At 41.5% G+C, this 288,358-nt stretch overlaps 8 protein-coding genes and 5 long non-coding RNA genes across 15 annotated transcripts in view; 7 read left to right on the top strand and 6 right to left on the bottom strand.

Annotated features, from left to right (window-relative positions):
• Positions 1-37,441: 37,441 nt before the first annotated feature.
• LOC119655585 (nuclear transcription factor Y subunit alpha) lies at positions 37,442-166,689 on the top strand. Of its 2 annotated transcripts, none has more exons than XM_038061528.1 (8): positions 37,442-38,349; positions 85,926-86,561; positions 106,545-106,625; positions 157,451-158,603; positions 158,663-159,147; positions 165,994-166,164; positions 166,234-166,351; positions 166,413-166,689. In XM_038061528.1, exons 2-8 carry the CDS (start codon positions 85,976-85,978, stop codon positions 166,441-166,443), a joined length of 2,625 nt encoding a protein of 874 aa, XP_037917456.1. In that variant the 5' UTR covers positions 37,442-38,349; positions 85,926-85,975; the 3' UTR covers positions 166,444-166,689. The 2 variants fall into 2 exon arrangements, with proteins under 2 accessions (XP_037917456.1, XP_037917455.1); XM_038061527.1 differs by having other exon boundaries at positions 37,443-38,349; positions 158,663-159,732.
• Positions 166,690-173,712: 7,023 nt separating this feature from the next.
• LOC119655833 (tRNA pseudouridine(38/39) synthase) lies at positions 173,713-176,504 on the bottom strand. Its single transcript, XM_038061941.1, has 9 exons — positions 176,116-176,504; positions 175,231-175,322; positions 174,902-175,175; positions 174,786-174,846; positions 174,550-174,697; positions 174,338-174,485; positions 174,070-174,285; positions 173,867-174,015; positions 173,713-173,806 (listed from the first exon to the last, which is right to left on the bottom strand). The coding sequence occupies exons 1-9, from the start codon at positions 176,325-176,327 to the stop codon at positions 173,718-173,720; spliced, it is 1,389 nt and encodes a 462-aa protein (XP_037917869.1). The 5' UTR covers positions 176,328-176,504; the 3' UTR covers positions 173,713-173,717.
• A 149-nt stretch (positions 176,505-176,653) lies between these two features.
• Positions 176,654-188,623, top strand: LOC119655835. The gene is made up of 4 exons (XM_038061942.1): positions 176,654-176,863; positions 182,768-182,922; positions 187,790-188,315; positions 188,370-188,623. The coding sequence occupies exons 1-4, from the start codon at positions 176,787-176,789 to the stop codon at positions 188,479-188,481; spliced, it is 870 nt and encodes a 289-aa protein (XP_037917870.1). The 5' UTR covers positions 176,654-176,786; the 3' UTR covers positions 188,482-188,623.
• On the bottom strand, positions 182,372-183,571 carry LOC119655836. 2 transcript variants are annotated; one of them, XR_005249959.1, is made up of 3 exons: positions 183,509-183,571; positions 182,717-182,789; positions 182,372-182,662 (listed from the first exon to the last, which is right to left on the bottom strand). It is a non-coding gene; the product is annotated as an uncharacterized LOC119655836 (long non-coding RNA). The 2 variants fall into 2 exon arrangements; XR_005249958.1 differs by having other exon boundaries at positions 182,372-182,651; positions 183,509-183,562.
• Positions 188,624-195,004: 6,381 nt separating the features above from the next.
• LOC119654434 lies at positions 195,005-195,395 on the top strand. Its single transcript, XR_005249820.1, has 2 exons — positions 195,005-195,173; positions 195,226-195,395. It is a non-coding gene; the product is annotated as an uncharacterized LOC119654434 (long non-coding RNA).
• On the bottom strand, positions 195,112-200,850 carry LOC119654433. The gene is made up of 3 exons (XM_038059833.1): positions 200,493-200,850; positions 195,427-196,077; positions 195,112-195,365 (listed from the first exon to the last, which is right to left on the bottom strand). The coding sequence occupies exons 2-3, from the start codon at positions 196,002-196,004 to the stop codon at positions 195,248-195,250; spliced, it is 696 nt and encodes a 231-aa protein (XP_037915761.1). The 5' UTR covers positions 196,005-196,077; positions 200,493-200,850; the 3' UTR covers positions 195,112-195,247.
• Positions 200,851-205,668: 4,818 nt separating this feature from the next.
• LOC119655596 (chromatin-remodeling complex ATPase chain Iswi) lies at positions 205,669-213,936 on the bottom strand. The gene is made up of 7 exons (XM_038061553.1): positions 213,751-213,936; positions 213,382-213,611; positions 213,061-213,315; positions 206,793-208,651; positions 206,482-206,732; positions 206,262-206,422; positions 205,669-206,204 (listed from the first exon to the last, which is right to left on the bottom strand). The coding sequence occupies exons 1-7, from the start codon at positions 213,799-213,801 to the stop codon at positions 205,946-205,948; spliced, it is 3,066 nt and encodes a 1,021-aa protein (XP_037917481.1). The 5' UTR covers positions 213,802-213,936; the 3' UTR covers positions 205,669-205,945.
• Positions 213,937-214,188: 252 nt separating this feature from the next.
• On the top strand, positions 214,189-221,364 carry LOC119655598. The gene is made up of 4 exons (XR_005249926.1): positions 214,189-214,328; positions 214,659-214,784; positions 214,851-214,914; positions 221,180-221,364. It is a non-coding gene; the product is annotated as an uncharacterized LOC119655598 (long non-coding RNA).
• LOC119655597 (pre-mRNA-splicing regulator female-lethal(2)D) lies at positions 220,909-245,651 on the bottom strand. The gene is made up of 5 exons (XM_038061554.1): positions 244,570-245,651; positions 227,974-228,098; positions 227,692-227,916; positions 222,850-222,958; positions 220,909-222,787 (listed from the first exon to the last, which is right to left on the bottom strand). Exons 1-5 carry the CDS (start codon positions 244,820-244,822, stop codon positions 221,958-221,960), a joined length of 1,542 nt encoding a protein of 513 aa, XP_037917482.1. The 5' UTR covers positions 244,823-245,651; the 3' UTR covers positions 220,909-221,957.
• On the top strand, positions 228,956-230,465 carry LOC119655599. Its single transcript, XR_005249927.1, has 3 exons — positions 228,956-229,927; positions 230,068-230,188; positions 230,283-230,465. It is a non-coding gene; the product is annotated as an uncharacterized LOC119655599 (long non-coding RNA).
• A 1,455-nt stretch (positions 245,652-247,106) lies between the features above and the next one.
• LOC119655657 (superoxide dismutase [Mn], mitochondrial) lies at positions 247,107-252,743 on the top strand. Its single transcript, XM_038061641.1, has 4 exons — positions 247,107-247,292; positions 251,811-251,916; positions 251,972-252,347; positions 252,403-252,743. The coding sequence occupies exons 1-4, from the start codon at positions 247,255-247,257 to the stop codon at positions 252,546-252,548; spliced, it is 666 nt and encodes a 221-aa protein (XP_037917569.1). The 5' UTR covers positions 247,107-247,254; the 3' UTR covers positions 252,549-252,743.
• Positions 252,744-255,948: 3,205 nt separating this feature from the next.
• Positions 255,949-256,802, bottom strand: LOC119656304. The gene is made up of 3 exons (XR_005250032.1): positions 256,343-256,802; positions 256,127-256,275; positions 255,949-256,076 (listed from the first exon to the last, which is right to left on the bottom strand). It is a non-coding gene; the product is annotated as an uncharacterized LOC119656304 (long non-coding RNA).
• A 26,068-nt stretch (positions 256,803-282,870) lies between these two features.
• LOC119656303 (kinesin-like protein unc-104) overlaps positions 282,871-288,358 on the top strand; it is a 42,286-nt gene continuing 36,798 nt past the window's right edge. Inside the window, 2 exon segments of the mRNA XM_038062747.1 lie at positions 282,871-283,030; positions 283,490-283,622. The gene's annotated coding sequence lies outside the window, so the exon portion shown is untranslated.

Here is a 288,358-nt window from a genome sequence, read left to right on the forward strand (position 1 = left end):
ACTACCCCCGGTCTCTCCAGTCCCAGCCCCGCGGGACCACCATTAAGGTATTACTTCGCGGGGTAGGTTTGCTCTAAGGCACTTATCCTTCTCCTATTTGCAGCTTTCCTCCTTTTTTGTTCCTTCAGCAACTCCTCCTGCATTTGGATGATTGCGGAACTAACCGCAAGCCACTTCTCCTCGGACTTCAGCATCTCAGTAACCAAGATTTCCGGGGTCCCGCTCCTGCCCAGCACCTGGTTTAAGCTCCTTCTCTCCATCGCAAATCGTGGGCAATGAAACATCACATGCTCTGCATCCTCCGGTATGCCATCGCATCTGGGACAGTTCGGAGAATCATCCAACCCAAAGCGGTGCAGATACTGCCCGTTGCAACCACCGTGTCCCGTGATGAACTGGGTAATGTGGTAGTTGGTCTCCCCATGTTTTCGCTCAAGCCACACCCCAATGTTGGGAATGAGCCTGTGCGTCCATCGACCATTCGTAGGCTCGTCCCATCTGCGTTGCCAGAGATCAAGCGATTCTGACCTTGCTGCATTTCTAAGCTATGCATGCCCCTCCATACGTCTTGCATTGTACAATACACTCATTTCTTTGGTCAGAATGTCAACCGGGATCATGCCTGCCACCACAAATACTGCCTCATCTGATGTGGTTCTAAAAGCACTGCAAACCCTCAAAGCCATCCGCCGGTAAACCGAGTTCACCTGCTTCCGTCTCTAAGAGTTTGCAAACGCCTCTGCCCACACAGACGACGAGTAGAGCAGGATGGAGCGCACCACTCCGGCTAGCACCAACCTCCGGGAATGTTTCGGTCCACCAATATTTGGAAACATTTTTGCAAGTCCCGTGGTGGCACTGGCTGCCTTTTGGCATGCATACTCTATGTGTTCCCTAAAACTCAATTTGGTGTCAATTATTGCCCCCAGGTGTTTAATAGCCGTTTTTGATACGACCGTATGTCCACCGACCTCCACTTTCACAGTGTTATTTTTCTGCTGTTCGTTATTAAGACCGCTTCCGTTTTCGCGTCTGCCAAGGTCAGCCCGACCTTTTCTAGCCAGGACTTTATCGTGCTCACTGTTTCCGTTGCATAAACCTCCACATCTTCTGGGTGTTTTGCTGCAACAACCACAGCTAGGTCATCACCAAAGCCGACAACCGTAGTCCCCTCTGGGACGGGAAGAGCAAGCACCCCATTATACATGATATTCCACAACAGGGGACCAAGTACCGATCCCTGTGGTACCCCGGCCGTGACAATGTACTCTTTGGGGCTCTCATCCGTCCCGTACCAGAGAGTCCTCTCTGAGAGGTAGTTTTCCACCAAATTCGCTAAGTATCCGGGGACACCTATGTCAGTCAACGCCCCTTTAATTCTATTCCAGTTGGCCGAGTTGAATGCGGTTTTGACATCCAACGCCACCACGGAACAGCAGCCGCCAGAAATCAGTGCACCTTTTGCCAGGTTTACCACCATGTTAATTGCGTCCACCGTAGAGTAGGTGCGTCGGAAACCAAACTGGCGTGCTGGCTTCGACGATGGGTAGGAGTCTGTTGTAGATGACTCTCTCCATCATATTCCCCATTGTATCCAACAGGCAGATCGGACGATACGACGCTGGGTTTCCAGGTGGCTTGCCAGGCTTCGGAAGCAACACCAACTTTTGCTTTTTCCACTGGGCAGGGAATATTCCTTCTTTTAGGCACGCCTCGAAGGTGTTGGCGAAAAGGTCGGGCCTAGTCTTCACTGCCAGTTTCAAAGCTCGGTTGGGGATGCCATCCAAATCTGGGGCCTTGTTGTCACCGAACCTTCCACATATTTCCCGCAGCTCCTCCACAGTTACAGGCGGTATTATGCCGTCATTTAGCTGGACAAAAATTTGCCTTCCCCTATTTTCGTGGTGAGGGAACAGAGCGGTAACAATCTGTTTCAGGAGGCGCGGACAGGTCACCTGGGGTGATTTCCGCAGTCTTTTCATCACCACTCTGTAAGCCTCGCCCCAATGGTTTATGTCGGCATGGTCGCACCGCTGTTTGAAGCAGTTCTTTTTGCTCCTCCGAATGGCTTCCTTTTGGCGGCCACGCAATTGCTTGTGTGCCTCCTCTTGACCGTCGCCACCGAGTTTTCCCCTGAGCCTCTGGCAAAGCCTCCTTACCCGAAAACATGCAGCACGCCAGCTTGCGATTTTGTTGTTCCACTAGTAGTTGGGTTCCCTGCTGGGGAGCAATCGCCTTCTGGGCATAGTAGCATCGCATGCTTCCGTCACCCATCGAGTGATCTGGGTGGCTTTCTCTCCAGCCGTACCATTCAGGGATATGTTGGATTTGAGCACCGCGGAAAACGTGTCCCCCTCGAAAGCTTTCACTGTCCAGCCAAACATACCACCCGGCATTTTGCGAAAACTCTTTTTCGAGCTCGATCCGCCCTTGATCTCTATGCAGATTGCCTGGTGGTCGCTGTGAGTACAGTCCTCACTGACATGCCAAACGATTCTACTGGCTAAACTGGCACTCACGTATGTCAGGTCCACTATAGACCACAGGCCCCTTCCCCGGAAAGTGTAGGAAGACCCAACATTCGCCAGTACCACGTCTAGCTCCGTGAATGCTTCGAGGAGAACACGTCCCCTGACATTAATTATCCGGCTGCCCCATTCAAGAGCCCACGCATTGAAATCGCCTCCTATTATGATCGGCCAACGTCCTCTTGCATCCAAAACAAGAGCGGCAAGCATCCGCTCATACTCGACGAGTGTAGCGTTGGGTGGAGCATAGCAGCTGTAGATGTGGATGCCCTTCACCTTCGCTCTGATGGAGCCCTCCTCCGGGTGTTCCATTATTTCCTCGAAGGCTTGTTCTCCACAAGTCCATAGCGCTGCTTGGCCCGTTTCGTCTTTGACCCAAACGCTATCACCGTGGTTTCGGTTTGGTTCACTTAGTATGGCCACACCGATGTTTTTCTCGCGGATGGTTTGCGCGAGTAGATCCTGCGCCGCCTCGCCGTGGTTGAGGTTGATTTGTATCAACCTCATCTGCGATTTGTGCTAAGGGCTCTCCTGTATTCCGGGCACTTGCTGCTGCCTGCAATGTGCCGATGATCCACACCCTCCTTTCCTTTGCACAGTAGACAATTTGGGTCAGCTCCGCAGTCCTTGCTGATATGGCCTTCCGCTACGCATCTCCTGCATTGCTTTGACCTGTCATTTGGACTAGTGGATGCCTTCGCAATGTGACCAAAGCCAAGGCATCCAAAGCACCGTTTCAACGCCACCTGTTCCCTAAGGCGACACATAACCCAGCCTATTCTCACTCTCCCTGCTGCTAACAGTTTGAGTGCGTTCTCCACTGGTAGGCTGATGATGGCGGTTTGTTTTCCCCCATAGACTTTCCTTAGCGCTTTCACCACTGACTCTTGTAGTCCGGCAAGATCGAACTGTTTCTCCAACACTTCGCGAACCTCCTCCTTCGTCGTGATTTCATCTATATCTTTGCAGATTATAGTGATCTCCGGCCTGCTAGCTCTTATGTCGGCTTCCTGCCCTAAAGTCTTCCCGATTTGGCTTAAGAATTTGTCCGCAGTTACATCCTTGGATTTCTTAAGTTCCAACATAAGATCTCCCTTCTGCGACCGTCTAATACGACTGACGTTGTCTCCCAAATTGGTGAGTTCGGGGTCTGCCATCACTTTCCTGAGAATGTCGGCGTATGACCCTTCGCCTCGTTTGGAAATGAAAATCACCTCCGATCTAATCTTCCTCCGATAATTTCTTTTCCGCGGTTCTACCTTCCTCCAAGCTTCCGCATCCGCCTTTGAAGGTTTGATCCCTTTTCTCGAGGTAGCCATTTTCACTGGTAGCTTCAGACGTACTTTTCATGAACTCTGCCTTTTTGGGAGTTGAGTCCTTTTTTCTTTTCGGGGTTTGCTGGCCTGTTGAGTCATTCAGCTTTTCGCGCAGCCTCTTCCCCGGTTTCTCCCCTTTTGTGTTTTGAACCGGCGTTACTTGAGTTGCCTGGTTCACTTCTCCAATCGGCGACTTCCCTACTCGTTCATCCTGGGCCTTGCCGTACGTCAAACGGATGCCTCTTATCATGGCCCTTATATTTTGGTGAATGTTCCTGCGCTCCTTTATAAACTCACACAGCTCCATGATCTTTTTACCGAGGGCAGTAAAGGCAGCTCCAGACTGATCATTGCCCAAAATATCGATTGGGTGAATCGGCGTCAGTGATTCTTCCTCATCGAAGACTCCCGCTATACGCTTCCCACTGGGGGTAGCGATCGTGGGGGCATGTGCCCGTGTGGGAGGGGATCTGCGAAAAATCGACCTCCTTCTGAACAGGTTCGTCACTGGAGCCAGTTCAAGTTCCTCCCGTACGCTTGTAACATTAGATGCCACATCTGTACATATACAGTACGTATATTGAATACCGCTGGTTTAATGTACAAATATATCTATTTGAATTAGATACTACCCGAAAGCCTCATTAGGATACATATACATACATATGCCTGGCTTCCGTAACTGATATTGATATATAAATGATTAAGAAACTAAAACTAAACGTTTCTCTGTTATCCCCCATTCATTAAGGTCACTTTAGTGTGGTATGGACGAATTGATATGTTGTGATAACGTCATATACGTTTTAGAATATTTGAAGTTCACATAAAATACAAAAGTTCTACCTTCTATAACTTTGTTAGAAATGGTTGGAGTTCTTTCAAACTTCCCAAAGCTATGTTTTATGTTATCCTTTATACCGCTGCTGTCTTCTAGTATGAACTTCTAGTATAACTTAAGGGAGTTTTGCGGCTAAATTTTTAAAATGTCTTAATATACTATTATCAACTTTATTTGTGCAGATTTTGGAGCAGGGATGTATTTTGAGGCATAAATTCCGTTTAAGTACACCGTTATAATTTTTTTCAGATTTTTCGGTTAGATGGATCCTGAAAACGAGACCTTTTACACTTTTTGAGGGCCATATTTTGTGAAATGCACCCCCCTTTCGCATTTTTGGGGAGCCTCTCCTTACACTCAACACAAATTTGCGCCACTTCCTATATGTAAAGGAATTCACAGACCACACGTTCCCACTGCCGTGACATGATTAGCCGAATAAATCGGGTGTGACAGACCGACAGACAGTTGTGTATGAAGAGTTGCGTATGAATATGTACGGAGTCGAAGGTTTGTGTGCGTGGGTATGTTTATGCGCAGGTCGGGCAAAACGCCCAACCGTGGATGAAAATGGCGATGGGAAGGTCACCTAGAATAAACAACCAATCTGAACGAAGAGAAGGTGTATAAACTTAGGGTGCAGGGCTTGGAAGTCCAGTACCGGTGCCTTTCGGGGGCGGGCATACAGGCTCCCGGTCATCGATATCCCTCGACTGCAGTGCCTTGGTGGTGGATGTGTGTAAACCAAGCTCATCGCTTCCTAGAACACCCACAGTAAACGCGCAGAAAAATGTGCCCAAGGGAAAACGGTGGTAATTAAAACCGTTTAGGAGAAGCTCAACGATTATGAGATTTCCCAATACTCAAAGCGGAAAAAGACCTGGGCCAAAGGAAATGTGCCGAAAGATGAAGAATGTGCTTTGGAACAGAAGTTCGACCTGGAAGAGTTAGCCTTTATTTTACTTGGGGCAAAAATTGTTGAGTTGTCGGAATTCATACAAGATAAACACAACGTGCTTCAAGCAATCAAGCATATGGTGAGAGTCATCAGAGTTCTACATAACAAATCGCGGGAAAGTGCAAAAGATTCGAAGTTTTGCCCGAAAATTACTCGTCCGACGTTGACGCAGCCAATGCAGGTGACACCCAATTAAATACTCGCGGATGGATAGAGGAAAAAGAGGGTTCGGCAAAAGAAAGAGGAACATCAAGGAAATCAGCAGGTTCCCAAAAAACAGGAAAGCGTATCACTTGCTTTGAAGAAGGAGCCTAAAACCTCGATAGACAGGAAAATAGTGCTTAAAACACCAAGGGAGTCGATGTCTCAAAAGGTACACGACGGTTAGACTCAGGTTGGACGAAAGAAGAAGGGTAGAATGAGGATTCATCCCGAAGCGATCATTATTTCAAGCACGGGTAGTATGTCCTATGCAGACATACTAAGAACGAGGGGGGGATGTAAGCAGGATTCGGAGGTACCAAAAGCGAGATCTCATGCTGGAACTGAAAAGAGTCGAAGAGAGCAAAGCCGAATGCTTCCGTAGCCGAGTCAAAAATTTACTTGGGGAAAGTGCTGCCGTGCGTGCTTAGAAGCATACGCTATACAGTGCAAGGACTTAGATGAGGTCACTTCTAAGGCAGAAATCTGCACTGCCTTAACGGAGCAATTCAAGCGACTTGCAGCAGGCATTCATTGTAAGCCTTAGAAAGGCCCGCAAGTTGTTGGATTTCGGGAAGGTTTGTATTGGATGGGTAGTTTGTTGCCTTAGAAAGCAAATCTTATTGAAAAAATGCTGCAAGTGTACTCCCGTACGGAATCTAGCGAGAGTGTGCACAAGTGAGGTTGATTGGTCTAGCCGATGAACACGTTGTGGTGAAACAGGTCACATTGCTCGGGATTGTAACAAGGATTCCAAATGCATGTTGTGTGATGGAAAGGAGGGCCTGGTCAGCGGGCATATTGCGGGAGCGGCAAGTGTCCCGAGTTCAAAAAGGCGCTAAGTGCAGCGAGAAAATGAGGTTGGTCCAAATCAACCTCAATCACTGCAGGGTCGCGCAAGATATGCTCTCGCAAACCACCCATGAATCAGAGGTGCAAGTGGCTACAATAAATGAACCCTATAGAAACCCTAACAATAATGTATGAGTAGCCAATTCAACAGATGGGGCGGCCTTGTGGGCATGCGAGACGAAGCCATATAGGAATGTATGAGGCAGTCCACAAGTGGGTTCGTATGGGGAAAAATAGACGGTATATACGTCTACAGCTGCTTCGCTCCGCCAAGCCTGACGTTGGCTGAATTCGAGGACATGCTGGACATATTGGTTTTAGATGCAAAAGGACACAAACCGAAAGCCATCGCCGGTGATCTCAATGCATGGGCAACAGAATGGGAACGCTCATTTATGAATGCAAGAGAGCGTTGTTTCTTAGAGGTCTTCGCGCAGTTAGATACTTAATACTTTTCGGAAATGGGGGCCCGGTTCGGTTGTGGACCTGACCTTTGTTTGTCCTGCACTAACTCGCGATATGTTCTGCAATGTCAGTGAACAGTACACCCACAGTGAACACCAGGCAACAGGCTTTGACTAGAAGAGCAAGTAAAGCGTCCAAGAATGAGGAGAACCTCAGGTTGATCTGCGAAAGCAATTGATGAGTAGGTAGGGTAGGAGTGACAAGGATGTGAAGCAGCGAGCTTACATGGAAGTCCGAAGAAACCTGAGGCTGGCTATACAGCGAAGCAATTGGGACTGCTTCAAGCAATTCTGCGCAGAGGCGGGTATAGATCCTAGCGCCTACACGGTTGTGATGGGGAGATTTAGAGGTCGGAGGGCTCACCAAATTATATGTCTCGATCTCGATCTCCTACTGAAAATCGAGCGGAGTCTGTTCTCCCAGGAGAGCACAAGCGGTTACAGTCTACAGACATATTTAGATGAGGCTGTAATACCCCCAGTAACGACGAAAGAAGTACTAGAGATTTGCCGTAGGCGGAAAGATAACAGAGCGCCCAGCGTCGACGGCATAGCAAAAAAGCCCAAAAAACTGGCCATTAAGTCGAGGCCAGACATGTGCGTAGAATTGTTTGAAGCATGCTTGGCAGATGGGATCTTTCCGGAGACATGGAAAAGACAAAGCTTGCTGTTGCCTAAACCCTGTAAGCCACCTAGAGAATCATTGCCATACAGACCTATTTGTCTATTGGAAACTATGGGGAAAATGTTGTAGAGAATAATTTATAATATAAGAGATTGCCCGCCAACCAGTACACCACTTCAAAGCACAAACTATCCTCTATGCAAGTAATAGCGAATTAATTCAATGTTCTTGCTAAAGTTTTCAAAAGATTCCGCCACTTAATACAAAATTTCCAACCGACAACACCCATCCATCTATTTAACAATTCAAAGCTCTAACTGTCCTCTATACAAGTGATCACGAATGAAGCTCATTCTCTCGAAATTTTCAATATTAAGGGAGATAAGAGCATTTAAAGTTTTTCAAAAGATTCTGGAAATTTAGACCCATTTCCCCACCTACTAAATCCCGCAACCTATATACCATGTGAAAGCTCCAAACCTCCCCCATACAAGTGATCATGAATTCAGTTCCTTTTTTCGAAATTCTCAATAATAACGGAGATAAGAGCGCTTAAAGTTTTTGAAAAGATTGCGGCACTTTAGACATATTTGCCCACCTACGAGACGCCCCAACCTATATACCATTGGAAAGCTCCAACTATCCTCGATACAAACGATCAAGAATTAAGCTCCTTTTCTCGAAACTCTCAATATAAACCGAGATAGACGCCTCCACTCTAACGCTATTTGCCCACTTACTGGATCCCCCAGCCTGTATTCCATTTGGAACTTCTAACTCCCCTCTAAGTTTTCACGAATTTAGCTCCTTTTCTCAAAATTATACTTTATAATCAAATCTATAGACCCCCAACTTTTTAACCTAACTATGATCACGAGTTTCCGACCGTGATCCGCCTTTACAAAACAAATAATTTTAAATGTAACTCTACACTTTAATATCTTGAATAAGAATGCGGCCTTTGCTTTTTTAAGGTTTTGTGTAAACATAAAACCTTATTAAAATCGGTTTACTGTCTGTCTGTCTGTCTGTCTTCTTTTTTTTTTTTTGAGGAGGTGGAAATCTTCAAAAGACACTGGCCTGGACACGCCAGCGTGTGAGATTCTTACCCACTAAAACCACCCCGGACTCCCTCCAAGCCCCGTGGAACCACCGTACGGTATTATATCACAGGGCGGAGTCAGCTCATTTTAGCTTCGTCCCCTTTCGTCTCTACGCAGTTTGCTCTGGATAGATACGACCATGGAGTTGATCGCATCCCAGTCTTCCTGACATGCTAGCATTCTTCGCACCAGATTCTCTGGCACAAGCACCTCTCCTAGAGTCTCCTCTAGGCTCTTCCTTTCCTCCACAAACCTTGGACAGTGGAAGAATACATGCTCTGGATCCTCTGGGACTTCATCGCAGTTTGGACAATGGGGTGAGGTATCCAGTTTAAACCTGAACAGGTACGGGCGATATCCTCCATGCCCCGTGAGAAACTGAGTAAGATTATAATTAATCTCACCGTGCCGTCTCTCCAACCACTCCTTGATGGCAGGGATGAGCCTGTGTGTCCACCGACCCTTTCCCGAGCGTTCCTAACGCTCTTGCCATCAATTTAACGATCTCTCCCTTTCGGCGTTCTTCGTCTGCGATAAAGGAGAGATAGACTTCGCATTATGTATATTCGTCATCTCGTCTGCCAAGATGTCAATGGGCATCATTCCAGAAATGACGAATGCTGCATCATCTGAGACAGTCCTGAATGCCGAGCACACTCTTAGGGCTGTTCTTCTGTAGACTGAACTCAGTTTGTTACCGTTAAATGTAACCTGCAATACCTTTCCCCAAACTGGAGCTGCATAGAGCAGGATCGAACTCACTACCCTAGCTATAAGCAACCTGGAAGCATGCCGTGGCCCTCCCACGTTCCGCATCATTCTTGCCAGGGCCACACTCGCAGTGGATGCTTTGTCATAGACATACTGCACATGTGCTTTATAGCTAAGCTTCCCATCTATCATCACTCCCAAGTATTTGATCGCAGGTTTAGAAGTGATGATATGATTCCCAATTTGAATAAGGGCAAAATTTCTTTTACGGCGCTTGGTGATAAGGACCGCTTCCGTTTTTTCCTCCGCAAGTGTCAGACCAGAACTCTCAAGCCAACCCTTAACAGCACTGATCGCTTCGCATGAGTATAACTCAGCATCTTCGAGATGCTTTACGACAACAACCAGCGCTATATCATCGGCGTAGCCCACCACCCACCCACCTCCGGAAGGGGAAGATTAAGAACATCGTTGTACATGATGTTCCACAGCAGTGGGCCCAGTACGGAGCCCTGTGGGATACCCGCGGAGACAACGTACTCTTGGGGTCCGTCATCGGTGTCATACCAAAGCCTCCGTTCTTGTAAATAGCTGTTGATAATAGCTGCAAGATAAGCGGGAACACCAATCTTCGCCAGAGATTCCCGTATTAGGTTCCAATTGGCCGAATTGAATGCATTTCTCACATCCAGGGTCACCACTATGCAGTATTTGCTAGTACTGCCCCTTCCGTGGATTGCATTTTCGGCCAAGCCAGTAACCATTTTGATGGCATCAATGGTTGATCTGGCTTTACGGAACCCATACTGCCGATCTGAGAGACCTCCCTGGCTCTCAACAACCGGGAATAATCTATTATAGATTACTCGCTCTAGCATTTTGCCCACAGTATCCAAAAGACAAATAGGTCTGTAAGAGGTTGGCTCACCTGGTGGTTTGCCAGCCTTAGGCAGTAGCACCAACTTCTGTCGTTTCCATGATGTAGGAAATATCCCCTCGGACATGCACGCTTCGAACAACTCAGCGAACATGTCCGGTCTGGATTTCACGGCAAGCTTAAGGGCCTTATTCGGCACGCCATCCAGACCCGGAGCTTTATTATCTCCTATCCTAGTGCAGATCTCCAGCAGCTCGTCACTGGTGACTGGCGGTATTGCCGTGTCGTTCAGAGGTCGCTGGAAGCTGTCTACGCCCTCCTCTTGCTGAGGGAATAACCCCTGGATGATTTTTAACAAGAGTGTAGGACACGTGATCTGCGGAGATGATGGGCCTCTGAATCGCCCCATCACGATTCTATAGGCGCTCCCCCACGGGTTTACGTCTGCTTCTAAACAGAACTCCTTAAAGCATTCCCTCTTGCTCCGTTGGATGGCGAACTTGAAGGTTTTGCGGGCTTCCTTATAGGCGCGCTCTTTTTGCCCTTGGTCGATTCTGCCTACCGCTCTTTGAGCCGCTCTTCTGGCTCGGTGACAGGCCGATCGAAGGCTGGCCAGTTCAGCATTCCACCAGTAGTTTGGTCTTCTACTGGGGAATGAGCACCTCCTCGGCATGGACGCGTCACACGCTTTGGCGATGCATTCGGCCACATGGACAGCTCGTTTCGTAGAGGCGCCTGCTTTATTAGGTTGGTCTAACCACACCTCCGTGAAGGTCTGTTCATCCAGAGCTTTAGCGGACCAGCCTGACATCTTTCTCGGTTTCGGGCATGATGATCTTATGCCCGGTGACTCCACCCATAGCCCAAAGAAGATTGCCTGGTGATCGCTGTGGGTGTAGTGGTTGCTGACACACCAAGCAATACCACGTGCCAGTGCAGGGCTGACAAAAGTTAGGTCTACGATTGAGGTAGAACCCCCTTTCTGAAAGGTGTTTACACATCCTTCGTTGGCCAGAACGACATCCAACTGTGCGAAAGCGTCTAATAGACTGCGGCCCCTTGCATTTGTCTCTCTGCTACCCCACTCACGGGCCCAAGCATTGAAGTCACCAGCTATGACCCTTGGACTACGACCCCTTGCGTCGAGAACAAGGCTGTCAAGCATTTCCTCGAATTCGGGCAGTGTCAGGCTTGGTGGGGCGTAACAGCTGTACACATATACCCCGTTTATTTTCGCCCACACAAAGCCGCTGTATGTCTGATTCCCAGTACATTGGATGGCTTGTCGACCGCATGCCCATATCGCCGCTCCACCAGACGAATCTATAACCCACACGCCACCGTGACGGTTTTTATAGGGTTCGCTAATGATGGCAATTTGAATAAACCTCATTTTTTCATTGAAGTCAGCGCCTTCCTAAATTCCGGGCATTTAGCACTTCCGGCAATATGCCGGTAATCCCGTCCCTCACTTCCTTCGCATAATAAGCATTTGGGGTTCCTATTGCACGCTTTGGCAATATGGCCTTTCTCCCCACACCTTCTGCATCGATCGGACCGATCAATGCCGTTGGTGCATGCCTTCGCGAAATGACCAAACGCGAGGCACTTGAAGCACCTCTTTAGAGAAATCAACCCATCCGATTCGAACCTTCCCGGCCGCCAATAACTGCTGCGCGGCGTCCACTGGCAATCGCAATGTGGCCGTCTGAGTATTGTCATAGGCTTTCCGCAAACTCACAATGGACTCTTCGGCAAGTTCCTCCAACTTGAACTGTTCCATCAAGGCAGTGCAAATTTCTCCTTTGGATGTCACTTCATCGAGATCCTTGCACTGTATATAGACCTCATGTTGTTGGGTCCGTACTGTGACATTCTCCCCAAGTGAGCTCTTAACCTGAGCTCGAAAGCCATCAGTTTTCCCCAAGCTGGTTTTTTTCAGTTCAAACATGAGGTCACCCTTTTGGGTCCTTCGAATCTTGCTGACATTTCCGCCTAGATCTTTTAGGTCGGGGTTAGCTTTGACCTTTTTCTGTATCTCAGCGTAAGACAAACTTCCATTGCTAGAGATTACAATCGCTTCTGAGCGAATCCGCACTTTTTCCTTTTTCTTCGCCTTTTTCCTAACTACTTTGGTCCAACCACCTTTTTCATTCCCCTTGGATTTCGTCGAGTCGATTGCCAGAGCTTGCACTTGGGGGACCTGCTTTCTCTCTTCGGTGCCTTTATTTCCGTTTTTCGGAACTATTTGCATGGCTTTTTTCCTCTTAGGCGCCTGTTGACTTCCCAGAGGATCCACATCTCCTTCCCGCACTCTCTTGTTTGGTGGCACGCTGATTGCAACACGATTAGGTGTCACTTGGGTCGCTTGTGACACTGTTGGGGCAACAGATTTCGACTTGCCCTTGGAATTTTGTTCCTCCTGCTGCGATTTGTTGTAGAGCACTCTAATTGCTCTCACCATATTTTTTATGGGTTGGTGGACGTTGTGCTTGTCCTTGATGAACTCAGACAGCTCCACTATTTTTACACCAAGTTGTGTGAAGGGTAATTCCTCTGCTTCAGGGCTCTGCTCTCCATGATGATTCCTAACCAGATTACTACTTTTAAATACTCCTTCACATTTGGCATTCATTGACCTTCCCTCCGTTTTATCTTTTTTGATGTTTGGCATTGGCGGAGATCTCAAAGTTGACGAACTTCTTCTGAATGGGTCCTTTTCTTGGTCCTGGAGTACCTCCTATTGCTGCTCCTCTTGAATATGTGCGGTCGATGTTGTTGCTGTTTTTGTTGTCCAACGATCTGCTTTCAATTCACCCTTCTTCGGTTTTGTTACTGGTGTCCTTGGTAGAGTGGTACTTCGCTTGAACACTTGCTTTTCCAAATCTAAAACACTTGTAGCATTAGATGCCACGGTGGCCAAGTTGTCCACCGCCGAGGCACTGCGGTCGAGGGATATCGACGGCCGGGAGCCCGCTTGCTCATTCCTAAAAGCCGCCGGTACTGGGGTTCCGAGCCTTTACTCCTTCTCTCCTTCTCTCCTTGTTGGTTTTATTTTCTGGGTGTCCTTCCCATAGCCATTTTGGTCCGCGCACCAGAGATGAGCAAACACTAGCCCATGCACAGTCAGAAAAGAAAAGTGCATGAGCACATATTTACACATCAATAGGTATGCCCCAATCCGCCAGCTGGGGTCGCGCCTGATGGGAGATCTGGCCACTCCTCACAGGTCTGTCTGTCCGTCACACGCATTTTTCTCGGAGACGGTTATAGCCATTGAGACCAAATTTGGTAAAAAGGTGGGAACTGTGAACGCTCACGCATATAGTGAGTTACATCCCGTTACGACGAATTTAAGGGGGGTCCCCATACATGCAAAAGGGGGGTGTACATTTTTTTTTCATCAAATATAGTCATGCGGGGTATCAAATTAAAGGTCTCGGTTAGTACTTTTCGAAGCCGGTCTTAGTTTTGAATTTCGTTGAAAAGGTGTGGTCATTTTTTTAACGTTTAACATTTCTCAAGAACTGCCAAACCGAAAAATCTGAAAAAAATCAGGGGGCTGCTACTAAATGGTGCCTAGGCTCCGAAATACCCTCCATACCGATACCTGTTCAAATAAAGTTAGTATAGTATATTACTATAAATTTTAGTAATTGACAGGAAAACCCCCCTTAAGTTCACCTCAGAATCACAGCAACGTAGGCTACAGTATAGAGCATGATCTTACCAAATTCGGTGAAAATCGCACTATTACTAACAAAGTTATACTAGGTCAAAGCTGTCGCTCTTCTGCAAATTCTATGCTATTTTCACATAATATATGCCTATTTTACGTGCTACATGCTAATGGGACAAATGCATACTCAAATCTCTTTATAAAAGAAATACACAAAACCTTTCATACCTGAAGCGTCTAGCTTCCGGTGTCCCGACTTGTTTTTATTTATTTCCAATTAGTATCTTACATCTGATACATTTTGCTTAAAAGTAGCTTAGAATTGGCTTAGCTAGCTTGGAATTATTACAATGGGTGGCTATACATTGTTGTGCCTACCCGACCTTCTCTGTAATTAACTTTATTGTGTAAAAACAAACTGTAATTTACAACGTTCCTTGGCTTTATATTTAATTAAAACATTACTTAACCTATTTTCAAAACTGCGTACGCACTAATGATGCGAGAAGGTTTTGTTTTACTTACTTACATCTACCTTATTACTGCTTATATTTACTTACATAAATACTTAATTCTACTATATACAATAGCACCTAATATTCATATAGTGCTTAGCCTCTTTGCACTCCTACCAGGCAAGGTGTGTCAAAGAGGGACAGGATTATTGATTTTAGGTCAGGGTTCAGTATCTGGCACGGCCTAAGGAAAGTCGCTTGTGGGATTGTTTTGCCCTGCTCATGCAGTCTTCTAATTTTTGGGTTTGGATGGTTTTCAAGTTGATTGAAAAACCGCTCCGTAATGTTGAGAATATATTCTCTAATGGGGTCTATATTTGCTCGCCGGTATACTATGGCGTTCCTGCCGCACTTCTTAGTCTTCCAATTGTAAGACAATCCAGTGCAATGTCTTAATACACGGCGTTCGAAAGACATGCATTTATCCATGGCTTTCGAAGAGCAAGTGATCCACGAAGGGGCTCCGTAGCATATGATGGGCCCGATGAGAGTTTTATATAGGATCAGCTTAGTTTTGGTGCTTAGACCCACTTTTTTGCGAAGAAGAAAGTAGATCTTGCGCAATGCACCATTTGCTTTGCCATTGGCGAGTTTAACACGGTCGTTACATTTAAGGAATTCGTTGAAATTGATTCCTAGATATTTGATAGATTTCGACCCTCTTACTATTGTACTCCCGATTTCCAGTTTCAGGCGTTTAGCCTTCCTGTGGATAGATCTAGATCCCAAGTATCTAGATTTCCTCCTGAAGATACAGACTTGTGTCTTGGTTGAGTTAATTTTAATACCCCAGCTCTGGTAGTAGTAGCAGAGGTCAACCAAGTAATCCTCTACATCGCTAACTGCCTTGTGAGTGTGTCGTCGGCATACTGCATAAGTTCTGTACCGACCTTAGGGGAAGCCTTTGCTTGCAATTACATGTCCTTTTAAAGGGTCACAATGCAAGCAATAAAATACGCATCTTTTCCTTATTCATACTTCCTAACAATTATGTATTTACTTAGGTCTAGTGCAATAAAACTAACTTACTTGAGAGCGAGTATTTACTTAGGCATCGTTCTTTGACGATGTCGACATGTGTAGGCGGATAGATGAGGATGACGTAACTACCTACAACACGCGAAAACCTATATACCATTTGAAAGGTCTAACTATCATCGACACAAACGATCAAGAATTAAGCTAATTCTCTTGAAGGTGTCAATCTTAACGGAGATACGGTCGTACAAAGTTTCTCAAAAGATTCCGACACCATGAAGCTATTTTCCCAACTACTGGACCTCCCACCCTATTTACTATTTGAAAGCTCTAACTCTGATTGATCACGAATTTCTCCAAATTCTTCATATTAACGGAGATTCGAGCGCCTAAAATTCTTTAAAAATTTCGCCACTCTAGAGCTATCTTCCCACCTACTACACCCCCGACCTATGTAAAATTTGAAATCTAACTCTCCCTTATACAAGTGATCACGAATTCGGTTCCTTTTCACCAAATTATCAATATTACGGAGATTCAAGCATTTAAAGATTTCCAAAAGATCCCGCCACTTAAGCGCCAATCTCCCACTCACTAGAGCCCTAACTTATACAACATTTGATAGCTTTGACTTTCCGCAACGCAAGTGACCATGAATTTACCTTCTTTTCTCGAAATTCTCAATATTAACGGAGATAGGAGCATTCAAAGTTTTTCAAAAGGTGCCGCCAGTTTAGAGCCAAATTCGAAGCTACTTGACCCCCCCAACAAATACTACATCACGAATTATGCTCCTTTTCTTGAAATTGCCAACATTAACGGAGATATACACGTTTAAAATTTTCCCAAAATTTCTCCAAATTGCAGCAATTTGCCTGGCAGAAAGAACTCATAAAATATCTACCATTTTGAAGCTCAGGCCCTCCCCCGAGAGTAGTGATCACCAATTAAGCTTCTTATTGCAAAATTCTGAATATTAATGAAGATATAAGTGTTCAAAGTTTCTCCGAAGATTCCTCCAAATTTCAGCATTTTTCCTGACACACGGACCTCCAAAACGATATACTATTTTGCAGTTTCGATCCTCTCCTGGGGGCAGTGATCATGAAGCTCCTTTTCTCGAGATTCTCAATATTAACGGAGATATAAGCGTCTAAAGTTTTTCCCAAGATTCCTCCAAATTTCAGCAATTTTTCTGGCACTTAGAATCCCCCACATATATATTGTTTACATGCTCAGACTCATCCCGATAGTGATGATCACGAATTAAACTCCTTTTCTCGAAATTCTCAATATTAACGGAGAAAGCAGCGTTTAAAGCCCTTCCCAAGATTTAACCAAATTTCCTGGCACTCAGACCCCCCAACCTATGTACCATTTCGAAGCTCAGATCCTCCCCCAATAGTAGTGGTCACGAATTCAACTCCTTGTGAAGCTTAGATCCTCTACCAATAGCAGTGATCACGAGTTAAGCTCCTTTTTGCGAAATTCTCAATATTAACGGAGATATAAGCGTTTAAAGTTTTTCCCAAGATTCCTCCAAAAATCACCAATTTTCCTGGCGCTCAGACCCCCCAACCTATATACCATTTTGAAGCCCAGATCTTCCCCCAATGACAGTGATCACGAATTAAGCACCTTTTTGCGAAATTCTCAATATTAACGGAGATATAAACGTTTAAAGTTTTTCCCAAGATTCCTCCAAAAATCACGAATTTTCCTGGCATTCAGACCCCCAACCTATATACCATTTTGAAACTCAGACGCTCCCCCGACAGTAGTGATCACGAATTAATCTCCTCTTTTTAGATTCTCAATATTAACGAAAATATAGGCGTTTAAATTTTTTCGAAGATTTCGCCACTTTAGGCCCATTTTCCCACCTACCAGACCCCCAACCACAATAGCATTATATTGTAAGTATCATGGAGATGCATAGGTTATGAGAACTAAGCCTGTTTCTTTTTTTGGGGCTCGTATTTTCAGCCCTGTTTCAACCAATATCAGAAATAAGATCAGTTTCGAAGAGTACTAATCAAATTGTTTCATTTGATACCCCACATGATCATATTATGTGAAAAAAGTATACACTCCCCTTTCGCATGTATGGGGAGCCCTTCAAACTCAGCACAAAATAGCGGTGCTCGTTACATGTAAGCGGACACACAGATCACATGTTTTCACCGAATTTCGTTACTATCGGTTCAGCCGCTTCCGATCGGCTGTAACGGACAGACAGGCAAAGATTGAATTGATTTGAATAAGGTTTTGTTTCACATAGAAACTTAACAAGTCGGGAAACCGGAAGCTGGACGCTTCAGGTACGAAAGGTTTTGTGTATTTCTTAGTACGTAACACGTAATATATCCATATATTATGTGAGAGTATCCATTTTCGGGTGATATTGACATTCATTCAATTCAATTCAATTTTCAAAGAAGCAACAAATTTGAGGTATTATAACTTTGTTAGTAATAGTGCAATTTCCACCAAACTTTGTAAGATCATGCTCTATATTATAGCCTATATTTCATGGTACTAGGATAAACTTAAGGGGGGTTTCTAACCAATTACAAAAAATTGTAGTAATATACTATTATTAACTTTATTTAAACAGATATCGGCATGGAAGGTATTTCGGAGCCCAGGCACCATATAGTGGCAGCCTCCTGATTTTTTTCAGATTTTTCGGTTTAGTAGTTTCTGAGAATGGCCCCCTTAAAGAAGTGATTACTTTCAACCCCCCGCGCTCCCCACTCTTCCAACGAATGTCAAAACTAAGATCGGCTTTGAAAAGTACTAATCGGGACCTTTAATTTGATACCCCACATGACTATATTTGATGAAAAAAAATTTTACACCCCCCTTTTGCATGTATGGGGACCCCCCCCCCTTAAATTCGACGTAAAAGGATGTAATTCACTGTATGCGTGAGCGTTCACAGTTCCCACCTTTCTACCAAATTTGGTGCCAATCGCTATCACCGTCTACGAGAAAAATGCGTGTGACGGACAGACGGACAGACAGACAGTAAACCGATTTTAATAAGGTTTTGTGTTTACACAAAACCTTAAAAATGAATAAGAAGAATAATTAATTTGTAATTATAATTAATAAAAAGAAAAAATTAACAGTGGAAATGCCACTAAATGCATGCATATGTATTACAGACGTAGATATTATGCTCATCCTAAACAAACAAACATTGTCTATTACCGAATACTGTATGCTATATGCATGTTTGGAGTTTTTCACTTTACTCACGGAATATTCGCCCAGAATTTGTCCTGCTTGCACCAACTAAATCACAAGTTTCGTTTTAAGGTTTTGTTTGCAGAACAAGACCTTATTAAAATCGGTTCAATGTCTGTCACAGGCACTTTTCTCAGAAACGGCTATGCCGATTGACGCGAAATTTGGTTAGAAGGTGGGAACTGTGGGCCCCCAGACATGCAGTGAGTGATAGCCTTCTACGTTGAAATTTAGGAGGGTCCCCATACATGTAAAACGGGGGTGTAAAAATTTTTTTCACCAAATATATTCATGTGGGGTATCGGATGAAAGGTCTCGATCAGTACTTTTCGAAGCCGGTCTTAGTTTTGAAATTTATTAGGGGGAGGGGTGGAAAGTAACAATTTCTTTAACGGACCCGTTCTCAAAAACTACCCACCCGAAAAATCTGAAAAAAATCATGCAGCTGCCTCTATATGGTGCCCAGGCCTCAAAATTCTCTCCAGATCGATATCCATTCAAATTAAGTTACTTTTGGGAAAATTGAGTAAAACCCCCCTTAAGAGTTATAAAAGTTGGTAGTAGTATAAAATATAATATGAAGCATATTATCTCTAAGTTTGATCAAAATCATACTATTAGTGACAAAGTTACAGTAGCTCAAACTGGTCTTTACCGTGTAAATTTACAACCCGAAGTACTAAATCTGACATGTTAAATGCATATCCTTAACCGCTACGTACAAATGGGATAGTTCTACACTCAAATATACTCACACAAGAAGCAAACGAAACCTTCCATACCTTAAACGCCCAGCTTCAGGTTTCCCGACTTGTTTTGTTAAAAAGTGAATCAATTTATTTTTTAACAATTTTTGGTTTTTACTAATTATATGATAAGTTAAGTAGACCGTAGGAGTTGAAAAACTGCGCGCCCGTCAACTCGTTACGTAACAGAATAATAAACGAGTTCTCGCCTTGAGAGTCGAGGCAGAAGAGACCGCTTGATTTTTTTCGAGACCCGTTTGTTACCAACCAACGGAATTTTCACCGTTGGCTTTCTCCTCTCGTGGCGAGTTCGAATAAGCCAGGAAGAGCGCCGGCTTCGTCATCTATCTGCTCGCATTAAATTTCGAATGTTGTTAACTCTGCTGCGCCACATCACTCCGCCTCCACATGAAACCTAGGGGTTTCACATGTATATAAATTGATTGTACACATATTATATATATATATTATCACTTATACCACTGCCTCTGTACTTCTACCATGAACTTAAGGGGGTTCCCAGCAAAATTTCTAAATTATGGGAATATATTATTATTAACTTTATTTGTGCAAATTTCTGAACGGAACGTATTTTGCGGCCTAGATTTCGTTTAGATACACCACTCTGATTTTTTTCGGACTTTTCGGGTGGATAGGTTTTGAGAACGAGGCCTATTACACTTTTTGAGGGTTATATAGTCCTGGAGCTTCGGAAGACGCAGGACGAAGAGACGCTGAACTGCCAGAACTTGGTTGGTAGATCCTTTGGTGGGGAAGTTACGGTAAGGCAGTTAACCCACAAGATAATTATGGAGTGTAGGGACCTTGATGAGATCACGACGAAAGAGGACATGTTGAAGGTACTGGTGCGGCAATTTCAGATTCAAGACGGCAATGTCGACGCAATAAAGAATTTGCGGAAAGCATACGCTGGCATACAAAGGGCAATCATTAGCTTGTCAGCTGCTTGGGCAAACAAGTTGCTGGAAGCTGTTAAAGTGAAGATCGGATGGGTTGTCTGTAGGATTCGGGAGAAAATATCTCCTGCTATGTGCTTTAAATGCCTGGAGTACGGCCACATAGCCAGATCTTGCACAAGCAAGCACGATAAGTCTGACCAGTGCAGGCGGTGTGGCGAAAAAGGACACCGGGCACGAAATTGTGAGAAAAACCCTGAATGCATCTTGTGTAAAGATGCAGGCTTTGGTAAGTTTGAAACAAATCTCAACCATTGTGAGGTCGCACACGATCTTTTGAGCCAGTTTGTCCAAGAGATCGATGTGCGCATGGCGATTATTGGCGAACCATACAGAGGAAATACAAAGTGTATAGTGCGCAATTTGGATGACAGGAAGATACCCGTTTGAAGATCCTTAAACTAGCTGAATGTTCCCTCGTGGATAAAAAGTTCCTCTACGTCACCGACGTAGACCCAGTTGAATATTTGATAACTGGAGAAGTGCCTTAAGAATTAGTGCTGGGTTCGCTACTCTGGATCGTGATCTGCCACCACGTGCTGCACATCAAACTTCCGCGACGAGCTACCCGTATCGGCTACGCAAACGACGTCGTAATTGTTGTAGTGGAAAATCACCTGAAGGATATTATCTGGGCATGTAAGACATAGGTTACGCTGATCAAGGATTGGTTGGTAAACAAAAAGGCACTCTACGGTTTCGTGTGGGGCAGCATGTGATAGAGTCCAAGCCTTTCCTCAAATTCCTCGGCTTTACGCTGGATTATCCATTTACCTTCAAGGAACACTTGAGCTATGTGAGCGAGAAAGCGGGCAGATGGAGTTAGTAGCGGGAAACTGTAAAATATATAGACTGACTTGTGTCGGCTTCAACTAGCAAACGCAGCTCGTCGTTATCAATCGATGGTCCTGGATGTTCATGTGGCTCACTTTGAAGGTTTACGTCGCCGGAATTATTCGTTCGCTTACCGTATCAACTCCAAATGCGCTGCTAATGTTCCTGGGCGCCTCCGCTGCTTTATGACCGAGTTTGAACTCATACAGGAAAAGTATACGTTCTGGCTCTTTTCCATCCTTTTTTCCTTCTTATTCACTGTTATCACAGCGATGGTCAAAATTGGAATGATTGGTTGATTAAATGTAGGAGTATCTATACTTCATTATCCGACACCAACAGCGCCAACTGGTGGTGTATAGCAAAATCGCAACTAACTTCACTTGATTGCCAAGTCGGCCATTTCATCTGCAACAACCTAATATTTCTTTTCGACTTTTGAGATATGGTTGCTACAAAATGCGTCGACAAATAGTGCAAAAACTACTTGGCGTCCACATTTTGTCCAGATGTATAGGCGCAAATCCGAAGTGTTGATTATAGTTTTCCAACACTGATTCATCGTTCATCGGAAAACACTTCCAACCTCTTTTTAAAAACATTTCTTCACAAACAAAGCAAAAGTTGTCGAGTGATACTTTGCCCGTCATATTTTCACTTCCGTGTGCAAATACACAGAAAGTACTTTGGTCCTACTTGCGGTTGCAAATGTTTATAGAAACAGGGCAGGGGAACACGAAATAATGAGTTTCACGATTTCTAGAACGATTTCTGTGACATGAAATAACGATTTTCACTGATTTTTTCAAAATACAGTGTTTGACTTTGACTGACCAATGTCGATATTACATACCGAAATACGTGCTCTTCCAGCCACGCAGTGCCTTCTCTGTTTGTTGCGACTAAAAGAGATAGAAATTTGTGGGCTAGCAACCTGTAAATTTTGAATCTTTATTGCTGCCGAAACGGCAACAAAGACCTTGAAAGGGACTAACCTCACGGCTACGACCTTAGGCTGTCAAAAACAGACAATGATTGGTTTCTGAAATGTGCGCAGGCTCCTCAACAATGGTAGCGAGGGTCCTCATTATACTCACTCTCCAACTCGAGCGGATCATATTTTTTAAGGATCGAGCAGAAATGCCAACGATACAAGCTGAACATTCTGGGCCTAAGCGAAGTAAGACGGTGGGACTCTGGTGGGTACCCCTTCTTTCTCTCTTGCGGCAATGTGCTTTTGTCCTCTGGAAATCCAAGTAGTAGCAGACGCGAATCCGGTCTCAGGTTGCTTCTGAAGCCTACCGCAAAGTGCGCTCCTTTGCTCTAGAGATAGTTTTTGATAGACTTCTAACTTCAGAAAGAATTTCTGCTGGAAATTAAACGCAGTTCACAGGAGGCATCCAAAAGGTGACATTGTGATCGTGATGGGCGATCTGACTGCCAAGGTGGGATCTGAAAGCAGCTTGCTCGGACATATGATGGGAAAACACGGTCTTAGCGGCCGCAATGGTAATGGTGGGAGGTTCGTGGATTTCTGGAACTTCCACCGCCTCGTCATTGTTGCCATATTGTTCGAGCGCTTTCAACTGACCGACACCGTACGAGCAATTGGATCGACCAGTTCCTCCTCTTATGGGTGAAATGGCTAGTCACCATAACATGTGCATAATGACTGTTTCTCCAAACAAAAGAGAAATCATTTCGGCCATCAATACATTCAAACGGAGGGTTATTTATCGTTTCACCTGCACTTACTGTAGATCTGCTGCTTCCACTCGAACGAAAATCTTGGGAACCCGAGACCTTTCCCCGAGAGTGGAAAGAAGGGGAAGCCTTCGTTAGTGCGAAAAGGGAGTGTATATGTACGCAAGAAAGGCGTTCCGGGAAAACTAATAGCTATTACTAGAGCAACATATGTGGGCACAAAATGTCAGGTACTGCACCGAGGTAAAATCCCGGAGCATTTGGAGGTCCGCCAGGGTTGCATCCTGTTACCGAAAATATTTCTTCTTATTATCAGTATCGTTCTACATGCTGCCTTTTCCAGAGGACGTGGAGGAATTCAATGGACGATGACATCTTTTCTCAAACACCTCAACTTCACTGATGACATTTGTTTGCTCTCTCACCGGGTTATGGACCTTGTCCAAATAACTTTAGATTTGGAAAGAGAGGCGAGTAGAGTTTGACTGAAGCTAATCACCAATAAAACCAAGGCACTCATCATTAACGGCGCTAGATCTGCTTTCGCTGCCTTGTTTAAAATGCATTTATCTTAACACGAAGATCAAGTTTAGACTGTTCTGTGCTAGTATTGGCGTAGAAGGTGGAAAGTGAACTCCACTGTTACCCAAAAGCTTCAAGCTTTAGACAATACGGTCTGCATCGTATTGTCGAAGTGCACTGGCCTGACGCTATTTCAAATGAAGAACTTGGTCGGCGAACAGGCTTGGCACTCGTACGCGATGTGATCAGAAGACGGAAGTGGAAGTGGATAGGTCACACATTAAAGAGGAGTGATAATTGTACTGCTGGCTATCCCATGCAGTAAATTCCAATCACCCAAAATGGCCGACGAGTAGTTCGCCCCAACTTCCATTCATCGATCCACTCTTGGTCCGACTTCACCCCACTCAGAGGATTGAAAGATCGATCCTTCAGCCCATAGTCTGCCTTACAGACAGCCGCATGCAAGGGACTCGACTACTCTTTGCTGTAAAAATAAGCGCCCAGCAGGTCGACTTAGCGATGATGTTGTGCCGCCACGTCAACCACGCCCCTACCTCCGATGTCACGAGGCAGGTTCATCGGCTCCACCGCAGAGTTTGGATGATGCATTCGGAATTCGGACATAGTTGGTCGTATCCGCTGCTGGACGTTTCTAAATCAGTCTTCGTCCACGGCAATATTCCGAATGCATAAGCCAGTGAAGGGATAGCGAATACATTCAACGCGCTATTATTTTATTCTTCGCCGAGAGATGCGATTTCAGTACCAGCTTTATACGTCGCAAGAATTCAGAGAGCAGAGGATCCTTCAGATCACTAACTCGAGTATGGGTTCCTTGCAGAATTCCTAGGTACTTGTAGAAGTCTGTCTTGGTCATAGCTTCGATGTGGAGGTCGCTAATGGTATGTCCGGCATGCGGCTCGTGATGACCTTTGCGGATGGCTTGGATTCGGGACTTGTCTAATCCAAACTCTATCCGAATATCACGGCTGACCATGTTTATTATTCGCAAGACACTTCTAAGGTCGTCAGTACCAGCATACAGCTTGATGTCATCTAAGTACATCAAGTATGTCAGTTCGCACTTAGCACGTAGGCCATACTTTATTGCAAAACCATGCCATCTAGCATCATTCAGTAGCCATAAAGGGGGGTTCAGTGCCATACAAAACTAAAGGGGACTCAACGAATCCCCCTGGAAGATGCCCCTCCGTATAGGATGGGCTCTGAGTTATTGGCATCCTCAGATGTACGCACCGATAAGGTGGTATGCCACCCTTCCATGACTGTCGCCAAAAACTTTATTAGTTTCGGATCAATGCGATACAGATGTAGGAAATCGATTAGCCAGGTATGCGGGATGCTATCGAAAGTCTTGGCATAATCGATATAGCAGCTAAATAGGTTCCTTTGGCCTTTCGTTGCTTGTCCTATAACTACCGAGTCGATAATGAGTTGCTCTTTGCAATCCCTTGACATAACTCGGCAGCCCTTCTGCTCCTCAGGCAGAATGTGGTTGGTCTCGAGGTGCGCATTGACCCTTCCACTAATAATGAGAGTTGAGCTGTCCAAGTTTATAGATGATAAGCACAACGTGCACCAATCCGTAAAAAATATAGCGAGAGCTATTAGGGTCCTCTACAGCAAATCGCAGCAGGAAGAACGAAATTCAAAGGGCAAGTTGAAACCTACTGTTCAAACGATGTCACAGGCGAGCCAAGGCACAGCTAATCGTATTGCAATCAACTTGCCACCAAACACGAGAGTGCAGGAAAAAGATGTGGATCCTCCGGTAAATCAGCAAGCGCCTAAGAGGAAAAATATTATACAAATAATTCGGAAAAACGAAGCTAAAAGCACCGAAAGGAGAAATCAGATCCCCGGTCCTTGCCTGCAGAAGTTGTGGGGAGACAGTCCAAAAAGTACAATAAGGACTCTAAGTGCTTATTGTGCGGTGACTTCAATGCTTGGTCCCTTGAGTAGAGTAACAAAAAGACAAATGCAAGGGTGCGCAGTCTTTTAGACGCTTTTGCACAGGTGGATATAATTCTGGCCAACGGAAGTGATGTAAACACCTTTTGGAAAGGGGGCCTGCCTCAATCGTATACGTAACTTTTGTTAGCCCTGCACTGGTGGGTGGGATATCCTGGTGCGTCAGAGAGGACTACACCCACAGTGATCACCAGGCAATCTTCTTTGAGCTATAGTCGGACCCACAGGGCAGAAGACCGAAACCGAGAAAGATGTCAGGCTGATCTGCAAAAGCTTTGAAGTGTGGCTAGAGCAACGTAATAAAGCAGACACCTCTACGAAAAGAGCGGGAGAAAGGAGATAACAAAGCTCCGGGTCTAGATGGTGTACCAAATAGAGCCCTTAAGCTTGCGTGAAATCCAGGGCCGGATATATTCGCTGAGTTGTTCGAAGCGTGCTTGTCCGAGAGGATATTTCCTGCATCATGGAAGCGGCAGAAGTGAGTACTACTCCCAAAGGCTGGTAAACCTCCAGGTGAACCAACCTCCTACAGGCCTATATGTCTTTTGGATGCTGTGGGGAAAATGCTAGAGGGAGTAACCGCAATAAATTACCCCCGGTTGTTGAGAGCCTGGGAGGCTATACTCATGTGAAGCGATCAGTGCTGTTGAGGGTTGGCTGGGGAGTTCTGGTCTGACACTTGCGGAGGAAAAAACGGAAGCGGTCCTCATCTCCAGGCGCTGTATTCAAATTGGGAATCATATCATCACTTCTAAGCCTACCATCAAATACTTGAGAGTGATGATAGACGAGAAGCTCAGTTATAGGCAACACGTGCAGTATGACAAAGCATCCATCGCAAGTGTGCCTAGCAAGAATGCTGCCAAACGTGAGGGGCCACAGTATGCTTCCAGGTTGCTTATAGCTAAGGTGGCGAATTCGATTCTGCTCTATGCGGGTCCAGTACAGGTCACATTTAAGGCTAACAAACTGTGTGCAGTCTACAGAAGAAAAGGCCTGGAGGTGTGCTCTACATTCAGGACTATCTCTCCTTTATTACAGACGAAGAACGCCGAAAGAAAAAATCTCTTAATAGATGACAAAAGCGCTGATAATGCTTGGGAAAGAGTCGACGGATACACATCAATCCATCATGCCATCAAGGATTATCTTACCCAGTTTCGCATGGAGGATATTGCCAGTACCCGTACAGCTTTAAGCTAGATACCTCACCCGATTGTCCAAACTGCAATCGAGCCTCAGAGGACCCAGAGCATGTATTCTTCCACTGTCCAAGATTTGTGGAAGAAAGGAAGAACCTAGAGGAGACTCTAGGAGAGGTGCTGGTACCAGAAAATCTGGTGCGAAGAATGTTAACATATCAGGAAGACTGGAATACGATCAACTTCATGGTCGCATCTATCCAGAGCAAACTGCGAAAGGCAGAGGAGACGAGAAAAGCGCGGTCACGTACGCCGCCTAGAGACAAAAGGCGACCAAGCTAAAATGAGCTGACTCCGCCCCGTGATGTAATACCATATGGTGGTTCCACGGAGCTAGGGGGAGTCGGGGGTGGTTTTAGTGAGTAAGAATCCAACACGCTGGCGTGCCCAGGCCAGTGTCTTTTGAAAATTTCCACCTACTCAAAAAAAAGACAGGCAGATGGACAGACATACATCGAATCGATTGTAATAAGTTTTTCATCATCATCAACGGCGCAACAATCGGTATCCGTTCTAGGCCTGCCTTAATAAGGCACTCCAGACACCCCCGTTATCGCCAAAAAGCATAGAAGCCGCCTGGCGTCCTTACCTACGACATCGCTCCATTTCAGGCAGGGTCTGCCTGGTCTTCTTTTTCTACTATAGATATTGTTGTCGTAGCTGTTATCGGTTGTGATTTTCGACCCTAGATAGGAAAAATTATCAACGGTCTCAAAGTTGTAGCCTCCTATCTTTATTCTTCCCGTTTGACCAGCGCGGTTTGATGTTGTTGGTTGGTTGATTTTTGGTGCTGACGTTGCCACCATATATTTTGCCTTGCCTTCATTGATGTACACCCCAAGATCTCGCGCCGCCTGCTCAATCTAGATGAAGGCAATTTGTACGTCTCGGGCCGTTCTTTCAATGATGTCGACATCGTAAGCATAGGCCAGTAGTTGGGTGGACTTAAAGAGAATCGTACCCTCAACTATTTACCTCAACATCACGGATCACTTTTTCCAGGGCCAGGTTAAACAGGACGCATGATAAGGCATCCCCTTGTCCTAGACCGTTGTTAATGTCGAATGGTTTCAAGAGTGATCCTTCTGCTTTTATCTGGCCTCACACATTAATCATTAATCTCCGAGTCTGCAGTCTCCTCTCTAAGGGCGTGGACCTTTATGAGGCTTATATTTCTAAATTTGCCTCGCAAACGCAGAGTGCATAGCCTTTCGCTTATATTTTCAAAACCGATAACAGCAGGTTTAATTTTTTGGCTGACTAGGAAATCTACTCCGAGCACATGGTTTACTGGATGGCCACTATAATGTATGGTGTAGTGGCTTTTCTCCAGAAACCGCTCCCTGTCCAACGCATCTCCTGTAACGCTGTTACATGAGCACTATATTGGGACAGGGTATCGGCAAGCCGTGTGGAAGCTCCATCTCTGTTCAGGGAGCACACGTTCCATGAGAAAATGCGCAAATCGTTATTTCTTGGTCATTGCCGGGTTCGTCGTTGTATTATCAGTCCAGTCCGAGGCTTTTATTGTGGCTTCGTAACAAGTTGTTTTCCATGTACGGTTGTCAGCCCTACCCAACCCCAAACCTGGAGGACCAGTTGGTGTAATTTGTCCCGTTTTGGGGGCCGGAGACTCGCCTTAATTCTTCTCCGTCTGCGGCTTTTCGTTAAGAAAGAGCTCCCAGCGGTCGCCACATGGAGGTGCAGATAGGTTTTGGTAGTAAAGCTGTTGGTATTGGTTCAGCAGGCGTTTCTCAGGTGCCAATCCACGTTTCGCCCCCCATCCTAGGACCTATACTACCCGTTGACCACCTAAAGTTCTGCTTCACACAAAACCTTAAAATCGAGTTAAATATGCTCAACATTTTGTTAATAATACAGAAGCGCTTTGCAAAACCTTGATTTTTTGCGACGAGTCTAAATTCAACATTTTCGGTTCCGATGGCGTGCAATTAGTGTGGAGAAGGGTGATCGTTGCCTTCGAAAATCGTAATATTGAGCCAACAGGTAAACATGGGGGTGCCAGTATCATGATATGGAGTGCCATGGCGTCCAAATGAGCTAGAGTACTGCATATAATCCAAGAAAACGAGACTGAAATAGGTTAACTTGACATACTATAACAGTACATAACAGCTAAGGTTGCTATGTTGGATTTGCCATGTGATATAATGCTAGATCATTACAACGATCCACAACTAACAGCCAGGATCGGTAAGGAATGGGTCCTACATAATGCCAAAAGCCACCTCAGAACCCGAATTCAAATCTGATAAAACTGTTGTGAACATATGTCGAATAAAAGCTAGGCAAAAGAGAAGTAAAAGAAGAACCACATAAAGGATATCTTTTTTGTAAAACAAAACCTTATTAAAGTCGATTCAATGTCTGTCCGTCACATTCTACCAGACCCTACAGCGAAAGACGGTAACTGCAATCACTTGGACTAAGGTGGACAAGAAGAACAAGTCGGGAAACCGGAAGCTGGACGCTTCAGGTATGAAAGGTTTTGTGTATTTCTTAGTACGTAGCACGTAATATATCCATATATTATGTGAGAGTATCTACTTTCGGGTGATATTGACATTCATAGTGTTCATAGTTTTCAAAGAAACAACAAATTTGAGGTATCATAACTTTGTTAGTAATAGTGCGATTTCCACCAAACTTGGTAAGACCATGCTCTATATTATAGCCTATATCACTGCAAAATTTCATGGTACTAGGATGAACTTAAGGGGGGTTTCTAACCAATTACGCAAAATTGTAGTAATGTACTATTATTAACTTTATCTAAACAGATATCGGCATGGAAGGTATTTCGGAGCCCAGGCACCATATAGTGGCAGCTTCCTGATTTTCTGAGAATGGCCCCCTTAAAGAAGTGATCACTTTCAACCCCCGCGCTCCCCACTCTTCCAACGAATGTCAAAACTAAGGTCAGCTTTGAAAAGTACTAATCGAGACCTTTAATTTGATACCCCACATGACTATATTTGATGGAAAAAAATTTTACACCCGCCTTTTGCATGTATGGGGACCCCCCCTTAAATTCGATGTAAAAACCTCCCACCTTTCTGCCAAATTTGGTGTCAATCGCTATAACCGTCTCCGAGAAAAATGCGTGTGACGGACAGACAGACAGACAGACAGACAGACAGACGGACAGACAGACAGACGGACAGACAGACAGACAGATAATAAGGTTTTGTGTTTACACAAAACCTTAAAAAGTGAACTTACATATGCTGATATTCTGCGCAAAGTCAAAACAGACACCTCGTTAATAGAGCTAGGTTAAAGTGTGAACCGCATAAGGCGAACGCAGAAGGGCGACCTATTGACCAGGTGAAAACAAGTCAGAAGACTTGCAGAAAAAAAGTGACGACTCGACTTCGGATTGGCTGAGTCGTCTGCCGACTACGCCGACTACAAGAGCAGATAACTCTGAAAAGATGCTTCAGGTGTTTAGAATTTGGGCACATGGCGAAAAAATGTACTAGCGTTCACGATAGGTCCGACCTGTGTCGTAAATGCGGGAAAAAAGGCCACATTGCAAAAATCTGCGAAGAAAATCCTAGTTGTCTGTTCTGCAGGCAAATAAGCGATATTGACAGCGCCCATATCACAGGCAGGAGCACATGCCCGGTGTATAGGAAGGAGATCGACACTATGCGCAAATGAGGTTCCTACAGCTAAACCTGAACCATTGCCAAGCGGCTCAAGACCTGCTCTCCCAAAGGATATTTGAAAACAAAATAGATTTTTCTATAATCTGCGAGCAGTACAAAAATGTAGGCAGTGGAGTTTGGGTCGCGTATAAGAGCGGAAAAGCAACGATATGGACATGCGGAAATCGGACCATAGAAGGAACCACGAAGATTCTCGAGAGTGGCTTCACTTGAGCAAAAATAGGCGAAATATCTATTTACAGCTGTTCCATTCTTTGGTGGAGAGGCTAGCAATGGATGCAAACAACCATAGCCTTAAGATAGTGGGTGCCGATTCAACGCATGGGCTGAAGAATGGGGCAGCCGAGAAGCGAACGTAAGAGGACGTATATTAGTCGAAGCTCTTTCTCGTCACGCATTCATGCAAAGGTATGTTGTATCCCAGAAGCGAGTTCCGAACTTTTAGTGAAATCCTGAAATCGGAGAATGCCTGCCTCAAGGCCAGAAGGCGCAGTCAATGAAATAAAAACCGATCTGGATACGAGCAATTACATGAAGAATACAAAAACGCTCGGGAGAAATTACATGTGGCCATAATAAAAAATAAAAGCGAACACTTTAAGCGACTGTGTAATGAAGCTGACACGAACCCCTGGGGTGGCGCCTATAAAACAGTAATATCAAAAGGCAAACGCTCCTCGCCGATTTCTTGTCCTACTCTGCTTTATGAAATAGTAACGGATCTTTTCCTACAGAGTACCGCTATCCTTCCCACTGTCGAGATAGACACTACCGAAGTTCCTATGGTAAGTGAAAAGGAGGTCCTCGAAGCTGTGGATAAAATTGTTGGACATAAAGCACCTGGCTTAATAGCATCCCCAATAAAGCTCTCAAGGCAGCAGTCAAAATAGCTCCAAATATGTTTGCCGAGGCGTTCACCACATGCCTTAAAGAAGGAGTATTTCCTACACAATGGAAGAAGCAGAAATTAATACTAGCCCCCAAACCAAACAAACCTTTGGGTGGAGATTCGTTCTGCAGGCCGATATGCCTTCTAAATAATACTGGCAAACTATTCGAACGAATAATCTATAGCAGATTAATTCGAATTGCCGAAAAGAATGGCGGTCTCTCCGAAAATCAGTTCGGTTTTCGAAAGACGAGGTCTACAACGGATTGTCCTAGTAGCTAACACAGCTAAGACCACACTTGATGAGGGCAAATGTTGTGCAGTGATTACACTTTATGTCAAGATGCTTGAGTACCTAATCAACTTAGGCGTGGCGAAGTACCTGGTGCGTATCGTTGCCGACTTCCTAATCGATAGGATTCTATGCTGCAAATCAAATGAAGAAATAAAATCATACGAAACGGCATGAAGAGTTCCACAAGAGTCTGTCCTAGGGCCACTCTTGTGGATTATTATGTATAACGGAGTACCGACCCGAGGCTTTCCCAATGGTGTGGTCTCCAATGGTTTCGCGCATGATATTGGTGTGACAGTTGTTGCACGTTTTCTCGAAGAAGTCGAGCTTTATGCAAATGAAGAAGTCTATGAGATTAAATCCTGGTTACAGAATGCTGGTCTACAGCTCGCAGAGCTCGCAGAAGGAAGTAGTACCAAGCGGAGAAAGTGCACTTCCATGAAGATCAAATTTGGAACGCAAACAATTCATTCCAAGCCTGCACTTAAGTACTTAAGTGCATTACACAGATTGACCAGAGGCTAAATTTCGGATTGCATGTGCAGAGTGCAGCAACCAAGGCATATAACATCGAAGCGCTGGTTGCGACAATGCTACCAAATATAGGTGGCCCAAGGCCGAGCCGTCGACTCCTTATTCCGAAGGTGGTCAGTTCGATCCTACTGTGTGCAGCCCCAGTATGGGCAGATGCACTGAAAAATATTGCAAATAAAAGAAAGATTGGAGCTGCGTATCGCATGAGTGTACTCCGAACATGTTGCGTTTACAGAGCAATATCCAATGAAGCAGTTTGCGTGATAGCAGGAATGGTCCCGATTGAGATTCTGACGAAAGAAATACAACGACTTTACGATTAAATGTAGAGCTATCCCATTTGTACGTAGCCCGTTATGTATATGCACTTAGAATGTCTGACTAACCACTTAGTGTGATATTGATATTTAGTTGCAGTAAATTTACACGGTAAAGTCAACTTTGAGCCAATGTAACTTTGTTACTAATAGTATGATTTTGATCAAACTTGGAGATGATATGCACCGTATTATACTTTATACTACTAGCAACTTTTATAACTCTGGAATAAACTTAAGGGGGGTTTTACTCAATTTCCCCAAAAATATGGTAATATGCTATTATTAACTTAATTTGAACGGATATCGATATGGAAAGTATTTTGAGGCCTGGGCTACATATAGAGGCAGCTTCATGAATTTTTTGAAATTTTTCGGTTGGGTAGTTTCTGAGAATGGGTCCGTTAAAGAAATCATCACTTCCCACCCCTCCCACTCCCTGCCTTTCTAAAGAATGTCAAAACTAAGACCGGCTCCGAAAAGTACTAGTCGAGACCTTTCATTTGATATATATTCGGTGAAAAACATTTTTACACCCCCTTTTTACATGTATGGGGACCACCCTAAATCAAAACGCACTGCATGTCTGGGCGTTCACAGTTCCCACCTTCTCACCAAATTTCGTGTCAATCGGTATAGCCGTTTCTGAGAAAATTACGTGTACGAGCTATCATTAGTGAACCGTACAGAAATCACTACGGTGGTGTATGGGTCACAGATTCGACTGGTGGAGCGACGATATGGGCTTGTGGTCGACAGGCCATACAATATAGCATGCGTGAGGCGGCTAGTGGCTTTGTGTGGGCAAAAATAAGCGGTATATTCGTATACGGCTGCTACCGAGCCTCACACCTCCTGAGTTCGATGACCTGTTAGACGATCTTGTTCACGACGCAAGGAGACGAGGTCCAAAGGTGACAGCCAATGACTTGAATGCGTGGGCTATCGAGTGGGGCAGCAAAGAGACTAACGCAAGGGGACAATGTTTATTAGGAGCATTTGCCCAGTTAGATGTAGTTCTGGCCAACGAAGGCGATGTAAACACTTATAGGAAAAGGAGAAATGGTTCAATTGTAGATCTAACTTTTGTCAGCCCTGCGCTGCATGTGACATGTCCTAGTAAGTTAGCGAGGACTTCACGTACAGCGGCAATCTCCTTTAAACTAGGGACGGAGTCACAAGGCAGGAGACCCGCGCCCCGGAAGCCGAAATCCAAAAGAACACCAGGATGGTCTACAAAAGCGATGGATGAGCAAACACTCATGGAAGTGTGGCTCGACCTGCTTAGCAGGCACCTCCACTGATAGAGCTCTCCATATTACACAAAGCATCTCTAAGGCGTGTGACGCGCCGATGCCTAGGAGATGCTCATTCCCCACTAGAAGACCCAATTATTGGTGGAATTGTGAACTTGCCAGCCTTCGATCGATTTGCCACAGAGCCAGACGAACGGCTGAGAGGGTAATATATAGGACCGATCAAGGGCAAAAGGAGCATGCCTATAGGGAAGCTCGCAAGAACCTCAAGCTCGCCATCCAGCGGAGTAAGAGGGAATGTTTTAAGGAGCTCTGTTTGGAAGCGGATATAAATCCGTGGCGTAGCGCCAATAAAATCATGACAGGACGATTCAGAGGCTGACCATCTCCGCAGATCACATGCCCTATGCTCTTGTTGAAAATAATCCAAGGGTTATTTTCCCAACAAGAGGAGGATACTGACACTTTCCCGCGTCCCCTAAACGTGACGCCGTTTCCACCAGTCACCAGGAACGAGCTGCTGGAGGTCTGCAGTCGAATAGGCGACAGCGAATCCCCGGGTCTGGACGACATACCGAATAAGGCCTTCAAACTTGCCGTCAAATGAAGACCGGATATGTTCGCGGAGCTGTTCGAAACGTGCATGTCCGAGGGTATCTTTCCTGGACCGTGGAAGCAGCAGAAGGTGGTGCTGATGCCTAAGGCTGGCAAACTGCCAGGACAACCGTCCTCCTATAGACCCACATGTCTTCTAGACACTATGGTGAAAATGTTGGAGCGGGTTATTTATAAAAGACTACTTCCAGTCGTCGACACCCAAGGGGGCCTTTCAGATGGGCAGCATGGGTTCCGTAAAGCCAGATCAACCATTAATGCCATCAAAATGGTTACTGGCTTGGCTGAAAATGCAAATCACGGAAGGGGTTGTATCAGCAAGTATTGTGTGGTGGTGACCCTGGATGTGAGGAATGCATTCAACTCGGCCAATTGGAACCTTATTCGAAAGTCTCTGGCGACGATTGGTGTTCCCACCTACCTCGCCGCTATTATCGATAGCTACTTGCATGAGCGAATACTCTGGTATAATACCGACGATGAACCCAAGGAGTACGTTGTCTCTGCGGGTGTCCCACAGGATTCCGTACTGGGCTCACTACTGTGGAACATTATGTATAATGATGTGCTTAACCTTCCGGTTCCGTAGGAGGCCACGGTGGTAGGTTACGCCGATGATATAGTACTAGTTGTGGTCGCAAAGCATCTCGAGGATGCTAAGTTGTACTCAAGCGAAGCAATCAGGCTTGGTTAGAGAGTGCTGGACTGGCACTCGCCGAGGAAAAGACGGAAGCGGTCCTCATCACTAAGCGCCGCAAAAGAAATTACGCCTGCATTAGAATCGGGAATCGTATCATCACTTCCAAGCCGGCCATCGAATACTTGGGGGTGATGATAGACGAAAAACTCAATTTTAAGCAGCACATAGAGCATACTTGCAAAAAAGCATCCACCACGAGTATGGCTCACGCAAGGATGATGCCCGAACGTACGAAGACCGCGGCATACTTGCAGGCTGCTCATAGCCAGGGTGGTGAGTTCTATCATGTTGTATGCAGTCCCAGTTTGAGGAATGGTGCGGCAAGTTATAGGCAATGCATATAAACTGAGTACGGTTTACAGAAGAAAAGCCTTAAGGGTGTGTTCTGCCTCCTGGACCGTCTCAGACGATGCAGTGTTCGTCATCTCGGGAATGATGCCAATTGACATCCTGGTAACCGAAATGATGAACATTTATAACACCAGATCCATCTCTCCCTTATCGCAGCTAAAAAAGCCGAAAAAAGAGATCCATAAAATGGCAACAGCGATGGGACCAGTCAGAAAAGGATCGTTGGACTTCCAGGTTGATCCCTTCCATCAGGGAGTGGCTGGAGAGAAAGCATGCAGCAGCAGATCAATTATAATCTCACCCAGTTTCTCACCGGCCATGGAGGATACCGTCAGTACCTGTACAGGGTTAAATTGGACACCTCACCTAATTGTTTAAACTGTCCCAGAGGACCCACCGCAGGTATTCTTCCAATGTCCTAGGTTCGTGGAAAAAGGAGGAACCTAGAGGAAACTCTAGGTGAAGTGTTATCACCGAAAAATTTTGTCCGGAAAATGGTAGCTTGCCAGAAAGACTGGGATGTGATCAATTCCATAATCGCAGTAATCCAGGATAAACTACGAAAAGCAGAAGAAGTGAGAAAGGCGCGGTTATGAACCCCACGGGAAGACGGAAGGAGACCTAGCTAAAGTAAGCTAACTCCGCCCCGTGATGTTTTGCAAACAAATACCTTAAAAAAGAGACAGACAGACATTGACCCGATTTTAATAAGGTTTCGTCTACAAAATACCCTCCTCCTGATGAGGGGTGTAAACAAGCGCATGATAGTTTTCACCATTCGGTAAACAATCGCGGTTGCTATTACTATTGTTACTTTCGATGTTGATCCTTGTCCTCAAAACAAAGTCTGCTTTTGTAACAATGTTTTCCAGTAAAGCAAATCTTAAAGTTTCACGAGTTCAAATCAACCTCAAAAGTTTTACTATGTTTATTAATATTGCATCACTAATGAGCAGAAACCAATAAGCGTGGCTGCTGGTGTTCATTTCAAGCTTCCTTATGGCATATTAATCAGTTTTTTGTAGACGTTAAAGTTTATATGAAAATTTCAAAATGTTAAGACAATAACTAACGACGTTCTAACATTTATAATGGCTCAAATTTCACCAAATCACAAATTTTGGCTAAGGCTAATTGGACGGGTTGATAGACTGGTTTCATCGCCATGAACGGCGCCTCCGATGTGAGGTTTATTTCCTACGATCTGCTTCGAATGTCCATAAATTTTAGTTAATACCACTGATTGGACTCAGATATAATTTGGAAAGGATGCCAATCATCAACATTCTTTTAGGTCCAACTAAATATTTCACATTTCTCTTGATTTTGGTGGTAGTAGGATAGTAAGGGATACTCTGTTTTGAATTATCTTAGGGGTGACGCCGAAAGGTAATTCCTTAAGACCCCGGTACTGTCGATGTAGTTTATTAAGGATGTAAATTTAAAGTATGTGTTTAGATTAGATTGTACCCCCAAAGCTATCAGATGCGCACCATCCGCAGAACAAACGTGATATAATGAATACGCACTTGGTTGTCAGAAGTTCCAAAAAATGCGTACTGCGGTCCAAGTTCACCACAAGTCAACTTAACGCTTCTTACGAATTCCAAACCTCCGAGCGTAATGAAGTGTCTCGAATTGAAAATAACACAAGTCCATTGTGATTGAATCGATTTGGCCAGCCATCGACATATCGGAAATTCTGGTTCTGTCCTCATTAAGGTCTCCCACCATGGCCATTGTTAGACTTCAATGGTGCATCTACAACACGATATTGGTTATTATCATCTTCATCGCGGGATAGATTCCAATGTGTTCTCACCTGGATGTTAATTCTCATCTAATCGAACAGGTAAAGATACAATTGAAAGCCAGTCGGCGAGGTGAGGGCTGGGGCTTGCATCTGGCCAGAGAGCTGCTTCGGTCTCGTTGGTAATCTGGTGTTAGACGTCGAGCGTGCTGAACGTGTGTCGAGTCCGGGGCTTCTCTGACCATATAGTCGTGGCGTCGCATTGGAGCGTTGTAATGAGTGGAATGCTTAAGACGGGGACAGTGAGAAGGCTATCTACATCATTTAGGTAGACACTGACCCATCGCACACCTGTATCCACGAGTACGTTCTGGATTCGCGGAAATCGTTGATCCGACTAATTTCAGCAATTGTGTGACTTGCGTGTCCCTTTCTCCTTCACAAACGACACTGCCGTGTCCGAGTGGTCCAGGGAGAGGCTGCTTCTGCCAAGCGGTGTCCCAGCGTTTGTTTACATTAGCAACACTTGCCGTGCACCCTTTTACCTACCGATTAGATAGCATTCTGCGGATTAGCCTTTTCTTCTGATTTCTCTGTGATCCCAGGTAAAGTCCGTTCGCGCTTCTCAGATGATAATTTAATTATTTACCTTCGCGGTCGTGAACTAGTGCACACTTTATTTTGGTGCATGCTCACTGATTGTTTTGGTGCCCACTTGCCCGGATTTCATTCGGATTAGAGTGTCCAGTGGAATGTGAGTGAATATATCTGGCGTCGATTCCAGAACATAACTAGATACCTCGCACCGTCCAAGTTCTTCTACTTTGTTGTTGGTGGCCGATCATATCTTCCTCAACTGTACGTCATGGAATTTAGCTGCCCCTCGCCGCGTGGAGTTTCACTAGAAGCCATGAATGCCCGCTCATAAGTGCTTTCGGAATTTGTTGAAGTGAATTATTGAAATTAAGTGCAATGACAGTGGTGGCCGGGAATTAGAGGTTTCGGAATAAATAGTGCTCAACACATCGGAGGCGCTCTGTCGAGTAATTAGCGTGAAGAAGTTGAACCTGGTGAGTGAACGCAATTGTTGCTTTTCAATGCATAGTTCATTTAACATCAAATGATTATGAGGTGAAGCAAGAATATCATTAACCCTCTTAGTATGTAGGGTTGCTCGGTTGGCTAATGTTGATCAGCAAATCTAAAACGCCAAGTATAGTACGGAAGATATGCTAATTTCTGTAGCTAGTCAAGATACGACTCGATTTTTTCCAGAACTGTTTTCAAAGCTAGATAGTGATAACATATCTTGTTCGGAATATAGTATACTGTAATTTCCCGGCGAATTCCTTCAGTATTTATCGATATTGTACTAGATATTAGTTAGGTGCAGAACAGAAATTGTTTACCCCTCATGTCCGCTGCTTCGCTGATATCAGTGGAACTGAATACATTTATAATGAACAGATTTCGCTTTTTGTAACTATAAGGTGCCATAGAAATGTAGTAAGACCGATCTTTTATTGAAGAAACTTTTCACTTACTTCCAACAACAATATTGTCCCCTTCGAAGTATGTTGTACCCATTTTGGGGTAAACTCTTCGCTTGTGCAAGTATTCAGTTGAAATGTGATACGTGGTGAAATGATTGAATTTCAACTGGTCACCTTTCATAATTATTGTTAAAAGTCGGTCTCATTTCACAAGGATGAAGGCCTCCGTTTCAAGATTTATCTTCCAACAATTTTCGACTATCCAACAATAATTCATACCAGTGGAAAACCTCAGTTCTTCATAAGGGATGCTCTCTATTCTGATACTTCACTCCCCTGGTATTAGTGACAGCTATAAGGACCCCAACTAGCGCTGCCATGCACCGGTTTTGATGCCACAATACTGCTTAGATCGTGATTGCTGTGAGTAGGGAGGAAAACAGAATTTACCCGACTCAGATCTTTAGAGCCAACTTGCAGCTTTTGTAAAGAATAGAAGATTGTCCCGCTCCCGCATCCAAAGACTTCTTTGAGGTCTCCAAAGAATTATTTATCTAGTGTCCGCAGCCCGGCTTCAGCTAGAGCTGAGGAATCGTAAAGGAAATGCCTACGGATTACTCCCTTCCCTTCGGAACTTTGAATTCTAGGGTATGCCGAGTCTAGACGCATGGTCGTCAATAGGCTGGTGTACCGTGCAGGCCGCAGAAATTCTTCACAAATTTGTGCATTTGGCACAAAACTTCTCATGATTTATAGGGGGACCAGATCCTCCTTGACTTGATCCAAGTTAAGTCAGTGGCTGTCAAATATTGCAAGTAAGTTTCACACTTCACAGTCCCAAGCGGATTGCCAACTGTCGAGAAAGGAGCTATACCCAATCAATTCACCGGGCTCATCATTCGTCTCCATGTTCTAATGTCTGCAGATCCGTGTCATGGACATCATCTCGTTCATTTTCTTATGTGACGAACTGACGAGAGATTGAATGTGTTCGATATCCCTTCACTGGCATGCTAGTTGCTGCATTCCAATTATTGCTGTGCAGGAAGACCGAGCTGGAAATACGAATTACTATATCCAAATTTCAAATGTATCACCCAAATTCTACTTGGGAAGTGGATGGACCCACCTCGTGATTTCGAAGGCACAACATGGCCCTCAAGCCAAGTTATTTTTGCAGTCCTTGCGTGAGGTTATTGGTAAGGCAGATTGCGTGCTAACATCACTTAACTTAAAGAATACACCTTTTAATCGTCGAGTAAAGTAACGTCAGTAAACACGTCTCTAACATTCGATCGACCGCTGCTGAAATGGAGATGGAAAGCATCGAAAACCACTGTATAGCTGGTGTAGGTTCAGTCTTGTGTTCTCTCTCTCTAATCCATGGGACACCATCCAGTCCTTGAGCAGCCTAACCGATGTTTGACATGCCCAGACAACATTTAACAGCAATTTCGTATACTTAGCCAATAAAGGTAACTATTCGGGGTCGTTTGATGTGCTGTTCGCGGTCATTCATCATGTTACAGAGCAGATTCAGTATCGATCCTTGAGACCACCCTTTACCAAATGTCCAACTGAGCATGCATCGATGTCATAAAGAAACTTTCTATCCACGAAATAGTCTCTAACGATTAGCTGAAAACATATGAGCACATTGAGCTGGCTTAGGGATCTTATTATATACTGCCACTGCGTTGAGCTGAAAGCATTCCCCACATGGAGGGTGATGACAGCACAGTATTTCTTGGTATCGCCCTGTCACATGATACCTCAATAGGTTTCACGTACTGCTTCGTAAACAAATGAGATGATACGACGATGAATCACCAAGTGGTTTGTATTCAAAATGGCAATGAACCACTCCGGGCTATCGCTTCCCTCAAAACCTCATTCGATATTCCATCCAGTCCGGGAGCTGTTTTAGCCCCTACCTTTTCGCAAGCAATGGTAAGCTCATACCCCCTTTCGTTCTCAATAGTGCATATCCTGTGCTATGGAAACAGTGTGGTCATTGTTCTTCGGAACAAAATTGGGTGCTTGATCTGCGAAGTGCTGCTCCCTGTAAACTCAGCCATTACCACTGTATAGGTTCCTCCCCAGGGGTTAATATCAACCTTTTCGCACAGGAATTCCGTTTATTATCACGGCTCGCCTTCCGCCATTTCGTCATTCCACCACGATTTCGATAATCTGTGGACCTTATTTCTTCGCATTGATGCATCAGAGGCTGCGTACACTTTGTCGACAATTTTCTCAAATTTTTCTCTCTGTGTACCTATTCGTGTGGAACTTTCCTGAATTATCTCAGCGACTTTATGTCTCTCGGATGTCCCATTCTCCTGGTGTCCATTACATTAAACAGTACACGGTCACTGTATAGTATTCACTAAGCCAGCTAATGTCCCTCATTAACGCTTCATTTAGCCTTAGATACTTCCGATATTAGCAAGTATAATATCCAGCGAAGAGGAGCCTTCCAGAAACACCAGCCTCCTGTCGTTAGACTGTGCTTCCTCATTCGGTAGACCATGCGTTGAAGCATGCGTTGTCAATGGGGGATGGTAAACTTGCATTTAACACTTGTTCAAAAATTCGCTCAAGTTCCACGCTTGTTGCGCTTGGCAAATGAACATTGTTAATTTTACGTAATGGTTCGCTAATTCGCTCTTTGCTTTTAGTGCCTTCCTAGGCAGCGAGCATTTTATGTCTTCTACACCGTAGCCCTTATCATCAAAACCTGCATCTTTTCAAAACATTCGTTCTGAATCTTTCTCACAATTCCTTGCCAGGTGGCCATTTTCACCACACCACCTGCATTGGTCGCAGCTATCGTGGTTACTTCTGCAAAATCTGGCTATATAACCGTACTCCAGGCATCTAAAGCTCAAAGCAGGAAATATTTTCACCCGAATCGATCCGGTCTTGACTTTTCTTGGTTCCGGCAACTTGCTTACCCAAACAGCCGGCTAACTGTTGGTTACCGTTTTGCGTGCTGCCGTATGCTTTCGGAAAGTTTCTTATAGTGTCGACATCCTTGTCTCGAATTTGAAATTTCCACATCAATATTCTCCATATGCCCCCCTTCGTCGTAATCTCGTTGAGATCCGTGCACTTCACAGCTATTACCTCACCGTAACCTTCTTATCGGAGGATTTAACAACCAAAATCTAGTAGTTGAGCGTCTTTTCGTTTTGTATCTTCCGGAGCTCCAGGCAAAGTTCTCCCTACTGCGTTCTTCTAATTCTTCTGAGCTCTTTTCCCCGCTTAGCGTCGGATCTCTCTTGACCTTCTGCAGAATTTCTACATAAGAGAGGTGACCTCTGCTCTTGATGACAATCGCATCCGCTTCCATTGTCTTACCCGTTTCTTTAGCTCCACAGTTGTCCAAACATTTGCTCCCATGTTCTGGGACTTCAGTTTGAAATCCAAGCGTTGTACTTCCTCCGTTATTGGCTCTTTGGAGCTTCTTTTTTTTGTTTTGCTCCTTTTTACGCCTTCAACACTTTCCACTTTGGACTTGTTTGAGGGGCTCGTAGCAATAATAGGTACCTGCCGCAATGGGGTCGCCGTACAAGTCTGTAGCAGTTCTATACTCGCCATACATTAAGCGGTCTAACCTAATTGGCCATTTCCTTTTCGCAGGTGTCTTTAAAATTTCAGAAAACCATGGTAATGCTTTTGCCCGACGAATTGAGAGCCATCCTGAGTACTTTTGCTGGCACTGCATCAATTCTCTTCCCGGTGACATGCACATGACTTCCTTGTTGTGCCCGGTACAACCTTTGCCACTCCAATACCTGGTCGTCCATCCGTCTTCACAGACCCTGCTACTTATCACTAGTTGAATTAATCGCTCCGATGGTCCCATAATCAACAAGATTGACGTCAATATCCTCTCGTCGTTCAATGTTAATGATATTTTGTTTCCTTCATCCATATTTTTGTTCGGGTGCCCCCAATTGAGGGACAGGCTCGCGTTCACGGACCACAGCCGTAGGAACCACCAGATTCTCACTTCCCGCTACCCGTGTGCTCCATGAGAAGTCCTATTCCCCCTGCCGACACCTTCCCTCGTTGAACTTCCTACCTACCAAACTTTAGATAGCCACCGAAATTTCCGTAGACTTTGAGTTATAGTTTCCACTTCACATCTTTGGAGTTAGCTGAACTATGTCAAGTTTTTCCCCTAGTTTAGGGCGTCCTGCCTCCACTAAATCGCGATTCGCCCGTCTCGGAACTGCGACAAAGTCACGTATTGGATTCCGAAGTCTGCAGGAAACGTTCACCTCAACCAACCAGTCACAACCCTACCCAGGTCGTTGTGTCGCCCATGCGGGGAGGAACATAGACGTCCCAATGACAAGTCCGCGTGCGAAGTCCGTTCACAAAGCAATACAGATGGTGCCAGCAGTAACTCGGGATACCGCCTACAAAGAATATCAATTTTCCTTCGATTTAGGCAGCTCCCCGCCTCACTCATACTACCGGCCATCCTGAATATTGCCCTCCTTGCCTGCATCTGTATGTGCAGATGGAGAGGGGTTAATCCCAAAAGGGCCTCTAGGAATGCCGTTGGGCATGTCCTCATTGCCCCATTGATACACACGCAAGCCAGCCTTTGGAGCTTATGTAATTCCCTGGCTCGTGTGCGGAGTTCGGTTCTTTCTGCGCAGATTACCGCTCCATAAGTACAGTTATACATAGTTATAGCTGTTACATCAAAATCCCGCGAAGCTTGCCTAGAGGTCCTGGACTCTCGCGTAGTCTACTTCAAACCAATTATAAGTGCACCATTCTGTAGACGTGGGCGATAATGGGGAGAATGTTTGGCGTAACTTCCCTATAACCTACCACCGGCCACCACCACCAAACTACTCTATATCTTTCCAGTGGGGAGGATCGTGGAGTTTCAACGGCCCCATATTGCCGCCTTTAGCTCTATCATGTGTGTTTAGATTATTGATTCCGCGTCATAAAAGCCTGTGCTGGTGTCGTAGCAAGAGGCAATTCCATTCTACGCAGGTTTTTGCTGATATCACCAAAACGCTGAAGTCAAACATGAAACATTCTCCGATAACCAAAGACGGTCAAGTGGTGAAGGCAATATTGTGTTTGCTGTGCTATCAGTCAGTTGTGCCTGCACTTCAATCCAGCGAAGTGGATATCACTCACTCCGTGCTCTTTCACACGAAACCTGTGCATTGCTGGAAAAGTACTATTTAGCGGCCAAATTTATTAGATTATCCATATTTACCTTTCATCGGCGCATCACACATAATCATCGTAGATTACAACTTGTTTGATTTATCATTCATGACTTTACCATTAAACGCCGCTTTCACTTTATGTATCCGAAACTGTTGGTAAACTTTCATAAAACGCGCAACTTTACTTTTTACCGTGCACTTGCATTGATACGTTTTCTACTCATTCTTAGATGTGTCTTGGTCTTCTGTGGTGAGTGTTCACTTTTACCATGCAAAGAAAAACTGGGTTCAATCATACGTACGAGTACGAGCACATACCGCACGTAGTGGCGTACTATCAGTTGCCTGACGGTAATTACATTACTCGCAAGACGTTTTTTTCTCAAAATTGAAAAGGCCCTATCTGATGTGCCGCAGATGAGATGCGCTACAAAAGACGATGCTCCACGCATAAGCGAAGTGCGGCACAACAAAAACATTGCGGCTCCATTAACTCCAACTACAAAAAGTACATATTAAAGTGTTTTCTTCGCTTTTTGAAAATATGATATTATGAATTTTATTGGCCATAAGATTCGCTCCAGAGATGATATCATCTTTCATAACTGAAACCAGTCCGGGGACGGTCCGTTCGCCCGTCTGCCTGTCACAACTGTTTCATCTCCGCGGCGACTGTGCGTCCAGTCATGAAGCTTGGTACCATCAGCGTCCACGCCAGCTAAATTAGCAACGCGGCCTGAGGCGCATAAGTACCACTAAAACAAATTGTGCCGTCAGCGTATGCAACTATGAATGCTCTTTGTGAATTCCCCGGAGTGAATTAACTTATTATCGATCAAAAACAAGGCGAGAAAACACAAGCTACCCTCCAGTCATGAATGGTCTTTATCTGTAATAAAACAGATAAATAAATTTTCTTCAAAATTATGAAAAAAAAATAATGCTTTGTCTGCATATTGACCGATTTTCATGAAATTTTGCAAAAATGTGCAAAATATTATTACACATCCCTGTGATTATTGAGAATCACTGGTTTTTTCTTTTGCTGTGTTTTTCTTGTGTGTGATCGCACATGGAGGTGTAGAAATTTGAAAAAGAACGCCCGAGGTAGAGAGGGCGAAATTCGCACCCATCAAAAACCACCGGGACCAATTTAGATATTACTCGGCGGGGTGGGTTGGTCTTTCCACACTCGTGCTTTTGGGCCTATAAGGTTTTCTCTCTTTTACTCCCTTGAACAGTTCTCCTTCGACCTGGGCATATCCTTCCTAACGCTTGGCACAGAACTTTGGTCAGTAAAACATCACATCCTCTGGATCCCCCGTTACGCCACTGCATTCGGGACAATCCGGCTAGTCATTCAGTCTAATGTGATGCAGATACTAAGAGGAGCTAGGTAAGTGGTAGCCGCTCAAGCCATTCCCTAATAGTGGGAATGAGCCTATGTCTCACTGACCCTTCAAACATACATCCCATCTGCGTTGACAAAGATCAAACGGCTCTGACTTCACACCTCCCCCCAAACAGATGGTGCGTAAAGCTGGGCCAAATAGAACCAACATTCGGCAGCATTTTTGCAAATTCCGCGGTAACGCTAGCTGCCTTTTGACACGCCCACTTTCGTTGCTACCCAAAGGTCAGTTTGGCATTAATAATTACCCCCAAGTATTCGATTCACGACTTAGAGCTGACTGTATATCTACCGACTTCCACTATGGCGGTGCTACGTACTTTCAGACGCTTGCTTGGAATTAGAACTTGTTTAATAACTTTGTTTTCTACCGAAGTGATCTACTCCCTGAAAATTAACTAATTGCTAGACGGTTAAGTAGAACAGTCACTCGGTAGAAGAGGAATATATTCACGGCTATCACAATGTTAACACCAAAATTCGAATAAACATAATATCTTCAGAAAGAAGTTGAAAACAGAAAGCTCGACGCTTCAGGTAAGAAAGGCTTTATGTATTTCTTGTGTAAGTATATTTGAGTGCAGAACTATTCCGTTTGTACTTAACCCGTAATGTAGTGTTCCCACCTTTACACCAAATTCCACTGCAATCAGAGCAGCCATTTTTAATTAAATTGCGTGTGACAGACAGACAGACGCCACTAATGCGAAATCTATGAATAAGACGCCTGAACTTTGTTCTTTAGCCAATTATAGCGGCGATTAATGGCCAGCCATTACAAGCAACTACCACGGACATAGCTAACAAAGTCTACACCACGCTTCAGCAGCAAAAACACGCTTAACGCATCTAGTTCAAAAATTATTAAGCCAACTCGCACAGCTGCGTACGGAGATACGTGCAGCAAAATGAGAATGGACCCGTTTCATCTCCTTCACGACACCGGAGGTCTATATTCTACTGAAATACGAAAATGCAGTTGCCTGTAGACACAGGCGTCCATATAAGCATCTACCCGTGCTCCAAAAACCAAGAATCATATAAAAAGAAACGTTCTAGGCAAACCAACAGCATCAGCAATCGCAAAAGGTATGGCACCAAAATCTGATCAACCGGTTTAACAAAGAACGTCCTAAAATGAATCCACAAACAGTTCTGCTAACTTGAGCTTGCTAGAAAATAATTTCGGCGCGGCGTTACATCAATTCAAACTTCTCGAATGGTTCGCTATTAGGACCACTTCCGTCTTCTCATTCGCCAGGATCAGGCCAGCCCTTTCCAGTAAGGGCTTTACCGATCTTACTGTCTCCGTAGCGTAGAACTGCACATCCTCTATATTCTTTGCTCTAACTAGTACAGCTAGGTCGTCGGCAAAGTCGTTAATCGTAGCCTCTTCTCGGACGGGAAAGTGTATATGTAATATCATCCAAAGCAGTAAAAGTACCAGTTCCGAGTCTTATGATACCTGTCTTGTGATGATTTAGCCTTTAGAAACCGCATCCGTTCCGAATCAGGCATCATTCTATATCATTGTGAATCAAACTCCCCAAATATCCAGGAACACCTACGTTCACCAATGCACCGATTTCAGTTTCCGAAGTTGAATGCGCCATCCAACCTAGTCTAGAATTCAACGCGCCTATTGCCAAATTCACCACAGTGTTTACTACATGCACCCTAGAAGCGTCACGTCGAAACTCATACTGGGACTCGAACTGGCCATTTTTGCTTTCGACGATGGGTAGCATTCCATTTTATATGGTTCTCTCAATCATAGTTCCCAGTGTATCCCGCAGGCAGATGAGACAGTATGATGCTGGCTCTTTAGATGGTTTATTGGATTTGAAAGTAACATCAACTTCTGCTTCAAAGTTTTGTTAGGAATACCATCTTGTTGTCGTCGATCCACATATTTCCAGCAGTTCTTCCATGCACTCGTTAAGCTGGACCACCGTTCACCCCGCTTCCCAGGTAGTAAGGAAATAAATTAACAAAAATTTCTTTTAGACGGCGTGGGTGCCATTCGCACTAATACATGACCTCGGAATGTGGCTGACCCTAATTCATCCAGAGCCCCGCTTCAGTGTGCCTAGTCAGTGATCTAGTCTTTGGCCTTGCAAACGATAATGACCTCCGGTCTGCTTGCCCTTTCCGCTTTGATTCAAGATCAAGATCAAGATCTTGAATTCCGACACAAGCTCTCCTCTTTGAAACCGTCAAATGCGGCTAACGCTATCCCCCAGTTAGTGAGATCTGGGTGTGCTTTCACCTTCCTGAGAATGACAGTATATAATTATGAACGCCATCTGGAGGTGAAGATAACAGCCGTTTGCTGTTTCTACCTCGCTTTTTCCGATCCGCTCCCTTTCTCTGGAATTGCAGCCACATGCGCTTCCCCAATAATGTTAGCTATTCTACTCAAATGCTCCACATTCTTTGAAACTGAATCATGCTATTGAAAGCCTAATTATCACCCCTTCTTCAGGGATCCTTTCAGACAGATGCATGGCCTTTGGTAGTCAGTATCTTGCGCAACTGCGTAAAATCTTCTAAGAAACAGTAACCCTTACGATTGTCTTCCTTTACCTGAAGTCGAGGACCAACAAATTGAAGTCACCTGCAATCATCTTTGGGTTTCATTAATATAGGACTTTGGTAAACCGTTCAGTTTAGTTTGCAGAGTTCATTAATGATGTAGTTTTCATACCGATTTGCGAATCCCATCCTTCATTGATTGAGGGTAATTTGAATTCATTTTCTTGGTGTAATTATCGCCTTTCTTAGTACCAAAGATTTCTCCCTTGTGCTGAAGAAACTCTTACCGAGGTATCTTCGTCGGAGATCTAAAGAAACCGGATAGTTGCACATAAAGTGCAGACCCGTCTCCTTCTCCTCCTATTGGCTGCAGCCGAAATGGTACCGTTAAAACTCCTATAAGGGTTCTCATATTCCACTTCATAAGGGACAACAAAAATGCCGCTCTAGCGATCCCGGGTTCTTTAAGAAATATTTTTTCCATTCGGCTGCGTGAATCCTATGAATTTCCCCTCTCAGAGCGGACTTGACAGCAGACTGCCGGATGTCTAAAGCTAGCTCTGACCCTACCATTGTGGATCCTGACCCGATCCTGATATGCTGTCGGAAAAAATGGAATGATATTATGTCAGCCTGGTATATAGTCGTCATTTTTCAGGGAAGTGGGCCAGTTCCATAATAGAACCTTCCGAAACTTCCATGTTCGACCCGCCGGTGAAGATTATTAAGTCTGTCAGCCCAAAGCCCTCGAGGCCATTTATCGACCATTCTTCTCTTTTTATAATTAGGAGATAATGTGTCTTTTCAGAAACAAATCTGAAAACCAAATGATCGGCAAGCATCAGAGGCACCAGATGTTTGCCAAGAAATTTCCAAATAGACGCAGGACCGTTTCGTTGGTGACCTTTCACGCGCCAACAGTATCATGCCGATTGTTAACTGTTTTTCGCTTTACTTTCAAATGAATGAGCGCTAGATAGATAGGATACCTTCGTGTACCACGCTCGGCATACTTTTCATTGCTCCAGTAATACTTAGGCAACCATACCTTTAAATCTAGGCTAGCAGTTATTAAAGTTCAATCTCGATCATCTGACGATCCAAGCATACATCAAAATAGCCTTTAATATAGATCTGTCCTTCCAATGAGTCTGTTGATATGTGTGCGGTTCAATTGCTCTATCACGATCCGAAAAGTAAAGTTCGAAGTATGGCGGGTGTATCAAAACCGCTTCGTGTCTCTGTTGGTGTTCATCAAGGACCGCCCTCTCACCACTCTTCTTTGTTCTTGCTATGGACACAGTCACACGGGATATCCAACGTCCGGCGCCCTACACTCTGCTTTATGCAGATGATGTTTTCCTAGCATCTGATAGCAAAAATGATCTCGAGCAACTTATCCAAAATTGGAATGATCGCCTCATGCAACACGGTCTCAGAATGAATCTAAACAAAACTGAATTTTTGACGACCGATCCCCATGAAACAGGCACAATCACTGTCAGCGGCAGTGATCTGCCCAGAACTGAGCAATTTAAATACCTCGGATCAACGCTATCAGCGAATGGAGAACTGCGTTATGAAATTGCTTCACGCATTAACGCAAGCTGGATGAAGTGGCGTTCCACAACTGGTGTTCTTTGTAGTCGACATATCAACGAACGTCTTAAATCTTAAATTTACCGCAATGTCGTCCGTCCTGTCGCTCTCTATGGTTCTGAGTGTTAGCCAACTATAAAAGACAATGAACGACGTCCTGCGGTAATGGAGACGAAGATGTTGCGTTGGACTAGTGGCGTCATGCGTTTTGATCACATCCGAAATGAGGATATCCGCGATTGTTATGGGGTTGCACCGATCGTGGAAAAGTTGCGAGAGAGGCGTCTTCGATGGTATGGTCATGTAATTCACGACGAGCCGTTCCCAAATATCTTATCCTTAGTTTACAATGTTCAAATATTGACACCCGCTGATCAGCGTCTTGTGTGGTTGTGGAACAATTGATTTTTACTAATATAGCCTGATTATAATAACTTTTAGTAAAAATGGGCTAATGGAATGACGGCTATCAAAAAAACCTTGGATTTCAAAGAAAAATATGAAAGACATAAAGATTGATCAGTCGCTGGTTGGGGTCGCGAGCAACGAGAGCAAGCTTAATCTGTTTGGTACTGATGGAATGTTCGCCATCCAGGTGGAGCCTGCAAAAAGGTGCATGGAGATGGAAGCGTTATGATCTGGGGCTGATATCACTTTTGTGTGAAATCACATCTTATTACATGCTCATGACAAGATAGGAAAATACTCGATCTTCTCATAGAATAGCATTCCTAAGCACACGTCCAAGTTTGTTCAGAATTAGCCAAATGACAACCAAGTTGCAAGAATAACCTGGCTTTCTCAAAGTCCCGACCGGAATCTTAGTGAGCATCTTTGAGGAGAGCTAGATTGACGTACTTGACAACAAAACCTTTCTAAACCAGATGAACTAATGGCTGCTCAGAAAGGCTAATGCCTATTCAACAAGATGTTATAAAAAATTACTCCTTTTTTCGCAATGTTATTGTTGTAAACTGCTTCTAAGACAAAAGTTTTCAAAGTTCTGACGGGTTCAAAAAATGCCCACTTTAGTTTTTTAACCGAAAGTTTTTTGTTTTTATTTTAAGTTACCAGTCATCATATTTATTTTTAAAAGGATAAAATAAAGCCCCACTATAAACAAAAAAAATGTAAAAACCAAAAAAGTTTTGACCACTACTGTAAGTGTGTGTTAGGCTTAGTATACATTCCATTCCCAGTGTATTTAGGACCTCCATTGCTAGAGCGGGAATGATGCTATCCGGCCCCACAAATTTGTGTCTAGGGAAAGAGTTAAATGCCTGTTTTGCTAGCTCCAGTCATATTATTTTGCATGCCATAACCCAGTCTTTTAGCCAAGGGTTGTATACAACTGTCAGTCATAAGCAGGAGTTTTGTATTCTACCTGGGAAGTGCAATTGAAGCAAATGGTTTGCTGTTTCGTCTTCCGCTTCAACTTTGAGATCGTCTCAAGAGAGTGAGTCTCTTCGCAGAAACGTTCCCATGATGATGGTTTAGCTAACTTTATGCTTTTCTGTGCCGCTTTCTGAGCCCCTATGTACCGATTCCAGCCAATGTCTGAATCAGAATCTAGAGCTCGATCAAGCAGTACCTTTATTGCTCTCCTCTGTTTTGTCAAATCTGAGTTCCACCATGATATTGTACACTTCTTTACCGTATTGAGTGAAAAGCTTCTCTTATGCCAGTTATGATCAGCTGGGTTGCTTTTTAAGGTTTTGTATAAAGCAAAAACCTTATTAAAATCGGTTTAGTGTCTGTCTCTCTGTTTGTCGCATGCATTTTTCCGGAGACTGTTGCAGCAATTGACACTAAATTTGGTCGAGAGGTGGGAACTATGAACACTCATGCATACAGAAAGTTACATCCTGTTAGGGGGAGGTCCCCATACATGCAAAAGGGGGGTATAATTTTTTTTCACCAAAAATAGTCATGTTTGGTATCAAATGAAAGGTTTCGGTTAGAAATTTTCCGAAGCTGGTCTTAGTTTTGACATTTGCTGGAAAGGCGGGGAGGTCGGGAGGTCGAAAGTGATCATTTATTTAACGGGCCATTCTCAGAAACTGTCCAACCGAAAAATCTGAAAAAAAATCAATAGGCTGCCACTATATGATGGTTAGGCTCCGAAATACCCCCATACTGATATCCTTTCAATTAAAGTTAATAATAATATTACTATCATTTTCAGTAATTGGTTGCAGAGCCCCCCTTAAGTTCATTCTAGCCCTACGAAATTTCGCACTATTACTAAAAAAGTTATTATGAGTCAAAGTTTGCACTTCTTTGGAAACTCAAGATTTTGACTGTTAATATTACCCGAAAGTGGGTTGACTCACATAATATACGCGTATATTACGTGTCACGTACTAATGAGACAAATTCACACCCAAATGTCTTTATAAAGGAAATACACAAAACCTTTCATACCTGAAGCGTCCAGTTTCCGACTTGGTAAATTCGAACAATGAATTTGATACGTCTCCCTTGAATTGTTACTCGGGCGTCCGGTTCTATTGTGTACATTGCCCAATCTGTCTTCCGCGGATTCCGGAATAGGGTGGTTGAAGGTGGATCCATATCCACTACGAAATTAATGCGCCTATGATGCAAGAAGCTGATATCGTTTTATTTTCCCCACTCTTCGACAAGAGCCGCTATGTCACAGAATGTCACCATGATGTCTGCTAACTACGATGAAGAACGTTCGAGTTAATATCACATCTTGCTATTACCCCTTTACCTTTATTTTTGCAAATTGGATAGCTTTGATGAATACAGGATGATTATGGGAATTTCGTCCACGTCATAGGAAAAATAAGCAAAGCACCAAAAAATCGCTTTATCTCCCTGTTAACATTTTATGGTTAGTTTAGCTGTTGCGATTTCCCCGTTATAGTCCTCACAGCTGAAAGGAATTTCCCCTACGCTTTTCGCCATGGTCAGTATTGTAATCGGATGGATTGATGTCATCAAACAAGGCTCATCCATCGGCTTCGATAAGCATGGCTATCGTTGCTAGCCGAGCCCTCTTTGTTACCCTTCGGTTTACGCTTATTTACAAATACCCCGAACGCTCCCACCTCCTCAACTTTGGCGTAACCTGGTGGTTGTAGTTTAGTCAAAGGCGATTTGCAAGGAGTCATTGCTTTTCTCGAAGGCGGTTTTGGCTTACTCATGAATAAGATTTAAGCTTCAGAAGGTGGTGGCAAGTGTAGCTCGGGGTCAGGAGTACTGACAGAATAGACCTGCTATGACCATTCAGCACCGCAGTCACACCTTGTCTCTAGTTCCCTAGAGGATCATCCTTACTGAAGTCCTTCACCACGACAAGGTATCACTTGTACCATGAACACCAGTTGGCGCAGCTCTAAATGCTCTTCTCAATTTGCAGCACTTGGATAATCAGCGCAATGCAATACGAGCGACTCATAGACTGATTCGTTTATGTCTGTAAGTAAACAACAATGTGAGAGGTCCAGAGCATTGGGAGAGACGTTGGAGGAACTGAATCAAACTCGTGTAATGCACCCTAATTCTCGGATACCCGTACATCTGTTTGGTAGAAGATATGAAGTTATTCTCAAATGCAGAGAAAACTAGCTCAAATCAGAAAAAAAATCATGGCGGAATATACTGAGGTTTTCTATAAAGAAGGCTCAAAAACAAAACAGAGTTCTGAAGGAGTCTACCTTTCAGGTAATATGGATCAGTCTTTCAGAGTGAGGTGCATGCCATCCTAAAACCAGCAGCATGGGTGATTGACAAATGATTGAAGGACAAGCGCATTGCTCGTTGAATAGCCCTTTAATCAACGCAAAAAATCTTTAAAGAATGTAAAAATCGTCTGAACTCTATACCTAGATTCAGTTCGGTAACCACTGTGGGTGAACGAAATGTAATTTCGGTTGTCTTATCAAAAGAGGATTCATTTCTCCTATATCGAAACCAGAGCCTTCAAATGAAGTGTCAGAGCGTTAGCTTAAGCGTGCCAAACATCAAACGTTTACTTTGAGAACGAAGCATATTGCAAAGTTTGGCATGTCAAAAAGGAGGAGGGCTTCCAGAAGTATTGTTGGCGTTCTGACTGGTCAGAATTCACTAGCTGGGCATATGTTCAGAATAGGAATTCTACAATATGTTACGTGTCCGTCCTGCAATTGGGAAGTAAAATCCAATGAACATTTAGTGTTTGAGTGTCCCTCCTACGAACGCTTCAAACAGCAAATTTTTGGTGCGATACATAAACCAATCTGAGTTGCTCTGTTAGAGGGGGTAATAAAGTACAATGCATTACTAGGGTCTGCATATTTAGAGGCTATGCCTCTCCTCCACCCCATATACCCCACAAAGAACGCTTCCATATCCCAAAAAGGAAGTACCCACCAAAATTCTACTCAAAGCAAAGATGATTGGGGATATTCTAATGGTCACAGTTCATGTTTTCATGAAGTCTTCCATTGTTGAACGTCTTCCATCAGAGGCGTCTCAATTTTCTATTGAACTTTGCAGATATTTTCGTAAATTACGGTGAACAAATCTTTCTTGGGGTTACCAAATGATTTCCTTGGAACATATTGTTTTGCGGGTAGTTGTAAAGATTTAAAATTTTAGGTGCTGACATTCATTTAAGATTTTAAATTTATTATAATTCATAGCAACGTTGCTTAGTGAACCCGTCGAAGGTGACAATCTCGAAAACTATCTAGTCTACTTTGCCACCATACCTGCAAATCTTCAGCCCAGATGAGAGACGAACCCCGCTAAATTAATTTAAATAAATATTCGCGATGACAAATCCAAATACGTAAGCCACTTGGGATTACTGAATATATCTTATTTTATGGACTCTTAGAATAGTTTATTCCCGAACTGATTGTCCACTAAAAGCTTGAATAGAAGATCCTTGGCACTGTGAACGAGACAAATAACCAGAAAAGTTATGTAAATAGATTTTTTCTGGTATCTTTAGGAACATTCCAGCGAAAGACCTCGAGAGAAATGTCAACTAATTCTGGTCAAGAGATCATAAATCTGATTCCGCCGAGGCACTTTTAGACAAGAAAATCACATTGTCTGGAAGACTTGATCGCTGACTCTCGCGATCAGACTCTGACCCTGATTCTGGTCGCGGAATCGATACCGGTTTCGTAAACAACAAACTGAAGGAAAAATGGTAATTATGATACAAAGGCATAGCATGTCACTACAGAAACACTTCATTGATTTTATGTAGATATGCAGACGCCTATGTGTGGACTATCTTTCTCTGCTGCGGTGACCCTCTCGATCAAGATCGTTCAACTGAGAAATTATTAGTTTATAAGAATTGGAAAAGAAATATGAAATGTCCAGAGACAACAAAGAGACCAAAAAGGTAACGTCCAGAGGTGAAAGTCCGCATGGCGATATTTTCATCATGATGATGACATTGCCGTTGATAATAGAATAAATTGCTTGAATTAATCGAGTTCTATTGATACGCCATCAATCAACTTGGGCCACTCTCCTCGTTCTTTGTATGGAACTCAGATGTTTACAGAATGTTATATAATGTTATTCAACGCAAGACAATGGGTAGATAACACTAAATTGGAGGCTTTTTTGGTCCTTATTAATGCGGTCAGTAACAGTTATGTATAAAACCTGATTTCATGGTGACATGCCTGCATATTTCTTAGTTGGGAGCACTTCATTAACGTCCTACATATGCTCACGTTGGGAAGTGCATACATAAGCATAGTATGGCATCTATAATAATTACCAATACTTTGTATAAAGAGTCCCCTAATTATGATAGAATGTTGACTGTCTGATATGGTGCAACTAATTATAGTTGTTTCGTTAGCAATAGGTATTTGTAAATATGCGTTTAAAATCCATAAGGGTAGGTAGGTATAAGTGGCCGATCCGTGGAGCCCCATTTCCGTTGTGGTGAACCGGTTTGATGCTACCGTAATTGCTGTGTGAAGGGCAAAGGGAGCTGAAAATTGACGGCTTAAATCTTCACAACTAGTTTTAACTGCCCCTCCTTATACCCAGGGACCTTTATGAGGTCCTCAATGAATTGTTTATCTAGCGTGCGCAGGCAACCCTTAGCTAGTGGTGGGCAATCGCAACGGAAGTGCCTTAGGATTTTTCCCTCCTCTCGGCAACTTCGACAATTCGAATTGTAGGACTACCCGGCTCTGGCTCAATGGCGAGTCCGTTGACTTGCTCATTTTTCTCTCTCTTTGACTGAGAGGAGGCTGACTTTGAGCACGTTGTCCAGACTGTTTATTATGTCTCTCTACTACTCCACCACCCTTGAGGATATCCTCAGAAATTATCTCTGCAGGCCATTTTTGATCCGGACCCTGATTCGAAGGCCCACCACCGCAAAAATCCACTATAAGCTCAGCTTAAGTGCAGCGTAGTCCGTTGGGAAAGGTCAGAGTTCTCGAGGTACTTCGTTTAAGATTTGATTAGGGTCACAGACTTCGGAAGAAGTGTAAAACTACATTGAGGACATCTGCCGGACAGCACTGCAGAGCCCAAGTGGCACTTGCACACGGGGTTCTCTGAATCATAATAAGCTTGCCTCCTTGGTCCCACTAAGTTTGTATGGTCTACAAAAGTGATTCAAGGATCAAATATTTCGGATATTCGCTGGCTTGTTCACTCACCGCCAACTTCGGCACTTAGTCTTTATTAGGTAGGTTACTTGGGGCATTCAATATGTGTCCGATAAAGACAGACGATCTTGCGTCAATAGTGTCAACTCTTGGGCCAGAGAGTACGTCGCACGCCAGAAGTGCAATGTCGCTAGGCATGTTAAGAAGGAAGTAGGTGTATTTCCGAGGACAAAAAAAACGGTTCAACAATATATACGTCGACATTTTAAGCCCTTTGCGCTCGCATAGCTACACGATCATTCATCGGTTTACCCGGTAATTCGAGGCAATACCTCTGGAGAACATCGCAGTACCGTCTTGTGATGAAACCCTCCGGCAGGAGTATATTCCGATTTGGTATTCCAATCGTAATAATTACAGACCAGGGAAAGCAGTTCAAATCTGCTCCCTTCTCTGTGCTCGAAAAACTCCTCCAATTCAAACGTCATCAGGCAATTACATAACATCCAAAGTGCAATGGGATGCTGGAACGGTGGTATCCGACACTGAAGACCGCTATTATGGCACGCAATAATTCATCTTAGTCGAAGGTCTCCCGCGAAGGGTGGGCGCTACGTCCGCTTTCATGTCCGCCAGCCAACCCCTGAGGAGTAAACACGCTATGAGTTTTCTTGTCAAAACCCCTTCGTTTCAGCTGAGTGCGGAATGCAGTGGCGGAGTGGAAAACGAATCTGATTTATACCGTGAAACGTAGATAAAATTGGGGGAGGAATGCGTGGCGGGATATACGGAAGCCGTTTGCACAGATGCCTTAAAAACAGAATAGGGTTCGGGGGCCAGAGTCTACCTGTCGAGTAAAAACGAGAAATGGGCTTTTTATGCAACGGTTTTTTAGACTGAAGTGAATACAACGTAAAGCGTCAAACTGGGTGATTGTCGGCCGGTCGAAAGGGAGGCGCATTGAAAACTCCAGCGATAGCTAGCCTACTCTGAGGGCGTCAAATAGTCCTTTGACCACCTCGAAAATGAATCAGAAATCTGCAAACCGAGTGACTATATTTCTAGATTCAATACTGTGGAACTATTCTGGGTACCCGATCACTGTGGTAGAAAATAATGAAATCTAACTAACTAACTAAAGAGGAGTCAATTTTCCCACTGCCGGAACTGGAATTAGCAATTGGAATATCAGTAGTATTGGCTCAGACTGTCTGCAAAAAACTAGGAACAAGCTTTTCATAATGACAAGTGGCAGAGCCTAAGCCTGCTAGACACACCAAACTTTTCCTGTCAGAAGCTAACATGTATACCGCAAAGTTTGCAGAGATATTGTGGGTACTCTGACCAATAATAATTCGCTAGATACACATAGAATTGAAATTGTACAAGATGATACGTGTCCTTTGTATACGGGCAAACTAGACATCAGATGTTTGGCGCTGGTGTTCTCCAGTTGCAACAGGTAGCACCACATTCACTATCGGAAATTCTGCGATACATAAACGTATCTGGAAATACTGTTTCAGTGCTCAGAGGCTATACTCCCTCTCAAACAAACATAACACATACATACGACTTTTCAACCAACTCTTCGCTGGCTACAACCATTTATGCCTCTAGCAGATGCCAGATGCCAGATGTAGATAGTACACGTATTCGTTCGGCCACGGTGACTTTTTGCTTTACTTTGTCGGTCGAGTTTAAACTCTTTCCCTGGAGTCCAATGATTATCATTGGGAGTACCAGTGAGCTTGGTTTTGATCACCGTCATCAACGGTGTAACCGGTCTCCGGACTAGGTCTGGTTTAGTGAAGAACTCCAGACATCCCGATTTAACACCGAAGCCCACCATTTCGCTATCCCTAAAGGCTGTTTGGCGTCCGATCGTACTCCATCGCTCAATCTCAGACAGGGTCTGCCACGTCTTCTTCTTCTACCGTAGATATTGCCCATATCGACTTTCCGGACTGGACCATCCTTACCCATAAGGAGGATAAGTGACTACCCACCTCAACCTGTTCAACCCGATTTTATCCACACCCGGACATTCACTCACAAAATTCATCGCTTTATATATATATATATAAATTCTCCTCCAGAGGCCACAATTTTTTGGGGGATTCTTTAGATTCTCGAACATAGCTAAAAGTTCGTAATTTTTCTTGCTTCTTATTATGTCGATATCGTCAGCATAGGTCAGTAGTTGAGTGGACTTGAAGAGGATGATGCCTCTCGCATTGGTATCAGCACTGAGGATCGCTTTTTCCAGGACCAGGTTTAAGAGAATTTATCATATAATGGGACACCCCTTGTCTTAGATCGTTGTTGATGGTGAAAGGTTGCGAGAGTGATCCTACAATGGTCACGATTAGCCTAGCCAATTTTATCAATTTAATCAGTATTCTGAATTCTCTCATACTCACGTTCAGTTTTACTAAATTATGCTACCATAGGCGGTCTTAAAGACAATGATGCAACTGATGGCTATATTTCAACAGTTTTTGAATCGGTTGTTGTACAGAGATCTGATCTGTTGTCAAATATAATTGTAAGTGTACTGATGATAACGTTCTTTTGATGGTTGTGAAGATCATTTGTCGATGCTTCATCTGCAGGACATCTAGTTGCTGCTATTATTGCGGCCTTATATTGGGAAAGGGTATGGGCTAGCTACTAAACAACTTTTATTCTATACAGGGAACGAACGTTTCATGAGAAAATGCACAAATCATTTGTCTGCTTTCGTTGCTGCGTTCGTCATTGCAAAATGAACCCATCCCAATTTTTCGTTAAAAAGGAACTGCCACCAACCACCACGTTTAATTGATGATACGGTTTGGTAGTAGAGCTATCAGCGTTGTATCAGTAGGCCTTTCCCAAGTTTTATGCACCATCGTAGTCATCAATCCACATTTTCGCCCTAGGTTCTATACGATACTTGGTTTTGATAACTGGAGCAACCTTCCTCCAACCGATCCTACTGGAGTTCCGACAACGATAGAAATCTTCTACATCTCTGATCGGACCCCTTCCAGTTCTCTACCCTGAGACCCCTTATGTTAGTTAGTAAGGTGATATCGATAACCTCTCAGCCGTCACGATTCCCTAAGTTGGGGAAGGTTGGGGCACTCTCTTCAAGTCTAAGAAAGAGTCAACTCTTTCGTTACTTTCCAAAATTTCACAAAATATGTGCCTCGCTTTGACATCATAGCCTATCAGTGGGGTGTTATTATTTTGGCGATGCTGATTGGTTGCGAGTCAGATAAACTGCGGAACTTGAACGTTGGGACTCAACGAATCGTACCGAGATAAGAACTCACAATCATGGTAGTGCTGCCGTTTGGGTAAGAGACACGGTCAACTTGCGAGTATGGGGCCATGGCTGAGGCGGGAGATGGTTTCGTTTCGATTACTTAGTAGGAAGTGACTTTTTGTGTCGCCTTGGAGGATGAGATTCGAAAGGCAAAAAAGAGAGTTCTAGTTAGGGAGACTTTAACGCTAAAGACCTCAAATGGAATATGCCTCAATCAGATTGTCAGAGCACACAAAGTTTAGAGATGGTCGCCAAGATAGGACTTGTTATCCTAAATATCGGTAACACGTAGGCCTTTACTACGGAGTCTTTAATGTTAGCGGTGCAACTGGAAGATTTCACGGCCGCTGAACAGAATATTTCCTTCCAATCGACAAACGGCTCCTTCCAATATACTGATATCCGAGAAATTTGCAATGTCGATTTTCCACCCGATAAGGAACTCTCTCAAAAGAGGCAAATTAACCAGACGACTCGGACGCGGACAGAGGAACTGCGACTCAGTCGTTAATGAACTCAAACGCAGCTTGTAATATATTGGCGTCCAGAAGCAGACTCAGTCTCGGGAAGTCACCTATGTGCTGGGGAACCGCTATAATTTCAAATCTACGAAGGATATACCTCAGACTCCGTCAGATTAATAGCCGTGCAAAAAGCAAAAATGAGGTAACCCCTTGATCCGAAGAATGCGAGAGGGTCATGAAATCAACAGACCAAAAACACGCTGCAGGCAGCAGCCAATCTAGGGCCAACTAGCTAGGATAACTAGAAAAAAAACTCGGTGCCATCGACCATTCTGTCCTATAGAAGCAATAAAGATAAAAGAAATCATGCAGACACTTTTCCTGAAATCAGGGATGGTGCGATTGTTGAGGGAGTAGGACATTACCGTCTCAATCTCGCTGTTAAGCAAGGGCGTCTGTATGTTGGACATAGCGAGGAAATTGCTTAAGAAGCTCATCAAACCAGGACTAATTGACGCAATGCGTGCCGCGGGTGACTTCTCATCAAAATAATATGGTTTTAGAGCGGGGCTAAAGCACACAGTCACCACTTAATGACGCTTAATGTAAGAAACATTTTTAATTCTGCGAGGTAGTGCGACATGCTCAAGGCACTGCATTTGTTTCCATGTTCCAGGCTACCTTCTACTGATAGTGAATACTATTAAAAGGACCACGCCATGTTTCACGAGCCCCGCGAAGGGCAGCGTAAAATGAAAGTTACATTAGGCGCGGCTCAGAGGCCCATCCTTAGTCCGGGCGTTTGCAAGCCCCCATAAGATTGGCTTCTACGGCTCGAGATGCCTGATGAATCGCATTTCTTCGAATATGCAAACTATGTTGCGGGACTGGTTGGCTCACGCATAGTCGAAGAAGCTCACCCCACATTGGGAATGCCGATGTGGTGAGCATAGTTTCTCTCTACCTCTGGAGAAAACACAAGCGATCTTCCTGACCAAAGAAAGAGTTCCCACAATAATCCTGATTCAGATTGGTGGAAACATGGTCTTGTGAAATACCTCATGTTATACAGGAAGGTGAACTACTTCGAGGAGACTCACAAAACTGCAGGGGTGCAGCTAGAATGTTTGCGATTGGCCGGCTGATGTCCAAAGTCGGAGTTCCCTTATCCGGATGAATGCACTTCAGTCCGTCCTTCGTTATAATTCCTGTCTACCCAGGTTTTGCCCGGTAAAAGGTTTGTCACCGTAGATCAAAAACTCAAGAGTTTAATCCAATTTCTGGTCCTTATTGAAGATCGCACTATTCTATGCCATATTGATCCTTGCCTCCGATTTTTTCCCTTGGTTACCTATCACCCCTAAAACTTTGTAGTGAAAATTTAAATTTTGATGACTCCTAGCGTTTCTCCCTTCTAAACCGCGTCCCAGAAGAGTTGCATTTTTCCTATTACTTTCACCGGTTTTTAACCAAGATTTAATATCTTGACCAGGCCAAGATTGTGTGTCTGTTTTTTATTAAATTTATATAACTGGAGTCGAACAATTTCCAAAACCACCAAACCGCCGTCTAACATTGTTCAATTTTTCTTAAAGAAAAAAAAATCCATCCGATGTCTGTACTTTTTTGCGGAGACCATGAATGTTGACTAGAAATGGAATGCCGAATTGAACCTACGATTTCATCGTTATTGCAATCTGTTTACCGGAATGATTGGATATGGTTACAACAACTCCACATCCCACATGTTATTAGATTCTTTTTGAAATCGAAAGCCAAATTAACGGGCTAATCGAGAATAATCCATAATCCGAAGCGTCGGGGCAAAGCAATCACGCCTTAAATCTATCTTTTTGTGAATTGAAACTTTCTTCCATTGATCTCAGAGCGCTTGGACACGTACATTCGCTGCAGCACGGACACGATAAGTACGCCAATATGCAAAAATAAAGCAACTCCAGTGGAGTTGCATGAAAACTGATACTCATTATATAAAAGTTGCTATTGGTTTCCCTCGTAATTGGGCTTAGATACACTGGGGGACGCCTGTTTTTGCCTACATTTCTGCAGTGAATCAATAGTGGAAATCCATATTGGGCACGAAAATGTGTTTTGGAAAATTTTTAGTGAGGATGGCCAGATTTGTGGGAGAATCGCGTGGTAAATGTTACAGAAATTAAAAAACTTCTCAGACAGTGAACGAATTCGTCGCTTATGGAGGGCGTGTTAATTCAGAGGGCATTTCAAGTTTTTGAGTAAGTTAGTTGAGTAGTTGATCTAGTTATAACCGGTACAAAGAAAGTAGGCGGAAATTGGAAATTAGATGAACAATGGTCCTGATTAATAAAAATCTCGTCAAACAAATCAAATAAGTGAGACTCTAAACTCGTCGATTGCTCACATTATTGCCATATCAAAAGAACCTAGCAACAAAGTTTTAAAGGTGTACCATTGGGGACGAAAAAGGCACAGCCTCTTCTTTTCATCTAGACTTACATTTTTTTTTTTTGGGTAGGGTAGGTGAATGCATTTACGCACACAGTGTTGGACTCCCGATTCGGCACATCGTCGGACTACCAACTAAACACCTCCCCATCGTCAGAGAGCTAGCCTGGAACCGTTTGTCACATTACTTCGGGCTAGTCCCCGAACTCTCCCGCCTTGCGGAGCCTTCAAATCAAGGAATTCCTTTCACCAACTGGAGGGGAGAGAAGGAAGGGAACTGTCAAGTCAAGGAACCCCCTGCCATCCGGCTCCCCCACCGGTCGAGTTCTATCTTCTTAGCAACGAGAAGGGCCCGAACGTAATGGGCAACATGATTCCATCTGTCAGCAGTCCTCAGCATCTCTTCGACAATGTTGTCTGGAGAGAGATCCCCTGTGTTTAAATAGAGCTGCTGGCGAACCCCATCCCACCTTCCACAAGAAAAAAAAGTGTGGTGGGCGTCGTCCACAATTCCATTGCAAAACACACAATCCGGAGAAGGCGCTTTTCCAATCTTGTGCAGGTAAGACTGAAAACTTCCATGCCCAATTGGGTAAGAAAATAGTCAGTCTCAACATGCTTCCGATTCAGCCACGCACCTAAGTTGCCGATGAGCCGCGCAGTCCATGTGCCTCTAGTTTCATTTTGCCACGAGAGCTGCCACTCGTCTAGAGTGCGTTGCCGTTCTTCGCGAGCAACCACCTCCCTTGGCTCATCTCCCTTGTGCTTGTATATGGCCTGACGCTCCTTAGCAAGAAGGGCAACGGGGATCACTCCCGCGATCAACATCGCGGCCGGTTCAGAGACAGTGCGGTACCCAGACGCCAAACGCAAAGCTCCCCGTCTCTGTACTTGCGCGAGGCGTTTACGATATACCTCCTTGTTAAGAACGCCAGCCTATACCTCTGCGCCGTAGAGCAGGACAGACTGCGTTGAACTCATCAGGAGACGTCGCCTGTTAGACGTAGGACCCCCAATGTTTGATATTAGCCTACTTAACGCCGAGACTCCAGCTACAACCTTGTTCGCTGCCGCTTTGATTTGCTCAGAAAAGCTCATGTGTGAGTCAAGAGTCAACGCGAGGTACTTTGCCGCTGATTTTGACTCGCTTATCGACTCGCCCAACGGTATGGAACGCAGGGTCGGAATTTTCTTTTTAGTCAGGAAGACTTGCATTAGGAGTAATTGCGGGGGACAATCACCTAAAAGATTTAGAGCAGAGTCGGAGGGGAGAACTGTCATATTGAAAACGGGTGGCCTTCTTTAGAATCTTTCGTGAAGTGGTACACTTCAGAAACCATTGCGTTCTGTAGCATCTTCCGCTTCTTTGACCAGCGCAATATTAAATTCTTCCTTGCACGGCGCACCCCACGCTGAACTTCCCAGCATTTCGCTCCGTTTGATAGTTTGAGCGCGACACATCCGCCATCACTCACAGCGATCAATAGAGCCTTCAATCTTTTCCGTTCATCGATTTGCTTCCCTAAATCCGAACTCAGCCAGATCTTATTACGCTCCTTCGGGACGCGCCGGCGAGCTGTGTAGCACACGAGAAAGAGCATTTTTTGCAGCAGTGCAATGCTTATCGATATTTTGAGGCGGGTTCCTCAGTGTATCTGCCGCACGGTCGGCAACATAGCTTTCCCACTGTCAAGCGACAGCTGAATCATACAAGCGGTTAGTGTAGAACTTGGATGGCCGCAGCTTCCCAGCTTTACTAGGAATAACGAATGCAACACACAAGCAAACCATTAGGTGGTGATCCCTTTCGAGGCCGATGCCAGCACCTCTCTTGTTATGCATACTCTGGGGACAACTCATTAATCTAATGCGGGTCCCGAAGTGGTCGGTCAGATTGCCTACATGGTGTCGCTCAGTTGAAACTTAACCGACCTTATAGCAAGCTCCGTGTTCGAACAATGTGCCACCAATAACGGTAAAGCTACAGAAATCCACAAACCTCCCAGAATTATCGTTACGATCCCCAAAACCTTATTTCCCTATCACATGTCCGAGCAAGGTGCATTCACATCACAAACACAATATCACCTTTAGGAACCCTGCCCTGAACTGCGTGTAAGTGCTCGTAGAAAGCATTCTTCTCCAATACATTGGAAATTTCCATTGGAGCAGAGAACTGTACAATTGTGATGTTCGTCATCCTGGGCCGGAATCTTGTAATGAGAAGTGTGCCAAATACCAGGACCGAGATCAAAAGAGTGCACCTTGCGGTAATTGTCAGAAACAACCCAACATCAACAACGAGAGGAGTACTCTCCAGAGTCCCATCATCTTACTTCGTTTAGGCTTAGAATATTCAACATATATCCTTGGAAGTCCCGCTGGAGTTGGAGAAAACGACCATTTTCAGAACCCCTGCTACCGTTATCGAGGAGCGCGCCCACAGTCCAGAAACCAATCATAATCCGTTTTCGATAGTCAAAGGCCTTATGCGTGAGGTCATCCCCTATCCAAGGCATTGTTGACGTTTCGGTAGCAACAACTTGTCACAATTTGCAGCTTGATAGCCCACAAGCTTTCATCCCTTTTAGTCCCCTCCTGCGGCAAGCAGGGAAGACCTTGAGTGTATTCTTGAGTTTTAATTCGGATGGCAGAACTCAGTTTAGGAGCTTTAACTAAAATCTGCATTCTCTTTATCCAAACTGAAACTGCAGAGAGCACGATCGAGACTGGCCAGTTCAGTAATCCACCAGCAGTTGGATTTTTTCATACCTCTAAGGTCTACCTATTGAAAACTTTTGCAGATCAACCTGAAATCTTTCTAGGTTTCAACCATGCTGGTGCTCTGCCTGCGGCTCCCCCATAGTTCAAAGCAGAGTGCCTGGTGGTCGTTGTGTCTGTAGCTCTCTCTCTGATGTACCTGGAGATAAAATTGAGTTTTATAAACCATTCTTATTAGTTCGATCATACACGCATTCCGGGGACTTCCGGCCGAGCATATGCTACGGCCGGCACTGTGCCCTACCTACTCCGCAAGGATAACTAGGGATAATGCCAGCCACTAAATATCATGTCATTCAGACTGCTGCAGTTGAATTGCGCCGTGATGCACAATCTCAGCTAGCACACGCGCGAGCATAGCATTGGAGTGGCGATGTTGCAAAACCCCGGGCAGTCAATGGCTGCATTGATTCAAAAGCCATGGATTCAATTTAATAAAATCGGAGTCATTGGATCAGTTAAGTGGGCTAGGATCATTTACATTGAAAGATCCATAAGAACGAGAGCTTGTGCCCTGATATAATAACAGTTCTGTTCCCAGGACCTAGTTTCCATCATCTTAAAATACCAGATTATTGGCTAGAGGAAAAACATCATAGTTGCGTCCATTTACTTACCCTATGATTCCTTGTGTCCTCCACCGTATGCAGGATTAAATGGCCTCGCCTAATAAACTGCAAATGCAATCCCAGAAGAGAGCACCGACTTGATTTCACAACTTCAATTCGTCTTATGACTATAAACCTTATATACGACATGTGGGCTTTTCCTTTGAGACAATATAAAACGGTTTTCAAGCTGAAGTATATGCGATCCTCAGGGCGGCGGACTAGGTGGTTGATGAGCGGTTGAAAGGCAGGTGCATCGCAATCTACAGCGATAGCCAGACTGAAGGTATTGGTTGTCCTTCAATAAATTCAGAAAATCAGAATGTAGGTTGTGTACGATGAAACTACTCTGGCTGCCGGATCACTGCGGTGTAAAGAGAAATGAAACTTCGGATGCTTTAGGAAAAGAAGATTCAATCTCCCCCAAGTCGAAACCGGAACCAGCAATTGGAGCGTCAGTAGCATTGACTAAGGTTGTTTTCAAAAACTGGAACTAGCTTTCTATAATGACAGGTAACAGATCCTAAATGCTGCAAGATAAACCAAACTTTTCCTGTTAAAACCTAACAAGTATACTACAAAGTTTATCCTGTCGAAAAGCAGTAACACTTGCAATATTGTGGGCATTCTGACTGGCCATAATTCCCTAGCTGAACACATATTTAGAAAAAGAATTGTTTAAGATGATACGTATCTCTTCATTAATGAGGAAGCGGAACCCAGGGAGTATTTTCTTTGAATGCTCCGCCTATCGCATCAGGCAACAGATATTTTATGCTGATACGCTCCAGTTACAAAGGGTAGCATCACACACATTAACGGAAACCCTGCGATACATAAATGAATCCGGGAGAAAGGAGATTCGAGTAGAATAGACCGCGACGGTCTGAGCGCTCAAAGGCAATGCATTTCCCCCTCCTCAAACACACAAACAAACAATGGCTGCATCAGCGGCTTGCTTGCATCTGGAAGGTTTTTGTGTCTCAATCACAGAGACTTTGTGACGGTGGTTTTGCGCACCGCAAAAACCGGCGGCAGACTGTCCGCTTACAGACGAACTGAAGCAGTATATCGCGTTCCTGAGAGGTATTGTCCGAAACGCAGCTGAAGCACAGATTTGCCCTGTTTGAATGACCCGTCAAAAGTTTATACGATTAAGACCTACAGCGACGTCAGTGATATTGACGTTACGCATGTGGATTCTACAAAAAAGGTTTTTGCCCAAGATCTCTGTCCGAAGATTATTGGATGGATGTAATATCAGTGGCCATACTGCAATTGAGTTCGTGCTGATCAATAGGGATATGAATGTGAGTGCTGATCCCCCGTTTAGCGCTAAACCATTAGCAGAGCACCAGCGAACCAGGGTGTCTAGATTTGATTGAAAAGAAACACAATCCATAGACGACAATATAGCGAAAAACAGCTTGAGGTCGTCGGAATAGCGCAAACCGGAGCGAATAAAGGGAAGCGGTTGGTTCGGGGGACAATAGGATTGTTGATAAAAAATATAAATAATAAAGTGCTCAGAATAAGTGACTGTGGGACGCCAAAGATGGGAAGAAGGCACGAGAAGTGCAACCATCAAAAGAGATGTGGTAGGATCGGTTGAAAAGGTAAAAGGCAAGCCATCAAACAAGTAATATACGAACGCTTAGAAAAGAGAGTTTGGAGAGAAGAATCTCGTGATTTACAATGTTACTCGATCGACCAGTTTTAATCAAAAAGAGGTTCCGAAGACCATCGTAACCAGCACCGATATTGGCGTCAAACTTGCCAGTCAGTTACTTCACAAGAAGAGGAGTAAGGAGGAGAGATGCGGGCTGGCTACAACCACTACCGACAGGGAAACGGAAGGAGGAGAGGAATATAAACTGAGGAAAAGTAGCAGCAGAGTAAGATGGTTAAGGGAAGCTAGCGAAGTAGCCAGGAGGGAGGAGATAAATGAGCGGGACTGCGAGAGTTGCTAATGTGAAAGATTTAAAGTTTCCGCCCTCCAGTGAGTTTTTAAACCGGCCAAGACTTAAGTATCAAGGATTTAACCGAGACCAGAAGACAGATGTTTTTAATAAAGTTTTTTGTGAACTTCGGTGGTTAAGTAGGCAAGGTAAACGTGCAGGGATTTTAGAAAGGAGAAGACGTAGCAGGGAAGGATATCTAATAAAATGGCATAAAAGGTGTTGAGTGCTTGCTGACACGTTAATGGAGAAAAGACGGAAGCCTAGTTGATTGTCGCCAGGGCTGAGTTCAGACTTTCGAAGTTTGCCTTACCAAAGTTAAACTTAGCAAACTTGCGCACCACAGCATCAACTTCGAATGTCGAATGGTGGGCGTCAAGAGCAACGTAAGAGATATCATGAGGGGATTGGAAGGACAATGCGCAGAAAGGTGAGAGATCAAGAGTGTGATTTTGGTGATTTCTAGAATGGGCAAATTGGAGGGTGGCACATGTGTAAGAAAGTGGATGAAGGCAGGGAAGGTGGATGGAGTTTATGGGGCGAAAAGGAAGGATGAGAGAGTAAGCCAAAGGAGCATAGGAAGATTAACGTCGCCATAGAGGATGAAAGGAAGTGAGAGGAACAAAACGGTTAGGACTTCTAATAATTTTACGAAGAAATCTTTGTGCAGAGAAGAGGATCTGAGGCATGGAAAATCTACCAAAGATATGATAATGGGGGATACGTTTGGCGCAATGACTCGTACGGTGACAGAACAGAGGGACTTAACAGCTATTAGGATACCTTCGCCGGTCATCTTGCTATGGGCAGCGCAGTCTCTGTCACAATAACAAACAGTGTAACCTTCGAGGAGCTCGGAATTTAGAATCCTGTAATGTAGATGAATGCAGATGACGTGATGCGGAAATGCTAAGGCAGATAACTTGAAACTCGGTAGCTTAGTCCTTAGAGCCTTTACATTTTGGTAAAAAATTCTTCTTCACGATGCTTAGTCATCTAATAAGACTTGATAAAGACCACTTTCGGCCAGGAGGAAAATTGGGCGCTAGTTTCAAAATGATGCGGATATGTTACTTTGAAAGAAGCTATCACTCATCAGGTTCACTCATAAGAGGTGTGAGAGTTGAGTTGCATTGCTTCTGATGTAGGATAGAATATCGTCGAAAGTGGTGGAGTACGCTAGCCTTGACACGAATAGTTATTTCGGTGGCTAGGCAACGCTCAGCAGAGGGTCGCTGGAGGAACATGAGATAGGGACAACGGCAGATGTAGCTTGCGGTTTAGCGATCGTGGGTATCGATAAGGAGGGAGCAAGCAGAAGCGCCAATTCAATGAAAGTAGGACAACCCTTGAACCCTCGGATGGAGGGCGCTTGTTAATTTGGCTTGGGGACACGGTCGGTTGATCGTAGTGCATTTTTTTATGATCGCACAGGCACGTTAGGAATGTTCGGGAAAGATTCAGTAGACACACAGGCTCACTGCCATCACGGAGTGGTTTGACAAACGCACAACGGGATCAATTATAATCGCCGGTACCTGTGTAAATTTAAACTGAACACCTCACACGATGATCCAAACACAAAACCTGTCAAAGGGATTTTTCACGCTGACAAACATATAGGTATTCACTTAGTAACGTCTCAAGAATGTGGCACTCAACCAGCCTCCTCAGAGAATCTTAAGCTAATTTGGTTTGAATAGCCATCAATTCCGTGCTTTTGTATGAAGGCTCCCTATTTTATGGAAAAGTATCCATGTTGCCCAGACAAAAGAGTATTTCCTAGAAGTCGCTCTAGATACTCAATACCTTTAACATCGAGAATTAGAGGCCTTCCATACCGGGTGCTTGGAAATTCTTGAATAGTAGTATAGCAACTCTTTATTTTCCAGTGGTAGTCATCATTCTCCCAATGTTGCAGTTCCAGAAAGGTTTGCAGAAACCGCTTACTCTGGAGAAGAGAATATGCATCGACTCAACGCGGAACTTTATGAAAATACCACCCGATTTTCCAAGCCTAGTTTGACGACTCATCCAGGCAAGGCAACTGAAACACAACTCTTGTTTACGCCTTCTAGAAAACGATATCTGTACATTAGTTCACTAAGTTCCGAACATGTTGATGTGTGCAGGACATGAAACCCCGCCTTACCCCCTGATTACACACAAGCATTCCTCCTGCGTTTCGGAGCTAGTTTAAACACGGTCTCTGCGACATAATGGATCAGCTCCTCTAATTATCATTCCAAAGCCAGATGACCATCTTCCAATTGGTTAGTGTTTTGAAAATGTTGAAATATAGATAGATTGACTGTGTAATCCTGCAACACAAGCGCTAACGTGAAATGGAAAGTTTCGTCCAAGATGAGAGGAATATTGTGTAATAAACTACCATCATTTGAGTAGCTTAGAATCATGGAAATATACATAGATATGTAGGATGTAGTCTTCCAAATTTGAAGAGCATCGTCAATTATGTGGAACTGAATCTATCGCTATATTTGCCTTAGTATTATACTTAGTTTTCGGATGGGAATCGAATCCAAAAGTTCATTCGATCCAAACGCGAAATTAATGTTGATGCAGTGACGTAAGAATGTAGCTAGAACAATGGTAATTCTAATTGTTATCTTTATGCTCCTTCATCATTCTTCTCCCATAATGGTTTCGGGCTTTTTATGGAAGTAGCTAGAGTGAAGTAGCTAAAAACGAATTGAATTTATGATGATAACATTTGAGTGTGGTGTACGCAAGCGTCCGATTTGGTAACTGAAGCTTTACTTCTGCATGACAGTGTGCACGAAGTCAATAGATCATAAGCCTGGGCGGCTGGTCTATGAATCAATACTACTATTAGCATTCGCAAAGTGAAAGTGATAGGTCCCCGCTAAGCTACTTTACTGCTGAGAGTGAATAGGCGAGTTGTTGTTTTGTGGTCCACCTGAGCTGACCTTTCTGGCAGTCAGTGTTCCTCACCAGCAATGACCAGTTAACCACTTGAATTCCGAGGCATCAAGAGCAATCGTAGCCAGACAAAGGCGGCGGGAATCAACAAAAAAAAATCAAGTAATTCAATTAATTCGCAAGAAACGCTTTACGACCTCTCTGGCAGTTGAGCAATGAGCAATATCCAACAAGGAAGACGGCATTAGTCTGAACAATGTGTGTGTAACAAATATGCTTAAAATAAGCAGAAATGGGGGTCATTGCCACAGGAATTTTCAAACAATCTTGATTTGAAATCTTTATTCGGGCGTTCATTGATGAAACTCCGCATAGTAAGTAATTACACATGAAACCCACTGCTTGCTTGGCAAGTAGAACTAAGATGCTTCGGAAGAAGCTCGCCGCTGTCGTAGGTGAGCCTTCCTGCCACTCTCGGCGTTTCGATGGGTTGCAATTACGTGCCTTCAACTTTTTTGGGTTTCATCCATGAACTGAGAAAGCAAAGGTGGATCAATGCTAAGAATGTTAGTCGTCAGTATTTAAGGTCTAGCTACCGCACGATGCCCACATGTGTGCTCTGTTGGTAATCTTTCTCTCACGTTCAACTTTGGTTTGGTGGTTTTCATCAGACATTTCTCATAATTTAGATAATTGCTAAAAGATGTTCTGGCACTTATGAATAATAGATTTCCTACATTTCGCTTTGCCCTGTGCTTGATGGTTTATTCGTTCGATATGAGAAATTTCCTTTGTGGGCTTTCTTCACTTTCTTTATTATATTTAGGTTTTAGAGCAAAAATCTAGATTTCAAATCGGCTTTTACTGAAATTAGAAGCAGTCTGCCGTAATCTTTCCAAAGTTGGAGGAATCACTATTGCAAAGTGCAGAAATTTCAACTGACGGTTTCGTCCAATAACAAAGCAAACACATTATGCAAAAGGTCAAAAACACCACAAGGGAAAGCAGGGAAGCAACGCCCCAGAAACTGAGTAGGTACCCATTTCCGAATTTCCGCGTTACTGCAAATTAATTTTAGACTGCATCAAATCTGTGCCTGTTCAAATTAGCAGATCGAAATTATAGTTCACTATGACCTACAAATCGGACATTCTTGCTTCCAAAGGAACTTAAACCTGTTGCAAACAGAACCAATTTTCCTCTTTTTATTGAGGATGCTGGGAATCCTGAGCCCGCACCAACTTAGTGACGGACCGGACCACTTAGGAAGCAACGTACTCGCTTTTTGTAGTCCACGGACTCCTCTTTTTTGAGTTAAATACAAGTTTTCAAAAAAAGAACGAAAAAACTGACTGACGGTTTCGTCCAGGGCAGAGGCAACGCATCAGACGCTGCCTCACCTCTGCCCTGGGAGTAGCGTGACCGAAAGTAACGACAGATGGAAATCGCTCCTTTCCTCTTCTTTTTCTACACGATGAAGGTTGTCGTAAACCACTATGTAGGGCTTAGTATGTTCATCTTCCTGAAAGTGAGCTTCAGTTTCCCCACGCTGACTTCTCAAAAACCTTACACTCTCTTCTCGCTAAATAATTTTACGGTAATCCTCTGCCGTCCTGAGATAGTAGGCTTCACTGCATGGCAGGGACCGCTATCGAATTGTCGCCCTTTCTCAATGTGTGCCCTATCCACTGCCACTTCCACCTTTTAATCAACATTTCCTCACACATCGGGGAAGTTTTCCAGTTGTTATTGTTTCAGGACAAAATATCTCAGTGACATAACGCAGTTATGGATTAATGAAAGCTTGAAACCTTTATATGACAGTGGTAGTAAATTTCCACTTGCAACTTCCTTCAGGAGCGCAGAAAGAATATTCACACAGAACAATCTCAACCTGATGAAATTCGCGCACGGTTGTTGGCTGCCAACAGAGCCTATTTCAGCTTACAAAAATTGTTTCGCTCGAAACGTCTTACCATAGGGTCAAAGCTCTTACTGTACAAGACTATGATCTTGCCAGTCCTCATGTATTCCTCGGAGACTTGGGTTCTTAGCAAGAAAAATTGCGAACTCTTGGCCGCGTTCGAGAGAAGAATCCTCCGAAGAATTTTTGGCCCCCTACATGAGGATGGACGATTCCGTAGCCTACACAATGACGAAATCTATGAGCGATACCATGACCGTCCGGTTGTGGATAAAATCCGGCTCAATATGTTACAGTGAGCGGGTGACTTAATCCGTACGGATGGGGATGATCCCATCTATGGTAGAAAAAGAAGACGAGGCAGACCCTGCCTAAAATGGAGCGATAGCGTGGGTCAGGACGCCAGACAGCTTTTAGGGATATCGAATTGGTGGACCTTGGCGCAAAACCGGGATATCTGGAGTTCCTTATTAAGGCAGGCCTAGACCGGATACCGGTTGTTCCGCCGTTGATGATGATGATGAATATCTGTCACATGTAAAACTACTCTTAGTGACCTAATTCTCTCAGTATTCTAGTTAATACGAACCATTCGAGCAACATATACAGGAAGCGTTACTATATTTTTTTAATAGAAAGAAAAATTCAACTGAAAGCTATTGTTGATGGTATCAAATTTAGTTTCCATGACTAAACAGTGGTAATTTTGACGCGAAAAGCCAAAAATTTCCAAGATTAAAATTGAAGGCGTTACTTGGGGAAGACTGGAGCCAAATTCAATAACAACTTGCAGTTTCTTTTGGAAGGATGAATACATTGTGATAAGCCGAAATGGAGAAAATCGTAGAGTAAGAAAAGTCATGCATCAGCATCGTTAGCAAAGCGAAATATCCACTCATCCTCTCTAGGACACTCATAATAAAGGCGAAGAAAGGTGTCCTAAAAGGAGGTGACACCAACCATATGCGAGCGTAAGGGGTCGCAGAAGGCTTCTCAGAATCGAAAGCCAGATCCGTTTGGGAGAAGCTCAATGATTATGAGACCTTCTCCGGCGGTCAAAGACCTAGGCCTAAGAAAGGTAAAAGCAGACCCTGACCTGAAAAACTGGGGGGATCACTCGTTTAGTAGTAAATAAATTCTGCTTCCTGGAACATCAATGAACACGACATCCACAATGATCACCAAGCGATCAGTCTATGACCTGAAGCCAAGCTAAATACACGTTCAAGAATGAGGAGAACGTCTGGTTAGTCAGCGAAATCAATTAGTCAGTAAATATTTATGGGCGTGTGGTTGGACACAACTTAGGAATCCGCAGCAAAGTTCATCATGAAGTTCAGCTTACGTGTGGCATAGTCCATGTAGAATGCGCAAAGTTCTCGAGGTAATTGGTTTAGGACGTACTATAACCGTTGAATTGACCTTGTTTGCTGCGATGATAGACGTCGAATGTTGCAGTTCTTCTGGCGGACCTGATCAATTGTAAACCATGTAAGCCAAAGAAATATAAACATTTTCCCTCCCGCCTGCTCTAGCTTGACCACAGTTAGGTGGCTGGAACTCAGCTTCGGACACAGAAAAGCGTGTAAACTCTTCTTGGCGAGGATACGTTCTCTGGCCCTGTTCTGATCAGTGCCTTTAGTTACTGTAAAACAAATTATAATATTTGCTTTGCAGTCCTTTGATAGTTCAGCCTCCTCCGATTCAGGACTCCTCTATTATGCGACGACGATGTCTTCCTTTAGAAACAAAACCAGCAAATTAGCTAAGTGCTGCTGTCATCAGTATCAGCGCTACCCTCAGCATGATCAGATTACATAGAAGTTCGTCAGTCCTCGTCGGACCGTCGATCTCCGTCTCCTTCAAATGGTCGTTGGCGACGCCGACTGAATCCCGATCGTCATCTGGTTGCGCTCACCGGAACATTTTTACCTCTGCGTTCCTAACTCCGAATCGCACTTTATAAATCGCTACTTTAAGTGCCTACTGATATTCTTCATTTATGCGGAGCAGAAAAGCTGTGCATTCACCTAGGGTTCCTCCTCCTTAATAACTACCCAGTCGCCCATGGAAATCCTGGGTTTTGAAAGCTCAAGGAATGGAAGTGTTTGTTCTTATCCATACGGATCTTCAGTAACCATATGCGAGTGATGGTCTCTTGGGAATGTCGTCACATGGGATGACCTTGAACTTTGCGCCCTTCCAACGGTCGCTGATCTTAGCGACGCACGAACCGAGAAAGTTCTTGAAAAATTGCTTCTCCGATGCTATGTCACAGAGCCCACGGATCACCTAAGAAAAATCAAAGGAAGGGATGAATCGCCCTATTTCCCTTTGCAGTCCAAGAGATGCTCGGTAGCCATCTCTGACAGCCTTGCCTCGATATTGGTCCCCAGATTTAGTGCGAATTTGTCGCTGTCGGAATCACCAGCCATCGCACGTATATAACTACTGGCAACGTCACTGAAGGTTTTCGCAGTTTATTCCTCGTTGGCTGGTTTCCTTGCTTGTTTACAGAAGCTACTTGGCGTCCGAGCCCTTGCGCATTCTGCCCCGCTTTCGTTGCTGGTCGACCTGATCTTGACACCGATTGCCATTACACGGACTATTCTTCCCAGTCTTGTTCAGAATGGTCTTATGATACTGATATTTAAGCAAAAGTTCATTCCTTCGCTTCTTTACTTTTTTCCGGCAGCCAACATTACTGTCAGCGCTTGCTTTTGAGGGGACCCTGGACGTCGACGGTTTCGAGTTTGGAGTTCTATCCCTGGCATTCACTACACTTAACTCGACGGGCTCCAAGCTACCACTAGCCCGCCTGTCACCATGCTTTCGGAGATTCTTGGTGTTGATTTCACCGACTGTACTGCCATCAACGGCCACTACCTCCTGAGCTTGTACTTGCTGGCCTGTTGGATTAGGTCTTTGACACCACCAGATTTGTTAAGTGATCTAACGTTCCAGGTTTCAAGAGCGGAGTCATTCATTCATCCACTATTTGTAATATATATTGGTTTGGTTTTTTAGTGGAAGGCGGCTTGTAAACTCATCACTCTGCACCGCTTACCTGGGGGATTAGGTCAATTTCTTTACACCCCTTTGCCGAACGGGTGTTGTTAGGTAGGATATGGTGGAGTTATTCCAACTAGACTGAGTAGTTACCTTTTTTTTTTTCTCACTTTCCCGATGACGGACTCTACCGAGGATGGCACTACGTACGTTGGCTCAACCCCTCATCCTTTATCTGGGCTCGGTACCAGCATGCTAATCCATCTACTATAAAACGGTAATTTTAATTTTAATTTTATTAATCTTTTCAACAAAACAAACATGACGCCATTTCGAGATGCTTCTTTATACATAATATATTCGTATAGGACAGGAAAGTGGATTGACTCCTTTCAAGTAACATCTCCGAACTTTAAAAATAAATCGGGAGCGGAGAAAGTGAAAAAGATTTTCAAACGTTGATAAAAACTATGTTAAGCAATCGCTGCATGGAATGCTTTCTAGTCACTTACAGCCACAGAACTGTGGTGCCTTTAGCCTGGAGTCAGACAAACGTCGAAGTGTGCGCCTATCAAACTAATTTATTATGTTATCGATTTTCTCAATATGCCAATTCAATTCTATCATAGAAATTGAAATGCAATTGCAAACTGCACCAACAGGTTTTCTTCAGTTTTGTTTCCATTTCTTATTAAATATCTTCGCCACTAAGGCGACCATATGCCCGGCGCACCACCAACATATTAAATACCAAACAACCTGCTCAGTAGTATCTATTGCAATTACGGCTAGCACTGGAGTATCTGAGGCTCGATTAGAAGGTACCCGCAAAGCGCAGTGACGAAATCAGCAACGATCGATATGGAAAGAATGCAGTAGCCGATCATATCCCTCGTCAATTTTGTTATCTAACCTGAGACTGGCTTGTGAATAAGCAACGGTTTTTAATGGTGTGGATAACGCCGGTTTAGGACTGTATACGCTGGTTATATTTTGGACCTCCATACTCCACTGCAACCTCCAATCTTGATGATCATCGTTGGGACCTAGTTGCCGAACCAACTTGTCCAAAAATAGACGCACCTGAATGGGGTTAGCGAAACGGATCTTATAGCGTAATGATAGTAAGTTACAGCCAAATACCCGCCCCCAACCCAGCTTCCCACCAAACTGACTATTTGGAGCAACATAACACCAAAAATTTAGTTTTAACTTTGGCTTTAGAGTGTGTGTACGCGGTGCAATGCTAGTGAGTTGCATAAATCAAAACTGAAATCAGGTTGGAGCTATCTGCGCTCAACCAAGATATGGACTTGAATTACAATCACTTAGCGGTGCGGGAATTGGAACAATCGTTCCTTACTTATTCCCTTTTCAGCTCTAGCCAAACCACAATGGTCTAAGATGCGTTAGCGATACTGGAAATTCTGACTGCCAGAAAGGCTGTAACTCTACATAAATTTCTTTGTTTGATCGTACGCTTCGATTAACCTAAATAGAGAAACCAGATTCAAAGTCTTCACTTTGCGTAGCGCTGATGATTTTCGATTTCATTAATTAAGATTAGGAACTAATGGAGTAGTTTTTTCTGAAAACGCTAGCTAACTGTGCTTCCACCGGCTCTAAGTTATAATTTTGAGCTTTTGTCTTTATCTTTACATCAATGAATGAAAGATTTCTTCTGGAATCTGAATTAGCATTTTATGAACATATCCACGAAGGCAGATGTGCTAATGGTTGATTAATATTCTTGGCGTTCCCGATGAAACTGGTGTCTAACTGATAGCGACGAAACCACTTTATATTGCTTCAAGTTTCTCATGAGCCCTAGCAGTCAATTCTGATTAAGACGGAAACCGAAATACATTTTGGTTTTTGTTCAGAGTTAATTGTGTTCTGCGTGTAAATGGATGCTGATTCCTGAGTTACCAAACTAACCCCCTAAGGAGGGGCCTAAAAACATCTTTATCTTGGATGTCTAGCTTAGCAAGGGCTCAAAAACCCAAAACGATTGTTTCTCAGATTGGTTTGTGGAGGATATAGGTTCTAGAATTGTCTGTCTTATGGCCCTACAGTTCAATGTCAGTGTTTGGTCTCTTGAATTCTTTGTCTCCGCTCTTTCTGGTCGAGCTGGAAACCGAATAACATGTAACTTGCGATGTTTACTGAGTTCTCCCAGCAGTTTCGAAACTTTCCAGGTGGTCGATAAATTCCACCTTTGAGTAAACGCCTAGGAATCCTTCTATAGTTCATACACTCTGCATGGCATGTTCTCTGAAGCTTTCAAATCTTAATATGAGCGCAGGATGATTATATATTAGGTACAACTCATTCGCCATTCGGCTTCCACCCTCGTTAGGCTTTAACATTTTCTAAGAACTCGACTTTTTTTTGCTCTCCAGTCTAGTTAATCGTCCACGTCTCGCTGCCGTAACAGAATCGACCTATTTAAGGATTTATATATTGAAAGCTTGGTTTTCCTGTAGAGATTTTTATTTTTTAGATTTGAAAGCACTAGATAAAATGGTTTGCTGGCAAGTACGATGATTCTTTGTGGTAGTTGCACCTGAATACATAAAATTTTTAGGATCGTGTTTTGTTTTATTGGCGTCTTTATTCCAGTTCGCGCAATAATTTTAGTTTTTTATTCATTTACTTTTGGCTCTAAGCTCCACCACCACCACCAAACTGAACGGACTTGTGCAGCAACGTGCCAGTACCAAACGACCAATAATGAAAATGATAGTACCAAGGGATACTGCACTGCGTCTGGGTGATTTCAGTAATTAAAAAGTTCCTATTGAACTACAATACACACATTTATTGTAGCTTCTAAGTTACTTTCCAATTTTCCTTTTATATCCCACGGTTGGCTGCTGAGGTATCAGCCAGAATGTTACTGTTCTCCGCCGTGAGATAAGAACCCAGTAAATCAATTTTGGGAAGCTGATGTTCCCTGCTCATTTCATTTTTTCATTCAAATCTCACATCTTAGTCAGAGATACAGAGCATCTTGCCCTGTCCTTAAACACTTCAGAGGTTGGTTAATCCCCTGATATAATTTCCAGAAACTATTTTAATTTGCTACTGCTTTTATGCCTCGGTCAGTCCAGACCTTTGTTTTCATTCGCAGTAGATTTCATCAGGGCACGTCCTTGATTAAGTGACTATCAAACCGAGCAACTGCAGCAGCTATGCATCAATCACTGTTCTGTTGGGATCTTCCACCACTGTCTCTAGTTCAAGTTCATTCCTGAAATTACTGAGCCATGAGATGGCTCAGATTCCCCATGTCCCAAGGGGCAAAGTGAAATCCCTTCTCTGTTCTTCCTATTTCAGAATTGCCCTTAAGATCGAATTATACTATTTTGCGATCTCACATAGAGGATCTCATTCACAGCCGAAGAAAAGTTGTAGCGCATTGCTCTTACAGTACTTTAACAGTCCAAGAATTTGTTCTGGTGGGACCCGGGTGTCATCTACTGGAAAACCGTCCGATGCCAAGACAATCTCTCAAATTCTCCCTTAACGGCCCATCGACCTTGGACAGCCACGAGATCTCTATTAAAAAAAATCTCAAAGTCTGATATATATGACTGTGAAATGGGGATTAAGAATTCACTCGCAAATCTCTACTTGTCATAAAAGGCGACTAAAAGATATAGAAAATTGTGGACTAGCAACCTGCAAATTCTGAAATTTTACTGCTACCGAAACATCGACAATGTCTCGGATAGGGCATCACGACTCTGGTTATCGAAAATGAACTATGGCTGGTTTGTGGAATGTATGCACGTTTTCCAAAAACGACATCGAGAGTACCCAGAATGCTTGATTTCTAACGATATAAGCTAGACATTTTGGGCCTAAGCGTAGTGAGGTGGCGGAATTCTGAAAAGTACTCCTCTACCTCTTGCCGTCCTGCGCTTTTGCACTCTGGAAAAGCAAGTGGTAGCAGATGCGAATCAGAATCCGATGTCGAATTGTTACTGACGGCTACCGCCAGTTGCGTTCTCTTATCTTGGGATCCGGTTTCTGATAGGGCCTTGACAAGATTCAGCTCCTGGCTAAGGAGCATCACAATTGTACAGTGTTACGCACTCAACGGAGATTTCCTATATTGTAGAGAAAGAGGAGCAGCTACATGCAAAATCGTGAAAGCTAATCGAAGTACGTAAGCGATTGAAATTTCTATTAATCGCCGCAAGCGACATCAATCGTCATGCGCACGAGTTCAAATACCGTATGCTCAGGAAAGCTTCTGCAGATTGCAATGATTATAAACCCATATACCGCATCACGAAAGAACTTGTATGTGGCCCACTCTTCACTCACGATGACGCACAGCTAAAGAGGTGTACAAAGCACTTCACTACGGTTTTTAACTGTATCACATCGAGATGGAGCTCTGCCTCTTTTGGAGGAAATGGCCTGTCTCGGTAACATGCGAATACAGACTGTTCCTCCAACTAGAAAAGAAATCATCTCAGCAATCAATGCGCTAAAAAGGGTGTGAAACCGCTGGGCTTGGTCTCCCCACAGTGCTATTCCTCGTTTCTCCTACAGTTTCAATAGATGTGCTACCTCCATTTATACAGAAACGCTGGTAATACAAGACCTTTCCCAGAGAATGGCACAAAGAGATGATCGTTAAGATTCCGAGGCCTCGCCTTGAGTGCGACAACTGAAGAGGTATATTCGTGCTTCTTGGCCGTCATAAAAATAACAACTCAAATAATCCACTCAAAATAACAAATCAAATAATAACAGGCTGGTTTCGACTCAGGATCCTCCTGCATTGACCACATCAATACTCTAGCGATCATTTTCAAAGATTGGGGGAATATAGATTTCCGTTTTACCTATCGATTCAAGAAGGCATTCACCGAGGTAAAATCTCAGAGCAATTCGGAGTCAAAAGCAGAGCCCGTCAAGGTTGCACCTTGTCACCGACATTATTTCTTCTTATTGTAGGTGATGTTTTTGCTGTCACCATCTTTCATCAAACACCTAGACTTCGTCAGTGGCATCTGTTTGCTTTCTCAACGAGTCATGGACCTTGAGCAACGAAGCAGGTTGTTTCGACACTGTCGCCCGTTTCGACACGAGCACGTTTCGACGCCAGATAATAATTGTTCACTAACATTCTTTTCAAATTGTATCTGTTATGTGCGCTCATACCGTTTTGATAACGCACAGTAGCCATAAATATGTATGTAGCCTTTTATTCATTCTTTTCTTCATTCTTATCATGTTATAATTCAATTGACAATTGATGTCACACAAGCGGGATAATAGCCCTTAAATTTATAGATATTGTTATTATTTTAAGGGAAAGTCGCAACCACGTCCTTGAGAACTATATCGAGCCGAGCGTATTCAGTCTCTCAAGGCAGTTTAGAGTTCACCCGGTTGGACCTAAGTACGTTAATCGCTAGTTCCTTTGGAGATTAAAGGAGGCACATCTGTCTATGGCGTATATTTGCGAATATGGAATATGCTAGTGAGCTTACCCATTGGCTCCAAGTATATTTTCGTTGGACCAACCGCTCCCTCTGCTGTGAGGCATCCGTCATTGAACCAAGTAACCTTGTTTAAGCCGGATGTCACAGCTACACTCTCTCAGTTTGCCTTGTTACTCCAACATGTTTCAAACTTCTTATTAAAGTGAAATCTCGTTTTCATGTTATGCCTTGGTATCAATAATTCGGCATACCGCCTAGAAAGAATATCAATCTTCTTTCGAGTTAGGCAACTCCCCGCCTCACTGATGCTCCCCGGCCATCTTGAATATTGCCCTCATTGCCTACATCTATAAGTACAGATGCAGAGAGGTTAATCCCAGAAGAACCTCCAGGGATGCCGTTGGGCATATCCTTATTGCCCCACTGATACACACGCAAGCCAGTCTTTGGAGTTTGTGTAACATGTAACTCATCAGGAACTCTAAAGGCAATTTTTTTAAATAAAATGGCTTTCGAGAGTTCTTAGGGGACCTTGGTATGCTTTTCACCCGGTGTGTCTTTCCTCAGTTATTCCCTGTGCCCGTGCACAAGTATGTTGCAAAATCGACAGTTGATATGGCAACTCCGACGTTTGACTGCCTCCAGGGATCGGTCATCTACCCCGATCGTGAGGAGTCTACCTTTACCCTCCACCTTACTTCTAAAGGCTCTCCATAATTGCGTATGGAGATCCTCATTCTAAGCGATAAGGAGGTCCGTGAGATCTTCCGTCTCTATTGACGCGGCTTTCGGGAGAAAAACTACCACCATGTGTGCTCCTGGTATATCATCCCCAGCACATGTTCACAGCTCTGCTCCTTCCCAGCCTAGCAATTTAGGATCCCAAGCTACTCTACAATGTCTTCCGTCGCGCGGTCCACCAGTATATAATTTGGTCGAAAGCGTATCCCGGTAAACACAAGTTTCGCAGTCCATCCCTTGCACATCTGCCTGACGGCAGGGTCTTCGATAGTTTCCTGCTCCTTCGGGTGAGTGTTTGCTCGGAAAATATTTTTGCAATATGGCCAGTCGAATGCCTTTGACCACACAAGCATAGCTAATGGCGGCTTCCTGATTCTTGGCTTTACCCCTGACCTGCCCCGGTTTTATCCCGTCTTGGGTTCAGGTTGGATTTACCGGGGAGCATTCCGTTCATGCGGGCTAATCTCACCTGCTCCCCGCTTTCTTTCGCTCCGATAAAGATGGCTTAGGTCTACCCTGAGCCTTTTTAAAGACCTCTTCTGGTTTCAAGCCTTCCTTGCAATAACGCAATACTATTTAGCACCTGCGCTATTGAAACCTGTTTCCTTCTTGCTTTTACTTGTCCGTGCTTTTTGAGCAGTGGTGTTTGTTGGTTGTTGCCCTCGCAGTATACCAATGTTGACCTTGGATCTACTACTTGACGTCCCAACTGCTCCCTACTTGAGCGTAATCACCTGGCTCTCAGTATTTCGGAGATGTGCATCCACCTGGTTAAAGAGTTTATGTGCGGTACGGAGTCCCACTTGTCTGATTGTATTTTTTTTTTATTTCCTTCATTTGATTCACACGAGTATGGGAGTTAGGTGGTTCGTCATGCCATAGCCGCCCGTAGCACGGTAAGGTCAAACTTACTCACTAGGGTGACTCACTAACGGTCTTGGTAGATGAGAGGCTTGGCTCCTGGAAAGCCACACATCACTCTAGAAGAGAGACAGCTCATCCTCAAAGAGAGCTTGGCCCCAAGGAGCTATATTCCGCGTCAGTCTCTCCTGCAGTGCTTGACTCCAAATTTATAGATAACTAGGATTCTTAGCAATATTTTTGAGCATAGATTACTTGTTTTATCGGTCTTTATAAAAGAAATTATTTATATTTTTTATAGTATGTATATGCTTATATATGAAGATTAAAACACACGCCCAACGTTATGCCAGTTAAAAATTGTGCGTCACCAAAACGGTATGAACTAACAGAACAGATATAAATTGAAGAGAATGTTAGTGAAACATTATTATCTGCAGTCAACACGTGGTTGTGCGAAATGGGCGATGACGTCGAAACGTTATGTATCCCTTGGGCAAACGGCTCTGCATTTAGAAAGAGAGAAACCTAAAGTTCTCAGTCTGGCGGGTCAATACACTCTTCCTATCTGTATTAATATTTAGAGCACGGCAGGCATTGACCAAGTTGTATATCTACAGAGCACAGCAGTTTCTGCCAACAATGACACCGAGCTTGATGTCGCTCGAGGGATTAAAAGGACTAAATCCGCCTTTGTTGCTTTGTCTAAAATCTGGAAATGCGGTTATCTCAACACCAAAATTAAGCTGAAACCCAAAAGCTCCAAGCCGTCGTCAACACTTGTCTGCATAATCGTAATCGTGATACGTTGGCCAGATTGAATTTTGGACGAAGAACTTCGTCGGCGAACAGGCCGGAAATGACCGTGGATAGATCAAACATTAAGGTAGGCTGATAACTGCGTATAATGGAATTCAATAACCCAAGGTGGTAGTCTAGGGGCATATAGCGCAAAATAGTGGGGAAGAAAAGCAAACATCTCAGTAAGTAATGGGGGGAGCTAGAGCACATTTCCACGAACCGCTAACGATGGCGTGTAGACGTGGTGGGATAAATGGTAACCATATTGTCTAGAACCTTATATAGCCTGTTTTCGCACCTCGACCAACCTCTTTGTTTCGTGTTGTTGGCAAGTTTTTGGACCACTGTCCTCATTCTGGTTAGGTTTCAATTCCATTAGTGCACGCTCCTTGATGAAGTGACTACCGTAACCAATCGACTGACCTCAGATGCGTCAATTATAATTCTATTGAGGTCTTCCATCGCTGTCCTCATTTCCAGTTTGTTCCTAATATCACCGCCCGATGGAAATGAAAAGTCGATGATTTCCTACCCCTCACGGGTTAATATTTGCTGCGGAAATGACCTAGGTAAGATGGCCAGCTTGATTCCCTACACCGCACACGCAAGCAAGTCTGCGACGATTTCGTATCCGTCATGAATGAGTATTTGTTTGTTGTTGTGGGTAGTTGAATGCCCTTCACCGCATTAGCATAGCTAACTCCTGATCTCCTCGCCCCTACTTTTGCTCCTAACATACCCCCTTCTGTAGGCTAATCACTGCTGCCCCTCTCTACGTCGGTTCTGCCGTTGAGGGCTCAGGCCTACTGTGAGCCTTCTTGACAGGCTCTTCTGGTTCCAGAACTTTTATTTAGCCTCTTTATTTCCTGGCATCTGATATGCCAATCTCGGACGTATTTTTGCTGGTTCCTGCCTTCAGACTTTAGTTGGGACCTTCGCAGCAAACCAATGGTTATCCAAATTGCGGATATGTAGTTCCGCCTGGTGGACTAGTTCGTGTACGGAATGGTTTGGTGGTATTCTTAGCTTATTTCTATATATTTCAATTAACTTCCCTATTAATCTTACGAATTTGAGGGTCGAGGAGCGGCCAGTCCGACTCCGTTGGAATACAATCAGTTACCCCCGACTTCAAACTATCTAATGGGTTTGGCTTACATGAGAATCTGAATTCAGAGAAGTGTTTTTCAACCCTCAATTTAGATCCATAGCGTTTTATTAACAGTAGAGTCATCTCCTACCGGGTGTCGTACTAACCGTCTCAGTAGACATGAGGCTTGGCTTCTGGAAAGCCTCATATCAACCTCCGTAGGGCGATCACCCTATCTTACATTAAGTTTGAGCGGTCGCTACTGTCGCATGCCTGTTTAAATACAATTCCAAAAATATTTTTGGAGAAAGGTTCGAACCTTCTACCATCCGCTGCTTTGCGGTTCTAAGTGTTTTAAGAACATCCTTCACTTCTCCGAGTGCAGTTACAACCTCTACTCTGCTTTTCGAAGTATTTGAACCATCGAGGATATGTTCTTCTATAACTACGACATAGTTGGTACCATTTCTTTTTTCTGGAACTTTTCAATATCGAACCTAATATCTGGGACGGGTACACTACTCTCACTTGCTTGCTCTGCCGAAATAGTGGTCGTTGTTGCAATTTGCCCCGTAATATGAATACACACCACGGATGCTAGATTCAGTTGATTTCTCAAAAAGGTAGTGGTCATTCTGTTTGAACGACGTCCCATTTGGTGAGGCGCAGATTCTCTTGCGTGGTGAGCGAAACAAGTCAATTAGATTGCCATGTTTCTATCGCATCTGAATTCTGTGAATCTTCTTCCTTTCTCGTTAGTTATATCGTTGAGGCTGTGATCCTTAGAAGTTCCGCGATGAAGCAGCTCTTTTCCCATCCATCAATCAAATGCTGACTCAATTCGACTTTAGAAATCATCTTTTACTGTGTTATCTTTACCATTGGTTGCAATAGTTGTTTGGTCTGAAGTTGTAATGTTACGCGCGAAATTCTTATGAATGATGAAAGCTATGCCACATGTTGGCGTTTCTGATTCTTCCGGCTTAAGAAATACCTAATAATTTCACTTTCTGCACGGAAGCGACATTTCCCTTGTACTCTTTGACCTATTCGACGTGTGTTCTGAATAGGGAGCGCACGTTTCAAGTTCCAAGTTTGAAGCCTTCTCCCCATTGTGGTAGTCGTCGTTACATTTCGGATCCAATCCGAAGCTCAGTTTCGGATTCTGCCTGGAGGACGAAATGACATGCCTCTGTCTTACTAACCGGTAACACATACTACCCTTCAACTCCCACGAAGCATATAGACTAATCAAAGAAGCCGATAAACATCTGGGTCATGACCACGGGCCCAAGACATCGACGCTGATATTCGTACTTCAAAAGGTGAAAATTTACGCAGGACGCTTAACATGGCTTTCCACTTAGTTATCTTCATTAATTTGAAAAAGCAAGAATTAACAACTTTCTTTCATTATCTATTTCAGATTTCCAAATTTAATGAAATACAAATGCAGATACAAACTTTCCATCAAAAATGCGTTTATTCAGAACTCGAAAATCTGAAAACGTAGTTAACACATTGCAAGGACCATCGCATGCGAACAACAATAATGATCAATCCATCTCATATATGAATGACAGCGCTGGCGACACAATGCTATCCTTACCATCAATATCATCATCACTGCCGGACCTGCACAATTCGCCAGTAGTGATAATAAGTTGCTCGAATCTCCTAGAAGACCAGTCAAGTCGTCACCAATACCAAAACCAAACACTGCCCCTCCATGCTCACCAGCAGCAACAAGATCACCACCGATTTCCACAAGCGTTCAGTGACCGAATCACGAGTAATACCGGTGTGACGAACAACCATAGTTACAATGGGAGATCATGTGCAGTGAGCAAGGGTTCTTGCAATAAAGTTAGTTCCCCTGGTAATGGTAGGAACGGTGAAAGTGTCAGCGTTGTGAAAATCAGCGGTGCCGCGTCCACGGAGAATATTTTATCAAATTATGAGAAGCCGTCGTCTATAAGGGGACCATCGCCGGTAATGCCAGCAGTATCAGCAACGAAAACCTCAATGATATCTTCCCAAACGCAGCCAAACGGACACAATGGTAAGTTTTAATTTTCATCGGGAAATCTCTTTTTAGAAACTTTCAATTGATTTGGACTGACTTCTAGAAAAAAGGGGAGTCTTAGACATCTTGAAAAGTAGGACAATCCTCCAGTCGTTTCTTCCAGTTCCGTATCAACTGTTCTTCTTTGCATCACTACAACCTGCTTCGAATATTAGTTTGCTTCAACATTTGACTTTAGCTTCCTGCAATTTTATACACTTAATAGTATTTCACCGTGGATACCGACTGCGCCTCCTCATCTTGTCTTCTGACTGGCCCTCTTTAGTGAATTTTTCTCTAGAATATCCTTTTAAATATTCTTGCATGGTCTAGACGCTGCAGATGGCAGCCCAATGGTGTCTTTGTATTTGTATCGTAATCGAGACATCCGTCTCACCATAGATTTGATAAAACTCGGTGTTTTACATGATGCGCCACTCATCTCTCACGAGAACTGCTCTCAATTTTGAATTAAGGTCCAAATTTATTTGGCAGCTTCGTCTATTTTTTCAAGGGTAGTAATATTGTGTCTCAGTAGCGTCCTTTCCTGATTTGCACCGTAACCTTCCTATTATTTTAATTTACCTTAAATCCTCTTCGTTCTAGTATTTTAGATAGAGGTGCAACAGCTTCCCAACTTTGTTCTCAGCTAGGTTCCACCTGCGCTTACCTTCGGTTTATAGACTGTGGATTAAACACCTTTTTCCCTGCAGCATTCCCATCCCACCTTGTAAAATAACGTTTCCTATCTTTTCCTTTTGTACTCCTCAAAAGCTGGTAATTTCTTGTGTTTGTCTTCGGAGTTATCATTTCGTAGATGATTTCCTTCCAGAAGTCTAGAGATTTACGTGCTTTTGGGCTATATGCTAATATCGCTGTCCGAACTTGTAAAGAAAGTCTTTCCCTACTATGAAGTAACAATCTCTTCGTTGTTGAGATGACATAACGCGTGAGATCAAACGCTAGTGGCATGCGAAGTCAATTGCCATAATACCATTGCTTTGTCCTCACTCTGTTCTCTGACTCCAAACAAAGGAGATTGGCTTCTCTTGGTGTTCCCAATTTGGTATTCAGAGTCTAGCGCGATCTCACGCATTAAGGGCATTAAGGACACGCGATGAATTTTTTAGTGACGCGATCCAACTCCAACCGCCCACATTTCCAATTCGGGCTAGCCCAGAAGTGTTGCAAGCGTTTCTTCACAGGACACTTGAGCAGAACTCCCAGGTAACCAATGGATTTATGCGCAGTCCCGCCTTCCTGCATCGGATGCTAGTGATTCGTAGTCCAATTTGAATTCCAATTTGATTGAACCTGTATTCCAATATTTTTTACTCCACATTAACGGTGGTAATGCCCTACCTTGTGAACAACCTTGAGTAGCATTCATGACAATAAAATCGAACCTGTTGTAACTTCTCTTTACCTGAAATAATAAAAAACTTGTTGTTTCTTTTTATTGGTGCAGATATTTATTCTTGCAAATACCGATAAGTACCGACAAGTCTCATTGTGACTTATTAGCACTGATGAAGGGAACAAGTGGTTCCCGAAATGTCGGTATTTGCAAGCATAAATATCTACACCAACGAAAAAGAAACAACAAGTTTTTTATTATTTCAGATAATTAATCGTTGGAAACACCGCATAATTACACTCAGATTCTATTTATCTACTCTCTAACATTCTGCTCATCCGAAAGGCAGGATGTTTCTCACTCTCTTGCTGATTAAGGCATCTCATATCTCCGTACCCGATGTGCCATCGAAGGAAGGAACGCGCATTCTCCTCTTAGGAGCTGACCTCCACTTTCTTGGCTCCGATAAAGATGAGTTAGGTCTATCTTGACTCTTCTTAACGGCCTCTTAAAGTTTCAGGCCTTCCTTCAGATAACGCAGGTAACATTTAGCATCTATGCCACTCATGCCTGTCTCCTTCCTAAAGTCTGATCCGCTGACGTCAAATGCACTTTTGTCGGTTCCTGCTTTTTAAGTAAGGACCTTTACGGTTGTAGTCTTCGCAGTAGACCAATGCTGACCTTGGCTTTACTGCTTGACTTCCAAGCTTCTCACTTTCTGGATGTAGTCCTTTGACTCACAGTGTTGCGGAGATCTGCTTTTACCTGATGTGCTAGTTTGTGCGGTACAGGATCCCACTTATTTGTTGCTTGATTTTTCAATATTATCTTTTTAAGGTTTTGTATGAAAATCGATTCAATGTCTGTCTGTCGGTCATACCCGGAAACGGCTGAACCAATTGTCATGAAATTTGGTGAGAAGATGTGGTCTATGAGTTCCTTTACATGTAGCAACTAGCACCATTTTGTATTGAGTTTGAGGAGGGCTCCCCATACATTTGAAAGGGGGTGTAAATTATTTTTCCATCGAATATAGTCATGTGGGGTATCGACTAAAAGGGCTCAAATAGGACTTTTCGAAACTGGTTATTTCTGATATTGGGTGAAAAATAGGGGAGTGGGGGCCCAAAAAGTGAAGCAGGTCCCGTTCTCAGAACCTATCCAACCGATATCTTTGAAAAAAATCACAATGTGCATCTATACGAAATCAAAGCCTCAAAATACACCTCATTCCGATATCTGCTCAACTAAAGTTGCATATTACTGTATTTTAGAAATTTACCCAAAGAGCCCTTTAAGTTCATCCTACAAATACAAAATTGTGTTGGCTTTGTATAGAGGATAATATAATGCATAGCCTTGCGAATGCGATGTCTGGATGAAATCCAACTTTTTACTCGGAATCACCCAGCTTGTTTATAACTAGTATAAGGATTAGAAAGTCCGCCATGCCATAACTCTGTAAAGCACAGTAAGGTCAAACTAGCTCACTGAAGTAACCTGGTATCAGACGAGCAGTTACTTCCGACTACAAACTACCCAATGAACATGGTTCACATGTCACCTTGTATTGAGGGAGGGGCTTTCGGACGACGTTTTGTTAATAGAAGGCCCCTCGTGCGGACTTAGTAAGCGAGAAGCTTGGCTCTTAGAGAGCCAGATATTAACCCCAGTGTGAGATTAGTTGGCTCCCAAAAGGCTATATTTGCATCAGTCTATCCTGCAGACCACTGTTTGAGGCCAGTCCCACCGTCCTTTCGATTCAGCCAGCCCGTAAGTTTCCAATGAGCCGCACAGTTCAGCTGCCTCTTATCTCGTTTTGCCAAGAGAGTTACTACTCATTTATTGTACGTTACCGTTCTTCGCGAGCAACCACCTCCTTTGAAAAAGCTCTTCTTTGAGTCGAGCGCCAATCCAAAGTGGTTGACCATTGGCATTGATTCGATCATCGACTCGCAATGTTGGCATTCTCTTTTTAATCAGGATAAATACTTGGGTTTTTCCAAAGGCAAGGCTGGAACCATGAGCAATCATCCATTCGCTTACCAGTCGCATCAACACGCCAAATCTTCTTTACGCCTGTTCAACAGTGTATTCGGCAATAAGTGCATCCACATAACCAACCAGGCGCAACTCTTTTGGCATATTGATTCTTAGCAGACTATCGTAAGAAGCGTTCCAGGGGTCCTTACGCTACGCCTGACATGATCTCCACATCCACTGGGACACTTCAACGGCACGTATCCCTTCTAGGATTCTACTCCTGATGAGTTTTTCCTACACTTTTCCAGGCGTGTAGAGCATACAACGTGGTCGGTATGTGAACGCAACTCAGGGTTATTTACTTTCCCGTTGCTGCCTCACCCACCTTAAGTGGGAAGAAAAATACCCTCTTTTAGGCAAGAATTGAATGCTCCGAGTTCTAGGTCTGGCTGCTGGTGGAACACCAGTTTGTATACATCTGCCGGGATACCATCGGGTCCTGGCGTCTTCTTGTTTTCCATATAGAGCACTGTCCCTTACAACTCTTTTCGTAGGAAAGTGGGCAATCCTCCTTCCATTTAACCCATACGGGATGTTTAGGGAATGGTGCCCGTACAATACAGTCCATCCTACTCGGCATTAAGTAAACAGAGTTTCCGCAAAGCAACGATTTTTCTGGTTACTAGCTGTTAATCGAGTCCCCAAGGTCTCCATTCTCCTCGTCGACTAGGTCCTGCAAGCAGCGAGCTTTAGACTGATCTATACTCTATTATTGTGCTACATAGCACCGCCCGATCGTTTAAACGTTCTATCAAGCATTAAACTTTATGACATTCTTTCCGGAGCTCGGAAATTTCCGCCACCAACGCATAGAAGGCTGGCCACGTCTCAGTGCTCTTCTGGGCACAGAAGCTTCGCAGGCAGTCATTATCAGGTTTACAACTTATTATATTTACGATGCGACAAATTTACGACAGTGTCAGCAGTAGCACCAGTACTCCGCAGAGTACCTTCCAACGCGGATCCAACTGTTCCAAGAGCTTCGACGAATCTGCTGATATTCATCTGCGTGACCTCCAGGCACAAGAAGAACATCGGGCTGGCGCTCATCGAAGGGGAGCGTCAACCACTTCGAAAGCGATTTATTGATGGGAGAAGTCTTCCAGAACTTATCACTCGTCCACCAGCAAAACCAGTGATTCCGACGCGAAGGTCACTTCGGAAAATGTTTCGTTCACACTCTGGGCGCCGAAACATTTGGGTGGATCCAGTGTTTGAAACTGCTAGTCCTGTTTTCGACACCATTTCGTGAATGCGCTTTTCCCTGACGAAGGTGGCAACGGTAATCGATAAATCAGAGCACCATGAAGCTCGTTCCTTCTTCATGTACTGTTCATTGATCTAGTGCTCATCGGCTTTTATATCCATAATGAACATACGAGCGATTGCACTGCAGTACGTATTAATTTGTAGGATGCGGATCGTGTTAACCGTGTGATAGCTTTCTCCAATTCTGCTCTGATGACCAGACAGCATCCTAAATCCGAAGTAAGTCCCATGCTCTCATCAAACGCTTCCCAATTCCTGCAGAAAAAAAACTCCCCCTTTGGTTGCAGGTATTCAATAGGAATATACAAATAGGAAACACTTTTGCTCCACTGCCCCTGGAGACTCCTTCAGATGTATCTTCCTCCTTTGGCTTTTTCTCCAGTTGACTCTACAACGGTCTATCTGAGATTCATTTGGCACTTACGATACTCTCAGCGGGGGTGCGGTTGCTTCCGTTTTTCGCGCGACATGTGTTGGTCTCCATAAACGCCTGTAGTAAAAATAGGATCCTGCTCCGTCAGCCGTGTTTCTAGAGGAACGTTGTAAGCCGTATGCGCTTAACAACTGCCGTGTATTCCTTGATAAGCCTATCCCAAAATGCAACCAACTCTTTCTCCATTCTTGCTATCTTCTCCGTTTTGCAATTTTCTCCCCATAGGAGATGTTCTAGCGCATCATGTGCAAGGGAGCGCACCACAATCCTGGAACACGCGCTCGCTCGGAACAACGCGGTCTACTAATACCGGTTTAATGCACACTTCCCACCAGGATCATGAATAAGATGGCTCCTGATACATGCCACAACTACCACCTTGACAGAGCTAGGCACATATCCCTCCATCGACGTTGGCAAAGTTGTGTAGCAGTCATTAGCGGTTTGCTTTTCATCAAAAAACTTCCTGTGGACTCCCAGTTAGGACACAGTCATAATACGAGCTAGGTTCTGTTCATCGTAATCTTCCTATTTGTGATAATCGGCAGAACATTGAAGGCGTAGATCGATTCATATGTGAAGGAAGAGTTGTTCTTCTGGCGGCGGCGGTTATACCATAAGGATCCGACTGACAAGAAACTCATATATGCTGGCAGAATCAACCAGGACAAGCACCAAATTTGAGACTACTATCCAAAAAAGCTGGCCTAAGTCCTGAAACTATAGTTATCCTTTAAAAAAGTCGGGAAACCGAAGCTGAACGCTCTAGGTATGAAAGGTTTTGTGTTTCCTTATTTGAGGAACTTGGAGTGGATGACAGTTCCGCGTGTACATAGTTAAAAATTCAATTGGCCACTATTTGCTGATGAGCTATTTACACAAATAATTTAATCTGGAAAGTACTGTACTGATAACAGTAAACTACAATACACTTCACGCTAGGAATTCGACAATATTGGCACGTTCATCTAAAAGAGATACAAAGAAGTTGAAAACCGGTAGTTTTTTATGCAGAATATTTGGTTACATGATGGTTCCACTTATATGTAGTTCATAATGGATATACGTTGAATCCCGTCCCACTTTAAGTCTGCATATTTTGACCGCTTACTCGCGTACTCTGCAATTTATATCAAAATTAAAATCTGCTTGTGAAAGTATTGATTGAGAGTTTAAGCCACGCGGGAATATCTGTTGAAAAAATATCTACATTCCCATTTTGCATGTATAGGGAGCCCCTCTTTAAATTCTTCCAATACGAAATTTTATTTTAGTTTTGGGGAAAAGTACGCCTGACCAACAGACAAGCAGACATGAATCGATTTTAATAAGGTTTTGTTTTGCTCAAAACCTTGCGGATTACTTCTTCCACAGCCAACCCCTCATCTTAAACCGTTGTTGAGGGTGAATGGTATCTATTTTATCTGGCCTCGCACATTGGTTAGAGTCAACTTATTCAGTCATATCAATTTCGTCAGAATATCTGTACAGTTTTAACCTAGCTAAGCATAAGCAGCTTTAAAGTCGACGAAAAGATGGGTGATGACCATATTCCAACAGTTTTTCCATCACTTGCTGCACAGAGAAAATCTGAGCTGCTGCTCATTTGGCTGCAGTGAAGCCTCTTTGGTATGGACCAATGATGTTCTGGGCATATGAAGCTGTGCGGCCTAGCAAGATAGCGGAGAATATCTTATAGATGGTACTCAGCAACTCCCTTTTTATGTATGGGACAGATAATGCCTCATTTCAATCGTCAAACATTGATTCGTTATCCCACACCTTGAGCTTAAATTGATGAACCATATTTAGCAAGTTCGGCTGTAAGTTCACCAGCTCCTGACGACATGATTTTTAAACCGATAGATTTCACAAGCTATTTGTTCTATGTTTGGTGGTGGTAGCGTTTGCCCGTCGTCTCCAATTGGCGGAACCTCCTACTCGCTGATATTTTGGTTATTGGGCAGTTCATCGGTAGATTTTAGATTTGAAACATTCGTGGATATTTCGATCACAAAGAAATGTTTAAAGCAATTTCATAATTCGGCTCTGCATTGGCTAATAACATCAACCCGAGGTATTTATATCGTTCAGTTCTGGGAAAATCACTGACAGGAATATGGCGGTTATCCTATTTTTGGAGAAGTTTCTCGGGATCAGCTTTGCCATGAAACACCAGGTAAATATCACCTGCATAGAGCAGCTAGTGTGGCGCTGGGCGTTGCATGTTCCTTATCATAGTGTCCGCAAGAAGAACAAAGAGAAATGGTAAAAGGGCGCTTTCTTGACGAACACCAACGGAGACACGAAGCGAATTTGATAGACCCACCACATTTCGAACTTTACATTTCGGACCTTAGTAGAGCAATTTAACCCAACGCGCTGATTCTTGTGGTACTAGATGTCGTAGAGCACACCAGATTAGTTCGTGTGGGATATTGTCAAACACATTCTCCAGATCCTGAAATGCAATGTTAAAAGGGCGATGTTTCTGAATAACCCCGGAACGTGTATTACGTCAGTAGGTCCGTAGTTATTGTCAAGCTTGACAAATCGCGAGACTTTTCTGCTGAGGGTTGGTATTTACTTCAGTTGGACCAACTTTCGAAGCACGGTCAACCAGACAATCTACATCAAACTGCCCCCAGAATGATTACGAAACGTAACCAAAAAGACCCTGATGAGGTTTAAAACATAAAGTAGATAAGATGTTGCGTGGACATAGTCGTCTTTTTAAGGTTTTGTGTGAAGCAAAACCTTATTACAATGGAATCGGCGTCTGTCTGTCTGTCACACTCGATTTATTCGGAAAAGGCTGGACCGATTATCACGAAAATTGGTGAGAAATATTCACGTAGGTGATAATCTTCAAGTTTATGCAATTAATTGGTGCAATTAGTTTGTGCATCTCATCCTGTATTTTATGTTATGAAAATCATACAATTAAATGCCACTAAGCCTGCACACACCTCCGCCTTAAATTCAATTTTTGTGAATGGAAGCGACGGGACTAATACAAGTGGCATTAATAATTAGTACTTGCCACGCAAATAGTGCTTTCCGCACTTCTCAAAACGAGTTCATTCAAATTAATTACATTCAACAATAACTGTCGAAAACGAAAAGCACCGCCATATTGCAAATGACGTGAACTGTCAACAAACTATTATCTGTCACGCACCGCAGAAGTTCACTTTTCCGAACTTAAATCGGAGTGCATCGGACTTGTTGTATATTGCTTCATACAAGTCCCTGTAATGAACTTCATTTGACAGCGGTCTCCCTGCGCTGTTTTGTTTCGACCTTAATGTCGAAATGCGTGAAGATGCGTTAGATCAATTTTGTGCACAATATTCATGTCTTTAATATGCATAGACATATGCATATTTTGTTTGGTAATATATGACGGAATATTTTCCACCCTTGTATGTACATATATACATATGAACGGAAAAACGTTCATAGAGTTGCTCACATAAGATGAACAGAAAACCTTTATACCTGAAGCGCTCAGCTTCCGGTATTCCGCCTTGTTTAATTTTGGCGTTACAGTAACTGCGCAATGTTTGATTATGATTGGGGATGATTTGAACAATAAATCTCGTACATAATGGAAAAGAAAAGGAGTGTGATATAATAAACTAAGCATTCAATTATTTGATGAATCTTCGGATGTATGACAATTTTTTTCATTTAAATCCAATTTCAGATGTAGGTTAACTTTACCACAAGTTACCTCAACGAATGGCCACCTCTTTTGGTTTGTGCAAAACAGACGTTTTAAACTTGAATAGACCAGTTTTTTTCTATAAATACAAGAAGAGTATTCATAAAAGTTAGGAAATTACTTTTTTGCCTTTTTCGGATTTCCAGGAATGACCCCAACTCAATAAAATTCAATTATTGTTAGCACAAACTGATCATTTAAGGTTCAGTGATTAGCATCAACTAAACATAATCCACTTACGTTTAGGCGTAATCCACTTTGGGTGGAAGTGAAAACTCATACAAATTGTCACAACCTGATACCATTTGAGTCAGTGTCGAATTTAGGCATTGAGTTATAGAGTCCGTTGTCGCTAAATGGTGGTCAAGTGCTGACATGAATGAATATTTATAATTTATTCAAAACTAAATTGCGAGGCGTATCTTTTCCTCAAACGGTCACCAAAATTTTTGCATTCAAAAATAATCATCTTCCCAATACAAAATCTTGAACTGATCCAATCAAAACACATTGGAGCCGAAAAAAATGTCACACTTTGGTGAGCCCCGGAGTATCTCATGGCACTAACATTGAATTATAAATGTAAAAGTTATTGGATTTCAAATTAAATGGCGAATATCATTTACAAAAATGTTGGTTATTTCCGATGTGGAAAGCGTTTTTGGAGCAGAAGCCTTTCCAAAAGATCTTGAATTACGTCTGAATAATTAAAATCATCACAACTGAAGATATTTTATGGTCAGACGTGTACACGTTCTCTCCCACTGTTAGGAATAAGTAAGTGGCTAGCATTCCTCGCTAGTGAATCACAAAGGAGAATACAAGCGGCAGAAGATCGTGTACAAGAAGTGGTAAATAATTTATTGACCACGAATTATGCATTTTATTCTAGCCGAAGGACGGACCGTTGAAGAGAATGTATCAGTTGAGTAATCAAAGAAGCAAGAAGTGTCGCGATTCCACAGGCTAAGGGAATTTCACGACTTAATCCACCCAGTATGACAGGGTTCGTTGATAATATTATTTAAAAGGCTATTTAAATCGATTGGCGATTTCTCTGTCGCATTAATATTTGCATCCCTAAATGAGTCAGACTAAGGAACTGGTTAACGAAATTATTTATGTACCTGTGTAAATGAATACCGGGCAAGACAAATATAGGAATCGCATAATATCAGAGGTTCCAAAGCTGGATTGGAGGAAGTAGGCAACAATTAATTTCTTCCCAATAGATTCTTCCTGACTTTGACGAATGTTGCACAATGGTTCTATGACTCCCCAATCCATCCCTAAAATGAAACTGCAGACGGAATAAAAAGGTTTGAACATCAGCCACTTCAGATGTGAGGGAAACTCTGTCGTAAACCATCTCATCTCTTCGCTAGCAACATATAGAGATAAGGTGGCCAGCAAAATTTCGAACGCGAAACGAATTAAATCCAAAGAGAGTCTTCAAATTTAAGAAAAACGCCATTTACACCCAAGCGCCATCGTTGGCAGCTATCTGAAATGTGCAGCTCCTCCCACAAATTCCTGAGACGCCTGTATTCCTTCTCTACTGTTCTGCACCAGGAACCTTTGGTATGACCCACTCGTCGGTCATTTGGAAAGAGTAGATTCTACTGAATGGCGTATCCTATCCACTGCCACTTTCACCTTACGATCAAGTGCATACGAGTGCCAAGCCTGTGCGCCGACTACACTCATCTTTTGTGATAGTATCAAGACAGTACACTGCGATGATACGACGCAAACAGGGGCCCACGAACAGTCTCAACTTGATCTTGGTGTTGAGTTAACCGTATTTCCAGATTTTAGCCAAGACAGCGAAAGCATATCTAGCCCTGTAATCCGTCATGCAGCATTCAGTTCGATTCCACCGCCGACAGAGGTTCGATACCCTGCCCAGCAATGCAGACAGCGAGACTACGATGACCCGGGGCACTGGTTTTGTTGGTGTTAGCCAAGGTCCATGATCCAGTGAGAGAATCAACAGATGTCATCAGAGTAGTTGAGGTTTTTAGTCCATCCAACTTCTCCACATCCTCCAGGCAAAACGCCATGAAGGACATCACTAATAACTAGAAGAAATAATATCGATGACAAAAGGGACTTCTCTTTGGACCTCCAATTTCTCTGAGATTTTACCTCGATGCATTTACATTTAACACCATCATATGTTACATTGATTAAAACTATAAGTTTCTCTAGAACTCCTCTTCTACGTAGGTCTTTAGCGTGGGGTGAGACTCCATCCGAGACGTTGTTGACGTTTCGGTACCAATGTCCTTAGTGGCATCTTGTGATAAGCAGGGAAGACTTTAAGTATATTCTAAAGCCCCAACACACAGGGTATATTCCGCTCATGGAGTATTACAGAAGCACACACTGCCCCTTACTGTTCTGGGCCAAGGCAACCCACTCGCCAGCCACTGCAAAAGACATTTCCAAGGAGAAACCGTCAATTCTAGCAATTTTGTCCACTTGAGTGTATCGATGGCCGAAATAGTTTCATTTTGTTTATTGTTAATTTGAAGACAAGGAAATTGTGATAAACGGTATTAAAGGCTTTGGGGAAATCGATATAAATAGCGTGTACCTCCTGTCGAGGAGGGGAATGGTGTAGCCAGCAGTAGCGGTAGTCCCATGTGCCTATCCAATTATTCGTTTGTATGATAATAGTTTCAGGCCGGCGTATTCCGAGGATACGTGGAAGATAGGTGATTCCGAATGCTTGAAGCTTTTAAGTGGCTATAGGCATCACTTTCCATGTACTACTTCCATATAACAACACACAGAGAACGCTAGCACAGGGTGGTCTCAACTTAATCTCTGTAATGAGATGACTACATTTCCAGATTTTAGGCAATGCAGCGAAAACAGAACTTGCGCTGATAATGCGTTAGGCAACAACCAGTTTGAAGCCAACATCGGCAGAAACCATGCTTCCTAGATATATAAATCGATCAAAGCTTTCGATGCTCTGCCCCTTAATGCAGATGGGGAAAATACGACTACCAAGTACGCTCGCTGTTCACGAACTGTTCCAAAATGATCCGTAGAGTGTTAAGGTGGCCAATACTGGAGAATCCAGAGAAGAAACCAAGCTGTTCTCTGTTGATTAAGTTTTCGAGATGTTCTTTAATGTGTTCAAGGCTTGTTTTAGCCATTATCTTGCGACAGTGGCTCGTCATCGTAGGTGAGAAGATGAAAATTAACGCCCTTCACAGGATCGTCGAAAGATATGCGAGTTCTTTCGTCATGTGGTATGCGCTTCTGAAATAATTATCAAACTCCCTTTTACCAGGGCACGCACTGCGCTGAACTTTCCGCTTTCCCTCGGTATCGTAGTCCGAACGCGTCACTCCCGTCATCACTCGCAGCGTCCAATATAGCCTTCAACCAAATCCGTTCATCGATCCGCTTCCACGATTTCTCAATCAACAAGATCTTATGATGCCCCTTCGAGACGTGGCCAACGACATGCGTAGCACCCAAGAAGATCTTATGACGTGGGCAACGTCCTGCGTAGCACTCAAATAAAGAGCATTTTCGACGACAGGCTAATGCTCGAACAATGTACCATCAATGTGCTCCCGACTTCACATTTCCGAGCAAGGTGTTGTTAGAGCCCACTTTGCTACTCAGATCACCCACCACGATCACAATCTCAAACCTTTGGGAAACCTCTTGAACTGCGTGTATTTGCTAGTAGAAAGCATCCTTCTCCACTATATCAGAAATCTCCGTTGATGCAGAGCCTGTACAATTCTAATGCTCCTTAACCTGGAGCGGAATCTTCCAATCTGAAGTCTGTTAGATACCGGCTTCCGGGCTAAGAGACCGCACCTTGCGATAGCCGTCAGAAACAACCTGACACTGGAGTCGCTTCTGCTGCCAGTCAGCTCAAAGAAAAGTACTCTCCAGAGTGCCACCATCTTACTTCGCTTAGCCCCAGAATGTCCAGCTTTGATCGTTGGAATTCCCCTTCGAGTTGGCAAAAATGAGAGACCCTCGCTATTGTTGTCGAGAAACGTGCGCACATTCCAGAAACCATTCGTATTTCGTTTTCGATAGCCAAAAGTCTTCGGCATGAGGTTAGTCCCTGTCCGAGACGTCGTTGACATTTCGGTAGCAGTAAAGTTTCAAAATTTGCAGGTAGCTAGCCCAGACATTTTTATCCCTTTTAGTCGTCTCTTACGACAAACAGGGAAGAATTTTATTGCATTCCTAAGCCCCAAACGACTGGGCATACACTCCCGCTGCAACCTACTTTTTCCACAGCTCCTCTTCACTGATCTTCCAGGAGCTTCAGTGTGTGATAAAGTTCCGGAGTTTCTCTATTAAAGGCAGCTCTCATTTTGTTTAAAGCCACTCAGTAGTTGTTGTGAATTAGGTAGTTCCTGTCTTTAGTAATCTAGATTTTCTCAGTTTACTATTTTCATTGCAGCGACTTTGAATCCCGCTGGATCATAAATATTTGGGCACGATTTTCTGATTTCCCACCGCTGCGGAGTTTTCATCTGCATAGCATTCAATATGATGATAATGTGATAATGAAAGTGAAACAATCCATAAATGAGTGAAGGTCCCTTTCCAAATATATTTTGCACCAGGACCAGTCGAGGAAAGTAGCAAACACGAATTTGAATAGGTCTTATGTTTCTATCAAATCTGAAAATTTGATCCTTTTAACAAGATAGAATTCACGCCCGTAAAACTACTACATTTACGATTTACAATTACAACAGTTTAGTGAGGCATCTTCTTATTTTTGTTCGCAAAATTGTCTTCTTTTTGGTACTTTTTGGACAGTGAACCTCTTCCCACTTTTTTTTAAAACAAATATTTAACTCAAATTCTGACACTATCTGCACTACACATATTTCGAAGTACTCCAACTACCAAACAAATGTCTACTGATGGATAATGGAGACAGCTCATAGGTGATTATCCGTAACTAGAGCGTTAATAATTTACTTAAGCAGTAAGTGTGAAGTTATTATGCGCTCATTATGAGGAAATATGCACCCACGATTGTGGAACTATTTCTTCTTTATATGACGACGTGGTTGAATTTTCATTGTCAAGATTACAAAAATCATGCTAATAAATTCGTATAACCCAGTTGCATAAAACTAGTAATGCTGGATCGGAATATCATCAAATTGTTTGGATAGTGAAAGGCCGATTTAAATAAAGCATTCATCTAGAATATCTAATTAATCGGTGCCTGATAGCAAAAGTCTCATTAAAGTTCCAAATTGATTATTTTTGGTGGATAGTTAACTACGGGGCCAGGAACCATAGAAGAGTTGGTAGCTGTCGGTCAGTATGCCTAGCCTGGCCCGTTACTAGTGTTACCTCCTAGGGCTTTTCGAGAAGTTAACTTTCTTTCACCGTTGAGATGCTACATTTTAGTTTAAAATATTTCACTCAACGGACATGTATCTGTTTCTCAATAATTCTTCCAGATTTTTCCAGATGAGGATGATTTAACCTCGACTTATCCATCCAATCCTTCTTCTTACAGCTAGTACATAAAATAAGAAACGCTTTGGAAAATATTGATAGGAGCGATTTCTTCTTAAACTGAAAACGGGTCCCTCTCCGACTAAAGCGGCTTCGACACCCAAAAAAGGAGGCGACAAAAGGTACCCCAGTACAAGAAGGTAGTCTCATTCGGGAGAAATTTGACATATATAGCGTCTTGGGACTTCACCCAATTCCAAGCGAGTCAAGAGCTAACTGATCAGACGATTCCTCTCCTCTGCCCTGGGAACCGAAGTAGTCTCAGATGTCGCTCGACCGTCAGTGTCTTTTTTTTAAACTTGAATGCATAGCCCCAGATGTCACGCAAGACAGAGAAAGTTTCTTTGCATTCGTCCTGTCCGTTATTAAGTAGATGTGTACTCAGGACTTCTTTAATCCTTAAACAAAAAATTGGCTTTTCCTAGTTTAGACTTAAACATGTCGATTTTCGTATCGGCTAGTATTCATACTCATATCGTGTTTACGGATCTATATGAATGGGCGCTCAACATCTAAAACCAGCCTCGGAACGCTACTCCCTGAGCAGGATTGCTTGGTTGGTTGCCACTTCCCTGGACAAAACCGTCAGTATCCTTTTTACAAACCTTTCAAGCAGCTTCGGCGTTGGGCTACGCAACATTTTCGTCTCCATTACTGCAAAATGCCGTTCATTGTTTTTTATAGTCGACCAAGACTCAGAACCATCGAGAGCGGCAGGATGGACGACATTGCTATAAATTTTAGATTTGAGACGTTCGTTGGCACGTCGATCACAAAGAAAACTAGTTTTGGAACGCAACTTTATCCAGGTTGCGTTAATGCGTGAAGCAATTTCACAACGCAATTCTCCATTGACTGATAGCATTGATCCGAGATATTTAAATCGCTCAGTTCTGGGCAGGTCACTACCGCTGACAATAATAATTCCGCTTTATTCAGATTCAAACTGAGACGGTGTTGCATGAGGCGATTATTCCATTTCTGGGCAAGTTGCTGGAGACCATTTTTGCTATTAGACGCTAGGAAAACGTCATCTGCATAAAACAGTGTATCGGGCGCTGGACGTTGGATGTCCCCGGTGTCCATAACAAGAACAAAGAGGATTGATGAACACCAACAGAGACACGAAGCGGTTTTAATACACCCGCCACACTTCGAACTTTACTTTTCGGATCGTGCTAGAGCAATTGAACCCAGCGCTCAAGTGTTGTCGTAGAGCATTCCAGATGAGGTCGTGCGGGACACGAGCAAACGCTCCAAAATCCAGAAAAGCAATCTAAAGAGAGCGATGTTTCTCGCGGTGTTTCTGCAACTGTTCCAAACGTCAATGATTGTAGAAGTAGAGGTTGAACAAATTCTTCAGTTGAAATCTGCCGGAAATACTCTCGGCATCTATCCATCACGGCTCGACGGCTGGTAAGCAATGTACCATTCTTGCTATTGACGCAACAGAAGTATTCGATATCCTGTGTGCGTTCGTTTTGGCCTTTCACAAATCGATACAGATCCCTCTCGCCATCCCGAATGTCGAGTTTATCCTAAAGATCTTTGTAATGGGCCACTCAGGTGACACCAATCGCTTTCTTTGCTTCCCGGTTGACATTCTTACAAATTTACCAATTGGTGAGCATTTTATCGTCGAGAAACTTGTGGTAGAGGCGTTTCCTTTCACACCCCCGAGGGTTGCAAAGCCCGCTTTGTGGATCGTGTCTTTTATTTGGTTCTACGATTCTCCCACATTCGTAACGGTTGATAATTGCGTAAGTGAGATTATTTCTTCTTTCTTCTCACGAAATCGCCATCATTTAATACGCAGCGAGCTAGTGCGTTCCTCACGCTGTTCTATCGGTGGCTTAATTCGCAGGACGGTCGATTTGCATTTTACTGTTCTCACTATAAAATGTAGGAAGATGAAACAATCTTTTAATGAACCATGTATTCATAAGTACAAAGTGATGGGTGTCCGCAAAATCGATTATACGCCCGTCACCCTCATTGAGCGCTCTAAAGCCCTTTCCCCCATGGGACCTGTTACCGTCTGCCTTTTCATCCACATGACCATTAAGGTCGCCGGCAATGATGATATAGTCATCAGCAGGCACGTTACAGGTCTTTTCATCGAGAAGTTGCCAGAAGGCATCTTTCTCGGCATCAAGTCGACCTGTCTGTGGTGCGTACGCGGTGGAGCAGTGAATAGTACGATCAGCTGACATAAGGGTGAGCTTCATCAGCCGATCATCAAATTGTTCGACTTCTTTAATGGCATCACGGAAACCCTCTGAGATGGTGATGCACCGTATTAAGTATGTGGGCTACCGAAATAAAGAAGTTTGTAGCCATTGTTACCGCGTTCGCGCCCTATGTCGCAATTTTTAATACCAGACCATCGAGTTTCTTGCAGAGTAGCACCAAAGACCTGCTGTGTGATGAGTCCATAGCTAGGGCATTCGCATAGAGAATGCTCCATGGACTCCGCTTCCTCATGGCGGGAGGAACGTGTATCATCTTCAACAATTTCTGTTTTGAACGTATGTCCAACTAGTGAATTATAGCCTTTAACAATATTTACAATTCTCCTGCAAGTCTTCCTGCTTAGGTTCTGACAGGAAAAGTCTGTTGTATCTAGCAGCATTTAAGCTCTGTCACCTGTCATTTTGGGAAGCTTGTTCCCAGTTTATAAAGGCAGCGTTTCCCAATACTGATGATATTCCAACTGCTGGTTTCGCTCCCGGCATGTGGGAGGTTGAACCCTCTTTTGCTAAGGCATCTGAGATTTCATTTCCCTCTACACCGCAGTGACTAGGTACTCAAGTAAGTTCGGTATAGAAGACTTCCGTATATCTCGCCACGCATTCCTCTGGGACTTCCCAGTTCTCTTTACGTTCCAGAGTAACTTCATATCTTCTACCAGACAAATGTATGAGAACCCGAGAATCAGAAGCTATTGTAAGAACTGGATTTAGTTCCGCCAGTGTCCTGTCCCCACCACATTCGTTGTTCCCCCATATATCTAAGCGATTTAGTCTATGAGGTACTCTCTTTGCATTGCTTTAGATAAATGTATCCAAGGGCTGCGCATTGAGAGCTCGTTTCATCTTTACCTTTACATGTTTGTTCCAAAGGAGCTTTTCATCTAGAGTGGCTCTCAGATATTTCACTCTTCGAAGAATTGAAGGGTGGTGCGCCTCATCTCTGGGAGACAAAGCCCATCCAGTTTTCTCCTTTTTGTAAATAATACCATCGTAATTCCATCTGGATAAACCGAAAGTCCATACCTGCGGCGCCAACTGCCATTAGATACAGCCCCAACAAATATCCTGAGCGGTCGCATCACAACCTATTAAGAGTTCAAAGCCACTTAATTCTACATATACTAACCGATCTCTTAGTTCTTGCGTCAGCGCAGGGCGCAAAGAATCATAGGGAAAGTAAGCACAGGTTAATCTGCTAACTTTTCCTATGATTGATATATGGTAAGTTACAAGTTGACCGCAACAAGATCCTAGAAACATAATTGTCTCAGCATAGTTGCCTCTAATTTTGACATAAGGTGACAATTAGAGGCAACCCTCGACACTCAGCCTGGAGGATCTTTCATCGGAGAAGATCCTGGTCTTCTTTACTGATCCAATATCGAAAATTTTGTTAAAACAAAGCCACGGCTCTTGGGCTAGAAATAAAATAAGGACGGTACTGCAATTTTGGAAGGATAAATAAGAAGACGCTTTGGCATGCCGCAAGTTAATCTGAGTAACCTTTATGCTTATAGCTATAAGTGTAGCCTGAAAAGTTTGCCTTCCGCCGAAAGTTCCGCTTCTTTAGGTCCAATTTCTTTGCATATCGCCACATTTAGTGATGTAGCAATGCGCGGTGGCTACCGTTGTTATCGACTGAGAGCACTCCCAGGCTGACGGTCTCAGGGCTGCATGGATCTGTTTCCAGATACCGGAATTTAACCAGTTATATCCCCATCACCAGCCTTCCTTTCTTCCGCTTTTCCTGGTAGAGGTTGAAGAGAAGGTTCGGTCAAGTAATCCTCCTTTCTCCTTTGTAGCTGAAGTTTCCAGTTTTCCAGTTCTTCCCATTATGGGAGGTATTGTACTATACTTTCCGACTGACCGCGCCGTAAACACCGAGTACAGGTTTTGCATTGAACGGTACTCCCATCTTGGTTTGAGTTTTCATTATCGCTTAGCTCCAGGTTCATCCCTCATCATTATCATCAACAGAACTCCGGACATCCCGGTTTTCCACCGAGGTCCACCAAATTTTGGGCGTAAAGCTGCTTGGCGTCCTGGCTTACGCCATCGTTCCATCTCAGGCAAGGTCTGCCTCGTTTTCTTTTTCTACCATGAGGGCAATATCCTTATAGACTTTTCGGGCTGGATCATCCTCATCCATACGGATTAAGTGATCCGCCCACCGCAACCTATTCAACCGGATTTTATCCACAACCTGACTTATGTAAGTTTCTTCTCTCGAGCGCGGTGGAATCCTCCCATGGCCGCGTACAGTTTTACTCTGACTATGCTGTCAAAGGCGACCTTAATGTCGATGAAAAGATAGTCCAACTAATGTCCATATTCCAACAGTTTTTTCATCGCTTACCGCAGACAGTAAATCTGATCTGTTGCTGATTTGCCTGGAGTGAAGCCTCTTTGGTATGCTCCAATGATGTTTTGGACATATGAGGCTATCCGACCTGGCAAGATAGCGGAGCAGGTCTTATAGATGGTACTCAGCAACGTGATACCTCTATAATTGCTGTACTGCGTGATATCTCCTTTTTTATGTATGAGACAGATAATGCCAATCGCTGTCCCACACCTTGAGCATCAGTTGATGAACCGCTTGTTGTAATTGGTCGCCTCCATGTTTTAACAATTCCGCTGTAATTCCATCGGATCCTGGCGACTTGATTTTAAAGCCGATAAGTTGCACGGACTCTTTCTTCTATTCTTGGTGGTGGCAGTATTTGTCCGTCGTCTTCAGTTGGCCAATATGCCATTTGTTGGAAATCCGATTTCCCTCTTTGTCTCGGCAGGATGAGCGTCGAGGTGTGTAAGGCTTCATCCTTCGCAGTTCACGCACCTGTTGGTTCTGCCAAGCTTCCTTTTTCCGTCTGTGAAGTGACTTCTCCGCTCGCCGGAGTTCGTGACAAGTCTCTACGCGTGCCCACGACCTTTGAGAAAGTAATATCACTCGGTACTTCCATTCCGTTGCTAGCTTACATCCATCGTCTAAGCAGCCATTTTGACTCTTTTTGCGGTTGGAACCAAGTACGTCTGTGGCCGCATTTATGATAACGGGTTCATCCCTACTTTGCCAAAAGTATTCTTTTCCAATAATCGCCGGAAGGAAGACCAAAACTTTGTTACAAAATCCCAACAATCAACGATGTAGTTGCGAGCGTACTGCTACAAATGCCAAAGTTAATTTATGCAACAAAATCGTAAAAACCTTTCAAAGATGCTATCAATACTGCAATCTAGAATTTCCAACTATTTCAAACTGATTTGCATTTATACTATCATCTTGCCTTTCTACCATTAATTTATCTCGATCTCATCTACTTAAGTTTTCTGTAGCACAAGCTAACTCAATCTATTTTAATTGCAGGTCATTTACCAGACTGTAAGATTGTCACAGCTGTGCCAGTGGTCGTGGTAGAAGATCATCCACGCCGCGAGACCACAAACAGTAAGTAACCACGAGAGTTTCTTCCATCATTCTTAGATTAGTTACCATTTGAAGACTAAGTGTGCGCATACACAGAACACGGACAATTCTCACTAATCTCTGTCGATGTTCTGACTTCTAAGCTGCGGAATAGGCAATAGGCTTTGATAAGAGCCTTCCATCCGTCGATCTCCAATGTACATAGGATTGTCTTGCGGCTTCTATGAAGCATTAGATTTATAAGAAAAAGTGATGAGCATAATGGTGTTTTTCGTAATAGGAAGTCATTTAACTTTCCATCTGCTACTTCTTCTTTTACCCAAGGTACATACATAGTAGCTAGAGATCTCTGAGTTGGAGATGTTTTAATACACAACATATAGTACATATTATTCAAATAATGCGAGTCTTATCATAAGGAGTTACTCGGATACTCCTAGAACTAAGCCAACATTCATTTTCGGACGTAATGGGGACGTTCTCATAATTTTCTTGGCCTCCAAACCCAGTACACCGAATATGTTCATAGTTTTCGTTACCCAGATAGCAGATGGCGAGCAAATAGAGCCTATTTTTTCTCGGATAAATTATCAATACGCACCTGTGTCATTACTAACGTAAATTAGAGAAAGGCCACATTACATCTGAAATCATTAATGACTCTGCATCGTCATTAGCCACACTGTAAAGTCAATGCCACTTTAAATTGCGGTTGCAATAGCCTTACAGTCGCAGCGTAGTGAAGAAGATCAAATTTATTGGTACATTAACATCTCGCGCTAGCCGCAATGCAAAATCTTCGTGGTAAGCCATAAAGTGTTTGCATTTTTCTTGTAATGCCATTTCTTCAGGAAACTAAACAGTTAAAAGTCTTTTACAGAAAACACAATGAGTAGACAGAACCTTATTATCGAACCTTTGTGGGAATATTTCCTACTTAGGTGTAAGATAACTTTACGACTACCAAGTGAAACCACTTGCTCCCATACAGCTTCGAAATTGCAGGAAAAAATGGATTCTAGATAATATTGACCCCCTTCGCATGTGCCAACCTGGGTGATGAATCTCTAATTTTGTCTTCTATAACGTTATAAGCCTTCTTGTAGGAATATAGCAAGTCTGTATTCAAGATTAGATTGGAATCTCAAAATATTCTCCAAAGATACATACTCTCATAAGCAATCCTGAAATTCTTGTAACGATCCTAAGTTTGCAATACTATTTATGTATGTGTATGAGGTGGGGGGAGAGGTAAAGCTTCTGAGCACTCAGACCGTAGTGATCCATTGTACTAGACTCCTTGGTCTCACGGAATATCCCGCATTCGTTTATGTATGTATCCGAGAATTTCCACTAGTGAATGTTAGGATACTATTGCAATTGGAGCACATTAGCAGCAAAAATCCAACGCCTGATGCACCCATTGGTGAGGCAATCATATACGGTAGAAAATGTTTTGTCAATTCTGCTTCATTACGGAGTGAACACGTATCATCTTGAAAAATCCCTATTCTAAATATGTATCCAGCTAGTAAATTATGGTCAGTGAGAACACACTTCTATTGCTCCTTCTGGTCCCGGCATGGTGGAAGATAGATAGAAGAAGCTGTCAGAAGTCCTCAAAGAATGGTTTACCTAATCTCCGTAAGTTCGCGATTGCTAAGTAGTATGAGCAAATTCCACCCTCAATAGTAGTCAGCGGAACGCTCGCCCGCTGATTCCCCACTACGTTCCCATAACCGGGAACCCAGAAGAAGGAAACCTTGAGTGTGCTGCCCGAACTATTCAGCGTATTTCTGCCAGGAAGATGCCGCCGGTGAATAACAGGTCTTAATTGCCGCTTGGCTCTTGATTAAAATAGCTATGTTACGCATGTGGCTCAGATCATGCCCCAGCCATCGACAAGCTTCCAGTATCGCCAGTACTTTCGTTGGTAATACACTGGTGAACCCTGAGAGACCATACGACTCGGAGACACTATGTGTATCCAACAAAACTGCCGGACCAACTCCACTGATCCTCTTTGATTATGTCATAATCTTGCAACACGCCACCGGAATTCCACTCCGTCCTGGTTAAAAAGACAAAGTTTCTCGTGAAATTTGGCTTGCATGTGGCGTAGTCCGTGGGGAATGAACAAAGTCCCTGAGATACTCGTCTGATGTGACTATGACCGTAGGGCTTCGCTGTCTAGCATCTGAACTCCCGCAGTCTGACAGCATTGCGCGCTACAGCGTACTTAATGCCTACGCCTTGGCGGGACGTGTAGGAGTACATTGAGAGTGTCTGCCAGGCAGGATTGCAGAACCTCAGTAGCACCGTTCTATTGTACTTCTTGCTCAGCGCCTGCCACCACAAAATAGAACCGTACCTTAGATAGAACGCACTACGGCTGTGAACATCCAGAGAACCATCCTCGGTCGAAAACCCCATTTCCTTGCAAAGGTCTTGTTGCAGGCATAAAAGGCTACACGGCTGCGCATGCCCGTTTTCGGTGTGAGATCCATGTGCACACGTGTCCAAGAGCTATCCAAACGCACGCTTTCCAAAAAGATACAGCTCTGGTAAATCTCAGCTAGCCACGACACAATTCAAGCAGGTATTATGAAATCTGAGCCCGGAAATTTGTAAGAAGAGAAGCTAGTACAAACCCCACTGCCACCAGAGAGATTTGAACCGCGAACTTCCGTACGACAGCCTTGTGCTCTAACCACTCAGCTGTCCGGACAGATTAACCATTGGTACCATTAAATTGGTTACTGGCTTGGCCTAAGACGCAGTTCATAGAATTAGAAAATTTTGCGTGGTGATCACCCTGAACGTGAAAAATGCGTTCAATTTAGTCAATTGGAATCTTCTACGGAAAGGAAGATTGGTATTCCCAACTATCTCACTACTATTGTTGATAGCTATTTACAACGGCGAACGGTGTAATATGGCACCAACGATGTAGGCCAGGAGTACGCTATCGCCGAGGGTTTTGTACAGGACTCCGTACTCCGGACAGTATTCAAGAACATTATGTAGAACTATGTACTTAATCTTCCGATTCCGGAGGAAGCCACGGATATAACACTGACTGTGGTCGCAAAGCATCTAGAATATGCAGAATCATATACATGTGAAACAATCAGTGCTGCAAGGGCTCACTTAGGGAGTTCTGGATTAACACTTACTGGGGAAAAAAGGAGCATTGGAAAAGATGCGGACTCGGCATCAATCCAAACATAACGAAAGTGATGCTATTTACTCGAATTCCACCTCCCGGGACTAACTGAGCAAAAATACCTCCAATGTAAAGCATCTGGATGTGATTCTAGGTCCTCAGTTAAATTGAAGATAAGAAATAGAACTGAATGTTAAAAAGGTCTGTATACGCCTCCAAGTCCTTTGTGACGTAACAGGGTCTCCGATCGAGCATGTAACGTACGGTTCTATTGTGTGGTGGCAAGCGCTGAACAAAAAGTTTAATAGAACGAAGCCTAATAGGAATCAAATAATCGCGTGTACAGGTTTAACCGGAACTCTGCAGTCTGCCCCGACAGATGCTCTCAATGCGCTCATATGCTTCCTCCTCCTGGACCTCCACATTAAATACCTTTAGCGTGCAGTGCTGTCAGACTACATAAGTCCGAATGCTGGACAGCGAACCCTTACTACGATAGTAACATCATTGACGCAGTACCTCAAACTCTAGGCATTCCCTAAGAACTACGCCAAACTTTACGAACAGAGTGGAAGATCGGTTCCAAGGCTGTAATACAATAGTTTTCACCGAGGGATCAAAGATGGTCTGAGAAGTCGGTGCGGAAAGTTTCTGGGAGACAGATAGCATAGGCGACTCGTAAAATCTCTTTGGATTTGTCAGTGTATTCCAAGCGAAAGTACTGGCGATACTAGCAGCCTGTGGATGGCTGAGGCATGATTTGAGCCTCAACAACTAAGGTCTTCAGTGGTGAGATCCGCCAAGCTGGTGAAGCACTGCAGTCTAGTTGGCCCGCTCAAAGTCACTCTCCTCTGTGTTTCCCGTCACAGGAGCGTAGAGGGGAATGAGCAGGCTGGCGGGCTGGCCTAACCGCAAACTACTTTTACTGCTTAGCAACTGCGAACTTCAGATGGCGAAGGCTCACTATTACGCCAAGTCAAGGTGGCTTTGATCCGCCTATAACAAAATCCAATCGCAAGAGCTCTTGTGCCAAACGCAAGATTATGGCGGTCTACATGGGGCACTGTCCTATAGGGAAGCTTACTGCCTGACCTGGTAAACCTTACAACCCGCTCTGTCTCGCAGGACCTCAAGGAGAACTCTAGTTGTAGGGTGGGAGAGCTGCTTTCCTTCGTGAATGCCACAGGCTAGCTCTACTAAAGACCTGAGCCGCTGAACTCTGCCCCCTTACTCTTACCACAGTGGTCATGGGCTTGGGAATTTGTATCATCAAAACTACGCACCACAGCAGGATTGACATGCGATGAACTCTATGATCGAATCAATCAAGAGCAAACTGGGAAAGGCAGAGCAGGCCGGGCATTGGGTTACGAAGAGCGCGGATAAGGGAAACGGGGCCAAGCTAGAGTGCACTAACCCTAATGTAATAACTTATGGTGGCTCCACTTAGCAGAGTGGTTTTAGTGGGTAAAAATCACACACAGCGGTGTGACAAAGGTAACGTCTTCTAAAGATTTCCACTGTCAAAAAAATAGAGGGATTACTGTTTGTCTGTCCGTCTGTCATAAGCATAATACTCCAATCCTGAAAGCAGAGCATACTCTTAAGGTTATTCTCCTGTAAACGGCACTCAGTTTGTAAGTGTTACATATGACCTGCAATGCTTTTTCCCAACGTGGAGCTGTATAGAGCAGGATCGGGCTCACTACCGTAGCTATAAGCAACCTGGAAGCATACCGTGGCCCACCCACGTTCGGCATCATTCTTGTCAGGGCGATACTTTCATACTGCAGGTGTTGCTTATAACTGAGATTCGCGTCTATCATCACTCCCAAGTATTTGATGACCGGCTTGCAAGCATAATTTCTTTTACGGCGCTTTTTCCTCCACAATCGTTAGACCAGACGCCTCTAGCTAACCCTTAACAGCACTGATGAGATGGTTTGTCAGCACAGCCAGTACTATATCGTCGACGTAACCCGCCACCGCGGCCTCCTCCATAACCGGTAGATTTAGAACCCTATGCGATACCCGCGGGGACAAATTGCTCTTTCGGTCCGTCATCAATGTCAAACGAGAACCCCCGTTTTTATAAATTGATGTTGGCAATAGCTGCGAAATAGGCGAGAATACCAATCTTCGTCAAAGATTCCCGTATTAGGTTCCAATTGGTCAAATTAAATGCATTTCTCAGATTCAAGGCTACCACCACGGCCAAGTCAGTAAGCAATTTGATGGCATCAATGGTTTATCTGGCTTTACGGGGCAGACTGCAGATCTCCAGCAACTTATCTCTAGTGATTGGCAGTATTACCGTCACATTGCTACGGGCTGGCTCTGAAGATCCGAGCCGACTGGACTCCCTGCTCCTTATAACAACAGTCACGGCCTTAGGAGTTTGTGGCATCAAAACGGCGCACCAAAGCGCTAATTGGGCTCCTCGGAGCGGCCACTGATACCTACCTACCTACCTACCGTCACATTCAGTAGTCGCCTCCTGCTAGAGGAAGAACCCCTGGATAATTTTTAACAAGAGGGTATGGCTCTTGATCTACGGAAAAAAGCGGCCTCGAAATCGCCCCATCACGATTCTATAGGCGCTCTTTCACAGGTTTACATCTACCAACGAACAGAGCTGTTTAATGCATTCCCTCTTACTCCATTCGATAGTTGAGGGTTTTGCGCGACTTCCTTATAGGTACGCTCTTTTTGCCCCTGATCGATTCTACCTACCGCTCTCTGAGCCGCTCTTCTGGCTCGGTGCCAAGCTGATCAAACGCTGGTCAGTTCACTATTGCACCAGTGGTTCGGTCTTCTACTGGGGAATGAGCACCTCCTAGGCATGGACGCGTTACATGCTTTCGTGAGGCCACATGGACAGCGCTTTCCGTAGAATCGCCTGCTTTATTTGGTTGGTCTAGCCACACTTCTATGAAAGTCTGCTCATCCAAAGCCTTTACAGACCAGCCTGATTTCTTTCTCGGTTTCGGCTTGGTGGTGATTATCTGCCGTATTGGTCCCCCTGTAGATAAAGGATCGCTGTTGGTGTACTCCTCGCTTACGCACCAGGGCATACTACCCGCCAGTGCAGGACTGACAAAGATTTTTACATCCCCTTCGTTGGCCAGAACAATATTCAACTGTGTAAAAGAAGCCAATAGATTGCGGCCCCTTCGTGGTCTGCTCGAGTAAATCCTGAGCAATCATACAATGATTGAGGTTCATTTGAACAAACCTAATTTTCTCAAAGAAACACCGCTCAGATGGGAGGCAACACATCCGACTCTTCCGGCTATCAACAGTTCCTTCGCTGCCTCCACTGGTAGTCGTTTAGACTCAGCCTTTGGTAACTTTCTAACTCTAACTCCAAGGCTGATGGTCTTGTGCGTCAACTCTAAGTAATCAGAACTGCCTTATATAAGTACAAACAGACATCCAGTTTCAAGGGACTAAACTCAGTGAGCTACCAATTTTGTGTTCATAAGCATAATGCACGCCCCCTTTTCCCATTAGTATCGGAAAATAAGTGCAATTACTTTGAAGTATCCACAGCCCGTTTCGTATCTTTGTTTGGCTTCAATGCAGCTACTTTGAATTATTAGATATTTACCTCAAAAACATTTAAACAAATAGTTAAGATCGACTCTCGTTATCAACCACCAACTACGCAAACCTTCGAAGCGAAGATTTATCTACAGGTGCACTCGTTAACAAGTCCTACAGCAAACGAGTAGCAGCAAGTGATCAAGTGATCATGTGAAATAATAATCAATAACGCCATATGGTGTGCTCGAAGGTTAATGGAAATTGTATCTGGGTATTGTGAATTTTCGTTCCTCCGTCTGAATGTATGTAATCGTATGTATGCACACCTGGATGCCGCGTCCACATATCAGGTCGCTGCGTGAAATTGATCGACAGGTCCACCGGAAAGGTAATTATTAAGATGAAACATGATAATTGGCGTCTGGGACGGAATGAGAAAAGTGGTCGCATTCTATGGTAAAGATAGTAATGAGGACTGTACGCTTTCGTGTGATTCTCTATAATTAAGTGCTTTCATTTCGAGTAGAAATTATGCCTCTACTGCATAGATTGATACACGTATCTAAGCTGTACCTGTACGACACTAGTGTACTGACTGCTAGTTCAGTATTTGATCTCCTGGCGCAAAAGATATTTCAATCTTTTGATTATGTTTGCATTCAAATTTCATCCACATTTTCCTTCTTCGATTTAGAATCCTTGAAAAGATTTTGGCACATAGCCCAATTACTCTCTTTTGGGCACAATAATTTTTTTCTGCTATCATTGATGAGCAACTGCAACGTTTCAATTCAGCAATAAATTCAGAAAAATTATTATCATTCTGCAACTTTTGTGATGATTCCAGAATCTGTAATTGGATTCCGAGCTTCTATTCTAACCCCTCGGCAACGAGATAGCCTTTATAGACTAACTTTTATTGTGCATTATCCGGAGTGGTACCAACACCAACCTCAGCAGTAAACCCAAGTCGATCGCTATTCGATACCGTTTTTATTCGCCACCACCAACTAAATCGCCAATCAAGAATGTTGAAACATGACACCTGCGACCGTTATGAAATTACATTCAATCGTTCCTGCTGCTCTGAAATTATCGGGTTTTCTAGCGCATATGGTTGGATGCGGATAGAGTGCAAGCATGCCAAGGGGATAGCTAGGACCTGGCCAATATTGTGGTGCATTATTGAACTAGAGACCGCGACTATGAACGGTATGAGTGCGTATGAATGGCATCACTTGTATCTGATTTCGTATAACCGCGTGTCGGTTAGAAGATAAAATACAACCTGGCTTGGACAGCTGCGGAGCATTATCTGCTTATATTCGGTGTCAAATTCCTCCAGATAGAAATGCATATTCTAGACTAGGTGGTTGTGTTCTTGCAAAATGGAATGATCGTATAACCATATCACGAATAGGCAAAATTTGATATCAAAACTTCAAGTGAAAAACCATAAAAATTAATTTCAGAATGACCAGATACCACCTCTTTGATAAAAAGTATTAAAGTTACAGATGGACAATTCCTATTGACAAAGTAATGAAGATACTTCCCGGTATGTGCAAGGATAACCTAACAATGCGAGTGAAACACACAAGCACAAACTTGATCTCCATCGCACAAGGAGTTTGCGCTGGTGTGTGGAATGTTATACGAGGAATCTAAGCTTCGGAATGGAAATTAAAATTTTCCAGAAAATGGCTCCCAACATGAGATCGTTATACCTGTTATTGGTTGTAATTTTCGACCCTAGATGGGAGAAATAATCAACGATCTCAAAGTTGTAATCTCCTATTTTATTGTTCCCATCTGACCATTGCTATTTGATGCTGCTGGTTCTTTGGTTTTTGGTGCTGACGTTGCCACCATGAACTTCGTCCTGTTTTAATTAATGTGCAGCCCAAGATCTCGTGCTGATTGCCTTCAACTCGATGTGGATGAAGGTAGACTGTACATCCAGGGTCGTTTTTCCCATAATGTCGTAACTAGTTGGACGGATTTGGAGACGAGGCACCTCTTGCATTCACATCACCATCACAGACCATAGTTAAGTAAAGAAGATGCATGATTGAACATCCCCTTCTCTTAGAGCGTTGTTGGTGGTAAATGGTTTCGAATGTGATCGTGCTGGTTTTATCTGCCCTCAACATTGATCAGGGTCAGACTAATCAATTTTACCAATTTGGTTGGGATACCGAATTTTTTCGCTTAGGTGTTCGGTTTTACCCTGGGTATGATATCGTAGGGGGTCTTAAAATCGATGAAAACTAATCGCGTTTTTCATTGTTTGCTGCAGAGAAACAATATGATTTCTTGCTGATTTGTCTAGAGTGCAGCCTCTTTGGTATGGGCCAATGATGTTCTGAGCATATGGGGCTATCCGACCCAGCAAGATAGCGGAGAATATCTTATAGATGGTACTCCGCAATGTGATACCTCTTTAATTGTTGCACTACGCGATATTTCCCATTTTATACATGGGACAGGTAATGCCTCTTTGCCAGTCGTCAGGCATTGATTCGCTGTCCCACACCTTAAGCTTAAGCTGATGAACTGCTTGGTGTGATTGGTCGCTCCATATTTAACCAGTTCTGCTGTAATTCCATCGGCAGGTTGAGCACCGAGGTGGCTTCATCCTGCTGACTTGTTGATAAAACTTCCGCGCCTAGTACGATTGCTCCCTGTACTTTTCGAGTTCACAGATCTGTTGATTCTCCCAAACTTCCTTTTTCGTCTGTGAAGTGGCTTCTCCGCTCTCCGAAGTTCATGGTAGGTATCTGCGTGTGGACCAAGTATGTTTGTGGCCGTATAAATAATAACGTTCTTCAGGTTGTTGTGAAGATAATTTGTCGACGCTTGATTTCAAGGATCTCTATTAAGTGCGATTATTGTGCATTTTCCAGCTTATCGGTGTTACGGATGGTTTTGTTGTGGTTGGTGTCAGTGTCCACTCTCACCTGATTATCAGAGGGGACTCTAAGCCGCGTCGCAATTTGAGTGCAGGGCACTATGCCAACAAAATAGTGATCCGAGTCTATTTTCTCTGTCTGCAGCTTTTTGAAATGGAAAACATGTCCATTCTCTTCGTTTTGTATGTATCCTTTGGCTGAATAACCCTATAAATAAAATGTCATTTGGTTGAAGTCACAAATAATTTAAGAGTGGGAATTATAAAATGAAAAAGCTGGATAAAAAATCCCTGTGAAAACCAACCACTAACAGAATGACTGCAGCAGAAAAAAAATCTACTACTCGGTATTATCAGAGGGATAGACTCCTACTTCAGAACCTTCTTCTGTTCAATATAGAAGGCCTCAGTTTACCCTGCCGTGCATTTTGCTGATTATTTTTCGTAGCACTACAGCCTCCAACTATTTCGGTCCAGTAACTGAATTTTTAAGGTTTTGCATAAATCGGTTTAATGTCGCCCTGTCGGTTTGCTTTTAGTAAACAAAATGCATCCTGGATACGGACCTGTAATCGAAGACGCGGATGCCAGACCCCTACCAGGTAGAACTTCATTACCTCCTCCACACCCTCGCCGCGGGAACACCGCTCTGGTATTGCTTCGCGGGGGGTTTCAGTTATTAACTGAATTAATTGTTACTGCTCTGTGCGGTGTTAATTGAAATTGTCTCCCTTCTCTGATCGAATGTGGAGCAAGTGAAGAAAACCCGTTCTGCATTTGCGGTTGCATCTTCAGGTTCAAAGAACTCCCAGTCATCCGGCACTTCCACCGGCTGAGCTCTATCTTCTTTGCAAAATGTGCAACTCGCCTCCAACTGTCGGCTTTCCTCAGTATCTTTCTGATAATGTTGTCTAACGATTTTGCTCGTTGCCTCAATCCATACCTCTGCGCCGTAGAGCAGATTAGACTGTACTGCACTCATTAGAGTGCAGCCTGCTAGATATAGGACCCCCAATGATTACCATTAACCTACTTTAGCCGAGACTCTAGCTGCAGCCTTGTCCACTGCTGCTTTGATTTGCTCGAGAAAGCTCATCTATGACTGGAGCGTCAAACCCGCTGGTTTTAACTCGATGATCGACCGATATTGGACGCAGGGTCGGGATTCTGCTTATAGTCAGAATGAATGCTTCGGTTTTTCCCAGTGCAAGGGTGAAACCAGTCGCATCAATATGCCAAGTCCGCTTTGCGGCTGTTTAACAATGCGTCCGGTAACAAGTGCCGCAATATCATCTGCATAACCAGACACGGCTCTTCTGTCATGTTAAATCTTAGCAGATTATAGTAGAAAGCGTTTCAAAGGTCCGGCCCTAGTATAGATCCCTGCGCTACCTCCGACGTCATATCGATCCTCCTCTAACACCCTAGCGTCTCACAGAGCAGTGAGCGGTTTGTCAGATAATCCCTCAATATCTGTAAGATATAGCTCAATACGTGGAATAAATTATATAATGTACCTAGAAAGTCTTTCCATCTTACAAAATTAAAAACATTTCCATCATCAACCATTATGAGGAGCACCTCCCATCGAGCTCAGGCCCTGTGAACAACATCAACGACTGTGATGAACAACATCAACGACTTGTATGACAGCATCCAATATCCCTGCTCTGAAACCGACCTGTCTTGGAATAAGTCTCCGCCAACACGTATCGCTTCAGAGAGTCTATTCCTGATTAGCTTTTCGAATACTTTCCAGGCCGTATCAAGTATATAAAATGCCTGGTATGCAAACGCAGCTCATGGTGGTCCTTCCCTTTGCTGATTGACGTAAGCCCCGTCCACTTCCAACAGAAAGGAAAATGACGTCTTTCAGGCGAGCGTTAAATGCATTGAGCAGTAGGTCTGGTCGATGTTGAAATACCAGTTTGCGCACCTTTACCGGAATACAATCGGGTCCTGGCGCCTTCTTGTTTTTCATAGAGGGGACTGCCTCTTCCAACCCTTTTATATGCGATGTGCATGGAATACTGCGCGTACAATACGGTCCATCTGCTCGCCCTTAAGTGAGTCCGCACAGCCCTGATTTTTCGACTTACCAGTTTATGACCCAGTTCCCGCGGGTTCCCATTTACTCCATCGACTAAATCGTGGCAGCAGCGAGTTTTGCTCCTGTTTATCGGGATGCGGAGTCTTCTTTTAAGTGACTTGTACTCTGTCATTGTGCTATATTCCCCCTCCGGGTCGTTTAGGCGTTGTTTCAAGCACCGGAGTTTGTGACACTGCTTCCACTATTCACCATTACACAGAAGGTTGGCCACGCCTCGATGCCCTCCTGAACATGCTAACTTCGCAGGTTGTCGTTAGTAGGTTCATATCTGCGCTACCATCCCCCTGAAGTGCCCGCCAGCGCGGTTACACCCACTCCAAGAGCTTCGACAAATCTCCTAGTATTCACCTTCCCACCCTTCTATACATAGGAAGAGCCTCAGGCTAATGCAAACCAAGAGGTAACGCCAACCACTTCGGACGCGATGTATTATATTAATAGTCGCTTGCCAAGAAACTTTATAGAACTCGCCACCCGTCCACCAGGGACACCAGTGATTCCGATGCAAACAATATGTCGGGATTGCTTCCTTCACAGCCAGAGCATTGATGCTCTGGCTGTGCTGTTCCAGCATCGTCACATTCGCCGTTAGATAACCGCTGAATAAAATTAGATGTAAACACCAAATCCCGACAACGTCGTCTTCTCGGTCTGATGCAAACATCCCAAGATGGATGCCGTCCTGAACGCAGATGGCAGGGGTACCTGATAAGTCAAGGTGACTTGAATCTGCGTCCCTGTTCCGATACTATGATGAGCTAATCTGTTGGATGTCGATCATGTTAAGCACGCGCTAGCTCTTTCCAATTCTATCCTAAAGACTGGACATTGCCCGGAGCCCATAGTATATGAAACGCAATCCCACAATGATTCCTGAATAGGATACAACACTTTCTTTCCATTGCGATTATTCACTTTGTGGCCGGTAGGAGGCGTGTGATGGGGGCTGCCTGAATTCGTATCCTACATTCTACCCAACTAATTAAGATTCTCTCGTTGTTAAGAAGTTTCCTCACGTATCGATTGACACCTTCCACCACAGTCAGTTTTTGGTCTCGAAAGTTCCCAGAAGTGATAATATTCCGGATATTGATTACCTGCGGATAGTCGTGCTTGACAAACTCTTCTACTTCGATTCTTTGGGGCAGTCAGGATCTCCTATTTCCAGAGAGCATGTGAGTTCTAGGGTAGAAACCAGAGTCCTCTCTCCCAATAGCCGCTTGACTGCTTCACAGAACGTACCTTTGTTTGTTGTCTTCGAACCTAATTCAACGAGGACTCCCTTTGTTTTCCGAATGGAATGCACTTCTGGCCCACTGCCTTCGGGCTTGATCTTACAGCCACCATTCCTGTCCACCTTCACTTTAGGCACTCTTCCCTTTCTTATTTTGAGTCCTGGAGACTACCTGGGTAAATTCAATCTGCAACGGGTTAACTACGATGCGTTTGGCGCTTACGGCCTCCTCAGCAGGGAGCACAGTTGTTTCTGCGTTTCGTGCACCTTGTTTTGTTTTCCATATTCCATATTCCTATAGAAGGAAATACGATGCAGGAGTTTCTAAAGCTCTATAAGCTTATAAATTTTCCACGACCCTGCTGACGATTTTCATGCAGATGCAGTTTTCACAATTTCATAACTAAAACGCGATACTGATAAGGCTTTCCTTTTCGGCTTTTTCAAGGACAGTCGACTGCGGTCCCACTCGGCTTTCGCTCGAAGCCATCTGCGCAGTTTCACCGATTTTCTCTGTGCATCTTTCTGAAACAGATGCCGCATCACTTTGCTAGTTTTCTTTTTTTTTTTAGTCGTACGCATGTCAGTGTCTCGTCGGGTATTTGAGCCCTCGCTGCCTTCTTAGCTGTACGTTGCGAAGAGTGATGCATTTTCATGTTGGGCCGAAAAGTATTCAACGTTTTCTCCCACTGTCCCGTATCAGTCATTAGCAGTTCTCTCACCCCGATGGTAGTCGGCCCGTTGAGGATCGCTGACGACCCTCAGTCGCTCGATACATTAACAGCGTTAGATCCGCCTTCGCTTCTTTGTCCGAAATTTGAAAATGTAGTCATCTCAACACCAACGTTAAATTGAGACTGTTGTGTGCCAATGTTTATAATTTGCTTCTATATGGAAGTATTTCCACTGTTGCTCGGAAGCTTCAAGCCTTCGTCAGCACTTGCCTGCGTCTTGTAATCAGCGGCAATTCCAAGCCGGTTGTGCTATTCGTATCACTATCCCAGAAAAACTGACAAGTGGAGAAAGAATGCAAGCTTCTCGAAAAATCGTCAAGTGGATTGAAGCGTACCGCTAAGAACCGACTGCAGTGGCGCATAAGTGCTGGTAATTCGGTATGCCTAACATAGTGGTTCATGGTAACCATCCAGGATGATGATGAAAATATCATTGACATGGTAGCCACTCTCAAGGCGGTTAGATTGAAGAGCAGAATACCCTGGGATATTTGGCAGGATATCAGCACACAGCGGAGCATCTAATTGCTCAACTACTCATATATTGCGTTACGCTACTCGGACAATACTAGAATTGCTGGTATTGCATCGATATAGTTGGTTATGCAAATGTGAAGTATTATAAACTACGGTTAGACTTCGCGAATGGCACACAAATTAGCGAAAAAGCCACCATTTAAGCAGCGATAAAGGTTTTTCTAAATTAGGACCGTATTAAATATGTCGCACAAACCAAAAATACACAATATAAACATTCATCCTAAGGATATGGTAAACTCCTGGAATTTCCATCGGTTCAGAAATATCCTGAACTATACATCCACATTAGAATAAACATCACTATACAGTTATTATTATACATTATGGGGATTTCTGGACAGTCCTGATAAAACTTTCAAAATGGTAGCTGTGTTATTAAGATGCTAATAACATTAACACATTTTCTGAATAATTAAACAAAATTGCGCACATCATCGGAATATCAACCATAAAAACTAAATATTTATATTCCTCCAAATGTAAATACATTAGAAAACAAATTAAGTTGTATCTGACTGAGTGAATTTCATGAATTATGTTCAGATAAGCTTTACCAGTTATACCAGCTCCAGTTTTTTCTGTTCACCCGTTGAAAAAGATGTAGGTGTGCTAATCACACTCCCATTACCGCAAATGTTAGCCTTAATTCCGCAACACCTTGTTCGCAAACACCAATTGCTCCACCACTTTTGATACATTTTGGAATACGCCAATTATTCATACCCTAGAGCGTTACAGACGCTAAATCCAGCCAGTCAGCGCTTAATAGATATTTAAATTAGCGCGATACAGCCTAATTCTGTCAGATTCAATTCACGGAGGATGGACGAAAATTCATTGAACATCACATAAACAAAATTGCCAAACAATGGCAGGAAAACGTGTAATATTTATATAATATTGAATGGTGGCTTATGGCAAAAAACAATATGTTATTAGCACGGTGGATGTATTCAAGTGGCTTGGAAAGTTTTCGGACAATGAGGATAGGAACCCGAACCCGAGCCACTTCACTTTTCAAAACTGTTTACTGGAGTCAATAGAAACTTTTCGCGGTGCTTATGTAAAGATACTCAATTTTTGCACCAAAAACCCCATAATAGATATTCAAATTTAGCTTCAGTTCCAATTTAGATTCCCCAACTGTGGACATAACGCCAATATATGTACAGCTAATTAGAGTAGGTACTCAACCGGCTGTAAGTGTACTGGAGGAGGCTGCAAGTTTCAATAGGAATACTCCCCGTCGTAAAGTTTCAAACCATCAACAACAATCAGTGGAAAAGATAGGATAGATGTTGGGAAGCTTTTTTAATTCTGAGTATCGCCAATGGGAATTTAAAGGTTGGTATTGTTTTTTGCTGACGCTCCTCTATGCTAACGTTAATCTTATCTGAATGAGACCACGCTTAACTGCTCCCCATTCCATATCTTATCTGGAAGGTCCGAGAGAAGTGAACTACTAAAAAGTTAAACTGCCCAAGGTCTGGCTATCTTTCCCAGATGCTATATTATAGAAAACCTGAAGAATAATGTGCACTAATATAATCCACCTCACGCCTACTAATTAGTTCTTCACAATCCATGCCAGTGTAGACAGGGGTCCCAGCGATTTTTCAAGATACCTTTTATGCCAATTATTCAGATACACATATAAAAGCCATGTTAATTAGATAGATTGAGTTTTGTTAGAGAAAAATATGTTTAAAGATTATTAATTGTCCGATGACCTTTTGGATCTGCAGGTTTTCCTATATTGGACGATTTTTATCGATTTCGAACCTTTCTGGTGGATAATTAAGCAGTTGGATTATTAGAAAATGTGTCTTTGAGTGTCTGGTTGGGTTTATGGACAAGCTCATTATCTCCATTTTTAGCTTCTAATAAAAGCCACTTAATTGTTGGAAGCAGGCTAAATCTGTAGATATTGGAACTCAAGAGCGAGTTTATAATGAATTACCCAAGCGCTGCAGGCGTTTTTATTGTAGCAATACACATGTTTATGCCATCCACTTTTACATGGTATGCCATGTATGAAAATACTTTTTAGTGGTAAAGCAGCTGGTCAAATAATGATATAATTGAATCAATCATTTCTAAAATCACTTACCCGAGTTTTTCATTTTGCCCAAAAACGGCAAGGTGGAAAAATATCAAAAATACCTCTTATGATCGAACCGGTCCTCCAGATGCTATGGAATGGATGAAGATAGACCCAACTCAGAAGAGTCACAGTACACATTTTAATGACCATTCTTAGATTCATGGAGAATTCATAATTCTGTAACTATTAAAGGGACCTAGGATAACCTAGGTTCTCCTTGATACTCTATGAAGAATTCCCGCAAGAAGATCATAATTTCAAAAGTCATTTGTAGGGCCTTGCTTTGTAAGTTGCAACTTAAGAATACACTCAAAGTCTTCTCTGCTTGTCATGACAGGCAACTAAAAGAGATAGCAATTTGTGAGCTCGCAACCAGCAAATTTTGAAATTTTACTGCTACCGAAACATCAATAATGCCTAGGCTAGGGACTGACCTCAGGTCAAATACCTTTGGCTATCGAAAACGGACCATCATCGGTTTCTGGAATGCGCGTCCACAACCGTATCGAACGTCCTCAGAATGCTCACTTTCTCCAGCTCCAGCAGGAATTCCAATGATATAAGCTGAATATTTTGGGCCTAATCGAAGTAAGGTGGTGAGGCTCTGGACAGTACTCCTCTCCCTCTTACCGCACTTATTACAATGTCCTTTTGTACTCTGGACAGCCAAGTGGCTGCAGGCGTGAATCCGGTGTCGAGTTGTTTCTGACCGCTACCGAAAGGCTTTTTTGACCTGGGAGTCGGTTTCTGATACACTACTGACTGCAAGCAAGATCCCAAAGCTGGCATTGAGATCGTGATGGGTGATCTGAATGTCAAAGTAACAACACCATGCTCGGACATGTGATGGAGAAGCACGGTCTTGGCGACCGTAACGTAGGCGGTTTTCCCTACTTTGACTAGGGCTATGCCGTGCAGTGTAATCAACTCCCGAAGATGACCAACAGGTGAGTCGCCCCAAGGGCATTGGCACTGAACAGTAGAGAAGGGCACCTCAGCCAGGGGAGGAGGCTGAAGCGCATTTAAGGTAACCGCGTACGGCGGCACATAGGTGTGGTTGAAGCGCCATACCCCACCAAGGTGTAAATGGCAACCTTATATAAAGCTTTATTCATTCATACACACGTCAGACCAAAAATGTATTTCTCCATATGTTAACTTTGTTTGTTGTTGTTACGTATCCAGCAATAGATTTGTGGCGCAGCGGGGTTAACAGCATTGCCACCACCGGTGTTCTCCGTGGCGGAGTAGGCGTTGATTTTCGAAATGAAACAAAATAATAGAAGTTAGGAAATGATTGTTGACGTTTTGTTTTTGAATTAAGAAAAAGATGCCCGTGGAAGGCAGTAAATTAAGAAAATAACATTTATATCAATAAGATTGTTTGAGTTTGATTTCCTATGCACATTTTATTCTGACATTAAGAACGTATAAATTAATAAAAAGTCGTGTACAACTCGAACATTTGAAGTCATTAAAATTACCAATCGGATAGTGAATGCCATCAACAGTACATCCTCTACGAGCTCATTGTTTCAAAAAGAATCAATACGAAAGATTCATTTCTCGACTTGATGTACTTAGATGACATCAAGCTGTATGCTGGGACTGACAACCATATCTTAGATCCTACAGACTTAGAAGTCTGTTGCGAATAATAGACATGTTCAGCAGTGATATTCGGATGGAGTTTGGATTAGACAAGTGTCGAATCCAAACCATCCGCAAAGCTCATCACGAGCCGCATGCCGCACATAGCATTGGTGACCTCCACAAGCTATGAACAAGACAGATTTCTACAAGTACCTAGGAATTCTGCAAGGAACCCATGCTCGAGTTAGAGATCTGAAGGATGCTCTGCTGTCCAAATTCCTGGGACGTGTAAAGCTGGTGCTGAAATCGCATCTCTCGGGGAGGAATAAAATAAGCGCGTTGAATGTATTCGCTATCCCTTCACTGGCTTATGCATTCGGAATATTGCCGTGGACGAAGACCGATCTGGAAAACGTCCAGCAGCGAATACGGACAACTATGTCCAAATGCCGTGGAGCGGATGAACCTGCCTCGTGACATCGGCGGTAGGGACATGGTTGACGTGGCGGCACAACATCATCGCCAAATCGACTCGCTGCGCGCTTATTTTTACAGCAAAGAGCAGGCGAGTCCCTTGCATACGGCTGTCTGTAAGGCAGACCGTGGGCTGACTCCATTTAACTTGAAGAATCGATCTTTCAATCTCCTGAGTGGGGTGAAGTCGGACCAAGAGCGGATCGATGAATGGAAGTCGAAGGCAATGCACGGTAAACACGTGAATTGTCTTTGGCAGCCATTTGTCGGTTTGCATTTGTCGAACAGATGGTTGTGTGCTGGGGAACTCTTTACTGAGAAGGAGGGGTTCATGTGTGCCATTCAGGACGGCGTTGTCGCCTCCCGAGCTTATAAAAAGCTCATCATGAAAGAACGGGTGGAGAACGACCAGTGCAGAATGTGTGGTTCGGCGTTAGAGACGTTGGACCATCTCATTTCTGACTGTACTGTTATGGCACCGGTGCAATACATTACAAGGCATAAAGCTGTATGTAAGGTTATCCATCAAAACCTTGCATACAAGCATGGGCTGATCACGGGGACATGTCCGGTTTACCGATATGAGCCGCAAGCAGTACGTGATAGTTCTGCTTACAGTATGTATTGGGACCGGCAAGTTCTGACTGATCGCCACACTCTACACAACAAGCCTGACGTACTGTTAGTTGACAAGACGGGTCGCTCCGCGTATATTATTGATGTTGCTATCCCCCATAATAGCAACATTGAACGGAAATACGTGGAGAAGAAGGTGAACTATGAGCCATTGGCTCGGAAAATCAAAGAAATTTGGCGTCTCGAGCGGGTGGTTGTAGTTCCCTCACGGCTTCCCTTAATGTCCTGGGACTTTCGCACAGTCTGATTCAAACCATGCAGAAGTACACCATTCTGCATACGTGCTCGATGTTGCGGGGAGTACTCAACGGCTTCTCCCCCTGACCTACCACCGGCCACCACCACCAGCGCCCCTTTAGTTTTTAAGTAGGTAGGTAGGGTCGTCCGAGCCTAAATGCTTGGCACTTAGTGCTTGTATTAGTTAAAATCCGGCATCTGCCGAGATTGTAATAACTCGGAATAATAATCGTTAGTGCAACAATCCATGTTGGATCAGGGCCTTGAAGTGTGTTAGAGCACTTCATTCAAGACCGTAACGGTACACTACAATACACTGTTGGAGGCAATGTGGTCAGCATTGCGCTCGCCCGAGATTATTACCCTGATTTGGCTCAGGTACTCATTCACAACTGAGTCGACTATTATCTGGGGTCAAATCATGATACAAATTCCACTCGGCTCGTGTTGGGATTTACCCTAAGCTTCTCCTCCTCAGCAAACTGAGGATGACCTTCATTAGTTTTTCCACCGCCCTCCAAGTTGTTTCAGAAGTTATTATGTGGTCCATGATATTGTCGGGTGATAACAGCACTCCAGCGTCAATTTCCACCATCGCCCTGTTTTTGACCTCGGGCAATTAAAAACAACATGTCTTGCATTCTCCAAAATCACTTCACATGTCGGGCAAAAGGGGAGTCATTACGACCGAAGGGATAAATGAATTAAATTAGGTCGTAGCTAACTTCACCGTGTCCTTGTTTTTTCCGTTCTGAAACTTCCGGGATTATCCTGTGAGTCCAACATCCTTTAGGTGAATCATCCTATCTTTTTGCCTCTCCAAAATAACTTCACTTCATGCTAATTACCGACGATAAGTACAGGTCTCGTCGATTGCATATGTTAAGTCAAAGACATATCAACTGTCGTTCGCCGAGATATCGATGGGGACAATGCCTGTTATCACACATGCTGCTTCCTCTGATATTGTACGGTAAGTGCACGACGTTTGCAATACACTCAATCGGTATGGGGCTGCGATTTATCTCCTATTTACTTCTAGTTTCACTGCCGATGCCAAGACTGGAGCTGCATAAAGCAAGATGGAGCTGAAAGCTTTGCCCATTCGGTAACATTTTTACCAACAATGTAGCAACTCCGGAAGCCTTTGTTGCTAAACTCTTAAGATTCAGCTTGAATTTCAGTTTTTGGTCAATTATGCTCTTTAGTTGGTCGTGAATCAATGATGTGTTCACCAACCATAATCTTTATTGATGTTTGCTTCCTTCGTTTCTGATTTCATTTCCTCGTTTGTGAGGATTGTGATCTCCTTAATATCTTGTGCCGCGAAAGTCACTCCGACATCATCTGCGAAGCTACCAACCCTATAACTATCACTCCTTTAGGAAGCTGTAACGTCAAAATGCCGTCATACATTATTATCCACAGGAGAAGTCCAAATCATAACCCATTAATACATGCGCAGGGTATCTAACTCCCAAATATTGCTTAAATAAAGTTAATAATAGTATATTATTATATTTTGAGAATTTCACCCTTTCCACCCCCCCCCCCTCCCGCCAATCTCTGAATTCGAACAAATTAACTTTGATTCCAGAATTTACCCCGCCATAAATATCTGAAATTCATGTTTCACATGCGTATAAATACTTGATATTGCTTAACAAAATACCCAAGGAAATTTGAATGAATAATTTTCGTAACCAAATAATAAATTTAATTAATTCAAACCAAATGTTAAACTAAAAAATGTTTAATTTGCACAATATGCGAATAAAATAAATACTACTCAGAAACTTTTTTTGTTTCTGGAGTTTACTTTTATTTTCACATCTACATCTGTTTAAATAGCAGAAAAGATAAAATAACAACAATTACATCTGCTTTCAGTGTTATTAGGCTCCTGCTCCCTTCTAATTGTGCATTCAACTGCTGAGAAGCTAATACTAATATCTATACCAGATTCGACGATGCTTCTGGAAAACTATTGCTAAAATGTCTAAGCAACAGCCCAAATTATGCGTTTCGAAATTTTTAGATAATTTAAGCGGATATATGTGCATCTTTTATCTGTGATACGCAAAAATTTCGATTTATACATAAGCTTCAAGAATTAACAATAAAATTCGACTTTTTCGCCTCATGTTATGATTATGTTAGATGATTTACATATCATTGTATTTATAGCATTTTATGCAACATCTTGAAAGTGATCAAGGTTTCAAGACTTACCTTTCTTAAGGCGATTGCTGCGCTTATTTGTAAATCTAAGCAACATAGACTCGTGCTATCTTCCAAAAAAAAAATACTGGAATTGCGTAATTTTTCTTTGTTACTTTTTCAAATGCAATTAACGGATTATTTTCAAATTTTATAAAGTCTAGGCGGAATTAAAGCTAATGTAATATATATAACGAAATTTCGCTTAAGCAAATATATAGACGAGTAATATTTCCTTGATCCCAAAATTCCCGGGATTTATAATACAAGATTGTAAATCGAAATCCATATTTATCATCAACGGCGCGACAACCGTGATTTTTAAGCCGGTGAATTGCAGGGACTGTTTCTTCTATACTTAGTGGTGACAACATTTGTCCATCGTCTTTAGTTGGCCTAGTTGTTCAACAGTTTATCAAGATACTGAACCTATCGCTCTAATATGCTCATTTCACCATCAAACAAATTTCCCTCTTTGTCTCGGCAGGTTGAGCATCGAGGTGTATAAGGCTTCATCCTGCTGATATCTTGGTAAAACGTCCGTGCCTAAAGCGGCTGCTCCCTGCCCTTTTCGAGTTCACAGCCTTCTTGTTTCTCCCAGGCTTGCTTTTTCCGTCGTGAAGTCGCTTGTCCATTCTGTTGCCAGCTTACTTTCATCGTCGAACCGGCCGTTCTGACTTTTCTTGCGGCAAGGGCCAAGTATGTTTGTGGCCGTATCAATGATAACGTTCTTTAGGGGATTGTGAAGATTATTTGTCGACGCTTTATCTCCAGGACCACTGTTGACTGTGGTTATTGCGGCATCTATTTCCCCCTTATAGGTGTTATGGAGGGTTGTTCTGTGAATGGCTCTCCCGTGATTGTCAGAGGGGATTCTCGGTGGTGTTGTTATTCGAGCCCGGAGCACCATGCCAACGGAGTAGTGATCCGAGTCTATATTGACCCGCTATATGTTTTGACATTCCTCAAGGCTGAAAGGTGAAGAGGCACCTTCGCTTTCCGCGCAAACCAGGTACTTCCAACAACCATTTCGTGCGACACTGGTAATAGAATATTCATTATCATTATGTAAGCTATGGGAGCCGAGGTATTGCCTGAATACCGGTTCCGTGCCTACTTGACATGATTTTGGTATCATACCCAGGACAGGCTTCGAGGGTTCGGCGAATAAAAGTAGGATTCATTTTCTGGCTGATCAACCAACCAACAACAAACCAACTCCGAGCACATGGTTTACTGGATGGCACTATAATATATGGTGTAGTGACTTTTCTACAGGAAACCGGTTCCTGTCCCACGGATCTCCTGCAACGTTTTCGTTGCGGGTTCATCCTTGTAAAATCCATCCTGTCTGAGGCTCCTTCCGTGGCTTCGTAACTTCGGTTTTCCGTGTAGGGTACCCTACCCAACCCCCAACTTGGACGATTAGTTGGTACAATTTGTCTGTTTTTAGGCATGGGAGACTTGCTTTCATCCTTCCCCGTCTGCAGCATTTCTTTAAGAAAGAGTTCCGAGCGACAAGGTTTGGTAGTAGAGCTATTAGTGTTGGTTCAGTAGGCTTCTCCCAGGTTTTGTGCTCCATCGTGGGTACTAATCCACGTTTCGCCCTGGGACCTATACTGCCCTTCGACCACTATATTGCCCCCTTCAAATTAATTCCTATCGACTGCAACACAGTAATGGCACAATGCTTCTTCCAATTCTTTTATACTCAGGGTACCAATCAGAGCCATCTTCGATTTATCCCATTATCTAATTATAATAATAATCTGCTAACACGTTTTACTGTCGCGGGGCAGAGACAGTTACGAACTGCGGTTCGTATTGCTATTTACCATCTTCCTCCGAGACTCCTCCTTCCTCACCAGATGGTGGATCGCTTGCATTAATTTTTCCACCGCTCCCCACATTGTTTCAGATGCTAGTATATGCTCCAAGATATTCTCTGGTGACAACTGCGCCCAGGCGACAATTTCCGCCTCCATCAAGTGTGCGGCGAATTTCGGGGCGTTGAAAACAGCTTGCTCTACATCATCCGGAATCATCTCGTATGTCATACTAGGGAGTCGTCACGCCCAAAGCAATAAAGGTATGAATGATGGCCCTCCATTCATGCTTAGGAATTGGATTAGGTGGTAGCTAACTTCACCGTGCTCTTGTTTAATCCATTTTGAGACATCTTGGATAATTCTCTTTAGGTTAATGGTCCCACCTTTTTTGCTACTGTAGTATTGTTTCAGTTCATGTCAACTGTTGATGATAATTATAGGTTTCGCTGACTGCATATATTGGGCCATAGTGGCTTCGACTCTCGTTCACCAAAATGTCGGCGGCGACAATGGCATTTTTGCCCTGTTTGCCTTATGTTTCAACACTGAGGCCCAGGCAGGAACTATATATAACAAAATCAAACTAACATCTCTCAAAATGAGTAACCAACGGCTTTTCCTTGACCGTCTATATTTGGTAACAATTTGCCAACAATATAGCAACTCCAGATGGCTTTATTACTAAACTTTCAAGATGTGCCCTGAAGTTTAGATTTTTATTAATCATGACTCTAATGTATTTGGACGCTGATTGCAAATTTATGATGTCCCCGACGACTTCTAACCAATGTTCTGACATGGAGCGAATACTTACTAGGTGGAACCTCGGAAAAATCGCCAAAGCTCCCCCGAGAAGGATAAATGAACAACAAACTCGGATAGAAGAACTTCGACTAGATCGCTAGTGACCTGAACAAAGAACCTTATCACGGCATTTTGCGATACATTGGCGGCCAAACAGGAGAATATGCCACGGGAACTTACCTGTGTACTGATGGACAAGTGAAATTGCAAGTTTACGAAGGAACTACTTCAGACTTCGACGGACTGCACAGAGCTGAAAAAGGCAAGATAAGGTAAACCTTAGATGTACGGAATACATCAAGCCAAGATTGACTCAAATAACTCAAGGGTTTATTTTTGGTCCGAACCTTTGCTACGTTTCATACGATAGACAGCTACAACTCGAGATGCTTGATGAATCGCATCTGGTTGGATACATGAGTGGTGTTGCGAACAAACTCAGCATATACTGGGAATGGTTAGGCCGAGAGTCAGCACTGAGCATGATTCTCCCTAGCTCTGGAAAAACCGAAGCGCTTTTTCAAGCAGATTCAAAGCACCGCAAATAAGTGCGGTTCAGTGGGTCCTAACGTATGATTTTGAAAAATGTATCGCAACCGCCTCATGCAAGTACAAAGATGGGGACCTGGACCTGACCTGAGCTAAGGTAATGTGTCAAACAGTTCCGAGTTAGAACCCTAGAAACAATGGGGGGGGGGGGGAGGTAAGGCGGTAGTCTGTTTAGGCACGACTGCAGCACTTTGTGCGTAAATATATTTCACTTCCCTTCCCCCAAAAAAGGCAGTCTGGATAGCGGTTGGTAGTGACTCCTCCTTCGCTGTTGTATTATCAAAAAAACCCATAAATTAACCAACATATCTACGGAAGATACCTAGTGGACAATAAACATTAAAGAAAAGGAGACACAATCTCCACAGCGCATGTATTGAGTTATCGTCAGAATTTCTCCAGTATTAACTTCTCTAGCATCCACAATTAACAGTGTAATGATGAACAAAATTAACCTCGAGATTGGCCGATTAAAACTCGTATCGTATGAATAATCTAGCAGCTAGCGTATCCAGCACGAAGTGTGTCCAGTACATCACAGTCGAAAGTAATCATTCGATGCAACTAGCGTATCCAACAACATTTATATATATAGTTGCCATCTACTCATTGGTAGGATATAGCGCGTCAACCATATGTACGCGCCATTCTTCGGTTGGCTGAAATGCCCTTCGGCACTCCCCACGGCTTCTCGAGACGCTCCCTCTCCTCCTTGACTGTTCTGCGCCAAGTGCCATTGGGCGATCCACTCGTCGGTCATCTTGGGAGAGTGGATTCCACTACATGGCATAGCCCGCAACGCAATTCTCGCCTCTCGTTAATCCACTACCACTTCCTTCTTCCGATCTCAGTGCATACGAGTGCCAACCCTGTGCGCCGACCAAGTTCTTCATTTGTGAAAGTATCAGGCTAGCGTACTCCGATGATACAATGCAGACAGGTGTTCACGAGAGTTTGGACCTCTTGAGTAACAATGGAGTTCACTTTCCATATACTACTCCCATATAACAACACAGAAAGAACACTAGCCCAGAACAGTCTCAACTTGATCTTGGTGTTGAAAAACCCTATAAATTAAAAAAATGAATACCCCGACTCCTAAGCATCTGGTATTCTACACAACATAATATGCTGGGCATTAGCACAAATTCGGTACTTTTCTACCTCACAAAACACTCTGCGTATCATATTCGCACCACCCCAGATGTGAACAGCGGCTGGAGAACTTACCATTAGTTATACCACACCGTTCAATGGTCCTTTGCCACCGTAATGGTGACTCAAGACAGCAGGAAGCATCGAGGTTGACAAAAACAAAAATCTATCTGGATTCGTCTAGTCATATGTCGATCATCGCCACCTACTATGACACTTGGGAAAACCAAGAATGTTTTAGGGGATAGGCCAATGTAAAATTTCAAAAAAGCCCATTTTTTTATCAGCTTCTTTGTTTCTCTCCCTTCAAACGTGACCTCTCCGGCCGCTCAATCCAAAATATTCGATATATTCGATACAGCGTCCATCGCTGACGCCAAGCACCAACAACAATGTTGCTCCCCAAACTGGTGCGTCTACCCAAAGGCACTAGAGACAGGCGAAGTCTACAAGCATCCCAAGCCTTTCCCCAGTTCTTTTCTGATGGCCATTGAGCCCACCTACAGAGGCCTCACTCGAAAGGATCTACTGAAAAGGTTGACCCAAAACACCAATTAGAGTTACAATTCCACTGTATAGAAGATTGCCCCCAAAACCAAGTACTCTGGAGCTGCCATTGTTGAAACTGCCATCTATGTGGCCGCTAACATTTTCAGAGTTCGGAATAACAGTGGGCCCACACTTTCTAGCAGAATACCAGAGGAGGGATAAAGAACGTACCAACTCAGTCACCCGCAAGGCTGCCCTAGCAGCCAAGGAAGTCCGAATCGCCATCAGACAAGCAAGATTGCAAAGAATGTAGCAGAATGCTATTGATGAGGGTAGCCTGTATGCTCCTGGAAAGCCACAATAGTGTAAATCAAAGTTACCTTCATAAAACTTTTATTCTAAACTTCAGTCAACTTTTTCTGAACTTGCGTACACTCTAGCCAAAAAACCATTACAAATAAAATGTGAGGCCACCCGTCAAACTAAAAATGATTGCCCTGAAAATTCAGCTTGTCTGTACAAACAAGCCGTATTTGCAGTTGTTCAGCACATTTACCCCAATTATTTTTTTAAAAAATTATTAAATGTGCTCAAGTATGTTTTACCCCTATAAACTTTAGTTTGGCGGATGACCTGACAGACCTCTGTTTCAAAATCCCGGTGTGCATGTCAGAGCGTACACAAGAGAAGAAAGCAAAATGTTCTACTATTTTTAAGGTTTTGTTTGCAAAACATAACCTTATTAAAATCGGTTCAATGTCTGTCTTTTTTCAGAAGGTGGAAATCTTGAAAGACGCCGGTCTGACACACCAGCGTGTGGGATTTTTACCCACTAAAACCACCCCCGACTCCCTCCCTGCTCCGCGGAACCACCATAAAGTACTACATCACGGGGCGGAGTCAGCTCATTCTAGCTTAGTCACCTTTCTTCTATACGCGGCGCACGTGACCACGCTTTTCTCCTCTCCTCTGCCTTTCGCAGTTTGGTTTGCATAGATGCGATCATGAAGTTGACCGCATCCCAATTTTCTTCATGTGCTACCATTTTCGGCGCCAAATTTTCTGGTACCAGCACCTCTCCTAGAGTGTCCTCTAAATTCCTCCTTTCTTCCACAAATCTCGGACAGTGGAAGAATACATGCTCTGGCTCCTCTGGAACTCCATCGCAATTTGGACAGTAGGGTGAGGTGTCCAATTTAAACCTGTGCAGGTATTGGCGATATCCTCCATGCCCCGTGAGAAACTGCGTGAGATTATAATTAATCTCACCGTGTCATCTCTCCAATCACTCCTTGATGGCAGGTATGAGCCTGTGAGTCCACCGACCCTTTCCCGAGCGTTCCCAACACTCTTGCCATATATTTATGGATATCTCCCTCCCAGCGTTCTTCGTCTGCGATAAGGGAGAGATTGGCTTCGCATTGTATATATTCGCCATCTCATTTGCCAAGATGTTAATCGACATCATTCCAAAGATGACGAATGCTTCCTCAACTGAGAGAGTCCTGAAGGCACAGCATACCCTCAGGGCTGTCCTCCGGTAGACTGCACTCAGTTTGTTAGTGTTAACTGACATCTACAACGCCTCCCTCCAAACTGGGGTCTCATAGAACACGATTGAGGTCAACACCCTGGCTAAAAGCAACCTAGAGGTATGCCGTAGCCCTCCCACGTTCGGCATCATCCTCGCCAGGGCCATACTAGCAGTGGATGATCGCGAACATACTGTATGTGTTACTTATAGCTGAGCTTCCTGTCTATTACCACCCGCAAGTATTTGATGGCCAGCTGGGAAGTTATGATATGATTCCCGATTCTAATACAGACATAATTTCTCTTCCGGCGCTTAGTGATGAGGACCGCTTCTGTTTTTTCCTCCGCAAGTGTCAGACCAGAACTTTCTAGCCAACTTTTAACAGCACTGATTGCCTCGCTTGAGTATAACTCAGCATCTTCGAGATGTTTTGCCACTGTGGCTTCCTTCGGAAGGGGAAGATTGTACAAGATGTTCCACAGTAGTGGGCCCAATACGGAGCCCTGCTGGACACCCGCGGAAATAACGTTCTCCTGGGGTCCGTCATCGGTGTCATACCAGAGCCTCCTGTCAGTTAAATAACTATCGACGATAGCCTCCTTTCAGTTAAATAACTATATCCGATAGGGAATATGTTCGCTAGGGATTCCGTATTAGATTCCAATTGGCCGAATTGAATGCATTTTTCACGTCCAATATTTGTTGGTACCACCCTTTCCGTATATTGAATTTTCGGCCAAGCCAGCAACCAATTTGATGGCATCAATGGTTTATCTAGCTTTACGGAACCCTAACTGCCGATCTGAAAGGCCGCCTTAGCTCTCAACAACCGGGAGTAATCTATTGTAGATTACCCGCTCTAACATTTTCCCCACAGTGTCCAAAAGACATATGGGTTGGTATGAGGATGGTTCACCTGCAGGTTTACCAGGCTTGGGCAGAATTACCAACTTCTGCCGCTTCCATACCACTGGAAATATTCCCTCGGACATGCACGCTTCGAACAACTTTGCGAACATGTCCGGCCTGGATTTCACGGCAAGCTTAAGGGCCTTATTCAGTACTCCGTCCAGGCTCGGCGCTTTATTGTCTCCTATCCTACCGCAGATCCCCAGCAGCTCGTCTCTGGTGACTGGCGGAATTGCCGTCACATTCAGAGCTGGTTGGAATGTGTTGGTGCTCTCCTCTTGCTGGGAGAATAACCCGTGGATGATTTTCAGCAAGAGGGTGGGACACGTGATCTGCGGAGATGAACGGCCTCTGAATCGTCCCATCACGATTCTGTAAACACTCTCCCACGGTTTTACGTCCGCTTCTGAGCAGAGCTCCTTAAAGCATTTCCTCTTGCTTTGCTGGATGGCGAGCTTAAAGATTTTGCGGACTACCTTATAGGCGCATTCTTTCTGCCCCTGATCGACTCTACCTACCGCCCTCTGAGCCGCTCTTCTGGCTCGGTTGCCGGTTAGTTCATCATTCCACCAATAGTTTGGTCTTCTACTGGGGAATGAGCACCTCCTAGGCATGGACGCGTCACATGCTTTGGCGATACATTGAGCCAGATGGACGGCTCTTTCCGTAGAGGCGCCTGCTTTATCAGGTTGATCTAACCACACCTCTACGAAGGTCTGCTCATCCAGAGGTTTTGCAGACCAGCCTGAAATCATTCTCGGTTTCAGGCATGGTAGCTCTTTGCCCTGTGGCTCGACACATGTCCCAAAGAAGATTGCCTGGTGATCGCTGTGGGTGTAGTGTTCGCTTAGCACCAGGACATACCACGCGCCAGCGCAGGGCTGACAAAGGTCAGGTCTACAACCAAGCATCTTCGTTAGCCAAAACTATGTCGATCAGATTATCAAGCATTTGCTCGAATTCAGACAGTGTCAAACTTGGTGAGGCGTAGCAGCTACATATTATACATATACACCACTTATTTTCGCCCACACAAAGCCACTAGCTGGCTGACTTGCAGTATGGCCTGTCGACCACAATCCCATATCGCCGCTCCACCAGTCGAATCTGTGACCCATATGCCACCGTGACGGTGTCTATACGGTTCACTTATGATGGCAGCTTCCATCTCAGATTCTAACGTGGTCTGCTCAAGTAAATCCTGAACGACCCTGCAATGATTCAGGTTTATTTGAATAAACTTCATTTTCCCATTTCAGTGAACACCTTCCTAAATTCTGGACATTTACCACTTCCGGCAATATGCCGGTTATCCTCTTTTACTTCGCACAATAGTCATTTGGGGTTCCTAGTGAACTCTCTGGCAATATGGCCTTTCTCCCCACACCTTCTGCTCAAATTATGTTAATAATAGTATATTACCATATTTTTAGGAAAATTAAGTAAAAACCCCCCTTAAGTTAATCCCAGAGTTATAAAAGTTGGTAGTAGTATAAAATATAATATGAAGCATATTATTCCCAAGTTCGATTAAAATCATACTATTAGTAACAAAGTTATAGTAGCTCAAAGTTGACTTTACCCTGTAAATTTATTGCAACTAAATACCAATATCACACTAAAGTGACTAGTCTGACATGCTAAATGCATATACATAACGGACTACGTACAAATGGCATAGTTCTGCACTCAAATATACTCACAGAAGAAGCAGACAAAACCTTTCATACTGGTTCCGGTTCAGGTTTCCCGAATTGTTAAGTAATGTACATTTGTGTATTTTGGTGCTAGATAATTTTAGTGCAAAATGCAATTGTTGATCAGTAGTTTAAAACTTACTCATCCTTTTAAATACCTCATTTTTAATGCCTGCTACCCTGATCTGCCCACTTAAGTAAAAATATGCTTCACCACCACATATGGCAACAAGCGTTCATCAGCACCTTCCATACCATCATGGGGATACTCTGGCCTGCCACAATCTCAAACAAAAGGTGCAGACTATATTCCCCGCATTGATTAAAAGATTAAACTGACAGTAGTTAGATTATAGATTAAGAAACTGCGACAGTTCCGTTATTCACCTGATTTCACATCCACTACTCCAGGATAGCTGACAGACAAGTCACCTAAAGCACTGGAATTTCATATCGTAGAAAGGCGGCGATAGCGACAGGGCTCGCGCAAAACACTGGAAAGACGCTTCAAGCGCATTGTCAGAAATCAGGAATCAAACACTTAAACGTGCTACAACCTACCTAGGAGTTCAAGGCAACAAAAAATATTTTTAAAGTATTCTCCGCAATTTAGGGAAAATACACAGATTTCTGCTCAACTCAATTCCTCAAGTCTTTTCATTGAATTATTGAGGGATTACGTATGCAAGATATATCTTCATCTTTATTAGATTTCTTCAATCTCACTCATGCGGCGAATCGAATTAATGGCTCATCTGTAACAGCCTTAGAGATAGATACCTTGCTTTATTTCACAAGTGGATTGCCTGAAAACGAAGAATTCAAGTACGAATATTTTCCAATATGCTGACAAATTAACATGAATCAGATAATTGCTTGGTGTTACCCTGGCTACGTGTATCTTAAGATTGTTTCAAAGCCAACTTTCATAAGCATGCTAATATTCAGTGAATATGTATGAGTGTAGACGCAGCCAGTCTGTTAATATGATTATCTAAAGTTTCGCTTCGTTGGGGCCCGCTCAAAATCCATCCAGCGGAAACATTTCTTCACAGACATTTCAATTCTCGCTCTAATTACCGTTCAATCAAATCAAACACTAACTTAATTAACAGGGATTTTCAGTTTTAATTGAATTGAAACAGATTCGATTTTCTTTAGACCTTAATTACCGTCACTAAAACACTTAGGCCGGTGGACAAGCCACAAAACGTGAACTGAAATCACATAGCAAAAGCAGGGTTATCTGGAGGATTTATTCAGGTTTAGACCTACTTATAGCCACTAACATGGAAGAAATAGCAGAAGCTACAGGCCTGAATTAGTTTTAGGACGCATTCAAAATGGTGTTGTTTTTGAGTATCCACATCTGACACTATCCGAGAATCTTCCACTTATTTTTTTGCTTCTTTCCCGATAATTTCATTGATTTAATTCCGTCAAGCCCCTGCGTCATACTAATTGGGCAGTATCCTTAATAAGCTTAAAATGTAACATTTAGCAACGGACACGATGGATTTGACTTCTGAAAGTGTTTATATCCACCTCTATACAGAGTTTTTTCATAGCTTCCCTGCAAAGCCAATTTGAAGTTTCGTTTAGTACGATAACACACAAACCAGAGTCAAATGACTCCCTATTCCACCAGCAGTTCTTCCTCTTCTTTTTCTGTAGCCTTTATCCCAAGCCTTTTTTCACAAGCGGGGTCGGTTCGTCGTGATCGGTTGCACCATTTTGTTTTATCAAAAGCCTGATCTGGATGTAGTCGTGAGGCCTTCAAATCACCATCCAGCGTGTTAAGTCTCCGTTGTTTCGACCGGCCTTCTGGTCCCTTACCATCGACTTCGATGGCAAGTAAATTTTTGTTAGTGCAAATTACATGACCGCACCGTCGTTTATACGTCGATCAGAAAGAACGCCAATTGTGGACCGCCACCTCACCCAGGTTGCGCCAGTGCGTGAAACAATTTTATTACCTAGCTCTCCATTGGCTGATAGCATTGACCCAAGATATTCAAATCGCTCAATTCTGAGGTCACTGGGGTCACTGCCACTGTCAGTGATTGTGCCTGTTTCAGGGGGATCGGTTGTCAAAAATTCTCTTTTGTTGAAATTCAATCTAAGATCGTGTTGCATAAGGTGATCATTCCATTTTTGGACAAGTTGCTGGGGATCATTTTCGCTATCAGACGCTAAGAAAACGTCATCTGCTTAAAGCACTGTATAGGGCGCTGAACGTCAGATATTCCGTGTGGCAATGTCCATAACAAGAACAAAGAGGAGTCAGGAGAGGGCGCTTCCAGGATGGACACCAAGAGAGAAGCGGTTTTAATACACCCAGCGTACTTCGAACTTTATTTTCGGATCGTGGTAGAGCAATTTAAACTAGCGCACAGTTCCTCCGATACTAGGTGTTGTCGTAGAGCATACCAGATTAGTTCATGTGGCATACCGTCAAACGCTTTTTCCAAATCCAGAAATGGAAAGAGGGCCATACTCTCACGGTGTTTCTCCATGAGTAATCGCGCAGCGTGTATTGCGTCAGTACTTCCGCAGTTCTTGACAAACACAGCTTGATTCACGGTTATTTCAACGATTTCGGGAATACGGTTGTCAAGAATGCGTTTAAAAATCTGCATTGAATGAGACAGCGACCGGTAATTTGTTCTTTTTAAGGTTTTGTGTGAAACAAAACCTTATTAGAATCGAGTCGGTGTCTGCCTGTCTGTCACAGCCGATTTATTCGGAAACGGCTGGACCGATTGTCACGAAAATTAGTAAAAGTGTGTGATCTGCTTTTCCCTTCACATGCAGCAAGTGGCGCCATTTTGTGTTTAAGGGGGGGCTCCCCATACATGTAAATGGAGGGTATAAATTTTTTGCAAAAAATGTGGCCATGTGGGGTATCAAATGTCAAAGGTCTCAATCAGTACTTTTCAAAACTGGTTCCATATTTGATATTGGCTGAAACATAGGAGAGTGAGGAATCAAAATATGACCCCCAAAAAGTGTAACAGGTCTCGTTCTCAGAACCTACCCAACGGAAAAATCTGAAAAAAAATCACAGATATGCGAAATCTAGGCCTCAAAATACATCCGGTTGCGATATCTTCACAAATAAAGTTAATAATAGTATATTTCTACATTTTAGAAATTGACCCGGCAATTATGTTCATCACGGAAGTACAAAATTTGGTATGGGTGTAATGCACAATTTGGTCAAGTTGGAAAAAATCCAACTATTATTAACAAAGTTATAGGGGGTGAAACTTTGCCATTTTTTGTGAATTTCGTGCATTCTACAACCTGCATGACGCCATCATCACATATCAATTCATCAATACCATAACGAAATGAGTTCTCATGAATGGGGTCGGAAAGAACTATTTTGTTTTAGTTTTTTAAGGTTTTGTGTTTACACAATGGTAGGTTTTGTGTATTTCTTAGTACGTAGCACGTAATATATCCATATATTATGTGAGAGTATCGACTTTCGGGTGATATTGACATTCATAGTCTTCAATTTTCAAAGAAACATCAAATTTGAGATATTATAACTTTGTTAGTAATAGTGCGATTTCCATCAAACTTGTTAAGATTATGCTCTATATTATAGCCTATATCACTGCAAAATTTCATGGTACTAGGATGAACTCAAGGGGGGTTTCTAACCAATTACGAAAAATTGTAGTAATATACTATTATTAACTTTATTTAAACAGATATCGGCATGCAAGGTATTTCGGAGGCACAGGCACAATATAGTGGCAGCCTCCTGATTTTTTTCAGATTTTTCGGTTTGGTAGTTTCTGAGAATGGCCCCCTTAAAGAAGTGATCACTTCCAACCTCCCGCGCTCCCCACCCTTCCAACGAATGTCAAAATTAAGATCGGCTTTGAAAACTACTAATCGAGACCTTTAATTTGACATCCCACATGACTATATTTGATAAAAAAAAATTTTACACCCCACTTTTGCATGTATGGGGACCCCCCTTAAATTCGACGTAAAAGAATGTAATTCACTGTATGCGTAAGCGTTCCCACCTTTCTACCAAATTTTGTGTCAATCGCTGTAACCGTCTCCGAGAAAAATGCGTGTGACGGACAAAACCTTAAAAAGGGCTAGGGAGAATTAGATTCTTCTTGAATGTAATTTTAATATTTCACTCGAATGTCAATTATTCTCGTTAATTATGACGTCATCATCTTATTTGTATCGCTTAGGATGCTGTTAATTAGCACGAAATTGATAAGTTTGAACTTCTATAACTTTGACACTAATAGTTGGATTTTCATGGAACTGGCGGTGGGCGTGTATACGCACGAGACTGTCCTCTATGCCGGTGCAAAATTTAGTACACCTAGGATGAACTTAAGGGGAGTTTTTTAGTCAATTTCTAAAAGTTGTTAATATACATACAATTAGTAATAGAATGGGACATCTCTCAAACATTAGATTTCACCTAAGTGTTTTACACAAAACCTTAAAAAGGGCTACAGATAAGTAGATTCTTCATAAATGCGACTTTAATATTTCACGCGAATGTCAATTATTCCGGGTAATTATGACCTCAGCATCTGATTTGCATGGCTTTGGAAGCAGTAAATTCGCGCGAGTTTGAACTGCTATAACTTTGGCGTTAATTGCGAGATTTCGACGAAATTTAGCACGTATATACGAAGTATAGTCCTCTCTAATAATAATAATAATCGTTGGCGCAACAATCCATGTTGGATCAGGGCCTTGAAGTGTGTTAGAGCACTTCATTCAAGGCCGTAACGGTACACTAGGAGGCAATGTGGTCAGCATTGCGCTCGACCGAAATTATTACCCTGATTTGACTCAGGTACTCATTCACAGCTGAGTCGACTGGTGTCTGACGTCAAATCACGATACAAATCCCACTGCCACCAGCGAGATTTGAACCGCGACCTTCCGTACGACAGCCTTGCGCTCTAACCACTCACCTATCCGGACAACTTGTCAACAACTTGTCCTCTATGCTGGTACAAAATTCGGAGGTCCTAGAATGAATTTAAGGGGGGTTTTTCAGTAAATTTCTAAAAAGTAGTAATATACTATTAGTAAGTTTATTTGAGCAGATATCGGAATGGGACATATTTTGAGGCCTAGATTTCATCTAGGTGCACCACCCTGATTTTTTTCGGATTTTCAGGTTGGGTAGTTTCCGAAAATGAGTCCTGTCTCACTTCAAGTGCGTACATTTTGACTCCTTACTCACGCGCTTTGCAATTTATGCCAAAACTAATGTCAGTTTCGGAAAGTAGTCGTCGAGACCTTTCATTTAATACCCTACACAACTATATCCGGTGGGAAAAAATTTTGAATCCCCCCTTTGCATGTATGGGGAGCCACTCGCTGTATACGTGGGATTTCATAGCTGCCATCTGTCCACCAAATTTCATTCGGATCGGTTTAGTCGTCGTTGAATCGTTGTTTTACACAAAACCTTAAAAAGGAAAATGTTCGATTTCCCCTTTTCATTTCATTCAACACAAAACGGTGTTACTTGCATACAAATGGCCTCGTTGACTACATATATACTTTCAGCAGATTGACAATAGCTAAACCGATTTTAATAAGGACGTAAGCGAAATTCTTGCAATGCATAATTTAAAGCAATTAACATTTGGAAGTCAAATAATGGCAATACTGCGAATAGCTAGGAGGGAATGTGTTTATGAATGTAACAACATCACAAACTAAAAAGAAAGCCGGATGTATATAGTGTTACTTATCTACTTATTAAACATACATCTGCTGTTGTTTTTAAAGCAATAAAATTTCGAACTATCGAAGAAGCCGAACACAGCTGTATCCCTTTTACATAGTCAACTTTTACGACAAATCGTGAATTAACAACTCACAGAGTTGCTCTCTATCAAGTGAAAAGATAAATCACCGAAAAATAGCTCGAAAGAAAGAAAACGTTAAATTTAAATGCCAAGAAATTGAGTTATCAATCAAGTGAAAATTAACACTCAAGATAACCAAATCGAATTTGCAGAGAATTGAATTGCGATACAAATTCGATTTTTTGGATCTTTCGAATTTTTCAAATACAGAATTAAATTGTTTTTTACACTTAATCTGATTCAAATTTGCCACAATGTTGACCTTCACTATCGAGGAGAAGATAATTTGCCAACTGATGGTGATGAAATACAAGCAAACTTTTCACATGTGTGGTTTATGGATATCTCCACTCTAAAAAAACACATCAATCTAATGGCACGGATGAAATTGTACAAAAAATTAAAATTATCTCATTATTTTCAATATTTCAAAAAAAATCTCCGACTCAGTCACTGAGCTGAGGATAGTTGTTTATAGATCGTTATCTTCTGTGATACTTTGAAAACGTTCTGGTTGAAAGCTTTGATATCCATAGGCAATGATGAATAATTATGAGGAATAAATAGCGAAAACAAGTAATTACGACACGCGAAATATTTGTTGCAATACACATCATTAGATATTTTTTTTATAATACTTTGCGGCCACTGTCGCAATTTACCTCGGGTTATGAGCGCCACTTAATTTTGGGTTCCAGTGAACACTTTTATAAACTAGTTAACCGCGAGTTTGAAAGGCAGGGTCAGAAAGCTGGTCGTTTGTCACCTCTTTGTGCTTTTATATGTACATCAGTTTCATCTCAACCACCTACCACGCATATGCACCAGAAATTCAAACACATCGTGATCCAAAGAAAATGATTAGCTTGACTCAAATTTCATACATGAGGAAGAACTACTTTAGCTTAATTAGTTTTCCTAAAGAGTCAGAGCAAATGATAATTGCTTAGAGAGAACTTTCAACTCCTCACCTTTCTAGGTGGTGGGGGTGCTGAACCGTCTGGGCGGCACGTTAAAGGTCACTCTCCTCTGAGTTCCCGAGCATAGGAACATAGAGGGAATGAGGGGGCTGACGGATTGGCCAGGCAAGGCTCTGCTTTTGGTTGTCTTTCAGCGAATACAGTCGGTGTTCCGCTGGCGGCTTCCGGGGGCCGAATCTACTCGCAACACCTAGCAGCCGAGGGCCTAAGATTGCGAAGGCTTACGAACTGTGCCAAGTAAAGGAGAATTTGGCCCGTTTATAACATAGCCCGATCACGAGAGCTCCTGTGCCAGACGCGTGCAAATGCATTCAAGATTACGGCGGTCTGCACGGGGCACTGGCCCATAGAGGACCATGCCACTAAGCTCGACATGCCCTACAATTCGCATTTCCGAAGCTGCGGAGAAGAAATGGAAACCCTCATGCACTTTCTCTGCGATTGCCCAGCTCTGGCTAGAGTCAGGCTGCGGACACTGCGTAAACCATTCTTTGGGGATCTCAGATAGATTTCCAGCTACAGAGTGGGAGAACTGCTTTCTTTCATGAATGCCACGAGCTGGCTCTGATGATCCAAGCCGGCTGAACTCTGCCTCCCTGCTCCCATAACAACAGTCACGATCTTAGGAGTTTGTGGCATCAAAACGGCGCACCAAAACGTAAATTGGGCTTCTCGGAGCGGCCACTGATACCTACCCTACCTACCCTAATGATATCAAAATGGCTTATGCTAGCACAAAATAGTGCAAACCAAAGGCTACTCTCGAAGATATCTCTCCCATTGCATTATAGTACCGAAGACTAACTATGAAGCATAACCTTCCCCAATGAACGGCAGATAAGCGCAGCAGGATAACTCTCGACATCTCCACTATCCCTAAAACGGTATCCACCGTTTCTAATCCACCCAAATGATGGCCTATGCTGACGATCTCGAAGTTCCTCCTTTTCTAATCCACCCAAATGAATAAAATTAGAAGAATCCAGACACCTATGTTTTTTCTGCCCTCTTCAATAGGATGGACGATTTCGTAGCCTATGTTAACGAAAATCTCTAAACGATATCACGGTCGCTCGGTTGTGAATTAATCCGACTCAATTAGCCCTGGGAGCGGTCATTCAATCAATATGGGAGAAGCTGCTCCAGTCCGGAAGATCTATGGGGTATAGCAGACAAAGAAGACGTGGTACATCGTACGTCAGATAGGTAACATAACCCAAGACGCAAGACAGCTGCTAGAAACCTCGGTGCAAAACCGGGACATTTGAAGTTACTTACTAAAGCTAACGTAATCCAAACAGCGATTTTTATGCCCTCAATATTGACGACGTCGTTGTGGTGCGTCAAGTATGCACACATATATGGTTGCCATTTACTCCATGGTGGGATATAGTGCATCAGCCACACCTATGCGCCATCGTTTGCGATTACCTACAATACACTTCAGCCCCCCCTCCGACTTCCCGAAATCCCTACACTCCTGCTCTCTGTGTTGCGCCAGGTGCCCTTGGGACGACCTGCTCGTGAGCCATTTTTGGAGAGTGGATTCCACTACATGGCGTAGCTCGCAATGCAATTATCGCCCGTCCTTAATGTATGACCCATCCACTGCCATTTCTGCCTTCCGATCACAGTGCGTACGAATGCCACGCCTGTGCGCTGCCCAATTTCTTCTTTTGTGATAATATCAGGCCAGCGTACTCCGACGATACGATGCAGACAAGTGTTTACGAGAGCTTGGAGCTTTTGAGTAACAGTAGGGGTCACTTTCCATATGCTACCCCCATATAGCAACATAAAAAGAACACTGGCACAGAACAATCTCAACTGGATCTTAATTGGGACATAACTGCACTTCCAGATAGACAAGGCAGTGAAAGCGGATCCAGCACTGTTCGACAGAAACCTCACTTCCTCGATATATAAATTGATTAACGCTTTCAATGCTCTGTCAATTAATGCAGATAGGGAAGTGCGATGACCTGTCAGACTTCACTGAATGTGACACGGATAAGAATCAGTTGCTCGCCATCGTGCATGAGAAGTCCTCACATCGAAAGATTTACACATACAGGCTTTTTCGTGATGCGGTATACACTTCCGAAATGACTGCGCTCTGGGTCATTTTCCGCTTCCCTGACCAGCGCAATAACAAACTTCGTTTTGTTACGGTGTAAACTACACTGAACTTCTTGCGATTTTGCTCGGCATCGGAGTTACTCAGTGCATCTACCGTTCGATAAGCACTCCCACTGCCGAGCGACAGCTGTACCATATAAGCAGTCGAAGTTTAACTTGGATAATCGCAGTCCGCCAATTCTGCGAGAAGTGGCAGACGAAACACACAAGCGATCGTAAGCGATGGTGATTCATTTCAACGCCGATGTTAGCACACTGATCGGGAGGAAGTCAATCTGGAATGCTCGTACAGTGTCGATCAGTTGAAACCAAAATGACTTTGTGGCAGGCTCTGTGCTCGAACAATGTGCTATCAATAATGAGGCGGTGGAAATTGTAAAAATCCACAAACCTCCCATTATTATCCTTAAGGCAGTACTTCCCCGTTACATGCCCGAACAAGGTGTTGTCAGAGCCTACCTCGGCATTCAAATCACCCATCACGATCAAAATATCACCTTTAGGAAGCGTCCTCTGAACTACGTGTAATTGCTCGTAAAAACATCTTTCTACACTTTATCGCTTAGCACTGTACGATTGCGATGCTCCATGACCGGAATCTTCTAGTCAAAAGTCTGTCAGAAACCGTAAGTCAAGAGAGCACGCTTTCCGGTAGCCGACAAACCGACACCGGATTAACGTCTGCTACCACTTGGCTTTCCAGAGCACAAGCACATTGGCATAAGTGTAGCAAGAGGAAGAGGAGTACTCTCCAGAGTCCCGCCATCTTATTTCGCTTGGACCCTGAATGCCCACCATTCTGAGGACCTTCGTTACCGTTACTGAGGCACATTCAAGAAACCAATCATAGTTCGTTTTCGATAACCAAAGGTCTTCGGCGTGAGGTCAGTCCCAATCCATGTCATTGTTGACGTTTCGATAGGAATAAAGCTTCAAAATTTGCAGGTTGTTGTTGTTGTTGTTTCTTCTCTCCTTCTTGAGTATATTCTATAGCCCCAACGTCGGTGTCAAGATATCCACGAATTTCTATTATGATGAAAATAAATGCATTGTTAGTCACCCAGTCGACACAAAGTGAATATGAGTGGGTTACAAGATCAAGAAAATTGCCAACACAAACAAGCTTTGACGAGAACGCGATCCTCGGCTGAGCAAGTGCTCTTGAGTAAATAGAATAACAGCCAAAATACTGGAACCTGGCAGGCCTCGTTTTTTCATCAGACTACCAGATAATTGCTATAAGACTCTTCAAAAAAGGTAACAACCCGTGGTGTTGTGTTACCCCTATGTACGTAATAACAAGTTTTCTCTACTATCCGGAAACGTAAACTTTAGCTAAATTATGCCAAGGTTATTGCAGAATATCGAGATCGTTTGAAAAATGTGGTAAAGCGACCTATAGTAGATGAAATCAGGTCAATAAAAAGATACTGGATGAAAGTTGGAAATATCCCGATGGATTCCAAACTTTTATAGATTTGTACCAACCTATTATTAAATAAATAAATAAATACTATGGATATTCCTCAGATAAGAATTGCAAAGTTTTAAAGTACGTAACTTATAAGGCAAGATGACAAAGAAAATATGGAATTGCCTATATATGGCTGTGTGGTTAGCGTTAGGTAAAGTTAGTTTAGATTAAAAAAGGGGTGAGAACCGTAGTTTCAATTATACTAGCGCCATTGCATGATTCCCGGGTTCATCTGTTCTCTGGGGCTGAATTGGATCGGATACACGTAATATTGTATATCTGACTGATCTCGCCTCTTGGAGGTCTCTAGCTAACGCAGTCTGCACCCGATTGGCTGTGGTGAAAAAGAGAATCTATTAATACTACCTGTCAATTGCTGACTCCAAATGGCACGGGCTCAATATCTATGACAAATGATTAACTAACAAAACTCAAACATAGGAGCTTATAATCCAGATGATTGTGGCTATGCGTCAAGATATATATATATTCTGTTACCAATCAAATTGCGTATATCTCCTCTCATCAGCTTTTCAAGAGATTGACTCCGCCGAGTCTGAAGTTTATTATGTCGTCATTACCTAACAATCGTTATGGGGTTGCACCAATTGTAGAAAAATTGCGATAGATGCGTCTTCGATGGTATGGTTACGCAAATCGTGCTAACGAGAATTCACTTGCCAAGATTGGTGTGAACATCGAAATCGATGGTAAACGACCAAAAGGCAGACCGAAACAACGGTGGCTTGATACGCTGGACGGGGTTTTAAACGCTTCGATATTGCATCCAGATCAGGCATTTGATAGAACCAAATGGCGAAACCGATCACGACGACCCGACCCCGCTTGTGAACGGCACAAAGGTTGAAGAAAAAGAAGAAAAAAAAGATTACCTAACGACCTGTGGGTAGACAGGTGCCGCATTTCGTCTAGCAGGGATTGCGACAACGTATGTTGTTTAAAAATTATTCATCTTCATCATCAACGGCACAACATCCGAGTTCCGATCTAGGCCTGTCTTAGTAAAGAACTCAAGACACCCTGATTTTTGGCTTGGATCAACCAATTTGATATCACTTGAAGCTGTCTAGTTTCCTGGCCTACGACATCACTCCATCTCTCTTCTCCCATATCCTTCCCCATACAAATTAAGTGACCCGCCCACCGCTTCTTCTTGCGCTGGATTTTATCCACAACCACACGGTCGTCGTATCGTTTATAAATTCCACCGTTGTAAGACTACGGACAATTATTGATTCCCACTCAATCCACGTGATGCTCGCCTAGAGATTTTCAGATGGTCACATAATCACACGTTTGGTCAATTTTCCAAGAGAAAGGCGTCCAATCTCTCGTACTCGTTTTAGCCGCTTTCCCCTCTCAGCTGGAAGTGATTTAGGATAAAAGAATAGAATCGCAACAACCGGTATCCGGTCTAGGCCTGCCTTAATAAGGAACTCCAGACATCCCGGTTTTGCGCCGAGATCCACCAATTCGATATCCCTAAAAGCTGTCTGGCGTCCTGACCTACGCCATCGCTCCATCTTAGGCAGGGTCTGCCTCGTTTTCTTTTTCTACCATAGATATTGCCCTTATAGACTTTCCGGGCGGGATCATCCTCATCCATACGGATTAAGTGACCCGCCCACCGTAACCTATTGAGCCGGATTTTATCCACAACCGGACGGTCATGGTATTGTTCACAGATTTCGTCATTGTGTAGGTCACGGAATAGTCCATCCTCATGTATGGGGCCAAAAATTCTTCGGAGGATTCTTCTCTCGAACACGGCCTAGAGTTCACAATTTTTCTTGCTAAGAACCCAAGTTTCCGAGGAATACATGAGGACTGGCAAGATCATAGTCTTGTACAGTAAGAGCTTTGACCCTATGGTGAGACGTTTCGAGCGGAACAGTTTTTGTAAGCTGAAAGCTCTGTTGGCTGACAACAACCGTGCGCGGATTTCATCATCGTAGCTGTTATCGGTTGTGATTTTCGGCCCTAGATAGGAGAAATTGTCAACGGTCTCAAAGTTGTATTTTCCTATCTTTATTCTTCCCGTTTGTCCAGTGTGGTTTGATGTTGTTGGTTGGTTGGTTTTCGGTGCTAACGTTACCACCATATATTTTGTCTTGCCTTCATTGATGTGCAGCCCAAGATCTCGCGCTGCCTGCTCGATCTGGATGAAGGCAGTTTGTACGTCTTGAGAGTGGTCCTGCTGCTGAATAGGATAAAAGAATAGTTATCGCTGTTGTAATAAATAGCAAACGAAACTTTTGGATTTGTTCTATTAGTTTCCTGCTACTGCTGACTACCACATTATACATGCAGACATTCTTATTGAGCCCCTCTCTGCCTATCACGATCTTGCAGCACCAAAGAAATCTGCAGGGCTTCTAATATAGTTCCTGAATACGGTACTCCATGTTAATATTAAGTGCAAAGTGCATTCCTAAATATTTGAATCTTTGTGCGGATTGGATTAGGCAAATAACTTTCTTAGTCCACATAGTTGAGGCAGTTTTTCAAGCTCTTACTATGAGCTCATTTTGGAGGTGCTAACTGTGGATGGCTTACGGAATTGCACTCATGTGGTCATATACCATGCCCCTGAACTTGCTCAAAATTTTCACGGCTAGATCACCCACAAATGTTTCCACAGAATCTCTAAAGGTATCCATTGTCTGAGATCATTACAAGGGAGAGAGAACCCATTGCTATTAACACCCCTTAAGGCAGCTTGCCTCAATGATTTCCTCGCGTCCTAAGGCAGGGGTCTTCTTCCACTCCTGCAGGTGAAGAATCTATCCGATCAATGGGGCATCCATTGCATGCTGTCTTTTTGTGAACGAGAAGTAACGAAAGGAAATTCCCTTTTGCCTGATTGGCGCGTTGTATGAAGTACAATGGCCCAAGGCAATTTTCCGATTTAATAATTTTCCCAATGCTTTGCGTCTATCCAATCGAGTCTCCTAAGTTTGGCAATGACTATCACCTTTACGTCACACCATGATAAGAATATAAACGTGCGTTCAACCTGTGCCCCAAGCACGTATACTAAACATAGCAAATATCCTTATATATAGTACATATTTCTAATCTGCAAGGCGTGCGTCTCTTCCCTGATTACTATACCTAAAAGGACTGGGTCAGACATCGGCCCGCAGTTATAGTCTGGATCCTGTCTGGGAAGTTCACATCTAATAGATCATCTGCCATTTACTCATCCCCACTCTCCAAGCATAGATTGCAAGCTGCTTCTTCAAGTAAAATCCGGGCATAGTAGTTCTTTTGGGACGCAGTGCCGTCCCTCGGCAATTGAACAAAATTCGCTTTAATTTCGTTGCTACCCCCAGTCAACTCATCCCCCTCCATGGAAGCGTCTCCAAGATGTTAATTTAACCGATCATACGTTCCTTTTCTGCACTTGCTAAATTTCTTAATAGTGATTTAACCAGTTCTTGACAGCTCAAATTAGAAATGTCCTTACTGGTACTCTACTCCTTTGTGCTGTCAAACCTTTCTTTTCCATACTGAAAGGGCAGCCTTCCCCGAAATTTCTCTCACCTACGCGTTAGAAGTCTTCCCGATCTTGCATTTCGGACTAGAGTAGATGCAGGCGGTTCCATTTACATGAACTTTGAACCGGGGCTATGGTATCCATTGATACCCGTAGCCCGTCGACCCGAGCCGATGTACCAAGACACATTCACGAAAATAGGTTGATTGAGCAAGTTTAAGATCTGCAATTTTGCTCCTACCAGATACTTCAGTTGTTTAGGTCCTCATTTGTGGGTGTTTAAACTTCCCCCACAAATATTGGTTTGGGGAAAAAGAAATGTATTTCTGATCGAAATTTGACGCTTTATCTAACATACTTAGAACTACCCGATTTAAGTGAAATATGTGCCATTTTGTTCGCAAACTTATTGCCATTTAGAAGGCAACTTGGTTATCCCCCCTTATAAAACCCCCCTCCTTATTTGCAAAAAACTCAAACAGCCAGTTTTCACAAGCCTCTTTTGGGGCCAACTTAGTAGCACCAACAGCATTTCGCATGGGCCGGAACAGATGGTAATCACTTGGTGCCAGGTCCGGACTATACGGTGGGTGCGATAAGACATCTCATCCGAGCGAGTCATCAAAGATGTGTGAGGCCGAGGGTTGTCCTGGTGGAACACAACACCATTCCTATCGATCAATTCCGGTCGCTTCTGGTCAATCGCCTGCTTCAAGCGGTCGAGTTTCTCACAGTAGAGGAGGAGGGTCTGGCCATAGTTGAGCAGCTCATAGTGGATGATTCCCTTCCAATTCCACCAAACACACACCAAAACCTTCCTGGCCGTTAATCCGGATTTGGTGATGGTTTGGGACGGCCCGCCGCGCTTCGACTACGAGTTTTTCCACTTGAGGTTATCGTACATGATCCACTTTTCATCACCAGTCACCATCCGCTTCAAAAATGGGTCGAATTCTTTCCGTTTCAGCAATGCATCGCAGGCGTTTCGATCAAAGAGATTTTTTTGCGTCAACTCGTGTGGCACCCAAACACCCAGCTTTTTTTGGAATCCAATCTTCTGCAAATGGTTCCAAACGGTTTTATGGTCTATATCCAGTTCCTGGCCAATCGAGCAAATGCTCACATGCCGGTCTACTTGGATGATTTCGACGATTTTATCAATTTCTACGACGATTGGCCTACCAGCACGAGGTGTATCTTCGACATCCATTACACCAGAACGAAATCGATCGAACCAACGTTGTGTTGTGCGAATCGTTACAGTATCGGACCCATAAACGAGTTTCTTGCTTGGTGGACTCCATCTTTGATGCGATATAACTTGAGACTGAAACGTACGATCACAACACTGACACTTGTAGCACAGATTGTCGTCTTCAAATCGCCGTATAGTATGTCCCAATGCGATAAGTACAACACAAGATATCTTTAAGTGTCGTCATCTCTTGACAAAATACGACATTTCTTTTTCCCCAACCCAATATAATGGGCGTATCGTAAACTGTTATTACTTCCTTGTTTGGACATTGAAGAGGCCTTTAACTGTGCGCCGTTCCAAAAACTTTGTGATGCCGCCAGAAAGGATGATATCGATGAAACTTTAATTAAGTGGATCCAACACAGAGATTGTTGTGTGCTCTATCACCGCTTCTATGGAGTATGTTGATCGATTCGGATGATGTGGCTATACTAGATGTTCATCAGGATCTCCAAACAGTGTGTAGAAGTATACAACGCCCCGTTGATTTGACCCAGGCCCCAGGCAAGGACTTTCAGGAAATCCATTGGATTAGGCTGCCTTCAAAAACTAGGAACAAGCTTCCCATAATGACAGATAGCAAAGCCTAAATGCTGCTAGACATATCAAACTTTTCCTGTCAGAACCTAACAAACATACTGCAAAGTTTATCTGTCAAGAACCAGAACGACTTGCAGAAGTATTGTGGGCATTCTGACTGCCCATAATTTACTAGCTGGGCATATGCTCATAGTAGGAATTGTACAAGATGATACGGGTCCCTCCTAAAATTAGAAAGCGAAATCCATGGAACATTTTCTATGTGAATGGAATGGAAGAGTGCCTAATGAATGCAATTTAAAAACAAATTAACCAAGATTAATTATTTAATTTTACTTTAAAAAAAAGAATCGTATGACAGAAAGTAAACTTAGTATTTACTTATACGGCCTTTATATTTTGCACTTTCTTGATGCTATTCTCTGGTGAAAATTTCGGTTAACTTCTTCTTCTTTAGCCTTTACCCCATTCAGTAACAAAGTCAGGCTGAACTTAAATCAACTGTCCCTTAGTGATAATCACTACCTCGACAATTGCCTGTTTGGGTAGCTCCCAGATGCTCTGTATACGGTTCTCTCCTCGGTGTCGGAAGGCAATCTGAATGATGCTCTCCCCCTGATTGTCGTTGGACGAATGCCATTTTATCGACCGAAGTTTGGAAAATTGCTTCTTCAGAAAAGCACACCTACAAAATATTGCATATTACCGATAATCATCATCTACAATCTACGTCATTTCTAAAAAATGTACCTACCTGTCTCCAATATTGAACACTCATATTACCTGGCCCATTCCAGATGCGTCTTTTTCACTACCGAGTACACTTTCTCCGATTAATCTCCTGCGAGCTAACCTAGTGAGGCGACGAATTCCCTTATCGTTATCGTGTATTGTTGCAAAACTTTAAGACCAAATGATTACCAAGCTGAGAGCCCAGTAACCAGCCATCGTCATCTTCTTCTCTTTCTTTAGCCTTTATCCCGTTCACTTGCGGAGTCGATTTTGATTTTATTTTATCAAAGGTCTGATCTGGATGTTGTCGTGTGGCCTTCAAATCACCATCCAGCATATCAAGCCACCGTTGTTTCGACTGGCCTTTTGGCAATCTTGTCGAGTGAATTCTCTTTAGTGCGAATTACATATAAGGGGCATTCAATGGTTCCAATAGCCTTGACTGCGAAGGAAACGGTAACCGCGGCCGGCTGAGCCTCCTTTGTTACCGTTTGGGTCAATGACGTAAAATCGTTCGTTTGGCTCATCCCCGGGAAGTAAATCTTCCTCGAAGGAGTCCCTTCTACTGAGCGCATAATATCTGAAAAAAGACCATTTTTTACCCAAAATTTGCCAACAACAAATTTATAGAACACATCGTTTATAAGACAGAATAATTCGATGCGCCATTCGTGACAAACAACCCACGTCTCTCTCTCGTCTTAAATAATTTACCTGAGAAAACTATATATTCATGGTTGCAGATGGTGTCTTGAGAGGCAAAACCCAAATAAATCAGTAATTTTTATCTTCTCGTAGCCCTAATTCCGGGAGACCAACGTAAAATATTTCTACATTTGTCTACACCACAGCAGGTAGCTATCTGGCTTCCCGAGTACCCTCTAGTTCTCGAAGCATATTTAACAAATATATCGTTTAATACGGTCCAGTTCTCTTTTGGCTTTAGCGTCTCCTTGATTAAATTTCAGGGTCACAAGTACACGTTTAACCGGCGCCTCTGCCTCATGAACTTCAGAGAATAAAACATTACTTGATCTGGATCAAGACAGCCCGAGAACTCAGGACAGTCCAAGAACTCATCCAGCCCGAAGCATTGGGAATACTCCTATATCCATATCGCTCAGTGCATTCCCTTAAGGCTTTTTTCAATACACAGGATCAGTTTATGGTTTCTACCGACCTTCATGAAAGTTTTTCCATTGTTGCGGGGATCTCTTATGCAATTCATTCTTAGTATCCATTTCGAATGGACTTCTTCCCCTTCTCTCATAAGAATAGCAATAATAACACGAATCAATCGCTAGAAGAGTCGGAGGAGGAGGAATAAACCTCCAAATGGCACATTATTTCATCCGATGTTGTCCAATCATCCAGTCCAATCCACTTTACATTCTCTGTATAACAAACAATGTCCCGAACTGATTCCTTCTGTACTAGGGAAGCCTGGTACAGGTTACTGGCCTGAGTGTCTGTCTAGACCATAACCTTATGCAACTAGATAGACCGCATCACTCCGACTATTAATAACCCATGACTACATTTCAGTCCTCCGATGTTAGCTACCATACTTGCCGAACTTGAACCAGCCCAAAATCTCATACATCATTCTACTTTGACATATCAGCTGCCGAAAGCCTTTGTGGCACGAGTCAGACCCACGATTCCTGCTATCGTATCACCAGTAGAATGGCTCGTCAAAACCCCTATCGATGCTGTGATAAGCTATTTATAGTATTCCGGCTTGTTCCCCCGTTGTTGTTGTACAACTTGCTTAAAACTGCCTCACTGTACGCTTACTCCCCCGATAATCAGGCATTTCTTTTTTGCTTTGCAAATATCCTCACTGGAACCAGGGACAAGCTCTGCTTTTCTTCCTCCTTTACAGTAAATGCCGTTTCTACATCGTAGCATCACACGCCTCGGTTACTCCTTGACAAAACCGTCCCGTCTACCCTACCACCATTCTCTTCGGATCGCCATCTCATAAAGCTAGTAGAATCTACCCTTCTCAGAAGCTAGAGCGAAGCAGCCAAGCACCCATGTGGCCTTTTAAGGGCAGCACTTTCTGTTATCATCGCTTTCATCTCGAGATCGTCTGGTCGGCCTTGTGAATATAGTGTTCACTCACTCAAGGAGGCACTGGCATGCATTAAATCAATAATTAAGCCTAATCATCTTCTTCGGAAAATGACCACATTTTCAATATTGGCCAATACCATTGCTAGCTCCACAAAGACTTTGAATATAATTTACACACTAATGTCCGTCTACAGATTCCCTACTGAACGGGCCGCTCGTTATTTTACGGCTATAATCCCTAACATATAACACCGGACTGTTCATCATCTCCTAGTATTAGGACTATCATAACAGCGTGGACTCCATTGATATATGCCCGTACAAAACTAGCTCACCCTAAATTCCTCAATGTCCCGTTTCCCAAATGACTGTGACGATAGGGGGTGGAAAGGAGAGATTCCCCCGGGCCAAAGTTTTCGAAAGGAATCGCAATAGAAAGTTTAATGAAAAAAAGGATAAAATGGCGACCGCTTAATTTTCATCCCAGGCCCGTATACTTTTCACCCGGCTGGATTTTCTTCCTACGGCCCTGTAAATTACCACAGAGCCGATATAATTCCCAAAATGCCATCAGCCTCGAAATTGATTTATTTAACCGTATTTACCTGTGAAGATCAGCGCTCTCAGATATCTTCTTTTTCTTCAGCCTTTATCCTCATCGTGATCGGTTTCGCTATTTAGTTCGCCATTTAGTATCAAATGCCTGATCTGGATGTAATCGCGAGGCTTTCAAATCCCCAACCAGCGTATCAAGCCACCGTTGTTTCGGCCTGCCTTTTGGTCGCTTAACATCGAATTTGATGTTGAGACCAATCCTAGCAAATGAATTCTCGTTAGCGCGAATTATTATACATAACCATACCATCGAAGACGTCTCTCTCGCAATTTTTCCACGATCGGTGCAACTCCATATCGATCGCAGATATCCTCACTTCGGATGTGATCAAAACGTGCCACGCCATTAGTCCAACGCAACATCTTCGTTTCCATCACTGGAAGACGTCATTCACTGTCTTTTATAGTCGGCCAACACTCAGAATCATAGAGAGCGACAGGACTGAGGACTTTGCGGTAAAGATTTGAGACGTTCGTTGATACGTCGATCACAAAGAAAACCAGTTGTGGAACGCCATTTCACCCAGGTTGCGCTAATTCGTGAAGCAATTTCCTCACGTATTTAGGGCGATCATTCCATTTTTGGACAAGTTGCTTCAGATCATTTTTGCTATTAGACGCTAGGAAGACTTCATCTGCATAAAGCAGCGCTGGATGTCCCGTGTGACAGCATCCATAACAAGAACAAAGTGGGGTGGTGGGAGGGTGCCTCCTTGATGAGCACCAACAGAGACACGAAGCGGTTTTGATACACCCACCACACTTCGAACTTTACTTTCGGGCCGTGGTAGACCAATTGAACCCAGCCCACAAGTTCCCCTGTACTAAGTGTTCCGCCATGAATAACCGCGCAGATTGTATTGCGTCAGTAGTTTGGTACTTCTTGACAAATTCGATTTGATTCACGGTTATTTCGACGATTTCGCCGCTTACTTTGCTTTCCCCGATTTCTTTCGTTTTATTGCTTCCTCGACTTCAGTTGCGTCAACAAGTGAAGTTGCTCCAAATGTGGAAGTTGAGGATGAACAAATTCTTCAGTTGCAATCTGCTCGAAATATTCTCGCCGTTTTATGGCTACTTGAAATAATTGTTCACCTGTCCAATTGAAGGATTTTTTCTCTATTTTATAATTTTGCATTATTTATTTCCTTTATTCTAGTGTTCACATGGGGTCGTCGAATGAGCAAAAAACTCGATATCTTGAAACGTCACGACGCCAACAAGCATCATGAAAATTTCAACCAGTCTTCGATTCGCGCATCACAACGACAATATAGTGATCAACAGAAACAAGTGACGCTGAAAAAGAGCAAGTCTGGACCAATAGATGCCATCACTTTCAATGGTGATCCCGCCGCAAAATCAACAACTATGACAAAGGAACGCCAAAAATCATTCAAATCCTTTTTCCACCGCATCGGCTCAACCGGAATGCTCAATCATAAATCTCATAATTTAATTGAAGTGCCAAATACAAATCAACTGTACAGAAGCAGCTCTACCAGTCAGTTGACCACTTGTTCTTATGTTAAGTGTGACGACCCAACCGACGGAGTTAGCATGGTTAATGGTAAAATCAATAAGAGGGCGACAATCAGTGGTACATCGCTGAAATCCTCTAGCTGCGATGATATTGAGAAAGTTGGAAATGGAAGCACAGGCGATCATCCGAAACGCGGAAACTTCCCATATGCTTTTTTAAGATCCAAATTATCAGTTTTACCTGAGGAGAATGGTGGATCAGTGCTGAATTATAAATCATCCCTCAACAGTTTGCATAATTTGGGGAATCATATTATGATCAGTAAAACAAATTCAAATCCATCGAATGATGATAACCTTTCAACAGGTAGTAGTCCCAGCAAACACAACCGAATTCAGTACAATAGTAATGGGGCCATCAAGCGATATTCCTCCGATGATAGCACGATCAGCAGCTGTTCACCTAAAGTCACTATATCACGTAACAATAGTAATTCGTCTAAGGACTGGGAACCACTCTACCAAAGATTGAGCAGCTGTTTAAGTTCAAACGAATCCGGGTATGACAGCGACAGTAGGAATGGGGATGATCCTCTGAAGAGGTTAAGTAACGGGTTAGCGTCGCTCCGCCCATCTTGCAATGGCAACGGTGATCAGCAATATGAATACGGACCTATTAGAAGACGTTTCCGGCAAATTAGACTGGAGCGTGTCAACCCCGATGATTGCGTTGGAATTACGCTGACCCCGCAAACTGTGCCGGGAAGTCCAGGAGAGCCGCAGCTTAGATATTTAATACTTGATATTGATCCATACGGTTTGGCACACAGGTAAGCGAATTGATTTTTTACTCCTTCTACTGCTTTGAAAACATTTCTCTATTCAACAGAGACGGCCGTTTACGAATCGGTGACGAAATTGTAAACGTAAATAGTCAACACTTGCGTGGTTTGCAGTCCTATAAAACTGCACAACAGCTTCTATCGACATTCATTGATAACTGTATTGACTTGGTTATTGCCCATGATGAGGTGGCTGCAGTTTCAGATTTTTGCACAAAAATCCAAGTCGATAGAAACAGTCTGCAGTCGGAACCACATATGACGGTGGAACCAGCACTCACTCTGAAGAAGAATTATGCATCAGCTTCGACGTCCAACTTAGCATCGTCGTCTAGGAAGAGACTACTGTTTGAAGGAAGAGCCCATAGCACCGACAGCCTCAGCAATGTTGAAATATGTAGCATTCAAACCGACATCACTGACGGCCCCCCACCTAATACCGAAGGCAATAATGCTGTGGTCCAGTCTCGAGAAAAAACTCTCCTGGGAAGACGCTCCTTGAATAGATCTCTGGAAATGACACCTCTCTTCAGTACGTCTGAATATACCCCGGTATACGCCGATCGGGTTACTATATCTAACACAATCAGTGATGACGAGAAGTGGCAATGTCTCAGTCGTAAGCGAGCTGAAGCTCTGACACAAATGGACTATGCACATGTTTTAGGTCTTAAAGCATCAACGTATATAACAGATAATCTAACCAATAACATCAGGGCAAATACGACCACCGCTACTAACCTCCAGTCATTGAAATCCCCCTTAAAACAACGAATATATAACGAAATTGACCTAACGGAAAGACCTAGTACATCACTAATCAACTTAGAATGTGTGCCAAATACTTTTCCTATTGCAAATAGTTCTATGACTGCCACCAATTATAACAAGAATGCATTATTGAACACAAGCTTGACTTCAACATACAGGTCCTTCCGATTCGGTAAACCACGCTACAGTGCACCACTTACTAGTACAACTACATTTAATCCTCATAACGTGATTTCAAATAACAAGAACGGCGAGGGTTGTAAGCAATCCAGCTCAAGTTCAAGTGCAACCAGCGCTACGCATAACGATACTAACGAATTTGATGACGGGGGTACAGCCAATGACGGTAAGTGTGCAAATGAAGTAAATTCCTCTCTTTATTTAATTATATTGAACAGAGCCAAATATTCCAACATTAAATCTAGCAACACTCTTGTTGGCGACCTGTTACCAACTTGCATACAGGAGCTACTATGTTTGGACCTGCGATTGTCTCGAGGATAATTCTCCTGGAGTAGGTCTTTGAAAATAGGAGCTAATACGTTTATGTTGCCAACTTGTATATGGTAGTTGAATTCAGAATCACTTCCTCTACAGTTTCCTCTTATTGAACCATTATTATCTCAGAATTTCTGTTGTCGAAGCTGTTTTTATGCTACCATTGGACTAGATATGAACAATAAAGTGGATGCTCGAGAAACCCAATGCCTGATTCGTGAAGAGCTTCAGAATTCAGACTTTAGAAGCGGGAACGCTGTCATGGTGAAAAACCAGCTGTTGTAGACCCCTTTTCTAATTAGTCAATTATAATCATTCCCCATGCATCTCAGATAATAGATTTCATAAGCTCAAGTTGGTATGATCATTACCCCCAGATATAGAAGTCTCTCCAACTCTCAATTATCCGAGCTAAGCCACCAGGGATACTCAATTCAGCCAAGGGGCCCTTAATCCAACCGCAGTTGGGCGAATTAAAAGCATTTCTGACATTTAGCATCACCCAGCACTTACCAAAGACCAAGGCCTCCCGAGCTAAATCCACGACCGTCATTATTACATCGACGGTAGGACGGGTTAGCCGAAACCCATACTGCCGTCGCGATAGACCCTAGCGAGGGTGCTACAGTAGCGGAACCAACCTCTGCCTCTGTCACTGAGAGGGAAACCCTCCTTCCACCATGTTAGATTCAAATGTGCTTGCGAACCATGTAGGTCTGATTTTAACAGCCTATTTCATGACTTTGTTCGGAAACCCGTCCAATCCCGAAGCCTTATTATCCCCAACGTTTCCACAGATCTCTTATAATTCCTCTTCGGTCACCGCCGGAAATTGAGAAGTCTGAATTCCACTATTTTCGTATTGTGGGAAAAGAATTGCAATTATTTTGAATAAGAATCGCGAGTAAGTCCCTTGAGGTGATTTCTGTTCAGTACATCTTTGTAGGCAGCGCCCCGCCTTTGCCTCAAGATACAGCTGCCTGTACCTAGTATGGCCTTCTTAAGGCTATTTCAATGATCCCGGTATTTTCTCTCTTTTTGCCGATGCTCTGAGTTTTCTCTTATCTTTCGGCAAAGTCGCTCGCAAACATACTGACCTCAACAGCGGGATTTGCTGGTTCCACGCTGACGTACCTTTCCCAGCGCCGTTCCCTTTGGGTCCTAATTTCCATCTGAACCCGCCAGGAGTGTCATCCCCTAGAAAGCTCCAGTGTACTGGCCAGCTATCCGGGTTCTTTCATTTCTGTTGGATATTTGACTGTCCCTTCCCCCGTTTCTAATGTCGAGAAAAATTGTGCGGGGGTCACTGTGAGACACGCCAGCCAGACAATCTCTCTCGCCAATGGGCAACTAAAATAAATTAGATCGAACAGCGGACCCTACTCTCTGCCTCGGAAGGTGGGCACGCATTAAATCTTGGCTAGGACAATGTCCAGCTCGCGAAGGATTCCAATAGGATTTGACTCATGGTGTTCATCACTCGGCTTCCCCAGTATAAGGCCAGCGCGTTGTAATCACCAGTAACAATGTTAGAGCTGAGGTCTCTAGCGTTCAACACCGAGCTATCTAGCATCTATGATATTGCGCTATTGTTACACAGCTAACTGCCTCCCAGCTATCTGCCGTGTTATTATTTAATTTCGAATTGAATAAATATACATACCCTAGCTTTGACAGATATTAACTAGCCTCCTATGCTCCAAGTGCAGCTACTCTTCTGTCCACTAGCCAAGGACAGAAGAGCAGACCTTCAGCTCTCATTAGCTAACTAATTGCTGTCATTACTGGTTCACAATGCTAGAAGTTTACCTGGGCTACCTTCAGCTTTTACTGGCCGCTTGCCCATGTTCCTGAAGATTGGCTACGAAAAAGTCAAAGTAACTTTTTAAGTTCCTTGCTTCAAACGGTGCCTCGGTGCTATTCACCCACCCACACAGGTTACGCTAAGGTGTAGATGGTTTCCTTAGAGAAATTCCCTACTGACCTCCCTCACTATCAGAGCACTTAATTGCCAAGGGGTGATTACACGCTACCCACTTTATCGTCGATACAAGTTTAATTACAAAATCAAATATTTAGGAGTAGATTTCCGATGTCTTTCTTTTGTATAAAGTAGGAATAACCGTGAGATCTTTACCCTTTAAAACCATGCCTGTGCCAATTAATGCTCTTACGCCATGCAGCTTTATCAATGAAAGAAATAGTTTGGTTTCCTCCAAACCGTTTCCTACATCCATAAGATTAGGACAACGTAAAGAAATCTTCCGAATTGTTCATTTTAAACCTGCGAATTTTTTTAAATGTAAAATCTTTCATGCGAGTCTAGTTTCTTTAGATTATTGATCTCCTTGAAAACCTCAGTATTTGCCTACGTGATTTTGAATCATATGATTTGTCACTCTTAATAATAATTCAGCCTTTTTCATCGGCATTTTTTTTCAGTAGAAGAATTCGCAACTATGATGGTTAGCCTAAATTCCTTGCCTTCTTTACAGATATGAGATGGGGCCAAGTCTGAAGTTTTCTCGATTGTCACCTTACACGTCAGGTTCTCAGCCCATATTTCAGCTCCAAATTTTTGTTTGTTCTGATCGTCTCTTATTATTCAATCTACAAGGCTAGAAAAACTCGGAACTTCTGTTATTCATAGGCAAAACTCACTTTCCTCGCAAGGGTTTCTTGTTCGTACATGCTTCAATCCTAGTTTTCTTAGGGTCGATTCAAGTTCGCATTTGCTGCTGGTCTTCTGGTACAAGGATAAGTTATTTATAAAGTTTTTATTACAACCGTTTATTAGATCGCTGTATGTGAATATGTCTGTCGATCAGTCAGCCCTACCCGTTTCTCACAAACACCAATTCCAACTTCAGTCACACTTGTATCGGAGTAATATAATATGATAATATGATCCTTCACACCAATAAAACCCCAAATCTTGTAGGAACTCCTGGAAGCAAACGCCCGTTAGATATTGAAAGATATTTCAAATGTCTCAACTGAAGACTAAAAGGATATGTACCGCTTTGTAGTGTCCCAATGCTGTAGACTTATCACTTTCACAGCATTACGTGTGTTGATAATAAAACTGAACCTCCGTTTCATTGAAAAAAAAAATCCAATCCAAAAAGGAGGTTCGTCGACGCCCTTTACTCCACAAAGGAGTGAATCCTTGTATATTGAATGGCACGGATAAATATCTTGTCTACTTTTCTAAGAAGAGACTGATTCACGACGACAACTAGAAAATAAGCGAAGGTATGTGTGTAGCTAGATGTTATACCTAGTCGGTCCCAATGTTTCGATTTCGATCAATTTTCTCAGCCCAATCAAGTTCACGGTACTTTGTTGCGAAAATAAAAATATCCTCTTTTATGGCAGATCAAAAATGGAGGGAGCAAGAATTAGAAACTTCATTTTCTCAGTTTATTTACTGGATTCCAAGCAAGGAAGAATTTGGTATTTTTTACTTATATGTTACTATTGCCATAAACCCCAATAGCATGTCAACCACACCTGCGCATCATTCCTGTCAACTCCTAGCAACGGAAGAGTCGCATGGCAAGTCAGTGAGAACTATACTCACAGTGACCATCAGGCAATCTGCATGCAAATCAAGGACGAAAAAGAGCTCTCGCAGAATGCCAGGTGCGTTGCCAGGAGGCGGCGAAAGCATTTTCAAACCCGAAGTATCCCTGGATGGTACCGCCATAGAAAAAGTCATGCAGACCAAACAATGGATAACAAAAGCATGCAATGCTACTATTCTCAGAAGGCGACTGGTAAAGCAACGAAATCGCAATTATGTGCTGAATGTTTCCGGGCAATGAAGCTTTACCAGGTTTAGCACAGATAATTGCGGGGCCGTTTAAAAAAGGCATTCGGAAGAACAAAAAGAATTGCAAACAGTTGTGTATATATGCCTATATAAACCTTTGGAGTGGTGCCAACGGGTGGTAATGAAAAGACTGCAAAGATCACCGGCTACCTGTGGCTTCTGAAAAAGGCTGTTGCCACTCTGTTTTCCCACCAACACAACAGCGGAAAGCAAATAGAGGTCCAGCCCAACGAGTGAACCGCCAGTAATCGAGAAAGAATTGCCAAAAAAAAATGTAGTAGTATTGCCGACAACAAGGTCGCAAGTTTGGATATCATCCCTAACAGAGCTTTGAGGTGTGCCTAAAAGAAGGATATTCCCTGTTCATTGGAAAGACGGAAGCTGGTGTTGCTCATCAAACCCATTAGGCCACTTGGAAAGCTAACATCATATTATAGATTATGGATATACAACAAATTGTTATCCATCGTGGAAAGCCTATCTTATCGGAGCGTCAGTATGGGTTTCCGCACGTCCACTCTACTGTTCATAACATAATATAAGCATGGTGGTGCTGTCCCGTGTTGATATTGAGTGTCAAAAATGCATTCAACTCCGCCAAACTAGATCCGAATTAAAAAGACATTGGCTGATATAGATGTTCCTCAATAGTTGATCGAGAATTACCTTTCAGAGAGGACTCTTTACTGCGGGACCGATGAGGGGCCCTCTAGAATGCATTATCACAAAGGAGGTACCCTGCTGTGGAATGTCATGTACAATGAAGAGCCTGAACTTTCCGTCCCGAAGGGGCTACGATTGTCGACTTTGCGAATGACCTGGCTATAGTGGTCGTTGTTAGAGGATGTGGAGGTCCATGCGATGGAGACAGCGAGAACGGTAAAGTCACGGTAGGGCTGATGGAAAAACGGAAGCGATCTTAATACCGAAGCGTAAAAAGAAAACCACTGTGAAAGTGGGAATCGTTAAACACACGATCGTTTCGAATCTATCAAATCTATCAAATACCTGGTGGTAACGATTGATGCTAAACTAAGCTTTTGACGCACTTATAATATGTGTGCCACTGCGACACTTGCAAAATGGTACCAAATGTTGGCGGGGCGACCCACTGTCAAAGATTTTTTCTAGCTGAAGTGGTGCGATCCGTTCTGCCTTACGTGTCACCTTGCAAGCTGTCAGAGACGGAAGCAGATGAAATCGAATCGGTGTACCGGCTGATGGCTCTGACGGTCTGCAGCGCCGCATGATCCCAGTCGACATTTTGACGAAAGAAATTAGTGTGCTGTATCATGCAAGGCGTATGAAGGGGCGCACAGAACGTTGGAATTCGATGGGATGCATCTTCGAAGAATCGGTGGCCACATAGGCTGGCTCTAAACATTAGAAACACGGGAAGACGACTCACCGCATTACCCAATTCCGCTCCGGACACTGCGATTACCACCGGCAGTATCTCGATCGCTTTGGTCTTGATGATTCGCTGAATTGTCCTGAATGCGGTGGTATAGTGGAGAATCCAGCGTATGTGATGTTTCACTGCCCAAGATTCGCGGTGAAGAGAATGAAACTGAACATGCTGCAATATACAGCGATAGCTCGTTAGATATGGTTGAAGTGGTATGGCCCACATCCTTACATATAACCCATTACATGACAGCGTTTTATGCTAACTTCTTAGTACTAACATTTCGTTATTCGTTTACAAACCCACAATGAGGTAGTTTTGAACTAGAAACTGGTATTCTCCTTCGGATAGTCGTTCTTGGAATCATCTAATAAAGAAGGATCTCCTGCTTTTGTCAACTACGGACTTGAATTTAATAATATATTTGATTGTTTTTTATTACAATGAAATCACACTAATAGCAGACTTTTAATAATCCTAATATTTTAAAACTATGCAAGTCTATCATTTTCCGCATCGTGGCACATCGTCTAATGATCGTCAATATCAGCATTTCTGAAGGCACTAAAACTTTCCTAGAACTAACATTCTTATGCAAAGAAAAATCTTCCTCTTCTTGATGCACTGCACAGTCTTCCCTGCCCCGCTACTAAACGCAACCAATAAACATTCGCTGGCACTCTTATCACAATCCGGGTTAGTCTACATCGCTACCTTGAAACCATTCATTACGACAGCGAAGCCCACTCAAAAATGAAGCCCTAAGTGGCGTTCACCATTTAATTTCTGGCTACGTACTAAATTACTCCACACACATATCTATTGCGAATGTTACTAAGACCACATAATTATTTAATTTTTTCTAGGATTAGGACGCTGTATAATTCGTACAGTCGATTTTTTCAAAGGACCTGGAATGAAATCCCTCGGATTCAGCATAGTCGGCGGTAGAGATTCACCCAAGGGAATAATGGGAATCTTTGTAAAAACGGTTTTTCCTTCGGGACAAGCTGCTGATGATGGCACACTCCTAGCAGGTGAAAATGCAATTCTAAATAATAAATGATGCCTTTTAAACGATATTACTAATTCTTCCAATTCCACAGGTGACGAAATAATCGAGATAAACAATTGCTCCGTCGAAGGTAAAAGCCACGCCGAAGCTATCGCTCTGTTCAAGGCAGTCCGTGAAGGATCAATATCCATAAAAATTATTCGGCGAAGGTAATCTCTCAAGTATTCCCAATATATTTTTCCCAATAATTCCTTTGTCTCTCCGATCTAGGTTGCAAAAAGCGAATTCACCGGCTGAATGAGCATTGCGCAGGCAAACAAGCAGATTAAGTGTATACTAATAGCAGTAGGTGTAGAGGGGTATATAACGGACCATGTTGACCTGTGTTTCAAAGTTAGAAGTTTACACGTAATTTCCCAAGTGCAAAATTAGATATTAAATGCATGCGTTTATATATGTATTTCGTAATAATTATTTACAAAATAATTTATTAGAATGTAAAACGAAATTGTATTTCTTTCGCATAAATAAACATGAATCGAAAGCAGCCTTATTCATACATAATTTGGTGCAAGTCCTTTAGTAAAAATACGACTTTCCTATTGCAATAACTTCACATTGTCCTATTGACACGCGATTCAGCAATGTTACAAGTGCTTAAACTATGGGTACATATTTACCGTATTTCAGGGATCATACAGGAGAGCAAAATGTCGCAGATACTCCGCATCCTACACATTAACGTGCACCGGAGTGCAACCGCTCACAAGTTCCTAGCCACGGTTGTTGCGGAGGTAATAGAAGACCTAGTGCGACACATCTTCTAAATTTGGAACGGCTGACGTCCGACCGGCTTTATCCGCTTTCAGCATTTAAGAATAACATTTTTAAACGTCTAACACCGAATGAACCGATGCCAGACTTTCGACGCAAGCTTGATGCTCTGAGGGACACTGTCTTGAGTATGAAGAACCGGATCCTAGGGGTGACTTTAATGCCAGGGCATTTAAAAGTGGCGCGCCTCATCCAAACTCCGGAGCGAAGTGACGGCGAGAACGTAATTAGTGACCAGGTTGCGAAGAAAGCATCCCCGACCTAACAATCGCGTCACAGTCGTGTTTTCAGTGGAGGAGTAGCGTATTCTGGAAGATTCTCAGCAAGGAACGAACAATACGTCACGCGTCACGGCGTTATCTTTCGGTGGCGTTTAAGGGGTAGTATAGGTCCCAGGGCGAAACGTGAATTGGTACCCACGATGGAACATAAAACCTGGGAAACGCCTGCTGAACCAACACCAACAGCTCTACTACCAAGCCCTACTTCCACCTCCACGTCGTGATCGCTGAGAGTTCTTTCTTCATGAAAAACTGCAGACGGAGAAGGATGAAAGCGAGTCTTCCGCGCCTAAAAACGGGACAAAAAGTACCAACTGGTCCTCCAGCTTGAGTAGGGGTAACAACCCTACACGGAAAACCGATGTTACCAAGCCACGGAAGGAGCCTCGGACAGGATGGATTTTACAACGACGAACCCAGCAACGACAACGGATTAACGATTTGCGCATTTTCTCATGCAACGTGCACTGTACAGACCAAATGCTGCTGAGCAACTAGCCAATAACCTGTCCCAATATAAGGCTGATGTAACAGCGTTGCATGAGATGCGATGGCCAGGGACCGGTTTCCTGGAAAAGAGCCGCTACACCATATATTATAGTTGCCATCCAGTAAACCATGTGCTTGGAGTAGGTTTCTTAGCCAGCCAAAAAATGAAACCTGCTGTTATCGGCTTTGAAAACATAAACGAAAGGCTATACACTCTGCGTTTGCGAGGCAAGTTTAGAAATATAAACCTCATGAACATTCACGCCCCTACAGAGGAGACTGCAGAGTCGGAGAAGGATACCTTCTACGAGACAGTTGAGTGGACCCTCGAAGCCTGTCCCAAGTATGATATCAAATCATACTTGGAGAACAGTCAAGTAGGGACCATATTCAAGCGATACGTCGGCTTCCATAGCTTACATAGGGACACAAATGATAACGGACTGCGGATTATTCAGTTAGCAGTATCGCACGAAATGGTTGTTGGAAGTACCTGGTTTGCGCGGAAAGCGGTCCACAAACATACATGGGCCTCTCCAGACGGGACCACTTTCAACCAAACTGACCACGTGCTGATTGAACCCCACCACCTCTCAGCCTTGATGAATGTCAGAACATATATCTCGTTGGCATAGTACTCCGAGCTCGAAATACGACACCACCTACAATCCCCTCTGACAATCAGGTGAGATTGAATACTGAAGCCATTCACAACACAGCCCTCCGCAACACCTATAAGGGCGAAATAGATGCCGCAATAACCGCAGTCAACAAAGATCTTGGAGATGAAGCATCAACAAATGATCTTCACAACCACCTGAAGAACGTTATCATTGATACGGCCACAAAGATGCTTGGCCCCAGCCGCAAGAAAAATCGGAACGCCTGGTTTGACGATGAATGTAAGCCGAGTAATGTTACATTCTCAAAGAATGTGGGCACGCGCAGAGAATTATCACGAACTCCAGACTACCCAGACAGAAAAAGGAAGCCTGAGAGAACCAACAAGTCTGTGAACTAGAAAAGTACAGAGAGCAGCCACACCAGGCGCGAATTTTACCAACAAGTCAGCATGATGAACCCCCATACACCACGATGCTCATCCTGCCGAGAAAAAGATGAAAATCTGATTTCCGACAGAATGGGCATATTGGAGCAATGGGTTGAGTATTTTGAAGAACTGCTCAACAACCAAAATATCGGCGAGTTGGAGGTCCTACCAACTGAAAACGACGGACAAATGTTGCCACCACCAAGCATAGAAGAAACAGTTCGTGCAATTCATTGGCTTAAAATCCATAAATCGCGAAGAGCCTAGAATTACAGCCAAATTAGTTAAATATGGAGGCGACCAATTACACCAAGTGGTTCATTAACTAATGTTCAAAGTATGGGACAGTGAATCAATGCCTGACGACTGGCAACGAGGCATTATCTGTCTCATACATAAAAAAAGGGGATATTACGCAGTGCAGCAATTATAGAGGTATCACGTTGCTCAGTACCATCTATAAAATATTCTCCTCTACTAGCAAGATTGCTAGCCGGATAGCCCCATACGCCCAGAACATCATTGGCCCATAACAAAGAGGCTTCACTCCAGGCAAATCAGCAGCACATCAGATTTTCTCACTGCGGCAAGCGATGAAAAAACTGTTGGATATATATATATATGGACATCAGTTGCACCATCTTTTCATCGACTTTAAAATCGGCTATGGTAGCATAGCCAGGGTAAAACTGTACACAGCCATGAGAGAATTCGGTATTCCGAAGAAATTGATAAGACTGACTATGGTGACCCTGATAAATGTGCGAGGCCAGATAAAAGCAGCAGGATCACTCTCAAGACCATAAAACATCAACAACGGTCTACGACAAAGGGATGTTCTATCATGCGTCCCCTTTAACCTGGCCCTGGAGAAAGTGATTCGCGATGCCAATGTAATTGCGAGAGGCACCATCCTCTCCAAGTCCACCCAACTACTGGCCTACGCTGACAATATCGACATCATGGGAAAAACAACCCGAGATGTACAGTCCACCTTCATCTAGATCGAGCAGGTGGCGCGAGATCTTGGGCTGCACATTAATGAAGGCACGACGAAGTACATGGTGACAATGTCAACGCCAAAACCAAAAGATCGAACAACATCGAATCGCAATGGTCAAACGAAAACAATGAAGATAGGAGACTAAAACTTTGAGACCGTTAATAATTTCTCCTACCTGGGGTCAAAAATCACAACCGATAACAGCTACGACGATGAAATTCGCGCACGGCTGTTGGCTGCCAACAGAGCCTATTTGAGCTTACAAAAACTGTTTCGCTCGAAACGTCTCACCATAGGGTCAAAGCTCTTACTGTACAAGACTATGATCTTGCCAGTCCTCATGTATTCCTCGGAAACTTGGGTTCTTAGCAAGAAAAATTGTGAACTCTAGGCCGCGTTCGAGAGAAGAATCCTCCGAAGAATTTTTGGCCCCCTACATGAGGATGGACGATTCCGTAGCCTACATAACGACGAAATCTATAAGTGATACCATGACCGACAGGTTGTGGATAAAATCCGGCTCAATAGGTTACGGTGGGCGGGTCACTTAATCCGTATGGATGAGGATGATCCAACCCGTCTATAAGTCTATAAGGACAATATCTATGGTAGAAAAAGAAGACGAGGCAGACCCTGCCTAAGATGGAGCGATGGCGTAAGTCAGGACGTCAGACAGTTTTAGGGAGATCGAATTGGTGGACCTCGGCGCCAAACCGGGATGTCTGGAGTTCCTTATTTAGGCAGGCCTAGACCGGCTACCGGTTGTTGCGCCGTTGATGATGATTCAATAATCGAGTCTAAACCAACGGTTTAGTTACCTTGTATTGATGCCCGACTCAAAGATGAGTTTTTCAAGCAAATCAAAGCAGCAACGGACAAGGCTGTAGCAGCAGTCTCGGCCTTAAGTCGGCTAATGACAAACGTTGAGGACCTAACTTGCAAAAGCAAAAGACTACTTACCGCAAGCGCGACGCCGTACGTTTTGCACTTCGGTACAAAGGTGTGGGTTGATGCTTTTGGCAAGGAAATGTATCATAAGCACCTCGCGCAAATGCATTTATTTATTTATGTAATGTACAATACACAGAAAAGTAAATACAGCTCTCTTGGGAAAGCGAGTCAAGAGGCAAATGGACTGCGCGACTCATTAACAGCTTAGATGCGTGACTGAATCGAAAGCATGGTAAAATTGATTATTTTCTTATTATACTTAACTTCTAAACAAGCATGAAGGTTTTCAGTCTTCTGTGCACAAAATTGGGAACGTGACTGCGTGCTTGGCGATGCCAATAATATCTTTCGTTCTTGCAAGAAGTAGAATGGAATTTGTCACTAATTTTGTGCAGGCACAGGGAAGCCAGAGTAACAGAGAGATACTGGGTAACGTTGGCAAATAAAGCATTACGTACAACCGATGAAGGGGCCGGATAACACGAGGTTCCCTTCTCACACGTTGATGAAGGAAATTCCCTAAATTAAAGGCTTCTCAAGAGGGAAGAGCGGGAGGGTTAACACAAAGTAATGTATCGACCAGTACCAAGCTAGTTCTCTGTCAACGGGGAGGTATTTAGTTGGTAGTTGGCACACAATGCACATCCACTCACCCTATCCAAAAAGGACAATCAACTATATTTTATGTTATAAACTTCTGATTCGGAAATAATACAGGAAGCTTCTAAGCGTCTACGTCAAAAAAGTTACCTAAGTGAATGTATCAACAAAAGTAGAGAGATAACAATTATCTTCAATGGCAGTCCCACATATGTATAAGAATCCCTAAGGACAGATTGGAAAACATACCCCATATATATCATTACTTAGGTACTTCTTTATAAATCTCAGGAGCTGTGTCCCAGAAGAAAGACTTGAAACGAACACTTCTTCAATATGATCATCATCAACGGCGCAACCGGTAACCAGTCTGGGCAAAAAAAACAAAATCATAAAAATTAGCTTTCCTCCCTTTATTTGAGTTTATAATAGGAGTGTCGGGTTTGATATTGAAAAGTTGCAGAACGAAGAAATTGTATCGAAATATGTTGAACCGACACCAGAAAGCCGATAGCATTCATATGAAGTGAAATTACCTGAAAGGCGCAAACCATAGGACAAAAATTCTGAAGCAAAAAGAATGAAAGGTTTGACGAAGGGTCGCAGCAGGCTTTCAATAAGCAAAACGCTGCATGCAAACAATATCAGGAACGATTCACAGGAACCAAACGAAATAAGTAAGTAGAATTAAGACGCACTGCTGACACGATCCGCAGAAAACAAAAACACAAGTTAGAAAATTAACGGTAGTTGAAGAAACATAATTTGAGATCCATTTTCAACTTAACGAAAAAAGGACAAGTTTCTAGCCCAGAACCATCATCATCATCAACGGCGCAACAACCGGTATCCGGTCTAGGCCTGCCTTAATAAGGAACTCCAGACATCCCGGTTTTGCGCCGAGGTCCACCAATTCGATATCCCTAAAAGCTGTCTGGCGTCCTGGCCCACACCATCGCTCCATCTTAGGCAGGGTCTGCCTCGTCTTCTTTTTCTACCATAGATATTGCCCTTATAGACTTTCCGGGTGGGATCATCCTCATCCATACGGATTAAGTGACCCGCCCACCGTAACCTATTGAGCCGGATTTTATCCACAACCGGGCGGTCATGGTATCGCTCATAGATTTCCTCATGTAGGGGGCCAAAAATTCTTCGGAGGATTCTTCTCTCGAACGCGGCCAAGAGTTCGCAATTTTTCTTGCTAAGAACCCAAGTTTCCGAGGAATACATGACGACTGGCAAGAGGCAAGAGCTCCCAGCCCAGAACCATATTTTGCAGAAACTCAGCGGGGAATCGATGCGTCCAATATTTCGAGGAACGGAAGCCACCCCCCTACAGTCGAAAAAATCAAGGATGCATTTAAAAGCGTAGAGTTTGCATGAAATAACTACCAAGTAGTGTCCGGATGGTGGCAACCTGACCGCCGGCAGTGTACATTGCTGCATAAGAAAGCCCACATTACAAAGAACGCAAAACGCGTTCTGTGTGCGTCAGCTCTCAGTCTAGCGCTCAAGTAAAGTTACAAAACCCATGAACAAGATACTTCAACACAGACTCGGGATTAAAGCAAGGCAATATACTGGCCTTGAAATTATCCAACATCGCTCTGAAGGGTTTTATCCAATAAATGCTAGTTAATGTAAAAGGCCCGCTACTGAACAAATCATTTCAGGCAGTAGTCTGTCCGGATGATACAAAATAACTCAAAAGAAGCCCTAGTGAAGCTTGACAAAGCGGCAAAAGAAATTTGCTTAAAAATAAACGGAGAGGGGACCAAAATGATGACCCAAACCGGTAATTAACAAAAACGCGGCATTAAGCGGCCAAAACTTCGAAAAAATCGACAGTTTTGTGTCCTTAGGTACAACTCTCACAATATAAATATGCACAATCAACAGCCCACAAAACATCCTAACTTATTGTGGCCGCCATCTATGTTAAAATTTGAAAATTTCAGTTAGAAAGTCATGTATTGACGACGAAGGATCCCCAGGCCCAAGGGCACAGTGGAAGGCAAACGGCCGCCTAGAACACCCCGAAACTAGTTGCAAGTTACACACTGCGATTTCCAAAATTTGAAAACGCGGCCGCTCGACCGAGAATATTAGAGCCGAAAACTGCAGGCCAAGAACCGGCATCGGGCTGTGGCGCCATGAAAGGAAAAGAAAAAAGGAACCCTCTGCTTATTTCATTTTCTTATGCTCAGGTTTTTTTCACCATTTTTATATGATAAGATCCGTAACAAAACTTCTGACTAAATAAAAGTCATCATACTTCGACTTGCCTCCTCTTGTTTACCGTTTGTAAAAAAATGTGGCCAAAAATAACATAAGTAACTCAACTCAATGAAACTACAGTTTTATCAGACAATGGCTTTATTTCCATCCGAGTTATTTGCTTCGAAAATTCTTTGCTTTTTCACATAATGGTCTATCCTTTGCTCCAGACTCTCTGTGGATATCAAAAAAGTTAAAAATTGTCATCTGAAGCACTTGATTAAAAAAAACATACCACAACGTTTTCGTGTTAAAAGCTTCTGATATACTTTCTGCCGTACCCCTTCCTGCAATATATTAGCTTGACACTCTGGCAATTCACGCGAAAATTTTTCACTATAAACGCTTTGTAGATCATTCAGTATCTCACGTACCATTGTCGCCCTTCGGAATAAGGTTTACTAGCATCAAAATAAAACAAAAGTGATTTTAGCATACTTGATACTGTAATGACTCCAGTTTTGTTGAAGATCGTCAACGAGCTTCTTCAAGTTATCCTCGGAAAATTGCCATTCAGTAATATCAACTTCATTTATATGCAATTTTTCTTCTTCACTTTCACTTCCTTCAATTAGTGTTTGACTGCTTTTTTCTTTGAATTCGGATGAATACAAATTGAGTGGAAGAGGACTCGCTAAAGTATATTGTGGCTTACTGCAACAAAATCAAAAGTTGACATACGCTACTATAAAACCTCATTACTAACCAAGAGTTCCGTTCTACATCCAACAATTCTGTTATAATACTAGGATCCTCATTTCCCTGTCCAATCAATACCAACACTGCCATTATGCATCTAATTTGATGCCAGAGAAATGCATGGCCGACTATCTCCAAATAATACATATCATAACCTATGAAAAAATTGGAAAACTGCTCAGTTAAGCAACTTTTAATTGTTATGTAGCAAAATACAACCTTTCTCTGTATTTTCTGTACAACTTTTGTGAATATCTGCGCTTATAACTTTCCTCGTGAAATTCGTGACTCCATTGTTAACGTCCATTTTGCAAAGATTGCGAAAATCATGTGTACCGATCAAGGCTTCGCATGCCTTTTTCATTTTCTGTAAAAAAAGAAGGAAATTTATCTTTTCTGTATATGTGTATCTATTCTCTCCATGTACATATTTTCCAATAAAGTAAAATACTCACTGCAATATCCAAATTCCCTTCCGGAAAAAAATATCGATATGTTCGTTGTGAGCAATCAAATCTAGAAAAGCAAACCATTACAACCGATATCATCAGAACAATAGCAGCCTACAAACCTGGCACTAAACAATTTATTACGAAGTGGCATCCAGGCGATGCACCTAATGTTTTTCGGTAGAACTCTGTTCAAAATGGAGCAGTAATCAATTTCGTTATCAATGTTCGCCGGTACCATTTGTTCTAACTCTGGGAATTTACTTCGTAAATCAATGGAAATCACTTGACCAAAGGCACTTACACCCTTATCGGTTCGACCGCATCTGTTATAATTGGAAGTTTCCCGTGATTCGATCAAACATGTTTTCTGCAGCGCATTGAATAGATGATATTCTGAAATTTTCATTGAGAGTTTCAATTTTTCTATTGAATACACAATTGTACATACCAATGGTCTCATTCGTGTCTTCTTGTTGCGCGTAGCCTTGGTAATTCCATCCAAAATACAAGAATTTCAATAAGAGATGACGCTTAAATGATCTGGAACCAAAAGATTATACGTGAGCCGACCAATAATTAAAGTAGATGTTTCCCGGTTCTCTAGACTCGAAGGCACCCAGAACGCACCTCGAAGGCAAGGTGTTGATTAACACCTCGTTCTTCTCTCGTGGTGTCCGCACTGGCAACCACCAGTGAAAAAGCAAGAACTGCTGGCAAAGAGGGTATAGAACCCTTCCTTTTGACAAATCTTGCTCTCGAATAATTGCCTACCTCGTCGTAGAAGTTTAAGGTAACATTCATACCGAAGAAGAAGAGTACACTCAAAGTCTTCCCTGCTTATCGTAAAAGGCGACTAAATAGAATTGAAGTTTATGGACTAGAAACCGGCAAATTTTGAAACTTTATTGCTACCGAAACGTCAACAATGCTTCGGATAGGGGCTGACCTCACGCCGAAAACCTTTGACTATCGAAGATAGACTATGATTGGTTTCCGGAATGTGCGCACACTCATTGACAACAGTTAGCTGTAATTTCACAAAAAGGATATCCAAACAAATATAGTGCATTGACAGCTTGATATATGATATGAATCTTTTCCTTTACTCGAATATATATTCCCTGAATTGAAAATGTTTTTACTCTAGAAAATTTAATTTCAATATTAAAATATTATCAGAGACAGTCCCCTGGTACACAACTGCATATTCAATCGAGTATGGTTAAGGAGTTACACATGGTTGCTGGTTCGACCAATTCGTTAGTTTTCCTTTTTCTTTTTCTAGAGAAATACACGGCTGGACCTCAAAAAGTGCTTTCTTAGTTATACTTACTTGCTGAAGTCAAAACTTCGCTTTTTTCCTTCTTTATGGTCCTGTGAGCTAGAATCGCCATTCAATTTCTTCTGCAGCAGATTTTTCAATTGTGTGTTGTGAGCTTCTAACTGTATAATTTTCTCCACAAGCTCCTCCCTTGACATTCCATCCAATTGCTCCCTGGAAGTTACTTTTGGTTTCCTGTTTACAGAAAACTCCTTCGTGGACATCGCGGCGAGTATTTAACGTTGAAGTAAACACAGCTGAGAAACGTCAACAGGTGAGAAACAAACAAGTGATGTACAGTGGTATAAAACAATATTCTTTCACCGATGACAGTTTGAAAGGGGAAAGCCTAAGGACGTTATACTGATATGTTATATGCATATATATTTGTTGGGGAAATACACAGCCTTGGGTTATACTCTTTTCCCAGATAATATAAACTTCACTACTAACAGCGTAACTTCACAAATACATTTTCCGGATAATAGATGGCGGCATTATCAGGAAAAGGAAGTATGTTACATACCGAAGTGCATACATACATAACAAACATGCCGGCCAAAGTGACAGAGAGTTTGTTTTGCATCTCCAGCTGTTGAAGTATTTGTCAGACGCTTGTTGTGTGCCAAAAATTCAATTGTCACGGATTTGGAGTAAATATTCGTTCCTAAGCAAAAAAAGTCATGGGAAGAGAGTGCATAGTTACGACTTGTTCGGGTCGGTGCCCGAAGTATTGCACTTTGCCAAGTGATAAAAATATGTAAGTAGGAAAGCAATAATTTTGCAATAAGTACTATTGATGCTGGATATGTTTCCACCTCTTCTAAAAAAATTGTCTCATTTTTTTTCAACTGCTCCGCCCTTACACTTTTCTAAAGGAACCCTATACTGCGATCTACAGTGAGCAAACTTGAAATCCGGACACCGCCTTACGAAGTGCATAAGTATTCACAGAGAGGGTAGAAGAAGTTGTATGCGTTTTGTTTCTTCTGCACGGCAGCACAGACAAATTGGGTATTTGTCAAATATTCGATACGCTACAAAGACCCGAATCAAAGTATGAAAAACTCTCATGGGGTAGTATTCAATGGTCCGCAGCTACTCGAAACCTCTCCACAATCCCCGGACTGCAATATTATTGAGAACCTGCGAGATTATGACGACTATAGGCTTCGCGAAGGTCCCATTCCGAGCAAAAAATACTTAATGGAGCATCTTCTCGAATAATGGACAGAAACTCCAGCAGAATATGTCCAGCATTTGGTTGAATCCATGCCACTAACCAGTGAAGGCTGTATATGATGCCTCGATGTCTTTTTTGAATTTTTAATATCTGTTTTTTAGCTCCCCTTGCCTACGAAAAAGAGTTTCTTTTGTTTTTCGCTCTAAGCCAGGGTTTTATTTTACCCTTTTTCATTGATTTTCATGTACCATTGTATCCAACAAACTACGGTACGTTCTTGTAAGAGAAACAAAGCACATACAACTTCTTTTATCCCTTTTCTGAACATTTATGTATTCCGTACGACGGTGTCCGGATTTCAATTTTTCTTACTGCAAACATAATTTTCCTGTATTTATCGCCAGCGACAACAATGAACAATGAATGAACCTTTCATGCAAGAGAAGAAAGTAGCAAAATATCCCATATACGATATTAGATAGTACAATAGTTTCACATGCCAAGAACATTCATTCCTTCTCCCAATAAAACGGATGTTATAATTTTCTTCACGAGTGCGTCTCCTGATCAATTTGAAAAGTCAGCAGTATCTGTTGAATTGATCCCTGTTGAAAAGTGTATCTTTCGAGGTTCTATCAATTGTCAGGCTTTCGGCTACATCTATCTTCCTTTCATCTCCTAACTACTTCACCAATTTGATGTTCTCCCTAGAAACGATGTAGTTATTTAGGACGACATGTTCCGTTATCTTCGATCTGAAGACTATAACATCCTTATTTCCGACAATTCTGCATACTTCAAGTACTCTCGAAGATGTATTTCCACGTTCTTTTCGGATTTTTCCATGTATACTTTCCTGCAATCTGCGCTCGAAATTTCGTATATCCTGAACTTGGCCATTTTATCGGTTGAACAGTTTTGAATTGGCTATTCCTTCTGCTGAAAACGACTTTCACACCATTTTTCCCCAGTTTTCGTTTCAACGAAAGAGATTTCGTTAAATTCCAATGCTATTCTCCGTTTGGGCTGTTAATCCGGAGTTAACTTGGTGAGCGTTTGCCGTTGAAGCCTCTTCTTTCATTTGCGAATTAAGCTGTACAGTCGATGTATCCATTAAGTCTGCCAACCGAACGGAAAGGGTTAGCATCCGGTGGATCATATGGTTGGAAGCGGTGACTTTATGCTGACGAGCGTGGTTCGATGTATTGGAGATAACTCGTTTGGTGTCTGTCGATTTTCTGTAGACCAACCTGGAAACCAAGTTAGCCTCGGCCGATCTGTTGGAAGACGCATGTAGACTATATCTGCGCTATCATCAAGAAAAAACGAAGTATGAAATACGCTCGACTTTCTCAATAAAAAGGAAAATGAAGGTTTGTTACCTTTCTTGGATCTGTTGTGGAGCATCTGCAGGAAACATACAGACACTAAACGAATTATCGTCAGCGCTTCGAACAACGCTCATTAGCACATATTGGTCTCTTTCAACCACATGGTCCGCCGGATGCTTATCCTTCACATTTCGTCGAAAGGTGTGGTGAAAGAGGCGAAGTACATGTTTGAGATCGCCAAACTGAATGGATACACCGACCGGACCGTTAGCAGCTTGATCGGCAAACGAAAGAAGACGCTTCAACGGCAAGCACTCACGAAGATGACTTCGTTTCATAGACTTCTGCTATTTTTACGGTTTTGCCGCCAGCAGCACATGATTTGTGCACAAGACCTACGAGTAGGTCAGTCGAGTTTCGACTGTACGACAACGGACGTCTTATCGGTCAACCATATTGCGATCGGGAATAGGTTTGGATTTGCCTTCTGAATGTAGGAACAAAGCGTCGGAACGAAAGTCAATACGGAATGTCTCCAATATCTGGCTGCCGTCCACTAAGGGGAAAACGTTTTGGCTGCGCGAATGGCACACTAAACAACCCGGCCAAGAATATTGTAAGTGCATTGGGACGCCATAAAACGTGCATTTATCTCTAGGCCAGCTGGTTACCGGCCACGTCACAAAAGGATGTTATTAGACCTGGCTAACTGCGAAAACGTGGAAGTGGAGCGGTAAACGTAATAAGAGCTCTATTGTTGGCTCCGGCAAGGATGAATGTTCCCTACGACAAATGGAATTACCCTACTGCATTGGTAATGTAAGCAGAAAATGGCGCAAAAAGAAAGCGGAATCGTTTCGTATACCACATTACGAAGGAGCTCGCAAGTGCCTTCGAATAGTTCTGTGAGGGATGTTAACAGTAGACTTCTCACAAACGATTATAAGCAGGTAAAATAATGAAAAAAGTACTTTACCAAGATTCTGCATCGTCCTACAACCGGTGAAGTTCCAGAGCAAAGTCACCGGCGTTGACGGTGAATCCGATGAACTCTTCCGTGTATCCTGCTTCCACTCATCCATAAATGCAGGGAAACTTAGATGAAGGGAACGGTCGTCAAGAAGGGCACCCGTCTTGATAACGACAACTAGAGACGCATTTACGTGGTATTTGCTGTTGCGAAGATACTGGCTAAGCTCATCCTGGAACGCACCAAAAAACAGCTCGAAGGCTTGATCGACAGAGAATAGTATGGCTTCCACCCTGGATCCTCATGTAAAGACCACATTTAATCCGTTCGGATCATTGTGGAAGTAATGTGCGGAATTTAGATCATCATTCCACCTGTTCTTCATACATTTTTCGAAAGATTACAACTGCGCGAACATCAAGTGTATCTGAGATGCAGGAGAAACGTTTCCGAGGAAATAGTAAATATTTTCAGAGCGACATATGACGACGGAAAATATCACGTGATGCATTGAGTTAAAATATAGCATGAATGTGAAGCTTTAAGAGTCTGCCAGTATTTCATTTTATCACCGATCGTCGTTCTTCATGTTGTCTTGGCTAGGGACGTGCAGAAATTCAATCATCTCGTTTTGGACATCTACTTGTTCTCTCGCGTTGGTCAAAGGGCTCTGGGTTTGGAAAAGGTCGCAGACAGCGTCAAATTGAAGATAAAAATCAACAAAACTACTGCTCCCAATCAGACTTGTGATCGCACCCTTCCTATTTTCATAAATGGCCAGAATACTGAGGACTTCAAGAAATTTGTATAACTTGTTAGCGTTGTTTCTACCAACAATTGTTTTGTCCAAAATCTGGAAATACAATTATTTCAACAACAGCATCAAGCTAAGGCTGTTATGCGCCTTTAGTGGGAGTGCCTAACAAATGAAGATAGATATGCAGTAATGAGAAAGAAAATAATGGAAAAATGCACCAGTGGGGACCGGATCTTCAAACTCCGTGACTATGCTGGTGTCATCTGCTTGCTATTTTGCCGAGTCATGAATTTTGGCCAATTGGTTTTGGATTTGAAGGGAGCAAGCAAAGTCGCACTGAAGATAAACGTCATAAAGCCACGGTTCTCAGTCTAACTGGTTATCTATCTGCATCAATAAGCAGGGCATTGAAATTTTGATCAATTTCTCTAAGTGTAACCTTGCCGTGTTTCTAGCGATTAAATAAGTTGAAATAATTAGACTGCACGTGCCATGCAACACTGATGAAGGAAACAAGTGGTTCCCGAAATATCGGTATATGCAAATAAAATAAATAATATGGAAAACGCAAAAACCGTCTAATTATTTCAAATAATTTGATCAATTTGTTTATCTTGGTAGGTGGTTTCTGGTGATAGTGGCACCAAACTCGATGACATTTGCCACACTTGTCTAAAATATGGAAATACGGATACCTCAATACCAACATCCAAGTTAAGACTGCTCCTACTATCTACCTTCTCTCTATACAGCTGTATTAGAACAGTGAAAGCGGATGCGTCGTATTTCAAGAGAGGACGACATCTCTATTGCTAGATATCTCAGGCAACACAGTACACTATCTCAAAGTAAGCGACGATATACGCAGCATTGTTGAAAAATAGTGCAAACTTTTCGTGAAGAGACTGATGGAACTCAAGCGGGTGAACAATTAACCCTTATACTGGACTACGATCAAACTGACATTAAGGCTCCTGAAGGACATGGACAATGGAAATTATCCGATCCCCTTTTCAGCCATACGGCCAATTATTACAAAATATATATATATATCCTCATCCAGGAAACACCGTGGCGTTAACATTACATATTACATTAAATAAATAAATCTTCGAAAATAACAGCCCAAATCTTTCGTGAGGAAATTTAGGCTGAATTTTTCAGATTCATTCATTCATTCATTCATTTAATATTAATAATTTAATTAATATTGACGCCCACCTGATTCGTTACTATTACCAAAATATCTGGTAAGCACAGACCAGCACGAAAGGCCAACTAGGCGATGTTGTGCGGAGTTCTCGAGTCAATTGAAAGCTCTAAACGCCTTGAAGAAGAGCATATCATATGTGTGAAGAAACGAACCAGTTCGTGGCAACCTTGAAATTTGAGCAAATTTTTTTTAAAGAGCATGGTCAACAACTTGTTAATCTTCGCTAAGGAGGAAATACTACAAAAGTTGTGAGCAAACGGCTGATCACCATTTCCCAGGCAACATCCAAACCATCGTGCCTTCAGCTGCAAAAGAGTATTTGAGTCAAATCTGGGTAATAATCACGAGTGAGCGCAATACTATATAAATGTGCGAGCTCAGATAATACTGCCTCTGATAATAATGGATATATACAGTCCATACTTAGCTCTATGTGATGGTGATCTTTATTCGCAAACCCATCTACAGGGGTCACGAAACGTTTTCAACCGATCAGCCAAGTTTCTTTTCTCCCAGGAAGACTCAAAAGATTAGAAGATAGCCTTCACAGGAAATATGTACATTCATCAATGCCTGCTTCGCTGCAGGCGCACCTACCAGAGAAGCAAATCCATTGAAAAAGCTCCTCACGAAGTGTCTGCAAAAGTTCGATGTGAGGTGTCAAGATGGCATGAAGTAGATCAACCTGTAATTGTATTCTTCACATGTTAGAGTAGAGGAAGACTTATACTGTTGTCAAGTCGCATGAAGAGTTCTCTCTCCCTTATGGCTAACGAACACAATGAACGCTTAAAAACATTGGAATTTCGTTTTATTCTCGAACCAAAACTATAATCAGAGGTAGAACAACATGGGGCGTATTTTTTATTGGAGATACTAAAATATAATAAGAGGCTCAATGCTGCAAAAGGCTTCTATTTGCCGGAAAATCTTAACAATTTTTAGTTAAAATTTAGCCAGGCACAACCGGTTGATAATTTTTTGTTTTCTTTCCTATATGAATAACCGTTCAAACTAAAGTTTTAAAGAATATACTCAGCTATGTAACGAACAGTAGTTGATCTTTGGTAACCTAGCTTGCCCATCGAACAATCCTATAAATTAACTACAAATGTAAGGAATAACTGTCAATTTATAATATAAAATGATAAAGCATTACCCATTCAAAATCAAATTGATATTTCCATATTTGTGTTCTGGTTACTTTCAGACGAGAGGCGTGGCTAACGATTCTGGAACGAAGAGATTTATTATATAGCCAGAGACTTCACTATGTTTGTTATCTGCATTTTCGGCCGGAAATGTTCATTGGCAAAAAAGTATTACCCACGGCAATCCCTTTCCTCGACAAATCAATGAAAACCGGTAAGAATTAGCAATTATTTTGTTCGTCGTACTGAGTATACAAAACAATAGAATCCTCTATTTATTAATGTTATAAATATAAAAGTGTAAAACATGCCATATTACCCAATAAGTGCAAAGCAAGAGCACGCACATTTGAAAAATTACATTTTCTAGTGCAACTTTTAAATTTAATAAAAAAATAAGGCTCAGCTATTTTTTACTTGAAGTTTAGTCAGTTTTTTTATAACCTCAAGTTTTTAACAGAAAAAAGATATTTCTGTATTTTTTATAAAAGCTTTGTAAATTTGGACCACATATACGCTTTGGAGTTGGACCATATATACGTTTAAACGTACTTCTAAAACCCTATTAAAAAAAAGTTGTTAATTTTGAATAGGGCTATCATTTTTTAAGGCAACCCCGAAAAGTGATATGAATTTCATCAAAGTTTAGAGCAAACTGAGATCTATTTGATCCTGCACCTCTTTAATACACAGTCTCTGTTCCATTACAGTATGTAAATTGTGATTTTCCGTTTTATTTTTATAAATATTAGGCGCCATATAACGCGAATCCTTACGGTGTTATTTAAGAAACTACTTACACTTAAATTTTTTTGTATTTCACTTAAAGAGTCGATTTCAAAGCCTGTGCAACATGCTGGGCTGTCAGATGAACTTCAAATTTTTGTTGTATTTGAATTGCATTCAAATTATTGTGGTTAGCTTCATATCTAATGACATTTATTTGCTTAGGGAAAGTTGCGCATATCTTTTTGGGGATTTTTAATACCATGGTTTGCTTTTTTTTAAGTTTTGTGTGAAACAAAAGCGGGGCTCCCTATACATGTGAATGGAGGGTGCAATTTTTTTTTCATAAAATGTGATCATGTGAGGTATCAAATGAAAGGGCTTACTTACTTTTCAAAACTGGTTCCATATTTGATCTGAAACGTAGGGGAGTGCGGGCTCAAAATATGACCCACAAAAAGTGTAACAGGTCTCGTTCTCAGAATCTACCCAACCGAAAAATCTGAAAAAAATCACAGTGGTGCATCTCTACGAAATCTAGCCCGGTTCCGATATCTGCACAAATAAAGTTAATAATAATATATTTATATTTGCTCATATCAGAAGTATAAAATTTGGCATGGGTACAGGGGATAACAATGCACAATTTGGTTTGAAAAAAATCTAGCTATTATTAACAAAGTTGTAGGGGGTGAAACTTTGTCATTTTTTGTGAATTTCATGCGTTCTACAAGTTATGATGTCATCATCACATATCAATTCATCAATACCATAACGAAATGAAATCCGCGCACGGTTGTTGTCAGCCAAAAGAGCCTATTTCAGCTTACAAAAACTGTTCCGCTCGAAACGTCTCACCATAGGGTCAAAGCTCTTACTGTACAAGACTATGATATTGCCAGTCCTCATGTATTCCTCGGAAACTTGGGTTCTTAGCAAGAAAAACCTGCGAACTCTTGGCCGCGTTGGAGAGAAGAATCCTCCGAAGAATTTTTGGCCCCCTACATGAGGATGGACGATTCCGTAGCCTACACAATGACGAAATCTATGAGCGATACCACGACCGTCCGGTTGTGGATAAAATCCGGCTCAATAGGTTACGGTGGACGGGTCGTTTAATTCGTGTGGATGAGGATGATCCCACCCGGAAAGTCTATAAGGGCAATATCTATGGTAGAAAAAGAAGACGAGGCAGACCCTGCCTAAGATGGAGCGATGGCGTAGGCCAGGACGTCAGACAACTTTTAGGAACATCGAATTTGTGGACCTCGGCGCAAAACCGGGATGTCTGGAGTTCCTTATTAAGGCAGGCCTAGACCGGATACCGGTTGTTGCGCCGTTGATGATGATGATAACGAAATGAGTTCTTATGAATGGGGCCGCAAAGAATTATTTTGTTTTAGTTTTTTAGTCATTTGTATATAAATATCAATTACTCCAAACAGACATTTGTGTATGTAGGTATATAGTATATGCGTGCTAATGAAGTCTGCGGGTAGTGTCTAATTCAGATAGATATATTTGTACATTAAACCAGCTGTATTTAATATGCGGACTATATATGTACATAGGTATGCTTTTGTGGGCGAAGTAAATCGGAAATATGGGTATTCGGAAATAGGTAGTTTGTTTGTTTAGGGTGAGTGTAATATCTATGGCTGAAATATGTATGTATGTTTTGTAGTTTGGAAAAATATGAAGGAATAGGTTGGATTTGTAGCCATATATGGATAGAAAAATGTGCGTTGAAGTTTCTTACATAAGATGAACACAAAACCTTTATACCCGAAGCGCGAGCTTCCGGTATTCCGACTTGTTTGTATCTGTTGTAGGTTGTCTTCTTCGCATTTGTTAATTCTGGGCTTCTTGTGTGAAGCGTATGAGGTTGACTGCTATCAATATATTATTTTGCAGATCAAATTATTTGTGTAAATAGCTTTTTAACAAGTCGGGAAACCGGAAGCTGGACGCTTCAGGTATTTCTTAGTACGTAGCACGTAATATATCCATATATTATGTGAGAGTATCCACGTTCGGGTGATATTGACTATGAAGTCTTCAATTTTCAAAGAAGCAACAAATTTGAGGTATTATAACTTTGTTAGTAATAGTGCGATTTCCATCAAACTTGGTAAGATCATGCTCTATATTATAGCCTATATCACTACAAAATTTCATGGTACTAGGATGAACTTAAGGGGGGTTTCTAACCAATTACAAAAAATTGTAGTAATATACTATTATTAACTTTATTTAAACAGGTATCGGCATGGAAGGTATTTCGGAGCCCAGGCACCATATAGTGGCAGCCTCCTGATTTTTTTCAGACTTTTTGGTTTGGTAGTTTCTGAGAATGGCCCTCTTAAAGAAGTGATCACTTTCAACCCCCCGCGCTCCCCACCCTTCCAACGAATGTCAAAACTAAGATTGGCTTTGAAAAGTACTAATCGAGACCTTTAATTTGATACCCCACATGACTATATTTGATGAAAAAAAATTTTACACCCCCCTTTTGCATCCCTCAAATTCGACGTAAAAGGATGTAATTCACTGTATGCGTGAGCGTTCACAGTTCCCACCTTTCTACCAAATTTGGTGTCAATCGCTATAACCGTCTCCGAGAAAAATGCGTGTGACGGACAGACAGACAGACAGACAGTAAACCGATTTTAATAAGGTTTTGTGTTTACACAAAACCTTAAAAAGTAGAGGGCAATTTAATTTTTTACTATGGACCCATGGAACTGTCAGGTACTCATCATTCCTCACATAGGAAAGCACATAACCTTTTATACCTAAAGCGTCTAGCTTCCGGTTTCCCGACTTGTTTATTTAAGAATATGGTTCCACTGACATATAGTTCGTAGTATATGTTTATATCCGATATTGACTTCGAAAGCTTGATCGACAGGTTTTCTTCATCAACACCCTTCGGATCATTTGCAGCAGATCTCCACTTCATCTGCTTTTTATCGGTTTCTACAAAGCTTTCGACAGCGTCAATGAGACGTGTATCTGAAATGCTCTACTTGATGCTTGCCGTTTCGTCTAGTCATGGGTTCAGACAAATGATTCTGGATTTAGAGAAGCCTATTTTGGTAGTTTTACTGACGATGTCGCCGGACTTGATGTCATCAGGCGCACTAAGAGCACTGGATTTGTCTTTGTCGTTTAGTCCAAAATTTGGAAATGCAACTATCTCAACCATCAAATTGAGGCAGTATTCTTTCTATGCTATTATATGGTTATACTAGATGGAAAGTGACCTGTTCCTACAAACGTTCAAGCGTTAATCAATTCATGTCTGCGTCGCATCATCGGGGTATTCTGGCTTAAGGCATATGGCGCAGAACAGTAAAGAAGAGTCTAGTCTTCACGAGAAGAAAGAGCTGTTGTACATTTCGGCGACAGCGATAGCGTTTAGGTGTTCGGACACACTTCGCCCCCCCCCCCCCCTCTGTATCACAAAAACGTATCCGCTGAGAAAGAAAACGAACTACTAATTATTAATTAACTATACTAATAACAAATTCAACCGCCATCGTTTTACTTCAAGGATAGACACAGTTCTGACATGCTGTCGACCAAATAGTACGAAAATGTTTTGTTAGCTACCTAACATTTGTTACACATTTCTGATTAAACTTAAACATCTGGTAAATGTGTGGGCCATACCATTTTCAGCTTACCATTCCGTGCATAGTTGGTGCGCTGCTTCGGTTCCTGATCCTCTTGAAGAACCCCTGTTTACTGAGACATCCCCAAACGGTGCCCGGGATGTATAGCTTTAACGAATCGATAAACTCGCTTGCTTGTGATCCATTCCCCAAAAACGGTTAGTAAGTAAAAACTACATTCGAAAAGTTTCGATCGTTCTACAACCCATCGCAAACGTTTTTCACTATAGTCTCACACAAAGAAGATGTCGTCGCTTGAGTACGATATCCGTTAGCAATCAGTTGTCCAGAAAACCGTGCATCTCATGTATCGCTCAGCCTTATATTAGGGCTGGGTATCGACAAGCTTTAAACTTAGCAGCTCCTCTGTAGAAGGAGCACACGCGTTTCAAGGCCAATCCATACTTAGATGGTCGAGCAAAATGGTTACACCTCGTCTCCATTTTTTTCCTCATCGTACCTTGAAGCTCCATCCACAACCCATTTCTGTTTTCATTTTTCTATAATTCGGCTAATTCAGAGCAGCTTTCAGTCAAACCTTGACACATTACTCATAAATAGAGAGTTATTGGCGCGTTACACATTTTATATGTATATACAATAAATAATTTGAGTATCCTCATTTTACTGTGGATTAAAGATTTAAAAAAAAATGTTAAGCACATGTATGTATTCCAGATTCAGCACCAGAAGAACTGAACGATGAAGGCTACCCAGTAGACCCAAGTGACATTCGCTCAATGCAAATACTGTGGGCACAAAGGAAGAAACAGAGTATCAAAGCTAAAAGTCGATGTCGGAGCATTCGAATTGTACTTGAAAAGCAGGACGCAAGAATAAAAGATCTACAGGAGCAAATTGCCCAATTACGGTACAAAAGAAAAAACAAATTGTTTGACTGGTCAAATGTAGAAGCAGCTCACTTAATAAGCAAAATATTCGAAAAATGCGAGCCAATAAGTTCTGTTCAAAATCAAAACTCGGATAACAATAAACCTGAAGCAAGTACAGAAACGACTGATCTACCCAACAAACCTAGTAATAGTTGTAGTAATTCCAACTCGTTGACTGATATCGCCAGCGGAAATGAAGAGATGTCCCTAACTTCGCAAACAGATACATCAAAGTGTTTATACACGATGGATTTCCATCGATTCGCCGTAACCTTGTTTTTCTTTTCACCTAAAACCTATTTCCTCCTCAGGTAAGAAAACATTAATTGAAAATGGAACTGGTTTAGAACTTACTGCCTTTTCAGCAATATGTTCCAATCTATCTTCCCCAATCGAAGTTACATCCACCAATGGGTCAGTGCTGGACATATGGAGAAGCTATTTCCTCGCGGAATAAATCATAAAGAATTTAAATAAAATGTCGATTTAATTATTACGTAGTAATGGATTTTAACCAGTTGTTTATAGGTAAATGGAATTATATTAAAAACAAAGATCTATTCTTTAAAAACAAATACAGTATCTAAAAGTGCATTGAGTAAGTCATTGTTTAGTCGGATATTTTGTTTTTTTGCTATTTTTAATTTCTAAATTTGAATAGAAGTAAAACTGGTGTATATACTCGACAAATGAAGCAACAGTTTTAGATCAGAGGTTGTTTGTTAGCCAGTTTTCAGACAAAATACAGCTTGTGGGGAGTTTTTTTATTGACTAAAATTATTTACTAGAAATCACAAATCCTGTGTGCGGGGACCAACTTCTTCTGCACAGAGAGAGCACACTGATTCTGGGGCCATTTCCCACCGCAAACAAAGAACCATGAATGTTATTTACTTTTCCCCAACAAAACTAATTAGTCGGATTATCTATTTCCAGCGATTTTCATCGGACTTTCGAATTTCTTATAGCGATTCCTACTTCTATTATTTAAATTCGCTATTCGCAATTCAAATATTCATTTACTGTAATTCTCTGTAAACTCTCCATCTCGTTTCCCCATTTTCTGTGATTTTCCAATCCACATCCTATAAACTAACTTGATTGATTGAGTTCTATTTTTCCCAATTTGACTGAATAATCAAGAGATCGGCAATCATCTCGTTTATCTGCTGTGGAATGTGCTATCTACTTCCGACAGAATCCCTCTGACCTAATATCGAGTTAAACCTAAATTTTAACCGAAGCCGAAATGAAAACTTGCAATTACTCCGCAAAACGCCAGTAAAATAAAATAAACGACTCGACCACTTTTTTCGGTTACAGGTTTGGTCCGCGTTGACCTCTTGGATCGTCCCCATCGACTTCCATGTTCGGGCTACACAGTTACACTTATGTAAAAAACACACAATGCTGGAACATAAATGACGTGTTCCCTTTGCTGAAAAGTATTTCCCTTCAATCCAGTAATTTAGCCGAGCTTCTCACCGTATTTTCAAGGAAATAAGTTGGATTTGTCTAATTTACTTCAAAACTCGACCGATCCTCCATCTTCTTTCATACTTTTTCAATTTCATGGACGCTTCGCCCACAATTCCTTAAATTCACTAATTGAGTTTATCACACACCCTAAACTCTATTTTCCTGTCACACCTTGTAAATCGCAAAGTTGAATTCGCACCAGAATTCAATTTTGCGACTCCCTCTGTCCCACACACTCTACATACAAAGTTAGTTACTTTCCACTTGAAACTGATTAGCTGCTGTGACTGATCCTTTCACTACGACCACGACCAAGCGGTAATATAGGTTACAGGGTGGAAGCGTGAATTAGTATCCATGATGGAGTACAAAATTTAACATGCGCCTGCTGAACCAACGCCAAAAGCTCTCTGCTATCAAATCTTCCACTTCTACGTGCCAATCGCTGGAAATTATTTCTTAACATTTCTTGAGTCTAAAAATGGAAAAAACTGTGCCAATTGATCGTCCAGGTCACAGGGCCACGGAAAGAATTTCAGACTGGATTGACTACACAATCATGAGCCCGACAAAGAAAGAGGACAAATGACCTCTCAGCCTTAATGACTGTGAGAATAAATAGAGGGGCCAATTTAGAGTCGAACAACTACATATCTCGTTTACATAGTATTCCGGGTTCAAATAACAACACCACCTCGAATCTTATTTGGCCACCGGGGGAGAGTAAATACACCTACAAAGGGCAATAGATACCGCAATAACTACAGCTATCAGATGCCCTCAAGATGAGGCACCGAAAAATGATTTCCACAACGCCCACACACGCTCAGATATATCTATGGTAGAAGAAAAATACGTGGCAAATCCTAGCTTAGATGGAACGATGCCGGAGGCGACGATGTCAGGCAGCTTTCAGAGATATAGAATTGGTCGACCTCGGCCCAAAGCCGGGCTGCCTGGAGCTCCTTACTAAGGCAGGCCTAGAGCGGATATCGGTTGTTACGCGAGGTGAAGCGAATACCAGAAGCAATATCCTTCCCAAGTCCACTCAGCTACTGACCTATGCTGACGGTATTGATATAATAGACAGAATAACCCGAGATGTAGAAACCGACTTCATTCAGGTTCAGTAGACGGCATGGGATCTGAAACCGTTGAAAATTTCTCCTATCTAGGGTCGAAAGTTGGAACTATTTCAACTTGTAACAAAAAGATTGGCGATCCCGTAGCCCATTATAATGAAGAAATCTCTGAGCGACGCACAGTACAGCGAAAGTATGGAAAATATGATAAAAAATCAAAACGATCGAGTTTGTCGTTTATTTGCATTGGTTTCGCTAACTGATGTTTATAAATTTGTATAGCTGAAAACAAATTTATTTCAGATTCAAAATTTAATAAGAAGTAAATAATGTACATATTGATTTTTTTTACAAAATAAAGTATGAAATACATGATTTCCACAGAAATATCTATCCTTTGTCTTGAACTAACCACTTTGATGTAGGCAGTTGGTAGTTCATGTGTAGAATACATTCAAAAAACCTGTTCCAAACCCATCAATTCAACGCCCACCAGGCTTGCATGTTCTTTTTGGAAGACGAATTTGATGGCCCGGCAGTAACTTGCAATTCCCAATATACTCTGCGCTGTCAGTTGAAAGAAGTTGCAAAAGAAACTGCGCAAGCGGAAATTTTATCAGCAACATTTTATTGTGTAACAAAGCCTTTTTTCCAAATTTAATGAATATAGGCTAGGAACGCAGTCTTTCTGCAGACCGTTAATCGTAGACCTCAAAAATATATACTTCCATTCGGACAAGTCAACGTATAAAACTGGTGCCTGATGAATTTTGCAACAAAGCGTAGCACGATTTTTGCTGACTGCGTCCAATTTTCTTTCAAATTTGAGGTAAAATTACCTACTTATATCGCAGATTTTCCCTTGACTCATCTACATTCAATATCGAACATAGTTTTCCAACAGTGCTTATTCTGTTATTCTTCTTCCATTCAAAACAACTCCGCCGGACGTCTTTATGTTATGGTAGCTCCGCCTATATAACTGAAATATGCAAAATGTACAAAAGGATATTTGGAAATATTTTTAAAAGCCTTTCAAACTTACAACTTCAATAATGGTAATGGCGGTCAAAGGGTAGTATAGGTCCCAGGGCGAAACGTGGATTGGTACCCACGATGAAGCATAAAACCTGAGAAACGCCTACTGAACCAACACCAACAGCTCTACAACCAAACCTACCGCAGTATCGCACGAAAAGCGGTCCACAAACATACGTGGGCCTGTCCAGACGGGATCACTTTCATAGTGATAGTGAATATCGAAGCCATTCACAACAAAGCCCTCCGCAACACCTATAAGAAGAAAATGGATGCCGCAATAATCGCAGTCAACAGAGGACCTGGAGATGATGCATCAACAAATGTCTTCCCAATCACCTGAAGAACGTTATCATTGATACGCCCACAAACAAACTTGGCCCCAGCCGCAAAAGGAGTCGGAACGGCTGGTTTGACGATGATACATTCATTCAGCTAGCAACGGAACGGAAGAATGCCGCATACCGAGTAATGTTGCATTCTCAAAAAACGTGGGCACGCACAGAGACTTATCACGAACTCCGTCGAGCGGAGAATCAACTTCACAGACGGAAAAAGGAAGCCTGGGACAACCAACGTCTGTGAACTAAAAAAGTACAGGGAGTAACCGCACCAGACGCGCAAGTTTTGCCAATAAGTCACCAGGATGAAGCCTTAACACCTCGATGCTCATCCTGCCGAGATTAAGAGGGAAACCTGATTTCCGACAAAATGGGCATATTGGAGCGGTGGGTTGAGTATTTTGATGAACTGCTCAACAACCAAAATATCGGCGAGTTGGACGTCCCACTAACTGAAGACAACGGAGAAATACTGCCACCATAGAAACACAGAAGAAACAGCTCGTGCAATTCATCGGCTTAAAAACCATAAGCCGACAGGACCCGATGGAATTACAGCCGAATTGGTTAAAAATGGAGCCAACCAATTACACCAAAGGGTTCATCAACTGATGCTCGAAGTATGGGACAGCGAATCAATGCCTGACGACTGGCAAAGAGGCATTATCTGTCTCATACATAAAAAGGGGGATATCACACAGTGGAACAATTATAGAGGTATCACGTTGCTGAGTACCATCTATAAGATATTCTCCTCTATCTTGCTAGTCCGGATAGCTCCATATGCTCAGAACATCATTGGCCCATACCACAGAGGCTTCACTCCAGGCAAATCAGCAACAGATCAGATTTTCTCTCTGCGGCAAGCAATGGAAAAACTGTTAAAATATGGCAATCAGTTTCACCACCTTTACATCGACTTTAAAACCGCCTATGATAGCATAGCCAGGGTAAAATTGTACACAACCATGAGCAAATTCGGTATCCCAACGAAATTGATAAGACTGACTATGGTGACTCTGACCAATGTGCGAAGCCAGATAAAAGCAACAGGATGACTCTCGAGATCATTCAACATCAATACCTGGCCTTGGAGAAAGTGATACGCAATGCCGATGTAAATGCGAGAGGCGCCATCCTCTCCAAGTTCACCCAACTACTGGCCTACGTTGACGATATCGACATTATGGGAAAAACAACCCGAGATGTACATCCAGATCGAGCAGGCGGCGTGAGATCTTGGACTGCACATTAAAGAAACCAAGACGAAGTACATGGTGGCAACGTCAGCGCGAAAACCAAAAGAACGAACAACATGGAATCGCACTGGTCAAACGAAAACAATGAACATAGGAGACTACAACTTTGAGATCGTTGAAAATGTCTCCTATCTAGAGTCGAAAATCACAACCGATAACAGCTGTGACGGTTGTTGGCTGCCAACAGAGCCTATTTCAGCTTACAAAAACTGTTTCGCTCGAAACGTCTCACCATAGGATCAAAGCTCTTACTGTACAAGACTATGATCTTGCCAGTGCTTATCTATTCCTCGGAAACTTGGATTCTTAGCAAAAAAAAACTGCGAACTATTGGCCGCGTTCGAGAGAAGAATCCTCCGAAGAATTTTTGGCCCCCTACATGAGGATGGACTATTCCGTAACCTATTTAACGACGAAATCTATGAGCGATATCACGACCGTCAGGTAGTAGATAAAATCCGGCTCAACGGGTTGCGGTGGGCTTGTCAATTAATCCGTATGGATGAGGATTTGCTAGCCCGGAAAGTTTATAAGGGCAACATCTATGGTAGAAAAAAAAGACGAGGGAGACCCTGCTTAAGATGGAGCGATGGCGTAGATCAGGACGCCAGACAGCTTTTAGGGATATCGAGGTGATGGACCTCGGCGCAAAACCGGGATGTCTGGAGTTCCTTATTAAGACAGGCCTAGACCGAATACCGGTTGTTCCTCCGTTGATGATGATTCTAATTTTACAGGCTAGTAGCACAATTTAGTAACCGAAACATTTTATTTCACAAAAACTATTTGAAAGTATATACCCTACCGAGTACATTCTGTAGTTGGATATTCAAAATATGAGGCGTTTCACACGAAAGATAAAAGGCGACTGATGTAGCGATTCTTTAAAAAAAAGAATGATTCCTTAACTTTCGCCATTATTATTATTACATTATTACCTATGGTACACTCGAATTTAACAACCGTCCAACGTCCCCTTGTTAATACCAAATAGCAAAAAACTCGCCAAACTGTATTTCAATTTTTTCCACTAGAAGGAGCTTCTTAAGCCAGGTTTGGACCGGAAACCGATGTTTGATGTGTGCGTTGATGATTTCAAACAAACAACGAAAAGGCGTTTGAAGGGATTCATCAAATCAGAAATTATCACCACAATTTTAATACTCCTAGGTAACGGACGACAGGTTTAAACTTCTTAATTTTCTAACCTTCCCGATATTTCCGCCCTCAATTCCAAGTGTTCATGGATTTTCTACCAATGTTCCACTTCGTTCGTGGATTTCCTGTGAATTCACTATCTCAGCTATTCATTGTTCCTCTTATTTTCAATAGTTTGCACACCAGGATAGTGAAATGTATATTTCGGTTCTTTTCCACCTCCTGCAATTTCACTTTTCTCCGTCAGATATTGGCATTTAAAATTTGGTGTTCCACCATCGACTCCTCTAACCTCTGTGGAATTTTCAAAGCAATACCACGGTCGTCTGATTTTAGATAAAATTCGGCTCAATAGGTCATGATGCGCGGGTCACTTAGTCCATATAGGTGAGGATGATACTGCTCGGAAATTCTATAAAGGCAATATCTATGGTAGAAAAAGAAAACATGGCAGACCCTACCTCAGATGGAGCAATGATCACAAACTTTACTCTTTTTCCACATTTCAACCAAATAATTTAGATTTTCTTCGCGATTTTTGAATGATTGGCTCCACATCCTCTTTTTCGAGAAGTGAAATTGTGCCAACGGAGTTCACATCGCAGAGAAGCTTAATAATAAAGTGAAAATGACAACAAGAAAGAGGAGAAAATAAACGAACTTTCTTTCAAAATATATATTTATTTCAGTCAATAAGAATTCATTGGAACACTTCAATTCTAAAAAAATCTGGTGTTAATGCCGAATTTCATAGAATTTCTTAAATTAATAATCAGTAGATGGAATTTTATTGCTTATTATTTACAAAAGTGGTAAGCTCTCCATAAAAACGAAACTTTCAAAGTAAACCTATATTTATTACAGATCTAAAATGCAGTCAGTCTACTTAATCGAAGCAAAACTTCTCTATGTTCAATGTGCCTTTTGGAAAAAGTCTTAAAACGTGTCCATTCTTCACCCAATCAATTATAACCGACTTCGGTGGCAAATGTGGAATCATAGAACTGAAAATAAATTTCAATAACAAATACTAAATATGCACATTCAAATAAAATTGACAGTTACCTCAAGTAGCCATAAACCTTAGGGGAGAAGTAGTACAATGAAATTGAGAACACTTGCAAATCTAAGTCGCCAAACTTCTCCATACTAAGGCGCTCTTTGATCTGTGATAGTGGAACATCTTCATCCGAGTCAGCTCCCTTTTCTTCATTGTCATCCACTCTTTCTTGTTGTAGCTGTTTCAGTTCATTTTCTAACGCCGTGATTGTAGTGTCCTGATTCAGTTTCATTTCTAATAGGGAACAGTAAAGTTTTTCATTTCTTCTTGCATCATCGGTCTTCTTGCGCAGCTTCTCCTTCAGATATGAGGCGTCGTATTCAGTGACTGGTTCATAGTCACTATCAAGTCTTTCGTTGGGATTGGGTGTTTCGAATATCGGTACGGATTCAGATTTTGGGAATCTCTGGCCTTCATCTTCAGCAGTTTCTTCACCTTCTGAGAAAGCTTCCTTTTTTATAAACGTACTATCGCTGTTGTCTTCACTAATATAAGATTCCTCATCAACAAATGTCTCCTCATCAACTTCACGCTTAATTTCGGATATGATGTGTTCGTCTACCTCCATCGGGATGTTTTCCATTATGGTAACAATATAACGAAGAAGAAGGTATTATCTGCGAGGCAATTGTTCATTCAAAACAGCGCAACCGAGTCTTTAAAAAAAGAGAAAATAATTGAATCAGAAGCTAAATTCAACCTAAATAACAACAACTAGAATTACTCAAAATTACGTGTAATATTCAGTTCCTAATACTTAGTGGACTATATTTGGAAATCTAATGATTTTTCGTATTTTTCAAGCTTAATTTTTCTTATATGTATAATATTTCAATTGTTCATGATTTAATCTATGTTTATGCTTCCTTGCATTTTTTGTTCGTATTCATTTCCATATTCAACGTCTTATATGCAAATTATTTCTCGTCGCCATAGGTCCCATACGCAGGGAAAATTCTTTTCAGAGATGAAATTTTTCACAATCATCAAAACAACATAAACCAGTCCTGAAACACTCCCAGGACATTAGTGACTAATTAATACTCAGAATTTGCAATCAACTATGATTTGGTTGCCATTGCTTTACGGTGAAAAAAGACGAAAAATTGATAAAATTGCGTATCGCGTAGACATTTTGGAAGCTATATAGTACTCTACGCAATTTGGGAAGGAGTAATGAATGGCTTTTATTCACCAGACCTAACCCTATGAAACCATGGCATTTGGTCAACTTGGTAATTCAATGCTATGCTTCCTCACCGAGGGATCAACGATATTCTGTCGAAACGATGCAAGATTTTTCTCGGAGACACACAGCATAGCCGAGTCGTGCGGTCTCCCAGGATTCGCTAATGAATTCCAGGCGGAAGAACTGGCGGTAGTGGAAGCCTGTCGATGGTGGGGCATGATCCGAGCCGCAAGCTGGACCAGCAAGCGGTCATAAAGGTTCAGTGGGAACATCCTCTAGGCTGGTAGGGCACTGCGGTAAACCGTTTGAGCAGCACACTTAAAAGTCACTATCGTCTGCATTCCGTGTCATAGAAACAGAGGAGAATGAGCGGACTATCGGACTGTCCAGGCAGAGCACTGCTCTTGGTAGTCGCTCAGTGAACATTACCTGCGTCCCGGTGCTAAATATCAGAAGCGGAATCTACTCACTACTACTACTTAGCAGCCATTGACTTCAAATGGCGAAGGCTTACCACCTGCGTCAAGAGGAAACGGCCCTATTGCAACAAGATCTGATCGCAAGGGATTTTGGGACAGAGGCATACCAGACTAGGGCGGTCTGCGTTGGTCACTGGTCTATCTCCTCTACCCTACAATTTGCATTACCGAAGCTGCGCGGAGGAGAATGAAACCCTCAGGCACTTCCTTTGCGATTGCCTAGTTTTAGCTAGAGACAGACCGCAGGCACTAGGTAAACCATTCTTTGAAGACCTCAAAGAGATCTCTAGTTGTAGGGTAAAAGAGCTGGTTCTAAAGATCTTTGTCGACTGGACTCTGCTCCCCTTGCTCTTATCATAGCAAGTCAGTACAACAAGGACTTTTTAGCATTGATGAAGGGAACAAACGGTTCCCAAAATATTGGTATTTGCAAGAATAAATATCTACACCAGCGAAAAATAAAAAACAAGTTTTTTGTTATTTCAGTACCGACTTCATACATACGTATAGACATATGTCAGACTATTTACTTTAAATATGAAATCAGTGTTGTTGAACGGAATCCGAAACAACGCCCCCAATAGGGGTCATTTGTGAAGTACCAAGAAACTTGTTTTATGTTATCTTTGGCAGAGATGAGATACGTATAAACCATGAAGAAAATAACAGTACCCCTTGGTCCGTCTGCGACGGGCACTGGGAGTTTTCTATCTCGTATATAAAATATACAAGAACTCATGTTTTTCTCTTGAATTTACTTTACATGTTGAATTGATCTAGGTTCTAAAGAGATTGTTCGACAGTTTGTAGCTGGCAAAAATACTCTTGTCCGGATAGCTGAGTGGTTAGAGCGCAAGGCTGTCGTACGGAAAGTCGGGGTTCAAATCTCACTGGTGGCAGTGGAATTTGTATCGTGATTTGACGTCGGATACCAGTCGACTCAGCTGTGAATGAGTACCTGAGTCAAATCAGGGTAATAATCTCGGGCGAGCGCAATGCTGACCACATTGCCTCATACAATGTTCTGTAGTGTACCGTTACGGTCTTGAATGAAGTGCTCTAACACACTTCAAGGCCCTGATCCAACATGGATTGTTGCGCCAACGATTATTATTATTAAAAATACTCTGGCACCGTATATGGTCCTTCATAGTCAGTCTACACATTTTAATAGATATTGTAATTACGATGCCATAAGGAGCGATAAATCTACCCAATAAATGCAAGCTACTTGCCCGTTATGGTAGTGTTTGCTACCCGAGGATCATGCTCTATACTATGGATTGTGTTATTAATCCTACTACATAATTTGGGCCGCCTAAAGTCAATGCAGAATACGAAGCATTGCTTTCCGGATTAATTCTCTGATTACCATAATTCGGCAAATAATAATAAATAGGTTGACGGGCAGACAAAAGTCCCGAAACTTCGATTTGACTAAGAACAGGGAAACTGTCTGCAGTGACGCTAGAAAAGTGCAAGTTCTTGCGGAATCAGTTGAGGCTCAGTTCAATTCCTCTCCGCCTCGAAACGATCCGGCCTTAACTGCGACTCTTGAAGCGACAATTAGAAGTTTCCTTTCCAAACATTCCAATAAGTTAATGACCTTTCCGGCTACAAACGCCGCAGCCAAACCAATGGATTCGCAACATTTTTTGAGTCTTCCACAATTCACCACCTTGACGCACATCCTAAACGGTAGAAAATCAACCAGACCTGACGAAATTACCAATTTCTTCACTAAAAATTCACCCATCGTCTCATTAAAATTTCTTTTAGCAATTTTTAATAACTGCATTAATATTTTCCATCTACTTGGAAAGTAGTAAAAATCGTTGCGATCCGAAAGAAGGGAATATTCTCCGAGCCAAACAATTTCAGACCCATTACTTTGCTCTCCAACCTAGGAAACCTTTTTGAGAAAGCCTGTACAGCTGATCTTGTCCAGCACTGTAATCTTAAACATATCATTCCCAGTCACCAGTTCGGTTTCCGTCATAAACACGGAACGTAACATCCACTGAGCTACCGCCACGACACTGTCGTTTCTAGACTTAATGTCAATAGTAAACCAAACGTAGCCTGTAAATATAGGCAAACGGACTCATATACAAACTAATCGAAAACAATTTCCCAATTCCGATTATCAGTATTTCCATCTGCTTTTTCGAAGATAGGCTGTTCTATGTCAACGTGCGAAACCAATTTTCCGATTTCTTGCCAGTAACATCAGGAGTACCGCAAGAATCCATTTCAGGGCCTACCTTAAACAACACTTTCACGACTGACGTTCTCATTCCTGAGACTGGCACTGACATTACCATTATGCCAATAACACCCTTATCTTCGCGTCAAACCTTCGCCAGAACAAGGCCAGATTTCTCAAGCCATGGCAAATTGTAACAACCTAAAACTCTCCATCTTTCCCTTCGTTGACCTCCTGGCCTGGTAGGGGTACATAGAGGATAAGCACAAGTTACTCTGGTGTGCGATTGTATATAGTAGTTTGAAGCAGTTGTAACTATACTAAGTTAGTAGTAGTAGTAAGTAAAATAAAAACCTTCTGGTGCTTTTAGTGCGAGCGCCTTTTTTGTAAATAAAATTAATGTTTGGTAACTAAGAAATCTGTATGAAGTCTCTAATCATCTGCCATGACTTACGTTGATGGCAGAACAATTTGGACTACACAAGACAATTAATTTGCCTTCACCTCGAAAGCCTGTTTGTGCCCCGTGTAATATGCTCTCAACTCCTAAATTACCAGAAATGTTTGCAGAGTATTCAATATTCCTAAAAACAATCCTTATTAATGTCGTAGACAAAGAGGACAGAATATAAACCCATATTGGGTGGAAAAGGCTCAATACCAAAGCAAAAAGCTCCCGAAATAATGTAAAGACAGTAACTATGACAAATAGTTTCTATTCAAAAGAGGGAAAGTTCTACACTTGATTAACATGATCCAAATAATATATTCGACGGAACCCGGCTACATATAAACGAAATCAAGAAGTTGAAAATAAATGGCATGCCAATGTTTTTATGTATCCTGTTCACTTTTTTTGTGAAATATAGGGAATCTTCTTTTATTTTCAATGAGAGTTGCTTCATTTTCATTATCACCATACCTTAGTGCAAGTGATAAGCCTACAGGAGCGAGGTAGCACAAAGACGTATACAAACATCTGATAAAAGTGAATTCCAACCCCGAGCCACGAAATTGAAAGGCTGACGCTCGAGCGTCACAACGTGCTTACTTCCTTCTAGTTCACTAATTCACCAAATTTAAATATGAATTGAGATTGGCTGTGACTACCTTGACGAAACCTGCAACTGCCTCATTTACATATCGACACTTTACTAATTCTACGTATGGTTTATTAGTTATCTTTATAGTTCTTACCTTTAATTTCCAGAAATTAAATTGCATGCAGCGCCGAGTATGTCACAAAGTTTTGTAAAGAAGCATGCCAAAAGGTTACAAGGACCTCAGATACGCTAAACCACAATTTAGTAAACAAACCGCTCAAAAAAGCGATGTATATAAACTGTCACCATTGACACAAATGTCAACCGCTGCACATAACCTTAACCAGAGAAAGCACAACAGCGAATAACCCGGTTATGATCTACAAATATCGACGACGGCGCTGAATAACATGTTGTATTGAACAATAAGAAAGCCCTGTGAGATGAACTGCCAAAATGTGCTGCAGAAAAATCCAAGCGGTCAATTTCAAGATCAAAAGTTCTTGAAAAATATCTTTTTTTTTTCACAAAGTAAGATCGCACTTGGCGGTAAGGACGATTGCCCATAATAAAGTTTTCGATTTCCCTATGCCGGACCTTTCTATTATTAGTTGAAATCGTCGATAGATTCACTCCTGCATTGCACTCGTCCGAGATTATTACCCTGATTTCACTCACTGGTACCCGACATCCAATCACGATACAAATCCCTCCTGCCTCCATTGAGATTTGAACCACGACCTTCCGCTACGACGGCCTGGCGCTCTAACCACTTGAGCCATCCAGACACGTACTATTATTAGCAAAGCAATAGTAGGTCAAAGTTTTCTATTTCATAAGAATTTACTACTCTTTAGCACGGAATGTCAGTATCACTTTAAAGGTAACCAGTCTGGCATATATAATTCATATACGAGTATACTCCGAACTACTAACTACCTACAAATGAAATCCGCGTGTAATATTCTCACATATGGAATTCACAAAACCATTTATGCCCGAAACGTAACAATGTGTTGAAAATGATATTCGTGTTCGTTACGTTATGTTGCTCACCATTATGGGAGAGGATGGGTCGCACCGCGCTAGCAACCACCAACTGAAGAGTCGGCAAAAGGCAATGTCGGGAATGGTTCGTTCACTTCGAATCAGGTGATACCAGCTTTGAGGACAATCCAAGAAGAGGGTGGCTATCAGATTTTGACGCTCAGTTGGTTCTACCAAACATGAAGGACCGAAAATTTCAAAATCGGTCAATTAAAAACCCTCTATCGTTTACGAGAGTTTGGTAAAGTGTCAGAATTGATTGGAAAAGTCCCTAATGAACTCTTGAACAACAACAATAATGAACGTGCCCGAATTGGCAGGAAAAGATCACCCAAAACGAACCAAATCGAACCAAGCGACTATACTGAGCATCGTATCATGGAACCTACCGCGAAAAAGAGCTGCCTTCTTATTCGCCATACTCGTACTATCCCATATAACTGCGCAGTCGATGAAAATAATGGGATCTGGTTAGTCGTGATCATCTATGGCAACGACCAATGAATATTTAAGTTTTTAAATAAAATGTGTCAATCTGGCTGGACTGACGATAGGCTGAGTTTAGTACAGTTCTTGTTACTCGAAACTTGCCTGACCGTATGGAGTATATTTTTGCAGCGTCGTGAGCATTTAAAACGGAAAAAATTGAAATGTAAGCAAATAATGCAGGCACAGAAGGATCGTTATTTAGAATTTGCACGAGAGCACGTACTTTGGTCGGGATAGCGGCTGAGAGTCGTTTTTTTTCTAAAGAGAAACAAATTTCGACAATACCGATGGTTTCCGGCATTATTATCATAATTTGCGAAAACAGCTACTAAAACCAGAAGGACCACGTGGAATCATAATATGAGCAGAAATTATTCCCAAGAATACCACATACAGGAGAGTTCTCTCCCGATGTATTTCTTGAGTTTGTATAATGTGAAAAAAGCATCGCGCATGTTCGACGTTCTTCAATCACTTGCGTGTGAACAAATGCGCTTATTTTTTTTCTTGTGTTTGTATGGGGATTCATGGGATGGGGAAACACACACATCTAGGTCTCACAGACACACGCGCCAGTTACCTACCGCTACCTAACCCACGTATAGGCAATGACATCCCGTATAGAAACTCGATTAATTCCTCCTGTCTTTTAATTGTCCCCATCAGCTAACACGTCACGCTGCTAAAGTTGCAGGTAGGAATATTTTGAGAAAAACATTCTTCTGTGACCAACAGGTTCCCCGGATTTCAATATAATCAAAACCCTGTGGGCGTAACCGCAATCTAAGTTTGCGCTCAAGGACAAGGGCAATATATAACAGTAATTGAGTTAAAAATTCGATGAAGAAGGCATGGCTGCAAATCGACAAAAATTACATTAAAGAGACCCATTCACGGTCTCCTGTGATACACAGTCGCACGTAATACAGACCACATAGGGAAGGCAAAGAAAATAAACATAACCGAGTGCAAGAAAAGTATTGGTACAACAAGAACAAGTCGGGAAACCAGAAGCTGGTCACATCAGGTATGAAAGGTTTTGTGTATTTCTTATTTCTTCTTCTAGCACGTAATATATATGCATATATTATGTCAGAATATTCACTTTCGCGTGCTATTGACGTTCAGTCTTAGAATTCGCACTGAAGTGACAACTTTGTGCTATTATAATTTCGTTAGTAATAGTGTAATTTCCACCAAACTTGGTAGGATCATTCTTTATATTATAACCTATATTAAAGCAAAACTTCATAATGAGATGAACTTAAAGAGCCCAGTTAATTACTAAAAATTTTAGTATTATACTATTATTGACTTTATTTGAACAGATATTGGTATGAAAGGTATTTGGGGGCCTAGGCACCATTATAGTGGCAGATTCGTGATTTTTTTCAGATTTTTCGGTCAAATAGGTTCCGAGAATGGGTCTGTGAAAAAAATTACTACTTTTTAGCCCCTGCCTTCCCCCTCGTGCATTGAATGTCAGAACTGAGACCATCTTTAAAAAGGACTGATTCCTTTAATACCCCACATGATTGCATTCGGTGAAAAAGGATTTTACACATTTTAAACCCTCAAAATGAACGGATTCTAATTCAAAACCAACCGTTCAAGCTACCTTTTCAATTTGAATGTTAATTACGACTGTAAAACAACGATACATCGGATTGGAAAGGCGTTGAATCACATTTTTTAAGGTATGTCGGTTGTGGTCCTGGAATTTGAGCAAATGCTACAGGTGTTTAGTCAAGTTAATGTTTACCAATTGGGCAAGCATATAGAGTCGGCGTGGGACATTATGCAATAACCATTCTTGTGTCCTTAGGTAAGTATTCTTGGGTTTGTTGTACTACCAAAAGACAAATGATTATTCAATGCGTAAGATGGCGTTTTGTCAGAAATTAAGATGTACCTCCTTTCCTCCAAGTTAATCGATTTCCGCCACCATGCTTGACGGTTGCATGTATGTCACGAGTTTTAAGCTCCTTTTTGGGTTACTTAGAGACACACTGCTTTCTATAAAACCCAAACAGTTTGTATTTACTTTTGCTTGACCTCCAGAACTAAATACCAAAAGTTTAACATTTTTATAGTACGTCACTTTGTTTTTGTAATTTTACGGAAATAGGCCACCCGAAGTGCCAATGCAGCATAACCTTACCAGGTTAAGTTTCCGGTCATTCTCATAACATGATACTGTCAAATGTTTAACTAAAAAAAATACTGACGTACTGATAAACTTCGAAAAGTATTAAATTTGGTACCTTTGGTGCCAAAAAGACAGCACCGCTAGCAACGTTCGTGACCTACCGTATATGATCCACTTAAAATGAATTTGGAATCAGTCAGAATGACAAAATTATAGTAAACTAATCGGTGGTAAACTGGCGTCAGCGCGAATGGCTGACCTTAGACGATCAGTATTTCAACAATCTGGTGTCAATCTGAATGACAATATTATGGCGAACTGATCGTCTAGTGTATTTTTATAACAATGACTGATGATGAAATAAAATCTATTAAACTGACTGGACCGATGATAAGTTGAGTGTAGTGCAGTTGTCATTGTGAAACATGACTTCCGAATGGTTTGGATCTTAAAATTCATGCAACAAAAGTGGTTTTTGTCTTGTTTATACTAAACACGTCAGTCCATCATTGATGGATTGACTTATGTAGACTGATGAAATAGACTACAGTCAATAATGGTGGATTAACACCAAATGGACTGATGAAAAACTGATGTGCTCAGTATAAAAAGACGACAAAAACTAACTTTTTAGGCATGCGTTTAAAAATTCGAACCATTTGGATGTCACACTTTGATTAACAGCGGAATGACAAATGCATTACGTTCAAGTTATCATCAGTCCACCCAGACAGACAAATTTTATTGAAAAATTTAAATTTTCATCAGTCGTTGCCATAAAAATGCGTTAGACGACCAGTTTGCCGTAATTTTTTATCCTGACTGAAGCCAGACTGATGAGATACTAGCCGCATAAGGTCAGCATATGGGAATTTCCACACTAACTGTAAAGCAGAAGAGTTTGGGGGTCCAAAAGGGGCAATTACTTCCGTTCTCAGAAACTATCAAACCGAAAAATCTGAAAAAAATTATGTTAGACTCTACACATGTTATCTAGAACTCATTGGGGGAATATTCAATGTATAAACAATAAGAGCTGTATGTAAGTGGAACAATCGTGTAGCCAAAGATTCCTACATAAAGAATCACAAAACCTTTCATACCCCTAAGCGCCGAGCTTCCGGTTTCTGACTTGTTTATACTACACACCTCAGTCCGTTAGCTCCTCATCTGTCAATTTTTAATGGATGAGCGATGTAAGCGAAGAGAATTCCCCTACACTTCAAAGGGCAAACTGACTTGCGTTAACATCTCACAGAAAAAAAGGGCGACCCCACGCAGATATTTGGTGTCATCGACTCGCGAACCTTGGTCATATGAACGAATCTGGAAGTGGACTTTGTCAAACCGAAAATAACATCACCAAAATTAATCTTCAACTCTTACGGGTTAGAACACTTTTTGCATAAATTGATATGCGGAATATTGAATATTCTGAATTGAAATAGATTCTAATGACACACCAGGACTATTGGTGCGTACTCATGCCGAACAACAATAAAATTATTCCAGTCATTTCAGAGACGAATCTCTTAACCAGAATTATTCAAATACTACGGAACCGAAAACTGGGGGTATGTAGGCCCGCAAACCCAATAAAACAAACCAGTTTTCATCCAAAGGCCTTGTAATAAAATTGCGTGACTTCTTACATATTAGCACACATTTTTATTCCTTTCTAATATAACAAATGAAAATACAACTACGTTTGAACTGTTCGAGGGGAGCTAAAAATGATAACTTGAATCTTGTCAACTATTTGCAACCAATGGTCTCATATTCACTTGGTAATAAATAAAAAAATATAATCACATCTTCTCAACAGAATTACGACGAACCTGTAGAACCAGACAAATCCCATCTCTTCCTTTCTTGCTTCAATATTTATTGTGATAAAATACTTTTTAGGTCAGGCTGATTATTTATTTCTTCTTCTTTTTATTTTTGTCATTGTTTAAGATTTCGGATTTACGTTTTTGGCCAGCTTTGCCCGCTTGACCGGAATTCGTCAAGACACCACTGCCGCCCTTAGCCGCTTTCTTTTTCTTCTCTTGACGCTCCTTTTCTTCCAGTTCCTGGTTCTCACGTTCAATGAGAGTAATCAGTGTATTGCAGCGACGCTGCAATTCCAACGCTGTTCGAGATTTCAAAAACCAATCAAAGCGGAACTGAGCTGATGCCCTACAAAGAGAAATGAACATGAAATCTTCGTTTAAGGAAATGACATTATTTGCTTACCTTATTGCCGCGCGTAATTCCTCGTAAACGTTTTCCTTATCAAAACCTAACTTATGAAGCATACAAACAAGGAATCTATCTTCGACTTCTGTATAATTTTTGCCTTTGTTGTTGCCATACTGTAATCTCAGTTGGTGGAATGGTGCACGGTAGCGGGCCATCTATAGAAAATAAAAAAATGATTATTGACGAGGAAGTCATCATCCATTCAGTCACTCACCTTTTGATCTAACGCTTTCTTGATGGACAAACGACGTTGAATCTTAGCTTCCCCTCTTTCGATTTGTGCCATTATCCGTTCAATATCTTGGAGTTCATGACAGCGTTCCCAGAACACAGTACTGTACTCTATTACCTCCTCCGGCGTCTTCCCTTCGACGTCCTTGGCAATGTTTTCGATGTCATCACGGCCATACTTTTCATTAGCTTTGATGAACTGGTTAAAATCTCGCTTTGTCCAATTTGTAAAACCTTGAATAAAAAAGTCTCATCCTAAATTTCCTCATGTATTGTTTCTAGCAATGATCATACCTTGTGTTAAAAGCAACTCCTTCTCGGTAACCTCTTCTTCCGTCAATGGTTCTGCGTCATCGATTTTCTTTTGTTCTTCTCGTTGAGCCTTGGCGGCTTCAGGGCCAAGTTCTGAATTTTTAGGTACCTTGTAACCTAACGTCTTCCGATAGTAGTAAATTTCTTGATCAAGAAGCTCGAACAAACGAGGTGGGAAAAATTGGAAATCTTGTACAATTGGCTGTTTTGGAGGGCGTGGAGCTTTTGGCGCTTTCGGTTCAGCCACACGCAACGCCTCACGGAAATACGCATCAACTGCATAGTTAGCTTTACGTTCACGCTTGGGCGGTTCAATCCAATTACCCATTGCATTCAATTTCTGTTTTTCACGGTAATCTTCACCTTCGAATTGATACAAAGATTTCCCTTCTCCGGCATTATCGAGTGTAAAATCGCGCAGGGAACTTTCCCCCAATTGGTCATACTTGTGTTTTTGTTGCTCAGTTATTGATTCACCCCGTTGTAAGATAGTATCAATGTCCTCGTCTGTTAATTCCGAATCTTTTGAAGAGAAAACATGATTCGCACCGAAACGGATAATGTTCAACATTTCATCCTTGTTCAATTGTGTAGAACGATTGTCCACCAGACGACCTTGTTGAATGACTAATTTATCGAGACGAAGCTTTATTTCAGCTCTTTCCACAATTTTCTCCTCAACAGTGTTTTCAGTAATCAGACGGAAAACACGAACCTGTTTCTTTTGACCAATTCGATGAGCTCGATCCATAGCCTGTAAGTCCATTTGAGGATTCCAGTCAGAGTCGTAGATGATGACCACGTCGGCTGTGGCTAAATTGATACCCAAACCGCCAGCTCTGGTGGACAACATGAAAATAAATTTAGGGCTGTTCTCGGCATTGTATTCTTCAATTTGTCTATTTCTATCCTCGTGAGGCGTTTGACCATCCAAGCGGCAGTAATTGAATCCTCTCCACAAACAATAATCTTCCAGAATATCTAACATACGCGTCATTTGAGAGAAAATCAGAACCCTGGAGCCTTGTTCTTGCAGTTTTGGAAGTAGTTTTTCTAAAATGGCCATCTTGCCTGAATTGTAGGCCAAATGTTCATCAGTTGTGTAAGGTGGACCAGGTTCAGCGCCATCGAACAAATAAGGGTGATTTGTACATTTCCTGAGCTGCATTAGAATATTTTGTAGTCGCATTTTTTCAACTTTACCCGCTCCGTTGACAATATCAATATCTTTCAGTAGGATTTTCGTGTACCATTCTCTCTGCATTTTTGATAATCCAACAAAAATCTTAATTTCCTTTTTCGGTTTCAAACGCTTCTCCACTTCGGCTTTGAGACGACGAAGAAGGAAGGGTTTCAATACAGCATGAAGACGTTCAATTAATGCATTGTCCCCCAAGCAACTATTTGTATTGAACCACGAGTCGAAATCTTCTGCACTGTTAAATACATCTGGCAACAAGAAATTCAAAAGGGCCCACAACTCATGCAAGTTGTTCTGCAGCGGGGTTCCGGTGATAAGTAGACGATTTGCCGTTTTAAATTCGCGAAGAATTTCAGATAATTTCGACTTTTCATTTTTAATACGATGAGCTTCATCGATGACCATGTAACGCCAATTGAATTTCTTGAATACGGATTTTTCGCGAATACACATTTCGTACGACGTGACACAAACATCCCATTCACCCGGCATGAGTATATCTCGAATGAATACGTTACGTGCTTCCTGGTCACCAATGAGGCAGACGGCACGTAGGGACGGACACCACTTTTTGAATTCGTTCATCCAATTCTGGAGGGTTGATTTAGGCACAACCACAATGTGGGGTCCTGGGTTGTTTCTGAAAATAAAAAGTTATAAAATGGGTGAATATGATCAGCCAATTCGTAACGTCACGAATTGGTTTTCATGGTATGTATTTATATTTCCAAGGTGATCTAAGATAATATATGGAACAAAATAGAAATGGTCAATTTTTTCCCTACACAATCAGGAAAACAGAATTCCTTTAAAATCGGTGAGCATTTGCTACCGTATCGATTTATGTGAGTAGAAGAGCTTTTTTTCAGCTCTTTGAATGATATCTAATGAACTTACAAGCAGTGTTAGTGTGGTGTGCTTATGGCAAATTTAGCCAATCACTAGTCAAATTTTTAACTCCAAGGCGCACCTCAAGAATAATTATTCTATAAATAAAATGGTTGATGAGACTACCAGAACTGGAGCATGTTAGCTGCAACCGAGGCACCAATTAAGCTCTGGCAGTTATATAAATGTACGAATTTCAGAAAGGACAACAGTAATGGGGGAGGGCTGAATGAAGCAGTAAATGAAAATCAGAATGACAAATTTGTGATCGTGAAAATGAATTGGCTGGCACAAAGTGATATGGTAATCAACGAATTTGTCTGTACATAGAAAAATATACCTTGGACTAACATTTTCCAGATATATCAGTTTTTAACTCAGCCTGTTGGGCTACGTATTACTTCCTAACATAGCCTATGGGAAAAAAATAAGGAGATGCAATAATAAGGGACAGGGAATAATCCTTACTCTCCAGGTACTTGAACCCCAATCCGGGCACATTTAAAAATGAAGGCTACATTTAACCAGAACATCTACGATTCTTTACAAGTGCGGCGTACTTGCTTTCTAAGAAGGTATCAGTTACACCCCAAATCCCATAGTTTTCGAAGATCCGCGTTTGCGGTTGGCGATAAAAATTTCCTCCGCCTGATAAATTTCCAAAATGTCCATTTTCTATTAGCAGTGGTGGCGATCTGTTTGACAGATAAGGTGGAGTAGTCTTCTACACAAATCACTAGGGATATTCACAATATGCGCTTTCACTGGAACAAAAGGGGACCAAGCTAGCGTAACCCATCTTACAATTCTTCTCATCCTGCAGAAAAGCGGTAGTAAAAGGGATAAATAATGCCAAGAGAACCATGAAAGAGAAAACTGCTGGTTCCCAACGAAGAGTCAAGGAAAATTATAAAGCAGTTGTATCGGGTAACTGAGGATTGCCCTTAGGTAAAAAAGCTACAGTCGTAGCGTATAGGCAATAATGCTCTTGATCAAGCAACATTTCGTTGAGTAAAAAATAACTGAAAATGGAGAAAAATTGCAGTCATGTAACGGAAGGGATGAACATTTCAAATGTGGCCCATTTCCCTGAATTCTTCCAAAAAGGAATCGCACAAGACGCTAATAACAATAATAATTCTTCACATGAAGAACAGACTCCTTCGTAGTTCCTGCAGGGATTGACAAGTACAAATGTGTCACATATCGCTCTCAAGTCATTCCATCATAGATTATTTGCCATGTCATGCTAAGGGCACTCAGCAAGGAAGATCCTCTGGGGAACTGGAGGTGAAGCTTAAAGCTAAGCTATAATTAAAACCCAAGTCGAAGTGTGTCCCGAGGCATCTGTAGCTAAAAGTAAACCGAAGCGACAGCACTCCTCTAACGATCCGAATTAATAATAATAATGGTTGGCGCAATAATCCATATTGGATCAGGGCCTTGAACTGTGTTAGAGCACTTCATTCAAGACCGTAACGGTACACTACAGTACACTAGGCAATGTGGTCAGTATTGCGCTCGCCCGAGATTATTATCCTGATTTGACTCAGGTACTCATTCACAGCTGAGTCGACTGGTATCCGACGTTAAATCACGATACAAATCCCACTGCCACCAGTGAGATTTTCCGTACAACAACCTTGTGCTCTAACCACTCAGCTACCCGGACACGATCCAAATTCCTAAGCACAAAGGGCAGCATAGAGGGCTCCGCCGACAACGAATAAGGCTACGGAGCCAATGGATGGGTCTTGTATCACGATATCCATCCATCCAGTTATAATACTGCATTGCGAACAGCTTAGGAGAAAATTCCTTGTAGCTATAATAACTGCATCATCGGAAATCATCAAGCTTTGCTTGGAGTCGGTAGGTGTATACCGTGACTGTTACGAAAGCACGAACGATTGACCGAGGATGCACTGATCTTGTCGAAAGTTCGGCAATAACCCTGGACAGGGTCTCTGAGCTGCCATCATTCAAAAAGTGTTTTCTCTCTATCCCAACAAGGATAACTCTCTCTAAGCTTGGTCAGTCTCGCCAGAGATCATGGTGACAATTGCTGACATAGCGGCTCTCGTCGAAGAATGGAAAGTATGAAGCGCTATCACGCTCTCAGAGCACCGGCGCCTCGATTTCGAAATGGACATGGACCTCCAACCGCTCCATTTCCGAATCCACGAAAGACAAATTGGACGGTGTACAAACCACAACTCAGCACCTCAGTTACGATCCCTGGGAGGCGGGTCAAATCCGTTGTTGAAATTGAGAAACCAAACCAGATCATCATAATGAATGAGAGAGAAACTTTCGAAAAGAGTTATCGACTCCAACCCCAAAGAAGGATAAAACACCATGATAGAATTCAGATTTGGCAAAATAGGGGAAAATGACATGATGTTTCTCAGACGAGCTTTAAAATCTGATTCAATTATTGGGTGAATTAAGTACAAAGGCCCAGAAAACGCTGGAGACGATCTCGACCATGTTAATGAACCCGTAGTGCAGTACATTAGGAGACTGGATTCACGCAGTCGAATGGAGAAACTTAAATTCCTGCCGATTGGTGGCAATTTTTGTGAAGAGAACTAGGGTCCTCTAAAGCGGCATTTTTATTGGTAGGGCTATTAACGGAACACTTCTCCTTAAACTATCACATGGAAAACATTGAGGTAGTTGTCTCGACTATATGTAGAAGAAGTGACTGCACTTCATAAACCAGACATCGTAACTACCAGGCTAAACTGAACGTAGCTGGCAGGCTATATGCAGCTCAAACCTTAGAAGAACATAACACGACAAGGTTTTCTTCAATGAGAAATCTGCACACTCTCAGCCTCTGGAAGATATGCTCAGATCCGCAAAAGCGATTGTGAGGGATGGGCCTCACAAAAGGCGAGCTGCGACTTCCCCAAAAAAACTAAAGTAACTAGCAACTGTTCCATCTGACACGAACAATCCAAATATATCTCGGAGCGAAACCGGGGGCCAGAGTTCCTTACTAAGGCAGGCTAAGACCGGATACCGATTGTCGCTTCGCTGATGACGATAATATTACGTATGATTTCCCTAATATGTATTACATTTGTGCAATTGTGTGTTTTGGTTACCCCTTTGTAGTCGGATCAGTTTTGTTCGGTTGCATCAGTGATCCAATTATACACATTTCACTTGATCAAAAAAAGCGTAGGCATTCTGTTTACAAACTATAACTAAAGCCAAGTTGGACGGAATATTTGAGGTGTCAGTTTCTCGACCTTCTTCCTCCCCTCCCGGGTTCGAATCTTGGCCATGCTTACGATTACCATGAGGATATATGATAGAAAAAGGACAGTCTAGTTCCCCACTTAAAAAAAATCTTACATACACATAACCTTAAAAATATTTAAATTGGATACGCTTCTCTAAGCAGCCGCATTTATGGCGCATAAACTAAATATGCGACATACAGAAAGTAAGTGGTACACTTCAGGGTTTTAGCCTCTTTCCTAAAGTGCACCCACATAAATATGGGCATAGTTCCATCTTTTTAACTGGCTTTCTGAGTTAAATGATGTCGGCTGTAATCATAGCTTGATTAGAATTCTCCTGAAGTATAATTCACAGTTTACTTATAAAGGTCTTTTATAATGCCTTCAACAGGTATAGAGAATAAAGCAGGTATTAAGAAAAAAAAGGTAAAATATAATAAAATGCGGGCACATATTGCACTTAGAAGGTATTTAACCAAACTCATCATGTTAATAGCCCCCAGCGTAGTGAAACAGAAAAAAATCTGGGAACTGAAAGACATAAAATCTAAGTAATGAAAGTGTGTCGAAAAGGATTATTTGCAAAACATCAGCCTGCAAACGATGGTAATCGAAAAGACTCGGACTGCTTCCCTTTTTTAACAACAATTGACTTTCATGGAATTGCTTTTCTTCCTACTGAATAGATCTTCTTTGAAGAGTTCGGTTTCAACTTTTGAATATTGTTGTGCCTACCAAAGTTTAACGATTTCTTAATTACGTCCTGTTGTAAAATATGCCTGCGGAACTAATGATAAAGCAGTTCCTTAATAATTCGCAAATCCGAGTAAGGACAACAGAATAGAGGCCTTAGCTCTGTTCTCTACGGAAACGATACTCTCGAAAAAGAAAATTGAAATCAACTTACTTGAAATGCTTCAAATATCCCAACAATGAAATCGTCTGCAACGTTTTGCCGAGACCCATCTCATCAGCAAGGATTCCATTGATGCCGTTCTCATAGAGAGAAATCATCCAGTTCAAACCGCGAATCTGATAATCTCGCATCTCCCCGCCCTTGATGTAGGCGGGCGATGCCTCGAAGCGGAATACAGCCTTCGAGTTTGTTTCCTCAGCCAGCAGTTCCTCATCCTCTTCTTGTTCGGTTTTTCGGTGGCGATGACTGAAATGAAATTGATCAAACACTTGGAATTACAAGCGCCAGACCTAAGTAGACAATGTGACATACTCAGCTGCCGCAGATGATGGTTCCACTACTTCCTTCTGCTTTTTCGGACGACCAACTGGTTTGCCCTTCGACGGGCTCTTGGAGCCTGTGTTGGTCATGAAATGAGTGAAGATTTCTGTCTGTTTGAGGAGATAATCGAAGCGCTTGCCGCGGTCTGCCTCAATCTTCGTGTCGAACTCCACTTCCTTTTCCGCCGATGAATTAGATTCCTCATCACCGCTGCCTTCACTCTATGAGTACAAACAAACCGAATTGAGGTAAGTAAGCGCGAAACACGCTGCAAACCGGCTTCAGCCGCTGACAGAGAACACAAGGCAGTCACCCGTCCATCGGGTGATTCGTGCTTTGTGTGTTACAAATTTTACTCACCGTATTTTCGTTAATGTCCGGCTGCTCCGGAGTTTCTTCTTTGTCGGACATTTTCAGCTAGGATGAAGGACAAATAATACTACGATATCCAAGAAACCACAAACTTCACGGGGAAACAACGACACTCACTCAAAGCAAGGACTGACGAGCGGCAAAATATCACTTCTCTTCAGCGTCCAGAGCAGAAGAGTGAAGTTGGCGATTATGTCATTTTCCGCACATATGACGAGTGAATTTCATATTGTTTGAATTTGTGTGGTTCGAAGATTAAATAATAGAATACTGGGCAAAATATGAAAATCAAGCTCAAAATAATAACTGAATTTAGATGTTCAACGCGATAACCGATTAACGGTTGTCAGCGAATACAAATTTTCTACAGATTTATATAACTTAATTCAGTCGGAATATAGAAATTTTCCACTAAATTCAAACAATATGAAAACTTGATCTAACATATATACGACCAACAGTAAAATTTAATGTTCAACCGAATATTTCACGACGTAGGGAGCTTTTTTCGAATACATATATTGAATACAGGTTATTTTAAAATTACTGGGCAAGCTGTGTACAGGGTGAGTTTTCATGGTCAAAAATATTAAGTCCTTTTTATTCCCTAACCTGAAAATATGCCAAATTTCCAATAATAAAATCATAATGACTCCAAAATTACAAAAGGGGGAACATTAAAATAAACATTACATCATAATCATGGCCTTCCCCACGGTCTGTAAAATTGTTTTGGAGTAATAGCTTTTCAAATATAAAAATTATGTCTGACTCCCCCAAATTTTAACATACACAGTGTACTAACTTTTTTGCTCTTCCACTGTCATAAAATCATGTTAACATTGTCGATTTAGAGAAAAAACCAATTTGGCTAATGTTTTTTTTACCTTTTTTAGAAACTTTTAATTATAACAACCACCCGAGGAGCGAAGGGATGAATGGATGATGGAGTTTAGTCGCTTGGGTAGGAATTATTGGCGACCAATTTTCAAGGCCTTGTATTCTTCCAAACCGACTGACAGGTGAAAGATATAAATCTTTTTTTGTGGGATGTCTGGCTCGATTTATTAGAAAATGTGTAATTAAAGGAATGAAGGAGGATGTTCCAACGAAATGAATTCCTGGGAGGCAGTGTTGAGCATATTTGTATTCGTAAGTACGAAAACGAATAAATTCTTACGATGATTTTCTATGAATACAAATACAAATGCATTCGTATTCGAAAAAGCGAATATCTCGGCATTTCCACAAGTGAATACGAATACGCCTGTATTCTCACGTTCGAAAGTGAATACAAACGTATTCGTATTTACGAGTACGAATACGATTATTTCGTGCGAATTTTTTGTATTGAAATGTAAGCATTCGCCTGGATAGCGAATATTAGCACCTTAGTGATCTGGGCATGTGCGCATGTATGGTGGAGTCGGACTTAATCTCCAATAAGAAAATTATAATAAAAGACGTTGCAGGTGTAGACAAAAAGTATGTAGATACATATAAACTCGAAAGATATTTTCAAGAATGAAAAATTGCTGAAGAGAAAGCACTTGAAAGCAAAGACATAACACATTCGCTTTCTTCTGTGCTTTTGTCAGGTAAATGGCTGCGCCTATATAAGACATCAGACAGACAAATGTCTGTATCGCACAAATGTATGTGTCAGAAAAATTTCTGTTTCAGATAAATGTTTGTTTCTGATAAATGTCTGTTTCAGGCGATATTCGCTTCTGTATCAGACAAATGCCACAGATATCAAACAGTTTGTATCATTGCAAGCTGAAATGGCGAACTGAGATACGCACAAATACATGTGTGCATACTTTTTGTCTACACCTACAACGCCTTTTAATTTTCTTATTGGAGATTTAGTCCGACTCCATCGTACATACGTACAACATAATCAGATCACTAAGTCGCTAATATTCGCTATCCAATCTCAATAAAAAATCCTATTTTTGCTTGTAAGTATGCGTATTAATCTAACAGAATCCGCATTCGTACTCGTAAATACAAATACTTTTGTATTCACTTTCGGACGTGGGCCGTATTCATATATACTTGTGGAAATACCGAGATATTCACCTTTTCGAATACGGGTTTAAATCACAGAAGCCACGCAGGTGTGATGGGAAAACTAGAGACCACCTATTTTTCTCAATAGTACGTACCCCAAGTTTTATTTGCAAGAAAAATTCCGTATTCGCCAAACTAGACTGAGAAAAAAATTAATGGAGATATTGAGAGTCCCTACTATAGCGGCAACGACCTTGCGAGGCAATTTTCCAAAAGATAAGCTTCATTAACGTTCTCCCTACAGAGGAAACTGAACAGTCGGAGAATAATGCCTTCTACAAGGCAGTGGAACAGACCCATGAAGTCTGACCCAGGTATGAAATTAAAATCATACTATGAGATTTGATCAGACTCCATCCCTAGCCCGTATTCAGGCAGTTGGCCAGCCCCTACAGCTTGAATAAGATTACCAATGACAACTGACTGCGGATTATTCAACTAGCAGTGTCATATGAAATGGTTGTTGGAAGTGTGCGGAAAGAGGTCCACAAACAGACGTGATCCTTTCCAGGTGGGAGCACTTCCAACCAAACTGACCATATGTTAATCGAACATAATCACCTGTCAGCCTTGATGAATTTCAGAAAATATAGGAGGGCCAATATAGACAAGGTACACCATCCCGTTAAAATGGTGCTGTGCGCTCAAATTACAACACCACCTTGAGTTTCCTCAGACAGTATTTCAGGAACAACTTACATTGAAGAAGGGAATAAGCTACTCCAGAACCCCTGGTATATGCATATGGGAGAAGTCGATTCCTTATGAATGGAATTTCAACATTTCACTCGAATGTCAATTATTCTTGTTAATTATGAGGTCAGCATTTTATTTGCATTGTTTAGGATGCAGTAAATTCGCACGAAGTTGATTTTACTAAGTAAGTTTCTTTTTTATTTATTTTATTTATATCGGAGTGGGAAGTATTTTTAGGCGTTTAGACAAAACGTTAAAAAGGGCTGGAGAGAAGTAAATTTTTCATAAACGGGATTTCAATATTTCACGCGAATGTCAATTGTTCTCGCTAATTGTGATGTCGGCATCTTATTTGCATGGCGTAAACTGCAGTAAATTTGTGTGAAATGGATAAGTTTGAATTGTTATAACTTTCACAGTAATAGCCGGATTTGCATGAAACCTGGCAGTATTATGCGCGATTCTGTCCTCTATCCTATTGCACTAGGATGGACTTAAGGGGGAGGGGGTTTTCTAGGCAGCTTCAAAAATTTGGTATTCTAGTATTAGTAAGTTTATTTAGTCAGATATGAAAATGGGACATATTTTGAGGCTTAGATTTTGTATAAACGCACGACCTTGATTTTTTTCAGATTTTTGCGTTGGATCGTTTACGAAAATGAGTCCTGTCTCACTTTAAGTGTGCACAATTTCGTGCATTTTGAAACCTACGTTAATATCAGTTTCGGAAAGTACTTATCGAGACCTCTTGTTTGATAGCCAACATGATTATATTGGTTGAAAAAAATTTACATTCCTACTTTGCATGTATGGGGAGCCCAACTCTAAACTCCACGTGAATTTATGTCAATCATTGTATGCGTGGAATTTCATAGTTCCCATCTATCCACCAAGTTTCGTTCGAATCGGTTTAGCTGTTTTAGAGAAAAATACCTGTGACAGACAGGCAGTGAATCGATTTTCATATGGTTTTGTTTTACACAAAACCTTAAAAAGAAAGTTTTTATTGATGATGCAGGGAGTCCTGAGTCCGCATCCACTTGTTGACAGAGGTGACCAGTTGGGAAGCAACTTACTTCCTCCGTTGTCGTGCACGGACCTCTTTTTTGAGCTTTTAAAAAAAGGCTGATTGACGGTTTCGTCCAGAGCAGAGGCAACTCATCAGACCCTGCTTCACTTTTGCCCTGGGAGCAGCGTGACTGAAAGTGGCGACACGTGGTAATCGCTCCATTTAACCGCCAACACGACATGAATGCGAATTAATAATAATCGTTGGCGCTACAATCCATATTGGATCAGGGCCTTGAAGTGTGTTAGAGCACTTCATTCAAGACCGTAACGATACACTACAATATACTGTAGGAGGCAATGTGGTCAGCATTGCGCTCGCCCGAGATTATTACCCCTATTTAACTCAGGTACTCATTCATAGCTGAGTCGACTAGTATCCAACGTCAAATCACGATACAAATCCCACTGCCACCAAGTGAGATTCGAACCGCGACCTTCCGTATGACAGCCTTGTGATCTAACCACTCAGCTATCCGGACACAATCTCTGAAATCTGTCGTGTGATCAGACGTGAACTAGGCCAAAGTGAATTTTCCGTCATCAACTAGATGCGGACTCAGGACTCCCTGCATCTCCAAAAACATGGTCTTAGAAGTAGCTTATTTTTTTCAATAATCCACACCACTACACCATATAAAAGTAAAAAATATTGACGTTGCAATTAATTTCAATGCATTCGGTAAAGTGGAATATACAGTGAAAAACAAAACTTCAATGAAGGGTGCCGCGAGGTTATCGGTGAATTTAGCCCAGCAGCCATGTAAAATTTTGTTCTACACATCGAAGCCTATAATTGGAGATATGGCTGCCCCTTGTACTTTATGGACAAAATCGTAACCGGATGTAATATTATATATATGACATGCGGACAAAATTTGCTTGAATAAATGGTGGCTCCATGAAGTCTTCATACAGTCGGTTCCCTGACTATGTATTGTGAGTGAGTGTTCAAAAACTGCCATGTCGGTCCCAATGGGCATGCTCCTTTACTGTTCCATGGTATTGTATGTTAGGACCTAAACTAGGCCGAAGTGAATTTTGCGTCATCAAGTGGGTGCGGACTCAGGGCTCCCTGCATCCCCAATAAAACAATCACTTTGGCCTAGTTTAGGTCCAAACATACGACGGACTTCACTCAATATAATTCGCAGTCATATACCATATTACCCCCTGTCGCCACTTTCGGTCACGCTGCTGCCAAGGCAGGGGTGAGGCAGCGTCTAATGATTGGGACGCTCATCCTACCCAGGCAAAGTCCTTGAGTGTTTAACGTAGGTACCTGTCGTGGAGACTTAATCCTACTCTTCCTCTTCAGACACGGATTGACTTTGTGACCACAATCAGAGCCCCGCTGAGACAAGCAACAACGGTATCAGTCTATACCAAATGCATGGCTTAGCATTTATACTGGTGGATGCAAGACATACCTAAATCTCTACCGAATTAAGGAATACGGCACCCGTGTTGAAACGCAACACCACCCCGAGGCCCGAAGGTCTCTTTTCGCTTGAGCATAACCAAAACCCCCATGAAACTCCTACTAGGGGGCCTACCGCAAATAACCGAGCTGTACTCACATACAACGGGAGTTCATCCAAAGTATGAGAGTCCAGGAGCTATCCCGGTTCCCATGGTAAGGTTTCGTGACCAATTACCACTTCAGATGAGTCCCCGTGCAGACTCGGGTCTGATCGCCCTAATTAGGCCTTTGGAGCATTCGCCTGCTGCATCACGGCCGGCAAACCAAAGTGAGTACAGCGTCTCCCGGTGCCACCACTATGGAGGTTCTCCTCGGCTACTTGGTTTTGGTTTGGACGACAGAGTTGCCGCCCCGTCCTCCTCACCGCCACCACTGAGCACCCCTGCCCAGGCAAAGAAAGAAATATGATTTTCGACCGTATGGGTTGAATATTTTCATGAACTTCCCAACAATCTGAATATAGGCGGGTTGGAGGTCCCGCCAATTAAACACGACGGAAATATATGACCAATCATATCAAATAGTACAAGTGAACTGAGAACAATAAAGGAGAATACACTTTTGAAACCGTCGATCTTTTCTATCTGCGGTCGAAAATCACAAACAATAACAACTACCAAGACGAAATGCCCCGAAAAGCAAATAGAGCCTACTTCCACTTACAAAAACAGTTTTGCTCGAAACTTCTCACCATGGAGTCAAAGCTCTTACAGTAGAAGACAATGGATCTTGCAAGTCCTCATGTGTTCCTCGGAGACAATGGTTCATTGCAAAAAAATGGGAACCTTTAGCCGCTTCGAGAAAAGAATCCTCCAAAAAATTGTTATTTGCTTTTTCACCCGCTCACTCCCTCACTTGTGTCCAGAACCTTTTTTAAATTTGTTGCTAATTGACTTTCTATCTCCCTGAACCACTGATTGACTCATTGCCCTTCTCAGTTTGGTGGGTATTATAAAATCAAACAATATTTTGTACAGTGCAGCACGTTCAACATTGCAAATCTCATCTACAGTGAGTGTCAAAATAAAGTGTGCAACATTTTTCTGCTTTGTTTCAATTATTGCAAAATCATCGAGAGACAATTACGAGTGGACTTCCGAAATGAATTCAAATTGACCATCGCTTGGACCCCATTGTCCCCTAAACCCAAGAATGAGTAAAACGAAAATGAAAGTAATTCAAACTCTACTACTTTATAACTCTATTAGATGGAAACTCCTCGCGTTTAATACGAAGTATCTTCTATTGAAGTAAGAACTACACCATTACAGCTAGGTTGTTGTTTAGGATCTGCGGGATCCTAAGTCCACATCCACGTGATGGTCGGGCAGAGGTGAGGCAGCGTCTGATGAGTTGCCTCTGCCCTGGACGAAACCGTCAGTCAATTTTTGATTTTTTCGATTTTACACCACTACAGTTTGAATAATTTCAGCTTTTCAGATGGCATGTGGGTGTAATTGAATAATCGTTATTATATGAACAACTTAGCGATATTCCCGGTTTTTGAAGCGGTATATATTGTATTGCCTTTCGTCCGCGATTCTCTGAAGCTATAGATTGTATTGGATAATCCTGCATAATGCAATCTAAAAAATCAAAAAATATCTGCAACTAATTATCATCGCCACGAGAAATTGCCAATTTCCTAGCACTCTCTTAGGCAATCCCATTCTAAAACATTAAAATTGTGATAGTAAGAGGGTAGTTGGCCCGAAATAAGCACGATCTATAGAGCACAATACGAACCAATATTCAAAGAGTCGAGACGTATCGATTCCAGAGTGTAATCAGGAACACGATCACCAACTTAAATCCTGAGTATACGTATTTGAAACACTGTATGTTTTTATTTATATAAACGGTATTATTTTTGTACACTTATATTATAATAATATAATTTATTTTTATTCTAATTCATCATAACTTCATCTTTTAATATTAAAAAAAAAAAAATAAACCAAAACAACTGAAAATGACATTTACTGTTGAGTTATGAAGGTGTTTGAACTTAATAGGAAAGGACGAATTTCAGTTCTTACGTTTACCTGTGATTGTGTACACTTTACTATTTACAAAAACAATGTACCTTTTTAGGCAAAAAAGACGAATGTGCTACGTTTACGTTTCAATTATGCTGCTGTCATGTGTTTATTGCAATGCCCGGAGCGGTGTAGGTACTGAATAAGTGGTTGAAAACTGTTCATCAATTAACCGGATAAAATGCAAAAATGTTCTTATTTTGAATTGAAAAGAATAAATGTGCACATTCATGATAAAGACTTCAAGATGTTTAAAGTGCTTTTGCTAATAGAGAAACATAACTTTGATCACAACTTTGCAGACAGAAAGTTCTTATGGTAAATAATGGCAGGAGAATAATCAAATTATTCAGTTTTTTTTCGTTTGAGGCCATATACAGGCAAATGAAAATTTCTCTGAACTTTCCTTTAATTCAGTCATAAAAAGTTTAGGGAAATATCTAAGCAACTAAATATTTCACGAATTGCAGAAAGGTTAGGCATGCAATCGCGCATATTTATCTACTATTCGTTAAATAAAACAGTTGAGCTTATAAGTTTAAAAATAACTAGCACAGTAAATCATCGTTTAGAAATGAAGACATTTTTGAAAAAAGCTTAACATGAGTTGAAGGCCCCCCTATTCGTATGCTCGGCATGACGAATAGTCAATACCACTCAGCGTAGTAAAGCTGTAGTTGCCTAATTTATTAAATCTTGATTCAAAGTAATGCAGTTTTCAAGATTGTATTCTACAAGTTCAAACACCCTGTGGACAGTTCACATGTGGCCATGGTCCATCTAGAAATTTACAAAAGCCGGTTATAATGAACACACTAACTCCTCGTGTCGAATTAGTGATCCCCATTCTGATGATTGCGTGCCGATTTTCTGCGGGTCATAATCCTTTGATTACTGGTAGCAGCAGGTGGAGCCGACGCAGCTGTCGGGAGCGGAGTCAATTCGTCGTCGTCGCTTTCGTCCGCTATTTGAGTATCCTCTTCGTTGAGATCGATTGAGAGAACTGACGAACGGCGGGCCTTTTTCTTCAATTTCTTATTGTTTCGTAATGTACAACCGTTCGTACTACTGTTTTCACTTGAATCACTATCATAGTTCCTTTTCCTTTGATTACTTACAACTTTATTAGCTTTGTTATTTAAGGTGCTATTATTACTACAACTACTACTCTCCAAATAACCTTTGTTACCACTACCACCAGTCGTTGATGTTTGTTCATTTTGTGCTTTGTTCATATCACTATCACCACCGTTCATATTAGCCGAAGATAAGTCATTATGGTTGCCGTTATATAGATTGCTTCTACGTGATGAATCGTCCGAGATTAAATTGCTAGTCCTAAGGATTATGCTATTATTACTGTTATGGACAATGTGATACGTTGTGGAATTTTTATTATATTTTGGAGTTCTTTCTTCACTAGCGTAATAATCACTTATTTCGCGACCGGACCCCGTTTGCGGAGAACTCTTCCCGTTAACAAGATGTCTACTATTATCTACATTTTCGTCGTCATCTTCGTCCACACTCTTTAATGGGCAGTTTTCCTTTTCAAGTTGCTGAATCCTATCCTTAGCGGCTTTCAGCTCCTGTTGTAGGAACAAGATTGTACTTTGCATTCCCTCGACATCTTCATCGAGTTCTTGAATAAAATCGTCCAATTCTGAAAGTATAGGGAATATTTCAGTTAGATTGCGGTTAGGTTCAATCAACTTTCCAACTTACCGGACTGAGACTTCTTTACTTCTTCGCTGAAGCTTTTTTGCATGGCTAATTCACCTTCCAATTTTGCCAAACGACCATTGGATGTCATTTTTCCAAGTTCTTCGTTTTCCTAGAAATAAAAAAATAATCCATTTGAATTTAATGACTTAAACATTATGAATGTCATCAATGTATGGGTTTGTTAGTCAATTTTTAAATCAAGAGAAAATTTCTTTGATTAAAAGTGGTTATGGTGTAATTGCTGAGGTGTATTCAGGGAACCATTTACGATGGAGAAATAATTCTATCAAAAACGGAAATATTTTTTCATAATTTTCATCATGGATATATATGAATGGACAAGAAAACAGAATCCTGTGCTGCTAGCTTCGCCGTCTCTTCGGACACAGATGCATGTTCTGCATGTTCTGTTACGGGATCCTCTCCTCTGCATGTTCTGTTACGGGATCCTCCCTAGTAAAAAACTCTGAATTATTTTTAAATTATAAAATTTGTGTAACGTAGTCTTTCCTTTTTACAGCGCGTTTTGGGACTTTTGAAGACGATTTTATGTTCTAAATTAAAAAATTAATTTTCTGGAGAATTTATGTTATCTATTGGCTTGCTGTGCTGACGCATAGATGAGATTCAAAAAGGTGAAAATGATGTATCCATTTTCACTATCTTCCATTTCATCATTATCATCAACGCCACAACAACCGGTATCCGGTCTAGGTCTGCCTTAATAAGGAACACCAGACACCCCGGTTTTGCGCCGAGATCCACCAATTCGATATCTCTAAAAGCTGTCTGGCGTCCTGACCTACGCCATCGCTCCATCTCAGGCAGGGTCTGCCTCGTCTTTTTTTTCTACCATAGATATTGCCCTTATAGACTTTTCGCACTGGATCATCCTCATCCATACGGATTAAGTGACCCGCCCACCGTAACCTATTGAGCCGGATTTTATCCATAACCTGACGGTCATGGTATTGCTCATAGATTTCGTCATTATGTAGGCTACGGAAACGTCCATCCTCATGTAAGGGGCCAGAAATTCTTCTGTCGAACGCTGCCAAGAGTTCGCAATTCTTCTTGCTAAGAACCCAATTCTCCGAGGAATACATGAGGACTGACAAGATCATTGTCTTGTACAGTAAGTAGCTTTGACCCTTTGATGAGACGTTTCGAACGAAACAGTTTTTGTATGCTGAAATAGGCTCTGTTGGCAGCCAAAAATTGTGCGCGGATTTCACCATCATAGCTGTTATCGGTTGTGACTTTTGACCCTGATAGGAGAAATTTTCAATGGTCTCAAATTTGTAGTCTCCTATCTGTCATTCCATTTACATAATCTTAAATTGATCAAATCAATTCATTCATCTAACCCTGCAAGAAAGGTTCGAAGTGTTTTTCGAATGTTAGATCAATAAATAGACAATAAATTTCTCCTATAGGCCATACTAAAGATGAAATTATTAACTCAGTTCTTCAGTTATAAAATCGACATTCCCACCGAAACCCATTCATAAATGCTCGTTTGGATAGTAACATTTTCAAACAGACAGAACGCATTCTCGGCACCAAAGGGGATCCTTAGAGAGGAATCATATGGAAGTGCAAATTGAGATTCTACATGTCATTGTAGAATAAAAAACAAGCCAGTGCGTAAATTTGAGATTGAAAACTGTGAAGCGAGACAAAAATGGAACAATGCGGGGACAGACTGGATTACGATTACGTTCGATTTATCCCAACATTTTGATGATGAAATGAAAAACATTAATAGCAATTCGATTAACAATACAAGAACATTTTACAAAGAAGTGAAGACTCTCAAATGGAATTATCACTACGGTTGTGCATCCCATTCTTCGGATTTACAGATTGCTTCTATTGGTTTTCTTACATAGAAAAGGCTTTCTTTTATGTGTTCCAGGGATAGCAGATTAACTCAAATTATTCAACAAATAAAACGTAAAAAATTGTAAATGCTTTCTTCTCGAAATAACGTTTTTTTCAACTGGTCGCTAGTTAATCTCAGGAAATTTCAACCGATTTTAACAAATCTTAGTGCGTTTTATTTGTTAACAGATTCTGTATGACAATTCACCACATTCAGACCAAAACCCAAGTGATCGATTAATTGATAGGAAAAAGTTTCATGGTCATATTTAATAAAGGAACTGAGAAAAAAGTTCATAAAATTTGTACTTTTGGCCATCTAATGTAGACTAGTACCTTAAAGTTATATTGGCGACGATATTGATCGAGAGCTACAATATATTGCCTGGTGAATTTGTGAAAAACACATATTTAGAACACTGTTATTATGTTGTTCCTGGCTCTGGCAAATATCTGTGTCTACCGGGGACGAATGTCTGCATCTAAATTGGACGCTGGCCTTGACAGGATACGCAAATAAAAACATAATACAAATACGAATTGAATATTACCCTTCAAAACACACAAATATACGTATCTGAAGTGGCAAAGAATCAGACATTCCCCTTTGCCAAATACAACAAAATAAAGAGTGCATCTATAATATGTAAATCTTGCTGATACACCAAGCAATATTTTTTGTTGTTCCTCGTTGCCCGACATTACTCCAGAGGAAAGATAGAAGAGGGTGTGCATTCCAGATGCATACGTTCTGAAGAGCAAGAGAAAAAGACAAAATCTACTTTGCCGGGATCCAGAATGTCACCCTGAACAGACAGATAAACTCGGTGACGATGATTTTGAAGTTATTTTGTGTATAAATTCATAATAATGGATACAGTATGACGACGGAAAATTCATAGCGGAGATTACCCGAATTGTTTTGCGGAGCAGATGTGCAGTCCGTAACTTTTTCCGGGATCCTGAAAAATATGGCAAATCAAATAGACGGCCAAGAGCAATAAGACCTCAGTCCGAATGGAGAATTATTCGAATAAATTCTAATTCTACACTAACTCCAAGACAAATCGAGGCCAAGGCAGGCGATGATACCAACATTAGAAATGTTCGATTATCGCACGAACTGAGCACCTCCACCGCCGTAAATTGCTGAAAAAAACCGCCTTACAGAAAAGCATAAATTGGCCAGAATGGCCTTTGTTGAAAACCACTTGCGTTGGAAGACAAGCCAGCGTTGTGTAATATTTACGGACGAAAAGAATTTCAATCTTGATAGATCCGACGTTTTCAGCTGCTATTTTCATGACCCAAGGAAAGAAGAGAAAATTTTGAGTAGGAGGCAGCACGGTGGTGGAAGCTTAATGATTTGGGCTGCTATAGGATAAAACCAACGATCGATAATCCGGTTTTTAAGTGGCAAAATATACGGCTCTCGATATTTGGAAATGCTTCGGGAGCATTGTTGATCAGCCGTTTATTTTCCAACGAGATAATGCTGGAATTCACGCTGCAAAGGTCGTTAAGCAGTGTTTCCAGCAACAACAAATTGGTTCTCGATTTCCCAGCACAGAATCATAAACAGTCGAGGTTTATTACTTAAATCCCATTCTAAAATGGTAAAAATATAAAAAGATTTATCATTTTTACCTACCTAAAATTTAACTTTTTTTAATCATTCCATTTTTTATACCGGAAAACCTGAGAAAGTTACTCAGCAGACTGTCATGCAGTGCGATTATTTTAGCTACATACATAGGTTCCCGGAATAGTTTTATTATTTTACTATTTTGAAATGAGATGTCTTATCTTTTTTACATGCACTGCATGTTTTGTTCGAGTTTTCTAAAAAAAATATGTGAAGGCATTCAGATATAGTCTTCAATTCGATTGTATTTTATGCCTTGAAACCCCACCTCAGAATGAGAAGTTTTGTCTCAAAAACAGAAAGTTGCCTTGACACTAAATTCCGCTGCAACAAATTGCTCATTCAACAAACACCATCACCTGGATTTTGGCATGTTTTGGGGTTTTGACTCAACTTTTATTGTCTTTCCCATTTTATGAAGTCCACTATCACCTGTTTAGTACATAATTAGACTACCTTTGACGATAAATGGGATTGAAACCATTAGTTACTACTTTAAAAATATGGATGCTTTACAAAAAGTGACATCTGCGGCTAAAAAATGAAAGTTTCTTCCTAATCGATCCGATTGACCAAGAAATAGATGCGTACTAAGGACTACTTCAATCCAAAAGCGAAATTATTTTTGCTTTGGCTAGCTTAGGCCTAAGTTAGGCGGTTTTCGCTCAATATAATTCGCACTTCTGTTTGCAACTGACATTTGGCTATGATATACCAGGAAAGACATAATGCAGCGACTAATAAACTACCTTTGAAAAAAAACCGCCAGCCGCAACCAGCAATCTACTTTCACTTCCCTTTACGAAAGTTTCAAAAAGAAAGTGAAGCGTTTCAGATGTAGCATGTCGAGACACCAGAGGTATTGCGAAAACAGAAAAAAAGGTTTTTGGAGAAGTCCATTAAAATCACTAGAAACCTCCAGTTGCCGAAAATTGATGCACCCTCATCGAAAACTAACCTTCCAAGACGGTATAAAAACCCGCTGAAACTATGTTTAATCGCGCATGATTGAAAACTATCAAGATGTACAGATACATATGAGCATTGTAGGTTACGAGCGGTCGCAGACCGAAATGTATAAACAAGGATAGGAGTCGATTCTTCCTGAGAAACAAATCCAAATTCCTGATATTCATATATAAAACTAGAATGCAGCTAATTCCGTCGCAGGAGAAAGTTAAAAGCTTTAAACAGTCCAGGATATGAAAAATACAGAATATATTTCTATCATACCGATGGGCGTATAGGGCTACAAATTATCTCCTATACTTGTATACTTGTTTTTTTAAATTCAACCAAAATATGAATCTTACCTGATAAAGTAATCTGCACTTGGCCATCAACCGTTTTCCTGTATTTGAATCTGGTGTAAATTTCCACGCTGATAATTCATTTTGTGTTTCTTCCAATTTCGCTCTAGTTGATTGTAATTCATGTTTGAGTTTATCAAATAAGATATTGACGGCAGGATCAAGTAACGCAGATCTGAGGGCAGCCTGGCCAGGTGCTTGTGCATTTTTGTACTCCGCAATTTGGGCCTGCAGTAATACCAATCTATTAAAGTCAAATTTTTATCAGGTACAATTTTAACTTACAGCATAATCTTGTAATTCTTGTTCCTTATTCGCTAACCTTCGCATTAAAAGCCTTTCACGACGTTGCGAATCTGCATGTTGTTGTTGCAGTCTGGCTTCAGATTCTTTAAGTTGTTGATTTTCTTCTGAAAATTTTATAAAACAAATTCCATTTACATCATTTGTTTAGATTAAAATGTTGTTAAATTGTTCGCCCTTTGACGAATCTAATTCAAAATTTGTTCAAAACAATTCGTAATCATACCAATAATGCATTCGGTTAATCTCAGTTATATTCATTTTATTTATGCGATTGACGTTGATATTTTTTAATATTTTCCCAACGCATCCAGGATGTGCTTGCTTAAATGTGTGCAGATTTTAAGAAAAATTGCTTAATCGCAGATTTGCTGAGACTCTGTAGATTAGCTAGTGCGTGGAAATCACATTCAGTAGGAACACGCGCAACGACCGTTCACGCAAACAGCAACGAATTTGCCGCACTAATATGCAAACTTTCTATAATTTTCTTCTTTTCACTTCTTATTCCAACACTCAATGACTTTGTCATAAAACACTTTCTGGTAAAGGACAATATTATTTTGTTTCGTAAAACTTGGCTAAAATCAGGCGCCAATAAGTTGTGCTATTATATTTGGTTGAGAATTTTTTTTGTACATTCCAGCCTCGTCGTCATATTTCTTTCAACTTAGAATTTTATTGCAGGATATATCGAAAAAAATAAAAAGAATTAACTGAACATTGAACTCAAATAAATTCCAATATCCAATAAGTCTTCGCCGGAAAAGAATGAATAATACGAATTATTCCAAAATTATATAAAAACAAAAAAAAACTTTTTGAAACACCAAACGTCAACTTCATCTACCACTAAACTTCTAAATTAAAGATTAAAAAAGTGGATATTGCTCTCCTTTCCTCGTAAGGGACAATTCACATTTAACGTTTTTAAACGCAGCACGGAAACGACAATTAACAAAAGTTGGCTGACTGCACAGAAAAGCCACTCCAAAAACTGACAGAATTACAGCAAAAGAGGAAGATCCCCGCCCCGTTTATTATAAGAATTAACACTGTCTAATCAGATGGGAATAGAAAATCATTTGAATCAATAAATCTACTTAAGAGAGATGGAGCATCGAGGAGAGTAAAAAAATCGATTTTACAATTTTTGCATTTCTTCAAGTTTAGAATCTGGGAAATATTTGGTGAAAATTTCAAGTGAAAATTCGAAAAAATTACAGTACATGTTGGCGGGGTTGGTGGGTCCTAAACGCATGTTATGGCCCGAACTAGAACAAACGGAATCGATTGAAAAATAGAATTTTGGCAGCTATTAAAAAGTTAAATTTCAAAATGTCCCTAATTTAGTTAACTTAACTTCGGAAAAGGGGACTTAATGTGGAAGAATCTCGGAAATTCCAGTTCGTGCCATAATGACAATTGTTGCGATCATTTTGATAAAAAATTGGTAAAATCGATTTAACGATTCCTGAAAAAATTAGAATTTTTGAAAAACGTGTTTTCGAGATAAACGCTTTCAAAGTTTCAGAAGATGTTTGCGACCAGTTGGAATGTAAAAACTTGTTAAGTTTAACTGCAGTCTTTTCAAGAGAATAAAACAAACGAACAATCTCACAGAGCATCGGGAAAAACGTCGTGTGACAAATAAAATTCATATGACAAATGTGTTGTTTTGTGTATTCTTGTTAGTAGTGAACTGTATGAAATTTCCTGACTTGCCTTCACAAAAAAAAAATAGTTTCAAGGGACACTTTTTGAACTGATCAGTGAGCCATTCCAATTGAAGAAGGGTATTCTCGGAGCTATCAATACATTTACAAATTTACCGGTTCAATGTTCAATGATATGTTAAGGATAACTAGGAACAGCTTATTCCAAAGGAGTCCAATTTCATTCAAAAACAGTACTATCAGCAGACTTGCCCAAAGAGGTTGGATAGTGCTAATTCTATTGCTATATTCATGAAGTAAATTGTATCGAACCAGTATATACCTACGAGTGATAAAAATAAAAACCCGTCGAAACTAAATTGATGCTTTTTTTCGTAGTTTAATATACAACTTATTTCAGAGGGGCAGAATACTATTCGGCCGTACTGAAGCGTTTTTGTGAAAGAATCGATCATAAAAGACCGTCAATTTTACAGGATAATGTGTCATACCTTGGCTATTCAGGATTTCAATATAAAAAGGTAACTACAAGATTAGGAAATTTGTTTTTTTTTCAATTTCTTCCTAATTTTATTTTTTAACGCTATTTTTGCATATCTCTTAAACGCACTTAAGGTACATTGTTATATGATACGTGTAAAGGCACTTCAAATTCAACATGTTTGATGGGGAAATGAAGTTATATAATTACAGAAGTAGAAACAAGGGAACTTTCTTCCCATAGAGTATCGTCACTTTTAGAACAAACATCATGTAAGACAAATTTCAGCTTAAAAAAAATCACTTCCGTCTAATGTGGTTGACGTTTTTATATTTAAATTATTAAGTTTAATAGAGTCCTCTAAGGGGGTGTTTTCATGTGACGGCCCTTTTTCAGTTTTTTTTTTGAATTTTACTATGAGAAAAATACTTAATAGTTCTCAATGCGTTTTTTAAAAAAAATTTTATTAATCCTTGAAGTAAAAAAAAAGTAATATTTTGCGAAGAGAGGCCTTCCAAAAAACGGTATTTTGGTTCGTATGAAATGTCAAATATAGTTGGCCCGGGAACATTTTTTTTAATCTATAGTTTTGTGGTTATCGTCCGACAACTCTATAAATGTTTATCATAACAATTTTTAAAATAGCGAAGCCAACCAAAAAAAATTATGAATAGCCCTTTTTCCGATTTTAAAAACTGGAAAACAATTGTTATTCATTATGGGGGCTAAACTGCAGTCGCACAAAAAAGTCACACGAGAACATTCCCTTAAAATACGTAATATTACTTTAAAATGAAAACATCGAGTTTATGTTTGGAAATTTAGAAGAAGCTTTCTCTATACAACGTGGCTCAGTACATAGACCCGTTCCATAGAGGATATAGGAAAAAGAAGAAAGACTGACGGTTTCGTTCAGGGCGAAGGCAACTCATCAGACGGTGCCTCACCTCTGTCTTGGGAACAGCGTGACCGATAGTGAAACCGATTTAAAACGCTCCTTTATATAATTGCTAAAACATGAGAAGGGTGCAAATTATATCCAAGTTTAAGCCGCCATTATTTTGAGCCTTAGATAAGCTAAATCTAGATTTTTGTTTGGGATATGAGGGATCCTAAGTCCACATCCACTTGATGTTAGTCCGGGTCCAACATCATCAAGTGGATGTGGAGTTAGGATCCCTCATATCCCAAACAAAAAGGGGTTATAAGCTTTTTCTAGACATATCAATTAAATTTATTGAGAAAAAAATAGTGGTGATAAAATCCTCACAAATTATTGAAAATGATATTATCATTTGAAATGAATAAAATAAAAATGAAGAAACACGTGGCGGCACAACATCATCGCCAAGTCGACTCACTGCGCGCTTATTTTTACAACAAAAAGCAGGCAACTCCCTTGCATGCGGCTGTGTAAGGCAGACTTTGGGCTGACTCCACTTAGTGGGGTGAAGTCGGACCAAGAGCGGATCGATGAATGGAAGTCGAAGGCAATACACGGTAAACACGTTAATTGTCTTTGGCAGCCATTTGTCGATTTGCATTTGCCGAACAGATGGCTGTTGCTGAGGAGCTCTTTGCTGAGACGGAGGGGTTCATGTGTGCCATTCAGGACGGCGTTGTCGCCACCCGAGCTTATAAAAAGCTCATCATGAAAGAACGGGTGGAGAACGACCAGTGCAGAATGTGTGGTTTGGCGTTAGACACGTTGGACCAACTCATTTCTGGCTGTACTGTTATGGCACCGGTTCAATACATCACCAGGCATAATGCTGTATGTAAGGTTATCCATCAAAACCTTGCATACAAGCATGGGCTGATCACGGGAACATGTCCGGTTTACCGATATGAGCCGCAAGCATGTATTCAAGTTCTGTGTATTCTTCTGTGCAAATTCTGACTGATCGCCATACTGCACACAGCAAGCCTGACGTACTGTTAGTTGACAAGACAGGTCGCTCCGCGTATATTATTGATGATGCTATCCCCCATAATAGCAACATTGAACGGAAATACGTGGAGAAGAAGGTGAACTATCAGCCATTGGCTCGGGAAATCAAAGAAATTTGGCGTCTTGAGCGGGTGGTTGTAGTTCCCATAATATTGTCAGCTACAGATATTATACCTTAATCCCTCATGGTTTCCCTTGATGTCCTGGGACTTTCGCACAGTCTGGTTCAAACCATGCAGAAGTACACCATTCTGCATACGTGCTCGATGTTGCGGGGAGTAGTCGACGGATTCTCCCACCGACCTACCACCACCAGCGCCCCTTTATTTTTTAAGTAGGTAGGATCGTCCGAACCTAAATGCTTGGCGCTTAGTGCTAGTATTAGGTCAAATCCGGCATCTGCCGAGATTGTGATAACTAGAAAACAAAAGTCTAATATGACTCTAAGTATGTTTTTTGCATTATATTATTATATTCAACTAGCTTAACCACATTGAAGTAGGATCATTTCTAAGATGAGTGTAAAAAGTGGATACCTCGATATAAAAAAAAAACTGAAACTAAGAAATAACAATACACTGAAAGAAATTTTAAGAACCAAAAAGTAGACTCATACGGAGATTATGATAAAATCGACATATTTTTAAGTTCCCAATATAACGAGCAGTTACTCCTTTAGCAACTTACGAAAGTCTAGAAAAGCTGCCACTGAAAGCGGGCAAAATATGATTTATTTATGTAGAAATCGTATTTTTTCACTGCAAGTGATGTTGTCAGAGGTAGAAACAAGTTGACTGAGTTTATATGAACTTTATCCTTTTTCATAATTATATAAAAAAATTCAATTTGATTCATAAAAATACTCTGCAGATTAATTCATTGAAGTTGACTATAGGTTATATTATAATTTCCCTAAATTACTATAAAATGGTCTTTCGTAATACTTTGATTATAAAAATAATGAGTAACCTTCAAATATCACCTCAAAAGATGATATTTGAGGTCGGCTTTCCGCGGAACATATTTATTTGGACTGTTTTTGATGACAAATTAAAGTTTGGTGACCAAATACTTCGAATCTGAAGTTATTAGCACATCTTTGAAACTGAATAAAATTTAATGATCCTCAGTCCAATTTCCATTGCACTAAGCACAGATTATGTAAACAATTTCAGGGGAAAATAATATATTAATGGGTTAAATAATTCTACAATGTAATCGAGTTTTTGTACTGATTTTTCCAATATTCTCTTACGAATCTTTTGATATATGAATTGCATTAGTTTTTCGAACCATAGCATATCAGTCGAAGTAAATATCAACTTGATTTTACAAAATCATAGAAATGGACCTCAAGGATTACCAGCAACTGGACTATACTCAACAAATTAGCTATATTCTGTCTACACTTGCGGAAGGTAATCTAGCTTCAAAGCAATACTAACTCGAAATCCCTATTTCGAACGATCTCGTTTATGAGCTAATAAACCATTTTTACGGTCCTGTAACCCCCTCTTCTTTGGCCAAAAGTAAGCCAAAAGTATATTCGAATTGAGAATTGTCTAGATTGGATTTAAAGGATGATAAATTTCTCTAGTACGATTTAACTTGAAAGGTTGAAAGTATATCTTTTGAGCCGGGGATATAAAAACAGATATTAGCACACTTGCAAAAGTGTAATTCTCTTGCATTAGTTTCCTGCAGAATTTTCCCGACTTGTTTATTATTAAAAAAATTATCGAACTGTTATTATTTTCACGGCTTCCTTCTCGACTTTATATATGCTATCTAATTTCTTTCTGTTGAAAACGTAGTAGCATCGCGCACGTTATCTTTGTTTACAATTTTATAATCAATCCAATCAATCAGAAAAGTTAATAGTTTGGTCAATAGATTATTGATGTTTTTTCCTCATATTTGAATTTGATTTGTAATGATAATAAACATTCCAAAAAAGATAATAAATCATATCTTCACTTAGTTACACTCTTCATACATAAGTAATTTTGTGTGTTGTGGTCATATACGCGAGACCCGCGAAAATTTTGGAAAGACTATACTAGCGAAAATGTATCACCTGGTAAAGTGATACTTTCAAACTTATTTTCGAGAGATAAATGAAAAGGCTCCGATCAGCCACTTGGTGTCCAATAACCAACGCAAATACCAATAACAATAAGCAAGACAAAACTGTCTGGGAAAGGCAAGACCTTTATACACAGATATCTCTCTCATTGTTGGAAGAAAAAAGAGAAGGTGAAATATCGACAAAATAAGAAATTAACATTGTGAAAACAAAAAAGCAACAAACCTTACATCGGTTTGTTTCACTATAAGAACAAGGAATAGTAGAAGACCCGATAAAATCTACAGAAATGAATCACTGTAAAAAAGCAATAGGCTGCAATTTACACAGTTTCAATAGCAAAAAAATAGTATATCATTTGCAAAAAATAGGTATCAGACCTATTGAAATTATGGTATGAACCAACGTATTCCATCATACAAATTGGGAATAAACACAACGTCCCCGTACTTGAACAAAACATATTTGCTGCTTACCTAAAGAAAGCAGAAGGTCCTTTTCAAGAAACAGAAAGTCCAATGCTTTGGCAAATTATACACAAACTTTCCCTTTTATATTAATTTACTGAAAATATCAAACTTAAACGAACTCGCAGTTTGACAGCTGCCCATAATCTGATTAGCTGTTTTGTCGGTTATAGTGGCACATTTTCTAGGTAATCAGGTGTCATGATTCCCCGTACATCCTATAAGATGGATTAACTTTAACCGCAAAGGCCGAAATCTTACGGTCGCTTGCAAGTCATCGACAGTTGTTTCGTCTACGGACGAAAGTCATGGATTTATGTAGATCTCATCCAAGGTCAAAAATCGCCAAAAATGTTCGTAGCCTTAAATTTACCCTTAAAATGTTAATTTACTTTGTCTTTGTTAATAAGTTCATAGTCTCGGTAACCAAAGTATAGCTTTTATATGTGAAGTTCGTTGGTAATAGTTCTTTGTGTGGCTATATAAGGTCCTCAGATAGTTCTATGATCAGCTACGACCCGACGTTCAATATTTTTAAGTTATTCTCTTCATGAATCCATGTGCGGCATAAGGAAAAGGGGTGTTACTACATTTTTTCCCAACAGCTAGCATTCAAATGATCTTCGCTTCCACTTTTCGAATTTACATTGCATAACTCAAAGTAATTATGATATAAACAATATAATAACAGTATCAGACTATAGGAAGTAGTGACGAGCATTCAATTGCAAGTTTATTATTTAGACTTCTATTGATTAAGAATGACTACATCGATTTATGACAGGGATAACTTAGGGAAGTCGCATCAAGCGTGAGAATATTTTAGAAAAGAACATTTAAAAATTCCATAATGGAAGGTACGAATAAACAATAAAAGTCTGAATCAACCCTTACTGAAAGGAGGAACTCAATTCTAAAGATATAAACAGAAAAATAGAAAACACAACAAAACGGAGACCAAAAACTGATGCAAACAAACAAAAAATGACAGGCAAAATAACAAAAAAGTTGCAATCTTATCTTTTTTTTTTGAATTTATCGAAAAAGAAGCATCGTCATATTCATCATCATATTTTTTAGATATGTACAAAGTTTCAAGTCGTTCGCTTGAATAGTTTTCACGCTATCGTGTACGCTAATTTCGGAACTGTTGTTTTGAGATAAACGAATTTTAAGTTTTGACTGCCTCTAGAAGACAGAAACGCATCTGATGCATTTTGAAATAAAGAATCAATGCGGAGACTTCGTTCTATTTTTAAAAGTGTACATTACGTGTGGGACGTTTCAGAAAAAAATACCGAACGCCTTGGATATGTTTGTTGTATACAATTTAATTTAAGGGCTTTGTTACTTAGTTAAGGAAACTGATTTGCTGCTCGGCCAGTTATTGAACTCCATGTCTCCTTAATTCCTCCTCTGCTACGCAATCATATATAATTCATACAACGAGTGCTCAGTTCCGCTTGAATCTATTGACGTATCATACATATGAAAATTTTTTCAAGTTTTTGGATTGAATAAGAGGCCTATGTGTAAACGTAGTACAGACAATTTTTCTGAAGGCATTGCTTTAAGAATTTCTATTATTATAGAAAATACTAATAAACTGACTTTGAAAAGATTATTTAGAAAAAGGATCTATCCGAATTTAACGATTTTCCGTACGCTATCATGTTTATGGTCCTCATACTTTATATAAAGTAACGTGCAAAAAAGTATATCAAAAGGGAACAAATGTACAACTAAAAAGGGTGATGAACTAGTAAACGAATATGGAAATGGTGAATATGCCCCGAGCAAAGTTTTAAAAGAATTGAAATTCTTTCGATTGCTTATTGAGAAAACATTGAATAAACTGACGTAGGCAGACGGTATTTTTTGCCAATTGATTACCAAACCTACGACTAATCCATTTGAATTTTAATAATTTCTACTATATACACTTTTCCTCAAATCTTCAGATATTCGATTGTTTAACAAGATTGGTAACGTTTAGTGGAGATCCTAGTATGTATATGGAAACAAATCCTTATAAACAAATGTAATCATTAGTGGCATTCACAACCAACTTCAATAAAATAACAAAGTGGTAATCATTAATAAAATTAAAAAAGAAAAAATAATTTGACCTTAAGCCAGCAAGTTGTGACCACCGTGACAATGGAAATCAAGTAAGGTGGATCACAACATTACCCAAAATGTAACAGATACTATTCATTTTTGAACGAATACGCATTGCTACACGATTTTCCTTTACACTGTTCACCTGTATAGTTATCTCCTATGTATGGTATGGAAATTTCACATTTTTTCACATTAACGGCGCCTATGACAATTTGAAAGTTAACCTCGAAACATTGAAAAAAAATTTATAAATATCAATTATGCAAAAGAATGGATTTTTGGCAGTGGGTAGATGCTACATACTGTTCTTAATAGGTTATATTCCATGTCCGAGTTATTTATGAGTTAAAAGCAAAAATAGCATTTACAGAACAGTGGAACCAAATTGAAAAAATTGCATTTAACAAACACAGGGGCCACAGGTTGACTTTGAGATGTTATATCATTTCTTCTGCCCATAGATTTCTGCTAGTTATTTTTTCTATTGGAAGATCAATTGACTGCATCCGCCAAATCGTAACTGAATCCTGATTATAATTTTGTGAAATCGGTGTTTTACTGAAATTCCCACTCTAAAGGTGTATGTGCGCTGACAGAGGATAATTTAGTATAGTTGAAAATGTCGCGAACATCGATCTTATCCTCTGTGCTTTGATAAACGTTAGGACGGTCTTCTCAATTTATAAAATTTTAAGTCTCATTATTGCAGTGAACATATGTAAGGTTTCATTAATTCATTACCGCTTCACCAGATACGCCACCGCCGTGGAGCGGAATTTCATAAAATATTTTGATTTACATTGAACCCCATTTCGGCTGTTTTTCGTTCCAGGAATTGGAGAATATCCTATATGCAATATTTAGCAAATTCGAGGCTAATTAGCAAAGTTCTTATGCTTCTCTTCCAGATTGTTCTAATTAAATTTTATAGATGCTCATATAAAATGCCACCTTTATACTTCAAGGGTCTTATTATTCCACCATAAATGCAATCTGCTATAACGTTTTCGTTCACTAAATGGCACGACTACCTTTATGTTTCCTGAGTTGATCAATATGTTATTGGATATTTATTCTTTCTGGGGGAAGATTTCTGTTTGACTAGAATTTAATATTTCGACAAAGGTTTTCCTACAATTTTAAACTAATTTTCCCCTAATTTAATATTGAATTTCAGTTACTGTCGAAGCAGATCTTAGACCGTAATGTTTACTGTTCCAATAAAATTTCTTAACTTTATTATTAGCTTTTCTCTATGAGGTCTGGACAACTTACAGATTCGAGCACTAGGCTGTCGCAATGAAAGGTTGCGATTCAAATTTCACTGGTGACTGGGATTACTACCGTGACTGGATGTCACATACCAGTCGATTCAGTTGTGAATGAATACCTGAGTCAAATCAGGGTAATAATCACGGATGAGCACAATGTTGCCTACACTGCCGCCTACAGGATTTCATCAGAAAAATTCTTTTCACTACATGCTTTTCATTTAATCCCGTTATCATGCCAGTTGTTAGCAATTGTCTCTTTATTTTAGTTTCCTCAATGAACCTCAAATCTTAAAAGAAACAGGATATTTTCACGTTTGCATGTACAATGCGTGTACGTTTACTTTGGATTTGATGTTTTTAGAAAAGAGTTGAAGCATTAATGTTTACTGTAATATTGTCCACTCAATACTAGAAAGTATGTGTGCTGTTTATGATTACGTAATAAAGAAGACGCTGCAAGAAGAAGAAAGTTTGAATGGGCAACGAAATCTGTTTGTGATGGTCTTCCTAAGACAAAGATTTTTTTGTACTTGAGATTATATCTTTAATTGGAAGGTACAATGCTTGGCACGAAGACCATGCAACACATTTTAAAGTTTTTCACGAAAGCAAATGACGTAATTGAAACTTAACTTCAAAAAGTGAACATACTACATCGGCGATATTGACACCAAAACTTTCAAAATTTGTTTGAAGCCCTACGACGACTATTCCTTCGCGACGATTTGGTTTTTCGCTAACATCCAAATTCCGTTTAGGAAATGCGGAAAGAGATATGGAGTATTTATTACAACATAATGCAATGCATAATGCAAGATTATGCTTAACTCCAACGCTGGAACCCTGAGTGAATCGATTCAAGATGTAACTGAGTTACTCAATTCCCCCAAAAATATTGTAATATACTATTATTAACTTAATTTAAGCAGATCTGGATATGAAAAGAGTATTTTAAGGCCTTGACACCATACAGACGAAGTTTCATGATTTTCTTTTCAGTTTCCGAGAATGATTCCATTAAAGAAATCGTCACTTTCGATTCCTCCCACTCCCCGCCTTTCTAACAAATGTCAAAACTAAGACTGGCAGAATCAGATAATCAGGACCTTTCATTTGATACCCAACATGACTATATTCGGTGAGGACAAATTTTACACCCCCATTTTGGAGCTCTCCCCCCCTTAATCACAACCTAGAGAGATGTTACTCACCGCATGTCTGGGCGTTCACAGTTCACCTTATCATCAAATTTCGTGTCAATCGGTACAGCCGTTTCCGAGAAAAGTGCGCGCGACCGAGATAATATGCAAACAAAACCTTAAAAATGGTTTCTTAGTAAACAGCTTAATACAAAATAAAACTTCATTTCCTCGCAAGTCACGTCACGATTAGGATTTTCCAGTCACAGACCAATTTCGATACGAAAATAAAAAATAGAATTGTCTAGATATATATCCTCATCCAATTGCTTTTAACAATTTGATGGTGGATTTTGGTAGAATAACCCAAAATAAATCGAAAATAAATATAAGTTTTCAATATATGGGTTAATTTGGAGATATTGAAGGTTGATATTTTATCAAATATACTTCGTTGCTTTGAATGTCTAGAAAAAATTTTATACATATATTGTTATTGTAAACTTTGGGTTCAGTTTGTATGTTTTATTATAATTTATAATTTTTATCTAATAAAAAAATTGATGATTCATTTTTTAGTTTACAATTTTCAAGATATAAGAGTGTTTAAGGGGGAGGGTTGCAAATTGGTTGATTCTTGCATGCCATGTCGATATTGCCGTGCCATTTTTATTCCTCATTACAACAATAATTATTCTAAAAAAGCGCTTCAAAGATAAGAAGTTAATGGTCACATACTTTCCATTTGAGGTTCGATTCAGCTCAGTAATTTTTTAATGAAAATTTTAAAAAGTAAAACAGTAAAGAAATAGCACTTGAATAGCACGTTTTTTTTAACCTATATTAGTTAACTTTTAATGCATTGGAGAAAACTTATTATTGTTCGTTTTGAGAATTTATTGTTTAAAATGAAATTTTAAATGAATTTGAATTGAAATCAGCAATGCTAATAATGAGCTAGAGTTCCCTGTTTGAAATAGCTTCGTAAAATCCTAATAGACCTAATAGTCATACAACCTACCGATGTAATTAAGGGAAATGATAACCCACGTTCGTTGGATGGTTTCAATTAGTTCAGTTTTTACCAGATTCATAAAATTCTCTGCCCAGCCATTCCCAAACTTTTTAATCATGTTTAGGTCCGGCGAGTACGATGACCAGTTCAAAAGAGTAACATTTTTGGATTCAACAAAGAACTTTACTACCCGTGCATCTTTTGGCGGATTGCGGTGTTGGAAACTCCGTGGAACCAGTCAAAAGAGGTTTTGCAGTGACGCAAGGCTGCTTGATATAATTTACCATTCATAGTTATCTTAAAAAAATGGAATTCACAAGTGCCATAATAGAATATGGTTTTACAAACCATTGTGCTCCCTACCCGACTGCAAAAGATCCAACTGGTAAGTCACCTTCGTCAAATCATGAAAATAAAAATTATAGCCAACAGGTCCTTCTAAATTATCTTTTTCACATCAGAGAAAACAACTCGGTGTCACTCTTTGGTCCATAACATTTTAGCACCGCAAAAAGTCAACCGAGCTTGTTTACGAACACGGTTAAGCGGTGAGTTTTTTCCTAATTAAGGTGGATTAAGGTGTTGAGTTTTAAAAATAGTACGCCGTTACCGTTACTATATCAAATCAACAAAATGTTTTTAAAATACTCAAAACTAAAAATTATAATGTTCCTACACCGCGTATGTGAAGCTTAATGTTTATGTTTTATGTTTTTTAAGTAAATTAAAAAGAAATTGGCGAAAAAAGGTAACGGTAAATTTCCGAAGCACAATTTTGTTTTCGGAGATATCACCTAAGAATACCACAAAAAAAAAAAAAACAGAATAACAAATACAGCAAAGTCATAAGAATACTGACATGGAAACAAAAAACAATAAACAACTTAGTTTGCTATTCAAGTGAAACGAAATGTACATTGATCATTTACCCGGACTAAAAACAAATAAATAAACTCAAGGAATACTTCATGTGAATATAATTTTGCAACTACCATAGATCAATTTGAAACCATTTCGAATTTACTCTAAATATATAATTGCGTTCCTTTCTATTATAATTGTCAACCCTGTATATAGGAAGAACGTCCTACCCAATCATTAAAATCTAAATAAGTTTTTATGAAAAAAACCTTTAAAATAGCAGTTGATGTGAAAAGTCACGGGCAAGTTAGAAATCGATTATCATCAACGACGCGACAACCGGTATCCGGTCTAGGCCTGCCTTAATTAGGAACTCCAGACATCCCGGTTTTGCGCCGAGGTCCATCAATTCGATATCCCTAAAAGCTGTCTGACGTCCTGACCTACGCCATCGCTCCATCTCAGGCAGGGTCTGCCTCGTCTTCCTTTTCTACCGTAGATATTGCCCTTATAGACTTTCCGGGCCGTCCACCGCAACCTGTTGAGCCAGATTTTATCCACTACCAGACGGTCGTGGTATCGCTCATAGATTTCGTCGTTAAATAGGCTACGGAATCGTCCATCCTCATGTAGGGAGCCAAAAATTCTTCGGAGGAGTCTTCTCTCGAACGCAGCCAAGAGTTCGCATTTTTTCTTGCTAAGAACCAAGTCTCCGAGGAATACCCGAGGACTGGCAAGATCATTGTCTTGTACAGTAAGAGCTTTGACCCTATAGTGAGACGTTTCGAGCGGAACAGTTTTTGTAAGTTTATAGGCTTTAAATTGAGGCAACATAACCAGTACTTATAACCTCATTTGCTATTTTTTTAGTATAAATAATTTATCAGGATAAACTGATGGAATTTACTTGTCCAAAATGCACAGTTGCATTCCTTGATGTTAAAATTACAAAAGAAATACCGAATTTCCGTGGAGGAGAGAGATGTTCAAACAAAAACTTGTCGCCATACCAAACAGATTAGTTCTTGACAAAATAGAAGAATAAAAAAATCCTGATAGTGATCGTATTCTTGACTTGAACAGTGTGGATGCATTTACGAAACTGTGGAACGCTCACACAACTTTTTTACGTCCTTCTGCTGCTCGCAGATAAAATGCGGAGCGCATTCCGAAGAGTTGACATTTTAAAAACAATTAAATTATAGACGTAAAACAGAGCACCGTGCGGGGTCAGAAGGCCTTGCGAACCTTTGAAAGAAGTATGTGGTGCAGATTTTGGGTGAAGAAAATAGCGAGAAAAAACAAAAAATCGGAGAGCCGGAAAGATGTGAGGAAAATGTGCAAATAAATAAGAAAAATTGCTCATTTTTACAGTCTGATGCAATTATCAATTGCAATTGATGAAATGGCGATAACAAAATATATATATATATTGCTGGAATCAACTTCCCCAAGCTGATAATAACATAATCTTAAGAGTACTTTCTGTTTCTGTATTTTTTCAAAAACCGTTTTTCCTTTCTTACATATTTCATTTCCTTTTGCTTTCAAGAATCACTTTCTACAATTTTATAAGAAACTTCCCAATGAAAAAAGGGTACAACTATTTTTAGCAAGGGTACCTACGCATGGGTAGAAACCGGTTTGTATTCAAAGCCCAGCACGACGCGCTAGCTTCTTCTCACCCCATAAACAGCTTGTATATTCATGGATGTTAGATAGCTCAGCAGTTGCTAGTAACAGTTGTGAAGAACCATGTGCTCAATTTTATTGCAAATTAGTAAAAAATTGCATTGAAAACGTTGTAAATATGTTTCAAATCGATGCTCTTTAAAAATAATAAGGTTTTGTTTCACACAAAACCTTTAAAAAAAGCCGCGCAAAAATGTGTAAATAGCAGCCTAGACTGCAGCTGACGTTTTCTTTAAATAATCAAGAACATATATCTCTAACAACAATGGACCTAACTCGAATCAAAATTGGTCCAACTGCAACGGCTTGGTCGGAGAAAATTGACGAAAGCCATTTCGCGCAGGCAAATAGGAGAGGCATCGAGCAATCAAAGAGGGATCGAATTTTGGAGAAAAAAAGCTTAGTAATATTTTAATAAAATAAAAAATTTACAAAATTTCGTTATTCAGACTGGTACGACGTTTTTCTCGGAATCTTAGATACAGGTTGTGGCTTTTCAAAAAAAAGTAGATTTTTGAACATCTTTTAAAAGAAATTTTATCAAATATGTCCTGTTAGATATGGCTTCAATGTGCTAACTTCCTCAAGCTAAAAAAAAACTTCCAAACATTTTGCAAGTAGCAACAAATACCCAAAAATTCCGTTTTTCACGGCCCAGAATCTTTGTTTCCATTATATAAATTTGCACGGCTGGGGTGTAGAGCAAGAATGCTAGTTTCTGTTCAATGAGCTATAAATAAAAAGGCATGACTTGCACATTGTTTATCATTGAATGGAGAGTATGTTAGCATTACAGTAATTTCATCTTTTAATGGAATTAACAGACAACTCAGTCTCAAATCCAAGAAAGACGAAAGCCCACTGCTCTGGACACAGACTACAAATCACCTGTAAACTATTCTAGAACAAATATGTTTGCATAATAAAAACCACAAGTCATACTTTGGTGTGACAGGCAAAAATGAACGACGAACCAAATGAATCACATTCAACTCATGTTTTTAAACTCAATCATTTGTAGCACAACTTTTTGACTCGCGTTCCTTTTCATTAGCAAAGTTTCAAAAAACTCATAAATATTTTATAATTAGGAGACTCTTCATATTCAGAGAGGATTCACTTCCCGCGCGAAACTTTCGTCCAAACAAATCGTCTTTTCGCACATCAACTTGCTTTTTTCATTCGCTTCACTGATTCTTTACGAACGCATTGAACAGGCCATCATACTTTCAGAGACATTTTCAGATCACTTTCACTACGCGTACACAGTCCATATCTTAGATGCATAAGGGCGGCTGATTATCATGCAGAACACTTGCACATTTATTACCTCCGCGATCGACACCGACAGTCGTTTGCAAAGTGCGGTTCCGATTGCGTGGCAGAGGAGCGTTTTCGGCGGCCAGTGGAATCAGAAAGACTCAGCAACGACAGAGGACAAATAAAACATTTTGCACTTGCCTTAATCCTAGAGTCTCGAGCACCTACAATTCGCAATTCGTAAAATTCAAATGAAAAACCACCGCGCAACAAACCAAATTTGTTTATCAACAGACATTCCCGAAAAGGGTCAATAAACTTCCCGTGTCGTGCAGTCAATGCTTGTTTTTATTGGGTAATTAGTCATGAATTATCAACAGTCAACCAAAAAGTATTGAACCGAGTGCTTGCTTGCGGGGGACACTGGGTGCCCCTCGGCAACTCAGTTGTGCCTGCATTGCTTTGCAAATTTCAAAGTGTTCGAATAAACTAAGGATACATTTTAAATTGCATTTAAAAGTAGAGTTTGAGAGTTTTTGTTTGTTTAGATACCTTCCAATAGTCGGCAATGTTGTTCGATTGTGTGATACGAGATCGACGCTGAAGCTTGATGTGGCGATGGCAAAGAGGTCGACGACAGGTCGCCAGCGGCCAGGGCGCCCGCTGCATTGGTAACACCGGCGCCCGCCGTTGACGCTGTCACAGTTGCTGCTGCTTGTACTGACATTTCTGGTTCTCGGCTTTCTTCGACGAGGGAGTTGTTTTTGGGCGATATTTCTGCTGCAATGGCTGCCGCTGAACTCATTCTATCGGCAGCGGAACTCGCACAGAAAACTCATTCGTACTGCACGCCGCACGCAGAGCCCTATGCTAGCGCGGAGCGTTCTTTCGTCGAAACTGAATCCCCAAAATCGAGCCCAATTTCCCTAGCGGATCGATTCCAGATAAATCGATATCACACTTTTCACCACCACGGCCACACAATCACGTATACAGTTATTTTTCCTCTGGCGAAAATGGAGACGATCTCCTCGCACTTACTTCACTCGACTTCGCACAACTAGTTCTAGCGACCTGTCTCGTTCGCCACGAACATTATTATGCAAAAGGAATATCACCAATTAGTATTCGTTCGCTGGCCGCTCGGCAGCCCATACAAAAAATCAAATTCCAAAATGCCTTGTGTCACCTCGCTGTAACAATTCCACTTTCGCATTGAGCGCAGATCGCAATTTCGCCCAGTTAGCACGCAGTTCTATTCACACGCTAGTGAAAACACCACTCGAGTATAATTTGAACACGAAAAACACCATGGAAATAATACCTTTCACCCAAAACCCGCGACTCAGCACAGAAAATAAAATCGCGTTTCTACCTTTCAATTCAATATGGATGCCATTCATGCCTTCATCAAAGCAAAAGGTGAGGAGCGAAACTCACCACTGGAAAGTGGTAACAAGAACACACCAACGACGTTAACGACTAATGTTGTGGATTGCCACAAATTGACAGTGGGATGTAGAAAGGTTGATGTTTTCGAGGGAAAGAGATGGTTGCCTGCGAGTGGTATTCAGAGCGAGATGCATTTGACACAGCTGCCTATATTGAAAAGGACTCTCGAGTGAACACTATCGTGAATAATTGGAATACTGGCGGGAAAATAAAACCTAAAAAGATTTTAGTTCTATTTTCATAATCAAAGTTTGGCAAAGTATAGTTTAATTAATAATTACACCACGAGTTTTGACCAACTTCCCCTGGAGTCACATAATAAATTAATGTTGATGCCGCTATCGACCTATTGAGACTGCAGATCCCGTTGCAAAATTGTAAATTAACTATGTTTTGGTTAAATTTGCTGATTGAAAGATAGTTTTTTCTCCAAGCGAAGGTTCTTCTTCTACAATGGCCCTAAAACGTGGAACGTGCCTAACGCTGCAGTTACAGTTCAAAGCGTATGTTGGCGTCAGGCATGTAAGCGAGTGTAGCCTGTAAATCGGTTGCCCTAAATGCACAGGTGTAGCTTAGGTCTAGCATGTAACTTTTGATATTAATTGTTTCATTTCACACGCTTACACACGCTCTAAACGGTAAACGGTTACATAGTTCGATCAAACGCTGCATCCTCCAATTCGAAAAATGTAGAAGAAAGGAACTCGTCCCATAGTTTAGTTTCTAGCTACGATTTCTGATTTCTAGTGTCAGGTTGAAAAGTATTCTCTTTATTTTGGCCCTGAGTCACTCTGAAAGGTATAAATGAACTCGCTTTGGATTCGTGCTTGGGGCCTGTACCTCCCCTGGTGGGTTTAGAAACTGGATCAGTTTCGGGAGGAATCCTGGTTGATCATCTATAATAAGCTGGGCAAGAATCCAGGAAAAGCTTGTAAAGGATGATGTAGGCATTGCGTTTACTGGTTAAATGTTAAGGGTGCACTTGGTTTAGACTGACACTTGTATATTGAGTTGTAAGGATGCTAATGAAAATCTCTGTCCTCTTATTTTCTGCTCTTTTCAGCGGAAGAACTAGGCAAGAAACATGAAAACGCTCTTCTGCCAAACTCTCTTTATTTTGTTCAACAAAAAATATCTTTTTGGATTTTAGACTTGAAACCTCATCGTTTCTGTTGTGAGAATATTTTTGTGGCTCCTCGAGTACTTGGTGGCAATCTCTGAGCTTTGGGACGTACAGAACAATTTTAATAGTTCCTCGGCATTCGAGAAACACTCCCATACACCAAGGGAGGATGAACTTGTACATACATATTTCAAAGTTCATAGTATCAACAATTTATATTCTCATTTCAACATTCGTAATACTACCTTTCAGTTTAACATTTTTATTATTTACGCAGAAGAAATAAATGAAGTCAAATATATTGAAAAGAAAAATAAGTCTAAAGTACGAAGTCTAGGACAGACTATTGTACTATAGATGTAAAGGAATTTATATAATCGCATGGATGGAATCGCTTTACAGTCTACGTTCTTATAAGACACCTTTTGAAACATTTTCCGATGTGAAAGCCGACCGAATCGAACGCAACCACAAAACAATATGATCCACTTGAACTTACAGTCCACCTGCATCCACTGTTACTTTTTCACCGGGTCGACGTCAAATAATTGGATTCCGATAATACCTCGGTGGGGACATTGCCGGTTCGCGAATTTATTATATTGTTGCAAATCTAGTAACAACAGTAAGTTGTCTGTGTTTTTCTAATTAACGGATTCAAAATGTTTTCCATCGGACGTAATCTCATGACAGTTGCAAGGTATGTTGTTTCTTTATTTCGAATTCTGTAGGCATTATCATGGCACATTGTTATGTAAACTGGTTCCAAAGATAACTAGCCCAGATTGTTCCCTTACTGTCGAGGAATATGCACTTTATATTGAATTCTGAAATATTTACGTAGAGATTGAGATTATAGGATAGGGCAGTAGGTAAAGGGGTAGTAGATAATAAGCAAGGAATTTCCGGGGTACTGATATTAATACATTGATTGTGACAATTTTCCTCTAACAGGTCTCTACGATGTCATCATTCCGCAGGTGAATCGGACCACCGGATTATCGGTATGAATTGAGTCTTCTTCCTAACTGTTTTCAACATTTTCCACAACGGGTAGTTGTTGTGTGATTGCATTGAATTCCCCAATGAAGTTCATCACTTACTGGCGAAACCTTGACTCCCTTATATCGTTCTCTGATTCGGTTAATATCCTCAACTGCCTTGTCGAAAATTTGATGGTGTGTTTGGTGTAGTTTTTGTTTGGCTTGCGATATCTGTTTTCGGAAGGAGCGGTCTATGATTCTTGTAAACACAATGTAAAGTTGCTTCGTTTCCCTTCTAGTAAAGGTCCGTCATGCCAATTATATTTCAAGCTGTTTGCGCTAGTATAAATGACAGAACAATATCGGAACCAAATTAAACCGATTAATACAGTCGGCTTGAAGAAAGACTATGCTTCCTATAAATGAGAAAACCGCCAACATAGAGGATAACTTTCAGATTAGAGTTCCATTGCGAATCCGTGCTGCCGACGAAGTAGCAATTATTAGTTGGGAATTGGAATGGCAAAGAAATCTCGCCATGTCAGCCCTTCGAACATCAGTGAAACAGTGAATCTGGCTGTCTATAATCTGTACTGCCTTTTTAAAACTTGATTTGACTCTAGGGAAACTGCAGCATCAGCGCAAGAGGGGGGAATCCTTGGACCTACTACGCATGATTAGTCTGGATGGCGGGAGATCGATCGTACAAATACAATGGAAATCAGAGTTGGGCAAAATCATAATCATGATTACGTTTGTGATTGCGATTATAATCAGAAACGTGCGCGATGTTGTGATTACACGATTGTAATCATAATCACGAGCCATGATAATTATTGCAATCATGAAATCGCAATGATAATCATGGAATCATATGAATCACCGTAGTTACCATTTAGAAGGATGATGTTTGTGCTCTGTGCAGGTGCTAACTGGTTTGCAAATATTTTAATTAACAATTTAGTAGACTAGATAAAATGGGCGGAGTAAGTAACAGTTGGTTTAGTTGTTGATTGAATTAATGGGCGCATGCGTTCGATAAGTATACAAATTGAAATTGGAACTGTTTTTAAGGTTTTGTGCTGATATGAGATAAAGCCGTTTTAAAAACAACTGAATTTCTGTTTCTGTCTTTGATGACTAATTAATTCGAAATGACTGAAACTAAAAACCTCTAGAATGGCACGATTTTGAGTTTATTTTAAAGAAGGATTTCATTGCGGAGGTGGATTCTTTGCTGGGATACTTTTATTCTTTAAGGTTGTGTGTGAATCCCTCTACATATAGCAAATGGCGCCATTTTGTGTTGAGTTTGTGGGAACTCGAAGTTTATCTTATTTCTGATACATAGAAGAGTGAGCGATCTATACATTGCATTGGTAATTGCTATTGATACTAAAAAATTGTTTTACGCGACCTTTCTCCCTAAGATACAAAATCAGGTAACATCTTTAGAGCAAGCAAAGTATGTGGATCCGTATGACTCAAATAGGAGCTATAGGATCTTATAAAAATGACTTAATTATTATTACATGACTATAATTGTAGTGATCATGACAACGAGATTCGACAATTCCATAGGTACACTCATTTGTCTGCCCAATGCCTGAGACAGACACAAACATATGTCTGACAGAGATTTGTCTGAAACGAATGTTTATTTGAAACAGACATTTGTCTGAAAGAGGCACAGACATTTGTCTGCCTGTTGTCTGAGGCAAACATTATGCAGAACACTGCCTCTCCGCCCTTGGAGGTTTGGCTTTGTCTTGTTGCAGAGGGACTTGTTTTCGTCCATGCTTACCTCGAAACCGAGAACCATTTGAGCAAGCTCTATATGTCGGTGAGATAACAAGTAGATGTGATTAGCGCAATGGAGATGGTTGAAAAAGACGTCATCGTTCATTCAATTTCATCACGTTTTCTGGTTAAGGGGGCATGAAGAGCGCATCGATAAGAGAAAAAACAGTACCGTTATCAAAATATGACACTATTGACTCCTCTTTAAATTAAAAATTTCTCTGAGGCCTTACATCGATGCACCATATCTCGCAACTTACCACGTCGAATTTCGAACGATGGGTTGAGTATTTTAATAAGCAACCAGAACACCGGCGACTTGGAGGTCCGATGAATGGAGGAATACTCTTATCAAAAATGAAAAAAGCCGTCCGTGTAATTCAGCGCTGGGAGTCGACCATATCAAACATCAACTTATGTTGAAGGCTTAGGGCATCGAATCAATGTCTGATGATTAGCCGTGAGGCATTATATTTTTCCCATACACAAGAAAGAAGATATCATCCGCTAACTTGTTATGTTGGATAGCAGCATAGCAGAACACCGTTAGTCCATACCAGTCGCAAATAAGTTTGCGGCCCTATGGCAGTCGACAGAAAAACTTAAGATCTGGCAATCCTCTTTGGCCGCCTATAATAGCATAATAATAATAATCGTTGGCGCAACAATCCACGTTGGATCAGGGCCTTGAAGTGTGTTAGAGCACTTCATTCAAGACCGTAACATTACACTAGGAGGCAATGTGGTCAGCATTGCGCTCGCCCGAGATTATTACCCTGATTTGACTCAGGTACACATTCACAGCTGAGTCAACTGGTATCCGACGTCAAATCACGATACAAATTCCACTGCCACCAGTGAAATTTGAATCGCGACCTTCCGTACGACAGCTTTGCGCTCTAACCACTCAGCTATCCGGACACTATAATAGCATAGGCAGAGTAAAATTTTGCATGCCTATCAGAGAATTCGGCATCCCGACAAAATTAATAAGACTGACGGAGAATTTCTCGTATCTAGTCGTTGAAAATCATGAAGTCTATTTCACCATACGAAAACTGTTTCACTCGAAATATCTGCATTCCTCGGAGAATTGAGTTGCTAGGAAGAAAAATAGCGAGTTCTTAGCCGAGGAGAATCCTCCAAACTGTTGGCCGCTACTAGAGAATGGACGATTCCTTTGCCTATATAACGAATTGATGAACCATATCCTGATTGTTTGTTCGTGGATAAAACCCGGCGTGGCGGACTCTGCCTAAGGTGGGGCAATGGCGCAAGGAAGGAGGCCAAACAACTACAAGGGATATATGTTTATTTAATTGGTGAGCATTGTAAAAAAAAACAGAATATTTGGAATTCATTTCGGCAATATTTTCCTTGCTTAGAGCGCTACAGAGAAATTCCCTATTAACGCTGTCTAAAGCCTTCGTTAAAAGGATGACGAGCATGTGCAGTAGGGATCTAAACTGCGTAAGGTGTAAGTGTCGTCAATGTCGTTTTCAAAGGATTATTTTGGCTATTACCTGTGCGATGCACTTTTCAGAATCATCCCCTTCTTTCACACCCTTCGAAAGAGTTCAGTCTCCCAGGATTTACGAATGAATGGAAGCAGCAACTGTAGAAAAGGGAGCTCACCCTCCAGAGTCCCACCACCTTACATTTATATTTTACTCGCCTTCTAGGACATGCGGGATGCAACAAAACTTAGTTTTTAAATTATTCTTACAGAAACTTTGCTCTATAAGTTACTTCATCTAACTGCCTAGAATCAAAATAAATAAAAACAGTAAATTTATTCCTAAAACAGGATATGCTATTTTATTTGTATATATGTATTTCGGGCAGCAGTTGCGCCCTTCCCCAGTACATAATCTATAACTGCCTTGCAAAATGTTAATTCTTGTTTACCAAGTGCATAATTGCCGAAGGTGCCCTAGAGGCAACACAAGATAAACTACACGAGCGAAAGCTTACTACACTTTCATTAACGAGTATAATGCTCAAGAGACAATTTCAGTTTTGGTCTAATCAGAATGTTACCTCTCAGATTATTTAGTCGGTGAAAACTGACTAATAAAAAAGGGGAGTTAATGATTAGAAGTAAATCAAAAGAGCTGTTAATCTCATATAGTCAAAAACATATTCACAAAGGTGTATTTTGTAATGGAAACAAGTTCGTTTTGTTTATCAATTTGTTTGGCTCAGTTAAAGTTAAAACTACGTAAATGACTCAGACCGCATTTATTCCCAATCAAAATAACCTTTTCAGAAATTCTGTAAATATTAATTTGAGGTTGTACAGGCACGTAACTGCTCGAGGAATGCTACACATAAATTATGTAGCGTGGTCGAGAATGGCAATAGAATACAATTAAAATCGTAATCATCAATTAATTTTTTCTAACGCAACTACGATGTTTTCATTATTCCTTCAGGCAACAAGCATTAGCAGCAGCCGGCACCAGATCAAAACACACATTGCCCCAATTACCATACGATTATGCTGCTCTGGAGCCAATTATTTGCCGTGAAATCATGGAGGTTGGTATTGCTAATTTATATTTTTAGAATTTATCAGCATTATTTATTATTCTAGCTTCATCATACAAAGCATCACCAAACTTATGTAAACAACCTGAATGCAGCTGAAGAGCAACTAGCTGAAGCCGTTGCCAAGAAAGATCCATCAAAAATAATTGCCTTGGGTGGCGCTTTGAAGTTCAACGGTGGCGGACATATCAATCACACAATTTTCTGGCAAAATTTGACTCCAAACCGCACTGATCCGTCAGCAGAGTTGAAAGAAGCCATCAATCAGAGCTTTGGATCTTTTGAGAATTTCAAGAAAGAACTAACAACTCTGACAGTTGCCATTCAAGGCTCTGGTTGGGGATGGTTGGGATACAACAAGAAATCTAAGCGTCTACAGTTGGCAGCTTGCGCTAATCAGGATCCTTTGGAAGCTACAACAGGTTTGTTTTGATGAGATTTAATTATTTGTCTTGCTATATGATTTATTTCTTTTAGGATTGGTTCCACTTTTTGGCATTGATGTTTGGGAACACGCTTACTACTTACAATATAAAAACGTACGGCCTTCATATGTTGAGGCAATTTATGAAATCGCCAACTGGAAGGATATCTCTGACAGGTTTCACTGCGCTAAGCAATAAATTGTAATGACAGTGAAAGGATACAAGGAAAATTGTTTAGGAATTATAACAGCTCCCTCTCTTGTTCGAAGTTGCGAAAAGAAACCGCGACTGCATTTGAGTTTCAAGAAAGCAAGAATAGGATCATTTAAAATGATGCATTTGAATTTTATACTATCCTGAGTGGTACACAGAAATACAAAAATAAAAAAAAAATTTCCTTGTCTTTATTAGAATTCAGCTAGATCTTGTCGACGATTGATTTGTTGGTAACTCTTAGGGTGATTCTTTACTCATCTCAAATGTCTAATTGATAAAGAAAATAAAAAAATAAATTGGGGTGTATTCATCAGTGCTTTTGTATCATATAGCCATCTGGATTGGCATTCCTTGCAATATTTGAAAGTACGTCACGTTTAGTCAAAATACTTAGCTTAAATTGAATGAATGAATTGGCTAATGGTCCAAATCTAGTTTGAAAAGAGAAGGAAATTTCCAAAGCCTGAGTACTCCTACATATAGAAATCACTTCTTTTGCACACTCTGCACGACTTCAGATCGATTGCGGATGTGCTCATTTCGGACGTAATCATAAGAGTTATGCCACTGATCCAATGCAAACGCTTCGCCTCCATAACTGCATTTTGTTTCGAGGCTGCCCAAAATTGGAAATGACGCTCAACATAAATGTTCGATTTGAAACGTTCCTTGATACGTGGATCGCATAAAATGCCACTTATGGAGCGCCACTTCATCTAGACTACACTGATAGTAAATAATTTTATGGCGCGGTTCATTATTGGCTGAGAGCTTTGATGTGAGATGCTTCAATCCCTCAGTTCACGCCTCGGATGACTGTTTTTTATGACGCTGATAGGTGGATTTATCCTGAATGTCGCAAGTGGTGAAAGGCAATGTACTGCCTTGTCATTACAAAAGTAAAAGCTCTCGATATCCTAGGTGCCTGATGTATTCTTGCAGTGTTTGTAGCGGTTAAAATAATGCAAATAATTAGATGATTTTCCTTTTTCGCTAGATATTCTTTATTTTGGAATGCATATACCGACATTTCGGAAACGATTTGTTCCCTTCTCGATGGCTATACGCCGGTAAGTTCTCGAAACATCAGTGTATTCGTACCAAAATAAAAACAATTCGGAATACCGGAAGCTCGCGCTTCGGGTATAAAGGTTTTGTGTTCATCTTATGTCGGAAACTTCTACGTATATTTTTTCATTCGTATATAGCTACCAATTTAACATATTCCCTCATATTTCGCCAAACTACAAGATATACCTACATATTACAGTCATAGATATTATCCTCATCCTAAACAAATAAACTGCCTATTACCGAATACTGTACATATAAATGCACGTATATTAATTAACCGTACCCCAATTTTCGATTTATAATACTTCGGGCACAAAAACATTCATATGTACATAAATAGTACGTATATTGAATATCGCTGGTTTCATGTACCAATATACTATAATAATGACTAGAAAACTAAAGGAAAATGTTTCCTTGTGACTCCTCACTCATATGAGCTCACTTTGTTGTGGTATTGACGAATTGATATGCGATGCATGATAGAATGCACAAAATTCAGAAAAAATGGAAAAGCTTCACCCTCTATAACTTTGTTAATAATAGTTGGATTTTCTTCAAACTTGACCAAATTATGCCATATGCTATCCCTTACACCAAACCCATGCTTCTAGGATGAACTTAAGGGGATTGCCGGGTAAATTTCTAAAATATGGAAATATACTATTATTAACTTTATTTGTATAGATATCGGAACCGGAGCTGTCTTGAAGCTTAGATTTCGTAGAGATGCACCACTGTGATTTTTAAGGTTTTGTGTAAAACAAAACCTTATTAAAATCGACTTACTGTCTGTTCGTCTGTCACGCGTATTTTTCTCAGAAACGGTTGCAGCGATTTACACCAAATTTAGTGGGAGGGTGGGAACTGTGAACGCTCACGCATGCAGTGAATAACCTCGTTTTAGGTCGAACTTAAGGGAGGATCTCCATATATGCAAAAGGGGGGTGCGCATTTTTTTTCCACCAAATATAGTCATGTGGGGTCTCAAATGGTTTCGATTAGTACTTTCCGAAGCCGGTATTAGTTTTGACATCTGTTGGAAAGTTGGGGAGTGCGGGGGCCGAAAATTGTCATTTCTTTAACGATCCCATTCTCAGAAACTACCACACCGAAAAATCTGAAAAGAATCAGAAGACATATATGATGCCTAGGCTCCGAAGTACCATTCGTACCGATATCTGCTCAAATAAAGTTAAAAATAGTATATTACTACAATTTTAGTATACTTTTTGTTAGTATATTACTATAATTGTTAGTGATTGGCTGCAAAAACCCCCTTAAGTTCATCCTCCTAGAATCATTAAATTTTGTAGCAATATACACTATAAGATAGAGCACAATCCTACCAAGTTTGGTGGAAATTTTTCTATTATTAACAAAGTTATAATAGGTCAAAGTTGTCGCTTGTGTGCAAATCAAAGACTTTGAATGTCAGTATCACGCAAAACTGAATATCCTCACATAATAAATATATATATTATGTGCTAGGTTCGAATGGGACTACTCAAATATTTTTATATAAGAAATACACAAAATTGTTCATACCTAAAGCGCTCGCAATGACCAGGACCGTGGCGAATACAGTTTATGCATTTGTATGCCAAATTTTATGAAAAGCAGGTGATTAGTGTCAAAGTTACAGCAGTTTAAATTTTTCAATTTCGCGCAAATTTACCGCATCATAAGCCATGCAAATAAGATGCTGATGTCATAATTAACGAGAATAATTGACATTCGAGTGAAATATTATAATTCGCTTCTCCCCAACCCTTTTCGATTCAATGTCTGTCTGTCACAACCGATATACTCGAAAGCGGCTAAACCAGTTGCCACGAAATTTGGTAAGAAGGTGTGTTCTGTGTACATATAGCCAATGTCGCCATTTTGTGTTGAGTTTGAGGGGGGCTCTCCATACATGTGAAAGTGGGTGTAATTTTTTTTTCGTGGAGTGTCAAATGAAAGAGCTCGATTAGTACTTTCCGAAAATCATCTCGTTTTTTATATTAGGTGAAATATAGAGGAGTGAGGGATCAAAATATGTGCCCCAAAAAGGGAACCAGGTCTCGTTCTCAGAACCAACCAAAAAATCTGAAAAAAATCACATTCGTACATCTCTACGAAATCTAGGCCTGAAAATACATCCATTTCTGATATCTGCGCAAATAAAGCTAATAATAGTTTTTTTTAAAAATTGTGGGTTCCTAAGTTCGCATCCACTTCTGGTAAGAAACTCCAGCGATGCGGGATTCTAGAAATTTGCAAGCCAATCATTTTAATATTTTAATTGAATACATTTATTTTTAATCTTTTCAAATATATGTTAAAACATACAAAAAATTTTGCTAGGCTCAATTCACGTTTTCCCTCTCGAAAAATCGCCTCTTTTAGAGTTCCTAAAGCAGGCCCCGCCCTTAATGTTCCATGTCTGTAATACTATAGTTGAGTTAAAAAAACATGTAAGTACATGAGATCATCTTTATTACCTTCCCTCCAGTTATTTTGACTCTGTTTTGTAATCAACGATTCTTAGATTCTAACAGTCTTTTAAAAACAAGATTTCCTTTGCCAAATAATATTATTTGTTTGTTCCTTCCAATTGACGCACGATGCAATTACTAATCCGAATCTCTTTCTACAAAATTTTAAGACCATTGATTTAGATTTATTATGGTTTGATCGGAAATGTTACGAAACAGTACTTTTATCCAAAATCCGTTGTTTCCCCCTAATTTTATTAGATCAGATGTGAGAATGAGGTGTGCAATACCGAAATTTTGAGAAGTTTCTGAGATTGGAATCTGTTACATGCTTCAGCTTTCAATTCAAAGTTGAAAGTAGGGCCTATGTCTCATGAATACAAATATCAGTAGAAAAACTCGAACTTTTAAGAATGGTTAGGTTCTACAACCTTTTCTCCATCTAAAGTATTAGTTTCTTACAAGTTTTAAGTACCAAATGTAGTGACTGGTAGCGCGGCTTTCCGTTCCACTTTGATCGTATTCCTAAGTATAACACTTTGTCATTCTCATCACTTGGCATGAGCTACGTTCGGTACTCATAGACTTTATGCTGGCACCACCAGTGAAATTTTCTTATACTCTCAATTCCAAACAATAACAAACCAGGACGTAACCGAGATGAATCAAGGAAAATATGAAGAATGAAAAAGTCAACATGTAAGTTTGACAGTTGGTGTGTTGAGAAGCGCAAGTTCTCTTTTGAGGGGGGTTTTGCGTGAGCCTGTCCTCGGTTTCGATCTATTTCGACGAGTGCAGAAAAGTGAAGTTTAGTGGCGATTTTAGGAAAAGCCCAGTGAAAAGTGAACATATTCCTTTGTTAATTCCACCAGAGTCTCTTGTGAATTAGGTAAGTTTGATTTCGCAGAAAGGCCAAAAAGAAGTGATGGAATTTTCAATATTTGCGAAAGGGATCGTCCTGCAAGGATATGAATGGCGTAGTAAAATTTTCTTATTGATAATATGTCAGTTGGTAGCTCTATTGGTTAATTAAACTGCAATTTCCCTCTGGCATTTAGATACATAATTTACTTTTGGCTTTCCGACATGGCATAGTTGGAATCGTGAAAAAGCTGCGGACTCGTGTGCCAGCGACATCATTAAAACACAGCAAAGAATTAACGAAGATTTTAACTTCTGTTTCAATGAAAAGACCCTCTACAAACATCTAATTCTGATAGCATTTTGAAATATGGACTTCAAATTGGATCAATACTTCATGTTGACTATCGATTATGCATGTCAAGATTTTTAGTATTGAATAGAGAAAATAGAATTCGTTTCTTCAGATCACATAGGAGGAGGATATGGAGATATGACTGTGATGGTAAATTTTGCATTCTCATCCTAGAACATACGCAAAAAATCCACTTGTTACCCAGAAGCTACTTATCTCAATATGTGTCTCTATATCTACTTTTGTTAATTCACCGTGGGTCGCCTCCCACATAAAGGATTCGAGCTCTTTGCTCCTTTGCCTTTCTAGTGATTTATACCAGCAATTGTTTTTTGGTTGCTGCAGCTAGAGGTCTTTTTGGTAATTTAGGCAGAAGTGTGTGGGTTTATGGAGAGTTCCGCTTTTCCTTAATTCCTAACGCTAAATAATTTTAATCAGCCACAATCAGTGTTCAATTGAAAGAAAATGGTAGTCAGTCGGTACACCTTTTTACTTGTTACTTTACTTGAAAAGTCTTCGCAACATTGTTCCCATGTACATTGCTCCATGTTTTAAGTTATTCTAGTAAATTATAATTGGGGGCACTATGAAAATAGAGGACCGAACGTAGGGACGATGTGATAACTCAGCAACAGGACCTAAAACAAGAGATTCCAAATCCCAAGAGTTAATGAAGTTTTATTATTTAGGTACTCGGATGATACAATATTTTGCAGGAAAACTTAATGTTCTCATTAAGAAAATTTACATCTGCCTAATAATTTTCTTGCTGTGCACTGCCTTTGGGGATTCAGGGTAGTTAGGTCGGGATAATGTATTGATCGATCATTGATTCAATATTTTTTTCCTCAAAAACAATGTTGCTTTTCTCAGGGTTTATTAGATGGTAGGTTATCAATTCTAGAATATGTCGGTGCAAATTTGGCACAACAAACTTAGCACTGAATATAAGTTAACTCACAAGGCCATACTTCTTTCGCCAAATTTGCGACTCATTGTGCAAAACATTTTTTTTTTTGTATCAGAAGAAGTGACACAACTCTTTTATTATTCTAAATCATGTCGTTATTTAAAAAATAGTATTATATGCTTTCCTGACATATTTTTTTGCCCTTTAGTGATAATTCTTACGTGTGGCACGCATGTAGTCTCGTTGACTTTAATTCTCCTTTTTGTGTTCCGCTTTCGTCTTTTCGTATCGTTTGCAAAAGTGGAAGCTAAAAGGGTTCAGATGCAGGGGTGCTGGCTGTTTCAGGGAGGTTTAGCCATAGTTCTATCACATGCCCCAATCGGTATCCGCTCTAGGCCTACCTTAGTAAGAAACTGTAGACATCCCGGTTTTTGTGCTGAAGTCTACCAATTTGATATCCCTCAAAACTGTCTCGCGGCCTGACCTGAGACAGGGTCTGCTATGTCTTCTTTTTCTACCATAGATATTGCCTATTGATAGAGCTTCCGGGCTGGATCATCCTCACCCATATGGATTAAGTGGATTATTCACAATCAGAAGGCTGTAGTATCGCTCATAAATTGTCGTTATTATAAGCTTCGGAATCGTCCATCTTCATGTAGGGGACCAAAAATTCTCCGAAGGATTCTTCTCTCGAACGTGGTCAAGAGTTTGCAATTTGTGTTGCCAAGAACCCATGTCTCCGAGGAATACAGAAGATCATTGTCTTGTACGGAAGAGGTTTGAACTTATGATGAGCCGTTCGGAGCGGAGCAGTTTTTATAAGCTGAAATAGGTTCTGTTAGCTGCCAACAATCTTGCGCGGATTTCATCATCGCAGCTGTTTTCGGTTGTGATTTTTGATCTTAGATAGGAGAAATTATCGACGGTTTCAAAGTTGTAGTTTGCTGTCTTCTTTGTTCTTGTTTGACCAGTGTCATTTGATATTGTTGGTTCTTTGATTTTTGGTGCTGACGTTGCCATCATGTACTTCGTCTTGCCTATTTGGATGAAAGTAGACTGTACATCCCGGGTTGTTCTTCCTATGATGTCAATTTCGTGAACATAGGTCAGTAGTTGGGTTGACTTGAAGAGTAGTTGTGTTGACTTGAAGAGAATGGTGATTTACCTGCAGTGAAGCCTCTTTGGTATAGGGCGATGATGTTTTGCACGTATGGAGATATCCGGCCCTGCAGAATAACGGAGAATAATTTATAGATGGTACGCAGCTACGGGATATCCCTACAATTGCTGCACTTCGTCCCCTTTTTATGTATGAGAGAAATAATGCCTCGTGCCAGTCGCCAGGCTTCGATTCGGTGCCTCACACGTTGATCATTTCCATATTTAACCAATTCAGCTGTAATTCCGTCGTCTTTCGGTGACTTATGGCTTCTAAGCTGATTAATTGTACGGACTGTTTCTTCCATGTTTGATGGAGGCAGAATTTGTCCGTCGTTTTCAGCTGGCGGAATCTCCAACTGGCCGATATTTTGGTTTTTAAGCTGTTCACTAAAGTACTAAACCCATCGATCCAATATGTTTATATTATATTTCCCTCTTTCTTTCGACAGGATGAGCAATGAGCATCGAGGTGTATACCTCCTGCTGACTCATTGGTTTCCGAGTTCACAGACTTGTTGGTTCTCCCAGGCTTCCTTTTCTGTCTGCGAAATTGCTTCTCCACTCGATGAAGTGCATGATAGGCCTCTGTGCGCGCCCGTGTTCTTTAAGAGGGTCATCCCGTGTGTCGGATCTGCGGGATCGAATTTTTTTTGACATCAATTATATCTAGATATAGTGTAGAATATATGAGCAAAGTGATTTTTTGATATTCAGAGTCGTTCGGAAATTATAGTGTTAAACACGTAATAAGTCACATGCCAGATTTATATTGATCGTCGTAATAAAGCGCGTATTTATTGGTCCGAATGACGTTCGAATGACTTCGTTAAAAGGACAAGAATTGAAGCCAAAGCTATACATGAGTTTCTTGAAGAAACCTAAGGTTTATGGGCTAGATTAATGATCAGTTAGGATTTCATGGCTAAAAATCACATTCTATTTTTTAAATGCGTTTTTCTCGAAATTGCATATTGAAAATCTGCTGCCACCATAGCCCGAAATCGATCCCGCGGAAACTTTTGAAATTTTCACGACTTATTCCAAACATATTTCAACGGTTCGCAAACTAGGGTAATTGCGATTCATTCAATAGTTTTTTTTATTCATTGAAGAAGCCTTGGAAAACACCAAAATTCACAAAAAAAGTCTAACGCAGCACTAAAAATGTAGTCCCCTTAAGAGGGCAGCTTTGCCCGGTATGAAGCATTCTTCCGTTCCGTTTACATTTATCGTCGAACTAGTCGTTCCGACCTTTTTTGCGATTAGGCCAAATTGAAACTTATTTGTCAGTGTATCATGTCCAGAACCTCTGTTAACTGCAGTTATTGCGGCATCCATTTCTCCCTTATAGGTTTGACGTATGACTTTGTTGTGGATGGCTTCAGTATTTACTCTTATCTGATTGTCATAAAGGATTCTAGGCGGTGTTGTAATTCGAGCCCGCAGCACTATGCCAACTAAAGTCTATATTCGCCCCTTTATATGTTCTGACATTCATCAAGGCTGAGAAATGGAATTGGGCCCATTTGGAGACGCCCATGTAGTTTGTGGACCGCTTTCGTCCCCAAATCATATATTTCCAAACAGCAAAGGTTCTAAATAGCTTATCCTAAACAAATATATTCTACTACCGCATACTGATGTATACATGCACACAGTAATTCCCAAAAAAGTAATGGTAAAACGTCTACTGTGAGTACAACAACAAAATTAAAAATATAACGGTATTTCAATTACAATATATGCATTTTTTGCGAAATTTACTTAGCTGCGGCACCATTTTAAGCATCGTGTCGAGGACGTCTTTTCAATTTTCACTGTTTTTCAAATATTTCGAAAAAAATAATTTCTCAGGGTTATTTCAGGCTGAAATTTGAAATAAGCGGAATATTAAAATGAAAACGGAAGACCTCCTAGAAGAAAATTGTGTGAGAGTGGCTTGCTAACTTTAAACGAGGCGAAATGACCACCGAGGACGATGCACGCAGTGGGCGCCCCAAAGAAGCTGTTACCGACGATAAAAAAAATCCACAAAATAATTTTGGATGACCGCAAAGTGAAGTTGATCAAAATAATTGAGACTCTAAAGATATCAAAGGAACGTGTTGGACATATTATGTATGAATGTTTGGGTATGCGAAAGCTCTGTCAAAGTTGGTGTCGCGCGAGTTCACAATCGACCAAGAACAATGAGTTGACGATTCTGAGCAGTGTTTGAAGCTTTTCCTCCATAAAAACTCGAATTTATACTTCGATATGTGAGAATGGACGACACACGGCTCCATTATTTCAAACCAGAATCAAAACGATCATCATCTGAGTGGACTGCACATGGTAACCGACCTCAAAGCGTGCAGAGATACAATAGTCGGCTGGCAAAGCTATGGCATCAGCATTCTGGGATGCGCATGGTATTGTATTTATCAACTATCTTGAGAAGGGAAAAACCATCAAGAGGGACTATTACATAACGTTGTTGGAGCGTTTGAAGGATGAAATTGTGGAAAAACGGCTCTATTTGAAAAACAAAGAAAATAATGTTTCATCAAGACAAAGTACCGTGTCACGATGGCAAAATCGCATGAATTGCTTCAGTATTCACCGTATTCTCCAGATCTGGCTACCAGTGACTGCCTGTTCTCAGACCTCAAGAGAATGCTCGCTGGAAAGAAATTTAGCGTCAATGAAGTTTAGCGAAACTGAGGCCAATCGTATATACTATAAAAATGGTATCGAAAAATTATATGACCGCTATAGTAATGTAATGGAATGATTTGTGGTGTAGGGTTCTAGTATGTGTGTCTCCAATTGGTAATGAGTGTGGTATAGTAATTCACAATTCTCCCATGAAAAGTACTAATTTGATGTATTATAACTTTGTTGATTTTAATCGACTAATATGAAAAATGTCAGTATCATGCAATATATAATCAGCTATGTTACTGCAAAATTGTGTGTATTTACAATAAGTTTGAGGGTTTTCAAGTAAATTTCCGAAAAATTTTGCAATATGCTACTACTAACTTTATTTGACCTTTATTTGGACTAGATTTTATATAGGTGCATCACCATGATTTTTTTCAGATATTTCAGTTGGATAGGTTCTGCGGAAAAGACCTGTTTTACTTTTTGGGGCACATATTTTGGGTTCTCACTATCATGCGCTTCACCCAATGTCAGAAATACGATCATTTTCAAAAAGTACTTATTGAGCCCTTTCATTTGATACACGTGACTATATCCTCCCCTTTCGAACATATGGGAACCTCTCTTTAAGCCAACAGAAAATTATGCAACTTATTGAATTGTGTAGTGGTTCTCAGACCAGATATTCTTACCAAATTTCCTGTCGATAGTTCCAGCCGTTTTGGATTAAATCTCGTGTGACTGACGGACAGACAGACATTGCACCGATTTTAGTAAGGTTTTATTTCACACAAAACCTTAAAAACCAGCTCCGCTTCTTTCAATGATCAAGCCCCTAATAGTTGAGGACTGCCCCAAATTACGCATGGCAGGGTATTTTAAAAAATACCAAATTATAGTTACTATTTCTTTTTGTCAAACATATTCACTTCATCCTTTATTTTGTAGTAAAACGATGCTGGGACGTGGAATGCATTGTTTTTTTTTTCTAATTATTTCTCGTTCTCGACGACTAGAGACTCGTGTTCAGTGGCGGAAGTAAACATCTCCTCCTTTGCTTTCACAGGAAAGAAAAGACACAAAGTTTTTTAGAAGCAACGACCTGGCTTTTTGTGCTCTTTCTAGGATTGTTGGCATTAGAGTGAGCGCGTTAATTGCTGTCATTTGAGATCTCATTTAATTACATGAATTCCTCCATCACGCTATCTTCACGTCAGTTATAATAGTGATAATTTCTTCGTCCTGTTAGGTTTCGTTATTCCAGGTCAGCTTTTTTATTATAGAAGCAGGTCACAGACTACGGAATATAAAGGCATTTCGAACTAAATTATAAAAAATTACTGCAAAACCCTTAGAAAATATTATCAGACTCTACTTGAATTATTTGATAAGCTCAACAACACACAATTCGAACGTCACACGTTATCGACAAACTGGCACCGGAACTTCATGTATTTTGTTGTTCTTTCTACTATTCTGGCTTCGAAATTCCCCCTTCTCCTCCCCTTATGCGGTGGCGTCGAGAGCACGAAAGTTATACATAATTTGCTGAGGACATGGGAGTAATGAAATCTTTGTGAAGCATATTCGGTGAGTCACACTCTGATAGATGGAATGTGATTATGCACACTAAAGTTTTATAGCAAAAGCTAAATGTGACGCGGCTCCGGCTGGGTATTTGTACAGAGAACTAGGTAGTTTGGTTTCAGGCTGGATGTCTCGGGATGAAAGAACGTTATGTTGAGCAACGTGTCGCATGTAAAGTGTTGCCAGGATTTATTTTAGCGTCAGTACGAGCGCAACATACATATCTATGGCTTTATATTTTTAGACATTGGTTGGCGGTAAAAATAATCGTCCTATCCGTGAGATCGTTAGGTCCTTCAGTAAAAGATGGGATTTTTGAAATTCTTCATAAATGAGAAATCGTAAGGCAATCGGCAAAGGACATATTCATATTTGATTTTCCTTTGAAGCGACAAAACCATAGAAACTTCTGGCAGTGAAAACTGTAGATATTGTATAGACGATGGGTAATGGGTTATCTCACATCCCGTGCTATGTAGCTGCACATAGCACATACCTATGTGTTTAATGTAACTGTCATAAACCAGCGGTAACAATATCAAGGAAATTGTTAACGTAGGTGGCAATATCGACTTGAAGTAATGAGTAGTGGCATAGTCTGCAAACGTGTTCATTTGTGAGATATAAATAAATTTCAGATAGAATATGGCTATTACGTCGCATTCAGTTTATTTGGAATGGGAATGAAGTGTGCAGTAAATGAAATGGTCTGAAATCAACGAAAGAGGTGAGTTATTCTTTGATTTTATTATTACTTCAAATCTATCGGTGTGTAACAGGGGCAGTACACCAACCTTTCATTTCCCCTGCTCGGAGAACTGTGACGGTTGGGAGGAGGTCCTTGATATCACCCTAATAACCGACAACGGGATTCTTAGGGTGGAGGACTGGAGAGTGTCTGACCAGAGATCCTTCTCTGACCACAGTTGGATACTCTTCAGTCTAGACCTCGCCGCAGAGGTCTCCAAGCCCTTTAGAGACCCCAGGATTGACTGGAGAAAGTTTGGTCAGGTAATTAAGAACAAACTCTCCGGTGCGCAAATTGGTAGGATTGGCACGACAGACGAACTGGAGTCAAAGGTCGGGGCTCTGGAGAAGGCTTTTGATACCGCCTTCAAACTCTCGTGCCCTGCTAAGTACAGCAAAAAGACCCTGCCACCGTGGTGGAACGAAGATCTCTCTAGTCTCAGGAAGTTGACCAGAGAAATCTTCAACATCTGCTACAGGCAAAAATACTGGCAGCCATACAAGGACTGCCTAAAGAAGTACAAGTCGGCCATCAGGACCGCCAAGAGGCAGTCTTGGCTAGACTATTGTCAGTACATTGAAAGCACTAGTGAATCCGCGAGGCTCAATAAGATTCTGTCCAAGGAACATAAGAGTCCATCCTTCCTTAAAAAGTCGGAAGGCTCCTGGACGGAATCTTCTAGTGAAACCTTGGAGCTGCTGGTGCAAACGCACTTTCCCTCCAGCGAGGAGGACTGTGAGTCAGAACCTCGCTTGGAGGGTTTGCGGCAACCCCAGCTGTGCGAGACTATCAAATCGGTAATTACCGGGGATAGGATCGGCTGGGCTATAAACAGCTTCTCTGCATACAAATCTCCTGGCCCAGATGGCATAATGCCAGTCATGCTACAGAAGCAGCAGGAAAGGGTTGTGCCGTGGCTTGTTGAGATTTACCGGAGCTGCATCACTTTAGGATACGTACCGCAGTCCTGGAGGCGCGCACGGGTGGTTTTCATACCGAAAGCGGGCAGGCACGGTCATGAGTCCGCGAAGGACTTTCGGCCAACCAGCCTGACCTCATTCGTGCTGAAGACCCTAGAACGCGTCCTGGACATTCACTTAAGGACGATTATGGAGAGAACGCCTTTCTCTAAGTCCCAGCATGCCTACCTCAAAGGAAAATCCACAGAAACCGCCCTCCACGAGGTAATTGGCACGGTTGAGCGGTCGCTGCAGTACAAGCAGTATACCCTTGCTGCCTTCTTGGATATAGAAGGAGCCTTCAACAACGTCAGTACCAACGCCATCAAGGAAGCCTTGACCGGTGTTGGATTGGAGGGGTATCTCACGCATTGGATTATATCCATGCTGAGTACCAGGATAATCCAATCCGATCTGGGAGGCAACCACTTGACCAGAGCTGTGAACAGAGGCACGCCCCAGCGTGGTGCTATCTCACCGGTGCTCTGGTTAATAGTAATGGACAAAATTTTACGTACATTAAACAGCAGCGGGGTGAAAGTGGTGGCGTATGCCGACGACTTGGTAATACTAGTATCTGGGATGTTTCCTTCCATTATGAGCGACATCATGGAAGGAGCGTTGCGAAAGTTGTGCCTGTGGGCCGCAAGATGCGGACTCAGCATAAACCCAACCAAAACGCAACTGATGCTATTCACCACCAAAACAAGGATACCTGAATTCCATCTACCACGGCTGAATGAACAAAGATTGGTTCTTTCCTCTAATGTGAAGTATCTGGGTGTAATCCTGGATCCTAAGCTAAATTGGAGGTTGAACATAGAACTGAGGGTTAAGAAGGCCTGTATAGCCTTCTATGCCTGTAAGAGAACCTTTGCCAAGAAATGGGGTCTCCGGCCGAGGATGGTTCTCTGGATGTACACCGCTGTAGTGCGTCCGATCCTGACGTACGGATCTATTGTATGGTGGCAGGCTTTGAAGAAGAAATACAATAGAACGAAGCTTAATAGGATTCAAAGAACCGCGTGTGCAGGTGCTACAGGGGCTCTGCAGTCTTGCCCGGCAGATGCTCTCAATGCACTCCTGCATCTCCTCCCCCTTGACCTCCACATCAAATATGTTGCAGCGTGCAGTGCCGTCAGACTACGTGAGTCCGGATGCTGGGCAGCGAAGTCCTACGGCCACAGCAACGTTCTAGATGAAATACCTCGAGAGATCTGGGCATCCCCCACGGACTATGTCACACGCAAACTGAACTTCACGAGAAACTTTGCTGTGGACCTTCCAACCAGGGCAAAGTGGAAGACCGGCGGCGTGTTGCAAGACTACGACACGGTATTCTTTACGGACGGATCAAAGATGGCCTATGGAGTCGGCGCGGGGGTTTTCTCGAATACACACGGTGTGTCCAAGTCGTATGGTCTCCCAGGTTTCACCAGTGTATTCCAGGCGGAAGTACTGGCGATATTGGAAGTCTGTCGATGGCTGGAGCGTGATTCGAGCCCCAAGCGTAACATAGCCATTCTTACCGACAGCCAAGCGGCCATCAAGGCCTTGTACTCAACGACGACATCTTCCCGGTTGGTGGGGCAGTGCAGAGACACGCTCAACCATCTGGGCGGCACGCTCAAGATAACTCTCCTCTGGGTTCCCGGGCATAGGAACATAGAAGGGAATGAGCGGGCTGACGGATTGGCCAGGCAAGGCTCTGCTCTTGGCAGTACCTCGGGGAACACAGTCGGTGTTCCGCTGGCGGCTGTCGGGGGCCGAGTCTACTCGCACTACCTAGCAGCCGCGGGCCTGAGATGGTGAAGGCTTACAAGCTGTGCCAAATCAAGGAGAATTTGGCCCGCTTATAACATAGCCCGATCACGAGAGCTCCTGTGCCAGACGCGTGCAAATGCATTCAAGATTACGGCGGTCTGCACGGGGCACTGGCCCATAGGGGACCACGCCGCTAGGCTCGGCTTACCCTACAACTCGCATTGCCGAAGCTGCGGAGAAGGAAGGGAAACCCTCATGCACTTTCTCTGCGATTGCCCGGCTCTGGCTCGAGTCAGGCTGCGGACACTAGGTAAACCATTCTTTGGGGACCTCAGTGAGATTTCTGGTTGCAGGGTCGGAGAGCTGCTTTCCTTCGGGAATGCTACGGGCTGGCTCTGAAGATCCGAGCCAGCTGGACTCCGCTTCCCTGTTCCTATAACAACAGTCACGGTCTTAGGAGTTTGTGGCATCAAAACGGCGCACCAAAGCGCTAATTGGGCTCCTCGGAGCGGCCACTGATACCTACCTACCTACCTACAAAATCAATAAAGTAAAGTTATCAGTAAAATGGCTACTTATTAAAAAGATAATTTGCTACTTTGAGTCATTTTTTTGGTTTTGGTGTATATCTACCCGTCCGTTGTTTGTCTGTCTGTCACACCCATTTACTCAGAAACGGTTACTCTTATTGATATGAAATTTGATGGGAAGGTGGGAACTGTGAATCTCCTTGCGTGCAGTGTATTACTATATTTATTAATAGTATATTTAAAAAAAAATGATTGAAAACTCTTCCTAAGATCTGAGAGAAACTGTTTTTTAAAACTTCAGTACACGGTCCTCCTTTTGCACCCATTTTTTTTTCAAAAATAGCGACTGACAGTTTCAAAGCAGGACAGAGAGGGCCCGTCAGATGCCGTCTCACCACTGCTCTGAAAGCATCGTGATCCAAAATGGTACCCAGGTGTTGGTTGCTCTCGTTTATTTATTCGTATATATGAAAAGCACGAATTATAACAAGCAGAGACTGTTTATTTTATCTCCAATTGGTGCGGTCCTTTATCAAGTAGTTGTAGACGCATGGGTTCCCCAATCCGCAAAAACAAAATTATCTCCACTTCAGCCAGCTTCGGACATGGACGGGTGGTTTTCGCTCATTATACATATATTATATCCACAAATCTATAAAAGAGAGTTATCAGTTTTAGTGATGCTGCTCCCTTTTTTAAGGTTTATTAAAATCGGTTTACTGTCTGTCTGTCCGTCACACGCATTTTTCTCGGAGACGGTAGTGGCGATTGGCACCAAACTTGGTAGAAAGGTGGGAACTGTGAAAGCAAAGACACGACGCAGCATTACATCAGCCGGAAAAACTGGAAGAGTAAAATATGGCTGTATGGTGTTTATAAGCCATATTGTTGTGTTTTCGAAAAGTCATAGCAATTTTAAACCTCAAACGCATTTTTCTTAAAATCGTGTTTCTAAATTCGCAAACAGTAGAACTTGAAAAGTTTTCATCCGATCGACTTGAGAATTCAACTGTAACTTCTCCATTTGATTACCCAGTGAAATACGTATGTAAATCTAAAATTATAATCATGTGTTCTTTAATAGTTACAAAAGTTTATAAAAAATTGTGCTATGCTTTCAGATGGTGATCTAAGCGAATCCTAGTGCTCGCTGCGTAGGGCCTTCATAAAATCTTGTATTGTTTATACAGTCCTACAGCCGTCATTTTGCAAATGTAGTCTGCAATTTGTTTAAAATTCTCTTATTTGGTTATGATTGCTGAGATCATGATTTCTCTCTATAAAAAGGGTTTCTCTTGATAGGAAAACAGCTGAGGGCTGTGTTTTGCATCGTTTGAAAATTTTGTCCAAATTTGTCAAGCTGAGAGGTCTATTCAATGGTTTCTATGTGAATTGCTGCATGGTTTCCATTATCTTAGTGCTCTTTCCAGTGTGAATTTCATTTCATTTGATGTCTGGATTTCCTTTTTACTATATATATATATATATATATATATAGTTCAAAAAGCCCACGGACCCTCTTCCCGCCCAACCGGACCGAGGGGCGACCAACCTAAGGATGGGCTGAAGGCAACATCCAAAGGCCCGCATCACAGCGATGATGCGTTTTAACGCAAAGTGTGTGCGACCATGCGAAAATGTATTACTACATCCCGATTGTCGCAAACACTTCAGCCAATGACGCGGAGGTTCTACACTATAGAGACATGGATCTTATATTGAAGACAGTGCGGATCAAGACTGAAACCCATTAGGTCAGATTGTTACCGGACAGGACTCTTCGGACTATAGCACAGGTTGCAAGGATAACTGCTTTTTGCATCTCCATGTATAGTCCAGCCCTAAGATCGAGCGTTTCCAGCGCTTTATGTAAGTTCTGCGGGACTAATCCCGTCGCTGAAATTATTACTCGGACTACTTGGATCTTTTGTAGTCTCCAAGTCTGCTTCATATCGTCTGCCAAGGGGCCGTAGTTCCGGATTTTTTCGTGCTGTTTTTTAACAGTGTTCCGGTCCAACGGTACGGCTACATCGATTATAAAGCACGCTCGTTCTTCCTTCAGAAGCAGAACTAGATCGGGTCTGTTATGATTAACACTGTGGTCGGTGGCAATAGTGTGATCCCACAGTAGTTTGACCCGATCATTTTCCAAGATTCTCTGCGGAGTATACTTATAGTAAGGATGGTAGGTTGCCACTAAGTTATACTTCAACGCAAGGTTTTGATGGAGAATCTTGCAGACGGAGTTATGACGATTGGTGTACTCGGTACCGCTCAACATTCTGCACACAGATGTTATGTGCTGGATGGTCTCCTCTTCACAGTTGCATAACCTACAACTGGAGTTGGTGATTGAGGAGTCGTGAAGAATGTACCGTTTATAATTTTTTGTTGGGAGCGAAGCATCCTGAATTGAAGTCAGGAATGCTTCGGTCTCATAGAAAAGTACACCATTTGTCAACCATTTATTGGAGGCTTCGATGTCAATGCCTGACAACAACAAATTTTTTATATGACCTCCGTGAATGGGTTTCTCTTTCCACATGTCGATCTTCTGTTGGACTGAAGTAACATTCGACATGGGATCCCATTCTCTGCTTCTCAAGTTCAAAGGAGATAATTTATTATCTGCCATGACGGTAGCCTGATGTATTTGGCTAGAGGATTGTTTCTTATAGAAAAACTCACGAAGAGAATGCACTTGATTGTAGTGCAACGTTTTTAAATCAAGTACCCTCCTTCCTCCCTGATGACGTGGGATAGTGATCCTCAATTTTTCGGCAGCTCTATTGTGCATGTTGTTGTTTGCAAGAACTACCCTTACCCGTCTATTGACAGATTCTAAATCGGTATTACTCCACTGTATCACACCGAAAGTGTATAGAAGGACGGGAATGGCGAAGGTGTTGATTGCCATGATTTTATTTTTCCCGTACAGCTCAGTTTTAAGGACAAGATCCAGACGTCGTTCACATTCCCCCAGCAACTTAGATTTGATTATTGCCACAGCAGGTGTTGTTGCTTGCAATATGCCGAGGTATTTGTAGACGTCGTTCGAATCCATGCCCTCAATTCGGATGTTATTTTGGCTGTATCCTTCGTTGTCGGTGTGTTTTCCCCGAACAATTGTTTTTATGCGACATTTCTCCAAACCCAACTGCATGCCGATATCCCTGCTGAACTGGATGGTGATGTCCAGCAAGGAGCGAAGTTGGTTTTCGTCTTTGGCATACAATTTGATGTCGTCAATGTACATTAAATGGCTTAATGTACATTTCGACAATATGCCATGCTTGACTTGGAACCCGTATTTGCTTTCATGCAAAAGATGGGATAGCGGATTCAAAGCCAAACAAAACCACAGTGGGCTTAGAGAGTCGCCTTGGAAAATGCCACGCCTGATTGGTATCTCTCCTGATGTCTGTGAGGATACCGATAGCTTCGTGCTCCAATTCTTCATTACTGTTCTCAGTAGAAGAACGACATTCGGGTTGATTTTATACAAGCGTAACACTTGTAGTAACCACGAATGTGATATGGAGTCAAAGGCTGATTTATAATCGATGTAGGCTGTCGAGATGTTTCGTTTTTGGTGGACAGCCTGCTTTACAGCTACCGTATCGATTATAAGCTGTTCTTTGCAGCCTCGGGAGCCTTTTGCGTATCCTTTTTGCTCCTCAGCTATCAATTTATGAACATCAAGATGTTTTGAGATGTTCGTGCACAGAACTGAAGTGAAGACCTTGTAGATGGTAGGAAGACAAGTAATTGGTCGACATTTTGAAGGGCAAGAGACACCCTGTTCCTTGGGGATGAGGAAAGTTATCCCCTTGGTGAAAAATGGTGGAACTAAATCAGGATCGGCAATCATCTGATTAAATTGATTTGCCAATATCCTGTGAGTGCTCTTGAACCGCTTCAGCCAGAAGTTGTGAATCTTGTCAATTCCTGGCGCCTTCCAGTTACCTGCCTTGTCAAGGACTGCTTTAACGTCGACTTCAGTTACGTCAGGCATGGTCATTTCGGGGAGGGCCTCGCATGAACGCATAAGGTGTGGGAGCCACGCTGCTTCTAAATTGCAACGACTGGATTCGCTCCAAACACTTCTCCAGAAGTCTTCTGCCTGATCCAGATTGAGGTTACTTTCCCTATCTGAGCTGGTGAGATTTTTGTAGAATCCCCGTTGGTTCTGGAAGAACAAGGTGTTGTCTGTCCTTCGCTGAAAGCTTTTCTGATACCTACGGATGCGATTGGAGCATACCGCAAGTTTCTGCTTCAGCACCTCGAGGATTTTTTCGATTGGCATATCATTGGACAGATGGTAGTTTCCAATGATGTTCGCAACGTATCTGTGCACTCTTGGTGATGGATTTCCAAGGAGTGCTTGCGTCACACGACCAATCTCCTTTCTCAACTTTTCGACTCTTTTGTTGAGTCGAAACACCCAGAACGGTAAAGTCCTTCTGCGCATACCTCTGTTATTCGCTCTAAGATGTTGGTTATGGAGACAAATAACCGTGGCAGCTGCAACGTAGATCAGGCTGTGAACCTCTGTAGCAGTAATCTCGCTAGCCAAACGATCAGCCAAAATTCTATCAACGGCAGCAATGATGTTAGTAGTTGCCGAAGTAAACTTCAGTTTTGGGATCTTTGGTCTAGCGTCTGGGAGAATCTCAGCATACTCTGTGAATGCGACCTGGAATGCGGTCAAAGCCTCATTATAAATTGGGTCGACATCCCCAGTTACTAAGCTTCTCCTGACTACTGGATTCATGGAGTGCCTTACAGGTGGAGTGCTTGTGTTACTCCTTTGACTAGTCCGGTAATTTGATGACTCCAGCCCGAGCTCAAGTGAAACCTCTTGGAAGATTTGTTGCCTAGTTGGTAAGGCAACTCGGTTGTTATTCACTATCACCCGGTACTGGTTGACGACGTTCTGTTCCGGAACATGACTTAGCTCCGGAAATCGGGTTATGAACGCGTCATGTAGTCGATGTCTGTACCCTGATGGATTCCGTTCCAAATCCGTGACACGGTAATAGGCGCGGACGATAAATTCGTTGAGTTGGTTCGTCCAAACCATACGACGCCTAGGTCTCCCGTCCCTGGTGGCTGACGGCATAACCGCCAAAACATCCAAGGGCGAAGAGCCGCTCTGATGTTGTTGAACGACCCTTAACCGTGTTGGGTACTGTCTTCGTGTCCCTGGGGTCCCATTAAGAGAATTTAAATTGTTTTCCCCAATTTTATTCCCACGAGTATTGGGGAAGCAGTCAACCCTATAACAGAGCCCCAATGTTGCAATGCCCCATGGTTACCTCCAAAGGTACGGAAGGTATTTGGAGGGGAGCCGCTGAAATACAGTGTAACGTCACTGCAATTCATCCGATAGGCGCGTCGATCCCTTCACCCCGGATTACGGATTTGTTAAGGAGGTTTACTCCCCCTGAACGGGAAGAATCGGTAAGGGAGGACGAACACAAAGGGAAACGTTCTGCTTGTCCGCGGCTACTTATTTACAAGATTAACTTGCGATATTCGTAGCTGACCCGGTGGGTCATGTCATTATCCGCAACCCATGGCACGCGCCTGGTCGCATGCAGCTCTGCGTTTGCAACTCAGATGAGGATAAACCTGGTACGCCAGGTATATATATAAAAAAGCCCACGGACCCTCTTCCCGCCCAACCGGACCGAGGGGCGACCAACCTAAGGATGGGCTGAAGGCAACATCCAAAGGCCCGCATCACAGCGATGATGCGTTTTAACGCAAAGTGTGTGCGACCATGCGAAAATGTATTGCTACATCCCGATTGTCGCAAACACTTCAGCCAATGACGCGGAGGTCCTACACTACAGAGACATGGATCTTATATTGAAGACAGTGCGGATCAAGACTGAAACCCATTAGGTCAGATTGTTACCGGACAGGACTCTTCGGACTATAGCACAGGTTGCAAGGATAACTGCTTTTTGCATCTCCATGTATAGTCCAGCCCTAAGATCGAGCGTTTTCAGCGCTTTATGTAAGTTCTGCGGGACTAATCCCGTCGCTGAAATTATTACTGGGACTACTTGGATCTTTTGTAGTCTCCAAGTCTGCTTCATATATATATATATTTTGACATCGAAGCCTCCAACAAATGGTTGACAAATGGTGTACTTTTCTATGAGACCGAAGCATTCCTAACTTCAATTCAGGATGCTTCGCTCCCAACAAAAAATTATAAACGGTACATTCTTCACGACTCCTCAATCACCAACTCCAGTTGTAGGTTATGCAACTGTGAAGAGGAGACCATCCAGCACATAACATCTGCGTGCAGGATGTTGAGCGGTACCGAGTACACCAATCGTCATAACTCCGTCTGCAAGATTCTCCATCAAAACCTTGCGTTGAAGTATAACTTAGTGGCAACCTACCATCCTTACTATAAGTATACTCCGCAGAGAATCTTGGAAAATGATCGGGTCAAACTACTGTGGGATCACACTATTGCCACCGACCACAGTGTTAATCATAACAGACCCGATCTAGTTCTGCTTCTGAAGGAAGAACGAGCGTGCTTTATAATCGATGTAGCCGTACCGTTGGACCGGAACACTGTTGAAAAACAGCACGAAAAAATCCGGAACTACGGCCCCTTGGCAGACGATATGAAGCAGACTTGGAGACTACAAAAGATCCAAGTAGTCCGAGTAATAATTTCAGCGACGGGATTAGTCCCGCAGAACTTACATAAAGCGCTGGAAACGCTCGATCTTAGGGCTGGACTATACATGGAGATGCAAAAAGCAGTTATCCTTGCAACCTGTGCTATAGTCCGAAGAGTCCTGTCCGGTAACAATCTGACCTAATGGGTTTCAGTCTTGATCCGCACTGTCTTCAATATAAGATCCATGTCTCTATAGTGTAGAACCTCCGCGTCATTGGCTGAAGTGTTTGCGACAATCGGGATGTAGTAACACATTTTCGCATGGTCGCACACACATTGCGTTGAAACGCATCATCGCTGTGATGCGGGCCTTTGGATGTTGCCTTCAGCCCATCCTTAGGTTGGTCGCCCCTCGGTCCGGTTGGGCGGGAAGAGGGTCCGTGGGCTTTTTGAACTATAATATATCATCAGGAAGTGACGTTGGTGGGAGTTTTCGGGGAATTTCTATGTTGTTCATATTATTTTAAAAAGTCTTGATTACATAAAATTTAAGTCTGACATTTCTTGCTGATTGGAGGTCAAGGAATAACAAAATCAAATGTTTTTTTCTAAGTTCCGCCAATGAGCTTCGATTCCCGTATTAGCAAGGATAGTAGGTGTTCTTCTAGGCTTTTTCAGAATTAGAACCGTTCAATGGCTAACCTTACATAAGCAGTATTTCATCGGTTTGCCATAAGCCAATCCATCAAAAATGGACTGATGAAAAACTGATGGACTGAGGTGTTGGTATACAACACGACAAAAAAAGAGTCTTTGTTGTGTGGGTTTAAACGTTCAAACCATTCGGAAGTCTACCGACGGTTGTGTTTCGACTAATAACACAGTAGCAACTTCATTTCACTCAGCAGATCAGACATAAGGTCAGGGTAGCTGGCGGACCGAGCAGTTGCATAATAAGCTGACTACATTTTGTTAAAAAAGGAGCATACGTTAATTTAAAAGACTATAGGGAAAATATCCTTTCAGTGTTTCCACAATGCATCATTAATGTCCATCAGTTCATCGGGCCATTTGATGCAGGATCTAGTTCAACCGCACATAACTATGACAACTTACGAGGCGATTTACGAGGACTTCGCGAGTGTTGGGACAACTCTCCCGATTTGATTCTCATAGAAAATGTGTGGTCCAGGTTGAATGAGAGTGGATTTAAGGAGCCCGGACTGAAAAATAGCGAAGTTGATTGAACGAATACAGGATGAGAGGGAGCCTCTGAAGGCAGGACAATTTCGTTGGCTGGCAGATAGGCTTTTTATTTTGCATTCCGTTATTTGCTACTTGAGGAAAATGATGATACTTTTCGTACAAGCCAGCTATAGAAGCAGTTTTGCACTGCACCATATAATGTCTTTATTTCGAATAAGATATTTAGAAAAGCTTTGTTTCGGACGAGTTTTGCAAAAGTAATGGCTTTTTGTTTTTCCTTTAAGATAATCATGACTTCTTAAGTCACAAAAAGTAGTAAAGTAGTAAAGATTATCACAAAACCCTTCAAACCTGAAGTGTCTAGCATCAGGTATACGACTTGTTTCCTTCTCCGATATATTTCAAATTCCCCTTTTGTCGTTAGAAATCTTCAATGTGTCCCTTTATTTAAAAAAAAAAATCTAAAATTGATGTGCTATTTTGACTGCACCAAAACATATTTCTCTTCCTAAGCTAAGCTACCGGCTGCTGCTAGACATTAGATACTTGCTTTATCGTGGACTTTGCACTTTCTTTAATGACTTGATCTTTTTAAGGTTTTGTGTAAAACAAAAGTGGAATTTAAAGGGGGCTTCCTATACATGTAACGGGGGGATTCAACATTTTTGTTTCACAGGATATAGTCGTGTAGGGTATCAAATGAAATGTCTCTAGTACTAGTAGTACTAGTAACTGACATTAGTTTAGTCGTGAATTGCAAAGTGCGTGAGTGAGAAGTCAAAATGTTTGCAATTGAAGTGAGATAGGACTCATTTCCGGAAATCACCCAACCTAAAAATTCAAAAAAATCAGGGTGGTGCGCTTAGATGAAATCTAGCCCTCAAAATATGCCCCATTCTGATATCTGCTCAAATAAACTTGCTAATATATATTACTTTTAGAAATTTACTGAAAACCCTCCTTAAATTCATCCTAAGACTTCCAAATGTTGTATCAGCCTAGGACAATATTTCGTATATACGTGCTAAATTTTATGAAAATCTGGCCATTAACGCCACAGTTATAGCAGTTCGCGCGAATTAACTGCTTCCAAAGCAATGCAAATAAGATTAAATATTAAACTCCTAGTGTGAAGCGTATGAGGTTTACTATTATCAATACTGTGCTTCCCATTAAATGATTTATTTAAATCGCTTTCTAAAGAATAGAGTACAAAGGAACTTTTAGTTATGTGACAGGGAGCTGTCGTGCACTCGTCGCTCCTCACATCTTCTTCTTTTTCTTCAGCCTTTGTCCCGTTCACAAGCGGGGTCGGCTCGTCGTGATCGATTTCGCCATTTTATTTTATCAAATGCCTGATCAGGATGTAATAGCGAGGCCTTTAAATTCCCATCCAACGTATCAAGCCACCGTTGTTTCGGCCGGGTTTTTGGTTGCTTACCATTGACTTCTATGTTCAGACCAATATTGGTAAGTGAATTCTCGTTAGCGTGAATTACGTGATCACACCATCGAAAACGCTTCACTCGCAGTTTTTTCACGATCGATGCAACCCCATATCGATCGCGAATATCCTCATTTCGGACGTGATCAAAACATGTGACGCCACCAGTGCAATGCAACATCTTCGTCCCCATTACCGCAAGACGCCGTACATTATCTTTTATAATCGGCCAACACTCAGAATTATAGAGAGCGGCAGACGAACGACATTGCGGTGAATTTTAGATTTGATACGTCGATCACAAAGAACACCAGTTGTGGAATTCCCCTTCATCCAGGTTGCGTTAATGCGTGAAGCAATTTCATTACGCAGTTCTCCATGGCTGATAGCATTTACCCGAAATATTTAAATCACTCGGTTCTGGGCAGTTTACTGCCAGAACTGAGTGATTTAAAGTAAACTGAGTGATTTAAAGTAAATTGCCCAGAACTGAGTGATTTAAATATCTTGAGTCAATGCTATCAGCTAATGGAGAAATGCGATATGCACATACAGAAACACAAAACCTTTTATACCTGAAGCGTCAAGCTTCCGGTTCTCCGACTTGTTTTTCTTATCTCTGTAATTGCGAACTCCAATAGGATTTGCAATTAATTTTTCCAGGTCTGTCTTCCGGAAATATAAATAATAGGTTATTGTTTAAAATATAATACTCTTCTTTCCATTAATACTACAAAAGAAGGGTATAATGTACAAGACAGCTCAACAGACAGATAGGACATTTAATGCAAATTTGCCTTAAATTTTCGATTTCCTTTGTTCACCTCTTCAAAGAATCTGTATTTGACAACAAAATGAGGGTTTATGACTTTCAGAAGAATGTTCGCTCAAATAGTTTGTCTGGATACAAGTTTTTATATTTCGTGTCCCTGTCTGTGACTCATTTTCTTTCTCTAAACGAGTGAATCTACTCCAGTCATCAGGTATATTCCTTCAGTCTGAAAAGTGCGCTTTATATATACAAAATTCAAGACCATTCCTAACATAGTTCTCCGTATACCCATCCAATAAATATATCTATAAGGGGAAAGCTTCCCCTCTTCTTTTTTCCGATTTTTGCTCCCTTATATTGGATAAAGTCTGGATTCAATACGTAGAGTATATATTTGCGTTGGGTCGGGTTGTCTTTTGTATGAAACTTTTGCTGGAAAAATCGATAGAATTTACGTCAACAACAAAAATTCCATGCTATTACAGCATATATGCGCGGGCGTCGAAAAGAAATCTTTGATGATATGTGTGGGACGAGTGACGGTAAGCATGGACTTCTACGGCAAGCGACCGTGAAATTTGTAACGTTTATTCACGATGTGGTTTTAACAATGAAAAAAGTAATTTCATATCACTTTTTATTATACAAAAATATATAATATATTCGAGTAAACTTATCCTTGGAAGAAAAATGAATATATACATATATATATCCTCAAACTCAAAAATATTAACCATACATGATTCCGATTTTCCATTAGCTAGATCCCCAAAGACTCGTTGAATATTGATGTAAATAGCTGTTTATAGTAAAAAATTGGCATCTTGGAATTTTCATTTAAACTAAGACATCTTGAACATTTGAGCTGTGAGTTTGAAAAACTTTCCCACTTTCCCCCACTGCTCTGAAGAAAACTGGAATTCTAATCGCTTCTCCCTCGTTCTTGTGCTACTTTAATGGTTTAAGACCAGGTTTTTCTCACTTTTGTTTTATCATTAGAGCAGTTACCCTAAGCCTTTCATGAAAACTAGTTGCTTTAGCTGAAGAAGAAGATTCACTCCACTTTCCTCGTTTGCAATAGATACTTAGGTCTGCGAATTTGCAGGGTAGTATCAAAATTTTCTTCTTCAGAAGTTGGATTAGGATACTTTCTTGAAAACAAGCAAGTGTGATATTCTACCCTCGTTTCGCTTATTTTAAAAGTCGATAATTGAATTTTTTCGGTAAAGCGCCTTTTGCTATTTGTTTCGAAACATAATTTTTCATCTCATCAATAGAACAAATCATAGCTTACTGTCTTATGGTATATACGGAGATCGTTATGATTTCTTTCGGAATCTGATTATTGTATGATTTTTGTCATATAATTAGAAACTGTAGTAGCACCGTTGTAGCTGACATTCTTAAGAGACTGATTTTAAATGGGTTCGGAACAGAAATCATCTTGGCAGCAGCTGCACACCCTTTGCCACGTTTTCGCAGAACTCGGGGAAAATATCGGATTCAGAATATTTTAAGATACGGTGAAGACGAAACAGCTGGTTGAGTATTGTCCAACCGGCCTACAACCAACACTATTACCTGGTAAAGAAAAAGGCCTTAAAAGCCTACGTTATGGATACGCATTGCAAAAAGCTGTTAATTTCTATTGGCAAAAGTGCCAACATTAAAGCCTTTCACTATTAGCAACAAATTTTCCTTATTATTTTGGATTCAAGAAAGAAAGAAGGTCAATGGGTTACTCAGTATAGCCGGTCTTAGAACAGAAATTCACATGCAACGATTTGTGACAATGGACAAGGCGATCCAGTAAAGCCCAGTAAACAATCTGAACATTGGTTAGAATAAGGCGAAAGTCGTCCAAAATGACTGGAGGTGCAGCATTTTTAGGGATGCCCATGGAATCAAGTTTATAAATTTTCTTCGAAGATGTAAAACACTTGCAGCACAAATTAATTAATTAAATGGCGAAATAAAAAAATTGCCGCATACAAAGAACACATATCTGAATAAGCAATGACTAAATTGAACAACCAGAAGTACGAAAATCTTTCTCGACAACCAACATGGCACCGGAGGATTCATTTTTGTTCCCTTGGAAAAATGACTACAGAGCAAGAGACTTTATTAGACTAAAGAGGTCAAATAGCAAACAGAGGCTTATTTTGAGGCGCTCTACAAATCTGACATTAAGAAAGGTGTAGAAACAGTGGGGGAACACTTCAAACAGTATTTTGCCCTTGAAGAGGACCACGTTGAACAGTAAATACAAATTTTTCCGAAAAAATGTTTTACTTCGAGTCATCCTCTGTAGTTAATTCCTTCTTCATCGATATAGTTGTTGCCGGAGTCGACAAGTGGATAAACGAGTCTATGCGCATTCTGATGAGCACGACCCCTTTGTGGCAAAGTTTTCTTTTTATGGAAAGATAATAATACTATGCCTATGGAGGAACATTTGTGGATGGGAATACAGTGGAATCTTGATAATTCCTAAATCAAGGGATTGACGATTTGATTCGAAATATCGAGATACCAATTATCGGGTGTGCAAAATAAGGAAAATTAAGCCAGAAATACGAATTATCGGATTCGACTCTACTACTAATTATCACTGTGCAATCAAACGAAAACTGTTGCGAAGTACCATTAGCAACTTGATGATTTGCGAAACAAAACCCACAGTTATCGTCGTATATTTGCTCAAGGATTCACTTCAGTTTCACATATATGAACTGTCCGGGTGGCTCGCGATTCTATTCTCATTAACAGCAGAGTAATTTGCATAATGACCGGATATCAGATACCAGCCGATTCAGCTGTGAATTGGTACCTGAGTCAAATCAGGATAATCTTCACACACACGCATGCGAATTCAATGAGCCTGTTGCCACTTCCACTTTCTGGTCTCGACGACGAGGTTCTTCATATATTTTTATCACAGACCAGAGTGCCCAAATGACTTTTCATGTGCTGCTCCTATATATAGCACTATAGAAAAGAGTTTGCCTAAAACAGCTAAACTTGATGTTCATTTGCAGAGTTTTGACAAAATAACGAATCTAGCGGTGTTAATACATCGAATGATATCCAGTTCACTGCCACCGTCCACAGAAAAAAACGCTGTTTAGATATACAAACAGTTCAACGCCGTCGTTATTCTGCCCATTGATGCAAATAGCAAAAGTGCAATGACCAGTCATACTAAGAACCTTGGTTTTATTGGAGATACAAATAAATGCATCTCGTCTATATTTGCCTCCTTGTCCACGTCCATAGTCATTCGTGACGTCGTCGAAATGTTGGAGGAAAGATGAAATCATCGATTTGATGATAGCTTTTAGTATCTCCAGAATGTTCTACCTGCATGGAATATCCCAGATGTACTGCCTGTCGATGTTGTCAAAAGACTTGTTAAAGTCGATGAGTAGAGTGGAGATCTGGATTTTACAAAACGGGAATACCCCTCCTTTTGAAATTCTCCTAAAATCTGTAATGTTCCGTACCTTAATATTGTGAATTATCACATATTAAAGATTCCTCAAAAAACGTTTCTGCCATTTGTGTCACCAAAGCGACCGCAAAGCAGGCTCCATTGAATCAGATTGGCAGATCTTAAGTTTACAGATATGTATATTGTGGCGCTCGTTGTTTGTTATATCAGGAATGTGAGCCGGTCCTATTCCCTCCGAATGAAAATAACTACAAATGTTTCCTTTAAGTAGACGTTTCTACAACGATAAATCGATACAATCGGTAAATACTATTCAAAAAAGGCCGACCGACCGACGTTGAACAAATATAAAAGTAAAAACAAAATTAAAATTGGGGTGAGATCCAAAGCCTTCAAGTTACGTTGTCGAGTGAACTCATTCCAGCGAAAAATTATGCTTTTTTAATAAGAATTCGACGCAAAACGTCAGCTGTCGGTTTTTTCCAATACTATAGGTATGCTCCATTATAGGACTGTTACGATTGCAGTTATCCGCCAGGCGACTTCCGTTCCACCTTTATAACTCATAGAATACGCTTGTCTTCGACCATGTATTATTTTTTGAAAAGAATCCGTATGTGAAAATATAAAAGATAGTTTGCTCTATTTGATGCAGTTACCTGCATGCATAGGACTCCATACGGATTCTTAACTTGAAATTTGCGGACCACTCTATTGGAATATTGGAAATGGAATATTCCAAAGGGAGAGGTGATTGAAATTATATTAATCGTTTTGTCTAAAATATACTGAGGACTCCCCGATAATTATAAAGCAACATGGAAAATTTGGAAATTGTGTTATTACGGGTAGAAGCAAACTTTTCAGTTTGCAGGGGACGACAGTAGGCATAGGATTCTTATTTTGTTTGAGGTTTGAGGGAGTCCTTATTCCAGATTCTTAGCTACGGATCGAATGAAAAGTTTCACTTATGATGAGGCGTATTTTCGTTTTTGGGGGACAACCTCGCTTACAGGCTCTCACTGTAGGTTCTTGACTATGTCCTTGATCACTCTTTTCTAATTGACCTTAACCGGCCTTAGTAGCGAAATCCGTTTTACCTTTGTATAATTGTTTTAGTTATCGTCTTTTTTCAATGTATAACTTATCTACTGGCAATTCTGTCTTCTGATCCCGACATCTACGGATACTAGGTCCCTATTATGACGTAGTTCTTTGTTTGGTTCGTCTTTTCCACCGCTTAACCCCACCATTGGATCTTTAAAACAGAGTATATCTGCAGCCTTACTAATTTGTGGTACTGAATGTAATAAATCGCTCCACAAATCGACAACATCTTATAACTATTGTTCTACTACTTACTATTTGCGGATTTGAGGATGATCGGTGAAGCATTACGTAACTAAGATTCAGTTAATAAAATGGGTAAGGATAGTGCTAAATTGAAATCAACCGTGGTCGGGAGTGGACGACATGCTTTATTTTTCTATATCACCATTCCTTCAATAGTTGCAAAGAATTAAACTTACTACTTAAAATAATATAAATTAAAACCTGAAACCAAAAATATCATAACATTGCCCGTTTTCTCCATGTTTCCCCTACATTGGTAAGATATGACATGTAATCAATATTGTACGATAATGCGCAAGATCCTGGCAGAATGGTAAATGTAAGTTTGCTGGTTGCCGACGTTCGATTGCAAGTCTGATTTCGAAGCTAGACAAGTACGAATCGGTTTAACTCGTATTACGTAGTTAACCCTTTGTGGGTTCACTTCGTTAAAATATTCGTAATCATATTATTGAGTACAAAACGTTATTCCAAGTAGTTTCTTACAATACATCACTAATTGGTAATTGTCGGAATTTTCGTGTAAATTTGAATGTAAAAAAGCTTTGTTGGTTTTCCTACCCTTCTGTGAATCTTCCTACGCAAGGTGGTGGAATAGCAGCAAGATTTCGATCGAAACCATACGGATTACCCTCGAACAACTGCGAAATTCTGTAAAAATTGTTAAAAGCAATCTTTTATACAATTTTATGAATATCCTTCGATTTTTTCAATATTTTTCCACACCGAGAAAGAACTCGATTTTCGGTCTGTTGGTAGGCCATGCGCAGTAAAAAATCACTTTAAAAAAGCTCATACAGTGAAGAGTGTGTATAGTGCAGCATAATAAAGGACAGTTGATCCGGCCATCTTGTGTTTCCGATTTATTCTGCAGAAAAGTTTCTATCCTTAAATTTTTTTCAAGTTCGGAATATATTTTTACCTTGTACGGAGTTTAAGTGGAGTTTCCTTATTGTTTTAGAAAAAAGTGGAGTGGCATCTTAGCAAAAGCACAATTTTCAACGATTCAGCTGAAAAAAGTTTGTCGTATTCAAGGAATAAGTGAAGGCGGATTACCCTAATCGACATATTTTTATACACATTAATTTCGTAAGGTAAATTCATAGTGAATTTGAACAAATCTTGATTTTTATTTCCTTGTACAATATACAGTGGAGCATGTGAACTGTTATAGTTCTCTAAATCCAAAAAAAAACATCCTTTATGGTCTGCACGAGTATGAATCATCGCAAGTCTTCCTGTCCGAAGTTGGGGGTCGACCCCATCATGGGCGTAACGAAGTACGAACTCCTGCCCATGGTAATCCCAATTCTCCGGCATGTGAATTTTGTATGTTTATTTTTTAGTTTCCAATATTGAAATCTAAATACGGGCATTGAGGTTTTATTCCGAATGTTTGGATTAATCATGGGAATTTGAGCTTATTTCATTAAAAAAAATGAAAATCTTTCATACCAATTCTGGTTGTTATTCAATGGTACGTGTTTGCAATTTTCGAAGTTCTCCTTTTGTTCTTTGGTGAATGAGTCATAGCCCGATGACGATGGAGACCGCAATTGTATGATGTAGTCAAGGGATATTTCTTCCTTACAGTCGTGAGGGTTTGTTAGTATTTGGGTTCATGGTAAACATCTTGTGGCTTATCGAATTGTATTTATGCAATGGGGAAGTCGATCGTCAGGGTGAATGACAAAGAATCATCAACCACAAAAGTCATATGTATGAAAGATAAGTTACAAAAGTTGCCTTTTACTTAAAGGTTTCACAGTATCCCCATGAAGATAGACTAAGAAAGGGGTAAAAAAGAAGATTGTGAGTTTAGAACAATTTTCTACTACGAAGTTTGTGTGAAATATTGTCAGAAATCCTTTTGGTTTTATATATTATTATAGAATGTTCAATATTAGGGAAAAATTAGCATGAATTTAATATATTCGAACAAATGTTGTGTATTTAGTTCTTTTTTAAACGCCTTTTCATGCCAAATTAAATTTGTTAAAAAGCTAACCAAAAATATCTTAAAACAAATACTTCAGAACTATCTACCGATTTTTATAGTAAACAGAAAGTACGCATATCCTAGTCAACCTAGTTAACAATTTCTTTGCTTCAATATTCGAAAAGCCCATCTGAAAACGAGAGATTTTTTTCAGTTCTGTGCTCTCGAAAACTTTTCTTTGGAAAACTGCCTATCTCATCTGCGAGTGAATACACATGCCCTTGGGAAACCTCTCCAAGTATAGTAGTAATTTTGTACTATGCATGAGTTGAATTCCTCTCAAGTTTATTTGCGTCACTGGAAAGAATAATTTCCGGCCAATCGTTTGGCAAGTTCATTACATATTGATGCAATTTTTGAAATTCGGTAGTGGGAATCGTTTGATGTAATATATTTTCTCTGGAAAATTTAATGAATATCCTATTATTACAATACAAAATACAATATACAAAAATGTACTTTCATGATAAGCCGATTTTCAATTCAACTGCGCAGCAATTATTTCTCGATACAATTGTGGCTTGAGAGCTTTTTTCAAAGTGATGAATTAAATAAAATTCAATTTATATCTACATCTAACTCTTAAAAATTTACAATTACAAGTATTTAAAACATAGGACCAATTGAACCGGAAATTTCAGTGCATTTTCTTTTTGAAATGTGTTACGGAATTAAAAATCGGTGAGGACATATTGTGAAAGATTGTGCATGGTTCAGTGGGGTGAAAGGAAAATAAAAAGGCTCTGGGCAGACAGAAACTTTATTGCAATATAACGAAGAAATATTGTATATGGAGGTCGATAATAGGATTCAGGATTGCAATAAAGAATAGCATTCTCCATACAACATGGAATACTGGTTTTCACACATTTCGGGTATTTGAGTAAGGTCAAGACTCTGTACATAGGTAAACTTTTTCCCTTTGATTATCGCAGTTCGCAGTTTTCGAAAAAAATGATATATGAATTTATTGGTAATATGGAACGTGAGATCAATATTAACAGAGTTGGATTGAATTTTCAACACATTTAGCATTTCAACTCGAAAGAAAATTCGATTGTACAAATTATTTAAAACTTCTGTTTGACGTCAAAGGCAGCTAATTTTTTTGGTGCTATATATTTACAGCATGAATCCTATACTAGCACTTCTTTGTTTTATTTTTTGTAAAATTTATATATGAAGGAAAAGATGTTCCGTTTTTGAATGAAAAGCTTTTTCAATTTTCCAAATGACCTTTTGATGCCTCAGGATGGTTTGCAAGTGCCGTGGACTTAAATCGAATATCTTCATTTTGCTGGTAAGCCCCATGAGAAAGTTTTTCGAAAAAAGGGTACTTTTGAAAGGAGCGAGTTAATAACGGGATACAATTTAGTTCATGCAGTAGTAAAGGAATGTTTTAATCTTTACGGTAAATTTTTTCTTGTTGCTGATGGTTTGTAGAACCACTGTCCTTGTTTCACAATGAAAACCAAAATCTAATACAGAGAATTCATGCCAATGACGTTAGCGCATTATTTCTATTACGTCGTTTTTTTCACTAAAGACGTGCGGAAGGATATCATAACTTGACATATATGGCACTAAGCCATACTGTGGTGAACATGAAATCGTTCCAGAATATTCTCAAAATTTTGATCTTGCAACAATGAGGATATCCTTAGCTTCCTGACCGAACAAGGGTCATTCTTTATATTGTTTTACGCTTCAACAAATAAAGTTTTTTCAGTAGAAAAAAAACTTGAGTAGTGCAGCAGCATTTTCTCTCAAAGAACACGAAAATAAGCTTCAGTGTTCAATTTGCTTTATCCAAGCGGATTCGGAAAGGATCTTCTCGTTTTAATTGTGTAAAATTTTTATCGAAACTGAACCTCTACGATTCAACGAATTATGCTCTCTCTCACAGCTACGTGATGACATCATGTATAGTTGATCCTCGAGTTTTGAAAGAATTGAAACCTTCGATAATCGCGTCTCTTCAGATATATTCCGTACTTAGTTTCAACATTCGTGGTTTTGATGGCAAGCTATTTGAAAATCAATCGTACCAATTACTAATGGTATTGGAAGGCAAAAATTTCAAATTGAATTTTGTCTGGATTTCGGCTTTGCATCCTGGATTGATTATTTTTGCATCCTGTTGGATATATTATGAGTCACAGGACATTCATACATTCTTTTTTGTTTTTCTTCTATTTTTACTCTTTTTTCATTTCAATAAGATTAAGTATGACTCCTGTCATTTATGAGGTGCAAGCAGTATAAGTGTGAAAACGAGCACAAATATCCATAACACAACCAGGTTTCGAACTCAGAGCGCAAGATCGAGTGATTGATACCTGACTAACTCGGTTATCGCATCATCAAATTTAATCAATATTTATATCATTACTGCAGAACCGTGAGTCTGAGGCTTGATTTGACTTGAAGTCGTTAACCAATACCTTTGAAATTTGTTAGAGATACATCGACTCCTGACAGAACTTCAAAGGTGCCTAAAGAGTTACGTATGGATGCACAAATTTAATATCAAAGGAGAAAGGCAGAGAAATGCAAGACATTTATTTGTGTTTTTTGGACCTGGCTTTTTTCCAGGGAGGTGTGATGTCAGTTGAGCACATGAAATTTCAGTTCTTAAGAATGAAACTCCCTTACATATCGAAATCTGGATAAAATATCTTTTATATCGTTTCAAACAACCAAAAATATCATTTCTTTCTGTCTATGGTCTGCCAACCTATCCTATCAAAATGAATTGGGAATATCTGTGACAGGCGTTTTATCAGGTGGGCCAGTAGTTAAAAGAGGACAGACGGTATTGACGAAAGGACACGAAGGAGTAGAAACAATTACGGAATATTAGGAAAGTCGGGCTTCAAATTGCTTTTGAAAAATAGCCAGATGAGGTTAACGTAATCTAGGAATATTCTGTCAGAGGAACAAGGGTCAACTTCTTGCAAAAAAAGTGGCACATAAAAGTATTGTGATAAAATCGTTACTCTCAAAGAAACATCCGCAAAAGAAAACGGCTGGGTCAAAGATGATGATTCATCCCTTTGGCTGTCCATAGCGGTGGAACACGTACAGTTGAAGGAACACATATAGTTGTTCAGTGATATCCTCGACATAAAATTGATGGAGTAATTATAAAAGTCTAGGTTGTTATCTATTATATCTACGAGGAAAATAAATAAAGATTAGGTTTTGAAAAAGACAATGATCTAAACATCACTCCAATAGAAAATCCTTTCGTTTAATGAAGCTACAAGTAGTTTTCAAAGTGTTCAAAACCACAAATAATATGATTCTGCGCCTGAAAGGGATATGGCAGTGATTCACACCAGCGATGCGGGGAATATAGGCGAAATTAGCAAGCCAATTGCCAACTGACCAGCAGCTTTAAATTAAAATCCATCCTTTAAAATATTATAGATATGAATTAATGTGCTGAATCTATACCTTCTTTGCATTTTTGCCGACATCTCCTTTTCTAACCTTTTTTTTCAAAATTTCTAATGTTTTGTGTTTCTTTTTTCTGTTTACTCAACTTTAATTTATTTAAGTTATATCTGTACTGTTAGAAAGAAAAAAGATCAACACTATTTTTACACTATCAAGAAAATACACAGAGAGGCCTTAGAGAGAAATTCCGGGCCCGGGATGGAAATTATGCGGAAAAACGGGGACCGAGGTGAAAATTATACGAATGTGGGATGAAAATTATGCGGACCCTCTATTATCCCTTTTTTCATTGGAATTTCTATTCCGAGTCCCCCAAGAAAACACTGGGCCCGGGGGGAACATCCCGTTTTTCATTCCCCCTCTCGTCAG

This window comes from Hermetia illucens, chromosome 4 (genome assembly GCF_905115235.1).
Source record: "Hermetia illucens chromosome 4, iHerIll2.2.curated.20191125, whole genome shotgun sequence".
NCBI lineage: Eukaryota > Metazoa > Arthropoda > Insecta > Diptera > Stratiomyidae > Hermetia > Hermetia illucens.

Excerpts from the sequence above, each read along its gene's own strand:
- LOC119655585 (XM_038061527.1), top strand. The coding sequence starts at position 85,976 with ATGCGTTTATTCAGAACTCGAAAATCTGAAAACGTAGTTAACACATTG. Across the intron at positions 159,733-165,993 it reads CGGGGGTACAGCCAATGACG|GATTAGGACGCTGTATAATT; the intron begins GTAAGTGTGCAA and ends AATTTTTTCTAG. Across the intron at positions 166,165-166,233 it reads TGATGGCACACTCCTAGCAG|GTGACGAAATAATCGAGATA; the intron begins GTGAAAATGCAA and ends CCAATTCCACAG.
- LOC119655833 (XM_038061941.1), bottom strand. The coding sequence starts at position 176,327 with ATGTCCACGAAGGAGTTTTCTGTAAACAGGAAACCAAAAGTAACTTCC. Across the intron at positions 174,847-174,901 it reads AATAAATTGTTTAGTGCCAG|ATTTGATTGCTCACAACGAA; the intron begins GTTTGTAGGCTG and ends TTGCTTTTCTAG. Across the intron at positions 174,486-174,549 it reads TACAGAAAATACAGAGAAAG|GTTATGATATGTATTATTTG; the intron begins GTTGTATTTTGC and ends ATTTTTTCATAG.
- LOC119655835 (XM_038061942.1), top strand. The coding sequence starts at position 176,787 with ATGGGAAGAGAGTGCATAGTTACGACTTGTTCGGGTCGGTGCCCGAAG. Across the intron at positions 176,864-182,767 it reads TTGCCAAGTGATAAAAATAT|ACGAGAGGCGTGGCTAACGA; the intron begins GTAAGTAGGAAA and ends GGTTACTTTCAG. Across the intron at positions 188,316-188,369 it reads AAAACCTATTTCCTCCTCAG|CAATATGTTCCAATCTATCT; the intron begins GTAAGAAAACAT and ends CTGCCTTTTCAG.
- LOC119654433 (XM_038059833.1), bottom strand. The coding sequence starts at position 196,004 with ATGGAAAACATCCCGATGGAGGTAGACGAACACATCATATCCGAAATT. Across the intron at positions 195,366-195,426 it reads AAGGTTTATGGCTACTTGAG|TTCTATGATTCCACATTTGC; the intron begins GTAACTGTCAAT and ends ATTTATTTTCAG.
- LOC119655596 (XM_038061553.1), bottom strand. The coding sequence starts at position 213,801 with ATGTCCGACAAAGAAGAAACTCCGGAGCAGCCGGACATTAACGAAAAT. Across the intron at positions 208,652-213,060 it reads GGATATTTGAAGCATTTCAA|AAACAACCCAGGACCCCACA; the intron begins GTAAGTTGATTT and ends TTTTATTTTCAG. Across the intron at positions 206,423-206,481 it reads AGAAAGCGTTAGATCAAAAG|ATGGCCCGCTACCGTGCACC; the intron begins GTGAGTGACTGA and ends TATTTTCTATAG.
- LOC119655597 (XM_038061554.1), bottom strand. The coding sequence starts at position 244,822 with ATGAGTTCAGCGGCAGCCATTGCAGCAGAAATATCGCCCAAAAACAAC. Across the intron at positions 227,917-227,973 it reads AAGAATTACAAGATTATGCT|GCCCAAATTGCGGAGTACAA; the intron begins GTAAGTTAAAAT and ends GTATTACTGCAG. Across the intron at positions 222,959-227,691 it reads AGTGCAGATTACTTTATCAG|GAAAACGAAGAACTTGGAAA; the intron begins GTAAGATTCATA and ends TTTTATTTCTAG.
- LOC119655657 (XM_038061641.1), top strand. The coding sequence starts at position 247,255 with ATGTTTTCCATCGGACGTAATCTCATGACAGTTGCAAG. Across the intron at positions 247,293-251,810 it reads AATCTCATGACAGTTGCAAG|GCAACAAGCATTAGCAGCAG; the intron begins GTATGTTGTTTC and ends TTATTCCTTCAG. Across the intron at positions 252,348-252,402 it reads TCCTTTGGAAGCTACAACAG|GATTGGTTCCACTTTTTGGC; the intron begins GTTTGTTTTGAT and ends TATTTCTTTTAG.